This window comes from Neovison vison, chromosome 11 (genome assembly GCF_020171115.1).
Source record: "Neovison vison isolate M4711 chromosome 11, ASM_NN_V1, whole genome shotgun sequence".
NCBI lineage: Eukaryota > Metazoa > Chordata > Mammalia > Carnivora > Mustelidae > Neogale > Neogale vison.
In genome coordinates, this window is record NC_058101.1 from 71,535,921 (window position 1) to 71,824,278 (window position 288,358).

The 288,358-nt window shown below is 40.1% G+C and overlaps 3 protein-coding genes and 2 long non-coding RNA genes across 5 annotated transcripts; 4 read left to right on the forward strand and 1 right to left on the reverse strand.

The window, feature by feature from the left end:
• Positions 1 to 2,994: 2,994 nt before the first annotated feature.
• MGAT4D (MGAT4 family member D) lies at positions 2,995 to 47,266 on the forward strand. The gene is made up of 12 exons (XM_044225953.1): positions 2,995 to 3,236; positions 3,859 to 3,920; positions 20,014 to 20,172; positions 22,351 to 22,488; positions 25,415 to 25,548; positions 27,097 to 27,143; positions 33,575 to 33,688; positions 35,350 to 35,425; positions 36,745 to 36,859; positions 39,896 to 40,026; positions 45,526 to 45,633; positions 47,201 to 47,266. The coding sequence occupies exons 1-12, from the start codon at positions 2,995 to 2,997 to the stop codon at positions 47,264 to 47,266; spliced, it is 1,392 nt and encodes a 463-aa protein (XP_044081888.1).
• A 14,739-nt stretch (positions 47,267 to 62,005) lies between these two features.
• CLGN (calmegin) lies at positions 62,006 to 121,053 on the forward strand. The gene is made up of 15 exons (XM_044225769.1): positions 62,006 to 62,078; positions 79,214 to 79,366; positions 81,796 to 81,869; positions 82,532 to 82,590; positions 85,486 to 85,627; positions 89,257 to 89,338; positions 90,769 to 90,961; positions 94,488 to 94,677; positions 108,520 to 108,633; positions 108,813 to 108,963; positions 110,771 to 110,986; positions 112,039 to 112,164; positions 117,526 to 117,694; positions 118,702 to 118,802; positions 120,758 to 121,053. The coding sequence occupies exons 2-15, from the start codon at positions 79,223 to 79,225 to the stop codon at positions 120,836 to 120,838; spliced, it is 1,842 nt and encodes a 613-aa protein (XP_044081704.1). The 5' UTR covers positions 62,006 to 62,078; positions 79,214 to 79,222; the 3' UTR covers positions 120,839 to 121,053.
• A 6,607-nt stretch (positions 121,054 to 127,660) lies between these two features.
• On the reverse strand, positions 127,661 to 164,460 carry SCOC (short coiled-coil protein). The gene is made up of 4 exons (XM_044268049.1): positions 164,319 to 164,460; positions 131,448 to 131,519; positions 130,804 to 130,887; positions 127,661 to 129,273 (listed from the first exon to the last, which is right to left on the reverse strand). Exons 1-4 carry the CDS (start codon positions 164,386 to 164,388, stop codon positions 129,131 to 129,133), a joined length of 369 nt encoding a protein of 122 aa, XP_044123984.1. The 5' UTR covers positions 164,389 to 164,460; the 3' UTR covers positions 127,661 to 129,130.
• Positions 141,531 to 144,625, forward strand: LOC122919170. Its single transcript, XR_006386756.1, has 2 exons — positions 141,531 to 141,572; positions 144,460 to 144,625. It is a non-coding gene; the product is annotated as an uncharacterized LOC122919170 (long non-coding RNA).
• A 100,184-nt stretch (positions 164,461 to 264,644) lies between the features above and the next one.
• Positions 264,645 to 268,750, forward strand: LOC122890086. The gene is made up of 3 exons (XR_006381055.1): positions 264,645 to 264,719; positions 265,629 to 265,804; positions 267,949 to 268,750. It is a non-coding gene; the product is annotated as an uncharacterized LOC122890086 (long non-coding RNA).
• The last annotated feature ends 19,608 nt before the right edge of the window (positions 268,751 to 288,358 follow it).

Sequence of the window (288,358 nt, forward strand, 5' to 3'; positions counted from 1 at the left end):
CACCACACCCAGTGCTCCATGCAATCCATGCCCTCATTAATACCCACCACCTGGTTCCCCCAACCTCCCACCCCCCGCCCCTTCAAAACCCTCAGGTTGTTTTTCAGAGTCCATAGTCTCTCATGGTTCACCTCCCCTTCCAATTTCCCTCAACTCCCTTCTCTTCTCCATTTCCCCATGTCCTCCATGTTATTTGTTATGCTCTGCAAATAAGTGAAACCATATGCTAATTGACTCTCTCTGCTTGGCTTATTTCACTCAGCATAATCTCTTCCAGTTATCATGGTTTTTTTAAAAAAAAAGATTTTATTTTATTTATTTGACAGACAGAGATCACAAGTAGGCAGAGAGGCAGGCAAAGAGGGGGTGGGGGAAGCAGGCTCCCTGCTGAGCAGAGATTCCAATGTGGGGCTCGATCCCAGGACTCTGAGATCATGACCTGAGCTGAAGGCAGAGGCTTAACCCACTGAGCCACCCAGGCGCCCCCATATCATAGGGTTTTTAAAAGATTTTATTTATTTATTTATTTGAGCTAGAGAGAGCAGGGGGGAAAGGGCAGAGGGAGAGGGAGAATCGGACTTCCCGCTCAGGGGACGCAGGACTCTATCCCAGGACCCCAGGATCATGACCTGAGCCAAAGGCAGATGCTTAACTGACTGAGCCACCCAGGCACCCCTGATTATCAAGGTTTTAGTTTTTCCTTTCTTTGGAAAAAAGACAAAAGAAAAAAAATAATTATATAAAATGGAAAAATTAGAAGACACATGCTGATTTCAAAAACATTAAGATGGGGGCGCCTGGGTGGCTCAGTGGGTTAAGCCACTGCCTTCGGCTCAGGTCATGATCTTGGGGTCCTGGGATCAAGTCCCACATCAGGCTCTCGGCTCAGCAGGGAGCCTGCTTCCTTCTCCCTCTCTAACTACTGCCTGCCTCTCTAACTACTTGTGATCTCTGTCAAATAAATAAATAAATAAATAACCTTTAAAAAAAAATTAAGATGTGAGAGCAAAGTGCTTTTCTGAATCTTGAAAACATGGTATTTGGTGAGTTTGCGTGGAGTAGACCTTGTGAGTACTACATTAGAGGCAAGTACACAGCTGGAATAGGGAGGATAGCTGGAAAGGCAGATGGAACCAGACTGTGTAAGGGTCTGGACCCCATGCCAACACTTTTCACTTTTAACGGAGTTGCTGGAGGATTTTGAGCAGGATTATTCTGCTCAAAATAATAATAGAGAAAAAATAAATAATGGTAGTTAAATGCCATAAACTATGGGACAGTTCTCCACTGCTCTGTGGGGGAAAATAATTAGAAATAGTGAGAAAATTAATACCGTTTCTGACGAGCAACAGAGAACCAAAATGTATTGAGTGTTACATAATGACAAGGAATATGCTAATCGGCTTTGAACACTATTTAACTCAGCAACCTAGAACAGGTATTATTCATGTCATCTTTTTGTTGAGGACGCCTATTTTAAAAAGGATTAAAAACTTTCCCAGTATACTGCTCGTGGATTCTGATGTTGTTTTTCAACACAAAGCTAAAAGTGTGAAACTGGAGACCAAGTAAAAGGACTGTGAGATACTGAATTTGGAGATTCCTGTGCTGAAGAGCTTCTTCCCCCACGTTAGTCTTTCTCCACCCAGCTCCACGCTCCCCTCCCCCCTAAGGCAGGTCGGAAGGTCTAGTTCACTACAGAGAACTTCCGGGCCCTGTGTCTTCCAGAGGAGCTTAGCCAATGGGACGAGGAGAATAGAGTTGAGGATTGGCTCCCAATCCTGGGATCCGGCTGGGTGACTACTCAATGGAAGGTCCCAACTCCTGCCATCAGCACAGGAGAAAACACAGCTTATAAAGGCATCCTCAGGTTGGCATGTGTTCAAATCTTTTTTCTCTTTCGAGGAGCCAGTAACTAGCTCAGCCAGTGGTGTAGTGCTGGTTTGAAGAACACATTTTACCAGACCCAGCCAGTAAGAAGATTGATCAGCGGGGACAACCTAAATAGCAAAACACAGTTCAAGGACCCCAAAGAGAGTCTCAACCTACTAATTTTCTTTTCTTTCCTTTCTTTCTTTCTTTCTTTTTTTTTTTTAAGATTTTATTTGAGAGAGATATTGCAAGTAGGCAGAAAGGCAGGCAGAGAAAGGGGGAAGCAGGCTCCTTGCTGAGCAGAGAGCCAGATGCACAGGACTCTCAGATCATGACCTGAGCCAAAGGCAGAGGATTAACCCACTGAGCCACCCAGGCATCCTCTAATTTTCTCCTCGTATTTCCCAGACTTGGTTTTCAAGGGGCTGAGAAACGGATACCTTGAACTTGGCATAGCTTAGCAAGTCTCCCTTGCACTACGCATCTTATACATAATTTCTTTCTTTCAGAAACGTTGATTTCCCGCTCCTTTCCTCAGGGAGGATGTACCAAAGTATAAAAGATAAAGGGATTAAGCTGAATGTCTGATATTGGTCATTTCCCACACAAAAATCTAAGCCCCCCAAGTTATTTGGGCATTTGATGGTTTTCACTTAAAGCTAAAGATACATATTTTATTTAGGACCTTCTTATCATATTTTATTTATAAACTTTTCTATGTACACGATTTGTGGAGGAACCACGTCCAGCTGTTTGTCCTGTAGCAAACTCCTCCATTTCACAATAGTTCCTATTTTTTCAAGATAAAATGAAGAGAACAATAGCATATTAGAACTATTGTTATCTTGCCTTTAAAAAATTGGGATGTTGGAGGATTTACCGAGATGGTATGTATAAACTGCTTAGCCTAGGGTCTGGCACGGGAGTCACAGCTACAGGAAAATAAAGCAAGATCCTGAGCATCCACCAACCACAGGTTAAGCAGTGGAGAGTTTTCCCATAGTTCATAGCATTGAACTACCAGCGGTCCTAGCAACAGGTTCGAGATGCTAAGTGCTGAGCCACGGAAGGAGGCTCTAAAAAGGCGGCTGGGACCCCCAGCGATAGGGGCAGAATACAGGCATGGGGCAGGGGCGCGGGGGCGGCGTCCAGAGGCGCGGGGGCGGCGTCCAGAGGCTCAGGCGCGGTGCGCGCGGCTCCTCCGTCGCTGGGGCGCTGCGCGTAGCTTCCACTCGCCCGGCTTCGAGCCGCGGGCAGTCAGGCCAGCTCCATGAGGACCAAGCAGGTGAACGTGCTGATCGCGCTGGCCGCCGTCATGCTCTTCAGCTTTTCCTGCTTCTGCATCTCCAGGATGACTCAGACCAGTAAGCTGCGGGTGGCCTCTCCACCACCATTCCCGCCCGGAAACTCTGGCTTCGGGCCTGCGGGGTTGCCGGGGCGCTCGGGGCGGGGGGGAGAAGGGGGGGGCGACGTGAGAGCCTGGCGCGGCCGCCCGCTCTCGTAGGAGTTGTTTTGCAGATGCAGCCCCGGCGCCCCTGTCCGACCGGCGGTTAGACTGTAACGCGCGCCCTTAGTCCGCTCGGGTGGCCGCGACCCCCGCCGGGCGCGCGCGCTAACGGATCGGCCCCCCCGGGGCTGGGGGCTCCCGGCGCTGTCCCGCCTCCACGCGTCCTTTCCCCGCGGAGGTACGAGGGTCCACTTTGCGCCCAACTTCCCGCCGTCCGCGTCTTGTTCTTCCCCATCCTTTCCAGAAACGTGCCTGTCTTGAGTTAAGAGCTCTTCTTACAAAGCCAACACCTTCCCACCTTCGGGTTTACTGAGCCACATTTCAAGGCTCCCGGGAGTATTTTTTGCGAGGCCAGAAAGGGATGCGATGATGGAGACCCATTTAGAGCTCGGGTGTGGCTCCTGAACTTTCTCAGAGGAGCCATGCGGCTTGTGTTACTACTTCGCACCACACCGACGTTTTAATTCATCTTGTTTTAGGGCTCCCAGTGTAGCAAACAAACGTAGAGATTGCCCAGGGAAATTTGAACTTTGGATAAACAGTGAGTAAACCGTTTAGTATAAAAATTGCACAGGCCTTATTTGTACCAAGAGACTTACTGTTTGTCTGAGTTTCAAATTTAACTAGATTTGGTGCATCTTGTCTTTTCAGCTCTACTTGTCCAAGGTCCAGTGTAACATTTTAGCGTCCATGCAGTTGGATTTTGAATTTAAGCTAATTTTAAGTTAATATATTTTAAGCCAGACTTCAAGGATTGTCCTTAAGTTGTTTTAGGTTAAATTTTCATTTTTATTAAACACATTTATGACCCAAGGTTCACACAAAGTGCCCTTGGTGGTAGTGTCAAGGATCGAGTTTGGAAGTGGCTTTAGTCCCCTAATTAATACGAAATTTTGTCATGTCTACACAATATCAACATCCTACTCCATTTGTTTCAAATGATTAGAAATATATAATAATTTATCTGATTTATACTACTGTTTTTTAATCCTTTTATACACTTTCCTCTTCCTGATTTTCTGTAAGAACATTATCCAAATGTGTTTTTATGTATTTTAAGACAACAAACTATTACTGTTTTTATAACAAAAAATAATACGTTACTCATAATTAGAAAGCAAAATGTAAACTCCCTCCCCCCCCTTTTTGGTGCAAAATGGTGGTTTACTAAAGCCTGGGAACGGGACCCATGGGTAGAAAGGCTGCTGCTGTAAACTCCCTTTTAATGTGATTTTGGAAGGCAGTTTGGATTGGTAATGTCAGAAGGCGTTTTAATAAAACTAATATTATTATATTATTTATTATAAACTGTGGACTTTGTGCTATGATGAGCAAGGAGAAGTTTGGTCCCTTGAAGCATTTATATTCCCATCATTTATATGTTCAAATTCAGAATATGAGATATTGTTCTTGAAAATGCATCACTCTTGGAATAACTGATAAAAGTGTTTTGTGTTTATGTTTCTGTGTAAGCCAGCTCTAAAATTAGATACACAATCATTCCTGAGATGTTCTTATGTCAACAAAACAGACTTCATTTAGTTTTGGAAGCAGTGATTTTTATAAGACACCATAGATAGTCCCAATGGTTTTAAAAATTTGATCCATAGCTGTAATTTTTACCAATGAAAACTTAGTTATATTTATTAGAAAGATGGCCAGGGGGTGCCTGGGTGGCTCAGTTGATTAAGTGCCCAGCTCTTGCTCTCAACTCAGATTTTGATCTCAGCCAAGTGAGTTCAAGCCCCACTCTGGGCTCCATGCTGGGCAAGGAGCCTACTTATAAAACAACAACAACAACAAAAACTTGGCCACAACCTAGTGGGCATCTTTCCCTTTTTATTTTTTTAAAGATTTTATTTATTTATTTGATAGAGATTGCAAGTAGGCAGAGAGGCAGGCAGAGAGAGAAAGGGGAAAGCAGTCTCCCTGCTGAGTGGAGAGCCCGGTGCAGGGCTCGATCCCTGGACCCTGAGACCATGACCTGAGCCGAAGGCAGAGGCTTAACCCACTGAGCCGCCCAGGCGCCCCATCTTTCCCCTTTTAAATGTGTGTGTGCGTGTAACCTTTTGTTTGTTTCTATAAGCTCATAGCACTAACTGTTCATTAATTGGCTCTATTCATATGTAGGCTCCATGCAGAGAATTTTTTTCTTTCTGTTTTTGCCTGGTTGGTTCACTGCTGTGTCCCAGCGTCTGGAAAAATGCCTGATATAATACGTATGTTAAATATTTGTTGCATGGTTGAATGAATGAGTGAATTAATGATTTTGATAAATACTTCTTCATGTTGTAGGAACTAGGCAACAAAAAATTTTTAAAGCCTTACTTTCAGGGAGCTTACATTCTGATTAAGGGAAATAAACAGCAAACAGGAATGATATTACCCTATGATGTCAGGTGTTGATAGGGGAGAGAAAGTGCTATTTTAGATAGGGTGGTTAAGAAAAGTCATATTAATGCCTATTCCTAAATGAAATAAGGGAGACTGTTCTATGGCTATCTGGGGGAAGAGTTTTCTAGGCAATGAGAAAAGCAGGTGCAGAAGCCCTATGGTGCAGTGAGCTTGATATGTTTGAGAAACAGCTAGGAGGCTAATGTGAACAAGGAAGAGTTGTAGAGGGGTAAGATCATGGAGACCATAGTAAGAACTATGACTTTCATTCTGAGGAAGATAGGAAGTCATCTACATGAAAAGACGGTCAACATCACTAATCATCAGGGAAACATAAATCAAAACCACAGATAAGAAATAATGAGTGTTGGTGAAGATGTGGAGAAAAAGAGAAACTTCATGCATTGTTGGTGGGAATGTAAATTGGTGCAGCCGCTGGAAAACAGCATGGAAGTTCCTCAAAAAATTAAAGATGGAACTACTCATATGACTCAGTGATTCCACTTCTGGGTATTTATATGAAGGAAGTGAAAACACTAACTTGAAAAGGCGTCTGTACTCCCATGTTTATTGTGGCATTATTTATAATAGCCAAACTGTGGAAGCAACTTGTGTGTCCCTCAATGGATGAACGGATAAAGAAGTTATATATATTCTATTATAATGAAATATTATTCTTTTAGTCCCAGGTGTAGCTCTAAGTCAGCAGTGTCCAGAATGCATGTGTGGGCCATTCAAGACAATAATGGAAATGTCTGGTGGAATTTAAAGTATATCTAGAACAACAATGCATGACAACAATTACAAGATAAGATAGAAGAGGGGTAAATGGAGTTAACTGGTATTGGACTTGTAGCCCTGTTGAAAAACGAGAATGCGAGAATTTGTATTAGACTGTAGTAAGTCATAGATTCACATTGAAATCTCCAGTCTATTAAAATGATGTATAACAGTATCACTCATTATAGTTAATACTCCAAAAAATTACGTTTTTTTCTGATTGGATATAAAAACAAAACCAAACGTGATGATATTTACAAGAGATACATTTATATATATATATATTTTTTTTTTTTTTTAAAGATTTTATTTATTTATTTGACAGAGAGAGATCACAAGTAGGCAGAGAGGTAGGCAGAGAGAGAGAGAAGGAAGCAGGCTCCCTGCTGAGCAGAGAGCCCGATGCGGGGCTCGATCCCAGGACCCTGCGATCATGACCTGAGCCGAAGGCAGCGGCTTAACCCACTGAGCCACCCAGGCGCCCCTACATTTATATTTTAAAGATAGAGAAATGTTGGAAGAGGGATGGAAAAGTGTATACCAACAACCTAATCCAAAAGAAAGTTGATGTAGCTATATTAATATCAGCAAAATAGATTCTAAGGCCAAGTGCAACATAAATGTTAGCTTCATTAGCAAACAAAGAAATGCAAATTAAAACATTTCTCTTATAACATTTCATACCATTCAGATTTTTAAATTTAGGAGGTAAGACATTTGGTGAGGATGCAGAAGTGCAGGAATTTGCACACACTCGCCTTGGGAATGGGGATTATGCATACATTCGGTAACTTTCATTGTGTGACCTGCACTTCCTGTGTCCTAGCAGTTCTGCCAGTCAGGACTGAAACTGGTGTGCAGTGTCACCCCATGGTTTATGGCCAACTCTTCTTGTCATTGATCAGTAACCACGTCATACAGGTTGTTCAATATTTAAGATAACATCCCTACCACCAGATATATACAAGGGAAACTCTTGAATATATTGACCTGGTATGTTCTTGGTAGCATTTTGTATAATTGTTCATCAACAGTAGAAGAGCTAAATGTGTTACTGTATATTCAAAACAGAGAAACATTTAACTGTAGTGGAAATGATTGGACTAGAGCTTCACTTATCAGTGTGGATGGATTGCAAAAACATATATTAAGAAAAAGAAGGAAGTACAAAAGAATACATATAAGTACTACTTATTAATATCTAAAAACAAATATCAATTGTTTGCACAAATGGTAAAACTTGAAAGAAAAGCAATGGAAGATTAATACAAAATTCAGAATTCTGCTTATCTGGGAGTAAGGAGGAAAGGGAACATAATCTTGGAAGGAAACAGATGGAATATTTAAGGCTAAGGTAGTAGTGGATTCATGGATGTTAATTTTTATTATTGTCTTTCAAACTATTTTATATATGTTTTTCAAAGTCTGAAATATTTCATCATAAGACCTAATGCATAGAGGGATCGCTCAAAGGGAATTCAAAGGGTATTGTTCATAGTGTGATTTGATTATTGCAAAGCATACGTGGAGTGGAACAATCCAAAATATATTCTATCTTTTTACCTTCATCTCCTACCAGCTGCCTCAGATAGTCTTTCTTTGGAGCCACACTGGGTACAAATAAGTGAATAATAGATCTGAAGTGGTCTGCCCATTCTTCAACTTCATGCCACTCATTTCCTTCCTTTTGACCCCCCCCCCAGTGAATTACTTGCTTTCCCCTTCATATGCCGTACCATTTCATACTTATGCACTTATGTTGTCATTTTCTTAGTTTGGAATGCCCTTCCCTGCCCTCTGCTGTAGGGCAACATTGTGTACATTCTTCAAGTTCTCAATATTCCCTCTTCTCTGAAACCTTTTCCCTCGACCCTCCCTGCTTAGTCTTCCTTACTAGGTAAGCATTTCTGCCTCTCTCTGCCTGTAGCACTTGAGGATAACTCCATTTTCACAATTATATTAATTTGTTGTTTAAATACTTGCTCCTTCCTCCATCTCTTGTCAGGTAATTTAGAGCAGCAACTTGACTATGTTTTAGCTGTTTAGCTGTCTTATAGTTCAGTAAAAACCACATGGTGAGTATTAAGTGGCAGAAAGAATGCATACCCCGTGATGCTTCTCATTGCTGGAGGGGTTTAGTGAATGAAATAGTGTGAAAGAGTTAGGTCATGGCCCTATGGATGAGACCTTGTATGTTAAAGCACATAGTTTGGACTCAATTCAGTAAGCATTCAGGAAACCGTTTAAAGTCTTTGAGCAGTGTTTTCAGATTAATTGTAGATTGGAGGTGAGAGACTAATTAATAGACAATTATAATAGTGCAGCTAGAGGCAGTAATGACCTGAACTATGGTAAAGTCAATGATGAGAAAGATAAAACAATTAAAGAGATCTATAATGGTGCTTCTCAAATTTTAACGTGTATACCAATCTCCTGTGAATCTTATGAAAGCTCAGATTGTTCTCAGTAGATCTAGGGAGAGGTCTGCGATACTCCATTTCTTTCTTTCTTCCTTCCTTCCTTTCTTTTTTTTTCTTTCTTTTTTTTTTTTTTTGTGAGAGAGAAAGAGAGAAAGCATGCGCACATGTGTGAGCAAGTGGGGAGGAGCAGAGGGAGAGGGAGAGAAAGAATCTCAAGCAGGCTCCATGCTTGGCTTGGGGCCCAGTGCAGGGCTTGATATCACAGCCCTGAGATCATGACCTGAGTCGAAATCAAGAGCCCACACTTAACTGACTAAGCCACACAGGTGCCCCAAGAGATACTGCATTTCTAATAAGTTCACAGCTGCTGCCAAGAGCCTGCTGTCCACTGTGGGGGCCTCTATCTAGGTGACTGCCAAGCACTTGAAATATGGTCAATGCAACTGAGAAAATGAATTTTAACTTTAAATTTTGTTTTAACTAATTTAAACTTAAATTTAAATATAAAGACAGAAGCAGTGCAAAATATTTCTCCAGTAAGCAAAATTTTATTCTTTGGTAAGAATGCACTGTAATATAAAACATACATGAGATTTAGCATACATAGTATAAAAAAGAATGTAAGCTATTCCATTAGTTATTTTTATGTTGATTACATGTTGAAAAATATTTCAGATATATTGAATTAAATATTAAATATATTCTTCTCAATTATTTGATCCTTTTTTACTTTTTAAAAATGTGGTTACTAGAAAATTTAAAATTACAAACGTGGTTTAGATTTTATTTCTACTGGATAGCAGTGCATTGGACTCTTGCTGTGAGAAACAAAGGTCAGTAGTAATTAGGATCTTATCTGACCCCTTGCTTATGGGCGGAATTCATATTGGCCCATTGCACACATAGACTGGTGTTTGTTTTCACCATTCCACCACACTTGGCTCAAAACATTAGGGCACAGCTTGCATGGAGCACTGGGTGTGGTGAAAAAATAATGAATACTGTTTTTCTGAAAATAAATAAATTGGGGGAAAAAAAAAACATTAAATTATTGTTTATTTCAAGCCTTTGCAAAAGTTTTACAACATTTCACCCTCACAAAATACTGAGTGACTATGAAAGTAATGTAAACATTTAAAATAGAATATCATTGAATAGCATAATCAAGTAAAAATGGGTAAGAAGCAGATCTAAGACTAGGGAATACATGCTTTAACTTTTTTGCATGGTTGTTTCTGCAAATACTACTTCCTCTAGAGAAAACTCTTTCTTTTCATGTTTACCAAATTGCTTCCCGAGGGACTGACTGAACACTGTGGAAGTGTAGCCATGTTGCATCACCCATGATGTATCAACTTCATGATTCAGTTTGCTGAGAGAGTGTTACCTGAGGAACCTCAATAACATAGGGTTATACTGGTTAAACTATGTCTACTTCTAAAGTTTGTCAACACCTTCAAACAGTATCCACTTTATGAATATTCAAGATTTATCTGGGATAGTGGCAGTTATTTGATTAAAGCACAGTTCAGTTTAAAATTCACTTGGGGCATCTGGTGGCTCAGTGGGTTAAGCGTCTGACTCTTGGTTTCCACTCAGGTCATGATCTCGGGGTTGTGAGATTGAGCTCCGCATGGGGCTCTGTGCTGGGTGTGGAGCCTGCTTGGGATTCTCTCTCTCCCTCTTCCTCTGCCCCCTCCCGAACCCCATTTTCACTCTCAAAAAAAAGAGTTGTCCCCTACCCTGTCTCTAAGCCCTGTGGTCCTGCTTTCTCCTGAACCCACTCCAGCTGGGCTTTCACTTCGCTGACCCCCAGACCCTCTGTCATCAAGGCCCCTGGGGACTGCACACTGCTGTCTCATGTCCTGCACCCTGTCCCCGTCCTCCTTGCCCTGTCCGACAGCACTTGACAGTTGATGCTTTTCATCTCCTTGACACGTTTTTCTCACTTGGTTTCCAAGACTTGACACACCCCAGTGTCCTCCTGCCTTACCAGCTAATCTGTCTTAGCTTCGTTACTGACTTCTTCAACTTATAACTTGGGGTGCCCCAGGATTTCGTCCTTGGGCCTCAACTCTTCTGTGCTCATCCTCATTCTCTTAGTGATCTCCAGCATCTTACCGCAGGTCTCTCTAAATGTCTCTGTCCAGGCCAGGCCAGTTCTCCCCTGAGGCCCACACATGGAGCTGCCTACTGAAATGTGTGATAAACATGTCAAAACTAACATGTCTCAAAGCCGACTCCTCATATTCACACCAAAACTTGCTCCCTTCCTCTTCTCCATCTTAGTAAATGGTGCTCCTTTCTTCTAGTTGCTCAGAATATCATTGCCTCCTTTTTTTTCATATCCCACATTTGATGTCCGCAAATCCTATCTTCTTTATCTTCAAAATATATCCAGAATTAAACCATTCCTTAGCCACTCTCCCACCCACAATCTTTTCTAAGCCACAGACATCTCTTTCCTGACCCCCTTTCTTCAGTCTTAGTTTCCCCAACTCTGTTTTTCACACAGCAGATAGAAGGATCCTGTTCTGGTAAGTCAGATTATGGGATACTGTGCTTACAGACTTAGTAGTTGTTTTCCCATTTTGCTTAAAGTCAAAGCTACAGTACTTATACAAAGGGGGCCTCGTAATTTCATCACCTTCTGTTCTCCCTGTCATTCATTTTGCTTTAGCCACACTGGTCTCCATGCTGTTTCTGGAGATAATGGGCACCCTCCTGCCTCAGGACTTTTTTTTTTTTAAGATTTTATTTATTTATTTGACAGAGAGAGATCACAAGTAGATGGAGAGGCAGGCAGAGAGAGAGAGAGAGGGAAGGAAGCAGGCACCCCACTGAGCAGAGAGCCCAATGCGGGACTCGATCCCAGGACCCTGAGATCATGACCTGAGCCGAAGGCAGTGGCCCAACCCACTGAGCCACCCAGGCACCCCTGCCTCAGGACTTTTGCACATGCTCTTCTCTCTGTACCAGAGTTACCTGCAGTCCTTCGTTTGCTTTGTTCTTGTCTGTACTCACATGTTATCTCCTTAGAAGAGCTTTCTTGGATCACCCTGTTCACAATTAAAACCTCCCCCAACCATCAACACTCTTTTAACCCCGCTTTGTATTTTTTGTATTTACCTACCATCTTCAAATATATTTCACTTATTAGTGAGTATGTAATTCATGTATTTCTTCTTTTTTTCCAGTCAGTAGGATGTAAGTTCCAAGGGGATCAGGAGTTCTGACTGTTTTGTGCATTGTCATATCCCCAGGACATGTAGCAATATTTAGTTTAATAAATATAAATATAAATATAGTTTAATTTAGTTTAATAAGTCTTTGTTGAATGAGGGAATGAATTGTGTGGCCAGGCAACTGTTCTGGCTGGTAAGATGTAGAAGTCCCTGAGAAGAGCATCCCTTCCCAAAGAAAAACTCGGGCTCTGCTTGGAATTGTTAATGAATTCTGAATACTCTGTCACAGTGTTTCAGGAAGGAACAGAAAATTGCTTTTATTCTTGACCAAATGGTGATCTCTCTGCTATAGTCAGGTCTTTCTATCTGTAGAGACCCTGCAGAATTCTTAGTATTGCTCTGTGGGACAGCGTTGACCAACACAAACTGCCAACCAGTACACATACAAGTTCTGGAGACCAAACTGTCATTGCTCCAGCTGGACCAATTCTGGGGCCCAGAGTAGGAGGCCTTCAAGAGGCTGCTGAGAAAAAATGAGTTCAGAGCAGCAAGTCCTCCATCTTTTCTTACTGAGTGATTTATGTACAGATTAAATTGTGGCTTGGATCCAGCAGTGCCTTTTCACTCTTGTCATTCACTCTTGTCTGGCCTTTCCCTGGAAGGGGGTTGAGGGAGGAAACCATAGATCTGGAGCCACCACCCACTTTCTAGTGAAGACTGGAGATGTAGGGCCTTGAGTTCTGCTGGCTGTATCATAACAGGCTAGGAACTTCTACAGGGATGGGGCACAATGCTTACTGTGGAAGACTGCCAGCGGACTTCATAATGATAGGATTCTCTATAATAGTTAGCCAGCTATTTGGGTCTTTCCCTAAACCTCCACTGCCCTGTTTCAGCAAGCCCAACTATGCATAAAACCCAAATCTACTTGTTTGTGCATGTACCCCATGGATGGGGAGTCCCTATTGGCAGGATACTCCATATCATACGAAATTGTTGCATTTGAAAGATTCAGTGACACAGAGCTGGAGATGGAGAGGGGTTGTGACAGATCCTAGAGGTGGAGCATGCCACTGGGTGAGGACTGGAGAGGTGGAGTCCCCTTCAGCCCAAGGGGGAGAGACAGAGCGTCTTGTTAGAGAGCAGTGAAACAGCAGGTTTACTTTCCTTTCTTGTATCCTGGGGTGGATGATCTATTGAGGTTTGGAAGAGAAATATCAGGATATTACAGTTTATTAGTTGCTTCTTATCTTCGTAAGGTAGCTCAGGCAAGACACACGTGTGTTCCAAGCTGGTCTGTGTGAAAGCTGAATGGAACCAGCAAGATGGATGTATAGTGCTGTTAAGAGGGGCCAAGTCTGCCCCTGGCCAGGGATTCAAGACCCCTCTGAAACCAGACATTTAGGCACCCTCCTGGATTTCAAACTCTGAACCCTCTGCCCCAGGCAGGGTGAACCAAGGCAGGGAGGAAAGACACAGCAGGAGATGAGACTGGGACAGTTGTTAACCCACTGAGCCACCCAGGCGCCCCTGGAGTTTTTATCACTACATTTTCCTGCTCCATTTTATAAGTGAATCTCACTCTTGCTCTCAAATCTGTAACACCAGCCCTAATCTCTCCCTTGAACTTCAAAGTCACATAGCCAACTGTTTGCCACATATGTAGATGTCTCATAAGCATCATCACAGCTCATTTTCCTGTTTTCCCAACTCAGACTGCAGAAATCTGTAGTCATGTTGGAAACCTAGCAGGGATTCTAATCCCCTCTAAGTCAGTTCAAAGTCTTTTCAATAAAAGCTCTTGGATATTTTTCATATTTTCCCCTATTTCCTAATCCTTTCTGCCCTGGTTTATTCTTTTATCTTCTTTCGCATGAAACTACTATCACTTTAGGTTCCTGACAGGTGATTTCTCTGGCTTTAGTTTTGCCTTTCTGAAACAATCTTCTGTATGGGCACCAGAATGATCTTCCTGAAACATATGTTGTACCTAATAGTCTTCAGCTATGTTTCTCGATTGAAATACCTGTTCCCATGATAGCCAGTAGTGCTGTTCCAAGATACATAAAGTCACCTGAAAAAAAAGTTGGGAGGAGGGAGAACATGACTTTGTTATCTTTATATTAAAACAACTACCTCTTTTTTTGTGTTAATACCATTCTGTCTTGGTGATCACAGCTTTGTAGTAAAGCTTGAAATCAGGCAACATGATATGCCCCCCAGTTTTGTTTTTCTTTTTCAACATTTCCTTAGCAATAAGGGGCCCTTCTGGTTCCATACAAATTTTAGGATTGTTTGTTCCAGCTCTTTGAAAAATGTCAGTGGAATTTTTATCGGGATGGCATTGAAAGTATAGATTGCTGAAGGCAGTATAATCATTTTAACAATGTTTATTCTTCTGATCCATGAGCATGGAATGCTCTTCCATCTTTTTGTGTCTTCTTCAATTTCTTTCATGAGTGTTCTGTAGTTCCTCAAGTACAGATCCTTTGCCTCTTCGGTTAGGTTTAGTCCCAGGTATCTTATGGTTCTTGGTGCTATATCAAAAGGAATCGATTCTCTTATTTCCCTTTCTATGTTTTCATTGTTAGTGTATGAGAAAGCGACTGATTTCTGTACATTATTTTGTATCCTGCCACATTACTGAATTGCTGTATGAGTTCTAGTAGTTTGGGGGTGGAGTCTTTTGGGTTTTCCATATAAAGTATCATGTCACCTGTGAAGAGAGAGAGTTTAACTTCTTCTTTGCCAATTTGAATACCTTTTATTTCTTTTTGTTGTCTGATTGCTGTTGCTAAGACTTCTAGTACTATGTTGAACAACAGTGGTGAGAGTGGACATCCTTGTCGTGTTCCTGATCTCAAATGGAAGGCTGTCAGCTTTTCCCCATTAAGGATGATATTCGCTGTGGGTAGATTTTATGAAGTTGAGGAATGTTCCCTCTATTCCTATACTTCGAAGGGTTTTAATCAGGAACAGTTGCTGTATCTATCTTGTCAAATCCTTTTTCTACATCAATTGAGAGGACCATATGGTTCTTCTCTCTTCTTTTAGTGATTTGTTCTATCACATTGATTGATTTGCAAATGTTGAGCCACCCTTGAATCCCAGGGATAAGTCCCACCTGGTCATGGTGGATAATCTTTTTAATGTACTGTTGGATCCTGTTAGCTAGGATCTTGTGGAGAATCTTGGCATCAATATTCATCAGGGATATTGGTCTGAAATTCTCCTTTTCGGTGGGGTCTTTGCCTGGTTTGGGGATTAGGGTAATGTTGGCTTCATAGAAAAACTCTGGAAGTTTACCTTCTGTTTCTATTTTTTTTTAAGATTTTATTTGTTTATTTGACAGAAATCACAAGTAGGCAGAGAGGCAGGCAGAGAGATAGGAGGAAGCAGGCTCCCTGCTGAGCAGAAAGCCCAATGCGGGGCTTGATCCCAGAACTCTGGGATCAGGACCTGAGCTGAAGGCAGAGGCTTAATCCACTGAGCCACCCAGGCGCCCCCTGTTTCTATTTTTTGAAACAGCTTCAGGAGAATAGGTATTATTTCTTCTTTGAATGTTTGGTAGAATTCTCCAGGGAATCTGTCAGGTCCTGGGCTCTTGTTTCTTGGGAGGTTTTTGATCACCGCTTCAGTCTCGTTACTAGATATTGGTCTATTCAGGTTGTCAGTTTCTTCCTGATTCAGTTTTGGAAGTTTATAGGTTTCTGGGATTGCATCCATTTTGTCTAGGTTGCATAACTTATTGGCATATAACTGTTGATAAAAATTTCTGATGATTATTTCTGTTTCCTTGGTGTTAGTTGTGATCTCTCCCCTTTTCATTCTCTGGAACAGAGTAGAGAGCCCAGATATGGACCTGCAACTCTATGGTCAAATAATCTCCAACAAAGCAGGAAAAAATGTACAGTAGAGAAAAGACAGTCTCTTCAATAAATGGTGCTGGAAAAATTGGACAGCTATGTGTAGAAGAATGAAACTCGACCGTTCTCTTACACCGTACACAAAGATAAACTTGAAATGGATGAAAGACCTCAACGTGAGGCAGGAATCTGTCAAAATCCTGGAGGAGAACAGGGGCAGTAACCTCTTCGACATCGGCCAAGGCAATTTCTTTCAAGACATGTCTCTAAAGGCAAAGGACACAAAAGTGAAAATAAACTTTTGGGACTTCATCAAGATCAAAAGCTTCTGCACAACAAAGGAAACAGTTAACAAAGAGGCAACCCACAGACTGGGAGAAGATATTCGCAAATGACACTACAGACAAAGGGCTAATACCCAAGATCTATAAAGAACTCCTCAAATTCAACACCCAAAACACAAATAATCATGTCAAAAAATGGGCAGAAGACACGAACAGACAGTTCTCCAGAGAAGACATGCAGATGGCTAACAGACATGTGAGAAAATGTTCATCATCATTAGTCCTCAGGGAGATTCAAATCAAAACCATGTTGAGATACCACCTTACACCAGTTAGAATGGCCAAAATCAACAAGACATTAAACAACGTGTGTTGGAGAGGATGTGGAGAAAGGGGAACCCTCCTATGCTGTTGGTGGGAATGCAAGTTGGTGCGGCCACTTTGAAAAACAGTGTGGAGATTCCTTAAGAAATTAAAAATAGAGCTACCCTATGACCTGCCATTGCACTACTGGGTATTTACTCCAAAGATATTGATGTAGTGAAAAGAATGGCCATCTGTACCCCCGTGTTCATAGCAGCAGTGGACACAGTCATCAAACTGTAAAGAACCATGATGCCCTTCAATAGACAAATGGATAAAGAAGATATGGTCCATATATACAATGCCTCCCATCAGAAAGGATGAATACCCAACTTTTGTATCAACATGGATGGGACTGGAAGAGATTATGCTGAGTGAAGTAAATCAAGCAGAGAGAGTCAATTATCATATGGTTTCACTTACTTGTGGAGCATAAGTAACACATAACATAACATAACACAGAAGACATCGGGAGATGGAGAGAAGTGAGTTGGGGGAAATCGGAGGGGGAGACAAACCATGAAAGACTGTGGACTCTGAGAAAGAAACTGAGTGTTTTGGAGGGGAGGAGTGTGGGGGGTTGTGTGAGCCTGGTGGTGGGTATTATGGAGCACTGGGTGTGGTGTATAAACAATGAATCTTGGAACACTGAAAAAAATTGAATAAAAAAAAAAAAACCAACTGCATTTTAACTAGCTTATTGTGGTGATTGTTTCATAACATACGCAAATATCAACTCATTGGCACACCGGAAACTAATATGTCAACCAAACATCAATTAAAAAATAAGTAAATGAAACTCCACAAACCCAAAACCAAAACAACAACAACAACAAATATGTACTGTAGAGTGGGCTGCAAAATTTGCACATATTTTGCAGAAACGTCAGAGAAATTTCATGACTGTGGTGGGCTATTTCAGGTTATGCCTCCACCCGCATTTCTTTTATTCAAATTTACCATAATTAAAGTGTTTTTTTTAGAAAATAGGTTTAAGAAACACTGGTGTGTAGGGGAGTGTTCAGGCTCTTTAACTAGCTTACCAAAAAGATCAGCAGAACCAGATTTCTCTTTTAACTTCTGCGATCTGAAGAGAAACATTTCCCCCGTTGGCCCTAAAATAATGAAGAGCTTCTGGGTGTGTAGCGCCATGTTTTTGAAAACCTCCTTGCCTTTCCCTCAGCAGTGCTCCAAAGAGAACACCTGTCCTTGCTTCCCTGGACTTTTGAACTCACACTCCTCCCAACCCCCATTCCCAGAGTTCTCCCCTCAGGCAGTACATTCTCCACATTCCTCTTCTCACCTCCTGCTCTTCCCTCCCAAGCTGTCTGGATCCCATCCTCTGGATGCACGGTTATCACTAGAAGTCAGGGCTAGCTGCCTTGTTTTATCATGCCCATATTTCCTTCACGGGGACACCTTTCATTTTGTTCTCCTAGAAGGGCCATTTTCAAGTGCCCACTTGACTTTCTTTCAGAAGGGAAGAGAGTCATCTAAATGGTGAGATGGGTCAGAATGACTTCTGTGGGCCACACTGACAGGAAGGCAGAATGGCTTCCTTGAAAAGACAACTCAGGCCATCTCTGGGCTCTTTCGCTCATAAAAGTGCTTATGCACTCCCTCCAAGAAGGGCGAGCTCTCTCCACTTTTTCCTCCAAAATAGTAAGCACATGTGGCAAGTCATCCCTTTTGTGACTGTGGCCTCACTGTGGTCCACTTGCTCTTTCAGTAATGGGCTGGGAGTGAGTTAACTTGGGCAGGGAAATAGGACATCCCACTGTGCTTGGCAATATAGCCATTGTCAGACAGCCCCAGATAAAACTGACAGCTTCTGTTTGGGTCTGGTGTTATCTATGTATTCCTAATGAGTTAAAACCCAAGGAGAAGGAAATCTGTAACATCTGAAATATTACAATGATTTAAATTACCAGTTAAGTTAGTTCTACCAATTACCTTATAAACTTCTGGAAGGCAAGACTACTGTATCTTTATTGTTGTACTTCCCTCGGCACAGAGTACTTGGCAAATAAAAGGTGCAGAATTATTCTATTGGTTAATTTTTTTCTGATTATGGAAGCAATGTAACATTCTACAACAAAAGAATTCTGTAAAAATAGGAAATAAAAAGTGATCCAACAAACTAAAGATTATATATTAACAAAATATAAGTTTGTATGCTTACTCTTTTTTACTATCTGTATGTATATTGTTTTACCAGAAAGAGATGATTTTATACATAGTTTTGTTTTTAAAAAACAATTTTTTGCAACATTAAATATTCCTCTCTAAGCTGATTTTCATAGCTGTATGATATTACATTGGCAAATGAATAAAAAGTAGCCCTTTGATAAATAATACTTACCAGACATTTGTCAAGTGTTTTGTGTGTGTGTGTGTGTGTGTGTGCTTTGCCACATGGCTTATGTGCATTACTGTATCACTTCTTCCCAACTCTGGGACAGGAATTTTTATATATCCATTTATACATGAAGGAACAGAGGCTAACAAACATAAAATAGCTTGTCCAAGGTCACAAAAGTATTAAGTGATGAAACTGGGATTCAATTACACTTGATTTAAAATGAGAGCCTCTGTAACTTTTAAAAGGATATTCTGTAATTTATTTAGCATATATCCATTGTTGAGCATTTAGGCTGTTTCTGATTTTCTTATAGTGATTAGTAATGCTGCTGCCTATGTTAGACATCCTTAGAGCCAAATCTGGGTATATATTTTTGGTTTTGTTCTTCAAATAAATTCTTAAAAGTGAATTTTTGGTCTCAATTGGTTTTTCTCTCTAATTACAAATCTAGCATGTGCACAAAATGGAAAATTTGGAAAATATAAAAAAGCAGAAAGTAATAAAGGAAAAACCATTGATAATAATTCCATTTCCAGATAGTACTATTTTTTTTTTTTTAAAGATTTTATTTATTTGTCAGAGAGAGAGAGAGGGAGAGAGAGCGAGCACAGGCAGACAGAATGGCAGGGCAGGCAGAGGCAGAGGGAGAAGCAGGCTCCCCACCGAGCAAGGAGCCCGATGTGGGACTCGATCCCAGGACGCTGGGATCATGACCTGAGCCGAAGGCAGCTGCTTAACCAACTGAGCCACCCAGGCGTCCCCAGATAGTACTATTTTAAATCTCACTCTTTCTCTAGTCTCTTCTTATGTGTATCGTGTATACACATTTATCTATAAACTATGTACATGTATATGTACACACAAATATAGTGTTATAGTTACATTGAAGTGTATATCTTATTTTTTTGTTATATATTATAGAAAATGGTATGATATCGTTGCTATGTATATAAATATATACACATATGTTTTCTTTGCAGGTAATCAATTAATTCATTGTAGACACCATATTTTGGAGTTTAAGGAAAAAATGCTACGTTTAAAAAACAAAACTGAAAGAAATCGCCAAGAGCTGATCAAAGCCTTGAGTAAAATGAAGTATGAAATGACACAGAGAAAAAATATGTCCATACACTTAGGTTTGTGTTGCCTTTGTTTTTACGTGTGGTGGTTTGTTTGTTGGTTTTGTGTTTTGTGTTTGGGAATTAAGATTTTGTGCTTTCTGATTTTAGGACACTTCTCCCCAACAAATATAACTAAATTAGTACTTGTTCTTTTATTGTGAGACATACAAAAATCATGTAAGAGATATAGCACTGATATACTTCCTCTCCTCTCTATCTCAGAAATGGTCTTCCTGTGTTTTCCGTGTGACTTGCACCACCATGGCGACCCATGCACTAGATGGGCCAGAACCCTGAGGGTCCCTCTGACTCCTGCCCCTCCCCCGCCTCCTCTCACATATACCCATTTCAGTCAGTTCACAATCCTGAGTATCTCACAAATCTGTGCACATTTTCCCATCACCATCTCTGCTAGTCAAGCCTCCTTCATGCCTCATCTGAATGACTGCTAACATACTTCTCTGTTTTTTCTCTTTCCCCAGAATTGTCCCTGCTTATTTCCACTGTAACCAAAGGGAAGGTTCACTGTCCTGTGTATCATCCTGCAGTGGCTCCCATTTCTCTGGGATAAAAGTCCTGCCTCTGTTTCCCCTTTTGTAGTCAGGTAGTCCTCACTCTTAATCCCTTGCAACCACTAATCTGTTCTCTGTTCTTAGAGTTTTCCCTTTCCCAGAATGCCATATGAATGGAATCATACAGTGGTGCAATCCTTGGAGACTGACTTCTTTCACTTAGCAAAGATTCATCGAAGTTGTTATGGGACCAAATTTTTGTTGCCTTTATATTGCTGAGTAAACTATGATTACATGGATGTACAGTGGATACAGTTTGTTTATCCTTTTACCAACTGAAGGACAGTTAGGTGGTTTTCATTTTTTTGACAATTACATGTTGCTGTAAACATTCATATGCAGGTTTTTTTTGTGAAGAGAATTTTGTTTAAAAATTTTTTTCTTAAAAAAAAATTTCCTGGGGCACCTGGGTGGCTCAGTGGGTTAAAGCCTCTGCCTTTGGCTCAGGTCATGATCCCAGGATCCTGGGATTGAGCCCCACATTGGGCTCTCAGCAGGGAACCTGCTTCCTCCTCTTTCTCTGCCTGTCTCCTCTGCCTACTTGTGATCTCTGTCTGTCAAATTAAAAAAAAAAAAAGAAGAAGAAGAACACTTTACCTTCTTCAGCGTCATGGAGATTTTCTTTTATGTGTTTTTTAATTTTCTACTTTCAGATTTTAAATTTGGGTCTATGAAACTTTTGAATTGATTTTTATAAATGGTGTGAAGTACTGGTCAAGATTCAGTCTTTTTCATATGAATGTCCAAGTATTCTAGCACCATTTGTCAAAAGGGCTGTCCTTTCTGCAGCTTTTGCACCTTTTCCAAAATCAATTGATGATATTTATGTAGATCTGTTTCTGGATTTTCTTTTTTTTTTTTTAAAGATTTTATTTATTTATCTGACAGAGAGAAATCACAAGTAGATGGAGAGGCAGGCAGAGAGAGAGAGAGAGGGAAGCAGGCTCCCTGCCGAGCAGAGAGCCCGATGCGGGACTCGATCCCAGGACCCCGAGATCATGACCTGAGCCGAAGGCAGCGGCTTAACCCACTGAGCCACCCAGGCGCCCTGTTTCTGGATTTTCTATTCTGTTCCATCGTTCTATGTATCTTTTTAAATGTAGTATCACTTATTTTATATGTTTTATGTATTATTGTTAATACATACTAATATATAATACAGTAATATTATGTATTATGAATTAAGTAGGGTGTGAGTCTTCTAATTGTGTTCTTCTTTCTCAAAATTGTACAGGTATATTCAAATGAATTGTATAAGTAGAATCATTAAATGTTAAGCTATGAAGCAACATTTAAGGATATAAACTGTAATGTGATATTAATCAAAGTAGCAGGTCAGATCAATTATAGCATGTTTCAGTTACACTTCACTCAGAACTGACAGCTCTGTTAGTCTCTGGTTATGTAGCTCATAGTGCTAGACTTAGATACTACTTTTTAAATGAATGTGAATCAATAATATTTGAATTATATTTTGTAGCCATGATTTTAATAATTCACACTTAATTTTATGTCTCTTATATACTGAATATTAAATCTGTTTATCTCATTATGAGAATTTGTACCAGAGAAAAATCCCTATGGTCATGTACTTAGAAACTCTATTTTTTCTTTCTTTCAGTAGAGAAGAAAATAAATACCTTGGGTAAGAGTGAAACAGCATCTAATACATTTGAAATCCTAAAGTTCTTTTTTCCTCATTTAAGGAAAGCAGGCAGAATTTATCCTGATGTAATCATTGGCAAAGAGAAAACAGGTGGTAAGCAAACTTAGAAAAGAAAATAAAGATATTTTGATCTTTGAGGACATGCTTTTAAGTTTTGTTGTTGTTTGTTTTTTGTTTATTTAATTTTTTAAAAGATTTTATTTATTTATTTGAGAGAGAGAATGAGAGAGAGAGAGGAGAGGGGGAAGGGCAGAGGGAGAAGCAGACCCCTTGCTGAGCAGGGAGCCTGATCGGGAGGTCCATGTGGAGCTTGAACCCAGGCCTCCAGGATCATGACCTAAGCTGAAGGCAGTCATTCAACCAACTGAGCCATCCGGGTGTCCCTGTTTATTTAATTTTAAAAATAGGCTCCATGCCCAATGTGGGACTTGAACTAAGAATCCTGAGATCAGGATTCTTACCAACTGAGCCAGGCAGGCGCCCCTTAAGCTTTTTTTGAACGCTTCTCTTAATTATTATTGTGCTTGCTTTTAAGTTTTAAAATGTAATCCATTAATATAATGCTCTGATATATAGGCCACCAGCCTATGTGGCATTAATTTGGACTGCCAGCAATCAGTATATGACCTGGCAGAAAAAAATAGTTCAACAGATATTTAGACTTGAATTCAAATTCAGATTGAATAGGATGTTTTGAAAATAGGTCATTGTAAGTCACATATACATTTGACTTATATTAAGCATCTGCTAAGTACCAGGCAATTCTTGTCTCCCTTGGCTTTGATCAGTTCATTCTTATCTAGTTATCATCCTATTTCCCCATCCTTCTGGTGACCAAGGTCAGCAAAAATTTTACAGAAGAGGTGATGTTTGAGCTGATCCTTAAAGCATGAATTTAACTTCAACAGGTATTGAAGAAGAGACAAAGCATTTAATTTAGAAGTAGGGATTTTAGTGCGAGTCCCACAAACCTTGTTTATTCTAATGGGCCAGTCACTCTAGGCCAGCGGCTGCATATTGTATCCCACCGGCCAAACCTGCTACTTGACAGTAAGATCTGGTTGGAGTCTCGTCAGTATTTATCTTACTCGTCTGTGGCTGTTCTCATGCTGCCGTGGCAGAATGGAGTAGTTGTGACGAAGACTGTATGGCCCGAGAGCCAAAGGTGTTTACTGTCCGGTGCTTTACCGAAGCAGCTTCCTGACCTCCGTCTGATCTATGTGGTTCCTAGGGAACAAGTAGTATTGTTCCATAGCACATGCTTCTGCCAAGCCTGCTGTGCTGGGATGGGGGTGCCTGCGTGTCCTTTAGCATCTGAATTCTCCCTGTGTTCCATAGACGGACTTACTGTGCCTGCTTGCTTGCTTTTTTTGTTTGTTTGTTTTCTCTTATTGTCTCACTTGACCCTCATGACCCACTACAGTAAGACCTATGATTATCTCTATTTTACACCTAAGAAAATTGAGGTTTAGAGATATTAAGGTGCTTCCTGGGATCACACTTGAGTCTTTAACTGCGTCAGATTCCCTCTTGGGGGTATTTTGGATGTGGCATATGTGTGTGCATAAACATGCATACCTGTGTGTGACTATATGAGAAAGTGTGTGCTACCCCAATGCTGGAAGTAACAGGAGGAGGAGAGGAAAGACATAGGGAAAAAACCCCAGTATACAGACACGATAGAATACAAGGTACCAAGAACACTATAAGATACGAGATACCAAGAATAAACATAGCCTTAAATAAACATCAGCCAAGATAAGCAGAAGCTCTTTCCAGAGAGTGAAAGAAGGAGGGAGAGACGTTTGTAATTGGGAAGAACAGCAGAACTCGTTTAGGGGTTATGGGTTGTTGAGGTAACCTAGTTAGCAGAATTGTGTTAAATCCTGGATAATTTTCTGATTCCCATCTATTTCCTGATTTCCATCTATGCTGTATATATTGATCTTCCTTTTGAGGCCCCTTTGGTGGATTTTCATAGGTTCTTGGGAGGATCAGTTTGCCTATAAATCTTCAATATCAGAGGTAATTTAAAAGGAGATTTTTTTTCCCCCGGTAACTAAAAGATTATAGCACATAAAACGTTTGTAAATGCACGGAAGCTTGTAGCAAGGCCTACAGGGGAATCTGTGACCAGTCTTATTTGTTCTATATTCTGAGTATATCTCAAGTAATTTCTGCTCTCTACCCGCTATAGCTATTCTTTCTGAGCTTTCATTTCTTGCGCAGTGTATTGAAATAGACTTGTAAACTGACTAAAGTCAATCCATTCTTCATACCCTCTTCAGAGCTACATACTAAAATGCATAATGTCATGCTCAACCCTTGCTTAAAATCCTTTAGTGGATCTTCAGGTTATATAGGGTGAAGCTAGCTCCTTGCACAATAGACTGTATCTTTCAAATCAGTTTCTGCTACTTCCCCTCCTTTCCAGCAACCCCAGAACACTTAGAGGCCCTATGAATAAGCCAAGTGATTAGCACAATGTGATTGCTGCCTGCAGTGAACCCACCACCTCCTACCGACCACAACTAACTTGTCACGGAGGTCCCTTCCCCAGTATGACTTTTCAGCTTAACTGACAACTTCTTTGTGCAGTCCTCCCATGTCCTCAAGTAACCAGCTTCTACCAGATGTGGCCCTCATCCTCCTGCATACAAACAATATATTGAGAAGATATTCATATTCAGGAGACTATCTTTATGACCTGAATGACCTTTATGACCTGAAGATAAACAAAGATTTCTCAACAGGAATCAAAAAAGCATTAACTTTATATAAAGGATAATCCACAGCTAATCCACAGCTAACAATCCACAGATAATTGGCATTTGTTCAGGCAGAAAATGAACTTTGTGACAAAAATTAATGGTAGTTTGGGTAATTTTTATAACTTAGTTTGGGACATTACTTATGACCATACAACTAACCCAAATGCAGTAATAAGCATAGCTATTAATGATAAATTGTGTTTTTCTCTATGGTTTGAAATGATGATTCCACACTCCTCTGTCTGCAGTCTCTTTTGCACTGGGTATTTCCACTGTTAACAGAGGAAATCAGAGTTACCTGAAGCAAACACTGAATTCCGTTGTCTCCAGGATGACTCCTTCGGAAGAGAAGGACTCCGTGGTGATTGTCTCTGTTGCAGATGTACGTATGAAAAATAAGTAGTTCTCCTGGTGCCAAGTCTGTGGTCTCCAAATACCCTTCCTCCCTGGTAATTGCTGTATCGTTTTAGATTTTTTTCTTGTGATCTCTCTCTGTGATCTCTTTATTTATAATAAATAAATAATATTTATTTATTATAAATAAATAAAATATATAAAATATTTCAGTGTAGCAAATAGCTGGTGATTCAATTTATGGCTATCTTAAGAACTTTAAGTACTGTCAGAGGTATCTGCATCATGATGGATATTTTAAAATAAGCTATATTTTATTTGACTATATTTTTAAAATTTATTTTTATTATATTTATTTATATTTATTATTTATTTTATTATATTTATTTATAACCATTTGTTTATTTATATTTATTATATATTATTATTTATTTTTATTAAATATTATTTTTATATATTATTATTATTTATTTGACTATATACTCATATTTGATAATAGAAATGTTATTCAAAATTTTATAGAATTTTATATTAGGGATGCTTGGGGTCCTGAGGCAATATTGTGTAATGCTAATCACTTTGGTAAAAAAAAAAAAAAAATCTGAGAATGTACTACCAAAAGCTATTTACAAATGAATCTTTCATCTAATCTAGCACAGAATTCGATAAAGAGAGTAGGCACACAAGGTTTGTTGATGAAAGAAAATCTGGGGATCTAGCTAAGTAATACCATCTGGAAAACTGTGGTATAGTTTTTTTTTTTTTATAGATTTTATTTATTTGACAGAGAGAGAGAGATCACAAGTAGGCAGAGAGGCAGGCAGAGAGATAGGGGGAAGCAGACTCCCCACTGAGCAGAGAGTCCGATGCGGGACTTGATCCCAAGACCCTGAGATCATGACCTGAGCCGAAGATAGAGGCTTAACCCACTGAGCCACCCAAGTGCCCCAAACTGTGGTATAATTTTGAAGTACATTTATTATCCTATAATACTCATAAAATGAAGACATTTTCAGAAAGAGCAGTTCTTAGAAATAAGCCATCCCATTTTTAGGACAAAACTGTTTTAGATACATAGGTTTTTGCATACTAATTTTTTTAAAAATTTTTAATTTTATTATTATTATTTTTTAAAGATTTTATTTATTTATTTGACAGACAGAGATCACAAGAAGGCAGAGAGGCAGGCAGAGAGAGAGGAGGAAGCAGGCTTCCCGCTGAGCAGAGAGCCCGATGCGGGGCTCTATCCCAGGATCCTGGGATCATGACCCGAGCCAAAGGCAGAGGCTTTAACCCACTGAGCCACCCAGGCGCCCTGCATACTAATTTTTAAGTGTAAATAATGTGTAGTGATATTTTGTACTGTGACAAAAGGAAGAATGAAATATTTTCAGTATTCAAATTGGGTCTTTAAGACATGTGGGTATTTTAAATTCTTTTATAGACAGTGAAAAAACAAAAAATTCTTAGGAAGCAATGCCATTCCATGCCTAAACTAAACTAATATGTAGCAACCATATAGTGGCAAAACTATGAGGCGTGCTTAATTTCAGTGAAATATTTTTCTCATTTTTAGGGAAACGAAGATTATTTAAAATCTGTTGTTGACATGATTACAAAAAGGTAAGTAGTTTGTAGTTTGATAAATTTGAAAATAACTGTTCTTTCATTTTTCTGTTTTATTTTTTCAGCCCAATTATATTATGGCGTTAGTGATCATATTCTTTCTGATGAGCGTAGCTGTATAGAAAGAACTACTTGGAACTACGGGTCGTTCTAAGCTGTGACAAAGTATAGCTTATAACTTCCCCCAGTGTTGTAGGTTGTCTGTGTAATAACCCAGCTTGTGCGTGTTACCATCGCTGTATCTATTCTCCATGAAATCTACCTCCTCTGAGAGAAAGCTACTAGATTATTTTTTAAGCACTCTGGTGTTCCTTACTGTATGAAGTCACATTCTCCACTTCTGCTTACGATCTCCTGCCGGATGCAGCCTGGGAGGGGCGAGCATATGATGAACCAACATGAAGCTATTTATCAAGCAACATGCTGTGGAATGGACGCAGCCTTTCAGATCTTTATGTTCAAGTGGCTGATACAATTGGTAAAGAACAAATCACAGCCAGGAAGCTGGTGTTTGGTACTGGCATGGAGAGGGAAGCATGAGAACACCTAGACGGAGAAGCCTTCCATTCTCCCTGCAAGATAGAAAGGAAGTAGTAATTGAGGCTGAGTCTAAAGCTGTAAGTAGATTCTGTTAAAGCAGATAAAAGGGGAAAGTGAATGCCTGGCAAATAGAATTGCTTGAGAAGGCAGAAAGGCCAAAAAGGAGCACGCTAGATTTGTGGAAGTGGAAGTGTATGGTGGAGTGTGGGTGTTTGGGATTAAGGAAGGAGTATCAGTGGGAGCTCAGGCGGGCAGAGATAAGATCGTGAAGAGCTTGGGTAAGGTCTGAGCATGATGCACTTCATGCTACAGACCAGGGTCGCAAACACGGCCTTCAAGCAGAATCTGGCCATCCGACAAGTTTGGTTTCGCCAGCAAGGTGTTTCGTTTTGTTTCCTTACCAGATAGTCCAAGGGGGGCGGGGAGGAGAGAAGTTGTTTTCAAAAAAAAAAAAAAAAATCTAGCTAATAACTGCAGAATGAATGGAATTAGAAAATCACCATTTCGAAACAACTGGTTCAGGCATGTCCTTAAGGGACATGTGGACGGGGCTCCTTACCAGGAAGGTGTGCCAGCCAGCTTCTAAACAGGAAACCTTTGGTCATTCAGATAGAGGGAATTCCGCACAGAGAATTGGTCAAGAAAGTGTTGACAGGGGCTGAGAGAACAAAAGAGAAGAAAGGAAGTGGGAGAAGCATAAAGGGTGCTGGGGTTATAGCCACCCTGCCCCGCCTCAACCCCCCAGCAAATGCTGGGCCTCCCCTGCTCCTGCGCTGTGGAAAATGCCCAGATGGCAGCGCTGGCCCGCTGCCGGAGCTGGGCACTGTACCCAGTCCACGACCTCCTCCTGCTCCCGTCCTGCTGCTGCTGCAGACTTCCCCCAACCCCAGAATAGGAAGCAGAACCTCCTCTTTTACTGCCTTCTAATCTCTTGATACTGCCTGCCATCTGCAGAACCTGCCTGGAAGCTGGCGAGCAGGGGGGCCTGGGTTTGTGGCCTGCAGAGGCCCTGACCCTGCAGCCCTGCAGAGCGGAGTGTGAGAATGGGGCTGAGGCCAGATGCGCAGGCGGCAGGAAGGGCTCGGGTGCCCTCCCCTGAACCTCTGACCAGTCTCAGCATCACTGCCGCTAAGGCAGTCAGACATGCTGTGGCTTTTCTTGTGTAGCAAATGAAATCCGCTGTGAAATAACTAGAGCAGATTATTGCTCCCTGCCCTCCAAAATACAACGTAACACAACACACAAGACAGAACAGCCTTATTTTTTTTTTTTTTTCTGTTTCAGAGGTAGAATTTCATGACCCATCAGTTGCATCTATCACCCTGTGCTCAATCCATCACGTGCCCTCCTTAATGCCCATCACCCAGTTACTCCATCCCCCTTCTCCCCTCCAGCAAATCTGTTTGTTTCCTCTGACTAGGAGTCTCTTATGGTTTGTCTCCCTCTCTGTTTTCCTCTTATTTTATTTTTCCTTCCCTTTCCCTATATTCGTCTTCTTTGTTCTTAAATTCCACATATGAGTGAAATCATATATTTAAGACAGAACAACATTTAGTGCAATCTGAAAGCCAGTGTAGAGTATGCACAGTGAACAGAGGAAGCAATCCGTGGTAACCACTAGGATGCAGGACATCCTATAGGACAGTTGACCCAGTTCTGTGAAAAAAGATAGTTGACGGAAAAAGAGAAGAACTGAAATGACTGCTATGGATAATAAGTTTTAAAAAGAAGGAAGAAATAACGAGAGGACCTTGATACTCCCTGGAGCACCACCTCCCCACCCCTTGTCTTTATCCATTAGTTACTTGTTAGAATGCTGGGCTTATTTGAATATCAACTGAATATTACGTGATATTAAAATTCTTAGCCTTGTAAGGTGTGATAATGGCTTTTGGTTGTGTAAATAAATGTGCTTTTTTGATTTTGACACTGAAGATTTAAAGGGTGAGAACTGATTATCTAGGATTTGTTTTAAAATACTTCAACAAGAAAAAGGGGGCTGAATGGATGAAATAAGTGTGATTAAACAAAAGTAATGGTTATTGAAATCAAGTGATCAGGGATTCATTATAATACCACTTTTGTGTCTCTGTGTGTTAATTTTCATAATAAAATTTAAAGATGTAAAGAATTGAATTAGGCTATTCTCAGCAAGCTGGACTGATGGGGAGAGACGTTGAAGCACAGCAGCCTAAAGGAAAACTTGTGATTGGCAGGGTGGGTCTGGAGATGGGAGCCCCAGGAGTGGCTTTATACCTGCACTCATTGCTCATGGATGGGAGGAAGCTGATGAATAAAGTCTATGGGGGTTGGGGAGTGGGGAGTTGGATGCAGGGTACACATGGCAGGAGGTTTAGGGGAAAAAGGTAGGAACCGGTGAAGGAGTAGGAAAAAATAGTTTGAGAAAGGAGGGTGAAATGAAAGCATTCCCTCCTTAAAGGATTTGCTTTTCTCTGTGAAAGAAAGATAGTATGTTGAGAATGGGTGATTTATTGGCAGTGAACTTGATCTTGAGGATGGTAGTGAAGCCTTGAAGTAGATGATGTGTGTGGAGGGAGATAGAACTGGTAGAGATTAACTAAAACACCCTTGTATGTCTAATTTTACCCAAAAAAGATTCCCCAGGGAAAAAAGTTGTCTCATACTTGAATCCTTAAAATGTTCTCATATTCCAGGATAGCCTCTCTTGGTTGCTTTATTCTGCCTAATAAACCACTGTTTGAAGAAGACACATTAGCCTGAAATGACTTAAATCTATGCTAGTTTTGTGTCCTTATAAGGGAGTCTTCACAGAATCTGTTACAAAGAAGGCAGAGCTTTGCAAACAATTTCTAGGGATATGTTTTGAAATCCTTTGAAGATGACTGAAAAATTACAGTACATGGTTACTTGTGGAGATCACAAATAAAAATACTACTTGGTGCATAAAAACACTTTTATACACTATAAAATATACAGTTTTGCTATAAAATATACAGTCAATGTCATTAACTAGAATTTTAGTTAGACTTAATGATCATGTGTGCCAGAGAACGATGTCAGATGATTCAAAAAGAGATTCTTGTGATGATGAGACTGTTAATGTCAATACAGGATAAAGAGTTGGAATAAAATTATTTTATTTTTTGTGAAAATAGAATACAACTATAATTTTAAAATAGATCTTATAGAATATACAATTTTAAGTGAAATTGTATCTAAGTTAATGTAAACTCGTAGCTTTTCATTTCTATCCGTTAATTTTTATATATTTAATTTAGCCAAAACTCTTTGCTAGGTCTGCTTATTGGGGTTAAGGAAAGATTGCTCTGTATTTTATTGGTCTTAAATTTGAGACTGTAATTGTTAAAGGACCCAACTAAGGTTATATATAGCCTTATATGAAACTGTATATAACTATTACTTTATATAAAACTATACAGCTATAAAGTTTCCACTTTTTTATAATCACAAGGTAGAATCATTCATTTATAATGGCAACAATGTATAATTATACCATTTTCCCTAGTCACTGGCAGCTAGCAATTCTGGTATCATTATCTCAAGAACTTTTGATGCTATCCATAACCTAATAAGCTAGAAAATATTTAAAGAATCCTAGAAAGGTGTCCCCACACAGGATTTCAAAGGTCTTGTTTAAGACAGACTGAGTAAAACTGAGTCTGGAATCTTTCTCTTTATTAGTAATGGGAAATTATACCATCAAGATAGAAATTATTTGGCTCCGTGGGTTAAAGCCTCTGCCTTCAGCTCGGGTCATGATCCCAGGGTTTTGGGATCAAGCCCCGCATCTGGCTCTCTGCTCCACAGGGAGCCTGCTTCCTCCCCTCTCACTCTGCCTGCCTCTCTGCCTACTTGTGATCTCTGTCTGTCAAATAAATAAATAAAATCTTTTTTAAAAAAAAAGATAGAAATTATTTGTAACTTGACTTTTGTTGCCTTGGTACTTTGCCTGAAATTTTCTGGAGGATAAAATCTACTTACAAGCATCTGTAATCCAAACTTTTTGTGATTGTATTCACTAGCCTCTGCTATTCTAAATTGCTATAAAAAGTTACGCAATTTAACTTTTAAAAATGTAGCTATTATGTTAGTGATTTTTACCCCAAACCAAATAGAAATCCTCATTCTTTTCTTCCATACCAATATTTTCTACTCCTCAAGGAACATACTAAAATGGATTTTTAAAAAACTTTTCGGGGATGCCTGGGTGGCTCAGTCGGTTAAGCAACTGCCTTCAGCTTGGGTCATGATCCCAGGGTCCTGGGATCGAGTCCCACATTGGACTCTCTGCTCAGCAGGGGGTTCTGCTTCTCCTTCTGCCTACTGCTTTCCCTTCTTGTGTGCTCGCTCTCTCCCTCTCTCTCTCTCTCTGACAAATTAATGAATAAATAAAATCTTTTAAAAAATAAAAAAACCTTTCTATTTGATATACCATAAAATCAGAAGAGCCAGTAAGCCTTTCATCCCCTGTACTCACCCATTTACACTCCCACCTAAAAAAATAAATAAGTAAGCAAACAATAACTCTTCCATTGATACATAGAGCCTGGGAAGAATCTATGTCTGTAGAAGAATTCTTTCCTTACCCGGGTATGTATTGCTATCCCAGTTTTACAGATGAAGAAACTGAAGGTTAGAGAAAGTAAATGACTTGCTCAAAGTGTTTTAAGTGAAGGATGCAAAATTTGTAGAGACCCTTTTCTGGGTCTCACATTCTCTCTAGCACTGCTAGAGGTTGCTGCTGCTATCCCATGCTCATGATACATACCTGTTAGGAAACATCTGGAAACCATTTAAAATGCAAATGAAAGGAATACAATTGTCCACATTTCAATGGCACAAAGAGGCAACAAGACCACATGTTTTGCTGTCTGTAAGTAAACTGAACAACAGAGTCGCGGTGATCGGGCACCCACAGATTCTGAAAGGGGCAGTGAGATGGTAAGATGATGATATGCAATTTATGTAGTGATTTGTGGACTGAAGAGTCAGAAGCAAGTTTGTACTTCATGGAATTATTCACGTTAATCCAGTGTGAAGACTCAAATTCAACCGGTGTTGTTGAGGGAGAGCTGTTATTTAACTGACACATGGTAACAGATTCATGCATAATAGAACTGTGCAAAGTGAGGACTACTTATTTTGCACATAATAGAGATTGTGCATATAAAACCCCATCTTGCTTTTTCACCTATTAGCATAAAACAAACATTTTCTTGAGACTTTAGCATTTCAATAAATAATGTAATGCCTAAATTTAAATCTCATTTAAAGTCATATTATCTATGTCTAAAGGAAAACCATTTAATGCTCTACCTGGTGTGTCCTGTCCTTTACCTTGATGGTACAAGATGTGTATTACAGGTTTTGTGAGCAATATTTCATGCTTTTAGTAATATCCTAGTTGGTCTATAAATATTAACTTTAAAGATTCTGAAAAGCATACATAGTCATCCAATGAGTTGTGGACAAGTCACACTCATTAAGCAGCTATGAGGCTATTCAGTAGGATGTTTACTAAACTCAAAACTATGCACTTTAAAAAGTCATCTAATGTTCTATGCTAACTCGTTAGTTCCATTATTTTGAATCTTTTAGAGTACATACCTGATTGTAAACTTGCAAAATTTCAAAGTGCCTATAATTTTTACAAAAGGAAATTAATTTTATACTGTATTTTTTAACTTTGTTAGGTTGCATACTAATTTGTAAAAGAAATAGACTAAAGAGTATTAGTTTCAAAATGTGGATATCATGTATTAACATGTGAAATAATTCAAATACAAATGTTATGTGGATATGCACAAAGACATTCTTTTAAAAATATCTGTTATTTTGGTAAATCAAATATTAAGTTGCAAGCTTCCAATTACTTCTTTTTACAGATTCAAAAGGCAACTAAGGTCTGGATCATTAGAAATCATTTCAATACCTGCCTTTTTTTATCCAAACATATTACACGTCAAGCAGTCAACTGAGGACTCCGGAAGATCAGAGAGGTATTACGTACTACCTTAAATAACCCCATCAGATGTCATGTAGGAACAGGCATCCAATAGACCCCATCTCAAACCACAGCCAGCTCCCATTAGCTTGCAAGAGCTGACTGTGCAGCTCTTCCCAGTCTGCGTCCAGCAGCATCAAGTCGGTAGCATGGAATCAGCCATGGTAGGAGCATTTACACCACAGAGATGGGTAAAGCACAAACCGTGGTTCACCCTCACCCTACTCCCTGAAGAATCAGTTGTTAAAACATTTACCACCAGCACACCACTGAGTATCTGTGTTTGCGTTTTCAGCCAATAATTAGCAAGGGTGTAAGGAAGGGGGAAAGCCTGGGGTTATAAATTATTACAGGTACATTCTAGTTCCAGTTTTTTTGTTTGCCATAGGTCATCCTAGACAGGTAGTTTAGACTTTGTCTTCTTACCTCCCTCTGCTTTCCCTTGTGCATAATAAAATCTACAATATATATTTGGAAAAGTCATTGTAAGAATAAAATATAATATTTATGAAATAATTTTGAAAAAAGGTCTATACATGTATAAAGGATCACTATTGTTTGATTATAAATGTCATAGATATTATAAGAAGTGTAATGATTTGGTTCCTCAAAATTACTAGAGTAAAAGAAATGTCAGAATTCAGAAAAAAGTTTGATCCCAGAAAACTTATTAGCTCTGTTTTGTTTAATGGTAATAAATGGTATGTCAGAATCTGGAAATCTCTTAGGGATTTTCCTTTGCTTTGAATTCAGTAGTCAGTTCTTAGAGTCATAAAGCTGGGAGACATTGTAGGTCCTGTTTTTCCTTCTGCTTTTTGTGCCTCCATCATCATTTCTTATTTATTTATTTATTTTAAACAATCTCTCTCTGCGTTATCCCCCTTGTCTCCATTCCTCTGCCTTGGACTTACGTCAGGCCACCCATGATCTAGCCTAGCCTGGCCTCTCTTCCAGTTCATTCTCCCATGTGTAGCCAGAATACCTTTTTCATAAGAGATCAGGTCCAAAGTTTCCTTCCTGATCTTGTCTCTTCCCATAGCAGCTTTTCCATCCTCTCTCAGTGCTCTGGATCTAAGGTGACAACACTTTCTCATGCGTTTCATGTCTTGGCAATACTGATCCTCCCACTGAATGCCTGGCCTCCCGATCCACCGTCCCATCTTATTTTACGTCATCATTGCCAATGTCTCTGTAGAGCACTTACCTAATCGTTCTGTTTTTTTATCTTTTCTGTCTTTTCATACTGGATTATGAAACTCAGAAGGGCAGAACTGCATTGTGTCTTGCTTTTTGTGTGTTCAGGAAGTGGCCTAAACCTAGCTTAGTATTAAATTAGAATAGAGTTTCTTCTTATTTTTATTTGAACAAGACCTAAGACCAGAGATACTATTAACTTTACTACACAGGTCAGAATTCAACCAAAACATAAAATAGGTAGATTATGCTTCTCCTAGTGTAGTGACGGCAGATAAGGTCCACTGAATAAAGATGGGAAACATTTTAATACAACTTTTCAATATAACATATTATTGCACTTACTGTAGATAGTACTCTATGTTAGCAAAGCATAAAAAATTGTTTTAATTACTGAAGTGCGCTTATAAATAAAAATTATATAATAATGCAAATTTTAACAGACTTTGTTGCTGTCTTTAGTTGGCGTATCAAACAAGTACTGGATTTTTGTTTTTTGATGCTATATGCCCAACCCAAGGCCATGTATTATTTACAGGTAAGACCATGGTGTATGTGTGTGTGTGTAATTTAAAGTGGAAGTATTATATTCTTCCCTCTTTTGGTTCCTTCCTTCCTCATCATGTTCCTCCACCTTACTTTGTATTCAGGAAATACTTAATATATTTAAGTTCCAAAAAGGAAGTTTAAAGTTGGTTTTATGTAAGTCTTCTTGTTGGATTTACAGTTAACAAAGGAAATTTTAGTTACCTGAAGCAAACTGTAAAGAAATTCTCAAATTAGGAAAAAAATAGAAATTATGCTCCTTACGTTTCTCTTCCCACAAATTTCTTACATTAGGCAGACGTATTTTGAGCACTTACAGTATGTCAGACAGTACGTATGCTTACCATTGGTACCCTACATAGGCTTGCATTGTATGTTCAACCCAGCGTTACAGTGCCTTTTTGTATTTCTGAAATAAAGCAATTATATATAGATTGAATTCCCTGAATTCTGGTGTATTGTTAAATAATAGTGTTATGTTTCCCAGCAGTGAGTGTATGCCTTACTATGTGTGACAATATGTAGTTGTAAGAAGAGTTTGCAAGACATCATTGGAGAAGAGAGAATGTTAGAAAAATGTCCGAAGCAGGGTCCTCTCTTTTACTGGAAGGAAAAAAAAAAAATCTTTTGATTCCTAGTTAGTGGAATGTAACAGAAACACGAGATCCAGCCAATGAATTCTTCCCAATTTACAACAATGCAGTTCTCTTTTGTGCTCTGGTCATATGCTTGAGGACTTTCACATTTTTCTGAATCATTTAGGAGGTTTTTTTAATGCATAGATTACACATAATATATATCAGATTTAAAAGAAAGGAAAATTCTAGTTTTCCTTTCCCCCTTTCTTAGGGAGAACTATTCTTGGGCTTATGTGCACCATCATTCTACCCAGCTGGGGGTGGATGAGAGTGCTGGTTCCCTTTTGTCATCTCTTGGCCAGCCACCCTCTCTGGCGATAGGACTTGGCACCTGTCATCTTGAACATAAAGCTAGTTGGCCTTAACTTAGAAACGGAAGTATTTAAGGATGAAAATGGATTCAGGTAAGCCATTTTTTTTTTTCAGTGAGGATTTAGATTGAGTGTTCCATATTATTATTTAGGAAAGAAACCTATCATCTCTGGTCTCAGAATCCGAAAGTGAAAACTAACAGTAAAAACCATCAGCAACTTGAACTAAAAGTAAAATTAACCTCATAAAAATATTTTCTTCAGTGTATGCTGTTGAACGTATTTTCAATTCTCAAATGAATGCAACTTATTCAATGGAAGTATCAAAGTTACTAATGACTTTTTGTTTTTTTTTTTCCCAGCTAGAAGATGATATCATAGCTAAAAAGACATACTTTACAAAAATCACAGATTTTGTGCATAATATCACTTCCAAAAATTGGTTTTATATTGAGTTTTCAATTCTTGGATTCATAGGTAAACAATATATCTATTTTTAAGCACACAATAATCTTAAAAGTTCTGAAGAACGTATCAGTTTGGGATGCCTGGGTGGTTCAGTTGGCTAAGCGACTGCCTTTAGCTCAGGTCCTGACCTTGGAGTCCTGGGATCGAGTTCCACGTTGGGCTCCCTGCTCAGTGAGGAGTCTACTTCTCCCTCTGACCCTCCCCCTTCTCGTGCTCTCTTTCTCTCATTCTTCCTCTCAAATAAATAAATAAATAAAATCTTAAAAAACTTAGCAGTTTGTTAATAAATGGAAAAAAATGGCATGATTTCTATAAAGATAATTTTTAAGATAAGATCAAATTCAAGTATCTAGATTTCAGAAAATGTATTTTCAAACCAATTTTTTCCTAGGTGGACAATATAGATTAGCAGGTTGACATATACATATATGTTATAAAAATGCAGGAAAGATACCACTTGCTAAGTGCTTGCTGAGAGTCTGCAAGTTCAGTGACTAAGGCGTACTTCTCGATTTTATGTAGAAAAATAGTTTCAGATTACATAGAATCTCATAGAATCTCAAAGAATTATTTAGTCCTAAGTTAGAATCCCAGAGAATTAGTTAGAATTCCAGAGAATGGAATTCTAACTTAGGACTCCTGTATTAAATTCCTTGTCACTTCCGGTATGCCAAAGCTGACCTACGTAGAAAAGTATAAAAATATATGAATCGGACCCACCACCGAGAGTTCCTAAAATTGTGCCCATGATGTGATTTTTTTTTAAAAGATTTTATTTATTTATTTGACAAAGAGAAATCACAAGTAGATGGAGAGGCAGGCAGAGAGAGAGAGGGAAGCAGGCTCCCTGCTGAGCAGAGAGCCCGATATGGGACTCGATCCCAGGACCCTGAGATCATGACCCGAGCCGAAGGCAGTGGCTTAACCCACTGAGCCACCCAGGCGCCCCCATGATGTGATTTTTAAAACCATTTCGTCTATGAATTTTCTTTTGCTTCCTTCCACTCTCTCCACTCTTCCTTCTACACTTTTCCTTTTATTTGAACTTTGAGGTAGCAAGTCGAATGACCTTGCTCATTTCATGGTGCACGTCATCGTTTCTTCATGCAGGAGCCTTCTCTTATTTTATTCTTTTATTTTAGGCCCAGTCCCTACTCCCACTTCTTCCCATCCCCCCAACAGGTTTGTGCTCTACTGTGTTCAAAGAATACACATAAATATACATGTATTCCTGTCAATACTTGGTGTTTATCGCATTTGTACCTGCTTAAAGTTTACAAAAACAGGTGATGTGTGATAAGCTTATTCATGCCCCTTACATTTTTGTCCTTAAAACTAGATTTTAAAACTGCCAACATGTCGATTTATGCCCGTTTAGTTTATTGTTCCTCCTGCTGTTGCATAAGCCCTACATAATAATCCATTTGATATATCCAGCCTCAGAGTGGTTGACCTTGATTGCTTCTAACTCCCTGCTGCCACAAAGAAATGAAGTGGCATATATGTCCCCGGGAGCAGAACCACGGAGAACGAATGTAGCAGTGTCTCTACGTAGCCAGATTGCTTTGCAGATTGACTGTACTGTTTATACCCCCCTAAACAGTGTGTAGGAAGGAGTTCCTGCTTCTCCATATGCTTGACAATATTTGATTCTTTCTGCTATTTTTTTTTTTTTTTTGCCACTGGGAGGAGTGTAAAGCATTTCCCTGACTGCTTGTGAAATGTTATTCATATACTTACTTGATTACCTTCTTTCCCATACTTTTTTGTTAAGTGTTGTAGAATCCAATTTTAAGACCTTATTTTGCTCAGCTTTGATTTAAATAAGAAGAAGAATGATAGGTAGCAGTAATACCTGATGAGCTTGAAGAGGAAGTAAGCTTATTGATACATTACTCTGTGAACTATAAATTACTTTTTATCTTTTCCACCGAAGTCAGGTATGAGAAGGATAGAGAATATTCACATTCTGATCATAAGAGCACATTGAACAGGAGCACTAGATATGTAAAGCTGAAGTCTTATTTAAGCTTAAGTTTATAAAGGTTTTGTTTTCTGTTGTTATAATAATAATAATTTTCTTACTCAATATTACCAAAACTATGAGTTTGCTAAGCAGAATTTTATAGCATACTGACAGCAGATAAGGAAAACACAAACACTGAATCAGCTATTTCTATCGTTAAATCACTTGGTCACCGTATATACTGGTGCCAAAAAAATTAAAATACAACTATACACTTCACTAAGTAACCCATACAGGCTCAGCTCCTAGTGAAAAAAACTGAAGCATGCTCACTTCCTACCGGCATGTTTATTAAATGGTTAGATGTTTTTTATACTATTGACTTTGAAGTGAAAATTTACCTGAATTTTATACCTTCAACTTCATTTTAAAATTAAATTAATTTTAAAATTAAAGATGTAGTATATTAGGAAAAACCAATTAGACCTAATATTGTACTTTAAAATACAGCAAATCTTGAAGAATCACAAATGTGAAATAGAAATAAAATTCGTATAAAATGATGCTCAAATACTGAAATAATACAGTACTCTAATCACAAGTGTTAAACATAAAAAAATCTGGTAGATTGATAGAGTTCTACAAAAGTCAGGTTATAAATCAGTTTCTGTAAAATTAAGTAAAAGATTAAAGCTCCTATAGTTTTCATGTTATTTATATATCTTTTATTATTATGTATATATCTTTCATTTGATTTAGAAAATTTATCTCATTGGTTATCAAAATTGCCTAAGAGTGTTCACTATACTAAACCTGCTTCACACTTCTTGCCCAGAAATGGTAATCATTAATACTTAAACAGATGTATTATTTTGTTTTATTATCCTTCAACTTCACTAATACTTAAAGCTTTATTTATTTTGAAAGAATATGATCTATTTAATCTTTAATGATTTGGGGGGTCTTTTCTCATGTTAATAGAATGAACAACTGTATATAAGTGTTATTTTATGATATATTGTTATTTGGATTTGTAAACACTTAAGAGTTATTTGGATTTGTTTACTTTTTCTCCATAGGAAAGCTGTTTAAATCTGAGGACTTAACTGACTTTGTACGGTTTTTTTTAATGTTCTACAAAGATAAACCCATAGACTTGCTCTTGGGGGACATTTTTCAGGTAAAGATGTGTAACCCAGGAGAAACTCCTGTGAGTATTTCTTTACTTTGTAAATGCAAAATATTTTAGGAAAATACTATCTGTCTAATGTAGTTCCCTAAAATTTGTTCACCAAACTAAACCTGATGAATGCATTCATTTTTTGACTTCCGGTATCCAAAACTTTTATTGACATTTATATGTACTAAATGAAGTAATGAGAGGCCACAAATGTAGTGAAAAGTAGAAAAAAGGAAACAACAACAAAAAAAACCCAAACAAATAATAAAATGATGGATGTAAATTCAGATATGTTGATATTTACATTAAATATAAATGACCAAAATATTACCAATTAAGAGAGAGTTCATCAGAATGGATTAAAAAACACTATGCAATTACTTGCTGTCCACATTCAGTTCAAATATAATGATATACATAGGTTAAAAGTAAAAGGTATAAAAAAGAAATAACTGCAGACACTAATCAAAGAAAATCTGTAGTAGCTATATTAATATCAAAGTATACTTTGGTGCAAAAAAACCCAAAAAATTTAACCAGGGATCAAGAAAGATACTACGTACTGGTAAAAGGGTCAAATCACCAAGAAGATATGATAATCATAGAAGTATGTATACATTTAACAACAGAAACTCAAAATACATTAAGCAAAAGATGACAGAACTAAAGGAAAAAATAGATTAGTCTGCAGTTATAGTTGGAGACTTCAACGCTCCTCTTTTAGTAAGCAGCAGAGCTGATAGGTAGAAAACCAGCAAAGAGATAAAAGAATTGAACATCATCTACATCTGGATTTAATTGCTATTTTATTTTAAAGATTTTATTTGTTTATTTGACAAAGAGAAAGAGAAAGCGCATGTGCACAAGCAAGGGGAGTGGTAAGCAAAGGGAGAGGGAGAAACAGGGCTCAGGCTCAGTCCTGCACCTTGGGATCATGAACTGAGCTGAAGACTGATGCTTAACCTGCTGAGCCCCTTAACTGATATTTTAAAAACACTATGTCCAACAGCAGTAGAAATCATATTCTTTTAAAGTATGTATAGAACATACACCAAAATAGACATGTCTTGTATCATAAAACAAAGCTGGCAAATTTAAGATGAAATCACAAAAATAATGAGACTAAAATTTGACCAAGTGGAATAAAATTAGAAATCAAGAACAGGGGCGCCTGGGTGGCTCAGTTGGTTGGACGACTGCCTTCGGCTCGGGTCATGATCCTGGAGTCCCGGGATCGAGTCCCGCATAGGGCTCCCGGCTCTGTGGAGAGTCTGCTTCTCCCTCTGACCTTCTCCTCACTCATGTTCTCTCTCAAATAAATAAATAAAATCTTTAAAAAAAAAAAAAGAAATCAAGAACAGAGAGATAACTCAAAAACTCATAAGGATGTGGAATTTAAACAATACACTCCTGAATAAACCAAAGTGAAAGAGAAAGTCTCTAAAGAAAAATTAGAAAATACTTTGAATTGAATGAAATGAAAATACAACCTATCAAAATTTGTGAGATGCAGCTAAAGCACTACTTACAGAGAAATTAATCTTAGAAGAAACCATTATTTTAGAAGAGAAGAAAGATCTCACATTAGTAATTTCAGCTTCCACCTTAAGTCACTAGAAAAAGAAGAGCAAAATAAACCCAAATCAAGCAGAAGAAAGAGAATAATAGCTACGAGAGCAGAAAGAAATGGAACTGAAAACATAAAAGCAGTAGAGAAAATTAATAAAACCAAAATCTGGTTCTTTGAAAAGAGTAAGAAAACAGATAAATTTCTAATAAAACTGACAAAGAAAACCCCAAAACATAAATTATCAATATTAAAATGAAAGAGATATCATGGTATATATGTAGGTGTGTGTGTATCTAAATCTAACAAAATATGTAGGTTTATCTATATGCTGAAAAATTTGAACTGCTGATGAAAGGAAGAGACATACCATGATCATGGATTGGAAGGCTCAGTATAGTGAATATGAAAATGCTTCCTAAATTGATTTATGGACTTAATATATTCCAGTCAAAATCTGAGCAGGATTTTTTATGGTAGTTGTAGACAAGCTAATTCTAAAATTTTTAAGAAAAAGGAAAGGAACTGGTTTAGCTAAAATGATTTTGAAAAAGAAGAATAAAGTTGGAGGCATCACAGAACTCAATTTCAAATCTTATGATAAAGCTACAGTAAGCAAGACAAACATTTGTAGTAAAGAGGTAAACAAAAAGACCCATGGAGCAAAACAGATAATTCAAAAATAGGTCCACAAAATATGGCCAGTTGATATTTGACAAAGGAGCATATGCAATTCAATGGAGAAAGAATAGTCTTTTCAACAAATATATATTGGATTAATTGAAAGTGTGTGTGTGTGTATGTGTGTATGATCTCAACCCAAACATCACACTTGATACAAACATTATTTCAAAATACATCATCTATCTAAATATGAAACATAAACTATAAAACTTCTAGAAGAAAGTGTAGAAAAATATCTTCAGGCTCCAGGACAAGGAGAAGAGTTCTTTGACATGACATTAAAACCATGATCCATTTTTTTTTCATTGCTAAATTGGATTTTATCCAAATTAAATCTTTTGTACTGTAGATTTTACTGTTTGAGGATAAGGCACCATAGACTAGGAAGAAATATTTGTAAATTCCATATACAGCAAGGATTTGTATTCAGAATATATCTAAGATTCTTAAAACTTAACAACAGTGAAACAACCCAATTAAAAAATAGGTGCAAGACTTGAGGTACCTGGGTGGCTCAGTGGGTTAAGCCTCTGCCTTTGGCTCAGGTCATGATCTCAGGGTTCTGGGATCGAGCCTCACACTGGGTGCTCTGCTCAGCCGGGTGCCTGCTTCCCGACCGCCCCCCACCGCCCCGCCTGCCTCTCTGTCTACTTATGATCTCTCTCTCTCTGTCAAATAAATAAGTAAAATCTTTTTTAAAAAAAATAGGCACAAGACTTGAATAGACACTAGAAAAGCAGTTTTCCCCTTACTACAATAAGCAATGAACTTAGTTTTTCTTTATCAACAGGTTATTTGGGAGGGTAATTTGGGAAGCCAGCATTTGATAATACCATCTCATTGGTATTTCTATTAATAACTTAACAAATATTAGAATTTCTATTTCCTAAAGTTCAACTCCTCAACTAATTTTATCTGACTATAGTTTCAAATTAAATTAACCCAGGATTATATAGTTTACAGTTTCAAAAACAATCATTTAATGTAATATTTTCCTACATGTTAGCACCAAGTAGAAATGCATTTAAGTAAGTCTTCTGTTCAAAAAATAAAAACAACCTACTGAATGGGAGAAGATATTTACAAATCTGATAAGGAGTTACATATATTTGATAAGAGGTTCATATCCTACATATATAAAGAACTTATATACCTCAGCACCAAAAAAAAAAAAAAATCTAATTTGAAAAAATGGGCAGATAACCTGAATAGACCTTTTTCCAAGGAAGCCATACAGATAGGGGTGACTGGGTGGCTCAGCCAGTTAAATGTCTGCCTTTGGTTCAGGTCATGATCTCAGGGCCCTATAATCAAGGCCCACATCAGGCTCTTTGCTCAGCAGGGAGTCTGCTTCTCCCTCTCCCTCTGTGTGCACACTCTCTCAATCTCTCTCTCTGTTAAATAAATAAATAGCCATACAGTTGGCCAACGATACATGAAAAGATGTTCAACATGACTCATCATCAGGGAAATGAAATCAGAACCACAATGAAATAGCACTTCACACTGGTCAGAATGGCCAAAATAAAAAACATAAGAAATAACAAGCAGTGGCAAGGATGTAAAGAGAGAAAAACAACAACAACAACAACAAAAAACATCCTGTGTGCTGCTGTGGGAATGTAAATTGGTCCATCCACTATGGAAAACATGGAGGTTCCTCAAAAAATTAAAAATAGAATTGCCATATGATCAAGTAATTCCACACTAGATATTTACCCAGAGAAAAGCAATACTAATTGGAAAAGATACATGCACCCCTATGTTTTTGCAGCATTTTCCTGCACTAGCCAAATTATGGAAGCAGCCCAAGAGTCCATCCATAGAGGAATGGATAAGGAAGATGTGATATATATACCCAATGGAATATTATTCAGCCACAAAAAAGAAATCTTAACATTTGCAACAACATAGATGGAACTAGAGGGTATAATGTTAAGTGGAAAAAAAATCAGAAAAAGACAAATATGATATGATTTCACATATGTGCAATTTAAGAAACAAAACAAATGATCAAAGGAAAAAAAGACAAATCAAGAAATAAACTCTTTGTGGGGGCGGGGGAGGATCTGAGGGAAAAGGGAAGAGGAGAGACAGAATCTTAAGCAGGCTCCATGCCCAGCATGCAGACTTGACTTCACAACACTGAGATCATGACCTGAACTGAAATCAAGAGTCAGACACTTCACTGACTGAGCCACCCAGGTGCCCCAAGAAATAGATTGAACTATAGAGAACAAACTGGAGGTTACCAAAGGGAAGTAGATGGGCTGAGTGAAATAGGTGAGGGGAAGTAAGAGTGCAATTACCATGATGGGCACCGGGTAATGTATAGAACTACTGAATCACTACATTGTACTCCTGAAACTAATATGACTCTGTATGTTAACTACACTGGAATAAAAATTATGTTAATTTTACTGGAAAATGGCATCTGGGTAGTTCAGTCAGTTAAGCATCTGACTATTGATTGGGCTTGGGTGATGGTTGCAGGATCATGCGATCCAGCCCTGTCTCTGGCTCTATGCTCAGTGGGGAGCCTGCTTGAGATTTTGTCTCTTCCTCTCTCTGTGCCCCTCCCCACTGGGTGTTTACTCTCCCTAGTGTGCATGCATACACACTCTCTCTCAAATAAATAAATCTTTTTAAAAAATTGAGTATAAACATTTGAGATGTATTTTTATGAATTTTCTGTGTATACAGTATATAAAATAATTATCAAAAATCATAATAATTTCAGATGTTTTCTTCTAATAGGAATGGTATCACAGGTCATCTTTCTTATTTTTATTTTAATGAGGTTAACCAGATCTTTTTTCATAAAATATAATATTGGTTCTTCATTTTAATCATGTGTTTTTATATTTAAGAAGAAATTAAAGAAGATATAGCTCAGTTTAGGAATTAATGACTATGAAAAGAAAGAATAATGTAATCTGAGATAAATAGAAAAATATGAAAAAATTTCATCTATGTTATTGAAATAAAAAGAAGGGAGCAGAAGATTATAGTTGGTACAACAGTAGCCTGATTTTCTAAGGCAGAGTTCAGGAAAATACATGCTTTAACTAAAACCTTTTTATATCTCAACTTGTGTTTTATTATCCTAATGAAGGAAAAGTTAAGAAATAAAGTTTAATGTAATTTTTAAATATCAAAATAAAAACCTAATATAATACAAAAACTAACATAATACAAAATTCTGCCACCCATAAATGCAATCAAAAGGAGTATTTGGGTTGTTACAGAAGATTGTTGTTTCTCTTATTTTTCCCTAGGAAAAATGTGCAGAACGAAATAAACAAATTCGTATTCGATACAAGCCTTCTCTTTTCCAGCATGTGGGTATAGAGTCATCACTCCCTGGCGAAGAACAATATTCCAAAGTAAGATTTTGAAATGTATCTTGAGTAATATACAATGTCTCATGAACTTATAAAATATTGTTTATGAAAGGAGAAATGAAAACTTGAGAATAAAATATGGTTGTTTAAACATAATTCATCTTATGATAACTTTATGTTGGGCAGAGCAATTTTCTTTTCAAGACCCGAGTTACCTGTCATGGTAAGAAAAATCTAGCCTATGTAAACTTCTTTGTTTTACTGTTACCAGCTGTGCAATGCAAGTAATTGACAAACATGTTTTAAAAATCATAATAAAATTCACCATCTTAGTCTATTTAAAGTTATAGAATATTTCTAAGTAAAATGCCCCTATTATTGAACTGAAATGTATCAACATTCTTCTTTAAGATTACTGAGATCAACAAAATATCAATAAAAAATCAGTATTGTTTGATTTTTAATCATTCTTTAATTTGCCATCTTTTTTGGAAGCAATTTATTTGTAATTGACTTAACATCTTGGTAGGACAGAAGAAGCAAAGACTTCAGAATCAAAACAACTAGGTTTTAGTAATGGTGGCTTATGTACATGATATTGGGCAAGCCCTAACACTCTGTGCTTTTTTCATCTGTAAGAGAAGTTTAATTTTTTTTTTAAAAGATTTTATTTATTTATTTGACAGAGATCACAAGTAGGCAGAGAGGCAGGCAGAGAGAGAGGAGGAAGCAGGCTCCCTGCTGAGCAGAGAGCCCGATGTGGGACTCGATCCCAGGACCCTGAGATCATGACCTGAGCCGAAGGCAGCGGCTTAACCCACTGAGCCACGCAGGCGTCCCAAGAGAAGTTTAAATTAGATGATCTTTAAGATGTTTCCCACCTTTGTAATCTCTCCCTTCTTAGTTTCTTCACACGACAAAGCAAGTGATTGCTTTAACCCTTTGTCAATTAAAATGAGAGAAATGCACATACACATACTCCCATCATTTCATTCATTTTTTTTTTATGACCTGCCCTCTTTCCACCTTTTCTACTCCTTATCTCTATGTGTCTATTGCACTGCACTCTTTGGAACGCTGTCTGAAACATAGTGTGGATTCAGTAAGCCTTAGCTGTTAGCCGTTAGGCAAAGTGTCTAGATTAAAAGTGTTCATTAAGCAAAACAAACAAGCGCCAGGAATAATGAAAATTTAACTGTTATGAATGTTAATACAACAAATAACACCATGAAAATAAATAAAACATGGCCGCAGGTGATGCAGAAAGAAACTGTCTATGCCATTCTGTTTGTTGGTGCTATATAATGGGACTCTTTCCTTCTATTATATTTTTTGCTGGATAAGCTATTTTAACCTTACCTTTTGTAAATTCACAACAGACTAGAATATTTATCTAATCATTCGTAGTTTGATATTATAATCTAGCTTTTTTCTTTTTTTATACCTCACCCCACGTGAAATAGAAATAAATAACAATTTAATGATATGTCAAATGTGATTGTGTATTTTCCAAAATCTATATTATTTTAATTGTCAAAATTACTTAATTATATATATAATTATTTAATTATATTATTTTAAAATTTTCTAATAGGATATTTATTATTAGGAGCTTCATAATTCAAATACCTTCTTTAAAATTGATGAACAACATTCTTTGGAAAAAATGGCATAATAAGGATTAGTCTTAGCTCTCAACTTACTTCATAGTGGATAAGAGACTGTATCATATAAAAAAATTTAAGCCTTTGATAATATAGTAAGTATAAAGTAGTAAGTATAAAGATATATATATAGAAAATTATCAGATATTTGTTTTAGTAAGTATGAAACTGATATATAGAAAATTATCAGATATTTGTTGGCCTTAATTTATAATCGTGTTTTGTGTATTTTAAAATCATATACAGATAACTTTCTAATATACTAATATTTTGTTTTAGAAGAATGAATAAGTATTTTCCTTTCCTTTTTTATCATATACTGTAGACATACAATGAATTTGGAGGCAATAGATTTGAGTTTGAAGCCTCATTTTTTTTAAAGATTTTTATCTATTTGAGAGAGAGAGCGCGCACACATGCAAGCAAGGAGTGAAGGAGGGCGAGGGGCAGAGGGAGAGGCAGACTCCCTGCTGAGCAAGGAGCCCAATGCTGGGCTCATCCCAGGACCCTGGGATCATGACCTGAGCTGAAAACAGACACTTAACCAACTGAGCCACCAGGCACCCCTGAAGACTCATTCTTATCAATAGTTGTAACAATATGGATGAATCTCTAAAGTTGCATTATACTAAATGAAAAAAGCCAGATGCAAAAGACTATATACTGTATGATTCAATTTGTATGGAATGCTAGAAATGGCAGATCCTGATATCTCATTATGATTTTAATTTGCATTTCTTTAATGACCAATGATGTTGAGCATCATTGCTAGTTGCTTGTGTGTGTACATATATAAAATACATAGATTTTTACAAAACGCAGATGTTAATGACATGTATGTATATGTTTTGTGAAGTGTCTTATTGAGTATTTGACCATTTAAAAAATGGGTTGTTCACCTGTTTATTTTTGAGTTGTTATAATTCCATATATAGTCTGACTGCAAGTCTTATGGCTTTCTCTTTCATTTTTAAAATTTCATTTTCTTTCAATGAATGAAAGATTTTAACTTTGATAGAGTTCACTCCACCCAAACTCCACTCTATCCATATAGTTATGTCAGTGGTTAGCTCAGTATTCAGTGATTTTATGAGAATATAAATGCTATTTCCACTTAAACTACATAATATCCTTTATTTTTCCTTTATTATACAACTTTTTTTGGAGGTTTTTTTGAAGATTTTATTTATTTATTTGAGAGAGAATGAGAGAGAGAGAGAGAGCATGAGAAGAGGGAGAAGCAGATTCCCTGCCAAGCAGGGAGCTTGATGTGGGACTCGATGCTGGGACTCCAGGATCATGACCTGACCGAAGGCAGTTGCCCAACCAACGGAGTCACCGAGTCGCCTCTTCTTTTGGAGTTTTAAATTGATTTTATTTCAATGTAACTTATCACTAATTCACCCTTAGATTCCCTGTAAATTATCTAAATCTGTTCTTGGTATATTCAAACATTTAAAAATCATGGATAAATGTTGAATATCGTCAAGTGCTTTCTACATTTCTACTCCTTCTTAATCTTGAAAAATACCTCTTCTTCAGCCCTCTGACCAGTTCTAGAAAATATCTTAAGAACCGGGGGGTTGGGACGCCTGGGTGGCTCAGTTGGTTGGACGACTGCCTTCGGCTCAGGGCGTGATCCTGGAGTCCCGGGATCGAGTCCCACATCAGGCTCCCAGCTCCATGGGGAGTCTGCTTCACTCTCTGACTTTCTCCTCGCTCGTGCTCTCTCTCACTGTCTCTCTCTCTCTCAAATAAATAAATAAAATCTTTAAAAAAAAAAAAAAAAAAGAACCGGGGGGTTGATTTTCCTGTCTTCAATATCCCAAATCTGTATCATACTTGGTCTACTTGTTTGTTTAGTAAAGCACATCCTCTAGTAATTTCTTGAGAAAGACTGTGTAGGAAGTGAATTCTTGGAGAAGTAAAACATCTTGAAATTACTAGAGTCTGTCAAACTTCATTGTTAGGTTGGCTAGGCAAAGAAATCTGAATTCTGATTCTTGAAGGTATTCAAGAGTGTAGCCAATGAAAAGTAATTAAAGCCATTTTAATTCCTGTTTCTTGATATAAGAACAATTTTCCCATCTGTAAACCTTTAATATTTGTCTTATATTTATTTAAGGTTCTACAGTTTCATGACGATGGGTCTATTTTTATTGATTGTGATTCATATTTGGTAGAGCTTTTTAATGTGAAAACTCATGTTTGGATTCTGGAAAATATTCGCAAATTATTTTATTGATAAATTTTCTCTATTTTTTATGTTCTTTTTAAGGATCCCTGTTTTGACTGTTGGATTCCTTGGATTGATGTTTTCTCTCTCTCCCCTACTTTCTCCTTCCTGTTTTCTTTCTATTTGCTTCACTTTCTGAAAATTTTTGTAAATTTCGTCTTAAATCCTTTTTATTAGTGCTTTTTTGGGGGGAGGGCAGTTTTCATTGATTGATTATTGTTTTTGTTATTTTAGCCTTAAAATAAGTTCTTGTTCTTAGACAGGAACCCCTTTTGTGCTCCTAATGCCATTGTCCCCTCTTTCAACACTCAGTTCTTATTTTATGATTGAAATGCTTCCACTTAACCCTCTGAGGATTTTAATAGTTCTTTTTAAAGATTTTTTAAAAATTTCTTCTTCCTGTAAGTTTCTATTTCCTCCAAGTTGTTTTTTGTTGTTGTTGGTCTCTGTTCCTCAAGTTGCTGAAGGTTTTCCATGTGTATGTAGTGATACAGATTGTACGTTCAAATGGAGAAAGCTGGTTGGAGGCTCTGAACACATGGCAGAACCTGTCAGTTTCACTGTCGGAGTCGGAGTGGCTAGGCTCTTTCCCAGAGAATCACCTGTGTTAGTGCCTCCCAGTCTTGCTGTGTGGGCTAGTCAATTTGCTAGAGAATCGGGGAGCCAAGTGGGTAAAGATAGCTGGGCTTTCGGTGTTCACTTTGTCAATATTTACTTATTTGTTCTGATTTCTTCTTCTCCTCCTCCTCCTTCTTCTTTTTTTTTTTAGATTTATTTATTTATTTATGGGCAGGGAGCCACAGAGGGAGACTGGGAGAGAGAATTTCAAGCAGACTCCCTGGCAAGCGTGGAGCCCGATGCGGGGCTCAATCTTACAACCCTGAAAACACGACCATGAGATCATGACCTGAGCCAAAATCAAGACTTAATGACGGACGGACACTTAATGGACTGAGCCACTCAGGTGCCCCTATTTGTCCCCTTTATCATTATTATCCTTACCCTGGTTTGAGTCTAGATACATACCTTATGTTTGCCTTTTCAGAGAATTATCCTTCGGGAGTGAAGAAAAGATCATCACCTGGTTCCGAGGATATTTAGAGCTTAACCCACCACTGCGACTTGCAAGCCATCCTCTTAGTTCTACCCCCTCTTCACCTCCGTTTCTAGCAGTAGGGGGGGTTCTGCCCTTGGGTTTGTGCTTCTCTGCTCCCCACTGGCAGCTTGAGACACAGCTCTCTCATACCTCCATTTGGTTGCCATTGTCTGCTTTGCCATTCTGTCTGTAAGGTCATGCATCTTCAGCTGGCCCTTATGGTTAAGTGTGATTTCTAGAAAGAGTGAAAGTAAATACTTGTATCTGATTCACCATCTTTATGGGGCATCCTGCTGGTTCATTCTTGAACTTTCACTTTTTGGCTCATTTGTTTTTTAACTTCCAAAAATAAAATCTTAATTTCCAGGATTTTCAGTTGATTCTTTTTATATACACAATATCCTTCCTATCATTCAGAGAAAATTAATTTACACTTAAACAGTAGTATATTAGTATATGTGTAATTCATTATTTTAACTGCTTCTTATACTTATTGTCAGTTGTTAATTCTACATCATTGCCATCCTCCTTTCCATTCTTTGCTTCTCACAGTAAAATTGGGGGAGTACACCTCACAGAATGTCTTTCCCTCACAGAGTGCTGTGGTAGGTTGTCAGTGAGAGGTACTCTCAGTAGACCTGGAAGACAGCGGCCAAGAGGCAAGAGATGCCTGCTGTAGACAGGAATTTGAGTTCACACTTGCTGCCTGGCCAGCTGAGATCCCTGGTGGCTTCTCCTGGCTTCCAGGGTTCTCATAATGGCCCGATATTCTGCTGAGAATTTCCAGTTTCCAGAAGTGGCTTCTTGACATTTGCTCCCATGACCCTTCTAAGAGTTGAGTTCACCTCTAGTTCACTCTAGCTGCATGAAGCAGATTTCTTTCTTCCAAATACCTCAAGTGGCATCTGTTTCCTTGACTGAACTCAGATTCTTGGGATCTGCTGCTTCTTGTGTTTCACATACCCTCAAACTTAAATTTTGTTTCTTACTTATTGAAATTCTCTGTTGCTTTGTCCGTGAATGTTGAGTCTGTTTTCTGTAGACTTTCTCCAGTATTTATGGGAGGAATGGGCAGTCCAGGGCTCACTATGTGCAGAAGCTTTTCTTCTGAGTAGGGAAGACCCATTCTTTTTGAGTCTGGTTTTCTTCTTCACAAACACCTGTACTCTCTGCCCTGCTGGGCAATGTCATTTGATGTCTGCTGCTTGGCATAAGCATGTATGTTCCAACTGTGACTCTGCAACTAATTCCAGTGCCCCTGCCTGTTCCCCTGTAACCATCAGCTCTGAGCTTGGGTCATCCTTAGAGCCACGCCCACCTTTCTACTAACTGGCTCCTGTGTGGTTTGGAATTTGAATTCCTCCCCTTCTAACCAAGCCTCATCTGCGTCCCATTTAACATTCCGTCTGCGTGGTTTATATGGATGGGAGTGTGTTCATGCCTAATTACCTTTTGACACTTCAATAGTAAAAGGGGCATATAATATATAATCAAAAGTATACATTATTTATACACATACCACTTCAAGGAAATGTGGCTGCATTTCCATGAAGATGACCCTGCATTCTATGAGTTTCAGTTAGACCTGCATCATATTAAAAGGTATTTTTCTTTTTTTAATGGGACTGAGATGGGCAAAAGCTTGAAGAAGGTAGCTCAACTGGTAAATTTCCCGGGAGCCTTTATCTGTTGTGCTCTCAGGCACCTGTCTTTCTCTTTTACTCGCTTCTTTCAGAATGTGTCCCTTTGTTCCTTCAAGAACAAGAAGACCACCACCACCTCATAGTTTCCCTCCCACATTAGGATTTGAAATGCCTTCAGCATCCTCCATTGCAACCACATTTCCCTATCCAAAACAGTTTCAGGGAAATAATGAGCTGTCTATTTGCTAAGAATTCTAGATACTTAAAATTAGATGTTTCCAAACTGAGGAAAGAGTTAGAGAATAGATTACCCCTTTTATTTTCCAAGGCTGTATTTAAAAATGGAATAAAATTTAATCATATAAAATTTTTAGCTTTGTTTATATTTTTCAAGCAATATGCCCATATCTGGCTAAAAGTGAATAAAAAGGAGCTTATAATAAGAGGCAACAACCCCCTGTACTTCCCCAGCCTTATCTCATTCACCAGAGGCAATGACATTTCATCATTTCTGCTTTAAATGCCTCTGATAGTTTTCTTTATATTACTAAATAGTACGCTTATGCTACGAGATTTTATTTATCCACATTATTTTTCCTGCAGTACAGATGCATATTTAGCTCAGATACTTGTTCACTTTTATTATGTCTTAGTCAGTTTCAGCTGCTATGACAGAAAGACCACAGACTGGGTGGCTTACACAACAGAAATTTATTTCTCATAGTTCCAGGGATTTGCAATCCCAAAATCAGGGGGCTGCCAACATGGGGGATTTTGATGAGAGCCCACCTCCTGGTTGGTAGACAGTTGTCTTCTGACTATATCCTCACATGGCCAAGAGTAGAGAAAACTCTAGTCTCTTTATCCCCTTATAAAGGCACTAAACTCATTCATGAACCCTCTGGAACTAATTATCTCTCAAAGCTGCCATTTCTAAATACACTGAAGAATTAGGTTTCCGCATATGAATCTGAGGGAGGGGAACACAAAATTCAGTTGATAACATGTTAATAACTTTAATTATTTTGCCCCTTTTCTAAGTTCTCTTTTCTGAAAGAATAATCAAATAATCAAACTTACTGAATTGATCTCCTATGTGTCATAGCTTTTATTCTCTATTTTAAAGAAGATTTATCTTTTTGAGAGAAAGAAAGCACATGAGAGAGAGTTAGAGAGAGCATGAACAGGGGAAGGAACAGAGGGAGAAGCATATTCCCCATGGAGCAGGAAGCCAGAGGTGGGGCCTCGGGCTCTATCCCAGCACTCCGGGATCATAACCCAGCTTAGCCACACAGGTGCCCCTTTCTACTATTTCTGTCACTTGTTTTTTCTATGTACTAGATGGGTTCCTTGACTGATTTTTCCTATGAATGTTTTATTTTTATTTTGTTCCCTTTTTTCCTACCACCTATTTGTTTTGTTGGTACAATTTTCCTCAAATCTCAGAGTATTAGATCTTTTCATGAAAGATTTTTAAAGTTCTCTTCTGTATTCTGAATGAGCTGGGGTTTTTTTGTTTTTTGTTTTTTTTTGTTTTTTTCAGATCAATCTCCTTGTGTGTTTTTATCTGTCTCTGTTAGGTTGCACCCTTTCCTCAAATATTTAGTGATTCTTGATGGTCTGGTGGTAATAGGAGTCATTTATTTCCTCTTCTCCTCTCCCCTCCCCTGACACTGCATTCATCTTCATATTCTTTTATAAAATATAAAGGAATGAGATTTCCTGAAAGTCTTTGGTACCTGGGTAGAATTTGTCAGTTTATAAACTCTGTTTTACAGTATGTGCTTGGCTAGGTTGTGATTGTTTTGTGTTGGAGTTTTTGTGTTTTTTTTTTTTTCCTGTTTTGTTTTCCCAGTGGTTTGAGAGAAGGGGCAACAACATGCCAAAATATAGAGAGCTTTGTACTGCCTGAGCTAGTACATCCAGGCAGCACATTCAGCTTTCCTCAGAGAAGACTGTACATGAGTTGCCTGGGGCCTAAAGCCCTTGCTGTTCTTGGGGACTGTGGGTGCTCCCCCCACAGACCCACTTCCTTCTCCAGGGCTAGCCCTAGTTGGGCTCCCATCTTTCCTCGAATTTGCTGTCTCCATTCTAGCCCCATTCCTGGTGCCAAGGTTACAGATTTATTGGCTCCGCCCGTCAGTCCCCACGCTTCCATCAGATTTATGTCTCGTTAATTTAATTAAATGTCTCAGAGCCCCTTTCATTCTTTACATTGTTTGGAGTTACGTCTTTTCAGCTCACTTACTATCATTTCAGTGGGGCCTAGCTGTCCACCACCTAGAACCAAGAGTTTGGATATTATATTCCAACTTTCTTCCATTTTTAATTTTATTAAGATAAAATTTACATTCATGACCCCAGTGAAATAAATGTCACCCTCTTTTCTTTTTAAGATTTTATTTATTTATTTGACAAAGGGAGACACAGCGAGAGAGGGAACACAAGCAGTGGGAGAGGGAGAAGCAAGCTTCCTGCCTAGCAGGGAGTCGATGCAGGGCTCGATCCCAGCACCCTGAGTTCATGACCAAGGCGAAGGCAGATGCTTAACCCACCAAACCACCCAGGCACCCCTCCCCTCCTTTCTTTAACTATGTCCAACATATCAACAAGTGTTGCTATGCTTTCCTTAATATTCATTTCATTACCTCTTTAAACAATTTTTATGTAAAATTTGTTCCTTAACCAGTTAAATTATATATTACACTTCTCATAAAACTTTAAAATGTAAGGTAAATTTTCTATAGCTCATTAAGGAGAAAAAGAGTTTGGTTTATTTCTAGTCATCCAGCTTGTAGCTCAAAAATAATAATTCAATAAACAAAAAATTTTTCTTAGTGATAAATTTCCTAGGGTTTTAGTTTTTTAAAAATATGCCTATGTCAGTCATTTAAATGTTCTTTATCATTTCATGTTCTTAATCTATAATAAATATAAAAGAAATTTATTTTAGAAACAGTTGAAATATTTCTGTATGAATAATTTCTGAAAACTCAGATAAGACACTTAAAGTTTTGGGACACGTGAAGGTCATAGTCAGTTAAGCATCTGACTCTTGGTCCCAGCTCTCAGGTCATCATCTCAGAGTCCTGGGATGGAGCACTCCCCGCTCTCTCTCTCTCTTTAATATAAGTAAATCCTAAAAAAGATACTTGAAGTTTTTTTGTTCATAAGCAACAAAATATTGTGTTTCTATAATTTGCTAGTGTTTCATCCTATATGAAAAGTTATTTTTGTTTTACTACAGTGTACTGATCAAGGGGCAAAGTGTTTCAAGGTGTTGGAAGTAGGATTACCAGATAAAATACAGGATACCCCACTTAACCTTGAATTTAGTTGAACAATGACTTTTTTTTTTTTTTGTATCTATGTATGACCCGTTCTTTTTTTTTGCTGTTGCTACATTTGGTATGCCTAGTTGCAGGTGATGGAAAGAAAGGAAGTAGATAGGTATTTCCCATCAAAATGCTCTAACTGAATTGAATTTATGGTTTTGACTTTTATTAAAGAATGATGTATGGCATATTTGCATTTTCTTCAAAGCAGTTATTTCAAGTTTTATGTTTCTTTTCTATGTAAAATACATGTTACGACGTTCTCTTAGAATTTGGAACTAGAGAGGCACCTGGGTGGCTCAGTGGGTTAAGCCTCTGCCTTTGGCTCAGGTCATGATCCCAGGGTCCTGGGATCAAACACTGTGTCAGGCTCTGCTCAGCGGGGAATCTGCTTCTCCCTCCCTAACTGCCCCTGCTTGTGCTCTCTCTCTTTGTCAAATAAATTTTTTAAAAAACTTTTTTAAAGAATTTGGAGCTTTAAAAAAGATATTCTTTCCCAAAGAATTGTCATGATTCCTTTTGCCCATTGTGGGTATTTTGTTCCTCTTGACTAATAAGTTCAAAACTAATTTCATGTGAAATGTAGTACTCATAGTCACAGCAAAATTTTTCAGTTCTAATTTTATATTTAGGATTTTCTTTCATATATTAGTATTAAAAGATATTAGGTCTTTACTTAGTTATCCTAAATCTTTTCAGTATTTATATTTTAAATTATAAACATTAAAATAAAGTGAATGTTTAAAAATATCTGTACCTTATTTATAACAGTTTGTTGGCTTTAATGATAATCCAACAAGATGGATTTTCCAGGTATCCCAGTGATAGAAGTCTACTTTCAGTAATTTTAACACCAGGACAATATTAATAATACATCTTAAGAATCGTGTATTTTGCCAGTGTAAAACTATCTTATTTATAAAGGGAAAGTTTGTTAAAAGGACAGAATAATGAAAGAACATCATTCTCAAAAATTTTCATGAAAGTAATTCCATCTTTGTGAATGTTATTTCTGCATGTTACAGGTTTTTTGTTTTTATTTCAGAAAATATGAAGATAATAAGCATAACAAGAAAAAAACCCTATAATACCTTGGAACCGCAGAGAACCTTGCTTTCTCATGGCCTCTTTCAGAAATTATAATAATGAAAATGCATAATTGTATAGAAGAGGAGAAAACAGTAATCTACTAGAATTGAAAGTACTAAACTACCTCTTACATCAAGAAAAATTAAAATATTTATGATGCTTGTACTATTACTATTATAATTTAATTTTAAAATAGTAAAAGCAGGGAAGTTTTTGAAATTAAGAAATGTATTTTGTTAACTTAGTGATGTTGTCACATAATCTCATTAAATATCTACAAGTTTAGAAAATTGCCATTGCCACAAACAAGTTCTGTGTATACTGGAGTATGTTCTTATCCATTTTGTTAGGACATCTAAAGAAATAGAAAGCACAATTTAAGCAACCCTGGCTCTACATATTTAAAGATATCTTCTTTTAAATAAATTCATAAAACTATAAACTTACTATAAACTATAAACTTACCCCGAAGTGCCATTGAATTACCAACCTCTTGATATTTATATATTCTGATAGTCATTCAGTTCTAAAGATTTATAATTTCTCTTATTATTATCTTTTTAGCTCTGGGGTTAGTTGGTAGTTTTGCGTTTCCTTTTTCTTTCAAATATATTGGTTTTTGCCATCTTTTACTGTTGATTTCTTATTTAATTACATTGATATTAGTGGATTTTATCTGTGTGATGATTTGAGAATTGTTATGAATTTTACACCCCTTTTCAAATATGTTGCATTCACTTGTTTTTTATAAAAGTTAGTTTTGTGCTTTAAAAATGTCTTTTTAAAATATTCCTATTTATTGGGTAAAGGACTCTCTTATATGAGGCTTTTTAATTTACATTTTCAAGTTCTTTTAATTCTAATGAATTTTTGTCTGCTTGAATGATCTATCAGTTTCTTAGAGAAGTCTATTAAACTCCCCTATTCTTCTTGTTATTCTTTTGGGGTTTATTTTATTTGTTTTGAGAAATAATAAGAGATGTTTCTTCTTTCTCCTGATTCTTCAATAAAATACAAAAATCATAATTTATACTGCTAATGTATTAACTGTCCTTGACTGCCAAAACTTTACATATTTACCTCAGTCTAAACTGTGTCACATAACAACATATAAGGAGTATATGAAAGCTGAACCATTCACATTTCATTCTCCCTTTTTAGAAGAGAAGCAGCAATATGTCAAGTATATTTCAGTAAAGCTGAGGGGGTAGCAATAGCAAATGTGACTGTACTCTTTGGGTAAATAGGAGTTAACCCTCTACCAGCATAGGTGGGTAACAATATCTTGGGGTTTGTTGTATACTTCTGTGGAGCTTCCACTCTGTGGCAGATTTGCAGCAATTATGAAAAAATAATGGGAGCTAAACCTGGGCAGATATTTCCCACAAAAACTAATTACGTTTTTCCCCTTAATTACCTTTTTCCCTCCTAGTTACATTTTAGATGCTATGTTATTAATACTATTATTATTATATTAGTATTACATTATTAATAAATTAGTATTATTACTCATATTAATTGCCAGTCATAGGCAATGAATTATGAGGAAGTTTATATGAACTGATAGGTTTGTGTTTTGCCAGTATTAGTTTTCTTCTTGGGTTTGTGTTTTGCCAGTATTAGTTTTCTTTCTAGAAGCCCAGATAAAATGAAGATTTTTTAGGAGGATTTGGTTTACTGAAATTATTATGAATAGAGACAGAAAGCATAAACCAATGAATTTTGATGAAGAAATAGAGAAAGCTGTTGAGAGATAACAAGCACAAAGAGACATTAAACCTAGATGATTACACAAGGGAATTTAGCTAAACTTTGCGAAACCAGATAGTCCCAGTATTTTAAAATTGTTTGAGTATAGCAAATAATGGAAAAGTTACCAACTCTTTTAGTGGTGGAAATATAACATGAATACCTGGTCCTGATAATGATAGCACAAAAAAAAAAAAAAAGAAAGAAAAAAAACCACAGACCTATATGATGCAGAAATCTTAAATGCAGTATTAGAGATAAATTCCTAAGCCACATTAAGAGAACAATACACCATGACCTGTTTTTTTTTTTTTTAAGATTTTATTTATTTCATTTGACAGATAGAATTCACAAGTAGGCAGAGAGGCAGGAAGAGAGAGAGGAAGGAGGAAGCAGGCTCCCTGCTGAGCAGAGAGCCCGACGCGGGGCTCGATCCCAGGACCCTGGGATCATGACCCAAGCCGAAGGCAGCGGCTTAACCCACTGAGCCACCCAGGCGCCCCATGACCTGGTTTTTTGATACCAAGTGGGTAAGGATCTGGATAGGATTCTTACTGATAGGTCTCAGGAGAAAAATCATATGATTATTTCCGCAGAAAAATGCAACACCTATTTTCTATAAGAATATTAAAATAACAATGAATGGATACTTTCTTAACATGATAAACACATATGAACAATATATGTACTAAAAATTATCTGTTCATATGAAATTAGAATCTCATTGAGTGTCCTGTATCTTAATTTGCTAAGTCTGATAGTTCTAGATACGGTGTATATACCTCAATTCTAAAAATGGTTATTTAATGGGGAAACACTGGAGGCATTTCTACTAGCATCAGAAACCGAGCAAATGAACCCCACTATCTCCAGGACTGTTACATTGTTCTGGCAAGGTTAGCCAATGAAATTTGAAAAGGAAAAAGAGTTATAGGCATGAGAATTGGAAAAAAGCAAAGTTCTGTTTGAAGATAGGATGATAATATATGTGGAAAAATTCAGGGGACTTAATCACAAAACTAATTAAAATAATACAGTGAGATATTGGGATATAACTTTAGCAGTCAAAAGTGAGTAACTTCTTAAAAGTGATAATAAACCCTTAGAATATATTACGAATGGGAAAAACCTCTTTTATAATATCAGTGAAAAAGACATTTAGGAATAAATCTAAGAAGAAATGTACAAAACAAAGAAACTTTTGGAAGTGATAGAAATAGTCTATATTTTAATTGCGGAAGTGTTTTCAGAGGTATGTACACTTGTCAAAACTCATCAAATTGTAAGCTTTAAATGAATGGTATTTAGTGTATGTAAATCTCAGTGAAGTTGATCTAAAGATAAATGTGCAAAACCTATACAAAGAAAGCTATAAAACACTCCTAAAGATGCAAGACACTCAGGCAAATAGAAAGGCTTCTCTCTTCTCGGATACGACATCTCATCAAAATTTTAGTTCTTCATAAGGTAACTTACAATCTTATTGTGATCCCAGTAAATATGCCAACAATCTTTTTCTGCTGGAGGTCGGCATATTGATACTAAGGTTCATATGGGAAAAAAAATCCAAGAATATCTGGAGAAGTACTGAAAAGGAAAAGCCAGGAGGGGATCTAGAACAACCAGACAGTAAAATATTTTTCAAAGCCTTTATAATTAAAACACTGTAGCACTTTGTACCAGCATTTGGGTAGACAAATCACTGAAATAGAGTAGAAAGTCCAGAAATACACTCAAGTACATATGGATACTTAGTAAATGATAAAAGCAGTATCTTAAATCGCTGGGCAAAGAGATACTCTGATAAATGATATCAGGACAACTGGATAGGCTTTTGGAGAAATAAAAGACTTACATGCCCCACAAAAACTTCAAATGAGTCAGAAATAATTAAAATTATACAAGTATTAAAAGAAAATATAGGTGAATCACTCTACAACCTGGGAGTAGAGAAAGGTATTTTTTAAAAGATTTTATTTATTTGACAGCGAGAGAGACCACAAGCAGGAAGCGAGAGAAGCAGACTCCCCACTGAGCAGGGAGCCTATGGAGGTCTCAATCCCAGGATCCTGGGATCAGGACCTGAGCAGAAGGCAGATGCTTAACCAACTGACCCATTCAGTCTCCCCTAGGGAAAGGTATGCTAACTATAACTTAAAATGTGGAAGCAATATAAAGAAAACATTGCCTTTAAATATAAAAATTTATTCAGCCTCACTTAGAAGTAAAAATTAAAACTACACTGAGATCTCAAAAATTGCTCCATCAGGTTGGCAAAAATTCAAAAGCTTAACAGTACATTCTTTTGGGTGAGGTTATGTAGAAATAAACATTCTCATACACTGTTGATGAGGACACCAAATGATAGAACTCCTAAGGAGGGGATTTGGTAATATATAAGAAAACTACATAGTATTTATAACCATAGTGAGAAGCATGTGGGTGGCTTGGTGGATTGAGCCATAGACTCCTGATCTCTGCTCAGGTCATGATCTCAGGGTCTTGAGATCCAGCCCCATGTTGGCTGGGCACTCAGCGGGGAGTTAGCTTGAGATTCTCCTTCTCCCTCTGCCCCTTCCTCTCCTTGCCCTCTCTCTTAAAAAAAAAGTGAAACCACAATGAGACGTCATTGACTGACCTCTGGAAGGATTAAGACTGGCCATACCAAGCAATTAGCATAACTGGAATTCTCATACATGGCGGCTGGGAACATAAACAGCTCAGCATTTTCTTAAACAGTTGAACATATGCCTACCATACATCCCAGCTATTCAAATCCTGTCCAGATTTACTGTAAAATATTAGTGAGAGCTGCACGGCAAACCATCCATGGGGCCAAGAAGCTTGTGATTCAATCCTACCTTTACACTGTATTTTTATTTTTGGTGTGTTGTTTATAAGTAGAGGCTCTTGAGAGAGACAGGCCTGGATTTGAACCCTATTTCTTAATCAAAGTTTCAGACAAGTAATCATCTATAGTTCCTTCACCTGGGTTGCTGTGATGGTTAAATGAAATAATGGATGTAAATCCCCTAGAGTATAGTGAGCACAATAAATGTTACCAATTCTTACTGGTAGTATTTCAGAAAGAAAGCAATTATTTATATTAACATTCTATAGATCTTTATCATACGCACACCCACACGAAGTAAGAAGCCTCCTTGCAGACCACAATGACTTCTCATCTCTTAACATATAGAACTCTAGGAAAGGCCTGGGGTGCTAACTGGGCACTGTTCAAAACGGGGTTTATTTAAAACTCAGGACCCACTTCTGTGCAATAGCAGGCAGAACCCCTCTGAATGCAAAGAAGACAGCCGCTCCTAGGGAAGAGAAAGCCTTCCGGCTAATGAGGAATGCGTCCCATGCCAGTCCAGGAGCCCGGTCCATACCACGACTGGCTGGCAGAGCTGGCGCGAGCCCGAAGACGCGCCTTAGGGTGGCTGGACGCTCAGCACAAGCCTCGCCCAGCAGCGCCCCTCCGCGGCGGTTGAGCCTCCCGGTGCACGCGCCTCCCGCCGCCGCCTCCTCCCAGCTTGCAGCCGCACGCGCATGCGCGGTTAGCAGTCGCTGCTGGGCGGCCGCCGGCGGGACTGGTCTGGGGAAGCGCGGGGACCAAGTGGCAGCGACTCGGACATCTGAGCTGCCACTGCCGAAAACGGGCCCGCAAGACAGGTGCGTGGGTAGTGGGCCACTTGCCTGCTGCTCTTTCTGCTGGGGCTAGGGTGAGGAATGGGAGTCCTTGCTTCTACGCCCAGGGCGGGGATTCCTGGGCCGCTCCCCTCTCTTTGGCGACCCTCCAGGCTGAACAGGTTGGGGCCAGGTGAGGGGCTGGCTGTAGAGTTCGGGGCTGGAGTGCCCCGAGCTAGGTTCTTGGGTGGGCTCTCCCGGCCTCTGGAGGAGGAGAGCCAGCCACGAGCGGCAGAAGTGGATGCCACGCCGCGTCCTTTGGGTCCCCCCGAACTGCTGCGTCCACCTGCTGCGCTGGGGCTGGGGCGCAGAGAAGACGGGTGCCTTCTCCATCCCGGCCGGACCCCGGGGGCTAGAGCGGCCCCAGGGAGCGGAGTCCGTTATTCCAGCGGTTACCATTTCAGCCCCGTTCCAAGCTCGAGCGCAGGTGCGCGCGCAGGAGGGATCTACGGAGGGCGGGGGCGTGTCTGGCTGCAGCTCACCCCACCCGCTAGTTTTCACGAAAACGTGAACAAAACCAAAAAAGGCGCAGTTTACAATCTCTGCCTCTGTAAAGGCGAAGAGACCCAACGCTCTTAGCGCGGGGACCTGTAATTCCTGGCCTCTCCCTAGATGCACTGCCTGGAGCCCGGTGTGCGCCACCAGGGAAGGAGCGGGAGGGTTGGGTTGAATCCAGTGAAGCCCTAATTACTATAGACTCATTATCGCCCAAAGCCTGTTTACGATCAATCAGACGCTTTAGCTGATTTTATTTATAGCATCGCCCAAGCAACAAAGAGCCATTTGCTTGGGACTTAAAAGCAAGTGGCAACAAAGCACAGAAGGGGAAGAGAGAAAGTGGCCGTGGGAAGGAGTCTCAAATTACGAAAAAAGTTTGAAATTTTGATTCATAAAAGCCATCAAAACCATGATCTCAGTCTTAAGATTTCGCTTGCTTTAAAATTTTTACATCACTCTAGATAGCCTTCCCTTGGTAATAGTAAATTGGCCTCTTTTCACTTTACATTTCTGCCTTCACATTTGGTTGATTGGAACTTTCAATACCATTTAGACCTATCCTTAAAGCCTTAGAGCAAGATAATCTATATTATCTAGTTGATATAGTTAATCATTGTATATGAATAAGTATGTTGATGGATATCTAGAAACTGAATAGTGTTATGTTAGCTTTACTGCTTTTCAGTGCCTAGTAAGTTTTAGTGCTCTTAAGTAGAAAGCTAGAAGTGTCCATTTTAATGGACCTTTTAAATCATCTAGTTTGACTCTTGCAGTTGACAAATGAAAAACAACAAGCCCCAGGCAGTTTTAACCTCTTGCCTTTTCAATAATAGAACTAGGAGCTTGGTGTGAATGTGCCAAGTTCAGTGTATTTTCTATTATATCATTCTGTACTTGAGTTCTTCCGAAAGCTGCAGGACAACTAAAACTTTAAAAATAGTGATTTTAAAACTCTACCTTTGAGATGTACCACTTTTGGGTGAGTCCTCAATCAGCCACTGAAAATGATCAGCAGAAAGGCACCTCAGTTATAAGATCCAGCATACAGAATAGTATTAATGTATTACATACATAGGTGAGTGTTGAAGGGAGCGAAAGAAATAAGTTTTAAAAGGACAGATTTTATGCTGAGAACTGCTGTACATTTTTATAAACAGTAAGATAAGACTTGCTTTAGAAAACTCTTGCTGGAGAAAAGGTGGAGGAAAGATTTAGAGATTGGCCAGACTGAAAGTGATGAGGCTGAGGCAAAGTGGGAGTTTACTAATCTATTTCAGAAATGATAGATTCCTAATCTATTTCAGAAATGATAGATAGAGGCTGTGGCTTGGGGATAGAACAAGACATTTAAGAAATGCCCAAGTGTGTTCAGCCACCAGTGAAATAGGGGACCCATGAAAAAGAATAGTCTTAAGATAATGGCCAAGTGACTTGACTGGTTTAGTTGACTGGAGGTACAGTGAAGTGAGGAGGAACATTCAATAGATAGAGAAGCAGGTTTGGGAAGAAAGACTAAGTTCAAATTAGCAGAAACTTTGGGACAATCTTTCAAGATGGGATAGTGATTTGAAATTACGGAGTGACTTTTGAGCTGTGGATAAGATTTGGGAGTCCTTGGCTATCTTTTATAGGTAGAAGCCAAGAGTTTATGTCATGTAAGAAGAGATCCTGGGGACAAAAACCTAAGGAATAGCAACATTTACAGAAGATTGGAGAAAGTGCCTGTGTCCAAGGCTGAGAAAAGGAAGAAGTTAAGAATCAGGAATGGTGACAATAAAACCAAGGGAAGAGATGATTCCAAGAAGGAGGCAGTCAGGAGGAGCAGTAGTCAATAGAACTGAAAAATGTTATTGTACTTGTCAATGAAGACTTCGTTTGTAGTAACAGTTTCAAAGAACCTGTAATCAAGGAGCCCAGGAATGATAAAAGTATTATTGCCATTGCTGCCATAACTAATTACTACAAAAATAGCATCTTAAAGCAATACCGGTTTATTTTCTCTAGTTCAGTAGATCAGAAGTCTGACACAGGTCTCACTGAGCTAACGTCAGTGTGTCAGCTGGGTATCATTCCTTACTAGAAGCTCTGAGGAAATTCTGCTTCCTTGCTCATTCAGGTTGGTGGCAGAATTCAGTTTCTTGTGGTTGTAGGACTGAGGTTCCAGTTTACTTGTTGACTGTCAGCTGAGGGTTGTTTTCAGCCTCTGGAAGCTTAATTCCATCTTTAAAGCCCCTTTTTCTGTGTGAGGTAAAATTCACAAGACAAGATATTTGGGGTGCAAATATCTTTAGGGAATCAGTATTCTGTCTACCATAGGACATTAGAAGTATTAACAATTAATAAGAACATTTTTTTCCAAGGGCACCTGTGTGGCTCAGTGGCCTAAGCCTCTGCCTTCAGCTCAGATCATGATCTCAGAGTTTGGGATCGAGCCCCTATCAGGCTTTCTGCTCAGTGGGAAGCCCGCTTTCCCCTCTCTCTCTCTGCCTGCCTCTCTGTCTACTTGTGATTGATCTCTCTCTCTCTCTCTCTCTGTCAAATGAATATATAAAATCTTTAAAAATAACATTCTTTTTAGCTTTTGTTAGGGAAAGGAGATACCTAGAGACATTTATGTTATCCAATATGTGATCATTATAGTTCCAGTAGTAAGCCAGCTATTTTCTTAAATATCCTGAAATTTATGTAAACACTCTGTAAAATTTTAAAGGATCATAGTAACGTATTACCATGAACTTGTTGGTAATTGTATTTTTATATAACCTAAAACTGCTTCAAAATCTTTGCTAGAGAGATTTTAAAAGCCATTTAAACTAACTATATGTAGTTATAGTACATAAGTCTATATACATATGTACATAAGTCGTAGTTTGGATACACGTAAAAATATGGCTTTTCACATGTAAAACCTACAGAAACTGGAATGTATGTCTGAAGGATGGAATGTAAAATATTTAACCTTATATTTTATAGACCTTGAACTTTAATCCCATTTGGTGAGAATTAAATAATTAAACCTTCTCACCTTAGAGCCTTAATAAAAGGAATGTATAACCTAAAACTTGACCTAACTTTGAGTCTCCCCCCTCTGTTTAGCAGCACTCTGTATTCTTGAGTAAGAACACACTTTCTTTGTGTATAAACGGGATGCCAATACCTTGACCACAGAGTGCTGCAAAGATTGGGATCAATGTGTTTGAAAATAGTGTGTACACGAGACGGCACTGCTCATTCTTCCTGCCCCAATCTTCCCCTTTCAGTTCCTTCATCACATGCTGGTTGCTTTGTTCTTGCCTAGGGAAATCACTCCTTTCTCTCCTTTGCATCACACTTGATTCTTAAAAAAAAAACCAAAAAAACAAAACAAAATTTTTGAAAGATTTTATGTATTTATTTGAGAGAGGGAGAGCACAAGCAGGGGGAGCAGCAGAGGCAGAGGGAGAAGCAGGCTCCCGGTTGGGCAAGGAACCTGATGCAGGGCTGGCCTGGGATCCTGACTAAGCCACCCAGGTGCCCCCTTTAAAAAAAATTTTTTTTTTAAGATTTTAGTTATTTATTTATGTATTTAGAGAGCATGGGGGCAGGAGCAGAAGGAGAGGGAGAGAGAGAGAATCTCAAACCAACTCCACACCGAGCAGGGGATCCAGACTGGCTGCTGTCCAAATCTCAGGACTCTGAGATTAAGACCTGAGCTAAAATCAGGAGTCCGATGGTAACCGACTGAACCACCCAGGCGCCCTGCGTCATACTTTAAATGTGACTTTCTCAAGCAGTCTTCCTCTGACCTTTCCCCTACCATGTAAATTCAGTTCCCCAACTACCAACTTTAGAACTTACTTTCCTGTCACTTATTGTTGTTTACATATTATACCTGGGTTAATTTTTCAGTGTCGGCTTTCCATCTTAGACTGTAAGCTCTTTGAGATCAAGAGCTATATATGTTTTGCTAATTACTGTAACTGACACAATTCCTGACATGTAATTGGCAATCAAATATTTGTTAAATGGACTTGTGAATGATAAATGTTAATATCAACTGGCTGATCTCCCCTGAATTTCTGGACACGTCAGCCATCACAAAATTAGCAGATCTGTTGCGCAGCTCATTCTGAAGCATGCTAGTTTCTTTTGTGAGAAAATAGCTGCATTTCAAATGGAGTCTTGCAGCATCTTTGGAAGAAGGCTGCCTTCTAAGATGCTACTGTTTCCTGCCTCTCCATGTTGGATCTCCCGTGATCCTTCTAAGTGAATTTTCTGTGTGTTACATGAATTTTCTATTTGCTACTTGGAAAACTCCAAGAATACCCTCTAATTTTGGTGAGAATTTGTCCCATTTTATTTTTGTGATATGGTAACACAAACCTTTTAATCTGATTTTTCTGTTTACTATCTTTTCTAGCAAATTATGAATTGGGTTATTAATATGCAGTCTGTCTGGAGCAAAATTCTCAAGTAACTCATAATAAGAGAAGTTTCTTCATAGATGTAGCATAGAATTAAAAAATATGATTAATTTCCCCCATACTAAATTAGATCATAAAATACAAACTTTCTAGACCATTATCTCTCTTCTCTATAGAAAAGTTTTATTATGTTACTTTTATCAATGTTCTAACAAACCTTAGAGGACCAGTGTCGTAAGTATTTACATAACGATTTTTCTCTCAAAATAGTAGTTACAGACATCTATTATGTAAGGATTTAGTCCATAAATTTTTCCAGCAGTTAATTCTAAAAAAACATTTTTTTCTTTAAGGATCTTGTAGACTTTTTTGGACAGTGAGAACCCCCCCTCATTTTATTCCTGGCTTCCCTCTAAGTGCATAGAAACCCTTTCACTAAACGTATTGCTGTTCTGTTGCCGCAACAACAAACTCTTCCCAGCTGGTTGCTTCGTAACATCTTTTTCCAACTTTTTTCCCCTCTTACCCAGGAACTCGTTTGTTCATTTGTTCATTCATTCATTTTATGAATGTGTATCTGTTCTTACTCATCATGTGCTGGCCTTCTTGGGTGCTGTGAATACAGAAATGAGAAGGAGTTCCTGTCCTCAGCAGGCTTATATTTTTGTCTATGTTGTGTTTTGCATGATGCCTTCAGCTATTCTTTTGGAACTCTGCTGAGGTAGTATAAATCCTAAATACATAAATAAAAAAATCATTCTAAAGTTTACATCAATATAATTTTGAAAATGACCTTAGTATATAATTCAAATAATATTCTTATATCCAGAATTTCAGCTCTGTTCCTCTCATTAATCTCAGAACTTCAGTAGCTTCTCTCTTTGCAGGATCAGAGCCAGACTCCTTGGGCTGTTTTGTAGTACTGGTATCTGAACTGCCAGAAAGTTGTATTTTCAATTATTATTTCTGCTGTTATGGTTCTTTTTCTACTTTTTGCTCTATTGCTTGGGGTCTTTTCATTGTTTCTAGGTTTTTCTGATTTAGGAAGAAAATACCTGGTCTTGGTCAAAAGTATGTATTAGTTAACGTAATGCTCAAATACATAGAAAACAAAACTATCCCAAAGACCCAGCACAGTTTCTGGCTGCTGGCCTTCTGAAGGAGTGGGTAGCTGTGGCAGTTAATTGTACGTGTCTGCTTGACCAAACCACGAGGTGCCCAGATACTCAGGCATTCTTCTGGGTGTGTCTGTGAGGGTGTCTGGGGATGAGGCAAACATTTGAATGATAGGTTGAGTAATGCAGATTGCCCTCCCCGGGGTGGGGAGCCTTCATCCGATCAGCTAAAAGTCTGAACTAAACAGGAAGGCTGACCTTCCAGTGAAGAAGAGGAAATTCCTCCAGCCAGGCTGTCAGAGCTGGCACTTCCATCTTTTCCTGTCTTTGGACTCGAGCTGAAACATTGGCTGTGTTTGGGTTTTGAGCCTGCTGGCTTTCAGACTAGAAGTTATACCAGTGACTTTCCTGGCTCTCGGGCCTTCAGACTCAGACTATACCCGCATCATTGGCTTTGCTGGGTTCCACCTAACTCCAAAGAAAATATAGTCCAGTCATGTCCCCTGGAAAAAGAGAGAAAAGCTTGGTGATCAGCCATCAATCTCTCTCACACTCTACAACAATTACTGGGTATCCTGCGATTGTCTTTCCTTTTAGGGCTCCAGCCACCTTTGATGTGGAAGTGAGCATTACTTCAGTACCAGTACGTGAGCTGCACTTTATAATTTGTGATTGCGGGCTCACAGCGGAGATTGAGGAGGGCTTTTAGGTGATGTTGGTGAAACTCTTTGAGATCGATTGGGCTGCTTGACCTTTGTTTCAGATGTCAGTGAGAATGGTATCTCCTACTTGGCCAAAGTTACCTACACTTTAATTTGTTATTGAATCAGCCCAGAAGCAGTGCAGAGAACATATGCTAGATCAAAGATGCAGGAAAATGGATGCACTTCTTCCATTGAATTGCCTCCCTTCTTCCTCAGGCTTAGATGATATTTGGTGATTTCAGCAATCTGTATAGAGTAAGGAATGCACAGAAAGCTTAGAATCCTGGACATGCTAGCTTGTTTATTGTAAGCAGGGAAGTTGTGGGGGGGGAGTGGCATTAGCATTAAATCTTATACCTTATACCATATAAATGAAAGCTTGCTGCATTGAACATGCATAACTTAGGACAACTATTTATTTTTCTTATTTTTTAAAGATTTTCTTTATTTATTTGACAGAAAGAGACAGCAGGAGAGGGAACACAGGCACGGGGAGTGGGAGAGGGAAAAGCAGGCCTCCTGCCAAGCAGAGAGCCCAATGTGGGGCTCGATCCCAGGACCCTAGAATCATGACCTGAGCTGAAGGCAGACGCTTAATGACCAAGCCACCCAGGTGCCCCAGGACAACTATTTAAATCATAAAGAAACAGAAGATTTGAACAGTAATATATACCAATTGGACCAAGTGGATGTATTGTATAGAACATTCCATCTAACAACAGGGAGAAAAATTAATACCAGTCAATTGAAATAAATATTAATAACAATCTTCCTCCAGCTCATCCAAAAAACTGAAGAGCCAGGAATACTTTCAAAGTCATTCTATGAGAGCAGTATTACCCAGATACCAAAGCCAGGCAAAGACAATACACGAAAAGTATAGACAGTATCACTGATGAATATTGATTCAAATGCATTATTTTTCTTAAGTGCACATGGAATATTTTGTAGGATAGACCATATGTTAGGCCAAAAAACAAATCTTAATACATTTTTAAAAACTGAAATCATACAAAGTGTTTTTTTCAATTATAATATAGTAAAATGAGCAATCAGTAGCAGAAGGAAAATAGAAAAATCCACAAATATGTGGAACATAAAGAAACACTCTTAAACAGACAAAAGGCCAAAAAGGAAATCACAAGGAAATTAGAAAATATCTTGAGATAAATGAAAAGAGAAATGCAACATACCAAAACTTAATGGGATGCAGTATAAGTTTTGTTAAGAGGGATATGTATAGCTGTCATTTACATTAAAAAATTAAAATTTCAAATTTGCAACTTAACTTTGTACCTTAAGGAACTAGAAAAACCAAAGCTAGCAGAAGGAAGGAAATAATAAAGATTCAGTGAGAGATAAATGGAATAGAGAGTAGATAAACAATAGAGAAAATCATTGAAACCAGGAGTTAGTTTTTCAAAAAGATCAACAAAATTAACTAACCTTTAGCTACATTGAGTAAGAAAAAAAAAAAAAAGAAGACTCTAAAGTGGAAGAGGGTACATTATACCATTATACCTGATTCTATAGATTAAAAAGGACTGTAAGAAAATACTACGGACAATTGTATGCCAACAACTGGGTAATCTTGATGAAATGGGTGAATTCCTAGAACATACAATCTATTAAGACTGAATCATGATGAAACAGGAAATCTAAACAGACCTAGAACTAGTAAGAAGATTGAATCAGTAATCAAACATCTCCCAACAAATAAAACCCAAGCGTGATATTGTATTCTTTATTTTGATTTGCCTCTAGCTACTCAAGTTGACTGCTTAACCTATTACTTTTAAGTATTGTGTTAACAGCGGCCCACAAGTTTCTTCATATGGTTTTTTTCATCTCAGTTATGTTCAGTGATTCTGATTGTGATTTCTTTGTCAAGCCTTGATTATCTGAGTGTCATTTTTAAGAAAATAAATTCATGGCACCTTTTAAATGATCTTTTTTATTGTTGGTCATTTAATTATATATGATCAGAGGGAAAAAATAAAAACCCACAAGAGTGCATGGCTTAACTAATAAAGTCTACCAAACATTGAAAGAAGAAGTAATACCAATCTTCCTCTAGTTCTTTTGATTAATTAAAGCAGAGGAAGATTTTCTGAAACTCATTCTCTGAGGGGGGTGTTTTCCTGATACCAAAGCCAGACAAAGAAACTACAAGAGAACTACAGACCAATATCCTTACTGAATATTGATGCAAAAATCCTTAACAAAATACTAGCAAACAGAATTCAGCAGCACATTAGAAAGATTATACAGTGGGGCTTCTGGGTGCCTCAATCACTTAAGTGTTTGCCTTTTGATTTTGGCCCAGGTCATCATCACGGGGTTGTGAGATTGAGCCCTGTGTTAGGCTCCATGTTCAGCGGGGAGTCTACTTGAGATTCTCTCTCTACCTCTTCCTCTGTCCCTCCCCTTGCTTGCATTCTCTCTCTCCCTAATAAATAAATCTTAAAAAAAAAAAAAAAGGTTATACCCCATGAACAAGTGGGATTTATTCCTGGCATGCAAGGATGATTCAATATATGAAAATCAATCAGTGCAATATAACACATTTCCAAAATAGAGGTGGAAAACTGTGATTATCTCAGTTGATGCAGCAGTAGCATTTGACAAGATTCAACACAAATTTATGATAAAGACACAACAAGCTGTGAATACAAAGAAACAACCTCAATGTAATAAAGGTCATATATGAAAAGCCAACAGCTAACACCATACTCAGTGATGAAAGGCTGAAAACTTTTTCTTTAAGAACTAGGAAAAAACAAGTATTCCTGGGTTTTTTTGTCACTTCTGTTCAACATAGTATTAGAAGTCCTAGCAGAAGCAATTAGGCAAGAAAAAGAAATAAAATTGAAAAGGAAGAAATAAAATTTCTTCATAGATAACATGATGTTATATGTAGACAAAACCTAAAAGCTCTACCAGAAAAACATGTTAGAGCTAATAAAAGGAGGATGGTTGCCAGGGGCTTGAGAGAGGGAAAATTAGGGAGTTGTTGTTTAATGGTATAGATTTTAGTTTTACAAGATGAAAAGAGTTCTGGAGATTTGGTTGTACAACAGTGTAAATGTACTTAGCACTACTGAATTGAATGATTAAAATTGTTTTAAATGGTAACTTTTATGTTGTAAATTCTACCACAATTAAAAAAAAATTCTTTAACTATACAAATTAGTTGCTTGTGTTTTGGAGTTTCACCTCATTGTCAGCCTCTCAATGCAACAATACAGACCTGGCCACATTTTACCACCTCCTTTAAGAAATAATAAAGTGACAAACCTCACAATTTTGTTTGGAGCTTAAGGACATATTGGCACCATACTGTGACCTTCATGATTTAATTCTTAGTTGTCAGCTTGTCTATCACTGACAATTATAGAGCACTCAGGAATTAAGCAGAAACTATTAGGTCTGTATTTCTGGTTCTCATTTAAAAGTAATAAATAGCAGCAATGACCTTGAACTACATCATTTTTAAATGGAGACTACTATCTGTAGAACTGTATTGCCTGTAGAGTGGTTTGTGACCAACAGCAGTTTATTTTTAAGCATTTCATTTTTGTAGTAAGGTAATATGGTCATTTCTGGGTAAATATCTTACTAGCTTAATACTAATAACCTAAATCTGAGAAATTTCCAAGAGGTTCAAAGTATGTGCCATTACCATTTTTGTAATTTCTGTTGCTCTTTCAAAAAGCATATGATAATGCAGTGGGGTAAGATTAAAAGGTAGCATGGTATATTGATGTACAGTTCTAGATTTTGATCTTGTTTCATATTTTCAACCCATGTGACTTTGACCAAGTTTTTAAATCTGTTTTCAATTTGTAGACTGGAAGTAGTAATGCCTTCTTACTCATGTCCTGGGCTGCAGAGATTAATTTAGCTTATCCCTTTATGCAAATGCATGATTATAGTCATAGAGCCTTAGAGACAATATTCAGACTTTTAAGATAAAAGATTTTCTAAACTTTTTTCCTAAAGCTTTGTTAACTATTTCTGAAGGAAAGTTAGGAAGAATTGTAATATAGAAAACAGAATGGGATTGTTCTGGATGAAGTAAGAATAAGGTTCCAGTAGAGTACTGCCTGCTTGGTGTTCCCTAAACTCTCCCAGCAGCCCCATACACCAGAGGTCAAACAAAGCACTTAGAATATATTTTTTCAACAAATTAATTATTAAGAAACTAAAGTCTGTGTTCATTTTGAAGAAGAAGATATGGGCCACAAGTGGTATCGTTATTACTGCTATTGTTTTATGCATTTCTGTTTTACTTAAATGTTATTGATAGTGAGTCAAGCAAAACACTTTACTACATTATGGAAATCGTGAGAAACTTTTAAAACTTGAGAACTGGAGCTTTTAGAATTATTAACAATTCATAAGCAATTTGCAAATGTACTCATTCCCGTGCCAATAGTAAAAAAATTTTTAAATAAACCTACCTATGGTTATTGAGTCAAATTGATCTCTTTAAATTTACTTTCTATCTCACTTACACCTCTTTTTTATGATTCAGGGAGCTTAAACTCTCCTAACAAATAACAGCATACATCAATTTTTGTGTTGTCTTTGTCCATTAAAATGGTAGTATTAACCATATAATAATATAATATAGAATATTCCAATTATGGCAGATCAGTTGATTTTTAAAAAACGCATTTTTCAAAGTAAATCCCTTGTTATAGTCAGTGTCCCACAGAAGAAACCAAGGCTAACTTGATTTACTGATTTAACTTGATATATTCATATAAAGTTTTGATTTCATTAGGAAGGGTCTAATCACAGATCAGTGAAACCAGGAGCTGGTTCTTTGAAAAGATCAAGAAAATTGATAAGCCTCTAGCAAGACTTCACAAAAAAAAAAAAAAGAGAGAGAGAGAGAGAAGGGACCTAAATAAACAAAATTACCAATGAAAGAGGAGAGAAAACAACTGATACAAATAATTGTAACAGAATATTATAAAAGTCTGTAAGCAAACCACCTGGACATCTTAGAGGAAATGGATAAATTCCTAAAAATGTGTAACCTACCAAAATTAAAGCAGGAAGAAATAGAAAATTTGAACAGACCAATTACCAGCAATGACATTGAATCAGTAATCAAAAAACTCTGAACAAACAAAAGTATAAGACCAGACAGCTTCACAGGCAAATTCTGCTGAACATTGAAAAAAGAATTAAGGGGTGCCTGGGTGGCTCAGTGGGTTGGAGCCTCTGCCTTTGGCTCAGGTCATGATCCCAGGATCCTGGGATTGAGCCCCACATTGGGCTCTCTGCTCAGCGGGGAGCCTGCTTCCTCCTCTTTCTCTCCTGCCTCTCTGCCTACTTGTGATCTCTGTCAAATAAATAAATAAATTTAAAAAAAATTAATACCCATTCTTCTAAAACTATTCCACAAAATACAACAGGAAGGAAAACTTCCAAATTCATTCTATGAAGCCAGTATCATCCTGATACCAAAAACGGATAAAAACATCACAAAAAAAGAGAATTATAGGCCAATATCTCTCATGAATATAGATGCAAAAATCCTCAACAAAATATTAGCAAACTGAATCCAACAGTATGTTTAAAAAAATCATATACCTCAATCAAGTGAGATTTATTCCCAGGATGCAAGATGGTTTAATATTCATAAAACAATCAACATGTTATGTCACATCAGTAAAAGAAAAGATAAAAGCCATATGACCCTTTCAATATATGTAGAAAAAACATCTGAAGAAGTACAGCATTTATTCATAGTAAAAAAGAAAAAAAAAACCTCTGCAAAGTAGGTCTAGAAAGGAACAAAATAATAAAGGCCTTAAATGAAAACCAACAACCAACACAATGGTGAAAAACAGAGCTTTCCTCCTAAGGTCAGGAACAAAGCAAGGATATCTACTCTTACCACTTGTATTCAACAGAATACTGGAAGTCCTAGCCACGGCAATTAGATGACATAAAGAAATAAAAGGTCCAAATTGGTAAGAAGAAGTAAAACTCAATATTTGCAGATGAGATAATAGTATATATAGAAAACACTAAAGACTCCACCCAAAAAGTACAAGAACTGATAAATGAATTCATTTAAGTTGCAGGACAACAGAAATCTGTTGCGTTCCTATATACTAATAATGAAGCAGCAGAAAGTGAAACGAAGAAAACACTCCCATTTACAATTGTACCCAAAGCAACAAAATATCTAGGGATAAACTTAACCAAAGAGGTGAAAGACCTCTACTTTGAAAACCTATAAAACACTGATGAAAGAAATTCAAGACGACACAAAGGAATGGAAAAACATTTCCATGCTCATGGATTGGAAGAACAAATATTGTTAAAATGTCTATTCTACTTAAAGCAATCTACACATTTACACAATTCCTATCGAAATACCAACAACAATTTTCATAGAACTAGAACAAAAACAATCCTAAAACCTGTGTGGAATCAGAAAAGACCTCTAATAGTCAAAGCAGTCTTGGCGGGGTGGGGGATGGAGGCATCACAATTCTAGACTTCAAGTGATATTACGAAGTGGTAGTAATTAAAACAGTATGGTATTGACATAAAAATAGATACACAGAACAACGGGATAGAACAGAAAACCTGCAATTATATGATCAAGTAACCTTCAGCAAAGGAGGAATGAATATACAATGGGAAAAAAGTCTTTTCAACAAATGGTATTGGGAAAACTGTATAGCCACATGCAAGGGAACGAAACTGGACCACTTTCTTACACCATACACAAAAACAAACTCAAAATGGATTAAAGAGGGGCGCCTGGGTGGCTCAGTGGGTTAAGCCTCTGCCTTCGGCTCAGGTCATGATCTCAGGGTCCTGGGATCGAGTCCCGCATCGGGCTCTCTGCTCAGCAGGGAGCCTGCTTCCCTCTCTCTCTCTCTCTCTCTCTGCCTGCCTCTCTGTCTACTTGTGATCTCTGTCTGTCAAATAAATAAATAAAATCTTTAAAGAAAAATGGATTAAAGACCTAAATGTGAGCCCTGAAACAATAAAAATTCTTGAAGTTAGCATAGTCAGTAATCTCTCTGACATCAGCTGTAGCAACATTTTTGTCTCCTGAGGCAAGGGAAATAAAAGCAAAAATAAACTGTTGGGATTACATCAAAATAAAAGGTTTCTGCACAGTGAAGGAAATAATCAACAAAACTAATAGGAAACCTAATGAATGGGAGAAGATATTTGCAAATGGCATACCTGATAAAGGGTTAGTATCCAAAATATATAAAGAACTGATATAACTCAACACCCAAAACCCAAATAATCCAGTTAAAAATGGGCAAAAGACTTGAACAGACATTTCTCCAAAGAAGACATGCAGATGGCCAACAGACACAGAAAAAGATGCTCAATATCACTCATCATCAAGGAAATGCAAATCAAAACAACAATATCACCTCATACCAGTCAGAATGGCTAACATCAAAACATAAGAAGCAATAAATGTGGACAAAGATGGTGGAGTTAAAAAACCCTCTTGCACTATTGGTGGGAATGCAAATTGGTGCAGTCATTGTAGAAAACAGTGTGGAGGCTCTTCAAAAAATTAAAATAGATTGCCCTATGATCCTGGAATTGCATTACTGGGTATATACCCCAAACTACAAGAACACTAATTTGAGGGCTGTATGTGCCCCTGTGTTTATTGTGGCATTATTTACAATAGCTAAACCATGGAAGCCATCCCAAGTGTCCATTGATGGATGAATGGATAAAGTTGTGGTATATATTGGTAGGCACACACACACACACACACACACACACACACACACCCCGGAATATTAGCCATAAAAAAAGAATGAAATCTTGCTATTTGCAACAACACTGAACTAGGGAGTATTATGTTGAGCAAAATAAGTCAAAAGAAACATAAATACCATATGATCTCACTCCTATGTGGCATTTAAGAAACAAAACAAAAGAACAAAGGGAAAAAAGAGAGAAACAAACCAAGTAGCAAATTCTTAACTATAGAGAACAAACTGATGGTTACCAGAGGGGAGGTGGGTGGGTGGATGGGGGTTTTGACATTGGAGATTTAAAAAAAAAAAAAAAAGAGTTCTAATCATTCGGCCTAACTCTGTGGAAGAAAGCTTTTTATAATCTGACCATTTCTTTTCTAAAAACAGCTTTATTAATACATTGTACACCTTCAGGTCCACTTGTTTAATGTGTGGAAGCGAATGGGTTTTAATACATTCACACAGTTATATAACATTACCATATTCAGTTTTAGGAAATCTTCATTACCCCTTAACCCTTTCTTCCCACTCCTTTCCCTAGGCACTCACTAAATCTATTTTCTATTTCTATGGATTTGCCTCTTCTTTTCAATGGGATCATGCAACATGTGGTGTTTTATCCCTGGCCTCTCTCACTCAGCATGTTTTTTGAGATTCATCTATCTTATATCTGTACTCCATTCTGTTTTATTGGTAAATAATATTTTATTGTTTAGATAGCTCACATTTTGTTTAACCATTAGTTGATGGACACGTGGGTTGTTTCTACTTTTTGGTTATTACGAAAAATATTTCTTAAAACATCTATATTTAAGTTTGGGGGCAGATACCTACTGGTGGAATTGCTAGGTTATAGAGTAGTTCTATTTTTAACTTGAAGAACTGCCATATGATCTAACAAAACTTGCATCATTTTACCTTCCTGCCAGCACAAAGATAACAATTTCTCTACATCCTCCTAGCACTTGTTAATGTCTCCTTTTTATTATAGCCATTCTGGTGGATATAAATTGCTTATCTCGTAAATCCAGTGTTTCTTTTTTTTTCTTTCTTTTTTTTTTTTTTTTGTTACAAAAAAATTTTACTGAGTTCATGATCTCCCATCTATAAACTTTGAAAGGTTTCATGGATCTCAGAGAGTTGAAGAAACTTTACAAATGGAAACACATACATTTTAATGAAATGGAAATTACCAGCTGTACTAATTTTGATAAATGTTTCAGTCTTTTACATTTTTTTTTATTTTTGATATTTTATTTAGTTTGAATTCTTTTTTTTTTCCAATTTATTTATTTTCAGAAAAATCCAGTGTTTCTTAAGCAGACCCAGCTATTGATATTTTCTGGAAGATGTAAGAGTTTTCTCTAAGAATTTACTTTTTTTTTTTTTCTTAAGATTTTATTTATTTATTTGACAGACAGAGATCACAAGTAGGCAGAGGCAGGCAGAGAGAGAAGAGGAAACATGCTCTCCGAGGAGCAGAGAGCCTGATGCGGGGCTCGATTCTAGGTCTCTGGGATCATGACCTGAGCTGAAGGCAGAGGCTTTAACCCACTGAGCCACCCAGGCGCCCCGAGAATTTACTTTTTTTTAAAAATTGTCATGTTGATGGTAACTGAAAAAAAAAAATAATAATAGAGCTGTACTGTGGGTCATCTGGATCACTCGCCCACCACATAACCAAGGCCTGCCACATTCTTTCAGTGTCCACATTTACTTTGCGTTAGAAAGGCCATTGGCACCAAAAAATAAACTTGAATTTTAACATGTTAATGGGAAGAGGACATAAATCATATATTTCTGCCAAGAGTCAGATAAATTCTGTTTGGTTTCTAATGCTATAATAAGGAATGGACACTTAGCAGTATTTAAATGGAGACATGGTGAGATTATTGAGTCATCAAAGTATTATGATAAATGTAAAAGAATGTTAATCCAGCTTAGTGAACCTGATTGCAGTTCTGATTGTTCTTTCAGCTGTGATTTGATTCATGAAAAGACTGTCACATTAAATTGTGATAAAATTATTTTTCTTTAGGGTTTTTTTTTGGTGTTTATATGTAGATATACTTTGGTTTCATAATTGTGAAACTCGGATTGTATGTTTATATATACTTAAGCAACATTGTAATTAAAAAATAAACATTTAAGAATCATGATCCTTATTTCTTTCTTTTAAAGGGGTCCACGCCTTTTTTTTTTTTTAAAGATTTTATTTATTTGAGAGAGAGTGTGTGTGCAGAGGAGGGCCAGGAAGGGAGGGAGAGAGAGAGTGGGGCAAGTAGATTCCTTGCTGAGCAGAGCGCTGGGTGGGGCTGGATCTCAGGATTCTGAGATCATGACCTGAGCCGAAACCAATAGTCAGCCGCTTGACCTTGACCCACTGAGCCATCCAGGTGTTGCTTGGCTCTTTGTTAATAGAGGCAGGTGGGTAGCTCCAGAATCTGTGTCCTGTGGGATTTGACATTTGTGTTTTTATTTGTTCAAAGTGTAATATACATAATTTTGCCAATGATTTGTTTTAAAAGCCATCTTAGAATAAAGGTGGTATTAAAGAGAAATTATTTCTTTGTAAGTGTACTTATTTTTCACAACTTTTATTTTCACTGATAACTTTTAACTTCACAGGTAATCGGTATGCATTTCCAAAGCTTTTGGCCATGTTTGGCACTAATGTTCATCTCAATTAATGCAGAATTTATGGATGATGGTGTTGAGATGGAAGATTTTGATGAAAATTCAGAAGAGATTGATGTTAATGAAGGTGAACTCTCCTCAGAGGTGAGGTTATTGTGAACTGAGTTGTAAGTTATCCCTTTACAGGATACAGAGGAGCACGAACCCTTAAGATTCATTTCAGTTCTGACAGTATTCATTTTGTAAATGAATAGAAAACGCTGTTTTTTCCCCAAAATTTCTTGCTGTGTTTTAAAGTGCCCATGTATTACAGAAATTTATGCATTGTTCCTAGCATAGTTTTATTACAATGTAAATATGGGGAAGGTTTTTACTGTCAGAATAGGAATTTGTGACTGCTGAAGAGGACTGATGGATTTCTGTCTGAAAGGTTTCCAATCTCACTTCTGACACAGCCAGCCCTCTTCAGAAAGGACATAAGGTAGTATAATTTGCAGTTCTCCTAGAAGTAAAGTAATTTTACTTATTTCTCTGAGGAAAGGAAATGCTAACTAAGAGAATGAATCAGAAAGGGGAGTGATCATGAAGTAGGCACCTGTGTCCTGGCTCAGTCGGGTTAAGATGTGGTTTGAGGTGGGGACTAACACGAGTCTGAAGAACCCTGCAGAGATTCTTGCACATCCTGACAGTCCAGAAGAACTTGTACAGTGAGGACCATTCATAGATAAGATTGGGACCTCGGAGAATTTTTCAGAAATCTTGTTGATGGTAAGAATGGATCGATTCTGTTGTGCTAGCAGCTGCTTAAAGGGCCAAGGACCATAGCATTTAGCTGTTACAGACTTCTCTGCCCACTTACTTGGAGAGTTTTCTGCTTGCAAATGAAAGTGTTATTTAGCTGTTCAAGGTGAACATTCTTTCTCTTGTTATAACGATTGTAAACTCCACAAGGATGTTTCTTTTACAACCTAGTTTATGCGGTCTGCAGAAAGTAAGTAATCAGAGAGCTGCTGGTTGACTTAGGTGCAGCTCCTACAACGGTCATTGGAAGGTTAATACTTCAAAGAAATTGGGAGATACATAACACTTTCACTGCCTTTGGTGACATTTGTAAAAAATGAGAGGAAGTGGCATCTTTTTTTTTTAATTTTTTATTTATTTTTAAAATTTCTTTTCAGTGTTTCAGAATTCATTGTTTATGCGCCACACCCAGTGCTCCATGCAATTTGTGCCCTCCTTACTACCCACCACCTGGCTCACCCAACCTCCCACTCCCCTCCCCTCCAAAACCCTGTTTATTTTTCAGAGACCACAGTCTCTCATGGTTCGTCTCCCCCTCCGATTTCCCCCAACTCTTTTCTCCTTTCCATCTCCCCATGTCCTCTGTGCTATTCCTTATGCTCCACAAATAAGCGAAACCATAGGATAATTGACTCTCTCTGCTTGACTTATTTCACTCAGCGTAATCTCCTCCAGTCCCGTCCATGTTGATACAAAAGTTGGGTATTTAGAATCTTGACCCTTCAGTAATTACGTGGAATTGTGTTTGATTATTGATTTCTACCCTGTTAAATAGACGGGAAATGTACTCTCAGGTTGGGGTAGGGACAGTGAATAGAAAAAGTCCTTCTGCATCCTTTTCCCTGAAGGTTGAGAAAAGAAATCTCATACAGATAGAATCACAGAGATTGATTCAGAAAGGACCCAAATTGATCTGTTACTTTAGGCGAACTTATTCATTCTTCATCAGTTCAAATTATCTCTTTATAATTTGTCAGTGAGTTAATCTTTTAAATTGTTTTGTTGGTATGTTCTGTATAGCACAGCAGTTAAGTGTATGAGCTTGGAGGCAGGCAGCCTGAGCTCCTTTGATGTCCCCTAACTATCTAACTGTGTGACAGTGGATGTAACTTGGGGGCAATAATAGTACTTTGCTCATAGAAGTCTTACAAGAATTAAAGTCTTACAAGAACCACTGTATTCCCACCACCAATATCATTACCATCATCGTAGCCGCTAACTCTTATAGGGCCCTTGAAACTGCTTTGCAGATAATTGCTTTGCAGTGCTTTCTCTATTGAGTCTTTTTCTGCTCTGGGTTCCTAATCTCTCCAAAAGGTATCCTCATCCTCTATCATGTAACAGTGGAATTTAAGAGTTAATTTTAAACTAGTCTATATGCTTGCTAAGTTTTTCATCTTATACATGTTGGATCATGGTATTTCCTCTGTTTCTAATGATTTGTGTTCCCAAATATTGTCACCTGTTAAGATCCTTTCAAGGCCATGTCAGCTCTATCATGAGGCCTTCTCTAATAGAATTTTTTCCCATCCCTCCTGTGATAGAAGGAATCAGTATATTCTCTATCTGCACCTATACAGTATTTTTTTTTCTGGCATTGTATCTCTGATACTCTCTTGTATCTTACTAGGATACAAAGTTTTGAGGCCATGTCACCTTTTATTTATTTTATTTATATGTGCATTACATACTAGGTTCTTAACTAGTGAGATTATTTAATTAAAATATTTGCAAAGATGAATAACCTAGATTTTAAAAAATCTATTTTCTAGATTAAATATAAGACACCTCAACCTATAGGAGAAGTATATTTTACAGAAACTTTTGATAGTGGAAGGTTGGCTGGGTGAGTATTCATTCAAGAGAATGTTTTCTTTGTTTTAATTAGCATTTTTGAAGTTACTGGTTATTGATCTATGAAAATTACCTCTACTACAAAACTATAAAGAAATGTTAAAGTACTTTGTTTGGCAGTGTAACCGGTCCCATAACACATTTTTGTTATCGATAGAAATGTTTAACTTGAAGGGTTACTCATTTACACAAAATAATACAAATAAATTAAGAATAGAAAGTAAAAATTTATAACATTTCTTTGTCTGTAAAGATAGATATTATTAATCTAATTTCAGATAACAAATTCAAATTACTGTTCCATCCTAAATATTGGTTTAAAAAAAGTTACTATTTGTTGATTATTATATACCAGATACTGTCCCAAGTAGGTAGGTAAGTACTATCTTTATCTCCTTGTTACAGGTGAGGAAACTGAGGCTAAGTATATCTTACATATGATCATACAACTAGTAAATTGTGGATTCCAAGTATGAGTTAACTCTAACCTTGCAGGATTCTATATGGACATCTTTATTTAACCTCTAAGCATTTATTTTTTAATGAGAAGTGACTGTGGGATGATCTTTTGTTTTATTTCTAATATGCATTATGTCTATAAATTGCTGGTTTTTAGTTTTAATGATGCATATTTGCTTTTATCTTTGTTTACAGGTGGGTCTTATCAAAAGCAAAGAAAGATGATACAGATGCGGAGATTTCTATATATGATGGTAAAATATTTATTTAAATATTCAATAAAATCAGAATGACCCGAGTTCTCTAGCTTTACAGATTATAGTTCTATTAAATGTAGATAAGGTATATGGGGTCTGGGGCCCCATCATGCTTCACAAAAGAATGTTCAGTCTTTTGTCTCCTTTTATTAATATTTCTGAGGGCTAATTGGCCTAGCCTGAGGAGGGTGACTTTAATTTATGTTCATTAGGCATATAGTTTTCAAAATAAAATTTAAATTCCCATGATAACTTTTTAAATTTTATTTTTTATTATTTTTAAGTTTTATTTAAGTAATTTCTATACCCAATGTGGGCCTCAAACTTATGACCCCAAGATCATAAGTCACATGCTCTCCCAACTCAGCCAGCCAGGTGCCCCTAAATCCCCACAGTAACTTTTGCAAAGTAAGGAAAGTAGCTGATGAGTACCATATATTTAAAAGTAAATTGACTGGAGGTACCTGGGTTAAAGCCTCTGCCTTCGGCTTGGGCCCTGATCCCAGGGTCCTGGGATCAAGCCCCACACTGGGCTCTCTGCTCAGCGGGGAGCATGCTTCCCTTCCTCTCTTTGCCTGCCTCCCTGCCTACCTGTGATCTCTGTCAAATAAGTAAATAAAATCTTTGAAAAAAATAATGAAAAATAAAAATAAATTGACTGATGCAAACTGTTTATTTTGTGTTAAGGATGCTCTTCATCTCATGTAATTTTAAAATATCTCATTTTAAAAATACAGTGTTGATACATCCATGCAACAAACCACATTTTGTAATTTAATTGATGAAAAGTCAGAGAAGTATAATTTTAGCTGAGAAAATGAAAGCATTCTTGGATAGGATAAAAAAAGAGCAGGCATGCATACAGTTGCCGATATTATTTCTTATTTTAAAATTTTATTTTCCCAAATCAATGTTTTTCTTAAATTTAAATTCAGTTAATTAATGCATAGTTTTATTTGTTTCATGGGTATGGGTCTATGATTCATCAGTCTTATATAATACCCAGTGCTTATTACAACACATACCCTCCCCAGTGTCCTTCAGCCAGTTATCCCATCCCTCCACCCCAACCCCTCCAGCAACCCTCAGTTTGTTTCTGATGATTAGGAGTCTCTTAGAGTTTGTCTCCCTCTCCGGTTTTGTCTTATTTCATATTTTCCTCTTCCCCTATGAACCTCTGCCTTGTTTCTTCAATTCTACATGAGTGAGATCATAAAGTTGCCTTTCTCTGATTGACTTCTTTTGCTTAGCATAATACCCTCTAGTTTGTTATTTTTTAGGTGGCTGAGTAGAAGTCCATTGTGTGTGTGTATATATATATACATTTTCTTTATCCATTCACCTGTTGGTGGACATCTGGGCTTTTTCCATAGTTTGGCTGTTGTGGACATTGGGGCTATAAACATTGGGGTGCACATGCCCCTTCAGATCACTACATTTGTTTATCTATGGGGTAAATACCCAGTAGTGCAATTGCTGGCTCACAGGGTAGCTATTTTCAACTTTTTAAGGAACCTCCATACCGTTTTCCACAGTGGCTGCACCAGCTTGCATTCCCACCAACAGTGTAAAAGGCTCCCCTTTCTCCCCATCCTCACCAACATCTGTCACTTCCTGGCTTGTTAATTTTAGCTATTCTGACTGGTGTGAGGTGGTGCCTCATTGTGATTTGGACTTGTATTTCCCTGATGCCGAGTGATATGGGGCTTTTTTTCCTTGTCTGTTGGCCATTTGGATGTCTTCTTGGGTGAAATGTCTATTCATGTCTTCTGCCCATTTCTTGATTGGATGATTTATTCTTTAGGTGTTGAATTTGACAAATTCTTTATAGGTTTTGGATACTAGCCCTTTATGTGATGTGTCATTTGCAAATATCTTCTCCCATTCTGTCAGTTGTCTTTAGTTTTGTCGACTGTTTCCTTTGCTGTGCCAAAGATTTTATCTTGATGAAGTTCATTTTTGCCTTTGTTTTCCTTGCCTTTGGAGACGTGTCTAGCAAGAAGTTGCTGTGGCTGAGGTCACAGAACTTGTGTTCTCCTCTAGGAGTTTAATGGATTCCTGTCTCACATTTAGGTCTCATCCATTTTGAGTCTATTTTCATGTGTGGTGTAAGGAAATGGCCCAATTTCATTCTTCTGCATGTGGCTGTCCAAGTTTCCCAACACCATTTGTTGAAGAGACTGTCTTCAATATTGGATATTCTTTCTTGTTTTGTCCAACATTCATTGACTGTAGGGTTGAGGGTCCATTTCTGGGTTCTCTATTCCATTCTATTGATCTGTGTGCCTGTTTTTGTGCCAGTACCATACTGTCTTGATTATAGCTTTGTAATAAAGCTTGAAGTCTGGAATTGTGATGCCACCAACTTTGGTTTTCTTTTTTAACATTCCTTTGGCTATTCTGGGTCTTTTGTGGTTCCATACAAATTTTAGGATTCTTTGTCCCAGCTCTGTGAAAAATTTGATGGTATTTTGACAGGAATTGCTTTGAATGTATAGATTGCTTTAGGTAGCATAGACATTTTCACAGTATTTGTTCTTCCAGCCCATGAGCATGGAATGTTTTTCCATTTCTTTGTGTCTTCCTCAGTTTCTTTCATGGGTGTTCTATAGTTTTCTGACTACAGATCTGTTGTATCCTTGGTTAGGTTTATTCCTAGGTATCCTGTGGTTTTGAGTGGAGTTGTAAATGGGATTGACTCTTTTAATTTCTCTCTCTTCTGTCTCATGGCTTGTGTATAGAAGTACAACTGATTTCTGTGCATTGATTTAAAATTTTGTTTTATTTTTCCCAAATCAGCCTTTTTGAAAAAATCTTATGGGTCACTGCTGGTAAATAATCTGTAAGTCAGTGTTTTAGATTTTAGTTTAATTGCTTTGCTTTATGTTTTAGGAAGATGGGAAATAGAAGAATTGAAAGAGAACCGAGTGCCCGGTGACAGAGGTCTGGTACTGAAATCTAGAGCAAAGCATCATGCAATAGCTGCTGTATTAGCAAAACCCTTCATTTTTTCTGATAAACCCTTGATCGTTCAGTAAGTTTTACTACGTTTTTCAGTACTTTTTCTGAAATTTGTGTTAGTTTTGTATGATTTGGCTTCTGAATATAGCTATAATGGGTATAAAATGGGCATAAAAATCCAGATTTCCTTTTTAGTTTCACTTACTTAAATACATAATGCATTTATACACACAGATACTCTGAGGTTTTGAGGGAAAGCCAGGTTGATTTTAAAACTATATATATATATATATGGTAATATAAAAAATTCTGCCACCATAGAGTGTAGAATACATACTGAAATCACCATTTTTATTTTAACTCCTTTCTTAAAATTCCTTGCTCTGAGGATATTAACATCAGTGTATTCAGAATGGAACCATAAACGTCGCTGTTAAACCAGTTATAAGATTTAAAGGAAACAAACGCATTTTAAAAAGGGTATGCATATATAGATCACTGTCTTTCCACCTTTTATTTTTTAATTTCTTGAAATTTAAATTCAATTTAATTAACATATAGTGTATTATTAGTTTCAGAGGCACATGTTTACACAGACAATCCTTCTCTCCCCTCCCACACAAGTACCATAAACTAGTTTTAGTATAATATTGCTTACATGTATACCATCATAAAATCAGGTAGAAATTTTTCAATATTCACCTACATAAAATTGATATAAAGCAAAATAGATGTGTACAAGTACAATTAAAAGCCTGATAAAATTCAAATTAAAAACAAAGAACAGGAAATGCATAAATATCATTTTCTCCCTTCTGTTAGAAGATTTGGCTGTCCAAAATTAATGACAACATAAATATTAACTGTAAAGTATATCACTCTAGAGCCACTTCGGTGTTTTTTTGTTACCATGTTAAACATGTTCCTACATAGGATAACTACAGTGTCATTTTGTGTGTTAGAAATTTTTAAAAATATGGCATTTGGTGTATTTGTCTTCATTTTTCACTTGTGTTGCTTTGGCTTAGTTGCACTGTCATGTCAATAAATTTAAAATTTTAAATAATGTCAGGGAATATATGACTATTAACAAATTAAAAACATTTTTACAAGTACTTATTGGCACTAGTATTTGAGCTTGATAGTATTTGTTGTGATTCAGGGTTTGGCTTTTCTTTTTTCTTGAAAGTTTGAAAGTAATCCTATTTTTCTGTTGAAACTTAGTTGGATATAATATCACTTTCTATTTTGACCCATGGTGGCTTAAATTATAGGGCAAAAAAAAATAATAGAAAGTTATTTTCAGAGTAAAATGAATAAAATTTAGTGGTTTAGAAGGTATAAATCACTACTAGGCAAGTAAGCAAAAGATAGAAGCAAAGATTGGGTAATAAGTCTTGAACAATTATTAAGTAATTGGAAATTATGTCCTGAGAAAAAGAAAAGGAAAGCCAAGAAGAATTGAATAGCAGTCTTTGATATGCTTTGATATGCTTAAAACAACTCAAAGGAGAGTAAATGTCTTCTCTTAATATTGCAACAATGAAATGGGATAAATAAATTTTATATTAAGTACTATAAATACAATGGATTCACAATATAAATTTACTTTCAAGTTGCTTTTCCCAAATGGTGTACGTGTTAATATGCATTTTGTGGTCATACAGTTTTAGAAATGAAGCATGTCCTTACTGTAGACATAAGGAAGCATATTTGCTTGTCCATTTAGACTCGGAGAAAGAAGTTCTACATGCAAAAACCCATTTCTGACTTCAGTACTGTGTCTTCCAGACATATTTCACCACAGAATTTCCCCCCACCCAACAATAATTACTGCTTCATAGGAGAGTGTGGGAAATGATACTCTCAGGAATTAGGGTTGCCAAGTATCTTCCATGTCCTCCTCTTACCTGTGACTAAGAGCAGCAGTTGGTTTACGAGACACACATTCAGTTATCTCTAATCCACTATGAGTTGTTTACGTGAGGCACAAGTTAATGATTTGAAAACTCTGCACATTTGTAATGGGAGAAATAGACATAATGATTAGGTCTAGGCGTATCATAACCACAAAGCTATGTTCATAGCTTTTTTTTCATAGGGACAATTTACATCATTTTTTTTCAGATCTTACTTTTCACAGAACCCTTTGTCCATTGATCACCTAAAATAAAACTATCTTTTTATTTTATTTTACCTAAAATAATTAATATTTACCTTTAATTCACACTGTGCACCATTTCTTTTACATTATAGTCTATAAAAACATGTTCCATGAGAAAACATTTCTTTGTTGGCTAGTGCTTAAAATAAAAATAGTGACAAGGCTTTGAGGAATACAAACTGTTCTTTATTTAAAAAATGAAAAAAAAAAAAAAACCAAACCAAACCCTTTCTTTTGATCATAACAGAAGCTAACATTTTGGACATCTGTCCGTTGCTTTGCATGGTATTATTTAAGCATCACAATCCTTTGAGGTCCTGGAGCTTGAATAATTTGACTTTACCTTCAGTGTCACTAGAATAAGTGGCAGAATCAAGAATAAATCTCAGGCCTCTCTGGCTCCAAAGCACATGCTGGTAAACCCCATTGTACGATTCTTGAGAAACCAAGCAGAGTAGAAATTAGAAGGAGAGATCATCATAATTTGGCAACTCAGACAATCACTTAAAATTTTACTGTATTTCCTTTGTTCTCTTCAGTGTAAAATATATACACTAATTGGGTTCAAACTGTCAGAGTTTTGTATGCTATTTTTTTGTCGTTTTTACCTTTGTTATCACTGAAGTTTTTTTTTTTTTAGAAAAATTTTAAACTGCAGTCCTTTCTTAAAATGATCACTGGTTCCTGTTACTTCTCTAGTTTTCATTTCTTTTAATTCATGAAACTGAATCACAGCCATTTTGATTTTTACTGTTTCTCACTCTAAGGGCTATTTCATTGATTATTTCATATGTAATCAATAATTTACCAAGAATTTCTCCTAAATACTGCTCGATGTGTCTGTATCTATTGCCTAAACAAGACAATTTCCTTTATAAAAACAAAACAACAAGAAAATCTTCTGCTGAAAATTACACAGTGTTGCAAATCTATGAAAAAGCTCTCATATCTGTTCATGCTTTCAGTTGTTTTTCTATATTTCCTGACTGTTAAGGTCTGAGATACTTCACGTTATTGACTGAGATTATAAAATCTCTTTTCTGGAGGTATTTAATTAAATGTACCAGTTATTTAATATGGTTTAGGTATAGTTTAATTAAAGTATAAATTAATGAACTTGATATATCTATCAGCAATTTCTTAGAAATCAGTTGCTGTAGCTATGGTCCTCATAATCTTCATTTTTTAGTTTATAAAGAAATATGTGTAGTGTATGCTTTATCTGAATTTGAAGTTTCCTATTATAGTTTTAAAGTATCTTATCCTTAATTCAGCAAGTTTTGAGGGAAAACTTATTTCAACAAGTTGGTTGGCTTTTCTATAGTTGATTATAATCATTCTACTTTGCGTGTTTTAAGGATGTGCCTAGACAAAGCATTTCTGCTTATTCCCTGTATGTTGTGGATATGCTTTATAAGAGCTTTTGGTGATGTGAAGCATTTGTATTTAAATGAACTGAGAGTAATACATTCAATTTTAAAGAGTAATTAGTAATTTTTTAATTTATCAGCAGTATGATTCTTTTTCCCTTCATTTAGATATGAAGTAAATTTTCAAGATGGTATTGATTGTGGAGGTGCATACATTAAACTCCTAGCAGACACTGATGATTTGAATCTGGTATGATATTTTAATGTTTAAGAAAACCTTATTAAAGTTAATATTTTAAAGGAGTAAATGAGAAAACTGAAATTTTTATTTTCAACTGAAATCAAAAAGAACCTTAACAATCTTTAACCAGCCTGAGTGTGTATAGCTTTCAGAGTGTGCCTTCAAATTTCATACACAGCTGTGTTACTTGATGGCATCAGTTTTATAATCTTTAACAACATAATAAAGTTTGCCATGTCTATACGTAAAAAATAACATGGTGCTTATAAATGTCATTGAAAGATCAGCTTAGAGTTATTTTCTTTACAAATTAACAATCTTAAGTTTGTTCGGAGAAGTAAAATAACAGAGCAAAGCAGTAAAACAAAATCGGGAAAGAACCAAATAAAAAAGGTGGGCCAGTTCAGGAATTGGGAGTCCGCCAGAAATAACGTGGTTAAAAATGTTTTGAGAAAGAAGTAAGTGTATCAGGTTGGAAACACCTGTAGCATTCTCCTGCCTGGGCTGTGTCAGGGCTTCTGCATATAACAGAAGATAAAATGAGACCTCAGTGACATATTTGTCAGACTGCATGGCTGTGCATTGGCTGTGAGACATGGATTAAAGGATTCCTGTTGTTATTCTTAGAATTAGTTAAAGGGGAGCCCATTGGTAGTGTATGTTAGAGCTCTTGTTTTGGGTATTGTAAGGTGACCATCACTCAAAGGTATAATGACATAATAAACTTAAATGCTAGGTATTTTGCTAAGCATGTAATCTGATTAATTTAGCTAATCCTCGGAGAAACCTTGTAAAGTAGGTATTATTATTATTTCCGTATTTGAAAAGTAGCGAAACAGGACTACACCAAGGCTAAGAAATTTACTCAGGGCCACATACACCTGTTTAAGGGCAGTGGTAGGATTTGAACCCCGGGATCTGACAACAGATCCCATGCTTTTAGCTAATAGGCCATGCCAAATAAAGACAAACTACTAGTAGAAAAACAGGGAGCATGTCTCTATGTCTGTGTTTGTGTCTGAATCTCTCTTTGCTCTGTGCTCAGGAAGGTCATTTTCTGGTGTTCTCTTGAATAATAGTACTGAGTAATCATTGTAGTCTTAAAGTCGTGAGTATGCTTTTCTCTGTGCTTAAGTTTCTTAACAAAATATTAATAGTACAGATTTATATAAAGTAATCAAAGTTTATTATGATGTTGATAAAGTGGTTTCAGTTTCTCTCCTACATCTTCAGGAGGGAAGTAGCATATGCATTTTAAAAAAATCTTTTTGAGAGAAAAATTGTCTTTTTTCTGCATCCTTTATTGTCAAGCATGTCAAATAATTCTTTGGTGGTTTAGCATTTAATACATTTTTATAACCTCTACCCAACTGGATAGAATAGAAAAATTCATTAAATACTCTGATTCTGGACTAATCCCAACACATCTCTCTTTGAAGGAAAACTTTTATGATAAAACATCCTATACCATTATGTTTGGACCAGATAAATGTGGAGAAGATTATAAACTTCATTTTATCTTCAGACATAAACATCCTAAAACTGGAGTTTTTGAAGAGAAACATGCCAAACCTCCAGATGTAGACCTTAAAAAGTTCTTTACAGACAGGAAGACTCATCTTTATACCCTTGGTATATCCTTTTAATTGATTCATTAATTCAGAAATATTTACTGACTACTGATATTTTCATGGCAGGTGCTTTGGGAGAAACAAACATGGATCCTACCTCCCTGTAAGGAGCTTACCTTTTCAGGCTAATTTTCATGCATGTAGTGCAGGTAGAAAGTAAGTGCTATATGTGAGGTGCAGGTGAGGTAAGAGTTCAAAGGCAACATTCCTCCCAGTTTGGAGACTCAGAGAAAACTCAGTAAAGGAGATTGTATATTAACTAGTCTCGAAGTGTAGATAGAACATTGAAAATAGGAGAAGAGGAGGATATTTTAGGTGCTCTGACATTAGTGGTGCTGTATAACAGGAGACTGGGAAATAAGATTAAAGAGGAAGGAGTCCTTGATGGCAAGCTCAGAAGCTTGGACTTTACAGGCAGTTGTGATTATTGTTAGACCCGACCTCATGGTGGTTGTGGCACATACTTCCCCTTTGAAAGATGAGGTCTTGAGCAACCATTGTATTAACATATTTAGCTTTACTTTAGAACATGGGCGTTTCCGTAGACATTGAGTGGGAGGAACATTACAAGGGATTGTTTCTCCCCTTCCCAAGTATGTATGGTTATGGAGCTTTGATGTGTCTGTGATTATTTAAAATCACAGTGTGTCAGAACCCGACAGGACAATTCTCTCGAGTACTAAGGTATTTCAGTTTCCTTTCCAAAGACTATGGCTGCAGAAACATTCATGTTGTCTGCCAGGGCAGCGGCCAGTTTTATTTTTAATGTGAGCATTGATGATAATAAGAGCTTTTTTTTGAAATTGGAAAAGAGATCTGGATGTTTTGGGGAACATAATCTGTAGAGATAATGAGAAATTACAACTAGAACAGGGCAAATGAATTTCATTAGACTTTGTACAAACTTGGTGAAAAGCCACTTGGTGTAATGTTACCAAAGACCATAAGTTTATGTGTTTTGAAACTGCAATGCCATTTTCAAGGATTATCCAAAGAAAATAATCCAGAAGAAAAAGAGCTATGTGTAAAAATACACTGTAAATTTAAAGCAACCTGAATGTTACAGTAAGAATCTTGTATACAATACAAAAATGGCAACTGTGGAAGTGTTTAGCCATAAGGGAAAATGTTTATAATACTAAAATGTCAAAAGAAGGGTGCCTGGGTGGCTCAGTTGGTTGAGTGACCACCTTTGTCAACTCAGGTGATGATCCCTGAGTACCAGGATCGAGTTCTGCATTGGCCTCCCAGCTCCGCAGGGAGTGTGCTTCTCCCTCTGACCTTCTCCTCGTTCATGCTCTCTCTCACTGTCTCTCTCTCAAATAAATAAATAAAATCTTGTTTAAAAATATCAAAAGAAAATGAGATTCAGATTGGAGGTGCATCATCATGGGGGCCATTAGACAAATTATGTAAATAGAAAGACTAGAAAAAAAGAACTAATTTTCATTAGTCGCCAGGGACCTACTGTACTCTGTGCTTGATAGTTTAGAACCATCATGTGAAGTGAGCAGTTTCTCTTTATTTTACCTTAACTTAGGTTAAGCAACTTGCTCTAGGAAATAAAAGTAACTAGAATTGAATTTCAAGTATGACTCGTAAACGTTTGTGTTCTTACTACTACACACAAAAACTTTGTCGTACTAGGATTATTGAGTGACTTTTTAAAAACTTTTCTGCACTACTGTTTTATTTTTACATCATTTTGTAGTTGTTCTAAGAACCATATAGAGTACCTTAAAACGCTTTATAATCCAAGGCCTGTTACTGTAAATTCATTTTAAATATTTAGTATAGTTTTAGACAAAGATGTTTTTCTACATATGAGTATTTGTCACGTGCTTTTTTGTTTTAACTGTAATTTCTAAAAATTTCAGTTGCAAAATTTATCCAGCACATTGTTTTCAAGATTTTTATTGAGAAATACCTTTTTTGATTTGGGAAGAATCTAGTACTTTTTTACATTTAAGATCTTACTCGTGGCTCTGCCTAAATCTTGACTTTTTCCTTTGCATAGTAATACAGTTTTATAATCTCAGCTGTAATAGAGGAAGAAATATTGGAGGAAAAGAGAAGGGATGGGGCGCCTGGGTGGCTCAGTAGGTTAAGCCTCCGCCCAGGTCGTGATCCCAGGGTACTGGGATCGAGCCCCACATCAGGCCTCTGCTCCATGGGGAGCCTGCTTCCTCCTCCTCTCTCTGCCTGCCTCTCTGCCTACTTGTGATCTCTGTCTGTCAAATTAAAGAGAGAGAGAGAGAGAGAAGGGAGAAAATGGTGTTTGCATTATTTGAGTTTGCATATAGATTGTAGTTTTTGATTTTGCTATAAGTAACTTGGTACTGTTGTGACTGAAGCTCTGACGATTGTTTTTGCTTCAGAACCATTTCTTCAGAAAGTGGTAGCCCACTTACTAAGTCAGGATGATCCCAACATTTGTTGACAGTTCCTACTTCCCTAACTTACTGAAAGGAAACGTTAGGCATCTATTTTCATCTACCATTCTTTCCAAAGACATACAGTTTACCCAGTGACCCCCCAAGTTCACAGAAGGAGGCAAGAACTTTTATTTTGTCATTACAATGGAAGAGGGAGTTCATTACAAAACTTTTGGCTTGGGAATTTTTAGAGAGCTGGAATTCACCTCCAAACAGACCTAAATTTAAGCTTGTATATTTTCAATCAACCTTAAGGTATTTTACACTACAATGTATGAATCACTGAATTTGAAGTGCCGGTGAACTTTAAAATTTTCTAGGAAATGGTAGTCATGTATCAGTGTGAATTTCCTGATTTTGGTGACTAGATTGGGGTTCGTATAGGAGAATGTCCTCGTTTGTAGGAAACAGACATTAAAACACACAGGGATGATGTGCGTGAGGTCAGTAACTTACTCTCAAGTGGTTCATGAGAAAAGTTCTTTGTAGTACATTTACAACTTTTGAAGCTTGAGATAGTTTCAAAAAAGTTATTTGAAATACTGAAGAAGGGGTGCCTGGGTGGCTCAGTGGGTTAAAGCCTCTGCCTTTGGCTCAGGTCATGATTCCAGTGTCCTGGGATCAAGCCCCGCATCAGGCTGTCTGCTCCGCAGAGAGCCTGCTTCCTCCTCTCTCTCTCTCTGCCTGCCTCTCTGCCTACTTGTGATCTCTGTCTGTCAAATAAATAGATAAAAGCTTAAAAAAAATAATGAAGAAGATTGGAATGCATTCTGTAATTATAAAACAGTGAAGCTGACTGGTTGTGAGGGTCCCAAACTGAGCGAGCTATTGGATGTTCTTTATTTGAGAATTAATGGAGCATTTCATTAACTTCTTTTACTTAAGACAAAATTTTATCTTTGGTTTTAGAAAACATTCTACCTAGTGATCTTAGCACATTTTGATTTTTAATGCATTGTAATTCCTTGATTTCTGGTTGAGAAAAAAATTTACCCATGAAATATAGGGTGGTTTTCTTATTTAGAAGATAGAAGATTATCTTTAAAATGTCAGTCATTATGATAAAGGTAATATATTTAAATTGGTCTTTAGTGATGAATCCAGATGACACATTTGAAGTATTAATTGATCAAATAGTTGTAAACCAAGGAAGCCTACTAGAAGATGTGGTTCCTCCTATCAATCCTCCCAAAGAAATTGAAGATCCCAGTGATAAAAAGCCTGATGAATGGGATGAAAGAGCTAAAATCCCTGATCCTTCTGCTGTCAAACCAGAAGACTGGTAAGTAAAGAATTCAGTAACAAAGATTAGTTGGTGTAATTCAGTAATGAGATATTCCATATAAGTGAAGTTTACAACCAGTAAACCTTCTCTTTTAAACATTAAAATTACTTATTTTGACTATTTTGAGTGAAATACTTTCCTAAAATATATTTTGTAGGAGTACTTGGGTAGCTCAGTCAGTTAGGCATCTGAATCTAGATTTTGGCTCAGATCATGATCTCAGGGTTGTGAGATTGAGCTCCCCATCCAGCTCTGCCCTGGGCATGGGTCCTGCATTAGATTCTGTCTCTCCCTCTCTCTTTGCCCTTCCCCTCCAAAGAAAACCAAAATAGATTTCATAAATCCTTGCCTTTTAAGTATTTTCATTTTCATTTTAATTAATTTTTAATTTTCTTACCTTTTTCAGTATTTTTTGTTTGTTTGTTTCCAATGCTGTGTGTTGTGTGTGTGTAGGGGGTGGAATTCCATGACTCTAAAGCACCAACACTTTAATTTTAATTCTAAGTTAATCTTTATCATATATGTTTGTGTATATTTTATATAGTTAGTCTTTTCAGTTAATGATTACTGGGCTTAAAATAGCCGTATGTTCAGTGTTTGTGCACATAGAACTATTTGTCTAAAATAAGTGAACTAGTCCATATGAAAATTATACTTTGATAAATCTGACAGAAAACATGCAATTAAAATCCAGCAAATATAAAAAGGACAATATTTACTAACCAGGTGGACTGCAAGGTTATTCTAATATTGAAAATCAATCAATATAATACACCATACTAAGAAATGTTTTGAAATTCACCTATATTTGTGTTTATATCAGTAGTTAGTTTTGTTTTAGGGATCTGTAGGGATTTATTATAATTTGTTTGTCCAGTCACACATTGATGAAAGTTTTGGTTGTTTCTGGTTTGGGGCAATTTTGAATAAAGCCATTATAAACACTTGTGGACAGGGCTTTGTGTGACATAATTTTTCTTTTTTCTTTGGTAAATACCGAGGAGAGGGATTGTTGGGTTATACAGTAAGTATATGTTTAAATTTCTAAGAAACTTTCAAAATTTTCCAAAAGGATATACCATTTTGCATTTGCACCAATATTAAGTAAGAATTATAGATCTTATACATGTACAGCATTTGGTATTACCTGTTTTTTACTGAGATATAATTGACATATAACATTGTATCAGTTTAAGTGTACAACATAATGGCTTGATATCTGTGTAAATTCCAAAATGATGAGCACATTAAGTGTAATTAACATCCATTACCACATAGGTACAAATTTGTGTGTGTGTGTGTGTGTGTCTACACGCATGTGTGTGTGGGAAATTTTAAGGTCTACTCTCTTAGCAGCTTTCAAATACACAATACAGGATTATTAACTGTAGTCATATGGTGTACTTTCATCCTCAGGACTTAACTCATTTTATTTTATTATTTTTTTTTAAGATTTTATTTATTTATTTGACAGAAAGAAATCACAAGTAGATGGAGAGGCAGGCAGAGAGAGAGAGGGGGAAGCAGGCTCCCTGCTGACAGAGAGCCCGATGCGGGACTCGATCCCAGGACCCTGAGATCATGACCTGAGCCGAAGGCAACGGCTTAACCCACTGAGCCACCCAGGCGCCCCTTAACTCATTTTATATAGAAGTTTGTACCTTTTGATCTTTTGATCTGTTTATTATTGTTTTTGTTTGGCTATTCTAAATGGTTTGTAGTGATATCTAATGTAGTTTTAATTTGCATTTCCCTGATAACTAATCATGTCGAGCCACTTTTCACCCACTCGCCATTCATATCATTTCTTTGATCCAGTATCTTTTCAACTTTTTTGTCTTAATTGGGTCCTTTTTTTATATCGAGTTATGGAAGTTCTTTATATTCTGGATACAGGTATTATACTAGTTACGTTTTGCTCTGTAACAGATTATCCCAAAACCTAGCAGCTTGAGGCATTATCTCACAGTTTCTGTGATTCGGGAATCTGAGAACAGCTTAGCTGGGTCTTCTGGCTCTGGATTTCTCACAGGCTGCAGTTAAGATGTCAGCTGAAACTGTGGTCATCTAAAAGGCTTAACTGGGAGTGGCTCCAGTTTCAACCCCACCAAGTGTATTTTGGCAGCATTCCGTTTGTTGAGGGGCTGACTTGTCATTGTTGGATTGAGAGCCTCAATTCCTTGCTGGATGTTGACCAGAGTCGTTTTCCCTTGGTTCCTTGCAATCTAGACCTCTCCACAGAGAGAGACTCAGTTCCCTGCTGGATGTTGGCCAAAGTCCTCCCTTGGTTTCTTGTAGTCGAGGCCTCTCCATAGTGTGGCTCACAATATAGTAGCTCCCTTCAAGGAAGCAAAAGTGAGGGAAGAGAGAGTGTGGAGAAGATGGAAGTCACAGTTCATACTGGGTTAACAGTGTCCTCCAGAAACCCGTATCTACTCAGAACCTATGATTATGAGTTTGTTTGGAATTAGGATCTTTGCTGATATAATTAAGATGAGGTCATACTGAATTAGGATGGGCCCTACATCCAATGTGACTGGTGTTCTTAGAAGAAGAGGGACATTTGGACAGATAAGCACAAGGAGAACACCACGTGACAACTAAGGCAGAAGTGATGCATCTCCAAGCCAGCGGATGGCAAGTATTGCCAGCACCACTAGAAGCTAAGGAGAAACAAAGAAGGATCCTCCCCCAGAGCCTTGAGCCCTCTCAGAACTTTGACTTCTGGTCTCCAGAGTTCTGTCATTTTAAGGCTGTAGTTTGTGGTACTTTGTTTTTTTTTTGTTTTTTTTTTTTTCCCAATTTATTTATTTTCAGAAAAACAGTATTCATTATTTTTTCACCACACCCAGTGCTCCATGCAAGCTGTGCCCTCTATAATACCCACCACGTGGTACCCCAACCTCCCACCCCCCCGCCACTTCAAACCCCTCAGACTGTTTTTCAGAGTCCATAGTCTCTCATGGTTCACCTCCCCTTCCAATTTACCCAAATTGTAGTTTGTAGTTACGGCACCTCAGGAAACTAATAGATGGTCTTTTGTAACTCAATCTTGGAAGTAACATTACATCAGTAATTTCTGTTCATTAGTAGCAAGTTCTTAGGTCCAACCTACACTCAAGGAGAGGGGAGCACATGTGGGCATGAGTACTGGGAGGCAGGGATTATCGGAACCTATTTCAGAAGCTCCTGCCTCAGTCTGAGATGACTGCCGTCCTGGCACATTTCTTGATTCCAGCCTGTCAGAGACCCTAAGCAGAGGACCCAGGAAGGAGTGCCCAGATTCAGAAACCACAGTAATAAACATTATTTTAAGCCCTGAAACTTTGTGTTTATGCAGCAATAGTCAATTAATACAGATATGCATCATGCAGATATTTCCTCTCTCTCTGAGGATTGTCCTAATTTTCTTAATAGAGAACAGAGTTTTAAATTTTCATGAAGTTCCGTTTGTCAATATTTGTCTTTGACGATTCATGACTTTAGTGTCTTACCTAAGAAATCTTTGCCCAAATGAATGCCACAAAGATTTGCACTTTTTTCTAGACAAGTAACTAAAACTCTGTTCTAAGTTAACTGTATGTAGTGTGAGATCTAAAACAAGATTACTTTTTAAAAATATGGATCTCTAATTGTTTCAACACCTCTTGTCATCATGTCTGTAATGATCTGTACTGATGAGCCTGCTTTCATTTCTAACATGGTAATTTGCATTTTTTCTTAATGTATCTAACTAGAGGTTTATCAATTTAAAAAAATTTTTAAAGATTTTATTTATTTCTTTGAGAGAGTGAGAGAGCAAGTAAGAGAGCACCAGGAGGACCAGCAGAGGGTGAGCGAGAAGCAGACACCCCGCTGAGCAGGGACCCTGGATGCAGGGCTCTATCCCAGGACCTGGGGATCATGATCTGAGCTGAAGGCAGCTCCTTAACCCACTGAGCCACCCAGATACCCTGAAGTTTATTAATTTTATTGATCTTTCAGAAGAACTGGCTTTTGTTTTAGTTTTTCCCCATTTATTGACCTTTTTAAGATTTTGTTACTTCTTCGTCCTTGAAGCAAATTATTGCTTCTTCTTTTTTTTTTTTGGCCTTATTAAGTTAGAAAGTCTCTCCTGGTAGAAGTAGCTGTACATTTTCTCTAAACACTGCTTTGACTATGTTTCACAAATATATGTTACTTATAAGAACATTCAGTCATTCAGTTCATGTTGTTTTCTAATTTCATTAGTGATTTTTTTCTTTGATCCATGTGTTTTTAAATGTGTTGCTTTGGTGGCAATTATTTGGGATTTCCCAGATAAAATTTTCATTTTGACTCCCAACTTTTAATGCTATTGTCAGAAAATTTACAAATGTCTATTACATCAGTGTGGTTGAATGTGTCTATATATTTATTGGTTTTCAATCTGTTCTCTCACTGAGAGAAAAATATTAAAATCTCTAACTATGATGATAAGAATTGTCTGTATCTCCTTTGAGTTCTGTTAATTTTTGCTTCATGTATTTTGAAGATCTGTTACTACATCTATTTGCAGTATTTCATGACCTCTTGAAGAACTAACTGCTTTATTATTATAGAATAATGTCCTTCTTTTTAGTTGTTTTTTGTTTTGTTTTGTTTTTAATTTGGTGAAAGAACATTTACTGCTGCTGGGTAAGTGATCAATATGTTTCTTGAAGGAAATTTGGGGAATGAATAATATCCTTCTTTATAAACTCTTGTAATACTCTGTCTTAACATCTGCTTTAGTCTCATACTGAGTCAACAGTCCTGCTTTTTTTTAAATCATGTTTCCATTGAATATTATTTTCCATTATTTACCTGTAACCTATATATGCCTTTATTTTTTAAATTGACTTTCTTATAGGCAACCTGTATGTGGTCTTGTCTTTTAAGTGGAGTGTTTTAAACCATCTACATTTAATGTAATTATTAATATGGTTGGATAAATTGTACTTGTTTTCTTCCTACTTGTTTTCTGTTTGTCCCATATATTCTCTACTTTAGAAAATATTTTTCCTGAATTCTTTTAGATTGAGTTATTTTGTTTTATTTAATTTATTTTTTTTAATTTTTAAATTTTTTAATAAACATATAATGTATTTTTATCCCCAGGGGTACAGGTCTGTGAATCGCCAGGTTTACATATTCCACAGCACAAATCATAGCACATACCCTCCCCAATGTCCATATCCTTACCACCCTCTCCTGTCCCCCCTCCCCCCAGCAACCCTCAGTCTGTTTTTTGAGATTGAGGCTTTTATGGTTTGTCTCCCTCCTGATCCCATCTTCCTTCATTTTTTCTTTTCCTACTCCCCAAACCCCCCACATTGCATCTCCACTTCCTCATATCAGGGAGATCATATGATAGTTGTCTTTCTCCGATTGACTTATTTTGCTAAGCATAATATGCTCTAGTTCCATCCGTGTCATCACAAATGGCAAGATTTCATTTCTTTTGATGGCTGCATAGTATTCCATTGTATATATATACCACATCTTTATCTATTCATCTGTTGATGGACATCTAGGTTCTTTCCATAGTTTGGCTATTGTGGACATTGCTGCTATAAACATTCGGGTGCACGTGCCCCTTCGGAGCACCATGTTTGTATCTTTAGGATATATACCCAGTAGTGCAATCACTGGGTCATAGGGTAGCTCTATTTTCAGTTTTTTGAGGAACCTCCATGCTGTTTTCCAGAGAGGTTGCACGAGCTTGCATTCCCACCAACAGTGTAGGAGGGTTCCCCTCTCTCCGCATCCTTGCCTGCATCTGTCATTTCTTGACTTGATAATTTTAGCCATTCTGACTGGTGTGAGGTGGTATCTCACTGTCGTTTTGATTTGTATTTCCCTGATGCCGAGTGATGTGGAGCATTATTTCATGTGTCTGTTGGCCATCTGGATGTCTTCTTTGCAGAAATGTCTGTTCATGTCCTCTGTCCATTTCTTGATTGGATTATTTGTTCTTTGGGTGTTGAGTTTACTAAGCTCTTTATAGATTTTGGATACTAGCCCTTTATCTGATATGTCGTTTGCAAATATCTTCTCCCATTCTGCCAGTTGCCTTTTGGTTTTTTCAACTGTTTCCTTTGCTGTGCAAAAGCTTTTGATCTTGATGAAATCCCAATAGTTCATTTTTGCCTTTGGTTCTGTTGTCTTTGGCGATGTTCCTAGGAAGAAGTTGCTGTGGTTGAGATCAAAGAGGTTGCTGCCTGTGTTCTCCTCAAGGATTTTGATGGATTCCTTTCTCACATTGAGGTCCTTCATCCATTTTGAGTCTATTTTTGTGTGTGGTGTAAGGAAATAGTCCAATTTCATTTTTCTGCATGTGGCTGTCCAATTTTCCCAGCACCATTTGTTGAAGAGGCTGTCTTTTTTCTATTGGACATTTCTTCCTGCTTTGTTGAAGATTAGTTGACCACAGAGTTGAGAGTCTATTTCTGGGCTCTCTATTCTGTTCCATTGATCGATGTGTCTGTTCTTGTGCCAGTACCATACTGTCTTGATGATGACAGCTTTGTAATAGAGCTTGAAGTCTGGAATTGTGATGCCACCAACTTTGGCTTTCTTTTTCAATATTCCTTTGGCTATTCGAGGTCTTTTCTAGTTCCATATAAATTTTAGGATTATTTGTTCTATTTCTTTGAAAAAAATGAATGGGATTTTGGTAGGGATTGCATTAAATGTGTAGATTGCTTTAGGTAGAATAGACATTTTCTCAATATTTATTCTTCCAATCCAGGAGCATGGAAGATTTTTCCATTTCTTTGTGTCTTCCTCAATTTCTTTCATGAGTACTTTATAGTTTTCTGAGTATAGATTCTTTGCCTCTTTGGTTAGGTTTATTCCTAGGGTATCTTATGGTTTTGGGTGCAATTGTAAATGGGATTGACTCCTTACTTTCTCTTTCTTCTGTCTTGTTGTTAGTTTAAAGAAATGCAACTGATTTCTGTGCATTGACTTCATATCCTGACACTTTACTGAATTCCTATATGAGTTCTAGCAGTTTTGGAGTGGAGCCTTTTGGGTTTTCCACATATAGTATCATATCATCTGCAAAGAGTGATAGTTTGACTTCTTCTTTGCCAATTTGGATGCCTTCAATTTCTTTTTGTTGTCTGATTGCTGAGGCTAGGACTTCTAGTACTATGTTGAATAGCAGTGGTGATAACGGACATCCCTGCTGTGTTCCTGACCTTAGCAGAAAAGCTTTCAGTTTTTCTCCATTGAGAATGATATTTGCAGTGGGTTTTTCGTAGATGGATTTGATAATATTGAGGTATGTGCCCTCTATCCCTACACTTTGAAAGAGTTTTAATCAGGGAAGGATGCTGCACTTTGTCAAATGCTTTTTCAGCATCTATTGAGAGTATCATATGGTTCCTGTTCTCTCTTTTATTAATGTATTGTATCACATTGATTGATTTGCGGATGTTGAACCAACCTTGCAGCCCTGGAATAAATCCCACTTGGTCGTGGTGAATAATCCTTTTAATGTACTGTTGGATCCTATTGGCCAGTATTTTGGTTAGAATTTTCACATCTGTGTTCATCAAGGATATTGGTCTGTAATTCTCTTTTTTGATGGTATCCTTGTTTGGTTTGGGGACCAAGGTGATGCTGGCCTCATAAAATGAGTTTGGAAGTTTTCCTTCCATTTCTATTTTTTGGAAGAGTCTCAGGAGAATAGGAATGAATTCTTTAAATGTTTGGTAGAATTACCCTGGGAAGCCGTCTGGCCCTGACTTTTGTTTGTTAGGAGATTTTTGATGACTGTTTCAATCTCCTTACTGGTTATGGGTCTGTTTAGGTTTTCTATTTCTTCCTGATTCAGTTGGGTAGTTTATATGTCTCTAGAAATGTATCCATTTCTTCCAGATTGTCGAATTTGTCAGCATAGAGTTGCTCATAGTATGTTCTTATAATTGTTTGTATTTCTTTGGTGTTGGTTGTGATCTCTCCACTTTCATTCATGATTTTATTTATTTGGGTCCTTTCTCTTTTCTTTTTGATAAGTCTGGTCAGGGGTTTGTCAAACTTATTAATTCTTTCAAAGAACCAGCTCCTAATTTCGTTGATTTGTTCTATTGTTTTTTTGGTTTCTATTTCATTGATTTCTGCTCTGATCTTTATGATTTCTCTTCTCCTGCTAGGTTTAGGCTTTCTTTGTTGTTCTTTCTCCAGCTCCTTTAGGTGTAGAGTTAGGTTGTGTACTTGAGACCTTTCTTATTTCTTGAGAAAGGCTTGTACCACTATATATTTTCCTCTCAGGGCTGTCTTTGTTGTGTCCCACAGATTCTGAACCTTTGTGTTTTCATTATCATTTGTTTCCATGAATTTTTTCAATTCTTCTTTAATTTCCTGGTTGGCCCATTCATTTTTTAGAAGGATGTTGTTTAGTCTCCATGTATTTGGGTTCTTTCCAAATTTCCTCTTGTGATTGAGTTCTAGTTCAGAGCATTGTGGGCTGAAAATATGCAGGGAATGATCCCAATCTTTTGATACCAGTTGAGACCTGATTTATGACCCAGGATGTGGTCTATTCTGGAGAATGTTCCATGTGCACTAGAGAAGAATGTGTATTCTGTTATTTTGGGATGGAATGTTCTGAATATATCTGTGATGTCCATCTGGTCCAGTGTGTCATTTAAGGCCTTTATTTCCTTGTTGACCTTATGCTTAGATGATCTGTCCATTTCAGTGAGGGGGGTGTTAAAGTCCCCTACTATTATTGTATTATTGTCAATGTATTTCTTTGATTTTATTATTAATTGGTTTATGTAGTTGGCTGCTCCCATATTAGGGGCATAGATATTTAAAATTGTTAGGTCTTCTTGTTGGACAGACCCTTTGAGTATTTTATCGTGTCCTTCCTCATCTCTTATTATAGTCTTTGGCGTAAAATCTAATTGAGCTGGTATGAGGATTGCCACCCCAGCTTTCTTCTGATGTCCATTACCGTGGTACATTGTTTTCTACCCTCTCACTTTAAATCTGGAGGTGTCTTCAGGTCTAAAATGAGTTTCTTGTAGGCAGCATATTGATGGGTTTTTTTTTTAAGATTTTATTTATTTATTTGACAGGCAGATCACAAGTAGGCAGAGAGGCAGGCAGAGAGAGAGGAGGAAGCAGGCTCCCCACTGAGCAGAGAGCCCGATGCGGGGCTCGATCCCAGGACCCTGAGATCATGACCTGAGCCAAAGGCAGAGGCTTTAACCCACTGAGCCACCCAGGCTCCCCGAGTTTTGGTTTTTTATCCATTCTGATACCCTGTTTCTTTTGATTGGGGCATTTAGCCCATTAACATTCAGGGTAACTATTGAGAGATATGAATTTAGTGCCATTGTATTGCCTGTAAGATGACTGTTACTGTATATTATCTCTGTTTCTTTCTGATCTACTATTTTTAGTGTCTCTCATTGCTTAGAGGACCCCTTTCAATATTTCCTGTAGAGCTGGTTTGGTGTTTGCAAATTCTTTCAGTTTTTGTTTGTCCTAGAAGCTTTTTTTTTTTTTAAGATTTTATTTATTTATTTGACAGAGAGAGATCACAAGTAGATGGAGAGGCAGGCAGAGAGAGAGAGAGGGAAGCAGGCTCCCTGCCGAGCAGAGAGCTCGATGCAGGACTCGATCCCAGGACCCCGAGATCATGACCTGAGCCGAAGGCAGTGGCTTAACCCACTGAGCCACCCAGGTGCCCCAGTCCCGGAAGCTTTTTATCTCTCCTTCTATTTTCAATGAAAGCCTAGCCAGATATAGTATTCTTGGCTACATGTTTTTCTCATTTAGTGCTCTGAATATATCATGCCAGTTCTGTCTGGCTTGCCAGGTCTCTGTGGATAGGTCCGCTGCCAATCTAATGTTTTTACCCTTGTATGTTACAGACTTCTTTTCCCAGGCTGCTTTCAGGATTTTCTCTTTGTCGCTAAGACTTGTAAATTTTACTATCAGGTGACGGGGTGTGGACCTATTTTTATTGATTTTGAGGGGTCGTCTTTGCATCTCTTGGATTTTGATGTTTGTTCCCTTTGCCATATTAGGGAAATTCTCTACAGTAATTTCTCTCCAGTATACCTTCTACTCCCCTCTCTCTTCTTCTGGGATCCCAATTATTCTAATGTTGTGTCGTCTTATGGTGTCACTTGTCTCTCGAATTCTCTCCTTGTGGTCCAGTATTTGTTTGTCTCTCTTTTGCTCAGCTTCTTTATTCTCTGTCATTTGGTCTTCTATGTCACTAATTCTTTCTTCTGCCTCATTTATCCTAGCAGTAAGAGCTTCCATTTTTGATTGCACCTCATTAATAACTTTTTTGATTTCAACTTGGTTAGATTTTAGTTCTTTTATTTCTCCAGAAAGGGCTTTTATCTCTCTGGAGAGGGTTTCTCTAATATCTTCCATACCTTTTTCGAGTCCGGCCTAGAACCTTGAGAATCATCATTCTGAACTCTAGATCTGTCATATTACCAATGTCTGTATTGATTAGGTCCCCAGCCTTCAGTACTGCCTCTTGTTCTTTTTTTCATGGTGACATTTTGTCCAGATAATACTTGCTTTCTCCTCCTCTAGAATTCCACTGTACTCCTTGGTGAATGAAGTTGGTCTTGGCTGGGTTTCTTGTTGATCTTCTGGGGGAGGGGCCTGTTGTAGTGATTCTCAAGTGTCTTTGCCAGAGGTGGAATTGCCCCGCCGTTATCAGGGGTCAGGCTAAGTAATTGGCTTGGGTTTGCTTTCAGGAGTTTTTTTCCCTTGTTTTATTTTAGTCTTTTATTTTTTCTTTCCTATTGACATATTACCTTTTCCTCTGTGGTTTATTGTTTTAGTGTTGCTCCAGGGTTTATAATATGCATCTCTTAACTTATTTCAGGCTACTCTCATTTTACTACTTTATGTCTACTTTAATCTTAAAGGGTCTTATATTTTCCTCCTTCCATCCTTTGTGCTATTATCATACATTTAATTCCTCTATATATGTACTATGAAGGTCACACATATTTTTTCTTCAGTCAGCATCTTTTAATCTGACAGTTATTAGGAGAAAGTTCTATTATTTCATTATCTTTTCTGACACTCTTCTTTTGTATAGTTAAAGATTTCATCTGTTATTATTTTCCTTTTTTTATTTAAAGATTTTATTTACTTATTTTACGCACAGAGAAAGAGAGAGAGAAGGAGAGAGAGAGAGAGAAGGGAGAGCATAATCAAGGGGAGTGGCAAGCAGAAGGAAAGGGACATGCAGCTTCCCTGCTAAGCAGGGAGCCTGATGTGGGTCTCATTGTTGGGCTCAATGTGGGGCTCACTGTGGGGCTCAATCCCAGGACCCTGGGATCATGACCCACACTGAAGGCAGATGCTTAACAACTGAGCCACCCAGGTGCCCCATTTTCCTTCTTGGGAGAAACTTCTCTTAACATATTGAGGCACATGTCTGCTGTCACAGAATCCTCTTAACTTTTAATTATCTGAAAATTTATTTTTTAAAAGATTTTATTTATTTACTTGGCAGAGAGAAGAGAGATCACAAGTAGTCAGAGCAGCAGGCAAGAGAGAGAGGGGGAAGCAGGCTCCCTGCTGAGAAGAGAGCTGGATGCGGGGCTCCATCCCAGGACCCTGAGATCATGACCTGAGCCGAAGGCAAATTCTTAACCCACTGAGCCACCCAGGCACCCTGAAAATTTATTTTACCTTAATTTTTGAAGGATGTTTTCACTATGAATTATAGGTTTATGATTATTTTAAAACAATCATTTCTTGAGTTGTCTTGAGGCTTGTATTTTTGATGTTCTCATCCTTTTACTCCTTTACCTAATATATAATTTTTTCCTGTTTGTTTTTAAGATTCTTTGTTACTATTTTCAGCAGTTTGGTTTTGCTGTGCCTTGGGGGGTGGTGTTTGCCTTGCTTTTGACTTTGGGGATGTGGCTGTATAGTTTGTATCAAATTTGGGTAATATTTGGCTATTATTTCTTTGAATATATGTGCCTTCCCATCTCATTTACACCATGTAAATGTATGTTAGACTGCTTTATATTGTTTCACAGGTCGCTGAGGATCAATTCATTCCTTAAACCAAATTTTTTCTCTCTGCTTCATTTTGGAAAATGTCTACTCCTATTTCTTTAAGTTCTTGTTTGTTTGTAAAAGTTGGGGTTACTACCTACTCAGAAATAGAGTAGGTATTACTGGACAACCAAAAGTATTTACTTGTAAACTCTCTTATAGATAAAGAGAGCTACTGATTAGTAATAAAAAATGTCTTTGCTTTCAAGCAAATAGTATGATCGGGAAGCAGCTTTTACAAGGTAGGAAGAACAGTATAGTTTTTTAAAAATTAATAAAAAGTCATTTATTAATATATAACTTTTATGAATTCATACTTACAAAGGGCAGGACAACATCTCTCCTTGTGGATTTTCTTATGTTGTTTCATTTTTGTCTATCCATGAAAAGTAAGGCTGAGAAGTAAGTTTGCCTTTAAATGAGAGAAACTGCTTATAATAACCTCTTCTGATTGGTGATACATATTAGAATTTGTTTTATAAACTGCTAAAAGAAATACTCCCTTAAATTTTAAACTCTATTTACTCTGAGCTCAGACAGACTGGGTAACATTGATGTCAGGCAAGTGCAAGTCTTTACATATAGGTAGTTGATGATTTGAGTTTATTTTGTTACTTTGGTTAGTTTGAAAAATCATAATGTAACCTCTTGTTTAAAATATCAACTTTTCTATAAAGATGAAAATTAAAATTAGTAGTTCTATTCAGTACTTACTATGATTATATACTCTAGAATTTGTTTTCTAAGTGTTGTTTTTAAATGAAAATACAAAATTACTATAAAAATTACTAGAAAAAAAATTAAAAAAATAAAAAATTACTAGAATTAAGTATGGAGACAAAAAATAATACTTCAATAATATTGAAGTAGCGAAGACATTTTCAAACATGACATAAAATTGAGAATCATAAAAGGAATATCAGTAAGTTTCAACTATATGAAAATAAAATTATTTGAAAAGGCAGGGAAAAAAAACTACCTATCATAACTATATCAAAAAATACAATTTATATAGCTGACAGAGAGCTAATTTTGTATTAATTCCTAATATATTCCAGGATATTCATTATAGCATTATTTGTAATGGTACATTTTTGGAAACACTAAATGTCCCTCAATAGTAGTTGAGTTAAATAAATTATGGTTTATCCACAAATTAGAAAACTGTATAACTGTTTAGAACTGTACCTGAAATAGCTTATAGAGCTATCTTGGCATATAGTAGGCTTCCAGTATCTGTTTACTGATGAATGAATGAGTGTTAAAGTGAACAAAAGCACTGTTGAACATACTCTGTATAGAATGCTATCATTTGTGGGGTGCCTGGGTAGCTCAGTGGGTTGAAGCCTCTGCCTTCGGCTCAGGTCATGATCCTAGGGTTCTGGGATCAAGCCCCGCATTGGGCTTTTTGCACCGTGGGGAGCCTGCTTCCTCCTCTCTCTCTGCCTCCCTCTCTGTCTACTTGTGATCTTTCTCCCTGTCAAATAAATAAATAAAATCTTAAAAAAAAAAAAAGAATGCTATCATTTGTGTTTAAAAAAAAAAAAGAATATATACAAAGTGTGTGAATGCATGGAGCACACCAGGGAATATATACAAGAAAGTGACAAGTTAGCAGAAGATTTTGGTAGATGAGAGATGGAGGTGGTCATAGGCCCAAAGACTACCCAAAGAGGGTAGGAAATGACTTTTGGTGTCTTATGAATTTTGTAACATATGCACTTTTAAACTTTTTGAATAATTAATACTTGGCACAAAATACTGTCTTTGCAGGGATGAAAGTGAACCTGCCCAAATAGAAGATTTAAGTGTTGTTAAACCTGATGGCTGGCTTGATGATGAACCAAAATTTATTCCAGATCCTAATGCTGAAAAACCGGATGACTGGTAAACATTCTTCATCTTCACATGTTAATTTTGTACATTACTTACTTGCTTTTTATTACTAGTTCATATGACTGACAGAGACTTGAGGTCGCTCGCTGTACTTGAGGTCACTGTAAATGTGTAGATACACATTTTCATCTGTGGAACTTTTATGCTGAATTTTTTTCTGATTTCCTAAGGAATGAGGACATGGATGGAGAATGGGAGGCACCTCGTATTTCTAATCCAGCATGTCGAATTGGGTGTGGTGAGTGGACACCTCCGCTGATAGATAACCCCAAATACAAAGGAGTGTGGAGACCACCCATGATAGATAATCCTAACTACCAGGTAAAAACCACTTGTTCCAATTCCACAGTACAGTTGAAAATGCTGTGATACTTCCATTATATATCAGTTACTGATAACGTTATGTTAACTTTTAGAAATTTGATTTGTGATAGTATGTATTAACTATCTTAAGAAGTCAAGGAAAATAGACTCCAGCTAATTTATATTTTAAAAGTAAAGTATTCTTGGGGCACCTGGCTGGCTCAGTCCATGAAGTATGTGACTTTTGATGTCTGCATTCTAAGCGCAAGCCCCACATTGAGCATAGAGTTTACTTTAAAAAAAAATAGTAAAATATTCTTTATGTAATCTTCTGGGGGCATAATATTAAGCACTAAAGATCAATCACTACATACTGTTTTTTCCCTAGTAGTTGATGATTACTCTGAAATCAAGTTCTATTTTAGAATTAAACATAAGAAATGAGTTCTTTGCAGGAGACCTCACATTGTACATTTTAGTAATTGATGCCTGTGTTTAATTAATGTGCTCCTTATTTTCTGGTGTTATTAAACTTTGGATTTTTTTAAAATATGAATTAGGTATCTTTTGAGTATACCTAGATTTTGGGGTAGAAATCTCTGTTATCCATTTAACCCTCTAGCTTTGTCTAATTCTTCATTGACATTTTCTAATATATATTGTAGGGATGCAGTTACATATTCCATTTGTTTACTGTAGCTTTTTCTTCTTAGCATTAATCACAGACTCGGTACTTTGGTAACTTCTTTGTTGAATGTCTGTCTCCCTCATTACTTTAAATTTAATCAAGGAACCATGTCTCTGTTGATCATCACTCGGTCCCTAACATCTGGTGTAGTGCCTAGTACAGAATAGACATATATGATGGAGGAGTGAGTGAGTAATCATATTGTTGAATTTTTTTATTTGGTTGAGTTTAATCAGTCAATCAGAAACTTTTACATTGAATTTTTTTCTGAGATTCAACCATGACTGATAATTGATGCCCCTCATGGGTATGTATTAAAAGGAGTGGCTTCCCATCTGCCTGTAGTTCAGGTCATGATCTCAGGGTCCTGAGATTGAGCCCTGCATCAGGATCCCTGTTCAGTGAAGGGTCTGCTTCTCCTTCTCCCTTTGCCCCTCCCTGATACTTGTGTGTGTTTTCTCTCTCTCTCTCAAATAAATAAATAAAATCTTTTTTAAAAGTACTTTATTAAAAAATTTTAAAAAATAAAACAAGTGGCTTAATATTTACCATACAGTGATCTCTCTGATTTGTGTAATTTTGATAACTTCTTGCTTTAAATAATTTTACTGAGTATAAAAAAAACTTGTCTAAAATAGTATTGCTTACTTGTGAAATTTAATTACTCAAGTTTGTGTGTGTGTTAGATTTTCCCTTTACCTGTTTTTGTAGTTTATTCATAGAGGACATTGTGTACAGAATGAGAAGAACCAAGCTCTTATTTCCAATGACTTGCTAATGAGTTAGTATCTGTTAACGTTTTCTTTTTTCTCCAATTAGTACTGCTGATTTCATTCAACAGCAATGACTTCTATTTTATTTATTTGTTTGTTTATTGAGAGAGCGAGAGCGAGACGGAAGGGCCAGAGGGGAAGGGAGAGAGAATGCCAAGGAGGTTCCATGCCCAGCATGGAGCCCAACATGGGGCTCATCTCACGACTCTGAGATCATGATCTGAGCCAAAATCAAGAGTTGGACACTTAACTGAGCCACCCAGGAGCCCCACTGACAACAGTGACTTCTTCAATAGCATTTATGATGAGATTATTTTATTTGAAAATATCTTTAAATTATTTTTTCTTTATTATTTTTTTCCAGGGAATCTGGAGTCCTCGAAAAATTCCTAATCCAGATTATTTTGAAGATGATCATCCATTTCTTCTGACTTCTTTCCGCGCTCTTGGTTTAGAGCTTTGGTCTATGACCTCTGATATCTACTTTGATAATTTTATTATCTGTTCAGAAAAGGAAATAGCAGATCGCTGGGCTGCAGATGGTTGGGGAGTGAAGATAATGGTAGCAAATGCTAACGAGGTACAGTATTTACCATAGAGTAGTCATGGGACTTCGTCCTGGTTATATGTTATACAAATACCCTTAAAAGGTAAAGGATACACGATAATTACTAAATGTACTTAAATAAATTTGCTGATAAAATATTTAGCCTTACTATATTATGACATGACTTCATCATGAACTATATCATGGACTATATATATTCATATGTCTTCATTAAATTATGATAGCATAATGGGATTTAATTACCTACTTGCTATTTATAAGGAGACTACTTAATATCCTGATCACCTAGTCAATTCACGGCCTACGTGGTAACAGTGATATAAATATTATTCTTTATTCATTTAAAAAATATTTCATTTAGAGGAGTAAGAGGATTTTAAAATTTATTATTGTTAAATTGTGTTCCAGTATTTTTTTACTCAAATCTTAACACTGTTTAGAAATATTAAGCTAAATATTTTGACACAATGCATCTTGGAGAGTGTATTTTTAAAATCAATTTCTGTAAAGAAAAATACCTTATATTTGATTTCTTTGGACATTAGCAAAAGCCATCAAAAGAGTAGATAAAGGGGTTTTTATTTTGAGACTTTTTAAATTTAGACACTTAATGATTTTAGATTCTATTTTAATAAGAGAAACAGTTTCCTCACTGAAGATTATGTGTGAAATTTCTTAATAAAAAAATGAAAATAATAATTCCCAGGTTGATCTTATTAATAAGTTCTTTAAAAGTACAGAACCAGAATGAGTTATTGAGCATTGTATACTTATAAATGAAGGAGATAATATATCCATAAAGAGTAGTTCTATCCTTAAGCTTACCAAAAAAATAAGTTTTCATAATTCTTGCTGGTAGATATATTTTCTATTACTACTTGATACATGCCAGTAGAGTTTAAACTGCAGTGTATAAGATGAGAAAATAGAATATTTTAGCCTACAAGTTCATCACTCCTTAATATACAACACCTATGTAAAGTAAGTTGGTGATTTGTAGGGGGTATTTCCTAATTAATGTTTATAAAATCTGAATTTCATTTTCATGCTTATTTCCTCTATAGCCTGGTATATTTAAACAGTTAATAGCAGCTGCTGAAGAGCGCCCATGGCTTTGGTTCGTTTATTTTGTGACAGTAGGGCTTCCAATAGCATTAATTGCTTCATTTTGTTGGCCAAGAAAAGTCAAGGTAAAGAAATTTAATTTCCTTCAACTTAAAATAAATCTCTCAGTGTTTAGGTGTTCTATTGAGCAATGATTCTTTTTTTTTTTTTTTTCATTTATTTGTATTTCTTTTTTTTTTTTCCAATTTATTTATTTTCAGAAAAACAGTATTCATTATTTTTTCACCACACCCAGTGCTCCATGCAAGCCGTGCCCTCTATAATACCCACCACCTGGTACCCCAACCTGCCACCCCCCCGCCACTTCAAACCCCTCAGACTGTTTTTCAGAGTCCATAGTCTCTCATGGTTCACCTCCCCTTCCAATTTACCCAAATTCCCTACTCCTCTCTAACGCCCCTTTTTTAAAATTTAAAATCAGTTAATGAACATATAATGTATTATTAGTTTCCGAGGTAGAGGTCAGTGACTCCTCAGTCTTATAGAACACCCAGTGCCCTTTACATCGTGTGCCCTTCTTCATGTCCATCAGCAGTTACCCCATCCCTCCGCCTCCCACCCCTCCAGGAACCCTCAGTTTGTTTCTGATAAATAAGATCTCTTACAGTTTGTCCCCGTCTCTGGTTTTGTCTTGTTTCATTTTTTTCCTCTCTTCCCTATGACCCTCTGCCTTGTTTTTTTAATTCTACATATGATAACTGCCTTTCTCTGATTGACTTATTTTGCTTAGCATAATACCCTCTAGTTTCATCCATTTCACTGAAAAATGGCAAGATTTCATTTTTTTCAATGTCCAAATAGTATTCCATTTTGTGTGTGTATATATGTATATATATGTATGTATATATGTATGTGTGTATGTATGTATGTATGTATATGTGTGTATATATGTGTATGTATGTAAGCATGTATGTGTGTGTGTATATATATATATACCACATCTTCTTTATCCATTTACCTGTTGATGGATATTTGGGCTCTTTCCATAGTTTGGCTGTTTTGGACATTGAGGCTATAAACGATGGGGTGCAGATGCCCCTTCAGATCACTATATTTGTATCTATAGGGTAAATACCCAGTAGTGCAATTGCTGGCTCACAGGGTAGCTCTATTTTCAACTTTTTGAGGAACCTCCTTGCTGTTTTCCAAAGTGGCTGCATCAGCTTGCATTCCCACCAACAGTGTAAAAGGCTCCCCTTTCTCCCCATCCTCACCAACATCTGTCACTTCCTGGCTTGTTAATTTTAGCTATTCTGACTGGTGTGAGGTGGTGCCTCATTGTGGTTTGGATTTGTATTTCCCTGATGCAGAGTGATGTGGGGCGTTTTTTCCTTGTGTGTTGGTCATTTGGATGTCTTCTTGGGTGAAATGTCTATTCATGTCTTCTGCCCATTTCTTGATTGGATGATTTATTCTTTAGGTGTTGAATTTGACAAATTCTTTATAGATTTTGGATACTAGCCCTTTATGTGATATGTCATTTGGAAATATCTCCTCCCATTCTGTCAGTTGTCTTTTGGTTTTGTCGACTGTTTCCTTTGCTGTGCCAAAGATTTTATCTTGATGAAGTCCCCCAATAGTTCATTTTTGCCTTTGTTTCCCTTGCCTTTGGAGACGTGTCTAGCAAGAAGTTGCTGTGGCTGAGGTCACAGAACTTGTGTTATCCTCTAGGAGTTTAATGGATTCCTGTCTCACATTTAGGTCTCATCCATTTTGAGTCTATTTTCATGTGTGGTGTAAGGAAATGGTCCAATTTCATTCTTCTGCATGTGGCTGTCCAAGTTTCCCAACACCATTTGTTGAAGAGACTGTCTTCAACATTGGATATTCTTTCTTGTTTTGTCCAATATTCATTGACTGTAGAGTTGAGGGTCCATTTCTGGGTTTTCTATTCCATTCTATTGATCTGTGTGTCTGTTTTTGTGCCAGTACCATACTATCTTGATTACAGCTTTGTAATAAAGCTTGAAGTCTGGAATTGTGATGCCACCAACTTTGGTTTTCTTTTTAAACATTCCCTTGGCTATTCTGGGTGTTCTGTGGTTCCATACAAATTTTAGGATTCTTTGTCCCAGCTCTGTGAAAAAATTGATGGTATTTTGACAGGAATTGCACTGAATGTATAGATTGCTCTAGATAGCATAGACATTTTCACAATGTGTGTTCTTCCAATCCATGAGCATGGAACATTTTTTCATATCTTTGTGTATTCCTCAGTTTCTTTCATGAGTATTCTATAGTTTTCTGAGTACAGATCTGTTGTATCTTTGGTTAGGTTTATTCCTAGGTATCTTGTAGTTTTGGGTACAGTTGTAAATGGAATCTACTCCTTAATTTCTCTTTCTTCTGTCTCATTGTTAGTGTGTAGAAATGCAACTGATTTCTATGCATTGATTTTATATCCTGCCACTTTGCTGAATTCCTATATGAGTTCTAGTGATTTGAGGGTAGAGTCTTTCGGATTTTCCACATAGAGTATCACGTCATCTGTGAAGGGTGAGAGTTTGAGTTCTTTGTTGATTCATATGACTTTTATTTCTTTTTGTTGTTTGGCTGCTGGAGGCTAGGACTTCTAGTACTGTGTTGAATAGAAGTGGTGATAGTGGACATCCCTTCCATGTTCTGACCTTAGGGGAAAAGCTCTCAGTTTTTCCCCCACTGAATGATATTCATTGTGGGCTTTTCATATATGGCTTTTATGATATTGAGGTGTGTTCCCTCTATCGCTACACTGTAAAGAGTTTTAATTAAGAAAGGATGCTGTACTTTGTCAAATGCTTTTTATGCATCTGTTGAGAGGTTCATATCGTTCTTTTTCCTTTCTTCCACTAATGCAATGTATCACATTTATTGATTTGTGGATGTTGAACCACCCTTGGCAGCCCATGAATAAATCCCACGTGGTCGTGGTGAATAATCCTTTTAATGTACTGTTGGATCCTATTGGTTAGTATTTTGGTGAGAAATTTTGCATCCATGTTCATCAGGGATATTTGTCTGTAGCTCTTCTTTTTGGTGGGGTCTTTGTCTGTTTTGGGGATCAAGGTAATGCTGGCCTTAGAAAATGAGTCTGGAAGTTTTCCTTCCATTTTTATTTTTTGAAATGGCTTCAAAGGAATAGGTATTAATTCCTTAAATGTTTGGTAGAATTCCCCATGAAAGCCATCTGGCTCTGAGCTCTTGTTTGGTGGGAGATTTTTGATTACTGCTTTAATTTCTTGCTGGTTATTGTTCTGTTCAAGTTTTCTGTTTCTTCCTGTTTCCTTTTTGGTACTTTATACATCTCTAGGAATGTATCAGTTTCTTCCAGATTGCTTATTTTTTGGCATAAAATTGCTTATAATATGTTCTTAAAATTGTATTTCTTTGGTGTTGTTTGTGATCTCTCCTCTTTCATTAGTAATTTTATTTATTGGGGGGCCTTTCTTGTTTTGGTAAGTCTGGCCAGGGGTTTATCAATCTTTTGTTTAATTTTAGAAATCTTATTTATTTCTTTAATTTATTTGAGACAGAGAGAATGAGTGAGAGAGAGAGCATGAGTGGGGTGGAGGGACAGAGGGAGAAGCAGACTTCCTGCTGAGCAGGGAGCCCAACCTGAGGCTCAATCTCATGACCCTGGGATCATGACAAGAGTTGAAGGCAGATGCTTAATAGACTGAACCACCCAGGTCTCCCAATCTTACTAATTCTTTCAAAGAACCAGCTCCTAGTTTCATTGATCCTTTCTATAGTTCTTTTGGTTTCTATTCCATTGATTTCTTCTCTGATCTTTATTAATTTTCTTCTTTTCTGGGTTTTGGCTTTATTTGCTGTTCTTCCTCCAGCTCCTTTAGGTGTAAGGTAAGGTTGTGTATTTGAGATCGTCCTTGTTTTTTGAGAAAGGCTTGTAGTGCTTTATACTTCCCTCTTACGGCCACCTTTGCTGCATCCCAAAGGTTTTGAACATTTGTGTTTTCATTTTCATTTGTTTCCATGAATTTTTTAAAACCCTTTTTTAATTTCCTGGTTGGCCAATTTATTCTTTAGTAGGATGCTCTTTAGCCTCCATGTATTTGAGTTATTTCCAAATTTTCTCTTGTGATTGAGTTCTCAAAGCATTGTGGTCTGATAATATGCAGGGAGTAATCTCAGTCTTTTGGTACTGGTTGACCTGATTTGTGACCCAGTATGTGATCTAGTCTGGAGAATATTCCATGTGCTGTCAAGAAGAATGTGTATTGCTTTAGGATGGAATGCTCTGAATATATCTGTGAAGTCCATCTGGTACAGTGTGTAATTCAAAGTCCTTGTTTCCTTGTTGATTTTCTGCTTAGATGATCTGTCCACTGCAGTGAGGGGGGATGTTAAATTCCACTACTATTATTGTATTATTACTGATGTGTTTCTTTGATTTTGTTATTAATTGGCTTATATAATTGGCTACTCCCATGTTAGGTGCATAAATATATACAATTGTTAGATCTTCTTGTTGGCTATACCCTTTAATTATGATATAGTGTCCTTTATCTCTTATTACAGTCTTCAGTTCAAAATCTAATTTATCAGGGTGCCTGGGTGGCTCAGTTGGTTAAGTGTTTGCCTTCTGCTTAGGTCATGATCTCAGGGTCCTGGGAAGGAGCCCCACAGTGGGCTCCCTGCTTAGTGGGGAGGCTGCTGCTCCCTCTCCCTCTGCTGCTTCTCCTGCTTGGGCTTTCTCTCTCTATCAAAAAAAAAATAAATAAAATCTTTTAAAAAAATAAAATCTAATTTGTCTGTTATAAGGATTGCGACCCCAGCTTCTTTTGATGTCCATTGGCATGAAAATTGGTTTTCCACCCCCTCACTTTCAATCTGGAGGGGTCTCTGAGTCTAAAATAATCTCTTGCAGATAGCATATGGATGGATCTTGCTTTTTTAATCCAACCTGATACCCTCTGTCTTTTGATGGGGGCATTGAGCCCATTTACATTCAGAATAACTATTGAAAGATATGAATTTAGTGCCATTGCATTACCTGTGAAGTCACTGTTTCTGTATATTGTCTCTGTTTCTTTCTGGTTTATGTTACTTTTGGGCTCGCTCTCCACTCAAAAGGTCCCTTTAAATATTTCTTAGGGCTGGTTTGGTGATCACAAATTCTTTTACTTTATGTTTGTCCTGGAAGCTTTTTATCTCTTCTTCTATTTTGAAAGACATCCTAGCTGGATAACGTATTCTTAGCTACATATTTTTCTCATTTAGCACCCTGAATATATCATGTCAGTCTTTTCTGGCCTGCCAGGTCTCTATGGACAGGTCTGAGTGAGTGATTCTTAAAGTGATAAGCTAAATTTCCTATGAGTTCTTACTGCTGTTTCAATGTGTTTGATATGTTATTGCCAAAAAAATCTTTTTTAAAAAATAGAACTTTGTTTTTACTAAAAATAGCTTTTGTTAAACTACTACAGAAAAAATATGAAGATTCAGAGTATAAAAAAACTGACATATGTAAACCACAAACAAAGGGAGCACTAGAGCAAGAAGTGAAGGAAAAGAAAGCTGCCTTGGAGAAACCGGTAGACTTGGAAGAAGAAAAAAAGCAAAGTGATGGTGAAACTCTTGAAACTCCTGAGAAAGGTAGGATTATGATAGGTAGGTAGGTAGGTAGGTAGCCAAAGGTAGGATAGTGATAGTGAGTTACAATGGGGACCCTGAGCCAAATTCGTAAAAAGGGAAGATTATCTGGTAAACACTAGCTATTACACTTATTGTCAAACATCTACCATCTGAATCCCTGTGAGCCTGCAACTGTGGCAGAGAGGAGTAATGGCCCCTGCCTGGCTGCTGTACCCTGAGCAGCAGTCCTGCTTACAGTTCTTGTTTTCTATGAAGAGAGAGATTTAAGATCAAGTATGCATCCCACGTGTTGTAGCTGTTTGAAGGGGTTTTTCTTGCCTCCAAGAATGTAGCTGAGATGGGAGGCACAGAGAGAACAACGTCTGTAGGAGAGAAATGGGTTTAAGGCAGGTAATGGCGGCCACAAAATTAACACCAAGTCTTTTAGTAGCTGTTTAGTTTAACATGTCGAATGAATAATGTAATGGCCCAAAAGGACGGCTGAATCATATGTCCCCTTTGCACCCTATACTAAACTCCTAAACATGCTCAAACTGAAGAACTAAGACTTTTTGGTAGGTCTCCATTGAGATCTGCTTACACTCCTCTAGGTAGCAATAAAACTGTCGATATTTGCCAGGTGTCTCAAGACAGGCTCCAGAACAAGCCCCTTACAATTTATGTCTTGAGCACTGTTTTTAACTTAATAGCTGATGAAACAGTTTACTTAAAAATTATATTCTCTAAATAATACACACATATATTTACATATGTATACTTATATATATGTGCTTTTCATATTACATGTAAACTGAGTGCTTAAGAACTTCTTAAACCTGTCTCTTCCCTCAAATATGATTTATTTATAAAATGTTGTAAAATAATATTTGCAATTAATTTTTTAGAATTTTCTCATGATAGAAATTGCCTTTAAATATCCGAATTTAAATAAATCCCCTTGTATTTAATACTTTTAGTAACAAAATTCTAATTCAAGTCTTTGCCTATAATAAAAATCTGTATTCTAGAAGAGGAAGGTGAACCTGGGGAAAAGAGTGAAGAAGAAATTGAAATCATAGAAGGACAAGAAGAGGGTAATAAATCAAACAAGTCTGGATCAGAGGATGAGGTAAACAAGTCTTTAACAGAAAATAAACTAGATTTTATGTACGATTGTTATCCATAAAAATTATCTTAAACAAAACTGTCTGGTTTACAGAGAGTCTTTTCAGGGTTCTACTATACAAAATTTGGCCATATTTCTCTAAACTTTCATAAGAGCCTCCATATTGTTTTTTAAATGTATTCATAAAGAAGGTACGAAAATGCTATAATTGATATCCTCTTACTTCCTGATGAGAAAAGGTATATAGTAAGCCTGGGGTTTACAAAATAGAGCTGCATCTGTAAAAAATTTTGTCTTTATCGTTAGTCTGTTGAAAATCATAATAAACAGACCATTTGAATATTTAAAAGGTAATTCTCTTTATTACAAGACAATTTTCTTTAGACCCATTATAAAAACATTATCATGGTCTGAATAATTTATTGTCACATTTCGTAATATTTCATTCATTGGGTAGTTGAGTAGTATCTGCCTGATAGGGTGTTTTTTCTCAAATCTTTAATAAACTGGTTTTCCCATTAACTTGATATGTCTACCCCTTTCGGCATCCTGATACATAACAGAAGTTTCTACAGTGCCTCTTTTTAGTCAGTTATTCTGGAATCAGAAACCATCCAGGATATGATTCCGAACCAGAGCTTTTTCTTTTTACCCAACATGTACCAAAGGCCTGTTTCTCTACCTGCTGGCCCTTAGGAACTGCATGACCTCACGGCAGTCCCCATCCTTAGCGCCCTCAGTACTCAGTGCTGGGCTGGGGAATATCACTGTTTTGCCTGGCCTCTGCATATGATGATGTAAACTTGCTGTTTTGTCTCTTTGAAGAAATCTCTCACATACATGTGTTTTATTGTTATTGTTTGTTTTCTAAAGCCTTTTCAATACATATACTTAGTTACTGGTCTTAATTGCCTGTGAGTTCTTAAAGGGGTTTTGGGGGCACATTAGTATGAATATACATATTAGAGGAAGCCGGGTAAAGATCATTTCTTCCAGGACAGTCATCGTTTCACCTGTCACTTTCTTAATAACAGTCAGATTCATGTCTGGTTATATTTCGCTACATAAAACATTTTGTGTACCTTTAAAAATATTTTTATTTATTTTTATTTTTTTTTAAACATTTTATTTATTTGACAGACAGAGGGCACAAGTAGGCAGAGAGGCAGGCAGAGAAGGGGGGGGAAGCAGGCTCCCTCCTGAGCAGAGAGCCCGATGCGGGGCTCGATCCCAGAACCCTGGGATCATGACCTGAGCCAAAAGCAGAGGCTCAACCCACTGAGCCACCCAGGTGCCCCAAAATATTTTAATTTTTTGTCTTTTAGTCTTCTTATATATCAGGGGGCTAAAATAAGCCAACTTGTGTATAGTGTGACCTTGAAAATAATTATAACTATTTTGTATAATACCATATAATACCTTCATTACTTTATTTTGTGACACAAGTTTAATTTACATATGAGTGCTTATTGGATAAGGAAAGAAAAAAAAAACAGACTATAAATTTGATGTTTCCCTTCCCTTTCTCCTAATTTTCTTAAACTACTGTGTCAGAAGTTCTGGAAATGTCTCTGTAAATCTAGCTCAGCAATTCATTACTTGTAAAACTACTGTGATGAAGTTAGTGCATAATATCCCACAATGAAAAGATCCTATAGCCTCTAATTAGCTATGGCATTGAGATTAAATTCCAAATGATAAAATAATTGAGCTGTTAGCAGTATTCCTTGTCAGAGGTGTGTCTGAATCAGTTGAGTTATTCTAAAAATGTAATCATAACAAAGGGTGAGCAAATTAAAACACATTAACTTATGTATACATTTTTGACCAGCTTCATGAATTAATGAACACATATAAGGTAGCACTTTTTAGAACATGTATTTTAGAGACTAAGAAATATGTTATTCACTATTTACCCATTGTGTGAAAATAAGCATTTGCATCATTCTTTCTTCTAGATGAAAGAAGCGGATGAGAGCACGGGATCTGGAGACGGGCCAGTGAAGTCAGTACGCAAGAGAAGAGTACGAAAGGAATAAACTATATCCAAGTATTTTTAATTCCTGAGCGAGATATTTGGCATTCTAACATCAGTGTGCCAGAGCCGAACTTGAGTCATTCTGTCCGTGTTTCTAATATCTAGCAATGTTATTCTTCCGGACATTTATTTTAGTCTTTCTTTTCAGGGAAAAAAACCACAAAACTTTGAAGTTACCTGGTCTTTGAATTTAGAATAAAAAAGAGTGGCACGTTACTTATCGGATTTAAGAGATTAATATCATTAGAAGTTACCGAGTTTTAAAAGTTGGAGAAAGTTTTGGTTTGTACAGAGCAAAATTGGAAAATCAGTTACTGGAATTTCCTCTTAAACAGCTATAGGACGATATAACAGGTAGTTCTCTAATAAGAATGAGTCTGTGTTCTGTTGTACAGAGCTAAACACAATAAAGTTTCTGTATGGTTGTTTGATTCTATCCACAACTGAAAGTGTTGTATGCGGCCCCCATTTGCCTAGTTGTGTCAAATTAGAGTCAGGGTCTGTTGCTCACTTAAATTATAGATTCCTTTAAAGAGGTGCTTTGTTGACAAGTCAACAAAACAGAGATGTCTTAAGTGTCATTCACTTAAGACATATGGCCAATAGTGCAGCATATTTTACATTTGAATACAAAGATAATAGGTTCATCAAAATATAATGGTCACAGATGCTTTCTAAGCCTTTATAATTGTTTTATGCTAGAATGGCTTACCCAACTGAGGAGATTGCTTATGCATACATTGCTCTTGGAAATAAAATTTAAACATTTTTTTCCTTTAAGTTAGACCCTCTTTAATAGGTAAATTATTGAGGGAGGAGCTTTAATTTATTTTCTTTTTTCTGGTCATTAAGAGATTCTAATCGCAAGTAGGTATCAGTCATCATGCTTTGTATTTTTATCTTGCTTTTTTTACTGTCAAATTCAAACTCATGTTAAGTCTCTAGTTTTAAAGCTGCCTCTAAGGTAGAAAGTAGATACTGCTTCTTTTTTTATAATAGTGACCAGAAATCACAGAACGACATTAGAGCGGAGCTGTATCATTCCTTTTAAAATATTTTAAGAACTTTTCATGTTTGGGTAACAGGTTAGGCCCTTTGGAAGGGGATCCAAATCTTTGAGGCCACGGAACGACATTAATACTATCGAGGGAAATTTGTACTAGTTGGGTAATATTTTTGGATTTCTTCATGTACATATACACCCCAACCCGAGCAAACTCCGTCCGACTCAGTTCTCCCATGGCCCACTCCCCAGTGGTACCGTTAGAGCACACGTATGGGAAGAGACTTTCGCTTCTCTTTTTACTAAAGTTAAGCCAAACAGCCAGTAATACTATTCGCTCCTTATCTCAGAGAATGAATTGAAAATAAGTGCTTTATTCTCATTGCTGTGTACTGACTTTCATAAACTGGTGGTGGAAGAAAATCTTAATCGTTAACCATATTTTGTGTTTATTTAATACTAACTGAACTTGACACATCTTGCAAGGACTCCCTTTCTTGCTTTATAATTGGGACATCCCAATGAACTAGACATACTGAGTGATTCTAGAGGAAAATGTTTCTGAAAGCAAGCTACTTAAGGAGAGAAATCCTTGATTTTATGGAAACCTTCTTGCCTGACAAGTGTCTTGTATGGGAACATTTTTCCCTAAAGATTTATAAAAGCTTTTTTTACTTTCTTGGTTGCAGATTCATTTAAAATCGAGGGTTTGGTTAAACTCAATGAGCTTGCAGTGGTAGAATCTAAGCAACCTGTTTGACCAGCTCACTGCTCCTTCCTGTGGGGTAGCCGCTGTGGATGTATCATGGCTGATAGGTTTAACCAAAACTGAAACTTTTGTAGAAGTCTGTGTGCTAGATCCATGCAGGCCATAAAGCCTAGAGTCTTCCTTTTACCACCCTTTTCTTTGTTTAAAATGACTTATATTTTAGTTTTTTCTCTAATAAAGGAGAAAAATAAGTGTATTTTGCTTTTCTTTATTTTAGTTGGCCTTTTTAGAGGCTTTTCAACTTGGCCAGGCTAATGTAGCTTCTTTTTTCTTCAGTATCTTTTTAAGATAGCCTCACTTCTCTTCACTGTTTCTCTAGGAAGACACATATTAGGGTTAGTAGTCTTTTTGAAGGGTCAGGCCACATTTGCAAGAGAGACAGGATGGAACTGCTTATGTGTTACAATTAACCACTAGCGGTAAACTTATTGTACGTTAGAAATTTAGAACAGTAATCCAGAAATGGTTTTGTATAGCATTGTGACTGTGTTTGGACTTCAGCAGGACTTGGGGATGAACTATCACATGGCTCATTTCAGATAACTATTTCAGTCTCATGTAAATGAATAATAGCATTCCTACATAAGTGTTAATAATCTCATCCCAAATTTTAGCACCCACGCATTCCCATAGTATGCCAGCTGTGAGGAGTTTTGGAAAGAAAATCCTTAATCTAGCCTGTTAGATGACAAAGGCTGATGAGAGAGAAATTGTGTTTGAGAATGCATTCGGAGTTTGTCTCTGGAAATGCATGGGAGGAGCAATGGGAGTGTTAGGGAAGGTAGGCAGTAGGATGATTGGATCTTTTAACTCCCAGCATAGTATCTTCCCACATAGTTGGCGTTTGTTCAGTGAGTACTGTTGTGCCTGAGTTTTCGCGTCTGAGAGACCACCAAGGAGCTGACACTGATGTAATCACACGAGGGTTTATTTGACAAGCTTAAGCTCGGGTCCAAGTGTACCCGATGCGGCGGAGTAGGGACTTGGACCCCGAACCATATTACAGTCAGAGTTTTTAAAGGCAGAGTAGGGGTGGACTCAGCGGTGGGTGAGGACAAAAGAGGTGTTCAGAAGGGCTATCAGGGTAAAGAAGACTATCAGGATATTGGAGGCCTGGTTATTATCAAGCCAAGGCCGTTTTTCCCTCAAATGAGCCACTAACATGAAGACAGATGGGAGTTTCCTGGTGGAATGTCACATTCCTCCTATCAAGCGTCCTTGTTAGTGAGCTTTAGCACTGGGACATTTGTAAACCGAGGGAGACTCCTGTCTTACAGGACTGTGATTTCTGCAAGTTAACTATTTGTTCACACATACTCCCGAGGAGAGAGGAGCGGGTGGAGAGGGGGTGCAAGGTGCCAGCTTTTGCTTTGTCAAGATGGCTGTACTTATGTCAGGGCTAGACTCGAGGTGGGTACAGCTTTGTTTTTCTTGGCCTCCACAAGTACACTTTTATGTTCTTTGGAAAACTTGGGAATACTCTCAAATTTTTAAAAACTTCAACACTTGGTAAGCCATCTATAAATAATATATAAAATCTAAAACACGGTAAATACATTATACAAGTGATTATAACATAAGACTTTGGCTTCTGTCATCCCTCCTCCCCATCTACCTCCATAATAATAAGGCAAATTGAATCCTAAGGCCAACCTAAAGTTCTTGTTATGGTAACTTTGTGTTTAAATGGCATGAAGTCTCTATGATTTAAGAGAAAGAAACTGCAGTTTTGTTTTTCAGCTAGAGTAGATGACTGTTTAGTCATTCTCTCTGCCAATTCTCAAAACAAATTTGAATGTAATCACATTTTCTGCTCTTTCATGATTTGCTAGTGGTCTTAACTAAAGTAATCTCTTGGTCTTCACTGGTAATTTTGTTTCAGCGCTGAAGAAATACCTGCGGACAACCACTAGAGGGTGTTTACTCCAGAGGGAAAAACTGGGGAAAGTGACAAAAGATTTTACTTTCTTCAGAAACTTCTTAAGATAGTTTTGCTTTGCTTTGGACCACAAAGTAATTTTGGATTCTGTAATTTACCTCCCATTTTTCTTTTGGAAGAAGGACACACTCAAAGAGGAAGAGTATTGGACAGGTTTAGAAATGTGACCTTATAAACTGGTGGCGGTTCCATGCTTAGATGATTTTGGTAACTTTTCTGCAAAACTTTTTGCTGCAAAAAAAAAAAAAAATCTGTGAAAAGCTAAAGTGCTTTCATGTTTGACACATAAATTTGGCAGCCAAACCTGACCTCCCCGACAGGACTTTATCATACTTAGTATTAAATTCACATATTTGTTACAAAAATGTTAATGTATTTGATTACATTACATGTAATCAAACCATAGTTTTGATTACATGCCCCAAACCATAGTCAAATATTTTATGTAATCTGAAAAACTGCAAACTCTAAAATATCTGGTCCCCAGAATTCCAGATAAGGGATTGTGATCTCTGGTTAATTTACTATAAATAAAGTCCAAAGGGAATATAAAGAGGACAAATTCTGGATGGAATGCTATTATCAGTATTGAGGGAAGTCCTTCAATGGGAGAGGTGGTTGAGGAAAGAGATGTGCTGATTTTTGCTGTCAATCGTCTTTCCACCAGCATTGAGAGCTAGAAGTGTTAAAAAATTGTTCTGATACTTGTTAAAACAGGAAGACTTTATTCTAGCTACTACAATTGGTGCCAAAGACTATCACAGTAAAGGAGAGATTTGCTCAACCCCAAATTCAGCAAAGACAGCTGGGATTTAAAGTCAGTGAGCAAAATCTGGGGAGAGGGAAAATTAATAAGGAGACATCAAAGTTAGAGGAATGCTTGCTAAACTGATTTAACCCCGAAAACCACAGTGATCAGATGCTGAGGGTGGGGAAATTCTCTCTAAACTGACTTAACAGGATTCTTTGGAAAACTGGCATAGTCAGGCCGGAGACAGGGCGTATGATGAGGTCCAGTCGAAAAAAAGTCTCAGAAGAGCCTGGTTAAAGTTTGGTCTCAGAGAGATTCTGTCTCAGAAGTTAGACACAGTCCCTGTGCATACTGTTGACCATCTATATTTCCAATATAGAAATTGATAATCTGAAGTGAGATACTGTCATTAAGGAAAGCAAAACATATAGCATTGGCTTACCATTCACATGACAAGCAGGTGGGACTTGGATTTCAGGTAACATTTTGTCACCTATTGAGTTGACAGCTCCATGGGTAACAGGTGGAAAAGTCAGGATGTGAAATGAATTGCCTGGTCCTTGATGTTTTTAGCAAGGCATCACAAGAAAGAACTGGCCAGTCTCCCAAGTGGAGATGGAATAGAGAAGCATCAGATATTAGGAACCTCAGAGGATTAGAGAATCCCAAGTGTTTCTGTACCCTTCCGTACCAAAAAAGGTCTAAGGCTGTTTCTTTTTGAGGTGTGGGAGGCTGAGGGGGAAACCCAGCAAGACCTCTCTGTCACTTGGTAAACCAAACAAAGGGCTCCATCCCTGCCTTAAGGACCTGGGTGTTAGCATTCCCAGTGCAGTCTTCAGTTGGTCACAAGGTAGCTTCCACTAAAGAGGCAGGGTCCTGTGATGAAGAAAGCATACTTTGAGAATTTGGTCTAGAAAAGTGCTTGCCTGTGATTCCTAACAGGTGGAACTAGAAACAGAAATTTTGAGGTAATTTTACTGCCAAAAAAACGTGAGCTTGGCCTTAAAACAATGAGCACCAAACTCGTGCCAGCAGCAAGTGCACTATTTTCACAATTCTCACAGAGGGCACGTTCCCAGCCTCCATTTCAGACAAGAACTTTCCAGAGTGGAAGCCACTGAGGGTAATGAAAAAGTGAGTAAAGTGAGTCCCCTGCCAGAGAACAGAATCAGGGTCTGATCAAGGTTGTTTTGGGGGGTTTTGTTTTGTTTTTTGTTTTGTTTTGTCAGAGACAGCACAAGCAGGGGAGCATCAGGCAGAGGGGAAAGTAGGCTCCCTGCTGAGCAAGGAGGCCAATGCAGGACTCCATCCCAGGACTCTGGGATCACGAGTCTGAGCCAAAAGTACAGACTCTTGCTTTTAACCAACTGAACCACCCAGCTGTCCCAAGGAACTTCTTTATCATCAAGGACACTCTTCTCAGGGTTTCCCAGAAATATCCCCACAGATGCTTTGAATCAATATGTTTCCCTTTATTCCATTTTCCAAGTTTAGGGTTTTTATTTGGGTTTCCTATCCTTACCACACTGTTCTAAATGGGCAGAGGTGAGGGTAAGAGCAAATAATTTGCCCATCAGTTTAGATGTCAGACTATTAGAAGCCACATCCACAACTGATGAACCTTAATGGAGATCCTGAATTCTTGAGTTTCATCAGTAGGAGGGGTTGAGTATGTTCTGTACATGGGAAGGTTGTGTACAGAGACTTCACAGCAAGAGAAGAATGCAGTGGCTGCTAGTTGGTACCCAGATCCTCCATGTGCTTTTATGGTAAGAGAGTTGAAGCTGGAATATGGCTTCCAGCCAAAGACTACATTTCTCAGCGCCTGCAATCTAGATGTAATTAAGTCTCCACACCACTGGAATGTAAGAAATGCCATTTCCGGGAAGGCCTCTTAAAACCTTACATATGTGTCTCATGCACTTTCTCTATAAATTAGAATAGTGATTAGAGTGAATTGGAAGCCATGGTCGAAAATGGCAGAGCTACCCTCAAGTTCCTGAATCATTATGTGAAACAAAGCCTTACAGCTTGAAATGCTTAACCTCAAGACCCTTAGCTGGGAAACAGAAACTTCTATATTTTATTAGTGTATCTCTTGTTATAGGAGCTTAGCCTAACCTAAATGTTACAACCATGTTTCCCCTGGCAATCTTGGATCGCTCTCTGAATTCTTTGCTTTTATTTTAAAAAATTAATGTAGAATACCCTGTAACATTTGTTTTAATAAAAATATTCCCCTACACGTACAGTAACTAGTACTTAAATAAGATATGCTACTTACCCTGTGGCTTTGACCAAGCCTGCATATACCACTACACCATTATACACACCACAGTTACTATATTAACACACACACAATCTCTGAAACAGCTTTTTATTAAACAGCAAAGCAAAATTGCAACACAATTTTAAGTGTTCGTAGATTAGGTCACAAAAGGGATGCAAAATATTTGCAGTGTAACTATTATATTTATACAGCTAAAGTCATTCATTGACTCATACACCAATACAAACATAAGATTATTCCAGGATTAAAAGTAGCCCAAATCTAACAACCAAAACAGTATTAGTGGATCTCTTCCTATTTAACATTTTAACATTACTTCTGATACTAATTTTCTTACCAGATGGAATCTACAAACTAAATTTTTAGAAACTGTCACAGAGTGACTAAAATTCTGCAAACCAATTAGTTGGGTTTACAGAAAATTCTGGGAGAAGTAGTGAGATTAAAATACTGAGAAAATATCATCTAGTATCATCATGTAAAACTCCCTCATTTTATTCATGATTCTGATTCTAATACACTCTGAAGGGATTCTGCAAAAGTTGATCTGCTGGGTGCTACAAAGAAACATTAAGACTCAACTCTTAGTAACTATTCTCTTTCAGATGTGGTTGACATAAGGTTAGTCACATTTAATCTACTCTCTCAGATCTAGTCTGTGTCAGGGATCACACAAATCTGGAGTAAAAACATTTTGGAGTCGTTTACTACAGTTTGCTAATTATCTTTTCAATCCTATTTATATTTTTCTCAAAATTTTCTATTCCAAACATATAACCAGAGCTCATCTTTTCAGATATTAAGTGGGTTGTTTTGTGCAAAAGGAAGGTTTTAACAACCAAACCTTCCCAATTTGACAATTCAGTTGCAAAGAAAAGTCCTCATACTTATAGCCTCTGTTTTCAACTGATTAAAGAGAAACCAACAATCCTATCTTATTACTATGACAAGCCCTAACTGAGAAAGTATCTCATTTTAGTTTAAGTTTCAACAATTCAAGCTCAGGTTACTCTCACAGATGATTAACTATTAAAATTACTTTTACAAATGTAAAACCAATTTTCTCCTTAAGGGAAAGGAAATGGGAAGGAAGAAGCAAATGGAGAAGAGGCACAACATGGTGGACAGGGTACATAAAGCTGTGCGTTCAGTACATGATTTTGGTCACTTTTCACAACATGGTGGTTATTTTCTTGTATTTCTTACTATGCCTATGTCTTTATCTATTATTATAGATAAAAGACAGTGCTAAACCTATAAATCAAATTTGATAAAACATTCATTTTCAAGTTTCATAAATATATGCATTTCTAATTATAAAGTCTCTACAATACATTTGCACGTTTTATTCATAGACTAACTATTATACGCAAACTCATGAAGTCTTCTGTTATGCTCTTAATTTTGCCTAGATCTGACATTATCTTCATAAATATTCAATTAAGCCACAAACAAAAGTACTATAACTTTTAAAATCTATCCAGGTTTTAAAGAAAAAAAGATCAGCAGCAATTCAATAAAACAGAAGGGATGTAAATCCCTTACTTTCTTTTGCTTTTTGTGTCAGTTGTTTGAAAAACACTAGAAGCTGACATGAGGTTTTCTATATATTGTCCAAGAACTTGATTTTCTGATTTTAGCTTCAGATTTTCTTCCTTAACTGCATCTACTCTTGCAGAGAGGTCTATATTTAAAAAAAAAAAAAAAAAAGTCCGTATCAATAAAACGATGCCAATGACTCCATATTATACAAGACTTAGGATTCATTCTTAAAAGAGGTAACACGATCTTTAAATTTTCTGCTTTTAAATTCAGGTAACTTTAGAAATTAAGGTAAACAAAGTAAACTGAATGCAAGTTAATAGCCAAAATTCTTAAAAAAAGAGATTTCACATCAAACTAAATGTTGGTAAATGGCATCTATGTGGAGTAGTTATTTCTTGAAGTTGTTATTTCCATAAGATACAAACTTGGTTTTTAAAATGTGAATTTTGGTTCACGTCTTATCAACATTAAAAAAAAGAAATCTTTGTTAGAAATGTTTAAGAAAACATGGCAGGCAAATACAACTCGATTTATACATTGGATATAGGTCAGTTTCCAAGAAATTGAGCATTTTGTATTTTTACATTAGCAAGAAATTCAAAAGTCCTTAATGATCAAATAAAACATTATCTTCATTCATTCATTTAACAACTAAGTATTGGGGCCCTTTAAGAGCCAGGCACTATTCTAGAGACAACACTAACAAAAGTCCTTGCCCTCACAGAGCTTATATTCTAATGTACATGTGGACACATATGCACTTGCAGGGCCCCAAGTAGGGGTCAAGAGAAAAAAGAAGGGTATGAGTTGCAGGAACCAAAAGGGAAGTTGTCTTTTAAATATAGTATGGTCAGCGATATTCTGATACAGGGAATTGACCAGAGACTTTAAAGAAATGAGGGAATGAGCCATATAGAATGCAAACAACCTAAGCAGAGAACAAACAGAAGAGCAACCACTAAGACCCTCAGTAGAAGCTTGCTGAAAGAATGGCAAGAAAGTCAGTGTCTAAGGTAGACTGAATGAGGCAGAGTGTGACATGACTGATTCTGAAAGGTATAAGGAGGTAAAAAGATTTCCAGAGGGTAACCTGGCTTTTATTAACTGTGAAATGGGAAGCCAGTGCAATGACATGATCTGCTCACCCTGCTGTTAAAAAACAAAAAACAAAAAACAAAAAAAACCCAAAACCAAAAAACACATAGCACAACCTCTTAATTTCATCAAAAACCAAGATATTTCAGTGGTAGTATTAATTTCATGCAAGACATTTAGAAAATGAAAAAACTCAGATCAATTCACTTTTAATCTCTGAAACTAAAACACTTTTAACGTAAAAACTTCAAAGTTTTTGCAAAGTATATGCCTTATTAAAGTGGACTTAGTAATATCTCTGTGCGGGGGTTTAAGGAGCTCTCATGTAATAAACAGCATTACATTAACCCCGGAGGGATGCACAGGAACACTATTTGACTTTCTTATTGAAGCGCATTTGTTCTTTAAAATCAACAGCCAAAGCTGCAGGGAGGAGGGAACAGAAACTATTGAAATCGACTTTGAAGCTTATACTTTAAAAACTGGGAGCATGATAAGGAAATTTAGCAGAACAAATGCTTACAATTTCAACTAACTGGATATTGTTCAAGAAAACTACAAAATGGAAGCAAACCTTCAAGTGTGTGTTGAAGTTCCAACACTTGATTAATAAGTCGTGTTTTCTCCTCCAGTTCCACCTGATTTTCAGCATCCACTGCTGTAATACAAAGGTTCAGATTTACTAGTAATTAACATTAGGTACTATTTGTGTAGCACAGCACTTAAAGATATGCAAAATGTTTTATATCCATTGTCTTACTTGACTTAAGAGGCCTGGAAAGGAAGAAATTAGATGCCCACAAGGCAGATAAGGACACCAAGGTGAAGATAAAGGATTTTGTCATTATCAATCCTTTCTAGAACTACAGAGGTTATAAATAATTAGCCAAATCCAAGCATTCTTTTTTTTTTTTTAAAGATTTTATTTATTTATTTGACAGAGAGAGATCACAAGTAGAGGGAGAGGCAGGCAGAGAGAGAGAGAGAGAGAGAGAGAGAGAGAGAAGCAGGCTCCCTGCTGAGCAGAGAGCCTGATGCGGGACTCGATCCCAGGACCCTGAGATCATGACCTGAGCTGAAGGCAGCGGCTTAACCCACTGAGCCACCCAGGTGCCCAAATCCAAGCATTCTAAATATTGCTTCTCTGTTCTTTCCATTGCTTAAGCCAAAAGCATTCACAAAACCAGGAACTCACAAAAAGGGGAAATAAGCACATACCATCCATGTCAGCATTCATCATCTTGGGTAACAAGTTTTTTGGCCTTGGGTACAAAATCCTTGATGAATGGTCTGCAATAAGAGAAAGTTAGAAACAGACACATATAGCAATAAAATACCACTATACATTTAAAAAAAATTTTAAAGGAGAAAATGATCAAAGTTATGGAAGAACAAATATAAAATATTAGAAATTTTAAATATGTTATCTTCTTGGAAAGTGATATGGTAATAAATCATGCTCATGAAAACACTTAAATATTTTTCATTCAGGAATTTTGCTCTTGGAAATTTAGCCTAAGGAAAATTACAAAGAAGGAAAAAATTATATGCATAAAATTTTCACTTCAACCTTATTTACAACCCACGAAACTGGAAACAATATGAACTGTCCATTCAGTGTCTGGTTAATTACTGTAGTTTCTAATTGAGTGGCTACTAAAAATAATCATGATGACTATAACATGGAAGAATGTTTACGAAATTGTGTGTTCACTGATGTAAATTATGTAAAATATACATAAATACAAATAAAGAGAACAGCAAAATGAAAAAAGCTCTTATGTTAAGGATGATGATAGGGATGAAGACAAATCTCTTAAAAATATTTTTCCTTTTAAAGTATTACCTTATACATACTGTTTAATATTTTTTATTGATAAGTTCAAGAGAAAAATACTAGTTACCTGAAACACTAAAATGGGAAAAATGAAAAAATATCAACTTGTTACCTTCTGGTTATGGTTAAAACAGATTAAATAGGATGTGTATAAGTAAATAAATATTAATATTTTACTGTTTCTATAAAAGGATCTAAAATATTGGGGCACCTGGGTGGCTCAGTCGGTTAAGCATCTAACTCTTGATTTCGGCTCAGGTCATGATCTCAGGGTCCTGAGACTGAGCCCCGTGTTGGGCTTCACAATTAGCTCAAAGTCTGCTTAAGATTCTTTCTAACTCTGTGCCCCACCCACAGGCATGCTTAAATAAAAAAAATTTTTTAAAGTTTCCAAAATATTAAAGCATAAAATTCCTGTGAAACGTGTTCTGTTCTATAGCTAACATTCATTTCATATTCAGTGTGCTCAAGATTTTTAAATAACCAGATTATTGCTGGAAACAGATTTGTAAACAATCTAATCTACTCACTGAAGCAGTGAGTAGACAGGTAAAGACCTGCCAATATTACTACTTTTTCAACAAATTATTTATAGAGCACCTACTATACCAAGGCACTCTTATGTCTCTGTATGCTAAATAGTAGAACCCAGATCCTACTGAACAGGATGTCTATATTCTAGAACCAGAATCTTAAGAGTTATTAGTGTACTGAGTATTCCCTCACAGTTTCAGCTGTTAAATTGTGTGACAATTCAGATACTGGCATGAACATGGAGATAAAATGCTCAGTGTACATATGTATAAACTACCTCTGAAATAAGAGATCACCTGTTGGTCTAAAGAAGAAAGACATTTAACATCCCTTACATGGCATTATTAAAGACTTCACTAGCTACAAATGGTATAAAATTGACCTAATGCTTAATAAAATCTACTGAGTCCTCTAGCATCTTTCTACTTATCTAGCATTAGAGCTGCTCTCCCTCAAATTGTTTTCACATGTTTTTAATCCTCAAGTTCTTTGTACTTCGGAGAAAGTTCACACATATATATGTGATATAATATGTACATCTGCATTATACATACGTAATATAATGTACATAATATGTAAGATACATATAAACTTTTCTGATGCAACAGCCAAAAGCAAAAGTGATCTTGGGAGTACTTAGCAACAACAGCCTGCAGCTTGGCTATTTCTGCTGTTAAATAATACACAAAAGATACTTCAAAATTCTGACATTTAATGGTTTTAAGAATACAGCTCAAACAAAATTTTCATGACAGCTGAGAAGAGTTATAAGATACAAAAGCAAAGCAACAGATAATCATACAATCAATGCATGACTTTGAAATCAAGTTTAATATAGGGATGTGGAGTACTTCTTTGGTCTATGTTTCAGTCTAATACTAAAATAAAACCAAAAAGTCTTCTACAAAGATAAAGTGCTCCAAATTGACCAGTGTAATAATGAGGCCAGTTTCTGAAATTTTGGCCACATGTAACCCAAACAATGGAAAATCTATGTATAGCTTATCAACAGTTTGACTTCATCTGAAAAAAATGAAAGAACAAAAGGCAGAAAAATGGAATGGAGGGGGCTTATTAGAGGAAAAATGAAGCTCAGAAACACACACAGAAAACTGGGGTGGAGGCAAGAGCACAAAAGCCTGGTGGGCATAAGACAGTGCTAGGAGATATGTAACACAACCCAAGAGAACACTATACACATCTCAGTCTATGTAAGATAGCCTCCATGACTGTACAGCACAAAATCTGTCCTACTCTAAGACAGCCCTGGGCAAAAGGGTATTCATGACTCTTCAATGAAGCAGACAAGAGCACTGCTGGCTGCCTCTGCACAGCAACAACAAGGACAAACAGTAATTTTCTTATTCTGACAGGATTAAACAGGCTGGCCTCAAAATGCTATTCTTGCATATATTCAAGGTCTTCCAGTAAATTTAGAGTAACAGACTGATTTATTTTATAAGGTCAGAAGGTTCATTGAGCTCTTTTATCAAAGTATTTTAGGCACAGGTTTTATTTTCTTCCAAAATACAGTCAATCCTAAAACCTCACAATGTCTACATTAGCACAGGTACTTTGTCATAATATGCACTTAATACCAGACTGAGTTTTTCAACTATAAAATCTTTTTCTCAGTCTATACTTTCTCAGTCTATCACATCAATTCAATTTCATGTGAAATGTATTTTTAAGAGTTCATTTTCGGGGCATCAGGGTGGCTCAGGTGGTTAAGCGTACTACTCTTGATCTCAGCGCAGGTCTTTATCTCAGGGTCCTGACTTCAAGCCTGGTACTGGGCTCCATGTTGGGAATGGAGCCTACTTAATAAAAAAAAAAGAAAAAGAAAATCCAGACCACCAAGTATCTCTAGCATGAGGACACTGAAATGAGTGTGGGGTGCTAAGGCTGATCTGTTTATTCTAAAGCTGCCTTCACTCCAAAATGGATATGGTTCTTGAGGATCTGTCAACTCTGACCTAAGCCTAGGTTGGATCTTAAAAGCTTTTCTCAAATTACAGTACGTTCTGGTGCCTATCTTCATCTGGCCTTGGTGGGGAGAAGAGAATCTAGAATTATTTTGATAGTATAAGTCCAGGAAGCAAAAAGTACGGAGAGAACAAGAGTCAGGAAGTGTGACAAACATTACGATGGACCATTTTCCATGCCCACACTTCTGTGATCAAAGACTACTGTTTTACCAAAGGAGAACTCTACCTTCTCTTATAGTATCCTGAATTGTACCACTGTTAAGCAGTTTAGCACAGTGATAAAGGACATAAATTTATATTACCTGGATTTAAATCCTAGCTCTGCTATTTATAAGCTCTGAAATCTTGAGCAAGGTTAATATCTCAGCCTCAGTTTCCTTATCTATAAAATGATAAAAGTATGTACCTCACATTTTTGTTTTAAGAATGAGTTGAAATGTATGGTACTTTCAATGGTACCTCATAATGTTAGCTATTATCTCCTCTACCTTTTGGCTCTAATTCAGGCCACAAAAAGAAGTTTTGGTAAAATCATCTGGTCTAGCCACTTCATTTTACAAACAGAGACCAAATAATGGCTTACCCAAAATCACAAAAGTAGTCACTGACAGAGCCAAGACTACTAGGCTAGTTGTTTTCCATCACACCACCACAGGTATGCTCACCTCTGAGACCTAAGATTTTGAGACTTTTTCCTGATACCCACCCAACTTGTTTGCATCTAAAACTGATTTTCATGTCATCCACTTATTAGTGAATAAGACTACTAAAATAATGTCATTGTTGATTAACATACTAAATGCTTTACATATATTATTAGTTCATCAAATCAACAGAAGGGCATTGTAATTTATATTCGTGGGTACTGTACCTCAGAAAGGCTGCATATCTGCCTTAGACTTCACAGCCAACATTTGTACCAAGATGCTGAAAGCAGGTCTAACTATGAAGTCCCTGTTTTTTCCATTGTATAATGAAAATACAGCCCTAATCTATGTTTGCCAAATATTTTTGCAGTCTTTGACGTTAAATTCCTTTGACATTTTACTAAACAACTAAAGATAAATTTTATTCCATTCACAGCGCATCCACTTTCAATTTGGTCTGTCTGTTCAGGCCTGTTCAAGTTTTGCATTGTTCTGGCTAGATAAATCCAGTTTCAGATCCCACAAGATTAAGGAATTGACTGGCTAAAGGAGGACAGGGACGGAAGGTGGATCCCCAGAGAATGGCTAGCTATAGTGAATTTAATCGACGAGTACAGCCACAGAATACACAAGCATAGCTTTGGATCATCAGGTACAGACAGCGCCAGGGACACAGCACAGCAGGTCCTTAACATTGTTACGTCATAGCAGTGGATTGGATACATTGTATAACAAAAGTCCTGCCTTTCCAAAGGCATCCTCTTTCTCCTTTTCAATCCTAACTCTCCAAAACTTGCTCGGCAGGATCCTTGAGGGAAGCCCAAGTAGAAACTAGCCGGGAGCTCCTTTCGGCGCCAGGAAAGCTGTCGCCAGCCCTTATTTTACCGCTCGCTCGCCACCCTCCCCGCCTCGGCGTCCTCTCCTCCCACCTCCCGGGCTCTCCGTAGAGCAGCCACGGACTAGTCCCGGCGTGCCAGGCCCATCCTGCCCAAGCATCCCTCTGCAGTCCCAGTTCAGGGTGGGAGTCTGGACAGCGGCCTTCGACTCAGAAGAGGCGCGAGAAGGCGGCGGGGGGTCCGCCTAACGGACGTGAACAGCCCCTCCCCAAAGGAACCCAATAATAAGATGAGAAGGTTACGCAGGGGTTCTGCAGGGAGTCAGGCCTGAAGCGCCCACCAAATGCCCAGGCCCGAAGCCGCTCTTCTTGGGCGCCTGGTGCGCCGGGCCGCGTCCAGCCCTCCCGCCCCCCACCCCACCCCACCCCACCCCACCCCACTCCCCAGGCGCTGTACCGGAGTCGCAACTCCAGTCGCCCGGGGCCAGGCCCTCCGCGGCCCTTGACTGCCCTCACCTGCCGTTGAAGGAGCCAGGAGTGGCAGGGAGCGGGAAGACGCCTCAGGCCCCAACACTTGGACCAACCGGTACCGGCAGCTCCGCCCTCTGCGCCCAAAGAGCGTGCGCCGTGTCGGGAGTCCCGCCCTGTCCCTCCCCGTCCCGCGCCGTGGCCCACCAATCCCCACTCAAGAAGACACGCCTGCGCATTAGCTGTACGACGCCCCAATCGTCCTTTGTCAAAGCCCCATGATCCACCTTTCTCCATAACAAAAGGACGTTGGCATCCAATCAGGATTGAGGCTGTTGTGGGCGGGTCCGGTAAAAGCAACAGCCAATGACAGTACAGGAGCGAAGTTAAGCGTGAGAAAGCCAGTCCGAAGAAAGCCGCTCTTCAGTCTCAGCAGGAGCCGGAGAAATTGCGGTCAGAAAGCCAGTATGGAAAATTCTGACAGCTGTCAGGAAGGAGGTTGGTAAAACCAAATGCTGGGGGAGAGGTAAATCATTCAAGTTTAAGAAAAGGGCATTTGTGGACATAATAGGTAAAGCAAGTGCAATACCGAGGTTACCTCAATTCTAAAAGGAGACTTTTCCAACTTTTCTCACTTCCCAAATCGGAAAGTTCCTGAGTACACCCCTAGTGGATTGTTCCTCTCCTCATCCTTTACAAACGATTATTAAATCCGTAGTGCACTTGACCATTTAAGGATATTTTAGCATTGAGAAAATACCTTAACAGTACTTTGGTATATACAGCGTTTGCTCACCTTATCTCATTTTGATTCTCACAGCAACCCACAGAAAACAAATGAAGCTTAAGAGTAAATGCCTTGCTCGAGGTCATACATGCAATGAAATGCTGCGGCCAGGCTTTGGGATGTAATGCATTCTGGCTTGATAGCGTTCATTGATATCTAGCACTTGACACAAAGCGGCTTGGGTTTAGTATTTGTAGAGTACGAGGTAGTAATACTATATTGTTTTGGCTTTGGCACATTCTCCTGAGTTGTAGAGGAGAGCCTGTGTCTGCCTGTTTCTTGACTTTTTTCACTTCTGGTTCAGTTTGCTGACCTACTACCTTAACCCTTTTAAGGAATATGTAAAAAATATTTCAGTTAAGTATTAAGAACTATACATTTGGCTGGAACTATGATACATAATTTGAGAAAATTACTAGAATGCAACACAGGACCTAAATAAATGGAAAATAAGAAAGGTCCAGAGTCTATCCAGTAGGAATGTCAGAAAGAGAAACTAGAGAGAATGGTTGTGAGCCGTATCAAAGAATAATAACTAAGAATTGTTCAGGATTGTGGAATATTTGAATGCTCAGATTCAAGAAGCACTTACTCTTGAGCAGGTGTAAAATAAAGAATTCCATATGTGGTGGCGCCTGGGTGACTCAGTGGGTTAAGCCTCTGCCTTGGGCTCAGGTCATGATCTTGGGGTCCTGGGATCCAGCCCGGCATTGGGCTCTCTGCTTGGTGGGGAGCCTGCTTCCCCCCCTCTCTCTCTCTCTGCCTGCCTCTCTGTCTGCTTGTGACCTTTGTCTGTGGAATAAATAAATAAAATCTTAAAAAAAAAAAAGAATTCCATATGTGGACACATCCTGATGAAACTGCAGAACACCAAAGACTAAGAACTATTAAAAGCAACTTTTTTGTTGTTGTTAGAGTGGCTTTTTTTTTTTAGTTTTAAATAGAATAAAATATACATAACACAAAAAAATTATCATCTTAACTATCTTAAAGTGTACAGTTCAGTAGTGTTGAGTATATTCACATTGTCATGCAACCAATCTCCATAACACTTTTCATCTCGCAAACCTGAAACTCTATACCCATTAAAAAACAATTCCCCATTTAACTCTCCCCTCAGCACCTGGCAACTGCAATACTTTTTGTCTCTACAAAACATGATGGCTTTAGGACCTCATGTAGGTGGTATCTTTTACAATATTTATCTTTTTGTGACTGACTTATTTCACTTAGCATGACATCCTGAAGCCTCATCCATATTGTAGTATGTCAGAATTTCCTCCCTTTTTAAGGCTGAATAACATTCCCTTGTATGTATATACCACATTTTATTTATTCATTCATCTGGTGATGGACACTTGGCTTGCTTCCAACCTTTAGCTATTGTGAATGCTACAATGTGAATGTGATGTGTCCAAGTATCTCTTTGAGACCCTGTCTTCAATTCTGTTCAGTGTATATCCAGAAGTGGAATTGCTGGATCATATGGTAATTCTATTTTTTAAAAGATTTTTTTTATTTAGTTGACAGAGAGAGAAATCACAAGTAGGCAAAGAGGCAGGCAGAGAGAGAGGGAGAAGCAGGTTCCCCGCTGAGCAGAGAGTCCAAAGCAGAGCTCAATCCCAGGACTCTGAGATCATGACCCAAGCTGAAGGCAGAGGCTTAACCCACTGAGCCACCCAGGCACCCCAGTAATTCTATTTTAAAAGCAACTTTTTTCCCCTCTCTCTCTGCCTGCCGCTCTGCCTACCTGTGATCTCTGTCAAATAAATAAATAATTTTTAAAGCAACTTTTTAAAATGCGGTAATGACACAAGAATAGACAAAAAGAAAATTAGAGGGTAACTCTACCTGGAAGTTGGAATACACTAAATGTGTCTGATAAGAAGTAAGTGTTGGGCAGGTTGTGGAAAGGAACTATTCATGACTGCTGAAAGTGTAAATGGTACAATTACTTTGTTGTGCTGTGGGCTTTTGTTTGTTTTTGAGAGAAAGAGAGAGAGAGGAGAGGCTGACAGAGAGTGAGAAAGAGAATCCCAAGCAGGCTCCACATCCTGTACCAAACCCAGTGTGGGGGCACTTGATCCCAGGACCCAGAGATCATGACCTGAGTTGAAATCAAGAGTCAGACACTCAGCCAACTGAACCACCCTGGCACCCTGGTATAACAACTTTGTTAATTGGCTATGGAAAAAACAACTGATGGTGATTTTAGTTAGAATGGCTATTCACATAAAAAATGAAATTAGATTCTGACCTCCACCGCAAGTAAAACTGAATTCCAAATGAAGTAAATGTTCACTCTCTCACTATCTCTTGCTGTCTATCTGTTATAAATAAATAAAATCTTTAAAAAAAAAAAACTACTTGAATGAGCAATCATTAAAAATCCTGAAACAGAAGTTATTGAGAGTATAAGCAATGTAATAGAAGCTGCAAATAAGAACCAAATGGAAACTTTATAACTGAAAAAGAAAATAGCTGAAATATAAAACTGCAAAATATCAGCAGTAGGATGAAGAGGAAAGAGGAAAGAGTTGGTGAACTTGAGGAAATCTCAGTAGAAATTATTCAGTCTTAACTACAGGGAGAAGAGTTGGCAAAAACCAACGAACCAACCTCAGGAGTAGAAGACAACAAAAGAGATGCCATTTTGTGTTACCAGAGTCCTGGAAGAAAAGGAAGGAGAGTATAGATAGTTCTGAAAAACACTTGAAGAAATAATGGTTTTCCAATCTTCATAAAAGACAGTTTCATAAGAGAAGGGTATGATGAGGAAAATAATGTCTCAAAGGCTCTGAGGATGAAGTATAATGAAAAAGACTGTTGAGAAACACTAATCTAGAGCACGAACATCACAAAGAGAACCCATTAGGTAACATTTATTTCCTGATAGAAGAAAAATGTACCACCATCTATGAAAGAGTCCTACAAAAAAAAAAAAAAGGAAAACAAAGTGGAACCTGACCTGATCAAGCCCATTAAGTAGCAGTTTAACAGGAAATACAGAAATATATTAAATCTACCACCTGGACAAAATTAGCAAAATGTGGCTATGGACAAAAAACAACAAGACAAAAACAAAAAACAAAGCCCCTTTCTTCAACAAAAAGAAAAGAAATTGCACTGGTGGAAAAAAGGAATGGAAAGAACTCTACAGATAAAAGGGCACTTACAATGCATATTTTTAAAAACAGACCAAAAACCTGTGATTTATTTTGGATGCTAACACCATTTAGGAGACACATGAAAGTGATTGCCATCAAGTAGAATATGACTAGAGTATTCATCTTTTTTAAAATTCTGGAACCAAACATACATCACGTAAGATAATTAGACTTTAAAGGAGGTCTTTAGACAAATTGTCTCAAAAAATGTAATGTACCAAAGATAAAGTTAGAGAGCAATATATCAATCACAAAATGTTGCAAATTTGATAAAAGTGTTGCTGATAATTGCAAATTTGATAAAAACAGTGTTGCTGATAATTAAGATCTGCCCTTGAAGATAGAAAATCCTTGAAATAACAAAAATGTGACAAAGAACAGTACTCCCAAGTGGATATAAAAAGGAAGTTGAAATTTTAGCAAACCAGTCATGAAGTGAACGTTCATTAGGCTATACAGTTATTTTTATACAGTGCTCCATGTTTGCATTGTATTTTTCAATTAAAAATGGTTTAAAAATAACCACAAAAGTTCCTTTCTTCTAAGTAAGGCAAACATATACATACAAATAGAAACCACTGAAATTGCACAGAATTTGTACATATTTGCTTGTAAGAAGAACACTTGTTATCTAAGGTATGTGTATATTAATATTATAAAACATCTAAGTAAAGGCATACAATTAAAATACTCTTCATAGAGAATGGGGAACTCCAAATTGAAAATTATTGTTACAAAGCAATGTATCATGTGAGGAAGAAATGATAAATAGTAGAGAACTTCCAAGATCATTTTGATGTTCCAGACTGACATAGTCTCATCATGAACATGAAACCTAACTTGTCTTAATTAGAGAGTTCTAAACATACTGGGGATATTTTAAAGTGAAATATGCTAAATGGAGGCATTTTGATAACTTTCAAGTGTAACCAGGTGTGTTCCCTGGTACTTTATGCTCATTAGTTTGCAAAATGTGTTTCATCTCATTCCTAAATAAGAACTCATATTTTCCTTTTTACTTATTTTTTTCCCTTGAAAGGTTATTGAATTCATTGGAGAACGAGTGCTGTCCTAAATTTGGTGAGTCAAGAATATACTGTACTTGTTGAAAATTGATTTCAAAACTAGACTTAATAGGATATCATACTGGGGTGCCTGGATGGCTCAGTCGGTTAATCATCTGACTCTTGATTTCGACTCAGGTCATGATCTCGGTGTTGTGGGTCTGAACCCACAGTCGGGCTCTGTGTTCAGAGCGGAATCTGCTAGTCTCTCTCTCTCTTTCTCTTTTTCAAATAAATAAATAAAATCTTAAAAATATATATACCATACTCTGCTATTCGGTAAATTAAGCTGTATACTTTTCTCAAGATTGTAATTTCTTGATAATAACCAATAATTGGCTAATTTGAGGAGAGTTGTTTTCATTCACTGGTTTAATAGAGAAAAAGTAAGAAATTACCAGTGTATTTTTAGAGTTTCTTTAATGAGAATTCAGAAGGACTTTAGGGTCTTCATGGAATCAAGCTTTGAACTTGATGGCAAAAGTGAAAGTAATTGGGAATGATTATACAGTCTTGATGCTTATTTTTCTTTACACAAAGTAATGGTTTTGCTTATTGGTTTGTTTTGAAGATTTTATTTATTTATTTGACAGAGAGATAGAGAGCACAAATAGGCAGAGCTGCAGTAGAGGGAGAGGGAAAAGGAAACTCCGCCAAGCAGGGGGCCTGATGCTGGGCTCTGAGATCCCAGCACCCTGGGATCAGAACCCAAGCTGAAGTCAGACGCTTAACGTACTGAACCACCCAGGCCCCCCTACACAAAGTAATGTTTAGTCAGTTTCCCAAAGATTGGCGCTCATCTCTCTGGCTGTACAAGATTAACTTTTTTTTTTTTTTTTTTAAAGATTCTATTCATTTACTTGACAGACAGAGATCACAAGCAGGCCGAGAGGCAGGCAGAGAGAGAGGAGGAAGCAGACTCCCTGCTGAACAGAGAGCCCGATGCAGGGCTCGATCCCAGGACCCTGGGACCATGACCTGAGCCGAAGGCAGAGGCTTTAACCCCTGAGCCACCCAGGCGCCCCTATACAAGATTAACTTTTAACAATTGTTTGTGACATTCTATTGTCATTGAAAAATATGAACAATACAACTAACCCTCAGCTTGCTGATATCATTGCCTAGAACAAAGCCAAGTTCATTAAAAATTTAAAAGTAAATTATAGGGCAACTGGGTGGCTCAGTCATTAAGCCTCTGACTCTTGATCTCAGCTCAGACCTTGATCTCAGGGTCGTGTGTTCAAGCCTCATGTTGGGCTCCATGCTGGGTGTGGCACCTACTTAAAGATAATTTTTTAAAAAGATGTTAATTAAATGGTTAATTTAATGTGGCAAATAGTGTGATGCTGGTTGTAAATGACTGGCCTGGAGAGCCTGATGTATCAGCATCCCAACAAGCGTTGGTTTGAAGAAGAAGAAACCTGAGTTCCAGCTCTGGCTCAACCTATATTCATCCATTCAATTCTTCCTATAGTTACTAGTTGAAAAACTTATTTCAGTGTTCATTTTGAGCTAGATACTGTAGAATATCCAAATATTTGAAATTGACCATAAGTCTGTGGGGGATGATGCACTTTACTATAGACTCCTGTTTCCTCAAATTAGGGACTGTAATGAAGTTCATCCTGCTTCTCTAATATTACATAAAGTACCACTGAATTTATGCAATAACACTGCCAGTGAATGATAACAATGGTTCCCATATTTAGGCAGCCTGTGATGGTCTGGTTGTGTCTGACCATCGAGCCCTTGGTAACATGCCTGTTGGGTTCTGAAAGCTTTCTTGAGTGATTTATTTTGGGGCCACTCCATTCCAGCTTTTATGACTTGGAGTTTCTGTGATTCTCTGTACAGAAATCTACCAGTATCAGTCATTTTGGCTGCATGCGTGTTCCACTTAGTCTTTATAAAACCCTCTCATTTAAAATCAGCACTGATCACTGGGCTCTGGGAGCATAAGGGGATTTGGTTTTAATACGACAAACTGATTCTTGGAAGGGCACGGGAGTCAGGGTAATAGTGGAACTGGTGTTTTGTATGAGAACGCATGTGAGTTGCTAGCAATGGTCTGCAATGCGAGAGCTGGTGGGCTGTCAGACGTCTAGGACGCAGGCCTAGTTATCAGAGCCTTCCACTCCTCTAGGAACTGTTTGCACTAAAAATAACCAACCTGGGAGAGCTCCTTTGTCAGACCCTGGGACTTTATATTACTTTCTTCTTTTTTTTTTTTTTTTTAAATTTATTTATTTATTTAACAGAGAGAGGGAGGGAGAGAGATAGCACACAAGCCTGGGGAGCAGCAGGCAGAGGGTGAGGGAGAAGCAGGCTCCCTGCGCCCAGTGTGATGTAGGGCTCCATCCCAAGATTCTGGGATCATGATCTGGGCCTAAGGCAAGACACTGAACCCACCACGCCACCCAGGCACCCCTGGGATTTTACATTGCTTATAAGCTAACAAGCTAGTCTGTTTCACACTCAGGAATGCTGGAAGGAGACATGAGGTGCCTGCTCTGAATCCAAGGACCCTCTTACATGTAGCTCACTGGCAGCATGAGGTTTGCTTCTGTTCTCCATGTCCCCCAAGCCCCACAGTAGAGAGGCTGGGGGTCCGGCTCAGGGCCGGCACACACAGTGGGTTATGGTATAGGGAGGAGCACTGTGCTCAGGGAATCTATTGCTTTTACAGGTAGTGGAAGCAAGGAGAGGCATTACCTCAACTCTCAAAATTGCTCTTGGCAGACACACCCTGAAGAATGGTCTGGGTGAAGAAAGACCCTGTGCTCTTGGCTTACCCCAAGAACATGTCCTAATGCTCAGGGCTCATTACAGACGACCTCTCCCCCTGTACCTTTAACTCGACTAATCCTTAGTTCTGTGACGAATTCCTGTTTTCCTTCCTCCAGCTAACCCAGTTATTTCTGGGAAATACTACAAGATGTCCGTCTCATAAAGTGATGGTGGGAGGCCTAGTAGGCAAAGTAGAAGAGAAGCACAGGAGTCTGCATGAAAGAAGCCTCAGTAGGAGAGTCAATGGCTCTCAGTGTGAATAAAAATAATTCATATTTTGTAGCTGTTTTGGAGTCCTACCCTTTCTTTTTCACTGTTTCACCACACTTTGCAACAGTTGGAAGGAAGGACAGACCTCTTGGGAATTTGTTTTAAAATAATGGTTGAAATGAATAACTTTCCGGATAGTAATACTCATCACAGCAAAAGCACATGAAAGTGCCCTCAGTTTGAAGCAGAGAGTGTGTCCAGGCTCCCTTTCTTCTTTTCTAGGGAAGACAGAAGACAAGAGAAAGCCTGGCTACTCAGGGATGAGTAGTGGCCTCTGTGTCTGGTCTACAGTCTGATGACAACTCATTTAAGTCAGTTCAAGTCCCCTTAAAACTGTAGCAGAAATAGGTCCTCAAGTTGTGGACAGCACCCAGAATGCCTTGTTCCTCATCCTTAATGAGAGAATTGTGGGTTTTGAGTTTCTTTATGTAGTACAGGCAGCAAATTATAAGAAAATATAATGTAGTTTTCACTTTGGGAGAAAATCGATATAGCCATCTGGAGTTCATTCTTCTTTCAGAAGTTTCTTCAGAGGCGATCTCTCTGGATCTTTAAGTGTCAGGGCATTAGTTTTACTTAGAGATTGTTCATCCCTTCCAAAGAGTTTTCTGTTGAAATAAGTTTTAATATTTTTGTCTAACAAACATCTCTGGCCACAGCCCAACTCAGTATTTTAACATTTCTTACAAGGATCTCTATGGCTTTGGATTGAATGTAAAAGTGTGCTGTCTCCTCTTAGCATTACCTCATAAAAGCCACTGGCCCTTTTTGTGCTGCAAGGGGCCATCTACAGGAGCAGGAAATAGAGTGCTTATCCTAAAGGTCTGTTGGGAAGATGAAATAAAAACACTTGAGGGAAATTTGCCTGGCATGGTGGTCTGTAAGAACAAATTGTATCTAAAACCTCCTATACCTGATGCCTTAAATTCCTTGAGGGCACCAGTCAATCTTCGTCATTAATGAAGCCCCATTACCAAGCTTGGGGCCTACGTGGGTGTCCATAAATGCAGGTTGAATGAGTGAATGAATGAATGAATGTTCTGCCACATTTTCTGTCTTATAAAAAGCAGACATGTCTGTGCTGCATTAGAAGATGATACTGTATTTCCACAATGTCTGTCCACCGAGAGCTCTCTTGACTTTCTGTCAAATGACCTCACTGCTCGTTACCCTATCCCAGTGAGAGGGCAGAGAAGCCAAAGAAGTATTTTTCCTTGTGGTTCTAGTCAGGGCTCTTCCCACTTTCAGAACATTAGACACACATGAAACATCACCTATAGTGACAACCAGTGTGACCTCATCACAACATATCCCTCTGACAACTGCCAGGAGATACATAGAATAAGCCTAAAGACACCACGAATGCCATTTGGGGCCTTAAATAAGGAACAGCTTGATTGCATGTATTTGCCTTTGAGATGGTACACTAGTGACCTCTAGTGGCAAAATCGATTTAAGATGTTTTCTATTTCACAACAAAAAATTTTACTTCATTGCATCAATCCTATGTTTTCCCTTTATTTATTAACATTTTCTACTTGTAGAATAACCTAATTGTGCACAGTGATTTATATCTGTTAATATCCAAATATTATTTTCGCATTTCAAAGAATCATAGAACTTTTGAGCTGGAAGAATTCTCAAAGGGATTTATTGGTTTTATTTCATCATGTGCCGAAAATGAGCCCCAGAGAAATAAAGTGACTTGCCTGAAGTCTTACCCCAGGAGTGGGACTAAAAGTCTAATGAGTCTAAGGGTCTTTCCGAACTCCGAAAAGCTGCACCCCCAGCTGAGATCTGAGCTCAGCATGAGAGACTCCCAAGCGAGAACAACCCAACTAAGCCCTTCCTGCATCTCTAAGCCACAAAAACAGTGAGCAAGATAAAGTGAATGTTGCATTACAACACAAGTTCTTGGATATATTACGCAGCAATGATTATCAGAGCAAAGACTTTATTTAGGAATTTTTTTGGACTCTATAAAAAATACCCATTGAAAAATACAAAGTGATGTATGCTTCTGAAATACTCATGGAATCTCGGCTGACCTATTAACAGGCAATAATAGCAGCTCTAAGAAATCAAGGAGCTCTTGGTGAAAATGAACGCATATTCTAATTGATAGAAATATAAATTCTCCTTTCATTAGACTTCGGATTTTAAATATGTAAAATTTGAAAATTTGGATCAAAATGAGGACATACGTGTTCTGTGTCCTATAAAAATCTATGAAGTCCTATAAAAGTGAGTCAATGTCAATTGAAAAGTGTATTTTGAGCTCCTAATGTGTTAGTCATTTGAGAGAATATTGAAGTCTCTCAAAGAGTTTATTATCTATTTGTTAAGATACTTAGGACCCACATGAGATAGAACAAGCATAAAAGAGGGCGGTTCTAAGTATGATAGAACTTTGAAGAGAAGAGAGAGCAGTTGGGCTGGGTTAGGAACACACAGAACATTTGGAGAGGCATGTGAAGACACTTTCCTGTCTAGTCTCCCTACTGTAAATTCCCTGAGAGTTGGCAGTGCTTTTGCCACAATTTCTACTATATATCCAATACCTGCCACATAAGAGGGTCCAGTATAATGTGCCCAATTAATAGTTGAATGATACATGTGAGGAGATAGTAGGAAATAAATTGGATATCAAGAGTTTGAACCAAAGAGAATTAATAGATGAAGGAGTGAATGAATGCTTCAGCTGAAGAGGGTATGGAACGCCAAGCAGGAATTTGCTAAGATAAATTCCTAAGGTGGTAAGTGACATGTTTTCTAGAAAAATTTGTATAGACGTAGTTTGTAGGAGGAGTTTGGTAGGAAGAGACTTTACAGCAAGAAGAGTACATAATAACAGCAGTAATAGCAAAGGGTTATTGAGTTCTATTTGTAAGGTGCTGAACTGAGCACTGAAAATATCTCATTCAATCCTCACCATAATCCTCTAAACTGGATACTATGATTCCATTTATTTTGCACATGAGGAAACTAAGATTCTGAGAGCTAAGTCATATGACAGTTGCAATCATGCAGCATGAGAAGTAGAGGCAATGGAAATGGAAAAGAGGGAACATTACCAAAAAACCATTTTAAAGACAGTAAAAGCAGAATGTATTGACAGAATGTATTAACTGGGGCAGATAAAGGTGTGGGAAGAGTCAAAGATAAGTACGGTTTTCAGCCTCAGGTTCTAGAAAATGATAGTATCTTGGTGCAGCTCTACCCTGAAGATGGGTTAGGTTATATTTCCTCCAGCCCTTTTTAGCCTTATGTTCTGAGAGAGAATTAAACCCTCCTAAGGTATCCATTGTATGCAATAAATGGTCTCCTTGCATTTAGAAAGGTACGAGTTTTATGGTATCCCTGGAGTGTTGAGGGATACCAAAAGGATACATCCTTTTCTGTGTTTCATGGTTCATTTCCTTGTTGAGAAAGGTTGAAATTATTTAGCAGAAGATTTCCTTTGGAAAGCTGTAACATTTACTTAGTCTATTTACCCTTGTCCTTTGCTGATCTAGTAACTCACCTCAAAAAACTGTTTAACTTTGACTACAAAAGTACTGGTTCTAAAGTTCTGACTTTCCTAAGTAATTTCCTAGCTCTGAGCTCCCAGATCATTCAATGGCCCAGTCGATTGAATTTAATTGTTTTGGTTTTCTGTTTGTTTTCTCTATAAAGAATTTTCTTGGAAAGAGTTTGTTCTTCCATCAGTAACTCTGCCTTTGTAAAACGATGACCAGAATCTAGACCTTGTCAATCGGTCCCACTGTCCCACTATGTAGACAGTCCAGAATTTCTGGGGTTCTATAGGTACTGAAGCAATGAGTGCTTCCCCTTTCCTTCCATGGGGTTGATGCCCTTTCCCTGCTTTGTAATCCACGGAGGCTGGGGAGGGCTTTCCTCATGGTGACCTTTCACTGGGGAGTCCTGGGCATTGAGCAGAACACCTGCAGAATCCTTGAGGTCATTCACCAGGCTGATGAAGTAAAGTTTCTACAGCCTCCCACCCATAAGTCATTCACCTTTTATGTCTTTTTTTTTTTTTTGAAGATTTTAAGTGATCTCTACAACCCAGTGTGACTCGAACTCAAAACCCCGAGATCAAGAGAGAGTTGAATTCTCTACCAACTGAGCCAGCCAGATGCCCCTATGTCTTTAACTGTTTAAACTTAATGAAATTCTCTGAGAGGGATTACTAGGACTGAGGTGGTGACAGAAAAAGAAAAATAACTGCTCTTTCAGGTAGAACTATAAAGAATTATGGGTCAATTTTAGCTAACTACAATACACAGTTCATATTTTGAACTTATTTTTTGCATATTAGCAGTGAGAATTTTAAAAACTTCAAAAATAATTTGCTTAGTCAGGAATATTAATTATGGGGAATTTTCCATTATATACCCACATATTATTACTGTATTTGTACATAGATTTTTTGGGAGTACAAAAACCATAAAAGAACATTGTACCATCTAATGTCATCTGTAATAATATATCACATTCATTCATCTTTCACTAGGTGCCACATGCTTTCACAAGAACTATCTTATTCAGTTCTTGCAAATTTTTTATGAGGTAGACACTTGCTGTCCCCATGCTGTGGATGAAGAAGCCAAAGTTAGAGAGCTTAAATCACTTGCCCTGTGTTACCATGGCCATCTGAGCCTGGATTTAATTCCAGAGACGTCAGCTGCGGAGCTTGGGGACTAATCATTACTCATTGCTGCCTGAAGAAAAGGTATACTCCGTACATGAAAAACAACCAAGAGAAAACAACCAACCCTTAGCAGCAGTGTTTGCATGGGAGCAGTTAAAAACTTAGCAGCAATGATTGCAACTATTGCAAATTATAAGTGCTTAAGCCTAAATTTACCCGAGCCATGGACTTCCTTTCCATGTACTTAAAATAATAAAACTGAAACTTTTCAAAAATGATTATTCAACTCAGATGAGTCAGGTATTGCTTTATCTCCAAACCCTTAAGTCAACAACCAATAGGGAGCGTGGTCAATGCCAGAATGAAAGGAACGAAAAGTGTGAAAGTCAGGCCATGAGATCAAGATGGAGAACAAACGGAGGACATAGAACCTCTTAGAGGTGTGAGAGAGAAGATGGGGTAGAGGATAGAACAAGGCCACACAGGGCAATCAAGAGAGGATAAAAGGCAAGGTAAAGATAAAGAACAGAGTGGATTTAAAAGAAATTGCGGAGGGAATGAAAAAAAGGGGAAAAAAAGAGAAGGTATGTAGTATGTAGTACAATGAATTAAAGATACTACTATGGGGGCACCTGGGTGGCTCAGTTGGTTAGGCGTCTGCCTTCCGCTCAGGTCATTCTGGCATCCCGGGATTGAGTCCCGAGCCCCATTCAGGCTCCCTGCTCAGTGGGAGTCTGTTTCTCCCTCAGAAACTCCCACCCACTTGTGCTCTCACACAACCTTCTCTCTCAAATGAATAAATTAAAAAATCTTTTAAAAAAAAGAGATGCTACTATGAATTGATTTTTCTTAGTGTTGAAAATGAGACCAAATGTGCTGAAGTGTTTTCTTAAAACAAGCGTAGGAGGAAGGTTATGAAAAGTAGTATAACGAAATGACAAAGAGCTGGCTCTGCCCTGTATCACTCTGACATTTTGTAAGGGCGTTCTGTCTGATACATGGAAGTGAAGGTCGTAATCCTAACCTAAATCCTGAATTTGAGACCCGTATGAAATACCAGTGTTTGGTTTATAAACATCCCATCTCCTGAGAGAAGTAAAGGTTCCCTTAAAGAAATTACGGCTAACACCTTTGGGGATCCCAGGCACAGGATGATAGGAACAAGTGCAGTCTACATCCGGTGGCCATTTTCTTCAGGAGGAGCGCAGCTTGAGGCTCAGACCGGATGTGCCAAAGTTATAGCCTGAACTGCGTGCCTCGTACATCGTAGACTCTATGGAATATTTGTCAAATGGATGAATAACTTAAGAGTATTCAGTTTTTCCTTGCTGGTCATCCTTCCCTATCTCTCTTTTCACATGCTAAGAATTATAACCCAGTGAATAAAATTAGGACATCATGAGTCTATTCTGATATAAATACATACATACATACATAGTTTGATGTGAAAATATTTTGTCTCAAAATTATAGAGAAGAAATAAAGTGAATATAAGTGAGAGTTTTAATAGCTCAAGGCCGTAGGAATAGAATCTATATACACTTAATTAAAACACTGTGTATGAAAGATTTCAAAACACTATGTAACTCTTCCTCTTCTCTTTCTCTAAGGATATAGACAATTATAACCCATGCAGTAAATTAGGAAACCATGAGTTTACTTTGGTGTAGATAGATATATAAAGAGAGAGAGATGTGAAATGGAATATTTTCATTGTCTCAAAATATCTCACTCCAAAATACTGGCTGATTGCTAAAAGAGAAAGGAGTAAGATACCACCATAACCAAAAGATCCAAGTTAATCTCACTAGTAAAAGGGCAAATAGAAATTATGTACCACCTGATAGGATGCAGTGAGAAGGACACAGCATCACTTCTGTGATATCCTTGCCAAACTTACTGATCTTGAGGAATATTTTATAATATTACCACCCTGTAATCCTTAAAGGTGCCACGGACATGAGAGTCAAGTAGAGGTTGAGAAATTGTTCCAGATCAAAGGAGACCAAAGCAACATGCTACCCAAACGCAATTCATGATTCTATTAGGCGATGCTGTCATGGCAACTGGGGACACGAATGCTCTTGGCAGATGTACAAACGTCATTCTCCTGGTTTTGTTGTCTGTGTTGTGATTATGAAGGAGGAAGTTCTGGTATGTAGGAAATAGACACTGAGCCATCCAGAGATGGCAGAGCAGTGGGCTGGCAACTTGCTCTCAAATAATTCAGGAAAAAAGAATCCTTTTTAAGGTACTTGCAAATTTTCTCTAGCTGAGATTGTTTCCAAATAAAAAAAGCAAGGTATGACTGTGCTGAAGGGTGCACTTATAATTTCTGTCTCATCTGCCCTGCTCTTCTGTGCCTGCGTGTGTCCATCTGTCCTAAACTGAAGTTTGCCCCATTCTGCATGTTCTCTGTCTAAGACAACTTTCTGTGCACATAACTAAAAATGCAAAAGGCGGTTAGTGACGTTTTGATGGATGTCCCTAATCCTAGCCTTGGTAATTTCACAGGCCTCTCAAGATCAGCACTCATGTTAGGATTAATATCTTACTTGCATAGAGTAGGAAAACTCTTCATGTTTATCTTATTTTTAAAGAAGAAATTATTGCATAAGTATAACATGGAAATGTAATAACCTACAATCCCTTCACACTAATAAATACATTTTTCCGAGTTCTTATCCCATCCTAGTCCATATATATAAATTACCTTCACGTGGCTGTAATCACTACATAGATACAATTTTATATTCTACCTTTCTTGTCTCAACATATTCCAATATTGTCAGAGAGCCTCTGGGGCGCTTCTTGCCCTCTGATTCTATGATTACATTTTTGAAACACTGACCTCACAATATAACTTGGGGACCACATTTCATTATTCAATAGCTGCAGCATGGGCACCTTATTGCTTCTACTTGGTCGGTATAAGGTGGTTATACTTTCTACCTAGTAACTTCCATTCAGATGCATTGTCATTTCACAAAGGCTTTGAAGTCCGTGAAACCTGGGCTGGAAGCCCAGCTCTGCTTTGTACGAGTACGAGTCACTAACCCTTTTTGAGCCCCGTTTTTTCAATTTGAAAAGTAGGAATAATATCAATCACATGGTATTTTTGAAGATTAAATAATATGATGAATGTGGAGTTCTTGGCAGAGTGCCTGGTATGGATTCAGTTCTCAGTAAATGTTTGTTATCATCATTTATCTAGGAGATACATGACTAGTGAGTAAAAGGTGGGCTTACTCCAAGTACTTTAATTTCATGACTCTCAGGTGTGAGAAATGGTGGGTTATTTTTCAGATGGTCTCACGCATCCAAAGATCTAACTAAGATTTATAAAGAAACCAACTGATTTTCTAAGCATCACCAGAACTGAGAACCTGTAGGAAACCTAGAGTAATAGCTTAATCCTCTTTCTTGAACACCTGCTTTGGTCTTACTTCCTCTCCCACAAAAAAAAAAAAAAAAAAAAGAATTAGTTAAAAAACAAAACTCTTAAAAGATGTAATTGTTGGAACATGACAGAAATACTACACATACAGTTTGCTTTTTTTAAAAGATTTTATTTATTCATTTGATAGATAGAAATTATAAGTAGTCAGAGAGGCAGGCAGGGGGAGAGAAGGAAGCAGGCTCCCCGCTGAGCAGAGAGCCCAATGGACCCTGAGATCATGACCTGAGGGGAAGGCAGAGGCTTTAACCCACTGAGCCACCCAGGCGGCCCCACAGTTTGCTTTTAAAAAGTGATCAGTTGGCTATGAATTTGCCTAATTCCTTCACAGTCAGATGACTACATACTATGGAAAGAGGATGATGTCCCAACTTACAAAATGGGACAATATAGGAGCTACTGTTTGTGTTAATACACATTCTGTAAAAAACAAAAACAAAACAAAACAAAAAAAACTATTCTTGGAGAAATTCCTTGAAATACAGGCTCTCTCTGGACAATTGTATGCTTTGGGATCACAGTATGTAACAGAGAGACCTTGGCTGAGAAATTTGGTATATTTAGGGGCCAATCGTCACGGTTAACTGTGACTGAATCTCTCAAAATATACATCAATTATACTTTATTTACAGAAATTCGGGTTTTTTCCACCATTTTAAAGCAGAAAGAACAGGATCCCTCTGTGTGAGTTGAGGAGCACTATAATTGCACAAAGCCCAAGCTGTCTAAAATTCTAAAATAAAAAAGGATAAGAAACATGGTTGAAAAAAATCTTCTAAATATTTTTATAAGAGAAGCTTTCTGAAGGGTTATCACGACCTTAGAAAAACCCACTAACCTTGCCATGAAGAAGGAAAATGAAAGCAAAATTTCACATGGGCGAACAGATAATAGTAGTCTTTTGTCCACTGGGTAAAGGTAGTAAAGATTCTCAGGAGGGATAAAAAAGGAAGAGTGTGTTTTAAAATGCAAGCTTTTTCAAACAGCTCTTGCTAACATCACGCTACCAGACAAGAGAGAACCATGCATGTGCACAGCCAAGTGCTCTGAGCCAAAGTCATTAAGCTGACAATGAATTGTGTGTGTGGAGAAACAAGGGAACAATGATTAAATGGGGAAGAAAGCCAGTGAGGGCTGAAAAGAAGCGGCTGTTGGCCGCGTGCAACCCGGGAAGGCTGGTGGGGGAAAGACCCAGGTCACTGGAACAAAAAGAAAACTGTTCTCCCGAACCATACATGTGGGCTGCCACCGAGTCCCTTCCGTTTCCAAAGTCAAGGATTGAAAATGAATGCTAATGTCTATCCGTGCAAGCAAAACATGTCTTTCTGGAACAGTTTTCACAGTAACTGGTTCTATAATTGATATACATATTATTTCTAGCAGGGTCGCTTATAGCTTTTGGATCATTGAAAATTTTTACTCTGAGGGAGAGGATTTCGACGGAAGCCGGTTCATCCGGTTTGTCCTATTCTTCTAGAGTTATCCTCTCTCTATATACACTTCACATTCTCTTTGGAGGCTCAAAGAGAGCCTTGAAAGGGTTGCTTGAGGGAACTCCAAGGGTCTTTAAGGAAACCAGGCTTTGACCCTAAAATTCTGAACAAGTCAGGCAGACAGGAGACCTGTGAGAAGTGTGTCCAAAGCTGATCCAATCCCACTGGAGCCTTGATGAAAGGAAGGTCCCAATGTTGGAAAATAACGAACTTACTACTTACTTACTTACTTTTCCCTACTCCACAGGAAAATGACCAAGGAAAAGTCAGCATCTCACTGGGTCATGAGATCAGGTAAATAAAATTCACTCCTGACGTTTTTAGATCGCCTGTGGATTTGTCTTTAGGAAAAAAAAAAAAAAAATAGCACAGTTATGAAGGATTTTGTATAAACATAAAAGATTCTTGCTCCCTTTTTTTGTTGTTAATCTAATGAAGAATAAAAAAAACATTGCTGATACAAGGCAGCTGATGGATGGTTTTGTCTTTTAAAGGAAGAGTCAAAATATTAATACTTCTTTGATGAGAAAATGAGAGAACACTTTAGATTCCTGAAAGCATTTCGATATTGCCCTAACACCCTATTTCTTAAGCTTGTTTATTAGAACTAGTTTTTGCATTATGCTAGCTAATTTATTTCTGTTAAGTGGATTTCCTCTGATTGAAGATTTTTTTGCAGACCAGGCATTTACAATTTCTAGCAATACATCAGTGACCCCAGAGCCGTGCCACTCTCAGAAGCTACTGAAAAGCAGAGTTAATCTCCTTTTTCTCATTGAATCTTTTGCGCTAAGTCCCTAAGGCATTTTGCTGGGCCAGGGGACGTATTCCTAATGCCACCGTCCATATTATCGTCAGCTTACAGGAACAGATATCCCACTCAACTAATGTCATTATCTATACTTACACGGATCCCACATGCCAATTAAGATTTGCTGAAACTTTTCTGCCGTTGCTGGTGCAGTGAATACCCTTGTTCAGTTCTCTTACAAAACCATTTCTAGCATGCTAGAGATGAGCTTCCTTTGACGTCCCTAAGGATGTCTGACTCTCTTTTAAATTAATATTCATGGCCAAACTTATCAGAGAGGGTACACAGGGATGACGTAGGGAAAGCTTCACTTTTCCTGACCAGCGCCCATGCAGACACTTGCCTCGTCCTCGTGTACTTATTAACGATTTCTCCCCTCCTGGACTCTTCATCCACACACTATCCTCCCAAGAGGTCCGGCGTAACTGGCAAAGCCATTACCAGCCACGCAGCCGGACGCTGCAAACACTGGCTCCATTCACCACCAGAAAAGAAAGGCCGGCTCCCTTTTCAGGGACAGAACTCCTGCTATGGCTCAGTGTGTCTCCCAGCTGGAGAGCCACAAGTCTGTTTCCTTCTTTAGCTGTATTATAATGGAGGCTGAGATGAAAAGGAATACAGGCCCTTGATACCTTTTACTTGGAGTGCTAACTAATGCAGGGCCTCGTGTCTGATCTTCTGCTTGGCTGAGGGGATGGCAGATGGCCTTCTGAAAGCTTTTCAAACCCAGGCTGCTTTCAGCCGGGCATGAGGGGGGTATTGTTACATTTTCCGTATAGTGGTAGGAAGCGGCACGGAATAAAAGCCCACAACAATCGTGCCACTTCTCTGGGAGGCTTATTACAACCTTACAATGAGGGCTAATTGGCTGATGCCAAAAGCAGACGCAAAAGCAGCTTTGAATATTATTCAGGAGAGGTTTTGGAGAGCGGAGTCAGGAAGGAGGCTGAGACATAAAGAAGAAGAGTGCCGAGAAGAATAGTAGCAGGGAGGGCGTGAGGGCCAGGACGAAGAGGAAATGGAGGAGCTGTATTATTTTTATCAGAGAAAAAAACCCATGCTCTTGTTTCCAGTTCATTCCCATCCACCACCTCCTCCTCCTCCCGTAAGCCTCCTTATCAGGAGGATGTCCACGGGCAGTCCTGGCTCACAGAGCCTCGGCCAGAGGATGCTGCCGTTACCATGACAACTGATGTGGCCAAATCTTGGAGCCTTTAAAGAAACTTTTGTGTGAGCTTCTTGAAGTGGGCAGAGGAGGAACTAAAGTGTACTGAACACTCACTGGGTGCCAGGCGAGTTCAAGAAGCTTCTTTTTGTATTTCATTTAATCTTCAAAACAATCCTGAGACCTATTCTTACGATCCCTTGGAATGGGGGAAACTGAGGCTCAGGGATGTCCAGCAACTTGCCTAAGGTCTAACAGATCCAAATCCAGGCATTCCTGATTCCAAAGTTCAAGTCCTTCCCACTGTACCACCCTGAGCCAATTCTTCAAACAGCCAGGTCCTATCTACTACCTGACTTGGGATATAGTAGGTGCTTAGTAAGTGTTTTCTGAAAACAGCACTAAACTGATCCATGAAGGAAAATAGGAAATAAACTCTATAAAGTATAAATAACTTAGGAGAGCTGACCCTGGGAGATGGTTTTCAGCTAGGGACGGTCTAACGGGCCCTCACCCCAATACACACATACACTCAGTAGGAATTCTTTGGCAAAAACTGATGTGGGAAACAAAAGCAGAAGAAAAATTATTAAATTTCCTTACTACCTACAGCCCATTGACAAGTCCTCAAAACAGGCAGAGTGACATTCCTCTAGGGACTCAACTGCTTTGATGTTGCTGCTTTCCTAAGGGCAAAAGGCAATCCTAGCCTGACTCCCTCCCCACCCCCCAATCCTTTTATATGTTAAACATATAAAAATTCCTTTAGAAATTTTCTTTATCTCTAAACCCCCCAAGATACGTGTTTGCAACCACCACCCCTCCCCGCCCCAGCAAGCATAGGGCCAACCAATATACATCTGAAGGGTCTCATGACTAAGATTTTATTAGAAGGTAATAAATGACCTTTTCCCAACAATAGGTAGCCCCTTCAAGGTCCTGGAAACCTTGCTTCCAAAATCCCTTAGAGACTTACTGTTATCCCTAACCCCCTCCCACTTGAAAGTATGCAGTGGGCATACTCATGACCCCTCATGACCCCAGTGCAGCTGGGTCTGCCCATGGGTCCTGTCCCCGTGCTTTAATAAAACCACCTTTTTGCACCAAAGATGTCTCAAGAATTCTTTCTTGGTCATTACCTCAAACCCTAACATCTTTCCTACATGAAAAACGTATTGTCTATTTTGTGCCAGACACTGTGCCAGGTTCTGGAAGCACAGACATTTCAAAACCCAGACTTTGTCTCCTAGCAGTTCACCATTTCTCGGGGAGGACACATATACATCAAGTACAATATGCTGTGAAAAAATGTAAGTAGAGGTAAGCTTGCGGTTCTCAGGAAGGAGAAAGGAAACCTAACTCGGCCTGGGAAGGTCAAAGAAGACCTCCTAGAGGAAACAATGCCTCAGTGGGTTCTTAAAGGATGAGCAGGAATTAGCTAGCAAAAGAAGGGTGAGTGGTATTATTCCAGGCAAAAAGAACAGCATGAACAAACTACAGAGGCATGAAATAATATGTGCCTAGAACATGGTTTCCTATGGAGCCCAAGCCGTGTGGAAGGAAATGGCACTGAAATGAAAGCTAGAGCCAAGCGGAGGGAAACTCAAATCCCATGCTAAGAGTCTTGGACTTCATCCAGCAGGGGACGCAACACAGTGATTGTTCTCTGCAGGGAGAGGGAATGATATGGTCAGGGTGGAGGACTGATTTGAAGAGATGAGAAGTGAAATAGGCAGATCAGTTGGGAGGTTGATGCTGTGGTTTATGTGGGAGATAAAGAAGGCCTTGTTCGGGGAAGTGGCGGTAGGGATAGAGAAGGCCAGGTTTAGCTGAGAAACAGTTTCAAGGTCAAGTGAACAGGCATCAGTGATGGATTGCATTGTGAGCGATGAGAATGGAATGATGACGTATAAACGTCTAGCTTAAGGAACTGGGCAGATGATGGGGCCGTTCATTAAAATTGTGAATCAGGAGTGTGAGCAGGTGTACGGTGGGGGTGGAGGGAAGGTGAGTCCCTTTGACACACCTGGGACATTTCTAGTTGCCTAGCGAGCAGTTGGATTATGAATCAGAAACTTACAAGAGAGATCGAGGCAGGTGATATAAAGATTTCAAGACCAGAAATCTGAAAATAGTTTTTTTCTGCAGTCATATCTGTCTTGCAGAAGCATTTTGTTTGGACCTCTGTGATATCGCTTCTAAAATAGAATTAGGTAAAAACCATGGGAAAATCAGGAAGTTGCATACACACAAAAAAAATCTTTATTTCTGGTATCTCTTGAAAATTCTGCTTATTTGCATTTCTCTTCTTTCATGGCAACAGTCAGTTAGAAGTGGGAGGCAGCTCTGCGTTCTAAGCAGGGCCCAAGCTCTCCGTGGAGCCTGAGTCTTCACCTGGCTGGACTCCTGGCCCTGAGGCTCTCAGCATTGGTTGCCATTTTATCAGCATAATTGCTCTGTTGCCTTTCTTACAGCAGAGTTAAGAGTAAAGTAAACTTTTCTTCTTCCTTTATCTCAATCAAAAGTAGTATATGAAATCTAGCCCAAGAGGACTACATGTTTCAAGAAAAATGGTGGTAAGAAATGAAGAATATTCTTATATATTTGATATTCAGACAAAGCTTGCCTTTGAAAGAAAGTTAAGACACCGTCGTGAAACCAATCTTATTTTCTTAGAGGATTTTACTTTTTTATTTGAGAGAGAGATTGTGAGAGAGAGAGATATCATGAGCAGTGGGATGGGTAGAGGGAGAAGCAGGCTCCCCACTGAGGGGGAGCCCCATGAGGAGCTCAATCCCAGGCCCTGGGATCAAGACCTGAGTCAAAGGCAGGCACTTAACCGACTGAGCCACCCAGGCACCCTGAAACAAATTTTAGAACAATAGCTGCTATATTTAAAAGATGCATGATGGCTTTCCATTTGTTTGTATCCTTTATGTCTTTCATCAGTGTTTTATAACTGCAGCAGTTAAAATGTCCATTCTACCCAAAGCAATCTACAGATTCGGTGCAATCCCTATCAAAATTCTAAGGACATTTTAAAACATAAAAACAGAAAAAATAATTCTACAATTTATATGAAACCACAGAAGACCCCAAATAGCCAAAACAATCTTGGGGAAAATTAAAAGAACAAATCTAAAAGCATCATACTTCCTGATTTCAGTGTAATAAAAATGCGTTACAAAGCTATAGTAATTAAAACAGTATGGGGGACACCGGGCTCCGTTAGTGAAGCATCTGCCTTCAGCTCGGGTCATGATCCCAGGGTCCTAGGATCAAGTCCCACATAGGACTCCTTGCTCAGCAAAGAGCCTCTGTCTGCTTCTCCCTCTGTCTGCTGCTCCCCCTGTTTGTGCTCTCTCTCTCTCTCTCTCTGACAAATAAAATAAAAACAGGAGAACAACAACAACAAAACAGTATGGTACTGGCATTAAGACAGACATAAAAACCAGTGCAACAGAATAGAGAGCCCAGAAATAAAGCCATGTATATATGGTCTCCTGATCTTTAACGAGAGTGCCAACAATATGCAATGGAGAAAGGATAGTCTTTTCAACAAATGGTGTTGGGAAAACTGAACTTCCATGTGCAAAAGGATAAAATTAGACCCTTACATTACACCATACACAAAAATCAACTCCAAATGGATTAAAGACTTAAATATAAGACTAGAAACTATAAAACTTCTGGAAGAAGATATAGGGGAAAAGCTTCATGATATTGGATGTGGCCGTAATTTTGTGGATATGGCACCAAAAGCACAGACAACAAAAGCAAAAACAGACAGATGAGACTACAGCAAACTAAAAAGCTTCTGCACAGTCAACAATCAATAGAGTAAAAAGGCAACCTATAGAATGGTAGAAGATATTTGTGAATTATATATCTGATAAAGAATGAACTTCCAAAATATATAAGGAATTCCCCCAACTGAGTAACAAAACACAATAACCCAATTAAAAGTGGACAAAGGACTTGAATAGACATGTCATCAAAGAAGACATACAAATGGCCAACAGGCATGTGAAAAGATGCTCAAAGTCACTAATGATCAGGGAAATGCAAATCAAAACCATAATGATAAGACAAAGACAAGTGTTGGTGAGGATGTGAAGAAAGTGGTACCCTTTCACTCTTTTGGTGGAAATATAAAATTGTACAACTGCTGTGGAAAACAGTATGAAGTTTCCTCAAAAAAGTTAAAAATAGTGGCACCTATCTGGCTCAGTAAAGCAGGCATCTCTTGATCTCGGGGGTCATAAGTCCGAGCCCTCATTGGACATGTAGATTACTTAAAAAAAAAAAATTAAAAAAAAATTATCGTGTGATCCAGCAATCATACTTCTGGATATTTATCCAAAACAATTGAAATCAGGATCTTGAAGAGATATTAGCACTTTCCTGTCCATTACTGCATTATTCACAATAGTCAAGATGTGGGAACAGCCTAAATGTGCACCAGCAAATGAATGGATAAATAAAAAATATGTGTATATATGCATTGGAGTATCAGTGAGCCTTAAAAAGGAAAGAAATCCTGCAATGTGCCACAGCATGAATGAACCTTGTGGACATTATACCAAGTGAAATAAGCCAGTCACAGAAGGACAAATACTGTATGATTCCATTTATGTGAGGCATCTAAAATAGACTCATAGAAGCAAAGTCTTCTTATCACATTAAAATTAAAAAACTAAAAAAAAAATACATAATGAAAAACCAAATAAACTGAAAAAAGTTGAAATTTCCGTAGCTTTTTTTTTTTTTAAGAAATTGAATGAAATAAATGATGCTATAACATGAGTCACTGCCTGACCTATAGTTGTTTGAATCTGCAGCCTCTTTTGTAGTGTCACTGGTACATAGCATAGGCGTGAAGATGGAACTAGGAGGCATGGAAGAGATCATCCAGAGAGGGTGTCTAGAGAGAGAAGAAAGTAGGCAAGGGCAGGATCTTAGGGAAACACCTAAGGAAATGGGTTCCCAAAGGAGCCTGAGAAAGATGAGAGAGGTTGAAGGAAAACCTGGAAAGTGTGATAGCATCAAATCCAGTGGAGCAGAAACATAGGAAATAAGGAAGGAAGGTAGGAAAGAAGGAAGGAAGGAAGGAGGGAGGGAAGGAGGGAGGGAGGGGAGATTAACATTATCAAATGTCTTTGTTCTGCATTGTGCGTCCCCAAACCAGAAGGGAGGCCAGCCCAGCTACTATAGCTTAGTCCAGAGATTCCCAAACTACCTTGGTTCACAATGCCCTTGAGTCGAAGTAGTTTTTTCATAGTACTCCAAGGCCAAGAGCAATAGTAAACAATTGCATGTATTAAGTATTTAGGTCCAAACATGTTAAGTATTTATGTCCTTAAAACTTAGTAGCCATTTGAAAAAATACTACACCTAAAAGAAATTTTAACGTCTCTTTTTATTTCATTCTTAAACAAAATGACTTACTTATGGGATGTGTGCCCATGTTGGGCACTGTACAACTTCTCCAACCTTCTCAAACTGGTACCCTCATTAACTGATCTACACCGATTTTTATACAGAACTTGCTTTTTATCATAGCAATGGCAGGAAACCCAGCAGGAAAGAGATGTCACTGAAAGAAATGTAGCTCTGTCTCCTCGGACATTGTGAACAGTCTCTAGCTAGCTGTTCTCACAATGTCTGAAAGAGGTTGAGATGCCCCATAGAGCCCCATAGGTTTGCTGCAGTGCCTGAGACACCTTGGCACAGAGTTTGGGAACTGTGGGGTTAGACAATATGAGCTGGTTTAGAGTCATATCATTTAAAACTGCACTTCTGGGGAGACATTTGGTCTGAAATCCATACAGCTCACCTACAAATGAATTTATGGATCTAACTGGTTTCTGACTTGAATAATTACTGCCACTGCTAGTTTTCTTAGCTTTACACTAACTTGGGAAGTAGGATTGCCTAAATAAATCCAAAGTTTAATGCCTTCAGTGCTCTCCCCAAACAAACCTTTCCCCAGAGTTAGCAAATATATTCTCCTTTCTCTTGCCTTCCTCTGATTAGAAAAGAAACAGGATAAAGTGTCAGGGAGGGGGTAAAAGGAGACAGTGACTGGGGCTAACGCAGCTGTGGTGGGACTCTGCACGAGAGTACTTGAGGCCTGACTGTGTGCTCAAAGACTGTGCATGAGACCGTCCATTATCTAACAGCTCCAAATACCACAGGTGGCTAGCCAGTGTGGACCTTGGGCAGGTCACTTAACCTTTCTGGACCTCCCCTCTTGATGTGTGTGTGTGTGTCTGTGCTTATATATGACATGTAGCAATACAAATATTATATATTAAAAGAAGAGTGAGAAATTGGACTAACAGTATCGCATCAAATTGATCAAGTTATCTCCAAAAGCCAAAAAAACATGGGCTTTGGTGCATTTCTGTCACAAGTAGATGAACAGTTTCCATTTGCCATCTTGAATTAGTGAAACAGCATCAGTTAGTTCCAGTCCCTCAGCCCACTGCTGGCTACAGTGCTGGACCATCCCATTCCTTATGGCCCTTTGCTGGCCAGCATTCTTCCTCCTCTAACCAAGGAGGAGGAGGAGGTCCCGGGTGGGAACAAGGAGACGCCGGCCCCGCCTCAGCTGCCATCACTCTCACGACCAGCCTGAGAGTTCTGCTCACCCAGCCCCAGCGTACTCAGGGTTCGCGCCCACTGGCTCAGGCTCCGTGAGCAGGCCACGGAGTCTCTCCCAAAACCACTGTCAGCAGGGGACGGGACACCTGCATTCAACCCCGCCCCCGCCCTCGTCCGCTTTTGTGTGGCACTGCCAGTGCGGGAGAGGCCCAAGATGAGACCTGAGAAGCAGGTCTGAGGCAGTGCCAAGGCTTGGAGGAGAGAGAGAGAGCGGTTTCATCGAGTGTCGTTTCCCAGCCCCAGCCCACGCTACCATCCAGAAAGAATCCCAGCCGGGGAGGGGGGGGATTTTAGAGCAAGCTCTCTAGAGGAATCGCACCCGCCCACAGCCCCCGTGGCTCCTCACTCATGGTGCCATCTAGAAGCTAAGAAACAGGTTTCCCCTGGTCTTTGTTTCCTTCACTGCCTTCTGCAGGCCTGTCATTGGCTCAAACGCCCTGGTGGGAGCATGTTGGGGCCAGCGGTGTCCCATTTCTTCAACAGCCCCTGTACCTTGTACCTTTCCTCTCCCCATCAAGCCTGAAAAGGCTCCTCTTTGATTTCCAAAGCCCCCAGCATGTTGATGCGGTGCCAGGAGGGGAAGCTTCGCTCTGGCTGGCCGGCCGGCTGGCTGGCGGTTTGTGCTAATTGTCTGGCTGCACTTTAGAAAGAGGCTTTTTGAATCTGAGCATTTAGGGGGAAAGTGGAGAAGTGTGGCTGTATGAAAGAGCAATTGATGTTAAATATTCATGCTCTGCTCTCTGTTAATCAAAATCACTAACCCCCATTGCTTGGCTGCTGTCTTGCTGGCTTCTTGCGATGTTGGTGCTAAAGAAACTTGGATACAAAACAATGCCAACAACACGCACACACACACACATACCAAGATGTGGGTGCTTATGGGTCTGAAGTGTTTCCAGTTAAAATTGTGCAATTCAGCATTGTCTGTTTTCTCTGGGATGTTGAATGAGCCATTGCTATCCCTTCCATCAGCACTTTAGAACCACTGCCCTCCCCTTTTTGCTTCCCTCGTGTTGAGTTCACCAAACTTTGTCCTTGCATTTTGTCAAGCCGTTTTCCAGAATAATTCATATTCTAGTTCATTTTTCAGACATGATAAAATTATTTTCCAAAACAGAGAAGAAATGGACTATAATTGAACAAAATATGGTAATAATATCACGGGTTGTTTCAGTAACAACTTTTTGATGAAGGAAATAAACATTTTGTGTTTTTGTTTGTTGATTTGTTTTAAAAGAAGATGTGATACAACCATGGAAACTTTCCAAATAATCACTTAATTTAAAAGGAAAAGAAAAATAGCTCCTAAATAAAACTTTGTGTTTTATTTTTGTAACAGTATTTTGTCAAGTTTTCTATAATGGGTAGTTTTACCATTACAGTAAAAATACATTGTATTTGCTAAAAGCTGAACAATTGCTAAATTTCATGTTTCAGAATTCATCAAGTTGCTCCTTACCTGTGTCATCTGTGAGAGAAATGTTGGTGAAGGAGCTGTCCTCCTCTTCCTCTTTGCTGGACCCGTCCATCTTGTTTACTTTCTGGCCTGTTAGTGAGAATAATGAGGGCAGGGAAAACGGCTGCTCTCCCTTGTGATCACCCTTGTTGAATCATTAATAAATGAACATTCACGCAGGTGGTATCTGATCCTTGCACAAGCCACCTTCTTCCTGCTTTCCGCCTGAGAGGTTCTTACCTGAGTCTTGCAGTCCTAACCGGAAATAGTCCAAGACCCAAGTTAAAGTGTTATAAACCTTTACCTGAAGCTGTTGAGTTAGCATGACTGCTGTACCTGGCAAAAGGCCAAACCTTGCTTTCAGTCCAATGACAGTCTGCCAGAGCTGAATTGCCCAGGAACATTGCCCAAAAAAGCACTGCAATGACGTTGGAGGAAGAAATTAAATTGTATTTGCTTAGCATATTTTGGGGACTCCTGCAATAAACTTGTCAAGGGTTTTGGTCGGTGACCTAGCAGCATGACTTGGTCACAGAGCCTCAGTTTCCTGTCCTATATGATGATAAATCTTTTGTAAGGATTAAAAGTGAATAGCATGCACTTGTTAAATGTCGGCCACAATAATGACCACAAATGATCAGATATATGCGAGGAAATAAAATTTGCTATGTAGTGAGCTCATGGGTCCCCTCTCATATTACTGTGTCTATATCTGACCCTATGAAAGTTTATTAAAATGACAGATCTCCCTTCTCTATTTTGGAGGAGGGCACAGTAGCCTTGCTAGCCCTTAGGCCAAGGGCCCTTTGTTAGAGGAGGAAGCATTCTTTTACAACTATTTTCCTTGGTCTCCTCACCCATACTCAGATACATAGACAAACCCAGGAGTATTTTAGAATTTCATGTCATCACTCTTTCAGAGGAAAAGGAAATCAGCCAAGTTTGATGAAGAATTTTAAGCAGATATAAAAATTGAGTTACTACATAGTAAGTTCTGCCTTCAGTGCTTTGATACATAGGATTTTTTAAAAATTCACCTGAGTCCATTGTTGCTCTATCAAGCACAATGGTTGTAAGCTGTTAGAAATCCTGCATGTTAAAAATTAAATTCACTGGGATAGAATTCCCCCTAATTTTCTAATTACAGTCTATAAATATTAAGTGCCTATTCTATATAAGCTGGGGACTTTGGAGGTTCAAAGTAACAGATGGTTATTGCTGTTAATAAGCTTATAAAACAGCTCAAAGGCAAGAGTTCTGGAGGTTTAGAGAAGGGAAAGAGTATGTCTGGCTAGCAGATCTTGAAAAACTTAGAGAAACTGACATTTAAGATGAACGATCAATGAAAAGTGGGATCCAATAGGCAAAAATGGCCAGGTGGTGAGCATATTCTCAGTGAAGGGTATGGAAAAAGGCTCAGAGATGGGAAAGTAGTAGGCACATATAGGAACCAAGAGCGGAAGACATTATGTAGCTAAGAAGTAGGTAAAGCAGAATAGAGAGGTTAACTCCGTATCTAAGAGAGCTTTGAATGCCAAATGTGTTAGTGTTAAGTCCTCTAAGAACTGGACACTTAGATGGGATTAAAAGGAGGAGAAGCTGGGAGAGCCCTTAGGCCACAATACAAGACTAACCCAGCAAGGAGAAAGCAGGAGGGAAGGTCTAGCTTATCTTTCACACTAAGCAAGTTTCAACAAGGTTGTGGAAGGGTACTCTAGTCAAAGCTGACCGTAAGAGCAGTCTTGTATCTCCCAGGAATGGCCTACCTTAACACCCCTGTAGCGCTTGGTTACTGGCTGGGGGTAGCTGGTAGGAAGTAAGTCCTCTGTGCAAAGGTGGTAGTGGGTTTCAGAGCACAGCAACTGAGGCCTTAGTCAATTACACTCTAGCAACTCTCTATATAATCATGGACGAATACTTTAAGAAGCATAGAAATAACCTCTCTTGCCTGATCCATCCTCTGTTAGTCCTAGATATAATAGCATACACTTAAGTAATGGTTACTCCGTGCTGAGCAACAACCCCACCAATATTATCTCCATTTAAAAGATGAAAAAAGAAAAAAAAAAAAAGATGAGGAAGCTGAGGCATGAAAAGGGAATAAATAAAAGACAAGAAGGTAAGTGAGACATAGAGCTGGGTCCAGAGTCTGTGCTCTTAAAGACTATATTAACTACTCCTAATAAGATTATTAGGGAGGGGAAGGAAGAGAAGCATTAATCTACCTGGCAAAATAATTTAGAAACCAGGGGCACTTGAGTGGCTCAGTCAGTTAAGCAACTGCTCCGGTCATGATCCCAGAGTCCTGGGAGCTGGCTACCAGCTCAGTAGGGAGCCTGCTCCTCCCTCTCCCTCTCTGCTGCTCCCCTGCTCATGCTCTCTCTCTATCTCTCAAATAAATAAATAAAATCTTTAAAAAAAAAGAATTTAGAAACCAGAAGGCACATTTGGTTTAAATTGCATATTTGGGTTTTATTTTTATTACTCATGGCCAATTGTACTTTTTGCTAGAATTAGCCTATGTGCTTGATTCTTTGCCTCCTTTCCGATTACCTTAAAAAGGTCATTTATTTTGAAGTATTTATCCTAACAGACAGGGGAATGAACAGAGATAAAACTCAAGTCAGTCAGCATCGCTGCTATCTCCATAGTCTTTGGGGGATAGTTATGATGGAGATGTTCATTTTTAACTGGAGTAGAGAATTATCTGTGGGATGAAATTATCCATATTGACTATTTTCCGCTATGTTTTCTCCTAATAGTTTTATTGTTTTAGCCCCATTTTAAGTCACTGAACTATTTTGAGTATAATGTTTTTATTTATTTATTTATTTGACAGACAGAGATCACAAGTAGGCAGAGAGGCAGGCAGAGAGAGGGGGGGGAGGCAGGCTCCCTGCTGAGCAGAGAGCCCAGTGAGGGGCTCGATCCCAGGACCCTGGGATCATGACCCAAGCCGAAGGCAGAGGCTTAACCCACTGAGCCACCCAGGTGCCCCGAGTATAATGTTTGTATGTGGAGGTGTATGTATGTTTGTATAGGGGTGCAGCTTCACTTCTTCGTATATGGATATTCCGTTGTCCCAACACCATTTGTTGAAGAGAACATTTTTCCCTCCTTGGATGGTCTTGGCATCCTTGTCAAAAATCAGTTGGTCTTAGACATTTGGGTTTAGTCTTGGAATCTCTGTTCTATTCCATTGGTTTATATGTCTGTCCTTATGTCAGTACCACACTGCTTTGATCACAATAACTTTGTGAAATAAGGAAGTAGGAGTACTCCAACTTTGTTTTTAAATAATGTTTGACTAATTGGGGTCCCTCTAAGTTCCATATGAATTTGAGGACGGACATGGATCTGTCAATGGACTCCTAGACTTAACACCAAAAACGTAAGAAGCAAATTAAAAATAACCTGGACATCCTAAAAATTTAAAAAGTGTGGATATCAAAGGATATTATCAAGAACGTGGAAAGCCTATCTACAGAATGGGATAAAATAGGGTGCCTGGGTGGCTCAGTTGGGTAAGTGTCTACCTTTGGCTCAGGTAATGATCCCAGGGTCCTGGGATCATCCCAGCTCAGTGGGGAGCCTGCTTCTCCCTCTGCCTACCTCTCTCTCTATCTCTCTGACAAATAAATAAATAAAATCTTAAAAAAAAGAATGGGATAAAATATTTGCAAATCCCATATTTGAGAAGACTTCAACTTCCAGAATATATAAGAACTCTTACCATTACCAACAACAAAAGGACAACGTAATTTTTTAAAAGGGCAAAGAACATGAAAAGATATGTCCTCAAAGAAGATATACGAATGGCAAATAAACTCATGAAAGTATATTAAATATTATTGGTCATTAAGAAAATGCAAATCAAAACCACAACGAGGGCGCCTGGGTGGCTCAGTGGGTTAAGCCGCTGCCTTCGGCTCAGGTCATGATCTGAGGGTCCTGGGATCGAGTCCCGAATCGGGCTCTCTGCTCAGCTGGGAGCCTGCTTCCCTCTCTCTCTCTGCCTGCCTCTCCATCTACTTGTGATTTCTCTCTGTCAAATAAATACATAAAATCTTTAAAAAAAAAAAAAAAACCACAACGAGATACCAACTCACCTACTAGGATGACATTCATAAAAAACAATTTAAAAAATGGGGCACCTGGGTGGCTTAGTTGGTTAAGCAACTGCCTTCGGCTCGGGTCATGATCCTGGAGTCCTGAAATCGAGGCCCACATCAGGCTCCCTGCTCAGCAGGGAGTCTGCTTCTCTCGCTGACCTCTCTCTCCTCTCATTCTCTCTTTCTCTCTCTCTCTCTCAAATAAATAAATAAAATCTTAAAAAAAATAACAAAAATGGAACACTAAGGCAATGATACGGAGAAATAAGACCTTGATCCATTGCTGGAGGGGATGCACAACGATGCAGCCACTATAGAAGGCATTTTGGTAGGTCCTCAAAATATTAAACATAGAGTTATCATATGACCCAGAGATTCCACTCCTAGGGTATATAGCAAAAAATAATGGAAATATATGTCCACATAGAAAGTAGTATATGAATGTTTATAGTAGCATTATTCATAGAAGTCAAAAGGTGGAAACAGCCTGAATGTCCATCAGGGGATGAATGAATAAACATATTGTGATATACAAATATGATGAGATATTGTCAATCAAAAAGCAGGACCACAATGCTGATACATGCTACAACTTAAATGAATCTTCAAAACATGTTAAGTAAAAGAAGCTAGACACAAAGAGTAACATATTGCATGATCCCTTTTATATGATATATCTAGAATAAGAAAGTCCATAGAAGCAGAAAACGGGGTGGGAGAAGGAGGGGATGTAGATTATTTAATGAGTGTGGGGTATTTTTCTAGGATGATGAAAAGTTTGAAACTAGAGAGAGGTGGTGATTGAACTACATTGGGAATATACTAAATGCTACTGAGTTGTATAATTTATAATGGTTAATTGCTTATTATATGGATTTTACCTCAATTTAAAAAAAAGATTAAGAAAACTCAATTAGGAAAAAAAATTATCCATGATTTGTCTGTTTCTCTATAATGTGAATGAGAGAATTGGGTTACGTGCCCCAAATCATACTTTACAATTTCAAATTCAACATATGACTAGTCTACAATCTACCGTAGAATAAATAAGACTAGAATAAACTTTGTATCCTATGTACCACATCTCATAGAATTACTAAGGCTAGAAAAGTGAAGGACACAGCTCTTTATTATAATACAGTCTACCCTAAAACAGGATTCAAAAGGTAAACACTAAAGTGAATATGGATATATAACAAATCATCTTCTCTCACTTTTTAAGTGGGGAGTGTGAGATACAAATGCATGTGTCTATGAACATCAGTGGGTGTTGGGGGTAACAGAGTTAAGAAAGCATAAGATGGGGGCACCTGTGGCTCATTGGGTTAAGCCTCTGCCTTCGGCTCAGGTCATGATCTCAGGGTCCTGGGATCCAGCCCCGCACAGGGCTCTCTGCTCAGCGGGGAGCCTGCTTCCCCTCCCCTGCCCCCGCCTGCCTCTCTGCCTACTTGTGATCTCTGCCTGTTCAATAAATAAATAATTAACTAACAACAACAAAAAAAGAAAGCATAAGATAAAGAGAATTCATAAACTAATCAGGATTCTCACTGCCTTTGTCATGATCTCAAAATATCAATATCAATAATGAAACACATTGGAAGCTGGTATTTACTATTGGCTTTCTCAGAGCTTTTTAAAAGCAATAACCCGGGGAACAGCTCTAAAGGTCCTGAGTACCAATTATGCCATCTGAAGTGTATGTAATCAGATTCCTGGAGAGAAAGTGGCATCTTTAAAGAAGGTGCTAAGCATTCCTCTGCTGTATAAAAGGTTCTTTTTCTTTAGTAGTAATTTCACATGAGACTATTTGGATATTTTTGACAAATTAGTGCAAATTGGATTAATTTAGCCCATTAGCTACAAAGAGGGATGTGATGGCAGAGCTTTATTTTCATTATATATAGCTGATAATAATAGCTAGTATTTATTGAGTGATTACGCTCAGTGATAGTCTAAGTGTTTTACCAGTAACCATCGCATTATTCCCTCACAACAACCTTACAAAGAAGCAGAAACATGAACAAGATTGTTCGCCCGAGACCATCAGTCAGGAAGTAGCAGAGCTGGGATTCATACCCAGGCAGTACAGGTCTAAACCCCTGCTCCAACCACCCCGTGCGTGGCATCCAAACTACATCAGTATTAAAATATCCTATCTGGTTCATATTGCATTTTTACCTCTACTTATTCATTTCAAAGGTAAAGATCAAACACTAAAACATGAGAGAAAGGAAACATTAGGAGATTTTAGATTTGTATTCTTCTTTAGGCTGCTATAAACCCGGTTAGCTATTAGTGTGGTTTTTTTTTTTTTTTAAGTAGAAACTGTTCCTTTATTATTCCCTGTTTTATTTTGTTTATTATTTTTATTTATGTTCAGTTAGCCACTGTATAGTACACCATTAGTAATTATGCTCTGTTTTAAATGAATTTATCTTTGGTTTTCACAAGTATATTTAAACGATATGTCATTTAGATCAGATATTCAATTTCAAATATATTTGAATATGCTAACAGTTCACATCAAGGAATTTTTATATAAATAATTAGTTTGGGCCATCGGGTGATAAATAGAAACAATGTTGACTTCACTCAGGGAGAATAAAAATGGCAGATTTCACTCCAATATTCATCAAACCTTATGTGGCTTCATTGTGCTTCAGGGGTAAACACTGTATCTCTTTAAATGCCTTTCAAGAAACCCAATCCTGCTTGGGCAACATGGGAAAATTTAAAGCAAATTTTAACACATTTTATTTTATATATTGTATGTAACTTTTAGTCAGTAAATAAACTGCCTAGATGCATTCAACATTCATTCAACAAATATTTATGGAACACCTTTCATGTGCTAGCATTTTCCTAGACACTGGGAGATACACCAATGAATGAAACAAAATGCTTTTTATCATAGAGCTTACATTCTTGGTGGGGAGACAGTGATCAAACACACACACACATAGACACATACAAATGTATATGCTGCATGTATGTACAAACATGTATACCCAAACACATATCCGTACAACAGAGAGAGGTGTTAGGAAGCTCTAGGAAAGAAAATAATACAGGGTACAGGAGATAGAGAGTGATAGGAGTGGGGTATTATTTAGTATAGTGTGTCAGGGAAGACCTGTCTGTCAAGATGACATTTGAGCAGACACTAAAGGACTTGAGGAAGCAAGTGTAAGGAAATCGGAAGGAAGAGCATCCTTGAGAGACAGACCAGCAAGGACAGAGTCCTGGAGGTGGGAGCAGGTTTGACATGTTCAGAGAAAGTACACAAAGGACAGTGAGGCTTGAGCAATATCCAGAAATACAGCACGGGGCTGTCCATGTAGAGCTTTGGAATCAATGACGCAAGGTTCATTGGCCATGTAGAGTCCTCAAGATTCTTGGGTTCCACTCTGTGAGGTGGGACTTATTATGCCCTAAAGCAGACATGATCTCTCTTAGGTTCACTTAGAATCACTCTGATTGTGGTAAAGAATGTTGACTCTGGTTGGAGAGTGGGGAGGGGAGGCAGGGGAGAACCAGGGAAGTGAATTAGAAGCCAGTGCAATAATCCAGGCCAAGAGGTGGTGCTGATTTAGACCTGAGCGATAGCGGTGGACATGGTGATGAAGTCATCCAGTCCTGGGCGTATTTCCCACTAGGAACCAATAGCATTTGCTGACATGGGGAGTGAGAGAAGGAGATGACCTAAGGATCACTCCAGGGTTTTTGGCATAAGCCACCAAAAAAGGAGATATTATTTGCTTTTCAAATAATATCCTCTCGCACAGCCGTTTCCTGTGCAAGAGGAGCACATGGTGGGGGGAGAAAATTAAGAGTTTGCTTTGGGGCATATCCATTCAATGCCTTTAAACATCCAAACAGAGATGCTGAGTAGGCAACCTCAGGGCAGAGGTTGGAGGTGATAGGGACTTGGGACGTGGGAGATATTCGTGATCGATGGTATGTAAAGCCATAGGCCAGGTGAGATCACTTAGGCAGTGGTGTGGACAGAGGAGAGGAGAGAATGGTTTGTGTATGTCCACCCTAAGAAATCAGGAATATGAGGAGGAATCAGAGCAAGGGCTGAGAAGAAGCAGCCAGCATGGAAGGAGAATTCGAAGAGCCGTTTCCTGGAAACCAAATGGAGACACTGTTCTTTCAGAACAGGGTGGCCAACAGAGTTAAGAGCTGTTGTCAGGTCGAATAAGGGAAGGATTGAGAAATGATCGCATATAAGATGTTTAAGTGAATGCCTGGTTTCAGTTTCCTCCTACAAACATTTCCACCCAATGAGAAAGATTCCTTTACAAAAATAAGCTGATGAAGAGTGATCAGGAAATGAAAATTATTGGGGCGCCTGGATAGCTCAGTCATTAAGTGTCTGCCTTTTGGCTCAGGTCATGATCCCGGGGTCCTGGGATCGAGCTCCACATCGGACTCCCTACTTGATGGGAAACCTACCTCTACCTCTCCATTCCCCCTGCTTGTGTTCCGTCTCTCTACTGTGTCTCTGTCAAATAAATAAAATCTTAAAAAAAAAGAAGAAGAAGAAGAAGAAATGGAAATTATTTTTAAAAAAGGCAATTTGGGAAATATGAGCAAGACCTTGCCGGCAGGGTAGATTGGAGGCAAAGGAGAAGAGGATGGAAAATATTGACTTCCATAGCTCAGTTAGTGCATCCAGAATTTCTCTAGAGGAAGAACTCAAGGTCAGCATTCTGACTGGAAGGGGGCAGTTGCCCACTTCTCTTGGAACTGCATTTGACATGAGATTAAGAAAATATCATCTTTATGAAAGAGCAGGCCTTATCAAAGCGTTCCCTGGGGCCACCACTGCCCAGACTCTGGGACCGCGAATGTGCTTGCCCACTTGTTCCAGTACAGAGCTGTCTGGCAGGGTGTGTGGGGCCTGGAATCTATCCCCTGCCCTGCTGAAAAAACCATGCCCCAGACCTCACAGGTCTAATTTGCATACATGCTGATGATAGCCCTGCATCAATGCAATGGAAACTGCTTTTTCATCTCCAACAGGTGCAAATTATATTTATAAATTAAATTCCTGTATTAAGAAGAACAATTCCCAAAACTCATTTTTCATTTATGAAAATTCTTAATAATCTGTAAAGTGTTTTTCAAAGGTGAGCTGTCCTTTTTTTTTTTTTTTTTTTTAAGATTTTACTTATTTATTTGACAGAAACAGCAAGAGAGGGAACATAAGCAGGCGGTGGGTGAGGGAGAAGCAGGCTTCACGCTGAGCAGGGAGCCTGGTGTAGGGCTCAATCCCAGGACGCTGGGGTCATGATCTGAGCTGAAGGCAGACGCTTAATGACTGAGCCACCCAGGCGCCCCAAAGGTGAGCTATCCTTATCCTTAGTAGGCATTTATTAGCATCAATGCCTCTAAAGTCAATTGCTTTTATTATTAAATGTCTACTTTTCAAGAGAAAAATAAAGCCATGAATGAAATCTGACTTCAGTAAAATTGCACATGCTTTCCTAGGCACTAAGAAATTGATACTTGCATTGTCCAAACTCTGCAGTCCTTGTCTGAAAAACTTGGTTTGTGATTTGCGAAGGTCAGTAAGTTATTATTCTGGCTGTGTTGGCTCCCTCTGGTGGATAGATTACATGAACATTAATTGTGGGTGCTCCTGTAACAAAAAGCTTCAGTGTTTTGAAGCCTTGAGGGCTTCCCTATTCAAAGTGAGTAACAGGAGATGTCCTGTGATTATATATTGTGTATACACAGGTTGCCTTTGGGAGCAGTAGTTGGGAAGTACAAAGAAAGGGACACTTGGGGTGGCAGTGGTGATCTTGTAAATATACATCACATGGAATTGCTATCAATGGCCAAAGAACTTTTTAAAAAATTTGTTTTAAGGTTATATATATATAAATATATATATATATATTTCAAATTGAAAGATTACAGAAATGTAATATATATCCAACATTCAGACCAAAACATTTCTAGCACCTTAGGATAAGGCTTTTTAAAAATTGGTTCCCTTATTAGCAATCAGGTCTATTTTGCAGCAGATAAAACAAACTGTAGGTACAGAATCACTGTCAGTAGCCCACCCAAAGGCATTGCGAGGAATAATTTGTTAAATGCATTGAGATGAAAATATGCTGGGTTACAGAGGTTGACCCTGAAGTGGCACACAGGTATCACTATCCTCCACTCCAAAGTGAAAGTTACTCCTTTTTGCCCCTTGGCTTGGTTGCCATGTTTTTGCTCTCGCATGAATAATTTTCCGATTCTCCGATTTGATTCACGCTCTTCAGTTCAAACACCCTGACAGAGTATTGTGTGGTCAGAGCTGTGGGTACAGAGAGGGAGAAGGTGTGGTCCCAGTCCTCCAGGGACTCCTGGAACCATTGAGTTTAAAGCAAAAAGAGGAAATGGTGATCCCAACCCAATGTGTTAGGAGTGACAGTAATAATAGTTGACATTTGTAGAGTACGTCCTGGTATCAGGCTTTTCTCTCTGGACATTACCTACATCTCCTCATTTGATCCTCATCCCTGTTACTGTTACTTTACTGATGAGGTGATGAAAGCACAGAGAGGCTGGTGATTGCCCAAGGACAGCATAGCTGGTAAGTGTGGCTGCCGGGACTTGGCGCCATCACCTACACGCGCACCCATTTCCGTGCAGCTCTTTCCCAAGCATGGTGTTGGAGGCACGTGCAGGGAGTAGAGGGAGCAGGGAAATCTTTGTCTGTCTTATCTATTGAGCTGTCCCACCAGGATTCACACTGAGCACTACCGGAAAATATGCCAATCATTGTCCCCCTCTGACGCAGCCCTAGTCCAGCCCCCAACTTGCCATCTTACATGCTTAAGCAAAAGCTGGAGACACTGTTGTAAAAATTCAAAGGCATGATTTTTTTTTCCTATGAAATATATCAAAAATTACTCTAGTACACACTTGACTATCTATTGTTATGACACAAATTTCTTCAAAGCACAGGTAATCGACAGAACCAGGTGTCAAACAATTTTTTATAGATTTCTTTTTAAATTGACACGTTCTGTTATTGAGTTATCGTCATCTGTAAGTGATTTTTTTTTTCAGTCTTGAAAGCACAGTAGAAAGCATTATTGTAACCTTAGGCAATTCCAAATAGTTCAAAACAGATCAGTGTAGTGGTGCAAGATTCCGAAATCCCACCTGAAGGCGGTGTTTGCCTCTTCCACCTGTCAGAATTTTCTAAAGCAAAGTCTCAGGACAAAGATAGCTGAGCCTTCCCTCATAATCGCCAACAGTCTTTCTCCTCAAACATAGACAGATTATGTCCATCTGCATCACTGTGGTATCTTCCCACTTGGGCTCCTCCTCCGACAAGGACCAAGCTTAGCTTGCATGGAATCTCATTTACCACAGACAAGGTACAGCTAGGAACAGAATAAACCTAACAGGGTCTAGTAGTAATTATGACGGTGTTAACGTGGGAAGTGAGTCCCAATCTCTTCAGGCCATCTTATATGACATGAAGGTCTGCTATAAAAAATGAGATTTGTGTAATTGAAGAGAAAATAGCAACAGGAACATTGATGCGACTCAACAGTAGTCCAGCCTGGGAACGTCAGAAGACCCAACCACATTGTGAGCAGTGATTAGGTTTCACCAGTTTAATGTTACTAGATTGAGGTTCATTGGAGTTCCAGTTTGCTCTTCTGGTTTGACATCTGCGTAAGAATTATAAGCATAGAGTTATATATTTGTATGTTTATACATAGTCTTAAAACAAGATGATAAAAGATGTCAACATTATGTGTTGACAACCTATGAGAAGGTTTTCTTTTTAAAAGTGGGGGGTCCATGTATTCTTCATTTGAGAAACACTGTACTGTCATCCTTAGGCCTACAGGGGGAGACAAACACAGGCCTTGCTCTCAGCATTCCTCAAGTGGACAAGAGTGAAAAAGTTATACACCAACTTTTTTGAAGTCATGATACCCCATTTATTGGTGGTTGTTTTTTCTACTTTTCGACATTCTTTAAAAGTTGCTACTCAGTGAATAGTTTTTTCCTGTATTTCCTGCTGGGCTCCCTGACATCTTGGTTGATTTTTTTTTTTTTCAATGTGCATGCAGTAAAATTCACTCTTTGTAGTGCACAGTTTTATGGGATTTGACAGATGTATAGATTCATGTATCTACCACCCCAGTACCATATAGAGCATTTCACTGCCCTAAAAATTACCTGGTGTGGCCCCTTTATAGAAAACCTCTGCCCATCCCCCAGCTCTTGGCAACCACTGACCTGCTTTCTATCCCCACAGATGTGCCTCTTCCAAAATTTTCTAAAGGTGCGATCATACCAGATGTAGCCTTTGGGGTATGATTTCTTTCATTTACAGAATGCATTTAAGATTCATACATGTTACTATGCATGAATCAGTGGCTCACTCATTTTTCATTGTTGAGTGATGACCCATTGTATGAATATCAAATTAATTTACCCATTATCCCCTGAAAGTACATCTTGGTTGTTTCCAGTTAGGATGACTATGAATAAAGTTGTGATAAACATTCCGGTGTGTTTCAACTCATCCGGAGTTGAAATGTGTAGGAGTGGGATTTCTGGTCATGTTGTAAATATATACTTAACTTTATGAGAAATAATCAAACTGTCTTCCAACATGGTTGTACTATTTCCCATTCTCAACTGCAAAGAATGAGAGTTCCTGTTGTTCTGCCCCTTACCAGAATTTGATACTGACAGGGTTTTGTTTTTTTCACTTTAGCAATTCTAATAAGTACGCAGTGCTATTACAACATGGTTTTCATTTACACTTTCTTGGTAGCAAATGATGTTGAGCATCTTTTATATGCTCATTTGCATCAATATCTTCTTTGGTGAAATATGTATTCAAATTTTTGCCCATCTAAAAAATGGGTTGTTTCTTTTCTTATTGTTTTAAGATGTTATCAATTCTGGATACACATTTTTGTCAGGTATGTGATTATAAATATTTTTTTCCCAGACTGTGTTATATTTTCATTTTCTTAGATATCTTTGGCAGAGCAAAGATTTCAATTTTAATAAAGCCCAATTCATCCATTTTTTTCTTTTGTAGAGTGTGCTTTTAGCATTGTATCTAAAAACTCTTTACCAAACTCCAGGTCATTCCAACATTCTGCTGATTTCTTCTAGATGTTTATAGTTTTACATTTTACTTTCAGGTTTATGATCTGTCTTTAGTTAAATATTCTTCAAGATGTGAAATATATGTGGAGGGTTTTTGTTTGTTTGTTTGTTTTGTTTTTACATGTATGTCCAGCATCAGTTTTTTTTTTTTTTTTAAAGATTTTATTTATTTATTTGAGAGAGAAACAGTGAGAGAGAGCATGAGCGAGGAGAAGGTCAGAGAGCGAAGCAGACTCCCCATGGAGCTGGGAGCCTGATGTGGGACTCGATCCCGGGACTCCAGGATCACGCCCTGAGCCGAAGGCAGTCGTCCAACCAACTGCGCCACCCAGGCGTCCCTCCAGCATCAGTTTTTTACATGTATGTTTCAGCATCAGTTGTTGGAAACACTCTCCTATGTCCTTTTTATTGTCCTGACAGCTTTGTGCAAACTCAGATGGCTGTATTTCTATGGGTCCGTGAATGAATTCTCTATTCTGTTCCATTGTTCTATGCATGCTTCGATTAGCCAAAACAACACTGACTTGATTATTATAGCTTTATAGTAAGTCTTAAAATCCTATAGTGTGAGTCCTCCAACTTTCTCCTTTTTTTTTTTTTTTTTTTTTTTTTTCAGAATTGTTTTGGCTAGGGGCACCTGGGTGACTCAGTTGTTAAGCGTCTGCTTTTGGCTTGGTTGTGATCCCAGGGTTCTGGGATCGAGTCCTGAATCAGGCTCTCTCTTCAGCGGGAAGCCTGCTTCTCCCTCTCTCTCTCTGTTTATGTTCCCTCTTTCTCTGTGTCTCTCTGTTAAATAAATAAAATCTTTTAAAAAATTGTTTTGGCTATTCTAAGTCCTTTGCCTTTCCATATAAATTATAGAATTGGCTTGTCATCATCTATAAGAAGCTTACTGGGGTTTTGATTGAATTTGCATTGAAGCTGTAAGATCAGCTTGGGGAGAAATGACATCTTAATATTGATGCTTTCAAACCCAGAACACAGTATATTTCTCAATATATTTGCTTTAATATATTTCATCAGTATAGTTACAGCAGCTTTCCCACATCTTTCGTTAAGTTTATATTTAAGTACTTAACTTTTGGGTATAATTATAAATGGTATTTTTTCTTTCTTTTAAGATTTTATTTATTTGTCAGAGAGAGAGAGAGGGAGAGAGCGAGCACAGGCAGACAGAATGGCAGGCAGAGAAAGAGGGAGAAGCAGGCTCCCTGCTGAGCAAGGAGCCAGATGTGGGACTCGATCCCAGGACGCTGGGATCATGACCTGAGCCGAAGGCAGCTGCCCAACCAACTGAGCCACCCAGGCATCCCGGTATTTTTTCTTAATACCACATTCCAACTCTTCATTGTCAGAAGGTAGGAATATGATTGGCTTTTGCCTGTTGATCTTTTACAACTTTCTAGTTTCAGAAGTGTTTTTGTAGATCTTTGGAATTGACAACGGTATCATCTTCAAATAAAGGCAGTCTTATCTTTTTCCTTTCAAATCTGTATGCCTTTTATTTATTTTTCTTAGCTTATTTCACTGGCTATGAGTTCCAGTATGATGTTCAATAGGTATAGTGAGAATGGACTTCTTGACTTATTCCTAAACCGGGGGAAAAAGCATTCAGTATCTTATCCTTAAGTATAGTGTTAGCGGAAGAGTTTTCATAGATTCCCTAAATAAGGTTAAGGAAATCCCTTTCTGTTCTTAATTTTCTGAGAGTTTCATCATGAATGAATGTTAAATTTTGTTTTTACTTCTATTGAATAGATAGCTATAGATGATAGGTAATAAATAGATAGGAAGATAGATACAGCTGTTGACATGGAAATTGTTGATTGATTTTTGAATTTGAACCAGCCTTGTATTCTTATAATTCTTGTATTCCTAGGATCTGGGATAAATCTCAATTGGTCATGTATTATCCTTTTTATATATTGCTAGTCAGTTTGCTAATATTTTGTTGAGAATTTTTGACTTCATATTTGTGATCTATCTTGCTTTATGATTTTCTTTTCTTGCAATATACAGTTTGGTTTGGGTCTTAGGGTAATGCTGATTTCCTAAAATGAGCTGAGAAATATTACCTTCTCTTTTGTATTCTGGAAGATATTGTGTATAATTGACATTATTTATTTCTTACATTTTTGTAGAATTCACTAGTGAAATCATTTGGGTTTTGGAATTGTCAAACTACAGATTCAATTTCTTTAATAGAAATAGGCCAACTCAGGTTAAGCATTCTTGAGAGTCTTAATGGTTCAGGCCTTACAAGGAATTGGTCCATCTTATCTAAGCTGATGAATTTATGAACATGGACTTATTTGTAGTATTCCCTTGTTATTCTTTGATGTCTATGAGATCAGTTAATTACTGGTAAATTGTGTCTTTCTCCTTTTCTTGGGAAGCTGGACCAGAAGCTTACTAATTTTATCATTTCATCAAAGAATCTGCTTTTGGTTTTCTGTTTTCCATTTCATTCATTTCTGATCTATATTACTTCCATATTCCCTTTTTCCATTTGCTTGCCTTAGACTCAGTTTGATCCTCTTTAATGTCTTAAGGTGGGAGAATAGGCTACTGAATTCAGATCTTTCTACTGCTCTTTTCTATTATAAGCATTTAAATATAAATTTCCCTTTAAAGATGCTTAACTGCATCCTACAAATTTTTGATATACTGTATTTTTATTCTTTTTCAGTTCAAAATACTTTCAATTTCCCTGAAGGTTTTTATCTTTAATTCATGCATTATTTAGACATGTGTTGCTTAATTTCCAAATATTTGGGAATTTACTTGATATCTTTTTATCAATGTTATATTAATATATGTTTATTATATCATTATGATACATGGTATCTTTGATGCCTATATCATATATTATTGATGTTATTATCTATTATTATTAATTCCATATGGTTTGAGTATATACTTCATATATTTTCATTCTTTTAGATTGTGAAGTTTTTTATGGTTAATAATATTCTCTGTGCACTTGAGAAGAATTTGCATTTTGCTACTGTTGGGCTCAGTGTTCTATAAATGTCAAATAGGACAAGTTGGTTGATGGTATCGCCCTGCTGACTTTCTTTCTACTCATTTTGTACCTATTTCTGTCAATTTTTGAGAGGTATTAAAGTCTCCATTTAAAATTGTCAGTTTGCTGCCTCTCTTCCTACTTGTGATCTCTGTCTGTCAAATAAATAAATAAAATATTTTTTAAAAAAAATTGTCAGTTTGTCTGTATCTTCCTTAAGGTCTGCCCATTTTGCCTCATGTATTTTGAATCTTGTTGTTGGGTGCATACACATTTAAGATTGTTATATTTTCTTCAAGAATTGACTTCTTTTTCATAATGCAATATATCTTCTTTATCTCTGTTAATATTCCTTGTTATGAAGCCTACTTTGTGTAAAATCAATATAAATACATTGTTAGTGTTTGGATGATGTATCTTTCTCCATTCTTCTATTTTTAACCTAAATATGCCTTTTTATTTAAAGTGAGTCTTTCATAGACTGCATAAACTTGAGTCCAGGTGGGTTTTTTGTTTGTTTGTTTGTTTGTTTGTTTAGGGTAATTCTTTTTTTTTTTTCCAATTTATTTATTTTCAGAAAAACGGTATTCATTATTTTTTCACCACACCCAGTGCTCCATGCAAGCTGTGCCCTCTATAATACCCACCACCAGGTACCCCAACCTCCCACCCCCCCGCCACTTCAAACCCCTCAGATTGTTTTTCAGAGTCCATAGTCTCTCATGGTTCATTTCCCCTTCCAATTTACCCAAAAGCACATACCCTCCCCAATGTCCATAACCCTACCCCCCTTCTCCCCACCCCCCTCCCCCCAGCAACCCACAGTTTGTTTCATGAGATTAAGAGTCACTTATGGTTTGTCTCCCTCCCTATCCCGTCTTGTTTCACAGGTGGGTTTTTTTAAAGTCAATTCTGATAATTTCTGTCTTTTTAACTTTATGTTTAGAGTGTTCACATTAAAGATGATTAATGAAATGATTGGATTAAAATATGCCATCTTAGTAGCTGTTTTTTATTTTTTCACTTGTTATTTATTTCTTTTTGCCTTTTCTGTCTTCTCTGGGTTTAATTCAATCTTTTAAAACTTTTTTAGGGACGCCTGGGTGGCTCAGTTGGTTAAGCAGCTGCCTTCGGCTCAGGTCATGATCCCAATGTCCTGGGATCGAGTCCCACATCGGGCTCCTTGCTCAGCAGGGAGCCTGCTTCTCCCTCTGCCTCTGCCTGCCATTCTGTCTGCCTGTGCTAGCCCTCCCCCCCCCCTCTCTGATAAATAAATAAAATCTTAAAAAAAAAAAACACTTTTTTTAATGGTTGCCCTAGGGTATACCATAGAATTTGTAAAAATCTGAATCCACCTTCAAATAATACTATCTTATTACACATATAGATACAAAACCTCTAAGAGTATATTTCCAATTCTTCTCTCCCTCTCATAATTTTACTTTTATATATGCTATAAATACAAAATTTATTGTTAGTATTATTGCTTCAAATGGTCAGGTTTTTTTAGAGCAATTAAAATAAGATAAAAATGATTTTATAAGCCCATCATGTATCCTATTTGTGATACTCTTCGCTTTTTGGTGCAGATCTAATATTCTGAGGTATGTCATTTTTTCCTACCTTGAAGAATGTCTTTCAATATTTCTTATAAGATGGGTCTGCTGCTTATAGGTAGGTCCTTACATTTTTGTTTATTGGACAAAGTCTTTACTGTTTCTCTACTTTAGGGCATTTCTTCTGAATGTAGAATTCTGAAGTAACATTTTTTTCCCTTTTCAATGCATTGAAGATATCATTCTATTTTACAGTTTCTTACAAAAAGTCTTCTGTAATTCTTATCCTTATTTCTCTATGGGTAACGTGTCTTTTCCACTGCTTCTGTCAAGATTTTATCTTTCGTATGTCTTAGTGTTTTTGTTTAGTTATTTTATTTGTTTTGTTTTTGTTTTTAAATTTTTCTTGTGTTTCTCTAAACCCCTTGAATCTGAGGTTTGGTGTTTGTCACTAATTTAGAAAACTCTCAACCATTATTTCTTGAATATTTTTTCTGTCCATTCTCTCTTTTTTCTCCTCCTGAGAGTCTAAATTATGTGTATGTTAGACTGTCTGATATTGTCCAATAGCTCTTTGATACCTTGTACTGTTTTTTTTTTCCAATTTTTTTTCTTCTTATGTTTCTGTTTGGGTACATTTTATTTATTTATTTTATTTTTTATTTTATTTTTTTTAAAGATTTTATTTATTTATTTGACAGAGAGAAATCACAAGTAGACGGAGAGGCAGGCAGAGAGAGAGAGAGAAAGAAGCAGGCTCCCTGCTGAGCAGAGAGCCCGATGCGGGACTCGATCCCAGGACCCTGAGATCATGACCTGAGCCGAAGGCAGCGGCTTAACCCACTGAGCCACCCAGGCACCCGGGTACATTTTATTGATGTATAGTCAAGTTCATTTTTTTTTTCCTTGACTATGTCAAGTGTACTGATGATCCTCTCAAAGATACTCTTAATATCTCTTAGAGTTTTTGATTTCTAACATTTCATTTGATTTTCTATTCATTCTTAATTTCTTTACTAAAATTATCTGATTATGCATTTTATTTACTTTTCCCATTCGAATCTTTAATGTATTGATCATAGTAATTTTAAGTTCCCTATCTGATAAATCCAACATATATCTGATTCTGGTTGTGATGATTGCTTTATCTTTCCAGATTTTTCTTGCCCTTTTATATGCTGTATACTTTTGTTGTTGAAAGGTGAACATATTGTATATGAAAATAGATATTAAAAACAATATTTCTTATGCTCAGAGAGGAGCAAGACTTTCCTTTTTGCCAGGCCTTTGATGTGAGAGTTTGGGGTGTTCATTTAGGTTGATGCCCAGAGAAGGTCTGTACCTTGTAGCTCTCTCAGCTCTATCACACAGCAGCTCTTGCTAGCATGGTGGTAGTAGATGGCAGAGGGTTGACGTCTTTTGTTCTCATGAAGCCTCAATCTTAGACGGACACTAGGAACCAGGGTCTCAGGTGTTCCTACCCCTTCTCCAGCTATAGTGCTGGCCCTAGCAAGTATTCTCACCCCTCCCCCAATGGAGAAACTTCTCCCCCTATCTCTCCACCCCCATGCTCCCCTTCTAGCTAGATTTAATTTCTACCAATACTCTCAGGGTATAGTTTTGATCCTCTGTCTGCTGCAGGTTAATGCTTTGTTGGGTAAAAGAGATAAAGGAGATATATCAAGGTGACATTTGGGCAGTGGACAATGGCTGCTGTTCTCCTTCCCCAACTAGCACCTTACAGGGCAATTTTTTTAGGATTCTCCCTGATCTTCCCTGAGCACCTGGTGTTCCCAGAGGAAAAACCTGCAAGAGGGTATGAACCATCCTATGTCTGCAGCCCCCTGGCACTTCACACTCTCATGCTAGCCCACATTTGGCCTTTAGCAATTCTTTAAACATTTCTGGTTTAATCTTCTTACCAGCTTGTATGGGTTTTGGCAGCATCTGTCTCAGGTAAGCAAATGCTTGAATCCTGTTTCTTCCTGCAAGCCTTTTTAAGTCTTTTTAAGTTAGTTATTTGCCTGCAGTATTAGTTCTCTGATAGGTACTATAAAAGCTGTTAATTTGAAGCTTATTCACTTTTTTCTTCTTCTTGTAAGGGTAGGAACAATGCTTTTTCCAGCTCTTAAACCTCCGGCTTTAACCACAACCATTAGTCATGTTTTAAATTTAAAATTCCAGGGATGCTTGCCTAGCTCAGTCGGTAGAGCATGCAGCTCTGGATCTTGGGGTTGAGTTCCACATTGGGTATAGAGATAATTTAAAAATAAAAGCTTAAATAAAATCAGGAAAGATTTAAAATTCCAGAAATAGAAGCGGAAGGCAAACTTCAAATTCATTTGTGAGGCCAGTATCACCCCGGTACCAAAACCAGATAAAGATACCACCAAAAAGAGAGAGAGAGAGAGAGAGAAAGAGGGAGAGAGAACTATAGGGCAATTATCTCTCATGAATATAGATGCAAAAATCCTCAACAAAATACTATCAAACCAAATCCAATGATACATTTTAAATATACACCACAGTCAAGTAGGATTTATTCCCATGATGCAGGGCGGTTCAATATTCATGAAACAGTTAACATGATATGTCACACCAATAAGAGAAAGGATAAAAAAACATATGATCATTTCAATAGATACAGAAAAAAAATTTGACAAAATACAACATCCATTCATGATAAAAATCCTCTGCAAAGTAGGTCAATAAGGAACACATCTCAGTATAATAAAGGCCTTATGAAAAACCCACAGCCAAGACAATACTCAATAGTGGAAAAACAGAGCTTTCCCACTAAGGTCAGGAACAAGACAAGATGTCCTCTCTCACCAATTTTTATTCAACATTGTATTAGAAGTCCTAGTCACAGCAATTTGACAACATAAATAAAAGGCACCCAGATTTTACCCAAATTGTTAAAACTCTCACTATTTGAAGATTATATGATATTATATAAAGAAAACCCTAAAGACTCCACCAAAAACTACTAGAACTGATAAATGAATTCAGTAAAGTTGCAGGACACAAAATCAATGTATGGAAATCTGTTGTAATCCTATATGCTAATAATGAAGCAACAGAAAGTGAAATTAAGAAAACAATCCCACTTATAATTGCACCAAAACCAATAAAATATCTAAGAATAAACTTAACCAAAGAGGTGAAAAACCTGTACTTTGAAACTGTAAAATACTGATGAAAGAAATTCAGGATGACACAAAGGAATAGAAACATGTCCATGCTTACAGATTGGAAGAACAAATATTGTTAAAATGTCTATAGTACCCAAAGCAATCTACAGATTTAATGCAATTCATATCAAATACCAACAGCAAATCCTAAAATTTGTATGGAATTACAAAGGATCTTGAATAGCCAAAGCAATCTTGAAAAAAAACAAAAAAAACAAACAGAACTGGAGGTATCACAATTCTGGACTTCAAGTTACTTTACAAGGTGATAGTAATTAAAACAGTATGGGTCTGGCATAAAAATAGATGTATAGATCAATGGAATAGAATAGAAAACCCACAATTATACGGTCAAGTAATTCTCGACAAAGGAGGAATGAATATACAATGGGAAAAAGACAGTCTCTTTAACAAATGGTATTGAGAAAACTGGACAGCCACATGAAAAAGAATGAAATTGGACCACGTATCTTTCACCATACACAAAAATAAACTCAAAATGGATTAAAGACCTAAATTTGACACCTGAATCCTTAAAGAGAGGACAGACAGTAATCTATCTGACATTGGCCATCGCAACACTTTTCTAGGTATGTCTCCTGCTGCAAGGGAAACAAAAGCAAAGATAAACAGCATCAAAATAAAAAGTTTCTAGGCAGTGAAGAAAGCAGCCAACAAAACTAAAAAGAAACCTACTGAATGGGAGAAGATATTTGCAAATGGCATACCTGATAAAGGGTTAGTATCCAAAATATATGAAGAACTGATACAGCTTAACACCCACAAAACAAATAGTCCAATTAAAAATGGTTGGAAGATATGAACAGACCTCTCTCCAGAGAAGACATACAGGGGGCCAGCAAACACATGAAAAAATGTTCAACATCACTCAGCATCAAGGAAATGTAAATCAACACTACCCTGAGATATCAGCTCATACCTGTCAGAGTGGTTAAAATAAAAAACACAAAAACAACAAGTGTTGGCAAGGATGCAGACCAAAAGGAACCATCTTGCATTGTTGGTGGGAATGCAAACTGGTATAGCCATTGGGGAAAACAATATGGAGGTTCCTCAAAAAATTAAAAATAAAACTCTCCTATAATCCAGTAACCAGTGCTACTGGTTATTTACCCAAAAAATACAAAACATGTATCCCTATGTTTATTATTTACAATAAAATATAGCATTATTTATAATATCCAAAATATGGAAACAGCTCATATCCATTAATAGGTAATGGATAAGAAGAGGCGGTATATACATGAAATATTATTCAGCCATAAAGAAGAATGAGATCTTGCCATTTGCAATGGCATGAATGGAGCTAGAGAGTGTTATGCTAAGTGAAATAAGTCAAAGAAGACAAAAAACCGTATGATTTCACTCACATGTAGAATTTTAGAAACAAAGCAAAGAGGCAAAGGAAAAAGAGAGAGCTAAACCAAGATTCTTAACTATAGAGAACAAACTGATGGTTACAGAGGAGAGAGGGGAGGGGGAATGGGTGAAATAGGTGATGGGGATTAAAAACTACACTTATCATGATGAAAAATAAAATGAAAGAAATTTTGAAGTTTTAGGGGATTTTTATAATAGCCAAAAGACATTTTTTAGGAATATTTAGAAACTAGAACAGGGAATCACTAATGAAGAGAGTATAAAAATGTGATGGGGTATTTGGGGCCACTTATTTATGTGTTTTTACATGTTTTCTGTATGTTTCTATTACTCAGACTTGGAGCTCAAGTGTCTCAAGTTTGGGGGACTGGTGGGGGGTGGGGGGAGTTATATGTGGGACAGAAAGGAGATGTAACTTCCAAGAACTTCTGTTTTTGTTTCCAGAACCCTGAGTCTATAGTAGAACTTAGAAGATTTGCAGGGAAAGAAGAGCACAAGGGTTTATAAGAAGCAAAGAGGGTAAGAGAAGGACAAGACTCTTTACCAGACTAGAAAGTAGTTCCTGAACGAGGACTGGAGATCAGGGGACATCTTGGAACAGAGCTGGAATGGGAGCCACAGGAACTCATAAAGGAAGATTTGCATGAGCTACGTAGACAGACAAGACCCCTAGGCTACCTCACAGAAGATTCCCCTGTCTTAGCTGTGACTTGGAAGCATAGAGTACCACCAGTCCTGAAAAGTCCTTAGGACCAAAGACAATGGAAGTCTTAGTGGAAACCTATGGGACAGATGACAAATACCAGAGTGCTCCACCTCCACAGATAACTTCGCACTGCAGAATATGCTGGATGCCCTACATGACCTTGGAGGGAGTTATTCAGTAATGGCAGAGATTATAGTTTCACACGAGTTTGGAGGGATTGGAGTTTCCAAGTCAATATAGTAGACTTCTGGAAAATAGAGATTTAATATTGCTTGCACATCGTAATTTGTAGACTGAGAATCATGCCTGCCAATAAAGGATTCAATTCCCAGGGAACTGGTTACCATTCTGTTTTGTTGAAAATGTTTTGGATTCCAGTAACTAAAGATTTTTTTCCACTCTGGTGCATCTGAGGGCTTCAATGTGCCTTCAATTCTAATGATTCCTTCTAGGGTGAGGTGGAGTAGGGCGGTGGAGCCTGCAGGGGAAACACACTTTGAATAAATCCCCCAGGTGTTCTGAAACCACCCCCCTCCTCCCTCCACTAGCTCCCCATGCCTAGTGCTTCCCTGAGAATCCCTATTTTTCTCTCTTGGTCTTTGTGCACTTTTTTCAATGAAGACACTGAAACAAAGGCACAATTTGACTCTCTTAAGCAGGAGGTGTGTTCTTAGAAAAGTTCATGTAAAAGCAAACCCGTTTCTATGAAGACACAGAGTGCTACAAACATAAGTTGAAATGGTTACTGGTATTTGCATTACAAACAGCTAAAGAATATTTGTGGGAGAGGAGGTGGTGGGGGGGATGGGGTAACTGGGTGATGGGCATGAAGGAGGGTAGTGATGGAATGAACGCTGGGTGTTATATGAAACTGATGAACCCCGAAATTCTACACCTGAGACTAATTATACACTATATGTTAACTAAACTGAATTTGAATTAAAAATAGTTTTAAAAAGAATATTTATGAATCTGTAGCTAGGAGAGGAAAAAAAAAGTCCATGGATTTCCTCCTTGGGAAATGGCCATTGACTTGGGAAACTGTCCTCCTCCTGACCCGGCCTCCTACCAGGTTGTAAGTAAGAAGGATCCTATGAAACTCAAATAAGCATCTGCATGAAAATGTCCCCAAAGTGAACCATTTAGAGCATTACAGCAGTTCTCCCATTCAGTTCTGTGGACTGAGGCCCTGGTGCCGGGTGCATTGATGAGAGGTCCTTGACATCACCACAGCAGAGATGTGTGTTTTTAGCTGGTGTTTCTGCCATTGAGACCACGACTGACTGACTGCCTAAGCTTGAGCGACAGCACATTTTGTCTGACGTTTTCCAGAGCTGTGGTCAGATGCCTGGTTGTAGGACTCATTTTCTTAGTTTGGGCCATATTTCACCACCACAGAAGGCTCACAGGAACCCGGGATCTTAAAGCTGCTGCCTGTATCTGATGTCTAATACAATCACATTATAGTGCTGCTTCTCTCCTCTGGGGGGTTGGGGGGAGGAAGGCCTGAAACCAGGAATCTCTTGGAAATGGAAGCAAAAAGCAAGAAGCAGGGAAAGGAGAAACGTCTAAAAATCTAGGTTAAAGGAGTGCCTGGGTGGCTCAGTGAGTTAAGGCCTCTGCCTTGGGCTCGGGTCATGATCCCAGAGTCCTAGGATCGAGCCCCACATCGGGCTGTCTGCTCAGCGGGGAGCCTGCTTCCTCCTCTCTCTCTCTCTGCCGGCCTCTCTGCCTACTTGTGATCTCTCTGTCAAATAAATAAATAAAATCTTAAAAAAAAATCATCTAGGTTAAAGTGTTGAAAAAAGAGCATGCAAAGAGAAGGTTATCCCTTGTGATTTGTCAGTGGAAGACAGAAAATCAACGAAATTTCTCCAGGCAGGGTGGGTGTCACTGTAGATACACTGAGAGGACCTATTTGCTGCCCAAAGAGGCTAGGTATGGGCCACGACTTGGACCTGCTAACGAGAGACGTTACTGGAAACAGAAGATGTCCCATTCAGAGACAGGATGAAATATTCTTGAGAGTTTACGTCCCGTTGATTAGGAGCTCAAGCTCTGGAATTAAAACTGAGTTTGAATCCCAGTTCTGCCACTTCCTCATTTTGTGACCTCCCGTTACTCATGAAGATATACAAAGGGCTGCTGTGAAGATCAGATTAGGTAACAGAGCACAGAACCTGTGGAGATACACAATAAATGTTAGCGATTGTTACCCGTACTCTCCAGTTCTAAAATATTTAAGCTACAGTCTACTACTTTGTACCGTTACTCAAAGGTCACTTCCCCCTAGAAAAGGAATGTCTGTTGACATCCAGGGGAAGATTAGAGATTTGCATTTTTATTATTTCACTTGCTGAGGAGAGTGAATATCACGTTCTTTAGAGGATTTCTTGGGGTCAGAGAACCAGGTAATTTACATGGGAGTACCAGTCTACTACGGGGACACTGGCTTGCCTGCTAACCCTCAGATTCTTGACAGAAAGTATGATCCAGTGTTTGATTCTCTTGGGTTCAAGGGACTCAGACTTATTTGGTGGTAGGGGGCTTTTGTAAGAATAGATAGGAGAGTAAGAAATGGCAGGGAGCCATCTCAGCTGCCACATAGCCATCCCTCTTGGAGAACTGTCGGCACATTCATGACTTTACAGAATCTCAGGTCCCGGGGGCCCTCTGACCCTGGTCATCTCACTGTCCTCTGATTACTCCTGACACTAGGGTCTCCATTGAACAGCTGGCCTGCTGCCCTGTCAACTTCCACATTTGCTACTCTAGCTTCCCTGTCTCTTGGAGATTCATGCACAGGAAAGAATCAGCCTAAGGTATTTTGTTATCTTCTGATATATACGGCTTCTCTTATGGGGCTGAGTTCTCACTCATGGGAACCACTAGAATCCCAAAAATGCATACAATTCTTTCATAAAACGATGACTTGCTGCTTTTTCCTTGGTTTTGCTTTATAAATTAGTAAGAGTCTTAAATTGAATGGTCGCCTCTGCCAGGATACTAGCTAAGGCAACTTGGATTTGAGACTCCTATCTCTTAGGTACAGATGGAAGATCTGCAATAAAAATGATGAATTTTCTGTTCTTATTACACTCCACATTAGCTCATATGCTAAGCTGAAAATCCACATTTCCAGTTTGGTAGTGTTTTTGCTTTCAGGATAAACTTCAGATTAGTGACTGTTAGTTTTATTTGTTCGAGGAGAAATGCAACAATTTATGACAAATACATCAAATGACATGAGGCTCTCCTGGCATGAAAAGATGGAGAAATGACTCATCAGGAGGGACTCTCACCTGTGCATTCCAGCAGGAGGGGAGAAATAGAACCTACGTGACCAGCATTTACTATGTCACCTTTACTTCATGAATGAAAGATGTCATCTCAGTTTTATAGAGAATTCAAGTAAAGGCTGATATAACATCCAAATGAATTTCTTTCTTGCTAGTTCTCTAGGTTGCAAAATTTCTAAGTGGTAGAACGACCAGTACCTTGAATTTAAAAAAAAAAAAAAAAGTAAATCAGCAAAAAAAAACCCATTAAGCCCTGTGGTGATAACAACTACAAATTTATGGGATGAAACAACAAAAAAATCCCCAGATTTAAGGATAATTTTACTCCAAACTACCAGTTAAATATATAATTATGTAATCACATATGTAAATCTGGGTCTCCTTTTACTTTCAGTGCCCCTAGTTCAAACATAAACGGTATTTTTAGTTCTTGTGTTTCCTTTTTACCAAGCTTGATCAGTGAACAAGAAAGTCTTATCAATCATCTACTTGTTGGAAAGCATGGAGCTTTGAACCACATAGCTCGTTTCAAAATTAGAAATGCCCCCACTTAGAGGCCCATGTCAAGACTTTCAGGAGGCAGTTGTCACTACATCTTACGTCTGACATGTGTCCTTGGTTAAAAGCAGCTAAGAAATATTCCTTGAGATGGTGTGTGTGGGGAAAGTGATAAAAATGGTATTTGTTTTTTAATAAGTAAATTACAATTCATATTTGCTAGAAAGCACTATAGCTCTTTCTCTCTTAAGGTATTCATTATAAATATTCTAGATTATAAAACAATTATTTTAAGAGCAAAGCACTTTTCTTTTCATTGACACGTTCTAACAATTTTTTTTTAAGATTTTATTTATTTATTTGACAGAGAGAGATCACAAGTAGGCAGAGAGGCAGGCAGAGAGAGAGAGAGAGAGAGAAGCAGGCTCCCTGCTGAGCAGAGAGCCCGATGCGGGACTCGATCCCAGCACCCTGAGATCATGACCCGAGCCGAAGGCAGCGGCTTAACCCACTGAGCCACCCAGGTGCCCCACTGACACGTTCTAAAGATGCATCCTGATGTAATATTTTTGGTGACAGAAACTTATTTTATTACTACTACTACTGCTACTAATCACTAACATTTACTGAGGGCTTACTACTTGCCTGGCATTGTTCTAAGATCATTACACAATTCTTTCATTGCAACAATGGTAGGGGATATTGTCCCAATTTCCCAGATAAGGAATCTTTATTAGGGAAAAAAGAGCATAAGTTCCCAGCCCACAGCCTTTGGATTGAAGTGGAGAAAGGATGAATTCAAGTGCTGACCCTGAGCCACACACTTAACCACACCACTGTGCTGCTACCTGCCCAAGTCCAGGTTCACCGGGAGGAGGGGGGACTTTCACAGGTTGTCTGACATTGAGATAAAAATCCACTGTAAGTTGTATCATGGAGCTTGTCTTCATCTCACCCTTGCTATCATACTAGGAACTTACCTGGGATGGCCCTACAATTTCACTTGGTTTAAGACTCACTCGTGGTGAATGGTTGGGAAATGTTAATTGCATGATCTAGATGAACTCATTATAAGGGAAAGAGTTAATGTGCTCCCTCCCTAGGGGTATGTACAAAATAGATAGTTGAATATTAGTTTAATTGAATGAAAGGCAGACAATATGGTTTCACAAGGAGATACAATTGCAGAAATCAGACAAATGGAGATTTTAAGAATATGTTTTATTAATGATAAAGCTAGATTGAAGAGTAGAGCTTCATTGTGGTCATAGTCAGACTCCCCAGTGCTTTTTCCCAAGTCTAAAACTTGGCGCATCTCCCCAAAAGGGAGGGCTAGCCCTGTAGAATGTAGGTGCAGAGCAAAAGGACTGCGTCTACTTTGTTCCTCCATCGGAACACAGTGAGAGCTAGGACTTTAGAGCTGGCCCTAGCAGCAGGGGGGACTCTGATCCCTTCCTGCCTGCCACCCAGGAAGAAGGAAGTAAGCAAAACACACCCATCCTCTGCCAAGGAGATCCAGAAAAGAAAGAGAAAGAAAGGGCAGAGTTTCCTGCTCAGTCCTTCTGACTTACCAAGCAGATGAGGGAGTACTTGGCCCTCATGGGAGAGTAAGCAGGGTAAGAGAGGGCTGCAGCCACTGGCCAACACTTTCAAAAGGGTCAGAGTTCCCATGATCTGGTCTGAGGCCAGACCCCTACAAGGGAGAGAAAAGATTCTCTCCAATGGCAGAGATTGTGCTGAATGCTCTGAGCATGCTGGGTTGCTGCTTTGGGCACTGAGTTCCTACTCAGGTAAAACAGGGACACAGATCTATTGCATGGAGAGGGAAGGCTCCTGAAGGGTTTATTTTTCTTTGGGGTTGATTTAAGGTTTGACCGTAACCTCATGAAATAGGAGATATGAATCCAGCTGGCAGCAGCTAGGTAGCTGGGAACGCACCCATCATGGCATCCTAAAATCATTTCTGTCCAGGAGAGAAGCTGGCTATTTTCTGTGTCTGAGAAGCAGCAGCAGCCTCTTTAAAATAAGGCTGCATCAGATTGAGGGAGCCTTTGATTAATACTGTATTACTTCCGGCACTTTAGGAATTCGATAATGGAGGAACCCAACCAAGTACAACGGGTTGCACATCAACTTGACTTGATAGTTCATGTGGCAAGGATGAACAGGTAAGAATTTACAACCTTTCCTCTCCCCACACTTTGAGGACGATTGTCCCAGTAGCTCAGGGAAGTGGGTAGAAAGTAGAATCGGGAGAAAGTGTAAAGAAGTGACTTGATTTACATAGGAAAAGGCATGGAACCACCTAAGGGAGCAAAGAAAACCTCCAGGACCCAGAAGGATCCCAAGAGTGGGGAAAGGAGGGAGTGTCAGGATGGAGAAGCAGCCCTGGGCTGGAGATTTTGCAAGAGTGGAAGAGAGAAATTTGAGTAGCTTCTATGCGCTGTGTGTGAGATTTGGGGAACAGAATGGAGACACTGATCTGCAGCAAGTTTTCAATAGGAAGTTCTGAGTAACTCTTGGCTACATCAAGGGAAGCTTGACTAAAGATCTTTGTCACTCTTCAGGATTTTGAAGTGGGATCTATTTTTTTTTTTCCTGGATAAGTTATTATGAGGGAATAGGATTTAAGAAATGGCAAAGAAGCCCAGATTTATTTGGATCTACCTTTCTTTCTTTCCTTCTTTCTTTCAGATTTTACTTATTTATTTGAGAGAGAGAGAGAGAGCACATGTGTGTGCAGGGGGCAAGGGCAGAGGGGGAGGGAGAGGGAAAGAATCTCAGGAAGACTCCATGCTGAGCATGGAGCCCAATGTGGGGCTCGATCCCATGACCCTGAGATCATGACCTGAGTTGAAATGAAGAGTTGAAGGCTTAACTGACTGCATCACCCAGGTGCTTCTGGATCTTTCCATTTGGATATTTCTAGGCTGAGTCACCCTGTGGGTACTGACCCTGAGATAGCCCATAAAGCCTAAAGTGGTCATTGTTGAAAGGCTGTGCCCAGGAGGTGGCCTGCCTGCACAGCGGGTTATGACCAAGGCTCAAGCACAGAGCGGTGACAGGGATACGTTAGCAGGTGGCCCTCAGCACAAGGCGGAGATCTGATGGAGAGTGACCTTTCTAGTCACTCCTTACCAACACACTTCTTGCTGCCTACCAGTGGGCTTCCCTGGCCAAGACTTGTGAACTGTCTTCGAGCCCATCATTTTTGGGCCTTCTGTTTTGAAAGATGTTTGCTAGAGAACAGCCTGCAGCTGAGTCCAGGCTCACTGAAAGTCACTGTACTGGAATTCAGAAGTGCCCTGCTTCAGGGCCAAGCACTGGTACTGGGTGACACTACTTGCTTGGCTTTGGTTTCCTCACCTGTGAGATAACAGTCTCAGGTAGATGCTACCAGTGATCCCTTTCAGCTCGAATACCGCATGCTGACTTCCCAGATCCTCCTTCCTCGCTGCGGTCACTGGTCCCAGTCTGTCTGCCCCGGAGGCCAGACCTGGACCAGCTTCCCTTCCCCAGGCCAATGTTCATTCTGCTCACATCGTCCCACTCTCAATCAGACCTACCTAGGAGCCAGCAAGGACAGCAGGGCCACAGGCTAGAGCACGGAAGCCGCGTGTTCCTGTATGGTGAGCGCTCAGCCGGCTGGAAGGAGGGAGAAGGCGTCTCCTCGGTGACCCCGGGAGTCACAGCCCCTCCTTGCACACACACACACAGACCGAGACAGTAGCACGTGTCTTTGGAGCTCAGACAGCTTGCCTAGCAGGAGGAGGCAGTTTTGGTCTGTTGGTTTGTTTTTTGTTTTTTGGTTTTTTTTTTTTTCTTCTTTTTTACAGATGCTTCTCAGAGCCAGCAAAACAGCAACTGGATAAATATAGGAGGATGACGCATTAGCCCCGCGTGGACGTGCCCGCATGAGCGCGCATGCACAGACAAGCCTGCAAGCCGCACACCACCACGTGGCCCTCAGCCTCCAGGAACTGATGCTCAGGCCCCGCCAGCCAGAAACTCCTAATGGAACGGGGCGTCCTCCGAGAAGCCTGGGAGGAGGCCGCGAGGGCGGTCGTGCCCTCAGCTCCTTGGAGCATCGTCAGCGGTCGCCCTCGGTCGTCCCTGGCTATATATAGCCCTGCTGCCTGCAGCGCACCTCGCGTCTTTGTGACTGAAATCCCGGACGTCCTTCCCGGCTCTGTCAGAGCAGCAGGGGCATTTGAAAGTTTTTGAAAATGAGTGGGGGAAACAGAGCAGGTGTTTTGCTCATTGTGAAAGGCAGACGCCGATTTGGAAGGTTTCAAGGTAGGGAACATGAGCCAAACTGAGGACAGCCAATTTTTTTTTTAAATTACCAGCACAATTAGCAGCCTGGCTTAACAACAAACCTGTTTTGTCAAGCTCTGTTTAAGGATTAGGGCGTTGTGGCAATAGTACCAAACAGGTGAGCGGAGCAGTGATTATATCCCACTCTTGAAAGTCAGTGTTCTGCCTCTACAGTCCTGGGAGGCCACCAGCAAGCCTCTGACTCCCTCTTTCTGGCCCTGACTGAATTGGCATAAGGGCAGGGATCGGGTCTCTATAAGGCCATCTGCTCTGTGGTGGATCAGTCCATGTTAAATGAGCTATATTAAATGAATGTGTTGTACATCAACATTAGCTTCTTGGGGTAAGACAAAACAGAGCCTCTCTGTCTTCTTATCATCCCTAGTTGTGACCACGATTTGAAATTTTGAACTGTTTAATGGAAAGGCATATGACTCTAAAGGTTACTCAGTAATATCTTCTTGGGGACAGGATTTCTGTGGGAGACCCACTAAAAGCATCCATTAGGCCTTAGAATGCTTTGGTGTGAGCCTCCTTGGTAAAACTTGAGTGTGCTTTGCTCTGTTACTCAAATCAGGCCCAAGAGACTCAAACAAGTCAAAAATGATCCTCTGAGATGTGTGAGGTCTCCAGGGAACAGTAGAGACCCAGAAATGACCTCAGAGGACCTTTGTAAGGAACCAGAGAATTGTAAGGAACTAGAGAATTCTGGGCCATCATACTTTGCCTCTGGAATTGAGTCAGAGGAGCAGAAATCATAGACTGGTCAGTTCCTGCTCAGCCTTCACTGAACCTCAACCCCTCTCATTGGGCCAGACAGCTGTTGGCTGAGTCTTCTCCAGAGCTAACCTTAGGGCAGTCATAGTGGAAGGAGTCTCAGACCCCACAAGAGAGACCTCAGCAACTCCCCAGCTAAGCTGTGATCCTGATTTCAGCTCTTCTACTATAGGACGGGTGGTGGACCGAGTATTGTTAATTGCAGAGTCTCTAAGAAGATCATGTCCCAAAATATTGCCTCACAGGATGTTTGATTCCACCAGTTTGAATCCGTTTGCAAGTGAGAGGCATTGCTTTCCTTTGAGGGTTGTCTGCAAATGTATTGATCATCAAGGGAATAGCTATCGTTCCCGACCCTTCCACTACTGATATCTACAAATGTACAAACTTCCTTGCCTATGTTTCCTTACCAACTGGCTTCCAGTTAGGTTAGGCCAAAGGGAGGCCTCAGCAGGAAGTCGGAGGGCAGGCGAAGGGGCAAAGTGGTGGTATTTCCACCCCTCTCTTGGCCTCAGGTGCTGTCTTCCATGGTGTCCGTGATTCCTTTGTGGTCCCAGCTCCTATACGGCAGTTTGACCATGGCTCCATGTCCTCCAGGAAGTTCCAGGCTCTTCTCCCTTGGTGTCTCTAGCTCCAGCTGTTGCTAATTTCTGCCTCAGCAGCTACTGTTGGCTCCCCTCTTCTTCCAGCCCACTTGTGGCTAGTTCCCCTATTAATTCTCTTTAGTGAACTACCTGACTTGGGCTCTGTTTTCTTGTCTTGACTCTGACTTATTCTGAGGGTTAGCATATAAACATCTTACAAGTAAGTAATGATTTTTTTTCCCCTACAATAGCAGGGAAGTCCTAGGGAGCTCAAAAGAGAAGGGCTCAAAGTGGAGAAAGGGTGAAGACATTTCCCCAGGTCTTCTCTACCCTATATAAGCCCCCTCTGACTATGCTGTGGGGAAAGCCACAACCTAGCAGCCCCCTTCCACCAGCCTGACTTGTTACTCTCAGATTTTTATACCATAGAGTTTCTGCCCCAGCTGGGATCTGTTTGCTGACACCTGTGATTCATGAGCTCCCAGCTAAACACTCTGGCCCATCCATCCTCCTCGCCTAGAAGAACATCTCTCTTCCTCACCTCTCCGTCTCTTTGGCTCTTTCTTCTTTGCAGTCCTGCTGAAAGCCTGAGGTCTGAGCCCTCTGTCACTGTCCCGCGCCCCACCACAAGTTATTTATGCACTCTGAGCTCTAATGCTGTTGCACTCTTCTGTTTATTTCGGTCAGACATCTTGTCCTTTTAATTACACGTGTTTTCCTATTTGGCCAAAGGAATTTTAAGGTCTGTGCCACTACAAGACCACGTCTACTGTGTCTTCTGCTGCCTGTTCCTACCCTTCCCTCAGCTTCGCCAGTCGCCGGCAATTATAATATTTAGCATTGCTCTAGTGTGTTCAACAAATATTGATATGTCGCCTAAACAAATTCCCTCAGCTACGAAGACAGGCTTATATCTGTTTGTCAGGACAACATGCTTTTTGGGGGAGCGGCGCTGGCCAGAAGAACTTCAGATCTGTTCTCTCTTTGACAGACCATTCCCAGTAGAATCCAATCTCCAGGCATGAGGTTTGCTCAGTCATTATTTTTATTTCTCCCTGGGCCTTGCGTGTTTAAACTACATTTGGAATGTGGTTGTTTTCCCCCCAGCCCAAACCTCCTGAAGGGGATTCTTGCTGATGGCATCTGTGGCAGAGACGAGCTCATGCCTGAAGGGATAAATTATTTATGGTGAATGGTGCCCTAATGGATTGTGTGATCGATAATGCTTATAATAGTACAGCAGCAGACAGATCACAGAAGGGCTAGAACACGCATCTACATCATTCGGAGGAGATGGGGTCCGCCAGACAGCAAGAAGAAAAAGGGGGTGTTCATGACGTCAACCTCAAAACAGTGCTGGATGAGGAGAAAATAACAGCATTCTTTTTTCTTTTTTTTTTATTTAAAGGGACAGATCAGCTTTTAATCATGGGATCACTGTACCAAAATGCCCCACCAGTATCCACTTACCAGAGACCAGGCTTATTTGGAGGTAATCTAGGAGAGAGTCTAATCTAGGAGAGAGTCTCCCCAAATTTCTAAAAAGCCCTGTTTCTCCCTTTGGTGCGGTATATAGCCTGCCTGCCAGTAACGAAGACATTAGTATCTGTTGCTTAGTGTTAATTGCTTCACTATAGGGTTTAGCTCCAGTTCCTAAGCAACATCCAATATCTCAGTGGGCCTCATTGTGCATACATGATCCCAAGTTTAAACTGTCTCAGGATTGCTCTTTTTGCTTGCTGGAAAGCTCCACTGGAATCTCCAGCTGCAATTTCAAACGCGGCATGTCCAGAACCAGGGCATTAGGTCACCCCTACCTCCTCCCTGCTATGCCTCAGCCCATAGCACCCACCCACCACAACCACCCCCCAAATCCCTGTCTTTCCTTTTTATCTACTGATGTCCCATCAATGGCACCAGTGTCTTGTGGCTCCCCGTGCCAGGGTGCCATATTGTTCCCGTTCAAGGCTCAGCTCAACTGTCACTCCTTCCTTGAGCCCTCCTCTCAAATCTGAACCCTCATGGTATTGGGTTTCTCCCACGGCACTCATTATCTTCTAGCTGATTTTTATGGATATATATTTATACATACATCATCTGTCAAACTAGTGTGAGCCCCTTTAGGGCACAGACAGTACCTTAATCATCTTTGAAGGTCCTAGAGAGACTGGGGCTATGGTACACTTAAAGTTTGTTGAATAAAGGATTGAAGAACAGATAGTAGAAGCAGGCAGTGGTGGTGACACAGGCAATGTTCGCTTTCAGCGGGAAGGGATTAAGTCATGTCAGGGGAATTCTAGGCGAAAGTTCTCCAGACTCTGTTTCATGAGACAGAGCTCATTTATCCTTTCCTGGGTTCTAGAAAGTATTTCAGAAAGACAGTAAGAGTTCCCAGTACTATTCCCACAGTCCAGTTGACCCGAGGAACTCAGAAGACAATTCTGTAGAAAGGAGAGAGGAACCTGGGCTCTTCGGGGCTGGTTTGGGTGTGAAGAAGCCACATCAGACATTTCTAAGGCTCCAGAGCTCTCCAAAGGAAAGAAACAGATCAGGACTTAAACCAGAAGCACTGCAAAGGATTGAAGGTCACCACAGTCAGTGGCTTCTCACCTCATTCATGTGCTCCAATAACAAAGCAAGGTTGGTGACAGGACCACAGGGCCTGACCACACTTCCACACATCACAGGGTTTGTCTCATCTTTTTGAATTGATAGGGTTGTCTCAGTAGACATAGTATAGAGGACACAGAAAGACAAAATTATTTACAGAACTACTTTCACATAAAATTCATGTAAGTTCCTATCTTGTAGGATATTCAATAAGTGGCCACCTTCTGTCCCCTGCTTCAGTTGGTGCAATCCACAGTACAAATCCTAGATGTAACTCTCAAGAGAAAACTTCTGTGTAATCTCAAAAGAAGGCTTTCCTTCAGGCCATCAGAAAGGGGCAGTCATGGGTTTGCAGGCAGTTTCCCAATCAGTACAAACATCACATTGAGTTCCAAAATGTGTGGCAAAATCTGTCCTTGTTGTAGTGAGAACTTTCATTTTGTTGCAGTGAGAACTTTCATTTTGTATTTTCTCAGTGAGAACTTTCATTTTGTATTTTCTCACTTGGGTGCAATTAAGTTTTCAAACATAAAATTGAGCTAATGTCATCTTTGAGCATTTCAGTTAGTCTTTTTTTTCTTATAAAGGAAACCACCCTTGAATATATTTGGCTGTGTGATTGCACAGTCAAATAAGGACATACTTAAATATTCAGCTGGGTAACTGCATCTACAATCTACCTTCATTACTGGCTCCCAGCGCTCTATGTGGATAGAAACACCTACCTTCATAAAGTCTCTTGATGTTCACTTTGGTTTCTTGTGAATGACATAAGCATTACTTAGCTGATTTATTTCCCCTCCTAATCTTAGCAAATCACCTGATTTTCATTGAGGACGATATCCATTCTGGGGATACTGTTCAGGATGACTTCAGGACTAGAAATAGTATCTGGCTTATTTTTAGAGCATTTTACCTAAGGCTGTTACATATGAATGGGAAAATGAAAGCATGCGGATAGTCAACCAACTCTACATGGTCTTACGTTGGTTCAGTGCCCATGCCAAAAACCAAATTTATAGTTCCTGATTGAATAATCAATTCCTGAAGAATCTCAATTCTTCCCCCAATTATTTAAAGATAATCTCAGAGGACTGTATTTCCTTAATACCTTTCGGCAACAAGATTCTCCTTTCCTGTATAGTACAGTTTATCTCATGGTCCATAGTAGTGTTCAACAATAAATCATTGATGAGGACATGAAAAAAATGAAAAAAAAAAAAAAAAGAAAGAAAGAAATGACAAAGACTTCCTTGACCTTCTGTGGTCAGGATGGGCGATGACCTTGTCTCAGAGTTTTATAATCAGAGTTTTATAAACCCAGCTGATACAAACCATTGTTTGAGAAATCAAATCTTATTTCGTGTGCTTCTTTTTGCAATTAGGCTTTTTTTGGGAAACATACGTCTTTGGGAAAAAGGTAATTATGCAGTTCTATGGCGGGTTGACAGTGTACGAGAAAACATGTATTTCCATTACCAGAGTTTCACTGTAATTGTTTGTAACTATGAAGTGGAGGCCCAGGCTCTCATTTGATGATATCCAGAGCTAGACGGGATAGGGCAAAGATCTTACTAGAAGAAAATTCTTAGGACCCTGGCCTCACTCCCAACAAGAAACGGTGTGGGTGAGAGAGTTCTGGAAGGCACTCAGCATGAATCTCTCTCAAGTCAACATCCAGCACAACTGCCATCTCTGAGGAAAGCTATGATTATGAGCTTGACCTGCTCTGGTAAATAAAAGGTTTATGAGATTGTATGGAGGAGCGAAGAGTTGGTTGGATTGAAGATTTCTGAACCTGTCAGTATAGAAATGTCAGAGGGAAGATACTTTCCAATTTCATATACTCCACCCCTGCTGACTTTGGGGAGATGAACTGAAGATGGTTTTGTGTGTTGTTGTTGTTTTTTTAAGATTTATTTATTTATTTGAGGTTGCGGGGGCAGAGGGAGAGAATCCCAAACGGACTCCGTGCTGAGTGCGGAGCCCCTTGAGGCCCGATCCCATAACCCTGAGATCATGACCTGAGCCAAAACCAGGAGTCGGAAGCTCAACAGACTGAGCTACCCCAGTACCCCAAAGATGGATTATTTTTTAGCTGAAAGGCCCTAGAAGGAAATTTTAATATCTTACTGTTTTAGAATTTACAAGAAGTAAAAAGGAAAGAACAACAGAGTTCTGTGTACTGTACATTCATCATCGGATGCAATAATCCTCCCCACCTAGGACTTCACCTCTGGTCCCACCTGGAATGCCCCAGTTAGTTCTCCATTATTCTCCATCCCCCAATTCCGCTGTTGGATGACGACTACCCTTCTGCCTGGACCACAACCTAAATACCCTCACTGTGTTTTGGTAAGCTTGGCTCATCGCTCACATGTCCTTTCCTCAGGCCCCAGTTTTTTGCAATGTGTGTAACGTAAGAAGATGGCTGCTTCAACCAACCAGCTCCTCGGGCTTGATCCATTGATAAAAATGTCACTGCCATTAAGGAGGTGCCAGCCCTCCGTCCTGAGGTGGCGGCTTGCTCCAGAAGAAGGCTGCCTTGCCTATATACACGATTTGTTTGAGGACAGGAAGTGAAGAGGAATATCTCATTTGAAAAACCAGGTTAATCCATTTCCTTAAAGCCACTTAGACACTAAAGAGCAAAAGCAGAATTCCCACTGGCACTGTTGGCATTTCCTGCCTCAGAATGATTCCCTTTCAGTCAACAAAGCGAATGCTTTATGGGACCCAGGCTTGGCTTGAACAGCACAAGAGAGACCAAAATATCTTTCAGCAGAACCTTCCCGGCACAGACTGTCCTCCACCCACAGGCTCAGTAGGCCTTAGTTCCTTCCCCACCCCACATACCCAGCATAGCTCCCAGGCTTTCTCTTCAGTGCCACTCTGAGCCTCTGCCAACGTCCAGTGATGAGCCTGACACTGATTAGTGCTGATTATTCATGTGCTGTGCCTTCCGAGCTGGGGCCGGCTGCTGCCACGCACCTGGAAGAGAAGCCCACTTCTGACTACTAGTGTCTCTGTTTTCTGCAGAAACCTGGACGGTGCCTGTGAGTGTGCAAACACAGGTTTTCCCATGCTACCCACTCTCTCAAGGAGGGTGGGCGGAGACAAGGAAGCCGGAGAAGGAGGTAGGAAGGGAGGGAGGTCAGGCAGATCTAGCATGCCTCTGACACTCCAGCTCTCTTCATACACGAAAGGATTCTGGTCACTGGGAGCATTCTGCGGTCAGAGAGTTTTGCTCACAAATCTAGCAGAGAAGCTCTGATGGGCTCACCTAACCTGTTGCCTTCCTGTTGCCATTTTCTCCCGGGCCCACGTCTAGATGACATTTCCCATCCCTCTTGAATTAGATGGAGCCTAACTCACATGATGAGGTCTGAACAGTGAAAAATGAGAGGAAGTGATGTGTAGTACCTCCAAGGAAGGCCCGTAAAGACCTCCCGCTCCATCCTGCAGACTCGCTCACCTTGTTACTGGGCTCAGTGTCACCCATGGTGAGCTTGGGAGCCATGCACTAAAGGCAGAGTCTAGGTCCCCTGTGACTCTGGAGAACAGTGGACCATGGAGTGAAGGAAATCGCCTTCACTCTGTCAAGGCCTGGAGACCTAGATGTTGTTGTTACAGCAGCTGGCCATACTTACCCTGACTAACATGACCATCTCCTTCCACACCAGTCCTAAAATTGTGCAGCTGCTGCTCTCAATTTTTTATATTTGAAATAAAGTCTCCCAACTAATGGATCTTAAAGAAGGCAAATGACATTGTAATTCTAAGAGCAGTATTCAGATCCTTTGGTCTTTGAATTCATCTATATCCAGGACTGCCCAGAGTAAGTAAATTCCCTGGTAACACCTTGATATTTCTAGTTTAATCACAGATTTAAGCTATAGTAATATTTGTTGATATAGAGTCTGACCAGGTTCCATTTAGCTTCTAACTTCAAGAAATTCCCACTGGCAGCTGAGGAGTTTTAATTCCTTGAAAGGGAAAAAATAAGAAAAAAAAAAATGAAGTGTGGGGGCAATTATGAACTGACTTCTTTTTTTCTCATAAATTCATGTGACTTCTGAGTCATTATTTAGCATTACATTTGTGTGTATAAGTTTCTTGCCAACAAGGTCTATGCTTTCTAATGCTGTATATCTCTTGCAAGGGCTAACACAATATTTTACAATTTGATCACTATTTTATTTGTTTAAGATTTTATTTATTTATTTGACAAACATCAAGAGCAGGAACACAAGCAGGGGGAAAGGGAGAGGGAAAGCAGGTTTCCTGCTGAGCAAGAAGGCAGTGTGGGGCTCGATCCCAGGACCCCGGGATTTTAACATGAGCCAAAGGCAGATGCTTAATGACTGAACCACCCAGGCACCCTGATCACTATTTTAAAATAAAATCAGTCTGTCCACCTTTTTCTGGCATTCCTTGGACTTTCCCCATCTTCAGGAATTTTTTGCATTTTGGGCCTCAAGAAAAGGATAGCACAGTGGAAATTAGAGAAAAGAGAGGTAACTGATTAGGTAGGGGGAGGAAGAAGGTAGGAAAGACCCCCAAGGACCAGAGGCTGGTGGGTCATTCAGAGGGACATTCCTCTGACCCCTTTCCAGACTTTAGCCCAGTGCGGGACCGGGGAGGAAGGACAGAGGCCCTCTTAACACGCCTTGGTTTGTTCTGCCTAAAGAAGGAAAGGACCTGCCTTTCATGTTCCAAGCTAGAGCCCAGGAAGCAACATGGTCCCACAAAATAATGCTGTTCTCATGCCCCAGCATGGTGTGTGTCGCTGGTAGGATTATGTTAGTGGTTTAAAAAAAGAAGAAGAAGAAGAAGAAGAAGAAGAAGAAGAAGATTATGCACAGCCTCTTGGCGATATCTGAGGTCCAGAATTGTGTAGCAAAACAGTGAACTCCCCTACACCAAAGAGGTCCTGGAAGTAGCCGAGAGAGCTGGATGTGAAGGAGTCTCATGGTCAGGCACAAGGGGTGAGTCAGCAGCCACCTGCTGAACCAATAACGGAAGACCAGATGGCAAGGTGGACACCTCGGAGGAGGCCAGCATGGATGGTGAGTGATCCTGAGGACCAGATGTCCCCTCCAATACATGGCACTATGTCAGCCTCCAAAATTTAGATGCAATCCAGGGAAAAGTGGGAGGGGAGAAGCCAGATTAACTGAAATTAAATTTCTGCAACCGCAGAGGAATGGAGGCTTAAAAAGGAAAAAAAGTGGGAGGGGGGACATGAAAGCTTTATACTTCTGCCACACCTGAATATGTGGAAGGAAACTGATCCGTCTTATGTGTGATCCAAGAAACGGGGGTTTCTACTGACTTTAAAGAAGAGGAAAAGCCTGTAACTAGTATTGTGATTTCAGAAACAATGACAACCTCATTCTCTCCCCTCTGTGCTTACGTGTGGGTTTCCACCCTTCCCATATTCCTCCCACTTCGACTGAAAAATTTCCTCTTAAAATACACGTGCTATGGAGAGATGGTAACCTGACTCGTCATTTAGTCCTTAACTTGAATCGGTTTATCCTGTGTTTTTCTGACAGCAGAGTGCAAGCGAGGACTGTTTCCTAGAGAGGAGAAGGAGGGAGAAAGGGGGCGAGGGATGGATGGCGAGGAAGGAGGGTGTGGGAGGGCAGGCGAGGATGAATGAATCAAGGGGCAAAAATCCTGTGCAAAAAAAAAAAGAGAGAGTCGTACATCCTAATACAAACTTTGCCTGCCTCGTCCTTTTGGGGAGGAACAGCCATAGGATAGAGCTAAGCCTGCGCTCTTACAGACAGCCCCGCTCCTCCCCACGCTGGCGGCCCTTCCCGGGGAGGAGCGGCGCTCTCCGTGATTCATCTGCGTGGGCCGTGGCAACAGATACTAAAAGCAGCGCTCACGGAGTCACCAGACCTCATTCCCTCTGCCTAGCTCCCACAAGCTAACAAACGAATGAATTCATTAAGCCTGACAGTACACCTGCAAGACAGGGCCTATTAAATCAATTAAGCATTGCGAAATCCGGTCTCCGTCTAGAGATGGTGCTCCCAACAGGTAGAAAAGATGATTCCGGAAAGTCCCAGCGCCTGTGAAATAATGGCTTTCTCTTGAGGAGTTAAATCAGTCTTTTGTGTGATGAGAGCTGCGGCAGGGACAGAGCACAGAGAGCAGGTGTTCGCTGTGACAGGAATCTGAAAAGTTAAGCCAGGGGAGAAACAGGTAAATAGAAGCGAGTGGGAGACCAAAGTCCCACAGCAAGGCCAGCGACAGGAAGAGTCACTCGGCGCCTCAGTAAGATGCTATGAAGAAGGAAGAAAACAATGCCCAGTCCTTTGTGTCTGAGGCTGGTGAAGTATTGTTTTTTTCTCCCCCCTCATCACGACCTTGTGATATTGAGTAGCCTCCCTTCAGACAATCAGTGTCGACATCAGCTACATGCTCAGATCAATAGACATTTCATAGAATGTCGAGAAACAGCGTTCTCAGAGGCAAAGCAGGCATCCCGCGTCCCCTGTCAGCCCGCCATGTCACCTCCTTTGCCAGGAGATTAGGATGAGGAAATGGGTCAGAGTCCTTCAGTGGCATCGGTGAAGGGAGGCTTTTCCACTGCACTTTGGGGATGAGCCGGTCTGCGGGTTATTTTCCACTCACCCAGGCACGTGGCCGTTTATTAAATCTGGAAATAAATCACGCGCAGGGCCCCGGGGGAGCTGTATGTGTTTTGCATGGTTCTAATTCAGCACATCCCACTAGAAGAGACTGCCGCTCCGCCCTTACCAGTTCTGAGAAAATAAATTGTTGCTTATTTTCAACCTTTCTGCCTTAAGAGATTACCCATTGCTGGTCTGGGATTTCCAAACGGCATTTCTCAAAAAGAACATGCTCATTCAAACCCATTTTGGATTTGATCCTGGTGACTATCGATGCCGGGGGAGTGGGGGCGAAGGGGGTTGTGAAGAACAGTCCCCTCCCCGCCCCTGCCCGTGATGACCCTGGCACAGTCAGGTGCTGATTCACACCTAGACAGGTGGGACTCCCCTGCCGGGGTTTGCGCGGTGTGCCCAGAGCTGTGAGTCTGAAATTCTGATTGTCTAAGAACCACCCCAGGAACATGTTAAAATAAAATACACATTCTTGGGCTTGGGTCCCAAAGATGCTGATTAAACAGGTCTGTGGCAGAGACCCAGGAATCTGCATCTTTGTAAGCTCCTCAGGTGATTTTCCCATCAGTGGTCTGTGACCACCCTTTGCACCAAGCCAGGACAGCAGGCAGTGCCCCACGCAGTCCAGGGCAGTGCCTTTTCTCGTCTTGGGTCTCACTTTCTCTCCCTGCGGTTGTTGCTGACTCTCAGCCCTTGCCCTTAGGATCCTTCCTGCCTGGATTTATTCTGTTACTTTGTTGCCAGATCCCACTTGGCCAGTGCAACCCTGACCACTGACTCCTTCTGGAGCGCGTGTGTCTATGTGGCTTCAACCCCGGTGTGGTAGTGTGTGGCAGATGTCATGTTCACATGGGGTGGTGGTGTGTGGTGACAGTTAGGGTTTCAGTGACTTTTTTTTTTTTCCCCATGGTCCAGGCCACCGAGGTTAATTTTTTCTAGTACTTTATTCCTCACCTGCCAGTCAAAGGTATCAGATGTAGTCTCCTACAAACTCCCACCCAGTAGAAAACTGAAGGGGAGGGATTCCTGTCATTATATTATAAGCATTTTCTTCCAGAAGGAAGGAAATATACTACTAAAGTCTCCCAATTATCTGCACTAATGAAGAAAACCATAGCACAGATAATCCAATTATTTTTTACTTAGAAATTAATTGCATGGCTTTTTGACAGCGATATGCTTCCTAACTGTGCCTTGTTTTTACTGGTGTATGGCTGATATTTCCTAAGCCATATGCCAGCTGATTGCATGGTGAGATGGGAGTGTGTGGGATGGCAGGGGGAAGTTAGGATTAAATTTGATTTCAAATTTATTATCATAACTACATTTGTGCACAGTGTGTGAGCTCTCAAGTCACGGGGCCCAGACATTTGGACATCGAAAACCTTGGACAGCAAATAATTGTAAGAGCCAGAACGTGGCTCAGTAGCTAGCTGTGTCCAGATCAGCAGAAAGGGAAGCAAATGAGCTACCAGAGTTCACATGGGTGTTATCATCTTTTCTGTACATCTGTATGAAAACATTGTTAACATTTCGGGTCATGGGGTTTGAGGGGGGGTGGCTTTTGCCTTCCGACCTTGAAATTCCAGGAAACTAGAACTCCAAACCCAGTGGTCAGATGTGGGTCTAGAGATGAGGGTTACCCTCAATATAATCTCCACTAGCCCAAGAAACAGAACACAGCCACTAAAATTTCCTGCTGTCAGAATTTGGACTCATTTCCTCCAAGTTTTTAAGCAAGAGAATTCAGTCATTTGGTCAGCCAATTAACATGGTACCCAGATGAGCTCTCCAGGGCCCAGATGAACTCTCCAGGTCCCTTCCTGGAAATGGGCTGGGTAATTAGGTAATTAGATGGAGAATTGCATTGACGTGAGCAGGGAACTTTAATGCTCATGCATACACTGAAGCAGTAAGAGCTTAGGAATCACTTGTTTTCATGTTGGCATCAGGTGCTTCTACGGCAGGTAAAGTGAGAACTGCTTGGCAGGCTACTGCCCCCTCCTCAATACCTTTCCTTGATGAAGACACTGCCTTATTCTCCTATCTGTGGATGGAGAGAATCACTGGAAGTTGGAGTGAGGTGGGCATTCCAAATGGGGACCTTGTCTGATACATCTGCCATATATGTCTGAGACAACATTACTTGGTGCTTTGGAAGTCATGATAGTTACCACACCTGCCAATATGGTTGTAGACTCCAATTACAAGTGCCTCTGTTTTAAAATATTTTGGACCCTAGAGTCTTCTTTAACTTCTTCCCAACTTGACCAAAGCAGGGGGTAGAAATTTATAACTGAATAGGGGAAAGCTAAGTTAGAAGCTGATTCCCAGGGACCCTCACCCTAATTTTTTTGCTTCTCCTTACTTTTCCAAGAGTGCCCAGAGGCTGTCTGTGCTTTGCTGTCCTCTTGGTATCTCTCCCCGTCAATCCTATAGGAGGGACTGTTCTCCCATGATGGCAGTCATGAAGGAGCATCACTCAGTTCTCCTTCTAAGAGAACCTGCTTTGGGGGCCTAGCTGATTGACAGTCTCTAGCTCTTGCACCTTTGGATCCACTGGGTTTCTGGACTGCTCCCAATCAATGACAGAGAATGGTGGGGTTAGCAGACCAGTCTGTTCCTCCTCAATGTGGAATTGTCTCATGAGCAACTTTGACTCGGGGTCTTTCCATTGACCTGGCCAAGACGTACTTAAAACCCCACTAGGGTCAAGGCTCTTCCTACTCAACTCCTCCTTCCCTGTCTTCTTTCATAGATGTCAGAAGTGCACTGAGTCTAAAGATTCTTCCAGGGGAACTCCTGTTCCCCTTTTATACTTTATGACTGCTTACTCCAATAAATATCTCCCATATATAAACGTGTGTAGGTATCTGCTGCTTGAAAGACAGAGGAGACACCAAGAGTGGTCTGAGTAAGCTGTTGTTAAGATGGGTTTTGCAACTGTATTGCTCACAACCTGATTGACCAGGAGGATCTCACCCTGAGTGGTGTGTGGGATACAGACACTCCCTGGCACAAACTGGCAACATGGCTGTTGAAGATTCATGCGTGCTGGCCTGGGAAAATATTCTGGTGAGGGAGAATGCCTTTGCCTGTGCAGTGATTAAGATGTTTGAAGGACGGGGTGCCTGGGTGGCTCAGTGGGTTAAAGCCTCTGCCTTCGGCTCCGGCCATGATCTCAGGGTCCTGGGACAGAGCCCCACATAGGGAATCTCCACTCAGCGGGGAGCCTGCTTCCTTCTCCTCTCACTGCCTGCCTCTCTGCCTACTTGTGATCTCTGTCTGTCAAATAAATAAATAAATATTTAAAAAAAAAAAAAAAAAGAAGTTTGAAGGACGTGTGGAGGAACATGGCCTATAAAGACAGTAGAATTTACTGGTTGCTATTAAGTTGTACTGGTGGCCTGCAGGGGAATAATAAGAATCCAACTGCAGTTAACGTACAGGTTAAAGCTGAGTGTGGGAGCCAGAGGGCCTTACTGGTAGTTTAAAAAGAGGCTTTCATCTTAGGCAGTGGAAGAGCAGACACAGTTGAGGAGCAAACTCAGAATCTGATAGCTAGTAGGATTGCAAAGCCTCAGTGATGTTTCATGGCTCAGCCAAGTCAGATCCGTTATAGGATCAAGGTCCTGGTTGGGAAAGCAAGAGACCTTAAAAACTGGGACAGGAGCATCTGAGTAGATATTCCTAAGAAATTGATTCCTCGGGTCCCTCTTAACCCTCAGAGCTTTTGTGGGTGTCCCTACTCCCCAACACCCTGCCCCCTGCTGAGTAAAAGCTAGTATTTTTGTAATTCAGAAAGATACTATAGGGTCCTTTCCTCAGTAAGGTATCAGGTGCCCCTGCCTCCACCCCCAGGAGTTATCCCATATTTTATTCTGACTTCCATGCCAAAAATGAAGACTAAATTTCAGCATAATTCAGCTGAGGATGTATTGGGTTTGATAAGGAAAAATAGAGGCTATATCTCAATTGGAACTGTGAGAATTAGCTAGCATGAACCATCAGGAGCCAAAGGAGTACCCCTGGAATTAAGATCTTGAGCATGACTGATCAAAATGATTGAATGATGGTCAGGCAATGAGGTTGCTGATTAATACCTCCAATCAGAAGAAGGCATGAATGGAGAAGCTGTAGCAGAGCATGCGCCAGTAAAAAGTCATCACCGTTTGCTTTATTTCCTGGCCTGTGAAGATTTTCAGATCTGGAGCCCACTGACTAAAGGGGTGACCCAATCGCTAGGCAAAATGACACTACAGCATTCTGGCAGGTGTGAATCATGATGATTCCCCTTGTCCTTTCCAAAAGGGACCTCATACACTGGGGAAAGGAAAATGCCCAAATATTTTGAGGCTATCAGATACAGGTCTGTGTTGGCATGGATACCTGGAGACCTGAAGTGTTTATCACAGCCCTCTGTTAGAGTGGGGGTGCACAGGGCCAGGAAATAAAGTCAGTCCTGGCTCAACCTTGGCTTAGAGGGTGTCCTCTAGGTGCTCTGTGGATCCACCTAATAGTCATGTCTCCAGTCCCTGACGAGGAGTGCAACCTGCACATTGGATCCTTGGCATATTGGCTATGAGCTATCACAGCAGGGGAGGGCAAAAGGAAGCCTTGAAATTGCCCTCACTCCCCACCCAATCCCTAACTAAGATGGCAAATCTAAAATAATATCATATCCTAAAAGTAGAAATTTGTGCCCATTGAAGACTCAAAGGGTAGAGAGTGATAGGCCCCAACCTAACCGTGTTAAATTTACTGGTCTGGCCCCAGCCTCAAGTTGGGTCCTTGGGAATAGTTATTGTCTACTCAGACGTGGCCAGGTAGTTAGTCATCCTGATAAAAGCTTCTGTGCCACATGTGAATTCATTGCTAGAACAGACTGATACACTTCAGGTATAGGGTACATACCCTCTGATTTGGTGACTAAAAAACAATCCTGTTTTCAGGCTTTTTTCACTCACTCACCCTCTGCCACAACACAGCCCCTGGAGATCTGGACCTTGTAATCTGGACATTCTGTAGAACATTACATTGATCTATTATGTGGATGACGTCATGTTGATTGCAAGATAAGCAAGAGGTTCCTAAATACTGGAGGCCTTGGGAAGAAGATACATACATCGCAGAGGGGGTGATATATGAAGAATCAGGGAGCTGCTACTATAGTGGAGTCTCTAGGGGTTCAGGGTCTCCCTGCTAATGTAAAAGACGAATGTCTTGCATCCTTATTCCAAAAAGGGAAGCACAGCCCCTGATGGGTCTCTTTGGCCTCTTCTGAAGATAGTACATTCCACCCTCCGGAATACTGTTCCAGCCCATATACCAGATGACACAGAGGACTGCCAGCTTTCAGTGGGACCTCGAGTAGGAATGGGTTCTGCAGCAGCTCCAGGCTGCCCTGCCATGTGGGCCATATGATCCCATAGACCCTATGGTGTTACCGGTGTCTGTAGTAGGAAAATATATAGCATGAAATTTATGGCAAATTCCAGTGAGAAAACAATATCACAGGTCTCTGGGATTCTTCAGGAAGGCCATGCTGTCTACAGCAAAATTGTATGACTTTTGAGAAAGCTCCTGGCATAATTTGGGGCATGTTTCTGATGGAAAGCTAAAGCTAACCCCCAGGCATCACATGACTATGCAGCCAGGCTCCGCACTGTGATCTAGGTTCTGTTGGAACCGCCAAGTCAAGAAGTCAGATAGGCTCAGACGTAATCTGTTGTGAGAGAGAAATGATTGGAACAAGAAGCATAAGGAAGTTGTATGAGCAGGGAGCCCAGACCCCTTTGTCACCCATCATGGTTGCACCAGTGCCTATCCCAACCTCTCCACATGTCGCCATAGGAGTATCCCATAGACCAGTTGAAGGAGGAGAGAGAGAAAGTCCAAGCTAGGCTTATGACAGGTCAGCTTGTCAAGAACAAGTTATCCTGCCATAGTTGTATGGCAGCTAACAGATGTAAAGACAGAGACCAAGAACTTTCTAACTGAGCACAATAGCAGTAGCCAGGGTGACAGTGTTTGGGTTTTGTTTGTTTGCTAGTTTTGCAGCAGTTACCTGACTTCCAGTTCCTATAAAGTAAGGTAAAGAGTGCTAAGTGACATGTGCAGGTTGCATTATAGAAGAGAAACCTTGAACTTACGAAACCCAAGTCTTCTATGATGGACGATAAGCATGCCCAATTTTTGCCCTGGAAAAGACACTGTCTCTGTTTTCCAAGCCCATTCACTATACAAACCTCCTGGAAAAGATGACATGGAAAAATGGTAGTCAGTGCTTCTCCTTGCAAACATGCAGAAATAAGCGACCCATGGAGAATTGTCTGTTGCATGGCTCAATGCAGGAGGCAAGCCAAAAATGAATGGCAGCAGTAATAAAGCCACATTCAGGGGGTGACCTTGAAAAATAGTGGAGAAGAAAGAGCTTCCCAATGGGCGGAGCAGTGAGCATTGCCCCTGATTGTCCATTTTGTGACCTGAGGTGAGGACATAGAGTTGACCCATGAACAATGCAGGGATTATGGTCACTGAACCTCAGTGCAATTGAAAATCTGCCTAAGACCTTTGACTCCCACCAAACTTAACTACTAATAGACTATTGTTGATCAGAAGCTTTAGCAATAACATAAAGAGTCGACCAATACATATTTTATATGTTGTGTGTATTGTATACTGTATCCTTACCCTAAACTCAGCTAGAGAAAAGATGTTACTAAGTAAATCATAAGGAAAATACATTTACAGTCCTGTACTGTACTGTATTCGAAAAAATCCACATGGAAGCAGACCTGCACAGTCCAAACTCATGTCGTTCAAGGGTCGATTGTACAGAGATTCCTGGGCTAGCCAGAGCCTGGAGTGAAAGGACTGGAAGACTGGCGAGCAGTCTTGAGGTGGACATAGGGGTTGAGCATTAAGTGTCAAGATGGTTGTATCACGCTATAACATGCACTAAAAAAGCATCCTCATGGAAGAGGGACTGAACAACCAAGTAGACAATGTGACTCAGCCAGTCGGTGTTAGGCATTCTTTGTCATCAGCTGTCTCCGAACTGGCATAATGGCCACATTAAAGGAATGGTGACAAGGACAGAGATGGAGACCACGGGTGGACCCAACAGTACTGGCTTCCATTTAATGAGGCTGACCTAGACGCTGCCTTTGACATGCCCAGCCTGTCAGCAACAAAGATCAACATGGAGGCCCTGAAGTGGCACTCAAGGAGACCAGTGGGCCATTTGGTAACAAGTCTCCTACCTTGGGCCTCTCCTGCCTTTGAAGGATCAGCAGCTCCCCTTCACGAAATGAATTTGTCTTTCCTGCCCATGGAGCCTCAGTTAGGGCGCTATCCAGGGGCTGGTGGTCTGTTTGACCCACAGTCTCAGAATCCCTAACAACATCGCATCCCACAGAGGACCCACTTCACAGTGAAGAAAAGAGGGGGCAGACCCATGAAGTCCCTCATAGTATCACAAACCACATCATCCAGAGTCCGCCAGTCCTAGTCACTTCCGGCCTCAATTTGTGCTTCCTGTCCCTGCCACTCTGAGCTCTGTGGGTTTAGTGTCCTGGTCCCTAGGGGGGCACATTCTTGCAAGGAAATACAGCAAGGCACATTTTATATGTGCTTGTCATGTGTGTTTATGGGGTTTGTGAAAGGTAACGCATGTGTGTATGTGGTATGTGTATGTATTGTGTGAGGGGGATAGGATCAGTTGTATCATACATGGCATGTGTACTAAGTGTGCTCTGTGTAGGTGGATATGCACGTGTGTACACATGTGTGGCATTGCCTGTACATGTTTACATGCATGTAGTATACATGTGATTCTGGGAAGTAGCACATGTACATGCATGGAGGTGTATGTGATGTAAGTGGGAGGTAAATGATTCGTGTGCATGTGTGGTGTCTGCATATAGTACGTGTACAAATGTGTGCTGTGTGTGGTCTGTGTGTGTGAGTATAGTGTGGGGCACGTGTGTATAGATGGAAAGGATAAGGATACAGATGGATATGTGGATATGTGCTCTGTGTGGCTCGCTTGTGTGTGCTAGGTGTAGTGTGAGTGCATGTGTTTGGTACGTGTATATACATATGTGTAATGTGTGGTGCGTGGTGAGATCTGTGCAAATGTGTGCGGTAAGTGGTGTATGTGTGTCTGCAGTCTGAATGTGATAGGTGCATGTGTGATGTGTGCATACCTTTGTGGTATAGGCAGAGGGCGTGTGTGTTGGGTGTGCATGTGTGGTGCGGTATGCCTATGTGTGCACATATTTAGCGCATGTTGTATGTGCACACGCGTGTGAAGCACAGGTGTGTGTGAGGTCTGTACATGCTCTGCATATGCGTGCTGTCGGCGTAGAGTGCACGTGTGGTGTGTGAACCTGCATGGAGGTGTGCGTGGTCTTCCAGCCGAGCAGGAAGCCCTTTGCGGGAAGAACTAGTGCCCCTTCTTCTTCTCACTTCTGGAGCAACTCTTCACTCGGCCGGGTCTTGAGAGCGCCCTGGCCGGGGAGAGGCCATTTCCCAAGTAGCTCGAGGGCCGCGTGGCTCCCATGGTTGTCCTTAGCAAGAGGCTCCAGCACCCCGCCTCCCGCATACATCACACCGCCCAGGGCTGGGCTGGGGACTAACCAGCCATGATATTGGCAGTCACGCTCGTGTGCTCGAACCACCCGTGCGCACGTGCAAGGAGGGGGCAGGCGCACAACTGCACACACCGCCCAGTCTGGGCTCCAAGCGGCACTGCATCCTTAACGAGCAGGCTGGCTCATTAGAGGGAAATGTGGTCTATAATTCCATGTTACATCGCCTTTTGGCTCTGTTTTGTCTTTGCAGACACCAGATCTCATCTATCGGAAGCTGCATATGGCTCATTAAGAGGACAGAGTTAGAGAGGGGCGACAGCAGGGACCTCGGGCCAGATGCCCTCTTTTTCTTTGTCGGCCTTTACAGCGTTTTCCTTTCTTGGTTTAGCCTTCTCTCACCCACTCAGTAAAAACCGAGGGCCTATAATAACAACCACCTAGCAAGCACCTGCTCTGTGCCAGGTATGTGATCTCCGAGCCTCGTGACAACTCAGATATGCATCCTAGTCCCACGGGTTACGAAACAAATTCCTAGTAATTAGATCTGGAATCTAATTCCCAGGTAAAGAAACTGAGTCTGGGAGGTTAAGGGGCCTGCCTTTGCAGAGGGGCAGGAGTGGGAAGCCGGGTCTGGCTCTTCCTCGCGTCACTTCTACGTGGGGACATTCACATGGTACGTAGTGCTCAGCGTTGTCTTGGTCCACTGATGGCAGGAGAGGGTGCTTCCCCACCCCACCTTCCTTACAAGGGAAACGCTGCATTCCCATGTAAAGTTCCGAAATTTGGGAAAGCCCCATTTCCGTATTATAACTCTTGTTATCTCTGTAAGCCAAACAACAAAAATGTAAATCTAGGGACACCCACAAAATGCCCCAGCTTTTTACACCGCTGACCAAGAGCTCCTCTCCTGCTGGCTCCAACATTAGTCTGTCTCGCCAGTTGCTGACCCACTAGGACAGTAAACCATGCCCTGCCTCCCATAAGTACATTGTTGCCATTTATTTCAGTTCAGTCACCCGGGATTTTCAAAGAGCTATCTGTGACCGAGGTGTGCTCTGCTACAATTTTCCTCCTATCATCTAAATTGGCTCTTCTCTCCTTCGGCTCCTTAAGAAAAACCTGTCTCTGATTGCAAGGATGAGTCTGTTGCGGGCAGTCAGGGGATGAAATCTAGCACAATGACCATGAGTGCAACTTTGGAGTAAGATCGCCGAGACTCCAGGCCACTCTGCACCATATACAAACTCTGAGATATGGCAATCCACCTTGATTCCGTAAGCCTCAGTTTCCTCACCCGTGGTTGCAAGAAAAATAATGCGTGCAGAGATTGCAACAAAGATGTCTGTCTTGCACACAGTGAAAGCTCAAGATGTTAACTGTTAACTTTAGTCTTCAGTTGGAATGAAGGGAGGGCCATGTTAAATTTGCATGATTATACTTTTACACGAAGCCATTAATGATGCATCCATTTAGTTTTCTACTCTGAAAGAACATAGATTTGATTAATTACAACAAGAATTTAAAGTATTTCCATTATTCAGAAATAACCTACAGGGCCTAAGTGTGTCCCTTCCTTCCTTCACTCTTTTTCCTTTTTTTTTTTTAAGAGAGAGAGAGAGAGAGAGAGAGATAAGTAACAATTATTCACTGGGTCTTCCTCTCCTTGGTAACAGCCTAAGGCTTAACCTTGATTAAGCAACATTACATCTGATCCAAGTTCTCTCCACTTTCAACCGACCCTCTGTTTCCCATGGGGGAACAGCCCTGCCCTAGACTCTCCAACACTGTTTTACATCAGAACATTGCCAAGGTTAGGCAACTTTAAAATTCTCTTGTAAAATTAAACAGTTGTCTACCTACTTGAAGTTGGACCATTTTGTCTATTTTGCAGGACAGTCCTGCCCCTCAGGAAATGCATGAGCCTGTTAAGTTGTTCTGAAATGCATTTTAGAAGAAGGGTCCTGAATCCAGACTAAGCCCATGCATTTCCCAGCCTAATGGCCCCGAAATGCTTTCCATGTGCCCTTCCTGCGACTGCAAGTAAGGCAAAATCTCTTGATAAAACAAATTAGGGGTAATAGATGGGGGGTTTGGGCACTTCCTGTGACTCAAAGCAAACCTATTTCCAGATTGTAAAGTATGAACAGAGAGATCAGGTTGACACTGAGGAAAATTGAACATTGATAAATGAGTTGCTTTCATGCAGTCTCTCAGATTCTCTCTCTCGCTCTCTGTCTGTCTCTCTCACACACACACCCTTTTAAAGGGTAACTATTTCCTGAAGATCATTTTTATGTTACTCTCAACTCAACATAGTTGCACTGAAGGCATTAGGAGGCAGTCGTTCTCACTCACAAAGCTTCAGATCCCACTAAGTTATTAAAACTGGACGTAGACTTCTAATTTTGTGTCCAGATCAACTCACTAATGGAGTGATCTCCTTGTCATGGGTGAGGATACATTCAATGCTAAATTTCCTGCAAATTTTCACAGCATTCAGTCTTGAGAATGTGAGTTACGGCATCCTCTGTGTGTTGGTATACCTTTCTTTGATTAAAAATGGGATGAATCAATGAGAGAGTCCTTTTACCCAAGGCCATGTTCCTTTCACACGAAGGTCATATGTACACTAATTGGATGAAATATAAATCAGGTTTCTTTCCACATCCGGTTTTAGATCCTGACCTGTTTTGTGTCAAGAAATCCCAGGCAGCCCAACCTGTGCCATCAGGGTTGGCTCGATTCACAGATGATTTCCTTCAATCAGAGAATGATATTAAATGCAATTCCAAAATAAAGAATGAAAAGTTCAAAGGCACATTTTTTTCCCCCAATTTAAAAGGCACATTTTTTTAAAAAGCTTACAGTGCTGTAGAAAAGGCAATGGGAACCTTGACTCCATTTGCTTCCCTGTTTCATAGAGATTTTGAGGGCAGCCGAAAAATATAACTCCTACTGATCACACCTGTCTTGTCTTCCCTGGGAAAGGTGATGTGGCAGAACTTCCCTCCTTTTGAGCATTTGAGCAGTTGGTTTCTCCTTACTTTAGGATTGTTTGGTCTGGTTTCTAATTTCTTTGAAGTTTAGAAATTTGGGTCTTCACTAAATGGGCAAATCCCATCTTTTTTCAAAGATTTTATTTTGGGGGTGCCTGGGTGGCTCAGTGGGTTAGGCCTCTGCCTTTGGCTCAGGTCATGATCCCAGGGTCCTGGGATCCAGCCCTGCATCGGGCTCTCTGCTCAGCAGGGAGCCTGCTTCCCCCTCTCTCTCTCTGCCTGCCTCTCTGCCTACTTGTGATCTCTCTCTCTCTGTCAAATAAATAAATAAGATCTTTTTAAAAAAGGTTTTATTTATTTATTAGAGAGAAAGACAAAGCAGGGGGAGTGGCAGGCAGAAGGAGACGGAGAAATAGGCTGCCCATTGTGCAGGGAACCTGATGGAGGGCTGGATCCCAGGACTCCAGGATCATGACCTGAGCCAAAGGAATGCACTTAACCGACTGAGCCACCCAGGCACCCCATAGTATTCATTTTTCCTATTAAGTATTCATTTTGAAGATTTTTTTTTTTTTTCAAAATGTCCACTTCTAAACTTAAAAATTAATAGGCATACTCACAGGGAAAGAAATCACACACACCTGCTTCCTGGACACGGGGTGCAGTCTGGTGGGCAGGAATGGACATCACCTTCTTCCACGCTTAGCCTCCCATCTCTCAAAACACAGGTGCCCCCAAATAGGGTTACCAGGTCAACTATACAATGCCCAATTAAATGTGAATTTTACATAGACAACAAGTAGTTTTTTTAGTATAAGTAAGTCTCCAATACTGCATATATTCTTTCATTTGCCAAAGCCGGCCACCCTGCCCCCAAAACCTTGAAACAAATGCACCACAGGGGTCCTGGGGCATCGGCTTCATGGACTGATCATCCCACAGAATCAAAAGCAGGGAAGTATATAAATGTCATTAAATGAGCCGATCATTTTACAGATGATCAAACAGAGGTCGAAGAGCTAAAAACCATTTTCTAAAAGTTTCTAGCTACCTGACTCTGTTTCCTAGGCCAGTGCCATCCTCTCGAAGGAGCATGCCTCTCTCCACCAGTCCTTGGGGAGCTGGACTCTTACTTTAGGATTAGCGCACAGGCAAATGCACCTCACTCCTCCATGATCCTGTCTACTAAAGCAATAGGGACATGGCGCACGTAAATTCTGTCACCTCCCAGAGAAGGGAGATAGAACCTCCATGAGGTAGGGAGACAGGGCAGGAGAGGCAAATTACAAAGAACAAAGCACAGATTAACATCTCAATAAATCATCCTGCCACTTAGGCTTCACACAGCCGGTTTTCTTAACGGGAGGGCACACTCATGTTAGTAATCCGTGTTTACTGTGGTTGGTTACAGAATCTTCCCCTGGAGACCTTTCCAGATCAGATAGAAAACCATTTGTCTTTGTTAGCCAAGTTGCAGCTCTACGTAGAGATCCACAGGGGAATGAATTTAAATGACTCCCCAGAACTCTTCTGAACCTTGAAATCTATGAAAATTTAAACCACTAATATTATAATGTTCAAGCCTAAGACTAGAATAAATGCAAAAGTAGCTCGCGTTATTATAGAGCTTCAATATTACTCAAGGCTTTACAGAATCAAGGAAAATCCCTCTGAAGGCCATGGGAATGCCCTAGTTGTTTTCCTGCAACATCTTAAGGAGGGCACAGTGCATGTGGTTGATGATGATTAAGGATGCTATTTATATGTATATAGGACACTCAATGTCCTTACCATTTGCAAGGGATACATCGTAGAGAGCTCTCAAGATGAGAAAATGCACTGATCACTGTAGAACAGAGATAACTGAGGTCGGAGGTGAGACCCCCAGTTTCCCAGAGACTCCCCAGCTGCTCAAGGGACTTAATTTCCAACCCTCCCATTTCGCATTTGTCCTGCTTTCCCCTAAATAAGCTGATTAGGGGAGCAGGGAGAGTGTTCAAGTGAAGCTTCCCACAGTCCTCCTACCCAAAGTGGTCCTAAGGTGGAGACATGGGGAAGGCCACAAGGTCCTCAGCCCTGGCTAACTGGACAAGGAACTGACAAGGCAGAGGCAAGTTCTCTGGGACCCAGGGTGACAAAGATGGGCTAAAAAGCAGGAAATACAGCACTGTCTATGGCAGCTTCCCATATTACTCAAATAACCAACATTTGAAGCCATGGATATTGTAGGTGGAATTGTTTCACAAATTTGGGAGCTGCAAAAATCTTTGGGGCTTACGTAACTTAACCTGTTCACTCAACCAATGAAGAAATGAGGAACTCATTATCAGAAATAATTTTTCATCTTTTGTTGTTAGGCAAAAACCTTTCTTCCCTATACCTATAAATGGCGAATCGTTAGCATAAAATTCCCAGGTTCCTGCTCCTTTTACTTTGCCGCAGGGAAGAAAGAATGATTTAATAAAATGGGGACTTTGGAAGAAGCTGAGTGTCAGCTTGCCTGTTCCTCCTTTCTTTCTTGAGAACAAGTTGTCTCCTGGAGGCATGTTCTGCTCTCCTCCTTCAGGGAAGGCACAAGGAGGGAGGGGACAAGACATCTTGGTCTCCTTAGGTACAAGGCTGTTGACTAAGTTTGTTTAAATCTAGTGTTCAGTATTCTCAAAGGAATTTGACCTGTATTAGGGTTGCTGGGAAGTCTTTCCTGAGGACATGCACTCTGAAGAAATAAAAGGATTTAACTAAGTGGGTAATGGAAGAGAGAGAATGTTCCTGGTAGAAGCAAAGACATGTGCAAAGGCCCTGTGGTGGGAGGAAGCCTGGCAGGTGTACTGGATGAAATGCTTGATGGAGTGCAGAGAGACAGTGAAAGACAGGTACATGAAGAGATGGAAAGGCACATAGGGCCAAAGTACACAGGGTCTTCAGGACCATGTTAAGGATCTTGGTCTTCAGATCAGAGTACTTCATACCAAATGATTTAAGCAGAGAATGGGGGGATTAAGGAGGATGACTTGATCATAAATGCAAATGACCATTGATGCTGTCTGTATTGTGAAGAACAGATGGTGTGGGTATGCAGAGTGAATACAGGAAAGAAAGTTGCCCAGGCAAGAAATGATGACCATTAGGACCAGAGTTATGTCACGTCACAGAATGAAGATGGCTGTTAGCTGGAAGTCAGTTTTCCTGGCATAAAAGAGAATCACACCCTTGGCTAGCTAGACTCCATTCACATAGATATCTTAAGCAAAAATAAAATCATGGAATTATGTAAATCAGGTCAGTTTTAAGTGTGCTACAGTTCAAAACCCATTATTGCAAAAATTTGCTTTTGCTGAAAGTTTTTTTTCCACTTTTGACAAAATTAAATGGTTGTCTTTTAAATTTTTGTATTTGTGTTACCTTATCTCTCTCCTTAGAAAGCCAGCAAATCTTTAATCATATAAGTTATATCCATGATTATTCTCATTTGAGCTTTTCCCTAGAAACAAGCATGTATACTCTGTGGGTTGTATTTGGTAAGTGACTAATACAGAAATCAGTAGCCATCACATTCTTTGGTTATGTCTCTACCCTTTTGTTTTGTTTCAGGCTTTGTTTGTTTTTATACTGCTTTTCTACTAAAATGGGAAAATAATAATCTCTTTGTCTAAAAATATCTCTTTGTAAATATTCTTCAAAAGCTCATAAGCTATTTGGAGTGAAACTATTTCCCTCCCTTTTCCACCCAAAGCACAAAGATAAGTTATTCCTTGATGAAATTATTGACTATACATCCCACATGATTTCCTTCAATAGCAAGTAAATATTCCCTCAATAACCATGGATGTGGAATGGAATAAAAATGGAACAGTGTGAAGAATATGAAAATTCGTAGAGATTTAATAAAAGATTTCCGAGAGGATGGAAGGAGGCTGGTCTTACACAAAAGGGACCTGTAGGCTCGCAACAGCGCCCCCTACTGGGAGGGGTCTGCAGCCTTGGGGGGTGGGGCCTCTACGGGAAGGTGAGGGAGCTCACCTGATTGGTTTTTGGCCAGAAAGGCATAGACTTGAATCTCTGTTTATCTATGTCTATTTTCTCTCTCAAAAGAGAACTCCGCACTTTGAGCAATGAAATGTCTCAGTTACCTTTAAAATACTACTCGTTTGGGGTGTCTGGGTGGCTCAGTCCGGTAAGCATCTGCCTTCAACTCAACTCATGACCCAAGGGTCCTGGGATGGAGCCCAGCATCTGGCTCCCTACTGGATGGGCAATCTGTTTCTCCCTCTCCACTTCTTGTGCTTTCTCGCACGCATGCACTCGCTCTCTCTCAAATAAATAAGAAAATCTTTTAAAAAAAAAAAAAAGAAAAGAAATCTTACTCATTTAGAGTAGGAGAATAACAATACAGTAGAGGAATAACAATATATTTAAAAATGTTTAATTCTGAAGAGCCTGAATTTTATTTTATTTTTTATTTTTGCTTAAATTCTAATTTGTTAACATATAGTGCAATATTGTTTTCAGGAATGGAATTCATCACTTACATACAATACCCAGTGTTCGTCATATGTACCCTCCCTTATACCTATCACCTATCTAGCCCATCCCTCACCCACCTCCCACCATCAGCCCTCAATTTGTTCTCTATCCTTAGTCTACGGCCATACCACCCTGAAAGCGCCCGATCTCATCTGTTCTCTATCCTTAAGAGTCTCTTGTGGTTTTTTTTTTCCCTCTCTAAGAGCCTAAATTTTAGACTTAATCCTCAAGAAACTTTTTTTTTAACTCACTTTCAAATTTGCAGAAATTCAAGTTAAGTTTGCCAAAGTGGTCCTCCGAAGTCTTTAACCAGGAGAGAGGAAAATTATTAGCATTTATGTTGTTGGTATGTGTGTGAGACTGTAACTGGGCTGCCCAACTGTCCCGGTTTCCCGGGCCCAAGAGTAATTCCCAGACGTGGAAATTTTGTTTTAAAACGGGGACCATTAGGGGGAAACTGAGCTAAGTTGGCCACCCCCCCTAACATATAGGGTTCATTAATTTTCTGAAGAAGTTTAAGCATCAGTCAATCACTGGTATTCACTGAATCCTTCCATCTGTTAAGTCCCCTCTAGGCACAGTGAGAGAGCAGAAGGAATAGGACTCAGGAGATCCTTTCCTTGCCTGAAATTCTGTGGCTCCTTCATTGCTTCCTAGGAGTTTATAATGTAATTTCCCCTAAAATACCCAAGGACTGCTTACTAAACAGAGCTTGTCTGGTACTATGGTTGGCATTTGGGGTGCCCAGATGAATGAGAAACTGAGTCTGGCCTCAGGGAACTAACTCTTTCGTGGAGAAGACAGACACAGATAAAATACAACGCAATTTGGTAAGAGCGATCATAGAGTACATACCACAGAGCAGGACACAGCTAACTCCAGCTGCAGATGTGTCTAGACACAACAATGGTGCTATGCTGCATGCAATATGCAAATGGAGGTCTAGACCCTAGGTAATAGATGCTCTAATTGTTCAGAGGAGAGAAAGAGCTCTCTTGGCAGAGCAACCATCCCTATGCGTATAGAGGAAGACCTTGCTGAAAAGACAGGATTTAAGGCAGACTTGGGGAAATTTGATTATGTGTAAAAAACTACAAAAGAGGCTCTTGCCCAGACCGATCATACTAGTGTGTTATGAACCAATGTTTATGATTTATCGAGTTCTGTGCACTTGAGGTGCAAAAACTAAACAACCACCACCAACAAAAGATTAATGGGCAAAGATGACATAGGGAGGGGAAATCTAGACTAGAGGCAAGAGAGTTTAACATGCCTTGGTGTTAGATGACTTATCAAAAGGGTCTCACGTAGAAGAAAAGGTTGAGAAAAATAGGTTAAGGTCAGATGATGAAGGCTTGTGAATTGCGATGAAGTTTGGAATTCCTTCTGTAAACACTGGGGAGTCATGGAAGGCTTTTGAGAAGGGAAGTGCTGCGGTGAAAGTTTTACCTACAGAAGCTTGATCTCGCAAAAGTGATTACCCAGATTCTGAGTTTGTAATTTAAAACTGAGGGAGTTTTAGCATGTGTGGAAAGGAATATTAAAGAAACTTTTCCCTTTTTATTGCAAAATGCAGCTGTTGGCTGGAGGGAGGGAGAGGTTCTTGGCATCTCCCTAAGAGTTGTAAAGGTGATGCACCTGCAGAGGGAGAAAATCTCCTGTGCAGAGAGAATCATGGCGGCCGTGAATGAACCTTTTCCCCACTAAGACCCATCTCCTAAGTGGAGAAGGCTGTCCACACAGAGATAGCCAGGGGACAAAAATCTTCCAGCCACAAATTAAAACAACCAGGAAAACGGTGGCACCTTTATATATCTGGACTGAATTAGACAAAGTAAAGAGAAAAAGCTTCTGTATCATTCCATGTCATAGACCCTTTCAAATTCCTTTCTCATAGTCTATTTCCATCTCTAATTCTACCTGCACAAAATATAATCATGCCTGCTTGTAATTACTTATGCATACATGAATACTAGTAAGTTAAACTTGTTCATCTATTTACATAGACAGTGTGAGACATAGTAGCTTAGGAATTGCTTCTTTTCCCTGTGATTTTAAATGTGCAACGAGTTTCTTTCTAAAACACATATTTGCAGATGTCACTTTAAACACTATTTTCTGAGATTATATTTTCCATAGAAAACAGATGTCTGCAATTATCCCTTTTTTGACCTCTGAGACTTATCAAAGTCAAATAGGTAATCATCCAATCAGACGGGCTATCATTATCAGAAGAAAAGTAATTATAATCTGAATATGTTTGAACATGATTATTATAAGCTTTAAACTGTTACACTTTTGATTGGGGCAGAATTGGAAGACATTATCACTTCATAATTCAAATGATGTAACTTCACTTGTTTTTGTCATTTAGAATCTGGAGAGCTAAATTTATTTAACAATATAATTCTTTAAACATGAACAAATTATGCAATAATCTCTTTAAAACCATGAGAATGCTTCTCAAAATCTTGACAGTAAAATTAGGGGATTTTTTTTTTTTTTTTTTTTTTTAACTAGAGCAAATCAGAGCTCGGCACCGAGCCCATCAGAGTGGGAAGCTTGGGGCAGACGTGTTCCTTTGACAGACATTTTGTGATCTGCTTGGTTCTGTTAAAGAGACCCGCTCCCTTTCTGCTCTCCTCTGGAGGCCCACCCATAGTTGGGCCGAAGTATAAAGAGAACTCAGCCAAGTACAGAAATGATGAGTGAGGAAAGAAAGGAGAAGAGATGTATAAAGAAAGACTGTTTTTCCCAAGAAGATATGTAAATAGAAGGAGTGAACTCAAGTCAAAACCAGAACTGAGAATTTTTTAGAGGACTTAAGGACTTGGAGGGTGGTGGTGTGGGGGTGACAGGGAGGACCACAGAGTACTGAAAACCTAATGTTTGGTACATATGGAGCAAAACATCTTGTCCCGTTGAAAATAGTTTTATAAGAACCTGGTAACAATCCTTGCACCCAGACATTTGATAAGTGTTTGCTTAACCTGGTGGGATGTCCTGATTTTTGTCTCTCACCATTTCTAAGATCTGTGCCTTCAAGCCAGCCCGCTGGCCTCAGGAAGGAGGCATGATGGTGGGGCGGTTTTGGGCTGTTCCTGGGGCCTGAGTCCCCATGAGCTGGTGGACGTGTGTGAGCCCTACAGAGCCCCATACAGAATTCCTGTAGCTTCAAATGTTTGACATTGTGGCATTCGTATACGGCAGGGGCTGAGGGTTGAAATAGCCGCAGACATGAGCCTTTACAGGATTTGAAAGGCACTGTTTATTTTCCCATAAGTACAGCGTTTCTTAGGATGCTTGTTTAAGAGAAGCCATTCAACTCTTAATTCTAGTTCCGCTGAGTGAAGACGAGAGAGAGGCATCTCCGCAAACACAGCAGAGCTTTGGTAAAAGCCAAGTTCAGACTTCATACCTTTGCTCCTTCCTTATTAAAAGTACCCCTTTCTTGTTGTTTCTTCTTGCCGTCTTCCCTTCCCCTACCTCCATTGTGTGTATGTGTGCAATCCCTTCATTCAGGAAAGACCTACTGAGTACCTAATATGGGCCAAACACTCTGGAAGTGGCAATGAGTGAAACAGACAAATATCTCGGCCCATCAGGAGTTGCACTCCAGTTACATTCTTGCTAATTCCTGCTGCAGAAATGTCAACTGATAGCACAGGTATTGAGGAATTATCGAGGATGGAAGGTAGTGCTTCCTTTGTCACCCAGGGCATCGGCCCCTCTTGGGGGCGGACCCCGTGATAGCATGTGCTGTTAAACTCCCCTGGCGATTCAGACCCTCTGAAAAATATTGAGAGTGAGGACGGCAGGTTGGACTGTCTCTGGGGATAGCAGCGGGCCTGGAGGAAGTTCAGTCTGCAGGTGCCTCTCGGAAGTTCACCAGGTAGACAAGTGCCCATTCACTGGGTACGTCTCCCACGCCCCGCTCCACAGAATCCTCCTCTAGGCTCTGCCTGGTACTGCAGAAACTGGGAGCTCACTACTTTATTAGTCTCTCCGCAGCAGAAATCCCATTTTATTAACATGGCTCGTGATTTATAGCTCCCTGTCCTCCAACACGGTGCCTGGCACAGTGTCGGCACTCAGCAACCTCTAAATAAATGAACGGCTGTCAACTCCACTTCCCAAAACCTTTGATGCTCTGTTCAATCTCAGCGGAAAGCCCTTTGTTGTGTTCCCCGTGGGTCACAGCTTCCCAGCCTACCTGATTATCTTGCAAGATGTCAAAGTAGAAATTTCCAGCTTGATTCTTACTCTAAATTTCATTGAGCCCAGGCATTGGAATTACAGGACTACTTTTCAATGGGGACTTTTTTGGTCGATACTTAGTTCATCGTGCTAAATATTTTGTGCATCCGTGCCCTGCTTCTGATGGGTTTAGCTATCAAAGCGGGTGGCATCCTGCTGCAACCCTCTTTTCTTCTCTTTCCTCCTAATCTACTTTCAAGTAACCAAAGCAGCCTATTAACACTTGGTGTTTTCATCAGACCTTGCCCATTCCTAGAAGCCTTTGAGCCTGTGATCACATCATTTCCCATCTTTTTAGAAGATTCTTTCTCTACAGCTTTGCCTAGCTTCGTTTTCTCCAACTTTCAAGACCTTCCAGCAAGCATCACGATACCAGCAGTCGGAATGGTGTATTTTCCACAAAGCCTTTCCAACCACTACAGGCCATCTCTTCTCATCACTTGGTATAATTATCTCATAAAGAAATGATTCAATATCCTCTTTTGCTGTGTCAGTTATCTTTTTATATAGTTAGAGATGCACATACATGTTCTTAATTAGCTAAATGAATAGCAGGATAGCACACAGGTAAGAGTGTGGTCCGAGAGGTGCATAGACCTAGGTTTCAAAATAGGTCCTCCCCTTCGGGGAGAGAGGACTTATGACCGGTTACCTCTCTGGGTTTCAGCTTTGCCACCTATAAAGTAGGGCACCATATCTACCTGTATCAAGCATGCCTTTTTATTCTGATTCTTTGACATTGGGCCTGCTAACTTCCAAGAGACGCACCTCTTAGGGCTAGCCAATTCATAGAACTGGCAAGGAAGCAGCCTGCAAACATGCTTTTCATGTGGGAGCCAACAGATCTAAAGGCCGTATACTCCCAACCACCTCTTTTATTGGGGTCTCATATTCTGACCACTAGCCCATGCCCTAATTGCCACAGAGCAACTAGGAACAGTTCCTTGGCCCCAGAGCCAACTAAATGATTCAAACCAGTCAGTCCTACACCCATTCCTTTGCACAGGAGCCATAATAAAGGCTCTTTCCCTCGATTTCCCCTGCTCCCTCTGCTTCCTTACTGACCTTACTAAAAAGATAACTGACCCAGGTGCTCCACCGGGTAGCCTCCCCATGATGCGTCACCCCACCCCTTGTTTCTGGGAAACTGTGAATAAAATCTTCTTTTTTTATGACAGTCCTTTCCATGTCTGTCTGACTTGCCATACCGTATGAAAATCCATTCTGGGTACATTTGCAAACACTATCCGTAGGGCTAAGGCAGTGGTTCTCAACTGGAGGTGATTTCTAACCCTCAGGGACACATGGCAGCATCTGGTGACACTCTTAGTTATCACAACTGGAGTGAGAGGTGTTATTGGTCCTTAGTGGGCAGACGCCTGCGTACTGTCCAACATCTTACACTGCCTGGGTCACCCACAACAAGAACTCTCTTTTGCTTGAAATGTCAGTCCTGGCAAGGGTGAAAAATCTAGGCTTCAGTGAGGAATCGGTGAGGTAAAGTAAGTCACAGGCTTCCTTCCATGATTCTCAGACTGTAGCACGCACTGGAAACACCTGGCAGACTGACTAAAACACCTGTTGCTAGACTCACTCCCCAAGTTTCTGAGTCAGTAAGTCTGGGGTAGGACCTGAGGATTTGCATTTCTAACAAATTCCAAGGTGATGCTGACACTGACATTTCAGTACCAACCTCGAGAATTATCAGCCTAATTCATAGGACTCACTCAATAAATGATATCCCATAATTATTATTTTATCCGATCCTTTAGGTCAGAAACTGACCCCTGCTTCATATTCTCTACATCACTGGGGTTTGCAACAGGCACTCAATTGAAGATGCTGATGGTTATTTGACACTGAAGCACTACTAAGTGGTAAACTATACCTAGTAAAATAAGACGCGTTTGGGACTAGATTAGAAACTTGTCTATGCAGAAATACATCCTAGTTAGCTATTGCTGCATAACAAATTGCCCCCAAATTTAGTGGCTTAAAGTAACAATCGTTTTATTATATTTCATGATTCTGTGAGTCAGGAATTCGGACAGGGCTCAGCAGGTCGACCTCTGTTACCTGACATATTGACTGAATCTACTCAGTGATATTTATCTGGCCAAGAGGTTAATGTATTCACATGTCTGACACCTGGCTAGAATGGCTTGACATGGGTTCCCACTGGGACTGTCAACTAGAAATCTTTCCCATGGCCTTTTGCCTTTGGCCTCTCCATGAGGTGACCTCTCTATAAGGTGGCCTCTCCATGGGCTGGCCTCTCCATGAGGTGACCTCTCCATGAGCTGGCCTCTCCATGAGGTGACCTCTCCATGAGCTGGCCTCTCCATGGGCTGGCCTCAGGGCCCTCAGACTCCTTATGGCAGCTTATGGCTCTAACAAAGAGTGCTGCAGCTAACAGGGTGAAAGGTTACCTTGGCCTTTTATGACACCATGCCAGAAGTCCCTTTTTTTTTTTTTTTTTTTTCATTTCTGCTGTTCTCCATTGGTGAAAGCTCTTCCAAGAGCCCCAACCAGTTCCAAGGGATGATATATGGATCCCATATTTTAATGCGGGGAATGCCAAAGAATTTACTGGCCATGTTTTCATACTACTATGTGATATCTGGCTGCAGCCCTGTTTCTAGTGAAGGAAGTAGAAGACATAAGCAAATGACCCCAGGACTTTATAATTTTACCCTGTTATTCTCTGTGCCGAACTTTTGATGTTATATCCTCTCTCCAAGTATATCATTGCAAGCCAGGCAGCTTCCCCCCACTACTGTCTTCATCTTAGGACTGCGAGTTGGAATAAGTATCCATATACCTGTCACAATTGCCTAGGGCAGTAAAACCCACAATGAAATGCCCTTCCCTATTGCAGGTTCATTACACGGCATGAAAAATCGTATCCCCCAAGGACACAGTCCCACATGACACTTCCCTCTCCCACTGCAGTCTACGGGGCCTGTGGCACAGGTATGCTCCGTCCTCGTCCCCAGCGTGGCGACTGGGTCCTGTACAACCCAATCCAGACGTAATGCTTCTGTTCTCTGAATGACGCCTTCTCTCACAGGGCTGTCCTCATCCTCTCAGAGATCCCGGGCTCTCTGACCAGCTCAGCATGTCAGCAGGAGCTCGATGATGACCTCAGCAGCAGCCAAGCATTATTTCGTTATTTCGGTTGCATTATTCTCTCTGATGATCCAAAAGGGAAAACAAAAAAAGTCATTTAAAAATGCAGCTTGTGCTCTTCCAGTACAACAAAGGATCTCCTGGAAATCTTTTCTTTTTTAAATGACATTCTAATGTATGCTTTGTTTTGTTTTCATCACTTTTATCATCATTTCTTAGCCAGAGGCCCAGGTGACTTGGCTGGGGTAAGGGGAGAAATTATAATGATTCATTTGTATACATTTGTCCTAGTGGGAATTTGATGTGGTGGAAATATTATCAGAATATTAAATTAGAGGCACTCAACATTATTCTCTGTTCTATTTGAAACCAGACTCAAGATACAAATACATGGGGCCCAAGGAGGCCTCGGTAATTCAGTAATTCATGGGACCCCACCAGAGCACCATGGTTCTTTCTGAACGAGTTGACATAAGTTTTCTCCTGTTGCTGGTATCTTTGATGCTTCCATTTGGGTGAAATTTTTAGCTAGCTTCTCTTCCCTGCTCAATTCCCCTGTTGAAGTCTCTCTAAAGGCAGCGGCTGATGTGGTTCTGGAGAGGCAGGCCCAACCCTCGCTGTCCTGCACACCAAGTAGTTTCCAACAGATCTCTTCCAGCAAGGTGTTCCCTTGTTGGTCCTGAGCAGCTCTCGCCCTGAATCAGAGCTGACCAGCTCCTGAAACCAGTCTATCAGTCAGGATCCAACGGGAAAACAGAAACCACCAGAGAATTTGAAACAGAAGGGCTTGGATGTAGGGATTGATTGTGCAAGGATGGGAGAGCCAAGAGGTCAGCTGGGGGCAGGCAGTGAGGAAGCCAGAGACCGCCAAGGCCAGAAGCTGACATTGCCACAAGACAGAGGGAAGAGGGGAGGGAATTCTGGAGCTCCGGGACATTGTCCCCAGCTGGAGGCTGGAACCACAGTGGACCAGACCTGCCTGGCATCAACTGGAACCAGAGAGGTTGAGCTGCTCCAGAGAGAAAGAGGAAGAAATCTCTGTCTCTCTCTCCCTATTCATTCTCCATTCACCCATCAGTGCCTCCCATCCTCCAGTCTTGAAAAAGCAACCAACAGGGGTCAGATCCTTTGATTCAGAACAGAATAGGAAAAGAGCAAGAAATATACCTGAGGAAAACAGCCAGGAAAACGTGCACGGCAGGAACCCTGTGAAACTATTCCCACTCAACTCCATGGGGTGTCTCCAGGACCCCACACACATCCATCCTCCAGTCTAAGGTCATTGTTAGGTGCTTGAAGGTCTCAACCACTGACATCTATTCTGACTAAGTTGATGTCACGTCGTCCAGTAACAGATAGCCTTTCTCAGTAAGGCCCCAACCTGGTCAGATCTCTAGTTTTGGCTGACTGCTCTTCATGCCTCCCTGGTTCCCGAGGGCTTCTTCTCCCTGCTTACATGTTTGCTGCCTCCTAGCTCACTCTTGTTTCCCATGACTCTTGAGCATCATTGCCAATCTGACCATGTCAAGCATCCATTTTTGAAAGCTGATCCCCAGGTCCAGTGGGCATGGTCTGAGTTTGATGTCAAATAATTCTCTTGTTCTCCATAGAAATCTTATCACTTTTTCTCTCTTCTAGCAGAAGGTGGTGCTTTGCTCTCATGATGGGCTCAATTCAAGGGAGAAGGGGGTTAGACTTCACTTTTTTTGCAGAAGAACTTGTGGGATGGGAGATATTTTTGCAGCCAACTTGGGAAATACAACCAGCCCCAGACAGAGACTTAATAGAACTCCTCAATCCTAATTAATAGTTTTTCTCAAAGATTTCCTCCCTCCCTCTGTCTCTTCCTCCTTCCCTTCCTTTTTATTTTCTTATGATACCTAGAGATGGGAAAACTTAATCTTTGGGAAATAGTACATCTCTGCATACAGCTTCATCACAGAATACACCCTGAAATATTTATAACGGCTCTTTATTTTTTCTTGATTTCAATAGACTTGACTCAAACATCTTCCCCACTAATATATTCTAATATATTAATAGAAAGAAACTGCAATCAGGACCCACCCTTAGAAAACTGACTCCACTTGCCACCTTCCCTATGGCTATCTGGCAACACGACCATTCTCTCCGTATCCATAACATATTCTCCACCGCAGAGTTTTCCTGCAAGTGCTCGTCTTTGTCTTTGCCCATGTCAGAAAGTACGCAGATCTACTCCCTTCCCTTATGCCAAGCCTTACGGTGGTCAAGTCAGAGAGACCACCTCTGAACTGATTTGCTTAGGTCTACCCAGAGGGACCTGGGACTGTGTTTTGGGGCCCGAAGAGGGGTAGAGAGCTCTTGATAAATCAAGAGGTGCCATAGTGAAAGGGAGTCCTCCTGTCCTTCCCACTGGCCTGACTTGCTCTTTCCACAGGGAAGGGGGACGGAAAGCCCAGGAAGAGGCCTTCTGGAGTGATCTAGCTCTCACAATGAGAAAGTAGAAAGAAGTCCCACATGGAGAAGAAAATGTGATCTTTTCTCTGGAAGGTAATTTTTCTACAGAAACTCAACAGATCACCTCATCTTAATCATGAAGGCAAGAAGGCAAGAAGATGGCAAGTGTAGGCAATATACCAAAAAGTTCTGACCTCCAAACAAGCATCAAGTCCTTAACTGAGAGAGGACAGGGGTAATTCAAAACCAGGGCAATGCCCTCTATTTGGGTTCTGATTTCCTTGTCTCTGGGACCAATTTCTGAGAAGTACAAAAGTTAGAGTTGTGCTGAGCTCAGCTCTAAACACCTTTGGTTTTCAAACCTATCAGAACTAGCACCTCTTTATGATAACAACTGTTTCATAATGCTCCTTTAATATCCAGAATAAAATTAATAACGTAACTCAGCTTCACGCATTTCAAAAAGATAGCAATGCAATGCCTCAACTGATACAAAAGAAAAACACAATGCTTTCATAAAATAATGGGCATTTCGATTTGTGAACACTCAGCGACTGTGTGCCGTGTGGCATTAGAAGCCACAGTCAAGTCCTGAGGCTTCACCCATGTGGAGAGGCCCCAGGAGTATAATAGTTACAAATGAGCCCATACAGGTGGCTGTTTTTCCATCCATGATTTTCTGAAATGATGAACAACTCTTGACAATTCTCTGAACAAAGCTGCGTATAATCATATTCTTGATTTATATGGTTGTATAAAATTCAGTGTATACTAAAACAATGCACAAAGACCTCACGTAAATTTTGAAAACCGAGCCAAGTTCTAAGTTACCAGAACGTTCATCAGGTTTTTCGTGTGTGGAACTATCGTGTGGAGCACTCAGAGGTCATGTGGGATGCAAGATAATTTTGCTGTTGTTGGCCTCCACCCACTAAATGGCAGTAGTACCCCCTACCTTGTAACAACCCCAAAAGGTCCCCCCAAATTTCCAACATGCCCTCCAGAGCCTTGAAAACCTCTCGCTCAAGTGTTAATCAGCTACCCTCGCGAGCGTTTTCTATGGGTTCTAAGAACCTTATACGAATGACGTTATTGGCATAATTGCTCTTTATGGAAGACGAGGAACTGAGGCCCAAAGAGGCTCCATACTTCCCAAGGTCACAGAACAAGGATGCCCGTGGGGATGGAGGTGGCCCGAAGCCACCCAGAACCGGCAGGACCCGTTACCACTCCCTTTGTTGCTTGCGTCTCCATTTCCAGCCCGCTTCTTACTGACAGATCTAGGCTCCGACCACATGAAACAGGCCTCCCATTCACGTGGGAAAGCTGTTTCCTCACCACGTCCTTTTGTCTTTCCAAGCGAGTTGCGCCAGCGGCCTGTGCGGGCTGGCCCTTGGCGGGGTGGTCAGAGCTCGGGCCCCCCTTCACCCGAGACCCTTCCTCATCTTGCTTTTCATCTGCGGTCGCTGACCCACTTCATCCACCCCTGCCAGACGATAACTGCGCCAGGCCAAAGAGGCATGATTTACTGCCTTCCCTCTGCTTTTCCAATTATCCCATTTGAGCCTCGCTAATTTTCTCCTCACCTCTCTTCACCTCACGGAGCTCTTCCGTTGGCTCTGTCAGACCGCTGGGTACCGCGATGATAACCTGCTCTCAGTCCCAGAGTCCTCGCCAGCAAAGGCTGGCTTGGCCAAGGGGGGTGTTTCAGAGGCGATGAGCTCCCCTCCCCCTCTCCAGCTGCTCAGCGAGTTCAGTGGGAGCTTCTGCAGGCCCATCTAGAATGCAGAGGGCCACGCTTGGTGCCAACCCCTCCCTCGGCTGGGCATGAGCTCATTCTAGATGGCTTCCCGTGTGGCGTGGCTGTGGGCCCTGCAGCAGGGATGGTCCTAAATTAAGTTGTGGAAGACAAGGCCTCATTTTTCTCAGAGGAACTTGATGTCAAGAAAGTCAACTTAAGTCTTGAGCGTCTTTGAAAATCTTCTGGTTGCTCCGGCAAGGATTCCCCCCCACCCCCAGGATCTCCTCTGAGGACAGCATCCAGCTGCCTGGGATGTTTTGAAGGCACACAGGCATTCAAACAGGATTATGCACGTGGCTTTACTTTGCATATGCCTGTAACAGTTACCCAAAGGGAGTTCTCAAATCAACACTTTGGTTTTGTTCTCTAATGGCCATTTTCCCCCACTTTCCCCTGCTCCCATCACTCTGCTCCTCAATACTCCTTATCAGAAATAGAGAAGAGGATATAAAAAGACAAGAAAGAAGATAAAGCCGAAAGCAAAGCTCATGAGGACTGTGGGGCAGATTTTTGGAGATCACGGTTTTAACCTAGCAGGCCAAAGATAAGGGGTCTTCAACAGCCAGCATTCGAGACCCTGAGACTAAACCCAGCCTTCTAAAAAGCATATAATCCCAGTCACGTCACAATCAGAATACATGATATTTTCCTCAGTCATTAATAAATATAGGGGCCGTGAGAAAGAGATCCTGTTCTCTTCTCTTCTTTATGCCATGTCTCCTTCCTCCCACTTTCTCCTGAGTAAAATAAACACAAAATTATTCATCTGATACTAAAATGTCTCCCCTTCTCAGATTTGGCAGAGAAATTGGTCAAGTTATATGAAAATATTTTAAGCTCATCTCCCGAGGGGGGGAAAAAAAGGGAGAATGAGTTAAAAATCAAATGTATTTTATTAGTTATATGAATAAATAAAATATTTAGACTCACATTTCAGATTTCACATGTTCAACCTTTCAGCGATTACAGTGTTGTCTAATAAGAAAATATGGTGCATCGAGACATAGCTCTTGTGTTTCAATCCTCCTTTCCTTCCTGCAAGTCTTTTCACAATAGAACCTAGACTTGTAGTTTCATCTGCCACTAGTGTCTCTTGCCTCTATCTCTTTCCATGCACTGGTCACACGTTTTCTAACTAATCACTGGTCAGTCATCCTCCCCTGAATGCCCCTCAACACCACCAGCTTGACATATCCAAACCCCAACTTGCCTCCCCTGGGCAAACCTACCCACTCTCCATCTCTCCCATTCTCCAAGTCTTCTCCATCCCAATCCCGCTGGAAGGAGCCCTGTGGTGTATTTGCTTATATTTGACTTTGTGACAAGGTATTTATGTATCTCTACATGTACCATGTATCTCTAGACTAGATACAAGTTCTTTCAAAGTAGGATCTGGGCTTTTCATCACATCATTCAGCAAGTGACTTACCCGTTGGAATACTCACTAAATATTTATTTCACGAGTGGAGTGAACACTCGGCCTTTAGTGTTGGTGGTAGTGAAATCAAAGGGCTCCAAATGAATGGAGAAGAAATGTAACACAATTATGGCAAGGTTGAGGGCCAGGGGAAGGAGGACCAAAGCCCTTTCCAGTTGTCTTACAGAGTGGTAGTCATTCTAAATGTTTTGTAAGGCATGGTTGGCGGACTGACGAATACCGCTTATCCTCTCTGGAGAGTAGTTGGAGGGGTGGGTAATGGCCTTTTCATCTGCCCTAGGGGCACAGAGACAGGAGCAAGAGAGGAGACATATTATATAGACTTTCTGGCAAGTGTTACGCACAATGGGTCCCAAGTTTCTGCCCCTGCTGCAGTGCCACAGACATATGTAACGTCTACAAACTTCCGATGGAAGGTGACAGGTCAGCGCCATCCCTATCACGGTGCTTCATCTTCCCACTCACTATACTGTGAGCTTCCTAAAAATGAGGATCTACCTTCCTTATTACTTAATTCATTCATCTTGATAGCCATGACGCCTGGCACAGTAGTGCTCAATAAATATGTATGGGACAGCGAATGTTTCTCAGAGCTTAATACAGATGAGGTTAAAAATACTCCTAGAAGGACATTCAATTATTAAGGAAAACTATTAATCAGCTGTTTTTTTAAGGTTTGCAGAAAACGGTCCTAGAATTAATAGGCCTAAACTAATTTTTTAAAAAATATTAAATCAGAGTGGTTTCCTTCTTTCAGTGTGTTCTCCAGACCGCTTTTATCAGAGTTATCAGATTCATTTGCCCCCACTCCCAAATGACTGAATGTTATTCTTTGAGATGAGCATGGACAACCAAATTTCTTTAAAGATTTTGTTTATTTATTTGAGAGAGAGAGACAGAGAGAGTGACAGAGATAGGGAGACAGAGCAAGAGCAAGGAGGAGAGGGAGCCTGAAGAAGGGCTAGATCCCAGGACCCTGGGATCATGATCTGAGCCAAAGCAGACACTTTAACTGTGGAAAAGAGCCAAGAGGTATTCTCTTTCTGGGGTCCTGAAGTATAGGACAGATCTCATTGTCTTAGATGACATAGAGCCAGGAAATTGGGCAAGATGGCCTCACAAGATTCTTTCTGGATATGTAATACTTTGAAAAACACATTCTCTCCCATCTCCCTCAAATTCAACATGCACAGGAAAAAAACTCTGTACATGTCACTTCTGGGCCAGTGATGAAAACGGCTCAACTGATTTGTTTTCCTTTCCAGTTGCTCGTTCATTCTTTCTTTCTTTCTTCTTCTTCTTCTTCTTCTTTTTTTAAAGATGTTATTTATTTATTTGACAGAGAGAGACAGCTCAAAAGGGAGCACAAGCAGGGGGAGTAAGAGAGGGAGAAGCAGGGTTTCAGCTGAGCAGGGAGCCCAGTGCTGGGCTCCATCCCAGGTCCCTGGGATCATGACCTGAGCAGAAGGCAGATGCTTAACAACTGAGCCACCCAGGCACCCTCAGTGGCTCTTTTTTCTGTGTAGTACGTCCAATATTCTTGAATGCCTATTTAGTGCAAGGCCTGGGCAAGATACTTTAGAAGAAACGTATACTACAAATCAACCATCTGCAAGGAGTTCACTACCCAGGACATGCTAGGAGAGCATGTTCATGCTAGCACATGAAAATTAGGAAGCAATTCAAAACCGTGAGAAGAAAAGCCAAGAGAAGATGTTTGTTGCATGTGTGAAATTAATCATGCAAACAACATCACAGGATGTTCTGAGGGGAGCCATCATTTCAACTGGGAGTCCATTTAAGCCCCCCTCTGAGATGGGGGAAGATGCTGGGAAAGCAGAAAGGCAAAGGAAAGGTGTGTCCAGGAATGGGAGTGCATTTTAGATGAAGGGGTGGGGGGCTAATCTGGGAATGTGGGAAGTGGAGGAGTAAGTTGCCTCGGGAGGTGATTCTACTGCCATACCAAGAGAATTTGAGACTTGTCCTGTAGGGAAATTGGAAGATGGGGAGGCAGTGCAATTTGGAGAAAGCAGCATTTTAACAAGATTAATCCGATGGCAGTTTCAGGACGATGTTTAAAGAGAAAAGATGTGAAATAGATAGAGCTGTTCGAATGTGATTATAGTGAACCAGACACGAAGAGAAGAGGACTTTAACCAGGGTTTGAGTAGGAACGGAAAGAAAGAAACGATAGTGAGAGATTTTATGAAGTAAAGAAAGGATGAAAGAATTCAGAATCCATGGGAAATGGGGTTTCAAAGGAGAGAGAGAAATCAAATTAGGGCGTCCATTTTAATCTTGTAAGGATTGATTCCTGGTCAGCCTTATGCAACCTTTTGTAGAAAAGGGTGTTTCCTCTGTGTCTGAACATTGCCAATGCATTTTTCCATTGACTTACATCAACTTCAGTAATAAACCGCTCCGGGTGCATTTCCAGGCATTTCTCTATCGCAGTCTAATGTAGTATTGTAATTCAAAGTAGTGTCCAGTTCCACTTGTTGAGGACAAACAGAGAGTCTGGCAAAAACCAGGCCGTTGTATTCATGGTCAGTTGTATCTTGGCACATCTCCCCTTCTGTGCAAGTACTCTGGGTCAGATGTCAAGAAGTTACTAACAAAAAACTATAAATAGACGACAGAGAGACAACTAGACAATAGCTAGCTAGCTAGGAAGATTATGATTAGGAAGAAATGGTCAGTCCATATGATCTATCATTTCCAAAAACCAAACCTGAACTATAGTTTCCACCTGGGGCCTGCTTCCTCAGAGAGGAAAAGACACGCTATTCTTGAGGCTCACGGAATTACTCAGAAAGAGAAGAGAAAGCAGACCCTGCAACTCAGGAGAGACAGAGAGCCGTGCTCCAACTCAGACATCGTCGAAAGGGCTCTTCCGCTTCTACAATTAATGAATGTCTGACCAAGTTTGAAAATAAGGAACTTGGAGTAAAGAGCTCAGACGAGAGAGGTCGGCATGGTCTTGGCCTTGTATTCCGGAGAGAAGAGCTAGTGCCTCCGTTGGGGGTGACAACCTGATTAGATGGATTGCCTTCTTCGGGGAGATGCAGAAAACATCTTCACGTAACCCTCAGTCAAAAACTAGGCATGGGAGGGAAGTGTCTCCCAGACAGCTGGCAGCAGACGCTGGCCTTGGGCAGAACCACAGAAAACTGCGGAAAGTCATCGATGAGGACATATCCAGAAAAGGGGACAAGATGAAACCTCCACTCAGACATGAGGAAAAGCTGGAGTGAAACTTGTTAATAACCATCTTATCACAGCCCGAACATGGGGGTGATTTGCACACCTGGGTCTGGGTCTCCCGGAGCTATGTGGGCAGAAGAGAAGCATCTGCAGGGCCAAAGTGCTTGGCGGAGGGTGGGAAGAGCCTCTCCCACCTGCAACAGACCCCTGCTGTGTGGTGGGCGTGGCAGCCTGACAGGGAGAGCCTCGTCACCAGCTACAGGGGGAGAAGGAGCCGTCACTAGTGGAAAGGTGAGGTTGACTGTATGAGGACTTCGTTGCTGCCTGAGACTCAGGTTTCCACGAGCTCATCAGCAATTCTGCCGGGGAATGTTCCCTGCCTGGGGAACCGGAAGGCGAAGTGGGGACTCATGACAGCACAGCCAGAGGTACAAAATGGCAACGGCACGCGGATGCTTCTGGCAACTATAGGGTCCTGCAGAGCAGAAAGCTGTCACGTGACAGCAGGAGGGTAGAAATGGTCATGATGATGATGCTGACAAATACTTAGTATTATGTGCCAGGCACTGTACTAAGCTCTTTACACATTCTGTTGCTTTAAATCCTCATAATAAACTTAAGAGGCACTGTTATTATCCCCAAATGAGGAGACAAGCTCAGAGAGGTTAAATAGCTTGTTTATATTTATAGCCTGCTCTCCTCAACACTGCCAGATACCTCAGGGGCCTCTCTCCCATTTTGTTTGTTTTTTGGGTTTTTTTGGTCTGAAAAAGACACTCAGGGGAAGAACAGAGGCACATAACCGACTCTCCTGCAGGTTACAGGCCTCTCCCGTAAGTGTGTTCACTCACAGAGGCCTTGAACAAAGCCCATGCACAGCTACGTGAAAATCTTGTCTTCCAGATGACATCCCGGTGCAGGCGAAGGGAAAAAATAAATTTGCTAAGCTTTCGATGTAGCCGTTGTCCCCATCAGAAGCAAGAGCATCTCTGTAATGATGAAAAGCACTATAATTTTAACCTTGTTATTGGACTAAGCACAATTTACGCTAGTGATAGAAGAAAAAGAAAAGATTTATGAGATGTAAGATAGAAAGATAAACTCTTGTCCCTTAGCGGCTATTAGAAACATTGCCCAAATACCATAAATGTGTGAAAGATGACATGATTATTTTTGCATTTCCACTGGGCATTTCCTATATTGCAAGAATTTACAAGGACAGAAGTCCCCAGTACAGATGGTAGAGCTGGAGGGGAAGGCAGTAGAGTCAACAGCCACATGCCCAGCTCCTCCTCTGAGATGGAGTCCCCAGAGGCCAAGCCCCAGGCGGGCCCGGCTGTGTAAGGCAGGTGGCTTTAGGCATGGAGAGTACACTCAAGCTGCCTAAGGTACAACACCTGCCAGCACCCTCTTTCAGTCCCACCTCTAAACACCTGCAATTAAACAATTTTGGTGGCAATACCCTGACCCGTGTTTCGTCCAGATTTGGTGTCAGATTCTGGTCCTCACCCAGATCTGGAACATGAGACAGTGCCCAGGGCAGTGAAGGAGGCACGAGGAGAACAAGCTGATGTTCATCTCCTTGCCTCACAAAGCCCGTAAACAGAAACTTCCAAGAAGTTAGGGCCGCCAACCTTGCCCCAAGTAGCCACGGAAGGTTTCCTTTTAGAAGAGAAAGGAAATAGATACCGGAATGTGGTTTAACTGAAACCAGCTTGAAATCAGCCTTGCAGCTGGCCAGCCTGGACGGGTTATCCTCGAAGGGCATCATCGACACTAACATCTGAAGGCCTGCTCGTAAGAAGCTAGTCGTGACCTGGGCTGCTGAGTCAGGTCCATGATGGGGGCTGGGTGGAGCCTGCGGTTAAATTAGGTAATGGGTCTCTTGGCTATCTTCAAGAGCAGAAAGTAAATTTAGACGTTGACCTCTGGAGAAACTTAATAGCAGGCTTGGTTTAGGAAGATAGGACAACAACTAGTAGGGAAATTGGGGCTCCAAGCTTTACTCATCTTGAGTGGCTTCCATCATGTGTTTCTTCAGCATAGGGCTGTGAACTGCATGGGTCTGCAACACAGAAACCCGCTCACTGCTTTGGGTTTCCCCTTCCACAAAGTGGGCGTCATTTCAATCAATCCCTCTCTCTCCAACAGAGATATTAAGAGGGTGAGTTACCAAACACCCGCCAATCGCTTGAGGTGTCCTCCAGAGAGGTGCTCCATAGGTAGGTGATATGGAAATCGTCCTGTCAAGCAGCAACGTGAAGGCCTTACGTGGGTGGAAAGGAGGGCTGCGTGCACGAGGTCCCGGAGGGAAGCGTGGTGACTGCTGTAGGTAATCGGGAGTACTTGAGATGCTGTCTTCCATATTTAAATGTAGGCTGCAAATGGAAAAACAGGTTTTACAACTCTAAATGCACTTTCTACTACACAGAATGGTGACTGGAGCAAAAGCAAAAATAGCTGCTCACACCATACTCTGAGAAAATCTAAATCTGAAAATGATCATTTTTATTTGCATGCTACCAAATAAGGACATGGGGAAGCAATGAGTCACCAGTGTTCCAGCACGCCCCAGACTCCAACATGCTGGGAGGGTGTTCTTTAAAATGAGATTTGGACATTCTAAAATTTACATGAAGCTTCCCCTGCCCCCTCCCCCCACCATGTAACTGTAAGTTCTGAAAAATGGGCCGAATCACAACTTGGCGGAACAGTTAGGCTGCTGCTCCAATGAACGAGTTCCATACTTGGAGAACCTGGGATATATGGGAATAACACTTCACATCTGAAGGGTACCTTAGACTTTTAAAAGTTCTTCCACCTACATCATCTCATTTGATCACATTTGATTCTCACAAAATCCTCGAGGCAAGGTGTTTGTAAGTGTGTGGTTGTCATATTAAAATATCATTAAACCGTGGGGCTTTTTGTAGAGACAGGATGAATTGCTGCTGCCAGAGAGGGAAAAAAGGAACAAACAAATGAAAACGAGGGGATTTAGAGATCTAAGCTCCCTGTTAACATTTCCCGTGGCCCCTGTACAAACCCAAGTTCTTAAAGTGCCAGAACCCAGCAGAAAGGTTGAGGAACTGCTTGCAAGCCAAGTGTGTTTTCTTTTTCTCTGTGCTTTCAGAAGACAGCTTAAAGAGAGTTAGGGAATGTTCTGGCCTTTTGTTTTGAAACTTCCTCTGCTTGTTGTCTCCTTGACTGCAGACTGTGAGATTGGTCTATTTGCTTTAAACAGACTGAACAACCTTTAAAATAAGCAGACTTCTATGACGGGCTGCCTTATTTTGGATGTGCAAAGATGTTTACTGAGCTTCTCATCTAAGACTCGATTCTTCTCTCAGCGTGACACAGTTAAGGGTTTAAAGGGGAGCGCCGTCTGTTGTAGCATGTTTTAGAAGGTGCCAGAAGAAAAATGCCTCTGTTCTACAGCATGATCAGCTGTCTGCAACTCCCCAAGGATTTTTCGTGAACCTTAGAAGGAAATCTGTATTATTCAGGCTCCCAAGGGCAAACCACTCTTGCCAAGAGACCTGAGCAGTTTTCAAAGATGGAAAACCTTTCTTGTGTTCCCAGTAACCAGCTTAGCCTCGAGTCAGGGTTGGGGGCTCAAGACCTTCATGAAACCCAGGAAAAGCATTTTCTGGAGACTTTTGGATGATTACCATAGGTTTTACATATTAACTCACAGCAAAATAATGAAATAAACAAATGAAAAGGATATCCACATTGCCCCCCTTCTTCATCAGACAGAGAGAAAGGGGTAAACAGGGGGGACTTCTATCCATCCCCCCACAACCACCCCAACTTATCACCCATCTTTGTGGAGCACAGCTCACTGTGTGGAGGCTTGCCCCCCACCCCACTCCAGGAAAAGAGGCCATGAGGGTGAGCAAGTCAGGGAGTGTTGGGCATCAGGACATCAAACAGTAGATCATAATAGAAACCAGAGTTCAGGACACAAGGGGTCTGATCCTGCCTCCATCTCGAATTACTTGCGTGACTTTGGTCAAGGCATCTCTCTGTCGTTCATCTGTAAAACCAGAGGTGGGACTAAGTGTTCCCCAAGCTTCCTAATAGCTCCTAAAAATTAGGATTGTCTTGGTAAGGACCGTGTGAAGAGGTTGTGAGGCAAAGTGTGATTATCCCTCTTAGCTGTAAAAGAACAGACTTGGGAGGTGGTGTGAAAATCACCCACAAGAAAGCCTTGTGATGGGTTGGAAAACCATACAGAAACACAGAATTGCGTGCGGTGTATACCATGCATGAGATCTATGAGGCTATATAAAATGAGACTCGGGTAAGAAAGCCCACATCTTAAAGCAGAAAAGTCAGGGGTTTGAACTGAAGCTGTGCCCTATTCCTTTCTACAATCTCGCCGCATGATAATGTAGCACCTTGTGCACACAATTAAATGTCAGCCACAGAAAACATTTCCCTTGGCTTTGTTGTTCCAGAACGGGATTCTTTTGTCCTCAATATAATGGATATGCAGAAACAATGATAGAACAGAGATTTTTTTCTAAAGCGATGACAAACACACTGCTGCTTCCTCCCTCCCTCCTTCCTCCTTATCCCCACCCCCCAAAATAAATCATTGTTCAAAAAAAAAATCCCATTGTCTATTGTCCACGGAGATCAAGATCTGCCTAGGAACAGCTCTGGTGGGCTCGCAGTGGCCCCCAGCAGCCGGTAGGTGGCGCACGAAGGCAGCGCAGGCGGGAACGAGGGGCTGATCCCGGCTTGGTGGGGAGACGGGAGCAGGGGGTCCCGCCGCCCCCACCCCCGCCCGCCCGCCGTCTTCCACCCCCTCCTCACGTGCTAATTGCTGGATACTCTACTGGGACTTGGGTTAGGGGGAAAGAAAGCGGGAATGGGAGGCGGGGAAGGGAGGTGGGGAATCGGGTTCCAAATACACAAAGGCTCCGGGGTCTCGCTGCCCGGGAGCGGGGCGCCCCTTCACTTCCCTCCCCCAGCCTCCCTCCGCGGCGGTGGCTGCCTCCAAAGGAGAGAACCGGCCACTGGGAGGAAAATGGTGATCTGGGTGCGGAGTCCCACGAGCCGCGGTGCCTCGGCTCGCCAGCGCCTGGACGCGTCCTTCCCCCGCTCAGCCGTCTCGGGCTTCGGAGCCCCAGCCCACCCCAAACGCTGTGCAGCCGGGCGCGGGGCTGCCCTCCGACTGGGGGCAGGACCTGCCGGCAGGGCCACGTCCCCACCAACAGGGTCTGGCCGAGCCCCGGAGCAGCAGGGTCCCCTGTGGGTGCCTGGCCCCGGTTGGCGCCATCAGCAGTCCTCCTTCCGAGAAGAGCCACCAGACCCTGCCCCTCCTGCGTCGGGGGCTGGCGCTGTCAGTTCGCGCGACGCTGAGCGGGCCACGCGGTCGTACGACCCCCAACCTCTGTCTAGTAGAACATGGTGTTAAGATTCCTGATGGCCCTAAAGTCAGAGGCCTGGGTTGAAACGTGAGCATTAACACCTGGGGCTTTGTGACCTTGGGGCTGTTCCTAAACTCCCTGAGCTTCCATCTCCCTAGCTATAAAATGCGGCAGTAATACTTACCTCATAGGAATGTTGTGAGGATTTTTTAAAAGTGGTACTTAACTTAGCAGGAGGCCTGGCTACAGTAACTATGATTATTAACAACCTGACTCTCCTTAGAGAGGGAGGAAGATGCACAGTTTGCTGCCCTTGAGACAGATCTGGAATCATTGTTGCCGAGACCTGAGAAGGGTTGGAGGAGGAGATCCAAGGGAACGTCTTCAGACTGGCCACCTCTAACAGAAGATGACATGGGTCTCCCTGCTGCCTTCAGCCCCAGGCCCTCCTCCTGCCCCTGAGGTTGGGCTGTGGCTGTTAGGTTCTTTTCCTCCTCTTCCCCGATATGCATTCTCACTGGTTTTATAGGCCCTCCTCCTTAGGAGAGTTCTGCTAGAACGCATTACGTGGGTTTCCCCAGTCAGACACACCCAGGTTGGAATCCTAGATCCCTCATTTGCTAGCTGGGAAATTGGGCAGGTTATTTAAGGTCCCTGAGCTTCAGTCTGCTACTTGATAAAAACGGTGGTCTGATTCTTACTTCGCATGGTTTCTGTGAAAACTAATGGAGATAGTGTATATAAACTGCCTATCGTGTACTATCTCTTAAGTAAATTAAAAATTTTCCATTTGACAGTTGAAATTAGGTTAGATTGTCTTGCAGAAGATAATGGAAGTTCACTGGAATTTCCACAGCCATTCGGCAAAGGTGAACCCAGCAACAGCTAACAATTAGCCTCTCTACTCCCATCTGAGTCAGCAAGGCTTATTTTTCCTGCAGGAAGAGAGCAGAAATCCAGTGAGGCCACATTCTCCTCAGAGCCTCACAGGTGTAATTCAGACACTGAAAAAGGCTTGTGAACTTTTGGGGGCCACCAGATGCCTGTTTTAGAGCGATACTCCAGCTGGAAAGTTCTTTAGGGGTAGGGCTTGCTTAAAAGTTGCATTCTAAGCCGTGGTATGTGCCAGGCTCATCATCGGTTCCTTGGTGACTTCCTTAGCACTGACTGCGTGCATGCTGCCACCAAAGCAGAAGTGTGGTGACTAGGGTGTGGCACATAGTGGGCGGGCACCAACCTGAGGCGGGTGGGAGGTCAGGAGCTGCTGACCCTTCTCTAAAAGGACACTTAGACATTCCCACGAGCATCAGATTTGTATAGCTTTGGGAAGAAGCTCAGTCAAAGGGTGGACCAATTCCCTTGGGCAGTGGTATGGCCAATAGGCAGCTTCCAAGATGGCCCTCAAGGCTTGTCTCCTGATGGTTGTTGTCCTGGTGTAGTCTCCTCCCTTATTAAACAGAGCTGACCTGTGTGACCAAAGTGAGTATTACAAAATGACAGTGTGTGACTTCCAAGGCTAGCACGGAAAGCACATTGTGACTTCTACTTCGCTCTCTCTTCTATCACTCACTCACGGTGGGGAAGGCCGGCCACTATGTCATGAGACTACTCAAGCAGTTACGTGGAGTGCTCCACGTATCTGGGAACAGCCGTGTGCTGATTCTGCCATCAGCCAGCACCAGCCTGCCAGCCGTGTGAGGGCATCAGCGGGGATGAAGTAGATCCCCTAACCTCTATCAAGCCCTCAGATGACTGTAGCCTTGGCTCGCATCTTGGCCACACGAGAGACCCTAAACCCAAACCACACCGTTAAGCCATCCCTGAATTCCTCACAGAAAAACTGTATGAGATTTAAAAAAAAAAAAAAAAGTAGGCTTATTTAAACGGTAGAGATGCTATATTAGATGTATTAATACTAGATGACTAATTCATCAACATTCAGGAGAGCCATAGGGTTTCCATCGACTGAGGTTGGGCTGGTAATAAGGGTCCTGTCCCCTCACTTCTGCGATTACGGTCCCATATACGTGTCTGAGTCTAAAAGGCCCTCGTTGACCTATTCTGGAGGTCCCACCGCCAAAGGATCTATGGGGGGAGGCTCAAGCTGGAGTCTCCCAGCAGGACTGAGCTAGGAGTAGCCCTAAGCTCTGCTTTTGGGAAGGGTTGAGGGTAGGGTATTCCCGCCCCTCCCTGCCCTTTCTCCCCACAGCCGGTCCTAGTACTTGGTGCCAGTATAAAATTGCCAGCACTGTCGCTGCTTTTTGGTCTTATTATGATTGTGTCTGTTCTGCTGTGCTGGTTGCCGTGTGTCATGGAGGGGAATGTGAGCACAGAAAAGGAAGCTGTGTCAGATCTTTCACTCTTCATGTTAGAAGCCTGCTGCTGACTAGCCTGTAGGCTGGGTGGGAGAGAGACAGGTTACCATGTCCTGAGGGATGTGGAACTGGGCTATTTCATATAACTATGAAAGTTCCAGGGGTCAGGTCACTTGGCTTCTTCCAGAAGTCTCCTGGTCATTTCTCTCAGTCCCCTGTAGGCAGAAGCGTGTGGCTGAGGCCGTGCCCCTAAGTGGTGGGCTCGGTCTTGTGCACGACTCTGCCTAGTAGCAGTCTCATGCTTTTCCACTGTTAGTCCTCCTTAGGAATCACATGTTTCATTTCAGCAGAATGAATTAAAATGACTTACTAGGTAATAGTCTTGAGCTGACCAAATGCTACTTGAGATCCTGCTCTTTTGTGAACTGTCTGCCAGTGAGTACAGCAAACCAGTAATTTTGTTAAGTCTAAGCAAATCTGCAATATCTGACTGGGCATCTCTATTGTTCAGAGGTCTGAGGCTGTTTTGTACAAACCCTTACACTCCCCAGATTTAGGGCCCTAACATTGTTGGCTTGTCAGGAAACCTCCACCTCTTGAAAGTCATCCTGATCCCCTAAAAATTCCATTTCTTATTTTTGATGTGATTCTAAGTTTCAGTTTTTTTATTTTTTTCAGAAAGTTTTATTTCTGCTATATTTTTAGATTCCAAAGTATTTATTTAAGGTGAACAAATGATACAGCCATACACAACTGCTGGAACTGCTTTTAATTGAGAACAAAAAAGGAATACCTAGGACGAGAATATGCAATTACCACACTTATTGTTTCCAGTGAATTTTTGTCAAGTTTGTTTATCTTATTCTTAATGTGATGATACAGCAATCCTTGGAAAAAGAATAACATTTGCGTTAAAGAACAAATCTAGATAAAAATGGAAAACAGAGTTAGCCACAACCCACAAGGCCTTCTTTGGGAAGAACTCTTGAAGAAAAACCAACTCATGCTTCACAGAAGAATACTGTGCTGTCATTCTTCCCTTTATAGTGCCAGAGTGTTCCTGAACAAAGGCCTCAAGGCATTATCAACTCGTCATCTATTTTTTGATGTGATTTCTATTTTCAGGACCCTGCTTTCCTCCCTCTTTGTTCCTGATGCATCTGGTCACTGGTGCCTTCTACTTTGGTCCTAACAAATTTAATGTGACCAGCCCCCACCTGGAGAGGTCACCATAGTGACCACGAGTAGACAGGCAGGGTCATTGTCCACCCACGGGAGCCGAGGAAGACTTCAAGGATCCACCCCTCCAATCAGACAAGCTGGAGGTATGTGGAGTCCCAAGGATGATAAGATTGTTTCAGATGAACTGGGAAGGAACTGGTAGACTATTGGTATCATCCAAGCCCTGGATATTGTTTAACAAACAAACACAACGCAACACAACACGACTCCTTTTTTTTCTTTTGCTGGAATTTCTGATTGGACACAAGTCCCAGTGTGTAACCTAATCAAAACAGCTATCATGTAATACTTAGACATTTACATAGCTCAACCAATCTTATAGGGTAAGGAAAAAAAGAAACCGAGGGTATTTATGTTTTGCTGATAAATGATGGAGTGGGGTGTCTCTAAACATGTCTGCCACCTCAAAAATCCTGCAGCTTAGATTCGATAAATAAATTTAATCTGATTTTAATATTTATTCATCAGTCACACATTCAACAATTGTTTCAATGTCTATTCTATTCTAATCACAGATATATATATTAATGAATGAAACAGACATGGGCTCCTCCTTATGAGTCCACTGGACTCATCAACCCATAGAAAACTCTAAGTAGATTCATAATGTCATACATTCCGTGGAAAAATTTAAATGGATTCAGAGACAGAGAATAACATGACGTGCCTGCTCTGATAGGGGGGTTAGTAATGACTTTGCTATGAAGAAAACATTTAAATCAACATCTGAATAAACTGTTCAACACACTCACTCTAGCCATGTGTTGATATTCCAGGAAAAAACATAGTGTGGGCAAAGACCCCGAGAAGAAAAAAGCATGATGTGTTTAAAGAGTAGAACATTCTGGATATAGAAATTTGCAGACGAGGGAACATGCTAAATCATAGCCTGTCAGGTTTTGATTGGGTAATTTAGTCTGGCCACCCGACTAGCTTTTAAATCCCCTTCACAATACTCCCTCTAAAATAGCCAATCACCTTGTGCTCGAGTCTCTCCACAAGAGGGAATGTACAATGTCTTGGAGTATCCATGCCAGTTTAGGTTAAAAAAATATGAATTTGTTCCAACAAGGAAGCTGGAACTGGAATCATGAATTGTAGTCACGGGCCTGCACCTGAGGAAATTTTCAAGTTGAAATGTAAGAAGCTACTTAGATAGCTGTATTTACCTTTCTTTATTATGTGGAGTGCCAAGGACATACAGCAGGATTTCAAGTTCATCATTCTTCTCTAGAAGGAAAAAAAATATATGAGAATGATAAGACGGCTCTTGTGAACCTGCCACACTTTCCCATTGTAGCAATTCATGTCGGTATCCTAGCAAACCAACAATTGCACAATCAGGTCAGTCGTACCTCTGAAAGACAGCTGTGTTTTGGGGCTGAGTGGTGAGGTGGGAGTGACTTTCCTGTGGTGTTTGTGGTAGGTGATGTAGAGGAAGTGCACTTACTCACCAATTTTACAAGAGTCTTTGACAATGTGAGTTGACTTACATGTGGCCTATTATTGATCTGACTGCAGAAACTCAATGGCATTCCACAAAGATTCTACCACTTATTTGAAAACATTTCCCACAGCCAGTCTACACCACTAATAGTTTGAGACTGGTTCCAGAGTACATCAAGAAGCCTACCTTTCAAGGTCTTAAGGAGGTCCTTCCAATTTGACAACTCACAGGCCACTCTCTCTGAAAGCCATTTATAAAGTGATATGGTGACTGCTATGCTACCCTACCTGAATCAGTCTTCAAAGGATTTTGGACCATCCTGCAGAGTTATAATACTGCTCAAGGTGTGAAAAGTCAAAAAGCTGAGTAGGATTAAATACTAACCCATGCAATGAAACCCTATTGGTAGTTCAAAGAATTTCACCGGAAAAATAAAAGAGAAAACCTCCCTTGGATTTTACTTCTCAGAGAGCAGTAATGCTCTAAAAGTATCAAAGAAGTAGAAAAGTAAGCCCCTCCCCCCTCCAAAAAAATTTCAGGCTATCTTAATGAGGCTGGCAGGCGGAATCTGGTATCCATGTGGCACTTCGTTCTAGACCAGACTAAAAAAATCTATAGACCAGCACTGCAAATATCACACCCAGCTTCTTGACCTGCTCATGGGGGTCACCTACCAGACCTGCTCCGTATTAAAGGATGAGACAGAGTCACCAACATGCCTGGAAGGCTGCCAGCTCACCAGGACTGAAGGGATCTCTACTGGGCCAACCAGATGTCAAGAAAGGACTGTCAATAGCATGCTTTTAAAGTTACCCTGTGATGAGCTGAGGTAGGACTGCTCCAAAGAGTAGGCCAAAGGACTCCTTTCAAGATCTTCTCGAGCGTGACTTTTGTGATGACTTCTAGTGATGACAGCTTGGCCAAGACCGCAACAGACGTTGCAGGCCAACGGCCAGGTGAAACAGAGCTGGTCCTTCGGAGCAGAGACATCTGACAGCCCATCTAGAAAGAGCAACTAGCCCTGCAAACGAGGATTGGAATTGGAAGCCACAGGTTAGTCCCTGCCACTTATGTACGTTATTTACGAGAACAATGCCCAGCACCTAGTGTAGTAGGGGCTTAATAAATGTTAACAATATTGTCAGTCTTTAAGGTTCCTCACAGGAAACTGGAGTTCATATGACAGTTTGCCATTAACCGGTCCATGCTCATATTTCTGCCATTTACTACTGAACACGAAGGGCAGATTATTAAGAATGTTTAATACCCATGCTTTCTTCCGTCAGGTGCAAATAATACTTCATGAATTTTATAAAGATGAATAAAATAATGGGCATAAAACCCCAACAATTTTGCCTGGTATACTGTTGGGACTCAATAAATGGTAGTTATTATTATTAGTCCCTGGTGGCCGAGGGTCTGGCAGTGGTGTCTGCTAGAAGTTTCTGTGATGAGAGAAATGTTCTGTGGGTTGCCCACTATGCTAGCCACTAGCTACCTGTGGCTACTCAGCATTTGAAAGGCGACCAGTGCAACTGAAGAACTAAATTTTTAATTTCATTTCAGTTCAACTACTTAGTTATGGCATGGGGCTAATGTGTTGAACAGTGCAAGACTTGGTGGTTCCTCGGTCCTACCTCTCCATATCCGGTCAATGCTCCCAGCAAGTCCACTTGTTGCCCGTGAGTATCTCCACCAGGGGTTGGGACAAGAGTGAAGAGAGGATGAAAACTGTGTTTTGCTCAGGTCAGTGTGGCGGATAAGAGAAAGAAGAAAAGTCAGCAGCGCTGTGGGGACTGTTTATTCCCAGCTCTGCCTACTGTTCTTGAGCGAGTCATGCGAGCTCATTTCCAGAAGGAGAGGTTTGATACTGATGTGACTCAAAGGTCCCAGCCATCTCATGATCACAGAGAGAACATAGAATTGTTACACAATCTTAGATTATTTTTTAGGTATCGTGTGGTGCACTGAGCTCCATTTTGTATCTCCCTCATTTAAAGGTAATGTATAGAAATGTTGGTGTATGAAGTATGGTAAGTGAGTAGACAGAGGTAAAAAGGAAATTAGGGCCAGGAAAAGAGGCATTAACCTCGGGACAAAGAGAAAGGGCTTAATGCAAAAGAATAAGTGTCCTGTGGGAGTCGAGCGCTCTGGCCCCATCCCTGTGCAGATGGGCGGCCTTGTAAGGAGCAGGTGTAGGCAGGAGTAGAGAGCGCTGGGGAGAGCTTGACTGGTAAAGACTTTGCATAATAAACCCATCAGATGACTACAGAGTGGAAAGGAAATTCTGCAAAAACAGATCTTCTAGAATCTGCCGAGTAGAGGAACACAGGACAAGGAGCCTAGAGGCCCATGTTTCTTCTCCTGGTCTGTGGCTAGCCAGCTGGGTGACCCGTTCTTCATCTGGCCAACTTCTCGGGGCCACAAATTAATCATCTGTGCAGTGAATCGGTTAGGCTCCCTAGAAGCTTGGAAAATCTGTAATTACGCTCAGAGCCCTAGAAATTTTAAACATGCTTTTCTTTGCCAGGAGCCAGAAACTTGGGGGACATGAACAGCTGCTGAACCAGGTAACAACCTCACCACACGCGTGGGTACACATATATTTTTTTCATCTGCTGAAGAGCAAGGCCGTGCCCTATTGGATATGACCGTTCAGTCTCCATCTGAAGCAGTTTATGAACCAAGGGTCATGAGATCCCCTTGGTTATAAGCATAATTCTAATTGATTAGCCTTGACAATACCCAACGAGCTTTCTAGATTGTTTAAAGAAAGAGCCAGAGTAACTCCTCGGACTATCAGAGCTGTGGTGATAGGATGTGTGTGTGTGTGTGTGTGTGTGTGACACCGTTGGCATTTGGGGACGAGCTGGTTACTAGCAGGAGAAAACCAGTGGCAAAAGAAAACCTCTTAGTCATCTTTTCTCCACCATTTTTTACAGTCTCTAAGTCCACAACTTGTTTTGAAACTCGGCCCCTCCTCCTCGGCTTCCCCAAGGCTGCTATCTCCAGATAAACAGCCTGTGTGCCCTCCCTGCTCTCTCCCCCATTCCTGCTCACATTCCTCTCTGCCCGTGTCCGTTCTTTCCTGAGAGTTTGTTGGGAATCTCGATTCAGCCCACCTGCCCAGACCAATAATAGGAAGTAGTGGTTTCAGAGACTCGGGGAACGAATAGACAGGCGCACACCTTTTTCTGACCAGAAGTCTCCCGGAAGTAGTTCCAGCTGCACCCTGAACCTTAATAACGTCAGGATGAAAATGAAAAGGCTGCCAAGTGAGCCAAGTCAGCTCTCCAGATGAAATTCTGCTGCTTCTCAGCTTGCAGAGTCCTTCAGCACCCAGGCGGGTCACAACAGACATGACAACAATCTTCCCTGTGGTTTCTACTTCCTGGTGACAGCCTGTCCCACTGACCTCCCTGGTCAGGAGAGGATCCTTTTTTATTGGGGCCCTTATGGCTAAATTTATGGCTCTTTTATTAGGTTAGCAGGTGCTTTAAGTGAGGGAGTAAAGAAGCGGCATGATTTGCATGTAGCTCAAGACAGGAAACAAGGAAGTGGAAAAATTTATCCACAGTTCTTTTCTATGTGAAGGTTGCAAAATTCTCCAGGTGCCATTGAGAGGAAGGCTCTTTCCTGCTTCAAGCCTAGATTTTGGGTATGTTAAGGCTGCAAGGGTTTTCTAAATCATGATAACTTCTATTGGTAGGAAAAGGAACCTAGAGAAAAAGTGTAAATAACGTGCCCAAAATATCACACATTGCAAAGCTAGTTAGAAAAGCCCCAGAACTAAAGGCTGGATCAACCAATTTCCCCAGATTTCACCTCTCTCTCCCTCTCTCTCTCTCTGTCCCTCATTCTCTCTCTGTCTCTGTCTCTCCTCCTTGATCTTCTTCAAAAGGGACCTTCTTTGGTGGGCCTCGGAGAAAAGAGAAAAAAAACCGTTAATCTCTGAAAGACACAAAGAAGATTGGCAACCTGTTTGCAAGCTTCCCTTTATTTCTTTCAAGATATTCAGTATTCTGATTTTGCCCAGGAAATAGAGAAGAAAAGGAAAAGAGAATCAGATATCTTTAAAAGTAAAACAAAGCAAATAAAACTGCTTTTGAAAGAAAAGTGGCTGTTCCTGTGTGTGTGTGTGTGTGTGTGTGTGTGTGTAGGATCAGGGTCATGTATCTTTTGAGAATAAGCTAAAGAAAAACGTAAATGGCCTTCCCGTTAAGTGGAACATATAGGAGGATACCTTCTTTGCCTATTTTGGTCCTTAGAAGCTGAACAATGACAGTGGGGACAGATGATCGCCACCACTGCAGGCCCCTGGGTCTCTGCTTTGCCCTATATTCTGCGAGATCATCCCACTTCCTTCGGGCTTCTCCTGGCTCTCCCCCAATCCTTGCCAAGTCGGCTGGCTTCCATTATTAGTCATTCTAATAAACACTTCTAATAAACACAAACCCTATAAACCAATCCAGGATGCTACTTTTGGCTCTTACATGCTGCCTTTAGAAGAGACTGATCCCTGCGTTAACTTTGTCATCTGTCCTGGAGAAACCCAGCTGCGATCTCCAGCATATGCTGTTGCAAGCTGCAATATAAGGGCCATATTTAGTGTACGTTCTCTTGTTAAATGGAATCTGCATTCCTAAGTGAACTAAAAATGCTTAATTATTAATAAGTCCCCCAGGGATTAGTGACATTTGGGATGACTTTATCATGCTGTAGATATTTAACAACGTAACGTGTACGGCAGGGTCTAATCCAACGCTTTCATTGAAAAGAACATTCCCTCCCAATTCGTTTTGACTCAGATGCCGTGCAGATTATTCGTCCCCGAACACCCAGCCCCAGGTGGAGGAAGAGGGAAGTTCTTGAGGAGTGAGATGGGACTGGAGCGGCGGCTTCAGTGAAGGGAAGGCTGGGAGGAGGCACCGAAGGACTGGCATTGGTTTGGGGTGGACCATGCACCAGCTGCTTTCATCCACATGGAGGCAGGGGCTGCAACAGACAGAAGTTTCTGGAAAGGTCACAGGACTAGGTGCCAGGCTTCTAGTCCTGCACCAATTTGTTGTGCAACTCTGAGCAAATCGCTCGACCTCTCAGAGATGGCGTTTTTTTCATATATTTGAAAGGGATCATTACACGTTTCTTAACCATCTGAATTGTGTGCCATATAGGGAAGGACTTCCGACAATTAAAACACTTTACAAGGAATATATTTAAAGACAAGGAAGAAGGAAATAACATTTACTAAACACTCTTTACATACTGGGAGTTGTGCTCAATACTTTTATAAACATGAAGTCAATTCGTCTTAGCAAAAAAATACATATATATACATATATATGTATATGTATGTGTGTGTGTGTGTGTGTGTGTGTGTGTGTGTATAAATAGGGCGCCTGGGTGGCTCAGTTGCTTAAGTATCTGCCTTTGGCTCAGGTCATGATCCAGGGTCCTGGGATGGAGTCCCATATGGGGCTCCCCGATTAGCAGGGAGTCTGCTTCTCCCTCTGCCTGCTGCTCCCCCTGCTTGTGCTCTCTCGCTCACTCTCTCTCTGACAAATAAATAAAATCTTAAAAAAAATTGAGATTGGTATGGTCGCTTCGTTTACAATGAGGAAACTGAGGCTCAGAGCTCTTGCCTAAAGCTCTTCATCGCAAGACAAGTGAGTGGCAGAGCCAGCCTGAAAACCTGAAAGACTAAGGTATGTGTTTGAGCAGACAAGATGTAAGAAGAAAATGGGTCACAACCTTAAATTTTGAATAGAAATGTTCAAGCAACCTGAGCATTTGGTTGACTGATAAACGATGATATGCAATATCACAACATATGAACATTAACCTGAAATTTTCCTATTTTGTCATCAGGCTGTGTCTCTGCACAGTTCTGCTACTACAAAAAATCTCCATGTAAGAGTATATATAGTGTCAAAGACAGGTTTTTAAATAAAGTCAGTGTTTAGGGTGTCCTGCCATTAGGTTTGTATGATCTTGATACGTTGGTGGTGGTAGGCTGACGGGTGATAATGAATTTCCCACTTATGACATCCTCATTTCTGCCATGTTGCTGTGAGACTGGCCTTTGATGGAGGTTCTGCCTCCCGTGGTAACAGTTGTTTCTTTCCCCTCCACTTCTATTCAAGGCTCTGGGTTCTGCCTCGGATAGTGGAGATCCCATTTGCACACAAATGCTTTGCACGCTGTGGGCCCTTGTTTGCACTGTTGGGCCTGGAAATGAAGTTACTGATGGTGGTTTATGAGAGAGAGAAAGCAGAGCAGGGTCTGGATCAAGAGACCAGGAGCCAGTCTATCACCTGCTCCCTTGTGACCTTGCGTCACATCTTGACGCTTCAGTTTCTCCATCTGTTGGTGGAAAGAGTGATACATGATACCTTGCTCTCAGCGAGTCAAGAACATCTTTGTAAAGCACCGGGAGATGCTAGAAGGAGCCAGAAAGACTCGTGCTTCCCTTTAGGTGGTAAAATAACCCCCCAGCTGACGGTCTAAACATTACAGAAGACCATCTTTTTTAAACAAAAAGATAATGTTCTGTCCAGGTAAAGTGTTTGCATTTCTTCACACTTCAGTGAATGGCGTTCCAGGAAACCCACTTCCGTGGCTGGACCTCAATTTTCATTTAAGTAATAGAGAAGCTTAAACAAGTAGGAGGAGCGCCTATGGCCGTTATTATTCCTACTAGGTTACTTTTCACCCACAAAATGCGTTTCCTTACTAATGAGAGAACTGAAACCAGGAGAAGTGAGTGGATTGCTGCACGGGACTTAGGGGCAGAGTTGTGAAAGTAAGTCTCTCGTCTCCAAACCTGGTGCTTGTCCCTCTCCACTTCATTTTGGATAATCCCGAAGACTGAACTTTGTTCAGTGGCGGTTCTTCCGCATCTCCTTTCCTCCTTGCTGGTACAGCAGGGCGGAGGCGGCGGTCTGCACACTCCTCCGCGGGAGAACTGGAGGCGTGGGGCCCTCCGAAGCCACACTCTTCTCCCCGATGCTCTCAAGTAAGGGTTGCGGTGACGCGAGAACCCAGACACGTCTGTTTGCTTGTTAGGCTGGTTCCTCATTGCAAGCCCGAGGAAAATCCTGCCAAAAAATCACATTACTGAGTCACTGGGACCTCCAGACGGCTCTAAGTGGAAGAGCCAGTCAAGCTGCACAAGTAATATTCAGGCCGAAATAGCCGCGTCGTGATGCTATTACAGACATGCGTTTGCTTTGTATGTGCTTCTCAGGTGTATCCAGGCTTAAGAATCAGAAGGGAAGGCATGGGTTGAACACCAAGAGAGCACTTCAAACTGGTATTTCTTTTCCTAGGGGGAATTAAATTGCCAAGATCCTCAGTGACTGATGCAGAAACCCGGAAAAGCTGCAGCTGATGAGGCACGAGCTCCGTTGTTGACACGCATTCATTGGTGACCTCGGGTCTCCGCGTGCCCTTGGCCGACATAGGCTGCTGTTGTTCAGCTCCTTGCAAGGAAGTATCCCTGCCGGTGCCACTCTGCAAAAAGAGTTCTGCTGAGATTTTTAAACAGGGAAAGACAGAAATCTGCCAAGGGGAACCCCAACGTGACAGCTGCTGCTGGCCATCGTCTGGCTGCTTGCCGCTCAGACAGAAAGAAGGAACCCTCTCAGAGATGCTCCTATCGGCCCCACTTGAGCGGCCACTGCTCCGGCGGGCAACCCTGGGAAACTGCCCTGGAAAATGAGCAGCTCCTTTTCAACAGCCGACTCCCAGCTGCTCCCCACCTCCGAGGCTGCTGTTGGGCACGACAGAGCAGCTGGCCCAGCCCGGCTTGGCTCTCTTGCTGCCAAAGGCCCATTAGGAACCCGAGCTGGAAGGCACAGGTGGGCAGAAGCAGTGTGAGCCGCCCAGGTGGCACGTCTGCCTTCCCACCTGCATGGTCTTCCCCAGCTTTGGCTCGAAGGGGTGGGTGATTGCAGGGTTGGGTGCCCTCCCCAAGCCTATCAATCTTCCCTTTTCACCCTGCACTGTGCTGTATACCCCCACCCAGCCCAGAGCCTCGGCTGCACATACAGCACGGCCGCCAGCCCTTCCCCCAGGAGCGAGAAGGGCCAGATCTGGCGCAGAGCCAGGCTCAGAAGAAAGGGCGAGGGCAGAGAGAGGCGGTAGGTGGGGCGGGGAGCCTTGTGTTACACATTCAAAGCCTAATTTTGGATCGGAGTCATCCTTGTAGCCAAGCCTGAAAGATCACCGAGGCCCCAGAATGAACCCACAGCTCCAAGGCAGGGCACGGGCAGATCCTCAGCTCTCTTGCCCACACGTGCTCTCCTTACAGAGGTTAGGCTGGCCTTGTTTGGCTTTTCAGCAGCATTTTCTTTAAAGCAACACAGGGAGTCTTTTTGCCTCCTGCTGGCTGAGGCTCCTGCAGGTTCCCCGCCCTTGTCTCTGCCCGCGTTCACGAACCGCTGTGAGCTAAGGTGCCCACCAGAAGCCTGGGTTCCTCGTGCCCCCAGCGCCCACTCCTGCTTGAGACAATAAGCCCACAGGACAAGGGCAGCAGGTGACAGAGTAGGCACCTTCCTATTAACTACAGAAACCACTCTCGGATGCGGGGAAGAGGGGCGACCAGATGGGCGCTGGCCTCTGGGCACAGAGAGAGAGAGAGAGAGAGAGAGGCTGCTCCCTCTTCTTCCAAGGGCGTGGGCACTTCCTTCGGAGAACTGACTGCTGCCAAGAGCAGGCTGTTGCCTCCCTGGAACTCAGGGCATCAGGACGCTTGTTTGCAGAGCTGGCCGGCCCACAGCCCGGAGCAGCTGGTTGTAATTATGCACTGCAGCTTCAGAGGAAGTTGCTGGCTGCTGCGCGCGTGTGCTGGGCCCGGCTGCACACTGGCTGCTGGGCTTCGGGGAACAATGGAGATAGAAGCCAGTGGCAGCCGGGGAAAAGGGAGGAGCAGGACAAGGGTGAGGACAGGCAGAAAGAGAGGGCCCAGCGCCGGCCAGGGAGGGACCCAGGTCTGCGCTCCGAGGAGCCCTGCCTGGTCTTGTTCCAGGAGTCCTGAGCAGCCTGTGCCCCTCTGTCAACAGCCCCTTGACTTTTTTTTTTTTTTTTTTTGGAAACCGTACCTGCTTAACGCTGTTTTTGGAGAAGCATGCCTGGCCTGACACAGTGACGAGTGCTCTTCAGCCTGTTTAATCTAAATCAACTGCATCTTTGTAGCAGCTGGCCACAGGGAAAAACAAAAGAATTCACGCTGAGAAAGGCAGATCTGCCCTGCCTAGAAAGTCCTTCCGCAGGCTCAGTGCTGTGCCCAAGCCCTGATGCCACGTCAGGTGGGAAAGAAAAAAACAACAACAAAAAACAAACAAACAAACAACAGCAAAAAAACCACTTTACAGAAGGGAATTGTGGGTTAATTCACAGGTTTCTTTTTTTTCCCCTCTTTGGAGAAAAACTTATTAAAGTCTCCTTTTTTAATACATTCCAAGGTTTCTTCTGTGCTTTCTAATTAGAACATAGCAGGAAAGTGAACATGGTGGGGGTGGGGACAGTGGGACCTGGCAGCTGGCGGTCCGTCTTCCCTGCAGCTGTGTTTGGAAATTCTGGGCCTTATCCCAGCAGGGACTTTGTCTCACGTATGTGGCCCTTCTCCTGTCTCCTTCTCCCTCCTGTGAGGAGGTCACCTGCCTCTTCCACGTGGCTCAGAGCTCCCAGCAAAGGATTCAGAATCCCAGGTTTTTGCCAGCTCAGGGAACAATGTTAAGGCCCCGGACCAGCCGAGTGGACAGGCCCGAGATTCCCGTGGCCTCTAGATGACCCCACTCCACTTGTACCAACTCCTGATTTATGTCGCTTTGAAAGGGCGGGTGTCCTACCTGGTACTGGGCACCCTTGATGTAGAAAAGTGACAGCCATACACAATGACACATTACTGGCTTGGGCTGGTAAATGAGGAAGCAATCTCATTAGCTTTCCCCCTTGTCCCTTGCCTACCACAAGATTACTTGAAATGCTATCAATCAGTAGGCGTGAATGTGGGGAAGTGCCAGGCTTCATGTAGGCACCGCAGCCTTGTTCCCTAATGATTAATGAAAATAAATGATGACACTATTCTTTTTAGGTCTGATTGCTAGGCTCTCCTTATTGCCTGGGCGGGGCTATTACAGCGACAGGTAGAAAGGATTTTCCCAGTAAGATGCAAGGAGGCAGTATCTTTTCTTCCTTATCCTTTTCTTTCCTCCACCCGAAGTCCTAGATTTTCTACCCACGCACGTAACCCACAGAGTTCACTCCTGGAACTATGCTTTTCAATACGATAGACACCATTTCTATATAATACTGAAAAGTAATTAAAATTGAACAGGACTGAAAATTCTGCTCTATAGCCGTTCTAGAAATCCTTCAAAGGCTCAGCAGCCACGTGTAGCTAGGGGCGGCGGTGTTGGACAGAACAGCATTGCAGAAGGTCTCCAGCATTGCAGAGAGTTCTGTGAGACAGCCCGTCCCACTCGACAGCATCTGTTTGCTCTCGTATCCCAGGTCTTCTCTTCCTTCCAGAATCCTCCACCAATAATTTTTATAAAAGGCGAAATTTTTTTTGGCTTTAATCACAGCTTAAATCAGAATGAATTTGCTTCCTCCAGGCTCCTAAGGGAAAGCTCCCTAGCTACAAAGGTGGTGGAACCTTCTAGTTTGTTGAACAGGGTGTGGCATCACAGACGTGGAAAGGACACGAGTCAGCAGACAAGTTTCGGGCAGTCTGACCCTAACCTAGTCCTTTAGATAATTTTCCTAGACAGTTATTCTCCCCCTCCTCCCCCTCCCCCTCCTCCCCCTCTCCTCCCCCTCTCCTCCTCCTCCTCCTCCTCCTTCTCCTTCTTCTTCTAGATTTTCTTTTTAGGCAATCTCTACACCCAGTATGGGGCTCGAACTTACAATCCTGAGAGCATGAGTTGAGGGTTCCACCAACTGAGCCAGCCAGAACTAGGCAGTTCTTAATCAAACTCAGGGAAGCTACCATGACACTAAGTAGTGAGTCAAGAAAGATGTAAGGGCATCTCCATAAAAATTTGCACGATAAATAGAGAGTAATGGCTCTTTTAGAATTCCTTGGTATACTACACTGTGAATTCCTGCAAGGAGGCTTTGAAGTTAGGCAGAGATGTGCAGAGCCATCAAGGACTTTGATGCAGCGAGAAGGGAAGCGTCTTCAAAGCTTCCAGGGGGAGAGATTATAGCAACTACCTGTAACTAGTTGTTTGGGTCCTTGGCGTGTGTGTTGGTCAGGGCAGGGCTGGACCACACAAAAATTAAAGAAACCAAAAGACACATCGGAAGCACCATACTCAAACTGACTACAACCAAAGGGCACAAAGGAGAAGCTCTCTGACACTTCGACTGGAAAAGAAAGCATTGTACCAAAACTTTTATTTATTTATATGTTTCTATTTTCCGGTTTAAGATAAACACCTTGCTGGCAGATGGTAGATACTTTTCATATTTAAAATTTATCATTTCGTGTTCCTTTTTACCACATTTCCAAATCTGCTTTATTCTCTTCTTGCAGGGGAGTGGAATCTGCTATATATCTTATTAACAAGTGAGACCACATGAATACAAACTTTTCCTGAGCGTCTCACGATTTAATTTACAATGAAAGCATCCCAAGTGCAAGCTCTATGACCAAGTTATTATTCACAAGTTCTTATGAACTTTTATTTGGCCCCATTGTGGTGAGGGTATCGGTGAGTAACAGAGCATTCCTGGAAGGAGATAAACAGGATATTACCAAAGTTGCTTTCTTAGCCTAAGCTACCTTATCGCTAAGCAGCTGTTCTGTGTTATAGCCACAAAGCCGGGCTCTCAACTGGCCTGATTTTCCCAGTTTTCAAGGCATAAATGTGGGCCTCGCCTTTGAAAGGGAAAGCTGAAACAGGAAAGGAGAGTAAGAAAAGACTAGACCCGTCAAATCCAGCTTAGAAAGTTTCCGAGGTAGGAGTCAGAAACCTTTGGGAGTAAGAGATCCTAGCCCTCTCCTTTCTGACCCCCATGGGAAATATGGGCTAAGACTGGGGAAATGCCTTGTTGAAATTCTCCCAAGGGTGCATTTCAGAAAATCAGCCAGGGATGGTCTCCTAATTGGCGAGGCAGGGAGATAGCCCTATAAGAGCGGTCAGCCTACAAACCAGCAAAACCGGGTCCTTTTTCAACCTTTCCCCACTCCCCGTGCCTTGGGCTGCAGAGTCAGTCTTTGAGGGGAGTGGCCCCATTCCCAAGCAACACCTCTGATGGAGGCTTGGCCAGTCAGAGCCAGAAGGCCACAGAAGCTCTGGCTACAGCCACCGTTCTCTTCTTGGACTAGAGGTGTCCTCCTATGAGCTGGGAATAGGGCAAGCGGGGAGCAGGAGAGCAGGCGGCATCCTCCAGCCCACCCCCGCTGAGGCAGATTCACCATCTCACTCAGAGAGAGAGCAAGAGGGGACCAAATGGTAGCCTGGTCTTCCATGAACAAAGACTCTGAAAACGACGCTCCTTCGTAATGGAGCTGGCTGTTTTCCTTTTCTTCAAGTCTTCATAAATCATATGCAGCAGTGTTGGCGTGAGTCATACGGCTCCACAGCAAAGCTCCCGCTAAGCCACACAGCTGCACGGGACAAAAATACCTCCATGAATAGAGTATGTTTGTCCTGCATGGTTTATGGTATAAATAAGAAATCAGCAGAAATGTAGGGGTTCCCCAGCCTCTTGTTTCTGAGTCTCATAACCCCGTGGCTGCCTCCTCCAGCCCAGGAGCTGCCCTGTGTCAACCCACCTCCCCGCCTCCTTGCCTTTGAGAGGAAAGGAAAAGGTGTGATCAGTGTCATTTTCATATACTGATGGCCTTACTCATTGATAAGTGACCCTTGTAGTCCATGTGAACCCTCAACCAGATGAATGTACTTGGTCTTTGAATTCTAATGGAATAAGGAACAATATCCCCTTCTGTAAAAGGCCTTGCAGGTAGATGGGGCAATAACATGGAACCCAGTGAAATCATGGGCATGTGACTCCAACCTTGAGCTTGCCCTTGGTGGGTCTGGGGCCTCTTGGGGGATCAGAGGTGCCATCATCTCTTTTCTCCAGATCCTCTGTGTCCTTGCAGGAACTTGACCAGGTGGTCTCCATGCAAGCTCCTTGAGGCCCGCTGAAAAGCGGCTGGGGTGACCCAGTCAGGCTGAGTCCACGTCACTCCGCAGACTTCTGCAAACCTTTTCCCCACCTCTATGCCTCAGCACATATGAGCCCTTGGAGTCCCGCTCCTTCTTAATTCTCTCTCTGGCTTAGAACTTCCAGAATCTTGTTTTCTGGAAGACTACTTGATATAATTTTGGTTAATATTTAAAAATTTCACACCATACCCACTTCTTCTCTGTCTATTTCATTGGGTCCTTATGACTTCTGTGTTATGCTTCATCAGCTAATGAAGTTGCTGACAATAAAGTGTGCTGGTGGAACACATTTGCCTGACTGATGGAGGTATCCCCCGTGTATGTGCGTCACGTGATGCTGGTTAGGTGGTGTGTCTCATTTACCTTCAGATTAGGGTATTGTTTAATATGTATTTAGGGCTTTGGTTTTAAGAGATGTATTTTTTTAATTAAATACATATTTTGAGTCCTGACATCTGACATGTTTTGCTTGTATGTAATATGTTTATATAATTTGCCTATCTAAGTTCAGTGTAGTATAAAATACACTAATGAATGATAGTAAATCATTTTGCCCAGATCACCCTCTATTTTTTTGTGGCTAGACTAGAAACAAGCTAAGACTTTCTTAACAGTCCAAGTACGATTGCTTTTGGATTCTCTTCCCCCCAGTACACAGAGTAAATTCCTGCTCTCAATGACACTTTAGAATAAGTTTCCAGAACCTTTCTTAAGTTTAGAATAAGTTTCCGGAACCTTTCTGCTTCCAGGCTTCTGGGGTGGAAAAACAAGGAGAAAGGTAGGAGACAAGACATTTTCAAGCAATCATCTTTTCTCTTTGAACTATCTGTTGACTTGCCTTCCTGATGTGGAGAGAGAGAATGAATTTCAATGTCAGAGGGAACTAGTTTTGAATCTATTAGTTTGTAACCTTGAGCAAGTTGCTTGCCCTTCCCAACCCTCACTTTTCTCATCTTTAAAAAGTGGGCATACTTCCTGGGTTGGTTGTAAAATGAAATGACTTGACCCAATATCTATCTACAATGGCATTCAATAAATATCTACTCTTTTCTTAGTTCTGTCTTAGCTTGGGTAGAGGTTTCAGATACGCCATATTTAGAAGATCTTATGAGGAAGCATTTTAGTCTTGTCTCCATCACCATCTAAGGTAAGTAAACTAAATTGTCAGTTAGAATGTGGCATCTAGAAAGTTCTATTTGTCTCATATTGTAAGATGTCAAATCCTCAGCCACAACCCCAAGGCTCTTTGGCTAGTCATCAACAAATGGTCACATGCAATTCATCCCATGGGGAGGTTGGCAATGGAAGTCCCAGCCAGGCTCCAGGCTGGGGGAGGATGATGAGAGGTGTGTACTTACCTCTGCCACTAGCTCCAATCTAGTCTATGTTTTAAAGGCCACAGAGTGATGTCTGCCCCCCACCCACACATCCACCAAATTTCTGCTTAAAAAGGTGACACTGATTTCAAGTACATCTGGAGCTCACGTTCATCCATGAAACCAATCATGGTTGGCATGGGTGGCCCAGGCTATAATTTCCTGTGTTCGACTTCAGTCACCAGCCTCCCCCCGGAACGAAGGGTAGACACAGTCCCACCTAAACTACATCGACAGGGAGTAAATTTGGGGAGGTTTGCCAAAATAAAAATGATTGTTTTCTGGGCACCCAAATACAATCGATGTTGACTACAAGCAACTATGGGACAGACAATGTGATGGGAGTGTTAACCATGAATTCAGGTTTCAGCAGGTGTATCAGTGAGGGTCTAGTTGGGAGACAGAAACCACAGCCTGGTTCTGCAAGCGCTGGGCAAACTTAGGAGGGGATTCCGTCACTGCTGTCGGAAAGAACTGCTTCAACTTTGACACAGTCAAAAAGTCAGGCTGCGGGGCTGGTATCCAGCATTGGCAGCAGACATCAAGCCAAGAGGGAGCAAAGGGAAAGGAGTCAGTCCCTTCTCCTCCAGCTTTGAAGACTCCCTCCAGTGCCCTTGATTTTCAGAGCTTAACATGGAGCTGCTAGTAAAGGGGAAGTGTGGGTGACAGGGTCCCAACTCCAGCATCATAAAGCCAAATGCACGAGGTGGGGTGTGGAGCCGAGAGACCATACCTTCCTAACTGGGCAGTGATCACCCTTCAGCGTGCATTGTTTGCTTCCTTGAGGATGAGTGGACAGGAAGTGTATTAAGCCTTGGAAGTCTGGATGGCATTGAATAGGGCAAGGAGAGCTGAATCATACTTCTATTCTACCTTCAAAATCCCTTATATCTTGGGCAGAGCAGACCTGATATCAGAGGGGTATACTAGGTGTGACCATAAAATAAAGGGATGGCATTCCCCAAGGAAAGCATGTCATCACCTTGAATTTTTCCTTTCTGTGCTACAAGTAGGTCAAGCTTTTCCTTTCCTACCTTGGCTGTAGGTAGTCAATGTCTTGATAATTACTGAGCCGTGTTGACCAAAGTGCAGCTGAAACTTTCCCAATGACTAAGCATAAACAACCTCTCCAGGAGAAGGAACCAGTGTGTTTACACAAAATGTTTGTCCTTTTCCTAAGGTAAGGTTCTTCTCTTGGTCAAATGTCTCAATAACTCTGTCACTTGGGATTAGCTCTTAAAGCCCTGAAGTTCCAGACAAATTGAATTTCTCTATAGTTACTCTTCCTGTACTAGTATGACCATTTTGGTCAAAGCAAGTTGTGTGTGTGTGTGTGTGTGTGTGTGTGTGTGTGTGTGTTTAATAAGGCCAGGTGGAAAGCACATACTCTGTGTAAGCAATAAAGGCCAGAACATCGAGTACAACCTGGTGAACTTTAGTAGAACAGTTATTAAGCAACAACTTTGCTCTAACACATTGTGAAGTCTATACTTTTCAAAAAAGGAGAAAAGCTCTTCAGCACTACTAAACCCTGAATCCATTTTTGGTTTATTGTTAGCAAAAGGCTGTCACCAAAACTAATTTTATGTCTGTTAATAAGTGAGTGATAAATAATAATTGTTCCAAATAGGAGTAAACTTTCAGGGGAAAATTGCAGATATAGAAATCTATCATCATAAGTGACTTTGAGCATGATGAAAATTATAAAAATGCTCTAATTTATTTCAACTAAGTGTTTTATAGTTTTCAAGATGCGTTCACATCTTTCTTCCTGTTCGATCCTCACAGGAGCTGTGTGAGGTAGGTAAGACTTATCAGTCAGTGTTGCAGATTAAATAAAAAACAAAACAAGTGAAGCTCAGAGAGGCTCAGGCAGTTAGCTTCAATTGTAAATGGCGGGGCTGGGGTCAGACACCAGGTTTTCTGAATCCTACATTCGCCCTCTTTTCACTGCAGCTTCTTTAATGAACGCTGTGGTCAGCTTTCATAACAATGTATGCAGGTAAAGGCTCATTGCTTGCCATTTCCTACATACATACGGTAGTAAGATCTTCCTTTTCAGATCATTCACCGGAAATGTAACTTATAGGAAACTGGGAAGCAAGATTTGGAATTTACCAAGAAGGAAGAGGTGGTGGAGGAAGAGGAAAAAAAGAAGAGGAAGAAGAAAAAGAAGGAGAAAAGGAAGAAGAAAGGCCGACGTTTATCGATTGTTACTCCTTGCCACACTCTCTTCTTTACGCAACTCCTGCAACTATTGGTGAGGTATATTATTTCTTTTCCCCTCATCTTACAGGTGAATCAAGAGAGGGTCAGGTAGCTTGCCACTGTCACTGAACCGGTAGGTTTCAGAACAAGGATTACATGGAGGTTCGTCTGATCCAAGCCCCGTGTTCTCCCCTTCTCCCGCTTGCAGGCTCAGCCGCTGACAGGACTGAGTTAGAAGTGCTGATCCACCCCCATTCTCCCAGCCCTGCCCCAACGCGGAGTGTCTAAATAAAGACAGTGAAGCCACAGCCTAATACACTGCGAATGCATTCTCACCCGGGAAAGACGCGAGCTTCCGGTTTGATGCGTGCTGTAATCTTGGTTAAGACCCCCCTTCTCATTCTTCCTCTGTTAACAAAGAATGACAGTACCAGGGCCATCTTCATAACATTTACCTCTGATTTACCTCCCTGAGAGCGTGCCACTCAAGACGCAGACCATGGACCAGCAAAGTGGACATTTTCCCCTTTGTTCGATACCCCAGAATGAGAGATGTCACCTAAATTCCAGTTACTACCTAATTGACTAGAGTGGATAATATTTTTCATATTACAGCCCTGAAGGCAGAAACCAAAATCCAGTGCTAGAACAGATAGTGTTATTTTGAAATGCTCACGCACAATGTAACATTTCCCGGCAAACAGATTGGTAGTTCTTACCAGCTTTGTGTCATCTTCAAAACATACCAAGGCATTAATCCATATATTATGGACTTGGAACTTTCTTTTTTCTGCTGAAAGCCTAACTCATTTTCAAATTATAATATTTAAAAGTGCCTGAAACCACAAAACTTTTTTTTTTTTTTTTTTGGCACTCATAACTGAAAAAGAGCTGCAATTTTCCCCCAAGATTTTTATAAGGAATTTGCTCTTAGACTGATGCTTGTTAACTGGACTTTTTTTTTTTCTTTCCCCTGACCAACTTTTAATTTCCTGAAAATTGAGGCTTATGCTAGAGCATACAAGGAGGTACTAACAAATCCTAATCTGGGATAATGAGCTAGGTAGGTAAACGAGTACATGGGTACTATGAGAATTTTTTTCTCTCCCAATTAAGTGTAGATGAGATGATCAGAACAGGCAGCAGTATTCCTTTAGTAATTGTGCTAGACTAACAGTCTAAATTTATTTTGCTTAATATTCTTTTTAATAACAATGTCTATTAAAGACATCTGTTGAAAGTCCATAATGCTTATTTCATGGATAGACAGCGTAAGAGCATGCTTTAAGAATTCTGTTTTCAGTTTAATGTTATGGGCTGTTAAGGAGAAGGTTTATGGGTGTAACATTATTAGTTGGAATTTGACTCAAATTGAAATCAGGCCCAAGAATTTACTTATCCATAATATTATGAAGGGCTTTTTAAAACATTAAAAAGTTTAACTAAACAAGAATATTAGTGTAATTTAATGTTTTACCTGCAGTTCTCAAGGCCATTCAAAACATTTCCTAATCACCAGATTTCAAATTCATCTTAGCCTCTCTCTCTCTCTCCCACACTACAAGGATTTCAAAAATCAGAGATTTTATTACATCAGGTCAATATTTTAACTGCGTGAGAAAAAGGGATACATAGTTGCTGAATTGTTTGATTATGGATGAAAAAGAAAAAAAAAATCCCAGATGCCACTCATCCTTTGTTAGGATTTGAGGTGCCTACTGAGCCCTAGGGATGGTGGCGGAATGGCGAGGCCCGGGGGTTTCAGCCCAGGCTTGGCTGGACAGGAGCCACCCTTCTCATACCATTGCCAAGTAGAAATGAATCACCCTACCCACTGGCCGTGCTTAGCATCACTGTAATTTCATTTTAAAACCTCAATGATCAAGATTAAAAGAAAGCAATAAAACATCTCACATTTTTACTCGTGCAATTTGAAGAGCCCCCCATGCTCCATGTCTATAGCCTTGACACTTCTTTTGGCATTGCTATTAGTGACACAAGGAGTAATTCACCACTGTCAGGGAATTTGGCTGTTTCATCACCTACATGAGAGACCTGCATAACTCCGTGGTGATTGCTGTCCAAATGAATTATGTGGCTGCTTCATGCACTTTTTGATTGAACAGTGATAACTCAGATAATACATTATCCTGTGCCCCTCTCTGAGAGAAACCTGCTATTTTTTTTTTTTTTTTAAACAGAGCTGTGAAAGAAAGACCCCAGAGAAGCATTTAAAGTGACATCACCATGCCAATCCCAACTCACTGGAACCAGGGGGAAACAACAGCTAGACCTGATTAAATGCAATGAAGATAAATCCTGGTGACAACTCCTTTAGCTGTTTAGAGCTGGTGCTAATTGTTCATTGAGCTCCAAGGAAAGAGCAGGTAAAGCAATGCCCAAAGTATAGCCGATAAAATTTATTTTATAACCTCATATTCATACCTGCCAGTAGGAATCCTCCGGCTTTGCGGTTTATCCATCCACCCATCCACCCCTCCTTCCATTCATTATTCATTCATTCAACACATATTATTGCTTGCTTTCGAGATGCTCACCCGCTAGACACCAGTGATGCAGCAGTAAGCCAAACAGATGTGGCGTTGCTTTCCTAGGGTTTCCAGTCTGTTGGAAAGACATAACTTACATATTTACAAGTATGATGAATTTCAGGAACAAGACAAGAAGGATACTCTGAAAGTTTGTCACAGGAGAACCTGATGCCATCAGAAGAAGCAGAAAGACTCCCTAAAAGAAATGATGGCTTACCTGAGACCCAGACAATGAGAGACTGGGGAGGAAGCCCCTAGAGCTGAGGAGTAGCAGGTGCCAAGGCCCTGGGGTAGGCCGCAAGTGCTGGGTACATGTGAGAAACTGAGACCTACCTAATGGGCGGGGTGTAGATGGGGAGTGGGAGTTGGGGCATGGTGAGCCTTATTATGGCCCAAGCTGAGCCACGAACAACAAACTAGGAGGAAAAAAAAAAAAAGAATGATGTCAATAAATTTTATTGTAGTGTGACTCTAAGACACATGGGGAATCTTTTAAAATTTTTTTATTATGTATATCATAAATACTGAGTGCATATATACGTATATATATGTATATATATAAATACTATAGATATTCTCTGTGTATATATATATACAAGTATGCTGACATATACCATTTAAATAACTATATCCCTATTAAATTATTGTTATTTAAACTAAGTTTGGGGGCACCTGGGTGACTTAGTTAAGATTTGGACTCTTGATTTTGGCTCAGGACATGATCTTGGCATTGGGCTCTGGACTCAGCAGGGAGCTGCTGGAGATTTTCACTCCTTCTCCCTCTGGCCCTCCCTCCCACCTCCTTGCTTGCTCACACATTCTCTCTCAAATAAATACACCTTAAAAAAATAAATAATAAAAGAAATCAACTAACTTCAATTATTTTCAAAAATATTTAAAGTTAGTTGATTAAAATTTAAAAATTAGTTGATTAAAATAAAAAATATTTTATTTCTTTATTTGAGAGAGAGATAGAGACAGAGCACAAGTGGGGGAGCAGCAGAGGCAGAGGGAGAAGCAGACTCCCTGCTGAGCAGGGAGCTGGAGGCAGACTCGACCCCAGAACCCTGAGATCATGACCTGAGCCAAAGGCAGACACTCAACAGACTGAGCCGCCAAGGCACCCCGATAAACTAAGTTTAAAGGAAAATAACAAGATGGTCATACTTGTACCCACCATCCTACTTTAAGGAATACATTTCTGTACCTTTGACGATACCCTTTATGCCCTCCTCAGCATGTTCCCACTCCTGCATTTTTATTTCTAATTATACCACAGAACTGCATATCACTAAGCAGTTATTGGTGTGCTCGTGTCCCTGAATTTTATATACATGCAATTATAGTCTGTGTACCTTTTTGAGACTTTCTTTTACACACAAAACATACTGAGATCCATCCATTTTGATGTGCAAACGTTTCTTTTTCCTGGCAGTGAAATAGATCTTCAGCTTACAGCTAAACTTCAGTTCATGGTGAGAGAGACAAAGCAGCACAAATTTGGAAAATCTAGAGACAACTCTCAAGTTCCTTTTTATTCACTCAGATCTCTGATCTACCTTCCCCATCTTTATACTAAGTCGCAATGGAGCCCATAGTGAACAATAAATTTGCCGAATAATACCTGATATTTGCAAAAGGCTTTATACTTGATGGCATGCAAACATACCATTGAATTGAATCCTCATCGCAGCTGTAGGAGGTAGGCATGCCCCAGATTTCCAGTTTGACAAGTGAAGGAATGGAGGTCTAGAGACATTAGGGGGGACTCTGCAAGGGGCCCCCTTTGTGTGGCAGAGAGACACAAAACGCAGTGTTTTTCTCTCTCCTCCACATCAAGTGTTGGGCGATGGCAAGTGGGGACAAGAAGAGACAAAGGCTTTCAAGGATTTGAAAACTCTGTGAACAGCTTTCCTGATATTTCATCATCTCGTTTTAACCTCTGGGTGTGAGCACAAAGACAAACACATTCTGATTTAATCCCCAAATCTGCAAGTCACCCTTGCTTGTGGCCTTCTAGGACCCAAGAGGGAAGCAGCCCGCCCAGCTGGGATGTCAGCAACACCATGATTGTTCCACACACACCTTGCCTTCTAAAGCCTTCAGAATGCCTTCCCACTCTTCATTTTCATTTCCTTCTCACAACCCAGCAGGCTTCCAGGGTAGTGTTGGCTCCACAGTGAACCTGGACTTGGCAGGAGGTCAACACCTATTCAGGGAGGTGAGGTTGTTGGGAGCAATGTCCTTGTTGGAACAAAGATCTCCATAGTCCAATCCCATTTTCTTCTCCTTTCTAGCATGCTCTGTCCGCACCAGACTGTATTTCCACACACGGCGTTGCCTGAGATTATGTTCAGATGGTCTCTGAGGTCCAGAATTTAAGTGGCCCACCAAGCTCCTCCATGAACAGAAATGATTTGCAGTGCCTTCCTCTGAGCAGAGGGAGAATTTCCCCAGCGGGGTCTGCAGCCCCAGGGCTCGGTCATAACCAGACAAAGTCTTTTTTTATTTTTAAGATTTTATTTATTTATTTGAGAGAGAGAGAGAGAGAGAGATAGCAGCGAGAGCACAAGCAGGAAGGAGAGGGAGAAACAGGCTCCCCACTGAGCAGGGAGCCCAACTCAGGGCTCGATCCCAGAACCCTGGGATGATGACCTGAGCCGAAGGCAAAAGCTCAGCTGACTGAGCCACCCAGTGCCCCATGACTAGACAAAGTCTTAGGACCTTAGGAGAAGGTGTAAAAAATCAAGAACTGATGTCCTTCTTGCACGCTAACTTCTTAATCTCACCCATCTACCTGTTTCCTATATTTTGAAATATTTTTATCTATAAAACAAACCCATTTAAAAATGTATAGATCTTATGGCCTTATCTTACATAAATGAATGTCCTATGAGGCTTTATCCTGTGCTCCTGGACCTCAATCATTCTTCCCAGGATTGTTGCATGTCTGTAGCACAGACCCTGGGGTCCACAGAAGTCCCTTGGTGTTTTAAAAGTTTCAGTTCACTGCTTGAATACTCCAGAGAGACCCCGGGGGCCTTGACTTATACTGATTTATAGTGTAGCTGAGACAAATTTGAATAAAGTGAGCTGCAAGGTTAGAGACTGGACACCAGATACTTGAGCTGCCAAATGAACCTCGCCAACAACTCATGGTCTGAACATTGGAGCAGTTTCACCCCCTTCTCTATTCTCCAGCAAAATTATGGGAGATGCTATATACTAAAGTGGTATTTACCAATTTGGGGATTTACAAAGGTCTTGGGTATCCTCCTCAGATGCCAGGAGTCTGCTCTAGCCATCCACAACCTTTGAATGGAAAACACAGGACACTATATAAATACACATGTAGATAGAACACACACAAATGATCACAATGGACTGCTCAGATAGGACTGAAATTGTATTTACTTGGTATGATTAGAACAGTGGTTCCCACCTGGGGTTAGTTTTTGCCCCCAGGGGACTTTTTTTTATTTTATTTTTTTAAGATTTTATTTATTTATTTGACAGACAGAGATCACAAGTAGGCAGAGAGGCAGGCAGAGAGAGAGAGAGAGGAGGAAGCAAGCTCCCCGCCAAGCAGGGAGCCCGATGCGGGACTCGATCCCAGGACCCCGAGATCATGACCTGAGCTGAAGGCAGCGGCTTAACCCACTGAGCCACCCAGGCGCCCCCCCCCCCAGGGGACTTTTGACAAGACCTAGAGATATTTTTGTTTGTTGGAATTGGCTGGAAAGGATGTATGGGATGGATCTCTACAAATCATTCTACAGTGCCTAGGACAGCTCTTGACAACAAACTCTCTTCTACAACATTTCAACAGAGCCAAGGTTGAGAAACCCAGAATTCAATTGATATTTTCTCTATTGTTCCCAAAATTTATGGCATTTTCATAATATATACATTATTATATAATGTCGTTGTGTTTAGGTTTTCTTTTTTCTCTTCTAGTAAGCTTTGTCATCCTAAAAGCAAGCTGTATCATCCTTACGTCCTGGAAAATTTCTTTTATGATTTAAGTCATGTCCTCAGCTTTCACCAAGAGTTGATCAACCAAAAGCCAAATGCAGAACTCTCTGGCATTTTTGGTAAATCCACTGTTGAGAACAGAGTTCCCGATGTTACTCAATTCACCTTATGTAAAAATGCTTTCAAATAAATTTTTCTTAGGTGTCAGGGCCAGAAACCATTCATCTTTCTTGGTGAACTATTATCTTTTTCTTTTACTTTTTGACAATAAGTACAGTCTATTTCTCTCCTTGACTTAGCTGCTAATTTAACTCAGTGCTGAATTTTCTCCTCCCATCTTCCTCATCCCCTCACCCTCTTTACTTTTTGATTTTCCTATCTTCATATATCTTGTCCATTTTTCTATGTGAACCTAAGGTAATACTTTTTTTATAGGGATTTATTTATTTATTTATTAGAGAGAGAGCACACATGCATGTGCAAACACACACACACTTGCATGTGTGAGTGGGGGGAGGGGCAGAGGGAGAGGAAGAGAGACCGGGGAGGGACAGAAAGAAAGGGAAAAAGAATCTCAAACAGACTCAGCACTGAGCCAAGAGCTTTATATGGGGCTCCATCCCATGATCCTGATCATGATCTGAGCTGAAACCAAGAGTCAGATGCTCAGCCTTCTGAACCATCCAGGTGCCCCTAAGATGGTAGTTTTTGAATTAACTAACTAAAAATGTCCTTTTTTCTCTCTCTGTTTCCTTCTTTCCTATTAACTCTTTGTCCTCCCCCTCCAAGTCCTTTTCTTTCTTTATGATTTCTATTCCATTTTGTATCTCTTTAATAATTTTAAATGCAGCTAATTTATTGCCTCCTTCAGACTGTTGCATGATCTCATGTCCCTATTTGATGCTTTTGCTGACTTTTTTTTTTTTTTTGCAGTGGATTGTTGCTTTGTGTGATTTGTCATTTTTGTATGTGAATTTATTCAATGGAGATTGTTGTTTGTTTTTTGTTGTTGGAATCCCATGCATCTTCCTTAGTTGAGAAATGAGTATTTATATATCATTTTAAAAAGATTTTATTTATTTATTCACCAGAGAGAGCACACAACAGGGGAAACTGCTGGTAGAGGGGGAAGCAGGCTCCCTATTGAGCAAGGAGCCCAGTGTGGGACTCAATCCCAGGACCCTGAGATCATGACCTGAGCCAAAGGCAGATGCCTAAGTGACTGAGCCACCCAGGCATCCTAATATATTATTTTTAAAGTAGTTAGTAATTTAAAAATACATATACATGCTGTATTTCATGGTAAAAATTAATATAATGAAGGTATGAAAAATTGTTTTTAATTCTTTGTTACATCATCATGTTGTTGGAATGAACTTGCTGTCATATCTCTGGGCATTATTAAATAAGAGCATGTAGAATGTTAAAATAAGAATGTTAAAATAATGTTAAAAATATTAAAGATATTAATAAAAAATAGGGACATTTTTATATTTAGAAAAGGACATTTTATATTTATATATATATAATATAAATATCTATAAAATATATATTTTAAATATATATAAAATATATAATATATCTATTTATATTTTTATTTATAGAAGGACATTTTAATATAAAGATATTAATAAAAAAATAAGAATGTTAAAATAAAAAAAAAATCCTGTCCTGGAATTAACATAATCACTGGTCTTCATATTCCTGTGGCAGCCATCACAATGGCTACCTGTAGGTGCAAAGAAGACTAGTTTGACTGGGCTGCTGCTTCTCTGCTTTGAGGGAAGGGTGGATTTCCGTGGTTAGCTAGACTTCTCTGCCTGTGTCAAGGCCATGTTCCTTTGCTCTCTTGCCTTCTCTCCTCATGATGGAGCCTCTAATATGCCGTCATATCTCCCCATCCCAGCCCTCGCTCCACATTTAGTGCTTCTCTAATGATGGTATCATGGCTTGGGAGACAGACCTGGATGCCCACTATAGCGTTAGTGAAGCCAGTTCTCTGCTAACCATGGAGAGGGAGTGGGGACAAGCTATGCTTTGCCCAAATAGGTGCACAAGAAAGTTAACTCTGAGAAGGCAAAGACTCTGCCTGCCTTGTACGCCACTGTGTTCTCAGTACCTAAAGGGTACCTGGCTAGATTAGGTCCTCATGGATACTTGAGAATAAAGAGGAATGATTGCATACATACATAAGTCTCTCCATCCTTTTTCCCACCCAGAAAAAATAAGAGTATTTTTCTGCCCCTTTTATCTATTTCTAGCCTTTGTGTCTCATTGAACACCATTGACACCACCTACAATGATCTTGCATTCATCATTCCATTCTACTGAACTCTCCTTTCCATTGCATTCCACTCCTCCTGACTCCCGTCCTCTGGAGCAGCCCTCAGGAATTCGTTATGCTCGTCAATGTCCCAAACCTCTTCCTTTCACTGGAGCTTCCTTTATTTCACCATAATGATGCTTAATAAATGGTGAGTAGCTGTATCACAGAATCACCTGCAAATGCCAATTTATATCCTCTGATTTAGGTGCTGTCCCAAGAAGTCTTCAGTGGAAAAAACAGTACTTGACTCATCCCATGACTGGATAATCCTTTTGCCTGACGGGACAGGGCAGGCTGAGCCAGGCAACTCTGGAGTGCTAACAATGCTTCCATTTCCCCAAAGGCATTCCTTGCCCTATCTCCTGCCACTGAGAGGCTCCTGCTGGCTCCTCACTTAGGCAGGATCCCTGGCCTCTGTCCTTCGTATCCAGCCTGAGTGTGAGAGAGCAGGGGCTAGCTATTTCTAAAGGACTTTTCTTGTTCCTTCTAGTTCTACAACCACCCCTCCAGCACAGTCCCGCTCTATTATAAGAACTAAGGCCAGGTGGCTGCTGGCTGCCCTGAGTTCTAATATCTCCACAGTACTAAGACCCACAGATCCAATGCCAATGTCTCTAAGCAAAAAATGGAAATTTGGGGGAAGAATATTCCATATCTCTTGATAGTTAAGGAAGAAATCCCAGGCGAAACATGTTTCTATAGGGTTTCTATCTCTCCCCATTCCTGTTGGCGTATCTGTGGCATTTCCACCATGTGGCAAATTGGTGTCTACTGCTCCCTGGTCCACTGCTCCTGCTTCATCCCCATGAGCTCATCTAAATCTAATGGTTACCTTCCAAGCATCCCACTTCCAAATACTATCATCCTGGTGATTAAGTCTTCAGGATGTGAATTGGGTCGGGACACAGACATTCACAAACATCCATAGCGTTCAGATGCCTGGGTGGCTCAGTCGGTTAAGCCTCCAAGTCAGCTCAAGTTAAGCCTCCAAGTTAGCTCAGGTTATGATCTCAGGGTTGTAAGATCGAGCCCTGCATCAGATTCCACTCTAGGTGTGAAGCCTGTTTGGGATTCTCTCCCTCTTCCTCTGCCCCTCCCCTCCCTCCATCTCTCTCAAATAAATAAATAATCTTTTAAAAAGTCCATCACATTAAAAAAATATTTTATTTATTTATTTGAGAGAGAGAAAAAGCACAAGCAGGAGGGAGGGGTAGAGGGAGAAGCAGACTTCCCACTGAGCAGGGAGCCCGATGCAGAACTCAATCCCAGGACCCTGGGATCATGACCTGAGCTGAGGGCAGACCCTCAACCAATAGAGGCACCCCGGTGCCCAAAAAATCAATCGCATTTGACAACCAAGAGAACACACCTCTCAGTTAACTGGCTGCAGGGAGCACGAGTGACCAATGGTCCCTGCTGCTGACCCACCATTAGGCTTGTACCAAGACCTAACCTGTGGGCTCCAAACTCATAACTGAGCACGGCGGGGGACTAATGAAGACCCCTGGATTCTAGATGCTGGATTCCTTCGATAGATGACTTCCGTTCAAAGATTCCCTATGGGCCTGGCTAAAACTCCCCTGAACTGTGCTGTAGTTCAAGGCTCTTCCTCCCCAACTCCCCTTCCTTCCTTTACTCTCCCCCTCATAGATGTCAGACCTGGCTCTCTTCATTTCCCCTTGCTCCCTCTCCCTTTATCCTCCACAGACAATCCCCCCTCCCCAAGAAATCTTTTGCATATTTAATTCTGTTTCTCAGCAGACATAAACCAAATTATTCTACAAACTAGGTAGGATGCCGGATGCTGGGATGGAGTGGGGGATAGGGTGGTGGTGACTACTTTACATACAGCAACTGGAAAAGGCATTGGTGAGCTTGATCCTAGGCCCTAAGAAGTGACTGTGGGGTTGGGACGTAAAGTGAGGGGGAAGGTGAGATCCATGCAGGGAGCCAGGGGGACGGCATTCTGACATAGGGAAATCCAAAGAGGCTAGAGTGAAGTGTTGAGGGAAAATGGCAAGACTAAGAGGGAGAGATCAACACGGATCAGCTCCTGCGGGGTTTGTTGATCACCTGGATAGGATGGTCAACTAGACACAAGGACAATGCAATCTCACAGGTAACGGGTACACACAGCACAGCGATGCAGAGCTCACAATTCCAGTGGCAACTCCTTCCAGCACTAATTTATTCATTCATCCAACCACTGGTCCATTCACGTTGAAGTTTTCATTTTCCAAAACAGAAAATTGCTTTCCCTCCATTCATAGCAGGCTTTTGGAGCAAAAGTTTGTTTATCGAGAATTATGAAATTCTAGGGTCTGGTCCTCAGCTTTTAGATCCAAAGACTCAGTGTTTTCTGTCTGCCCAGATGAAATCAGACTGTCAAGGGTTATCACACCAACCAAACTCGAAAGAGGCTGATATCTACACCAAAAGAATACATATAAAGTCCAAAGTATTGGTTAATCAGAGTATTCTTGCTCTATAGCAAAGTCTACCAAGGGAGTTAAAATTTAATCCCAAAGTTGTTTTTTTCAGCATTCATCTCCTAGCAGATGAAAGGCTCTCTCATTTCCCCTAATAGCCTCTCTCCCAGGTTCCACACAGATCATACCCACACTCCCGTTAACACAGTCTTCCTTCAGACAGAGTGCGATACAGTTGATTACATTAAAGCCATCCTGGTCATAATCTCATAACCACCATGCTTCCCTGAGCTTACCCTTCAGTTAGTGTGAATGAATTTGGGGTGTTCTTTTAACTTTTCAATTGCATATGTATTGGAAAATTCCTTGGAATATTAAAAATAGAATTAACAGTAGCAAATAGCAATAATTACAGATGCTTTATAATGCTTGTTTATTATTGGCTAAGCCTTTACATAAATTATGTCATTAGATGCATAAAACTACTCTTGTAAGGAGACATTATGATCCTCATTATACAGAAAAGAAACTGAGGCTGAGAAAAGATAGGTAAGTTGTCATTACAACTTCAAAGCCCATCCTTGATCTCTCCATTCTCTGTTATTTCTATGCCCTTTTCTTTTCCTTTTTTTAAAAAAAAAGTTTAATTCCAGTCTAAGTAACATACAATGTTACATTAGTTTCTGGTATGGAATATAGTGATTCAGCAATTCTGTACATTACTCAGTGCTCACCGTGATAAGTATACTCTTACCCCCCTTCACCTGTTTCCCCTGTCCCACACCCACCTCCCTTCTAACTACCAGTTTGTTCTCTATAGTTAGGAATCTGTTTTTTTGTTTGTCTCTTTTTCTCTTTGTTTATTTGTTTCTTAAATTCCAAATGTGAGTCAAATCATATGGTAACTTGTCTTCTCTGACTGAATTATTTCGCTGAGCAAAATACTCTCTAGCTCCATCTATATTGTTGCAAATGGCAAGATGTCATTCTTTTTATGGCTGAATAAGTTTCCATGGTATAAATATACTACATCTTCTTCATCCATTCACCTATTGATGCACCCTCAAGGTTGCTTTCACCATTTGGCTATTGTAAATAACTTTGCAATAAATATAGGGGTGCATGTATCTTTCTGAATTAACGTTTTTATTTTCTTTAGATAAACACTCAGTAGTGGAGTTACTAGATCCTATAGTAACTCTATTTTTAATTCTGTGCCCTTTTCTTTCTCCTTTTCTCCCCTATTCTCTTTTTCTCTGTAATTTATTAAAAGTTATTCATGTAACATATAGAAATGTTTTTTAAGATTTTATTTATTAATTGGAGAGAGATACAGAGACATAGAACAAACAGGAAGAGGCAGAGGGAGAAGCAGCCTCCCTGCCGAGTTGGAAGTTCAACGTGCAGCTCGATCCCGGGACCTGGAGATCATGACCTGAGCTGAAGGCAGATGCTTAACCATCTGAGCCACCCAGGCGCCCCTATAGAAATATTTCTTAAAATACAGAGGCGAATGAAGTGAAAAGCAACAATGCCCATTGCATCCATTCTCACTTCCTAACCCCAGGTCTGGCCCACGCAGTTTCTTACTGAAAACAAACCACTCACTGACAGTTTTTTTGTTGTTGTTGTTGTTGTTGTTGTTTTTAAATAAATCCCACCATATTCTATGCATACACACACACACTTTTTAATTTGTGTATTTTTCCTCAAAAAAACCCAACAACTATACTATGCATAACTGAGTATCTTGAATGTTTTCCCATTTAACTACTGATGTATTTCATTCTTTTAAGTTGACTCATCTAGACACCACTATGTTCCATTGATCTGTCTATTTGGGTCCCAGAATCAAAGTATTTCAGTTACCATAGATGCATTTTAATATGATAGAATTATTCTTCCTCTTCATTTTTAGAGTTTTCTTGAAAATTGTCACATCTTTTCTTTCAAATGGATTTCACACACATTTTGCAAGTTCAAAACAGTAACAGGATGGAAGAGGAAAACCCACTGACATTTTGAATGGGATCATATTAAGATGATAGATGAATTTAGGGATAATTCACTTTTTTTGAGAGAGAGAGAGAGAGAGAGAGCAAGGCTGTGCCCGAGCTGGGGGTGGCATGGGGAGGGGCAGAGGAAGAGGGAGAGAGAGAATCTTAAGCAAGCTACATGCCCAGCGTGGAGCCCAGTGCAAAGCTAGCGCTCATAACCTTGAGATCATGAACTGAGCAGCAAATCACAGTTAGACACTTAACCAACTGAGTTACCCAGGCACTCCAGGGATAATTCACTTCTTGATACTATTTAGTCTTGTTATCCCAAAACAAAAAGTACACAGTTTAGCCAGGAAAACATCTTTAAGAACTAGTAACATAGTGTACTAAGTGTTAAAAATAACGTATGTGCAGCGTATTACTGGTATGTGGAGAAGTAGAGAGGATGGGCACCTAATCCATCTTTGTGGCTGACTTTTGGATTAAAATCCATCTTCTGTCATTAACTTGGTCCCAGTTCTGTCTTCGGAGCTACCCTGAATGTGTATAATTTATCTTCAACCTGCCTGTTGAAGGAAATGTTCAGGTCTTCGGGCACCTTGGTGGCATCTGCTTCCGGCTTAGGTCATGATCCCAGGGTCCTGGGATTGAGCCCCACTTAGGGCTCCTTGCTCCACAGGGAGCCTCCTTCTCTCTCTCTCTCTGCCTGCTTCTCCCCCTGCTTGTGCTCTCTCTCTCTCTCTCTCTGTCAAATAAACAAATAAAATCTTAAAAAAAAAAGAAAAAAAGAAAAAGAAAATATTCAGGTATCTTAAGACTCCTCCCAAATGAACATCACCAGTTTCTTAAATAACGTAATTTTCCAGACTCTTCATCCCTTCCTTCCTATAGATACCAAGCTCCTAAATCGTGATGCCCAGAAGTTAACACAGTAGACCCCTGCCATAGGAGGAGCTCTACCTGCCTTCTAGAATTTGTTTGAGGTTTCGTGACATACTTTTCTTGAGGTACCAACTGGAATCACACAGGCTTCGGTGGCGGAACACATTCATTTACCATCCATACACTCATTCAACAAGTACTGAGTTGACGTTTGTGCAGGAATAATCCCAGAGTGAATGTAGCTGATTTCCAGTCAGCTGCCTATGAACCCAGCCCTGCTGTTCTCTACTTGGAAATGAGAAGTTGGGCGAAGATTCCCTGTGAGGGGCACCACTACCCATGTATCCCACTTCACATGCTGTATTTCTTTTTCCTTTTTCACACTTCTATTGAGGTATAATTGATGTACAGTACACTGCACTTTTTAAAATTGTATAATTTGATTAGCTTTTACATACATATAAATCTGTGAAATCTTCACAATCAAAATAATGAACATATACATCATTCCCAAAAGCTTCCTCATGCCTCTTAGTAATTCCTCCTTCCCGATCCTCTCATCCTCCTGCCATCCCCAGGCAACATCTGACCCGCTTTCTGTCACTTAGTTTCTGTCACTAAGCCCTTTCTGCTTAGTTTGTATCTCCAGAATTTTACACATGTGGACTCGAATGTTCTCATTCTCTTTTGCCTGGCCTTTTTCGTTTGGCATAATTATTCTGAGATTCATTCGTGTTACTGTGCGTATCAACATTTTGCTCTTTTTACTGCTGAATAGTATTCCACTGTATGGACAGGGCACATTTTGTTTACTCATTCATCTGTGGATGGGCACATGGCTGGATTCCAGCTTCTGACTGTTCCCAGTAAAGCTCTTGTAAACATTTGAGTACAAATCTTTATGTGGGCATCTTTCACATCTATGGAGTGAGTATCTAGGAGTGGAATGGGCGAGTCCTGGGATAGGTATATATTTATTCTCTTAAGAAACTGCCAAATTGTTTTCCAGAGTGACCAGATCATTTGCCAGCAGCAGTAAATGAGAATTATAGTGGTTCTTTTTTTTTTTTTAATACTGTTAACATTTTAGCAAATATCTTTTCAGACTCTTTAATGCACATGTGTATATGCATATTTTTATTGAGATATAATTGATATATACCATTATATTCATTTTAGGTATGCAACATAATGACTCACTATTTATATAAATTTCAGAATGATCACTACAGTAAGTCTAGTTAACATTACCACACATCTAACAAATTTTTGTTCTGTGATGAGGACTTTTAAGATCTACTCTCTTAACTTTCAAATATACAATACAGTGTTGTTAACTATAGTCGCCATGCTGTACGTTGTGTCCCTATGACTTCAATTTTATAAATATTTTATGGAATCCTGTACTTTTTGTCACTTTTCACCCATTTTCCTCACCCCCCTCCACTTCTAGCAACCACTAATCTGTTGTCTGTATCTGCATATTTAGGTTTTGGTTTTTAATTTATTTATTTTTAGACTCCACCTGTAAGAGAAATGAGACAGTATTTGTCTTTCTCTGTCTGACTTATTTCATTTAGCATAATGTCCTCCAGGTCTATCCATGTTGCAAATGGCAAGATTCTTTTACAATTGTTCTTTATTAACAATCCTTCTGTATCACCTCAAACACTTCATATCATTCATCTTTTTATTTTTAGCCATTCTAGGGTGTGTGCATTGAGTATCATATTATGGTTTTAATATGCATTTTCCTAATGTAATGATTTTGCGTGTATTTGCTGCCTGAAAATCTTTTTTTGAGAAATTGCCATTCAAATATTTTCCCTTTTTTTATTGGGTTGCTCTTCTTCTTATTACTGGGTTATAAGGGTCTTTTATATTATATATTCCAAATACAAGTCTTTTGTTGGATATATGCCTTGCAAATATTTTCTCCAAGTCTGTGGCTTGCTCTTTAATTTTCCAAATAGTGACTTTGAAGAACAAGTTTTAAATTTCAATAAAGCCTAATTTGTTTGTTTTATCTTTTATATTTTGTACATTTGTATTCTATTTAATAAACATTTCACAAATCCAAGGTTACTAAGATTTTCTCCTATTTGGTCTGGAGGTTCCACAGTTTTGGCTCCTATGCCTGTGTCTATCATCCATTTTAAGTTAATTTTTAGATATGGTGTGAGGAAATGGTCCAATTCCTTTCTTCTTCCCTCCCCCCTTCCTTCCCTCCCTCTCTCTCTGTTTTTCTTCATCCTTCCTTTCTTTAACCCTCCCTTCCTTCTTTCCTTCCTTCCTTCCTTCCTCCTACTCTCCCTCCAAACCCCCCTCCCTCCCTCCCTTCCTTTCTTCCCTTCTTCCTTCCTCCCTTCCTTCCTTTTCTTTTCCCTTTTCTTTCTTTCTTCTTTCTTTCTCCTTCCTTCCTTCCTTCATCATTTCATTTTTTCCCTTCCCATATGGTTATCCACTTTTTCCATCACCATTTATTTTTTTTTAAAGATTTTATTTATTTCATTTGACAGAGAGGTCACAAGTAGGCAGAGAGGCAGGCAGAGACAGAGGGTGAAGCAGGCTCCCCGCTGAGAAGAAGGCCCGATGCGGGGCTTGATCTCAGGACACTGAGATCATGACCTGAGCCGAAGGCAGCGGCTTAATCCACTGAGCCACCCAGGCGCCCCTCCATCGCCATTTATTGAAAAGGTTGCCTTTCTCTCCTGAATTGCCTTACACATTTGTCAAAAATTAAATGCCCATTGAGGGCTTATTTCTGGGCTCTATTCTGTTCTATTTTTTTTTTAAGATTTTATTTACTTATTTGACACAGAGAGAGAGAGATCACAAGTAGGCAGAGAGGCAGGCAGAGAGAGGGGAAGCAGGCTCCCTGCCGAGCAGAGAGGCTGATGCACGGCTGGATCCCAGGACCCTGGGATCATGACCTGAGCCAAAGGCAGAGGCTTAACCCACTGAGCCACTCAGGCGCCCCTCTATTCTGTTCTATTGATCTATGTAGCTTTTAATACCTTTACCAGACTATTTTAATTATGATATCTTTACAATGACACTTCAAATGATATAGCCTAATTCCCTATTTTTCAAAGTTGTTTTGGGGATTCTAGGTCCTATGCATTTCTGTATAAGTTTCAGAACTAGGTTGCCAATTTCTAGTTTTTTGAAAGCTTGCTGGGATTTTATTTAGATTGCATTAAATTTACACTACTTGGGGATAATTTATGTCTTAATAATGTTGAATCTTTCAATCCACGCACACACTATATCTCTCCTTTCATTAAGTCTTTAATTTCTCTCAACAGTATTATATATTTTTAAGAGTATGGGTCTCGTACCTATTGCCAAATTTATTCCAAAGTGTATCTATTTTTACACTCTTGTAAGTGGTACCATTTTTTAAACTTCTAATTGTTCGTGGCTTGTACCTATGAAAATGCAATTGATTCTTTATCAGTGTTGTATCTTAAAACTTGCCAAACTCACTCATTAGTTCTAGTAATTTTTTGAATTATTTTTTAAGATTTTATTTAAATTCAACTTAGTTAACTTAATAGTATATTATTAGTTTGAGGGTAGAATTTAGTGCTTTATCACCTGCATATAGCACTCCATGCTCATCACATCATGTACCCTCCTTAATGCCCATCACCCAATTATCCCATCCTACTACCTACCCCCCCACCAGCAACCCTCGGTTTTGTTCTCTATAGTTAAGAGTCTCTCTGTTTTTATCTTGTTGTATTCTTCTTTCCCTTCCCCTATGTTCATATGTTTTGTTTCTTAAATTCCACATATGAGTAAAATCATATAGTTTGTAATTATTTCTAAGGATTTTCCACATAGATGACTATGTTGTAGGCAAATAAGAAGTTTTACTTCTTCCTACCCAATATACCTATTTCACTGGCTATTACTTCCAACACAATCCTGAGTAGAAGGGGTGATAGCAGACATTTTTGTCATATTCCTGATCCTACAGGTAAAGCAATCCATTTTTCACCATGAAGTATGAGCTTACCTATAGGGTCTTTGTAAATGTCTTTTATCAGGTTTGGAATTTTGCTGAGAATTTTTTCTTAGAAATGGATTTTATCAAATGCTTTTTATGTATCTATTGAGGTGATCAATGGTTCTTTCTTTTTTTTTTTTGTTTTTTTTTTGTTTTGTTTTAAAGATTTTATTTATTCATTTGACAGAGAGAGATCACAAGTAGGCAGAGAGGCAGGCAGAGAGAGAGAGGAGGAAGCAGGCTCCCCGCCGAGCAGAGAGCCCGATGCGGGACTCGATCCCAGGACCCTGAGATCATGACCCGAGCCGAAGGCAGCGGCTCAACCCACTGAGCCACCCAGGCGCCCCACCCTCTTTTCTCTCTTTCTTTCTTTCTCTCTTTCTTTCTTCCTTTGTCTGTCAATATAGTGAATTTTTGTATGTTAAAGCAACTTTGCATTCCTAGGATAAACTCCACTTGACTATGACATATTATCCTTTCTATGTATGACTGGATTCAATTTGCTAAAATTTTATTGAGAATTTTAAAGTCTGTTTTCATGTGGGGTACTTGTAGTTTTCCTTTATTGTAGTGTATTTGTCTGTTTTGATACCGAGGTAATACCAGAGTCAGAAAATGAGTTGAGAACTCCATTTTCTGGAGAAAATTGTGTTTAGTATTAATTATTCCTTAAATATTTGGTAGATTCACCAATGAAATAACCTAGGTTTGGAGGGGTCTTTTTTGTAAGAAGGCTTTAAACTGCTAATTCCATTTCTCTAGTCTAAAGTTAGTTTTGCCCCCAGTACTCTGTAAGTATTCTATCTGATGCCTCATGTGCTGAGGTTTTCCATCTCTCGCTGTTGGGAACGTGAACTATTCCCAACCTGTATGATCTCCACAAGCTGCTACCTCTACTCTCTTTGAGAGGTCGTCTAGTCTCAGGTTATGTTCTCACACCCATGCGCCAATCAGCATTTAGCTGATGACTCAAGGGGTACACTCTGTTGACTTCTGGGACTCTCTCTCTCTGTAAATTCTCTTCTCTCTGACCCACTGACCAATGAGTTTAAGTTATCTTGACGTCCTTGAATGCCCAACTCTGTCTTCTCAATTTAGGGAGATTACCAGTCTTTGCCTGGGTTCCCCCTCCCTGTACAGTGGCCTGAAAACTTTCACCAGGCAGAACACCCAGCAATTGGAGAGATCATCTGTTTCTTAGCGATCACTTTCCTGTGCTGCTTGCAGTTCAATGTCTGGAAAAAAAAAAATTTGTTTCACGTATTCTGTTCTGTGTTTTTAGTTATTTGAGGTGGGAAGATAAATCTGGGTTTTGTTGATTCATCTTGGCCAGAAGCATCAATCCCTTTTGTGTTTCTATTAGTGTAGATTACGAATGCTTTGACCCCCTTTAGAAGTCAAGTTTTACTGAGCTCGCCATCTATCACAACTCATAGGTTTTTCATTTTTAACATTCAAATTTGAGAAAAATAAGCTCTCCCAGATCTTGTACTTATACAATTGATTGATCAACTTAAAGTCAGCTCTCACATTTACCCTGTTAAATTTCTTCATATTGATTTTGGTCCTTGGATCTTTTTGAATCTTGTGTCTACCATCTGTTCTACTATCTTTCTCATTATGAAATGAGAAAGTACCTGTTCTTCTCGTTGATATAGGGGTTACAAACACAGTTCTTGTTCTCATAGAGTTGACATTTTGGGAGTGGTGGAAATACACATATAACAGATAGAAACAGATACACAATATAATTATTTCAAATAGTGGCACATGCTATAAAGAACTGAATACTTTAGGCAGAGAATAACCAGGGTAGGGGAGTGGCTGCCTTAGCTTAGGTTTTCAGGGAAATTCTTTGTTATGGGTCCTTGGCTGCAAAAAAACAAAGACAACTCTGCTTAACTTAAGCAGAAAAATACATTTTGGGGAAGACTTTCAGGTGGCCAATAACATTGATACATAGGCTGCAGAACTCAACTTCAGCTGGACCAAAAGGAGGTACAACACAACCAAGATAAAATCACACAGTAGTCTGCACAGTAGCCCAACATCAACCAGCCCCACCACTGTTAAGAGCACCACCACTGGGCCAACTGTCACTGTGATGAACGCCACCAACCTCAGATACTACCAGCATTCTACTGGACTCTCCATGGCACCAGAGCTGCCATAAAAACTGCAACATCTCCTGCCCCCAGGCATCACCGCTCCCTGAGATAGTAAACCCAGGGTGAAGAACAGATTAGCTGTATTTGAGTCATGTGCCCGTGTCTTAGTGTCCATAGGTAGGGAAAGAAAATATCTGACCCTGGGGAGTTTCCAGGGTGGGAGCCAGGAATGTTCAGTTTTCGGGTAGATAATAGACAATGTCTCTACAGCTTCCTTTAAAAAGTTACATTTGAAGCAATATATAAATAATCAGAAGAATCAGCCATATGAAGATCAGAAGAAAATAGGGGTCCCTGGGCGGCTCCGTGGCTTAAACATCTGACTCTTGATTCTGGTTCAGGTCATGATGTCACAGTCGTGAGATCAGACTCCGTGCTTAGCGGGGAGTCTGCTGAAGATTCTGGTTGCCCCCCCACCCTCGACCGCCCAAGCCCTGTCTTTCTTTCTTAAATAATAAATAAATCTTTTCCTAAAAATCTGAAGAAAATACATTCTAGACCAAGAGAACAGCAGGAGTAAAGACTAAAAAGAGGTAAACTTCGTGTTTCTAAGAGATATATAGTCTCTGGATGGCTGGAACATAGTAGACAGGGGAAAAGAGACAATAGACAAGATCCAAGAGTTATCAGATGCCTGGCATGTACGACCTTAAAGATTATAGAAAGAACTTTGCAGAGTATTTCTATTGCACTAGGAAACCATTGAAGGATTATAGGAAAGAAAGTGATATGACCCTTCCTGGTGGTGTGCACTTAAAATTTAGAAATATATATATATATATATATATATATGCACACACACACACAGAAACTTATATATATTTTTTACTTCAATTTTTAAAATGTTATAGCAACATTAAAGTATTCTAGGAAAAATAATTTTTAATTCTATTCTGTTGATACTCTTCATTTCTGCCTAGTCCCTTCGAATTTTGCCTATATGCAGATCTAGTTATATATCTCTGCCTAGTGTACATAGAATTTTCTACATTGTATTCTGTTTACTGAAGAGTGTATACTATACATTGTTCAACCGAGGAATAATGCAGTACTGCAAGTTTCTCTTCACAAACGTTCTTTAGGGTGAACATTTAGGAATGAGATTACAGAGTCACGGATACAAAGTTTTATTTAAAATGCAATACATAGTGCCATAGAGCTTCCTGAAAGAGTTGCATTGATTTCTAATGTTACTCAAGTCCACAGGCATATCAGTTTCACCAGTTATATAACTGCTGATTTTGCAGCTGTAATTTTATCCAGGCTGTTCTCATTTTCATTTCTTTGGTAACTACTGCAGCCCAAGCTCACTGAAGCCACAAGGAAGCAGTGAGTGGGGCAGTAGGAAGAAGTGAGAGGGAAGGCTTTATTTCTCTCGCCCAGCCTCCACTTTTAGGACTGAAACCACATTACTCTGTCCCTCACTTGGGATTCCTGACATGTCCTACCAGTGGTATCTCCTTTACTGTGGCTCCGTTGATGGTGGCTTCATGGTTGGCTCCATGCCTCAGCGCTCCCTCCCCCTCTATGACTGTTCCTATGTCCTCTAACTTACTTGGTAGGTAGGTAGCTGTTCCTCCCTTCTGTGCTTCCAATGTTAAGTTACTGAAATGGGAAAAATTCCCACCATCCCCACAGCTGCTGTCTTTGCTGCAAAGAGTGCTTCCCGGTGATCTCTGTTTTCTTACAGAGATTCAGTCATTCATTCATCTAACAACTAATTATTCAGTAGTGTATCAGTCAAAATCCCAGCAGGAAACAGATGGTACCTTCAAACTGGGTAACTGAGAAGAGCTTAATAAAGGGATTATTTGCAAATATGGGCAGGAGTTAAGGAAACCAACAAGGGATGATATAATGTGCGGGAAAGGGCAAGAAATAGGATCTGTTGCCACCTAAAGGGTCGAGAGGAGAGAGTGGATACAGAAAGCCAGCGAGAGTAGCTGGATGGAGAGGAGCTGTGCCTTGAGAAGAGGGATAAGGGCAATCCACAGCAAACCAACAAGTAGGACATCAGGGGAAATCGTACCCCAGTTTCAGTCTCCTCCTTCCAACTCTCGGTTGAATCTGATCAGAGGCAAGAAAGCCAAAGAGCCTCTTTAATGGAGTCAGGAGTTGGAGGACACATGGCAGCATCACTGTTCATGCAGATAAAACTCCTGGGATGAATGGCCTGAGCTTCCCATGACGACTGACATAAACAGGAATAAAGGCCATGCTGGGGTTAGTCTGAACAGTCTTAGCCAACGACGGCCCTGAGGCTG

Coding starts and splice junctions, on each gene's coding strand:
- MGAT4D (XM_044225953.1), top strand. CDS start 2,995: ATGGGGCAGGGGCGCGGGGGCGGCGTCCAGAGGCGCGGGGGCGGCGTC. Junction 3,921..20,013: donor ATTTGAACTTTGGATAAACA/GTGAGTAAACCG, acceptor TTTTCTTTGCAG/GTAATCAATTAATTCATTGT. Junction 36,860..39,895: donor TTCAATTCTTGGATTCATAG/GTAAACAATATA, acceptor TTTTCTCCATAG/GAAAGCTGTTTAAATCTGAG.
- CLGN (XM_044225769.1), top strand. CDS start 79,223: ATGCATTTCCAAAGCTTTTGGCCATGTTTGGCACTAATGTTCATCTCA. Junction 79,367..81,795: donor AAGGTGAACTCTCCTCAGAG/GTGAGGTTATTG, acceptor TCTATTTTCTAG/ATTAAATATAAGACACCTCA. Junction 89,339..90,768: donor ACACTGATGATTTGAATCTG/GTATGATATTTT, acceptor CTCTCTTTGAAG/GAAAACTTTTATGATAAAAC.
- SCOC (XM_044268049.1), bottom strand. CDS start 164,388: ATGGACGGGTCCAGCAAAGAGGAAGAGGAGGACAGCTCCTTCACCAAC. Junction 130,888..131,447: donor GATGAATGCTGACATGGATG/GTATGTGCTTAT, acceptor TTTGTATTACAG/CAGTGGATGCTGAAAATCAG. Junction 129,274..130,803: donor ACTTCAACACACACTTGAAG/GTTTGCTTCCAT, acceptor TTTTAAATATAG/ACCTCTCTGCAAGAGTAGAT.